The following is a 288,358-nucleotide window of genomic DNA, read 5'->3' on the forward strand; positions in this document are numbered from 1 at the left end:
AAATGTGCATGGCTTCGATGAGAGAGAAAAAAATTATGTAAAGATTATATTATGTATCTTTTCATGTTACCCGAGATGGTATTGTAGATTATATGAACAAATAGCCAGATTACAACTTACTATCAAACTTTTAAATAACCTGTCAAGATTAATAAGCCGTGTTTCACTGTACCGTCCTGTCTAGAGGTGGGAAAACTGACCGATTTTGAAGACTAAGTATACTTACTACCAGTATAAAAAAATACTTTGTATCGAAACTTGTTCCAAAATAATTACTAGTATTTGGAGTATTAGTACTATATAGAGCGATTGGCGTGCGTATGCGACATAAGTCTCATACTAAACTGGAACTAAAACTTAACTCCATATTAGTATTTGAAATATCGGTTTCAATAGAATCTCTAAAAATACACTGAGCTGGGCAATGTCCCATTTATTATAAAATTTAAAACACATTTTAAATTTATGAGTTGCTTTTATGTTATGTTATAATATTTTTGTTAATATAAAATGAATAACAATGATTTTTTTATTGTAAACTGCGTTATTTCAGTCACCTCACCATATTTCCGAGGGAATAATATGCTGTTACAGAAAATTTATGACCTATTTGTTCATACATAAGATGATGTCATTCGCATGCATAGACTAATAAATTAAAATATAAATGTATTCTAGTGCTACCTCGCTCGCGCGCATTTAATGTCAATAGTATTGAAAGTCTACCAACTAGCCAGCGACTCGCGATGATATCATCACAAGTTTTTTGGAACAAGTTTATTGGGCCACACGTACTGAGTATGGGTAGTTTCATCCGATACTTAAGTACACAAACTGATGACAGTATTTCCAACTCACCTTTAGTTCTGTCCATACCTTTGGATTCCAGGGAGAGAGTGTATATGTGTGTGTGTGTGTAATGTAATATTTTAATATTATTATTAATAACATTATAGCCGTGTGTATCATGTTAATATTATTAGTTTTTATGAAATGTTCTTTTTATATGTTGTGAACGTCTTCAATTATAATTGTTGTAATTATTTTAAAATAAATGAATTGAATTGCTTTGTATTAAGTTCCTAATGCTATATGACACTGAGCGTATGTTGAAGAAATTTAAGACGCGCATAACAAAATGTTTACGAAAATCGATTTGTGTTTATTTTACGTAGGCGAAGGAAATAAATCTAAAAACGACTGTTCTTTTGTAAGCTGTATGGTTTAAATCAGGTTCATTAAATTTAACGACTGTTCGTCTTAAATTCTGAGATTAGCATCAATGCATTGTTAACAACGAAACGTATATTAATACAATGATACATACGACTATTCCATATCAGAACATAGGCATTAACGTAGATAATCATTACAGCATAAGTGTAAAGGAGTACGTTTTACTCATGAAAATAAAGGGAATGGGTCAACTGGGTACCAGGACAATCACTGTCGAATGAAATAAAGAGACGTTCGTTACGATTTTATACGGAAAGTAGACGAGAAATTTTAATAAGCTTCTACCAACTACTTAGTAGTTTTAATTCATTTTGCTCTTAACATAATGATTTTTTTTATTGCAGATTGTAAATTATCATGCCTTAGGCGTTATACAAAAATAAAAGAACTCCCCTTTCGTTGGAATTTAAGCATAATATGCACAGTTAAATCATTATTTCCGTGTGCATATTTAAGGGGACGCTCTAGAGAAATGCCCATGAGAATTGAAAATATGATATTTTTATATGTGGTCCGAAATAGTTGGTCAACTAGTAATATTAAAAAGTCGCCGCCGATACGTGCCTCAAAAGTAATGGTCAGTAAATTAAATTTAAAACAAATAAACTCGTTCCAACTAATCGAGTATGGGTGACCAAAAAATAGTATCTTTTAAGATACTTAAATGTTACTAAATTCAATAATTATGTTAATCAGCTGTTTGGTGGGAAGTATTGCAACCAATATGGTGGATATTGTGACGTTTTTAAACTTAGAGTTTAGTTTAGTAGTTTAGAAACTTAGAAATAGATTAATAACTTTTTAACCTGAAATTGTACTACGAAGGATTTTGAAATACATATTATCTTCCTACATTTTTATTTCATGCGCTATCCAAAAAACATTATTAATGCATAGTATTTATTTTAAATGTGTAAGACCAACATAAATATTAAAAAAAATAGGCAAGTATTGTTTAATTCTAATGCATATTTAAAAAAAAAAGTAGAATATATCTAGTGATGTACCCTAGTTTAGTCTGACACTTTTACAAACTAATAATGCAACTTTACTTTTATATTAATATGTACTAGTGAAACAATAGGTAGGTACCATTATTATATTTTATTGGTTAAGGCCATGCATTAGTTGAGGCACGGTCTAAAAAGATCGTTGCTAGGCGATGCGCGGATTGCGGGTGGCGGGTGAAAATGACGCCTGTCAAACGAAATATTGTTTGTCATATAAATCCAACATACGTCCATTTTATGTTCTGTTTATTGTTCTATTAGTAACAATAATAATATATTTATTGACATGTTTTCTTTTTAAAGTAAATGGGTAACGTTTTTAGTCATCTTTACACGATTGTAGAATTAATTGACCCGTCGCCATCACGCAGCAAAGTGACGTGTTCCTGGGTCAACATTCTCTCACTGAATGGCAGCGAGTCCAAAATTTCGTCGCGCGTACAGTTGAAAATTATTTGGCGTTTCACTGATGCGTCACCTTAAGTAAAGCCAATGCACGAAATAATTTATAACGCCTAAAAATAAATACTATCGTGCACACGACAATAATTATTATTATGTTTTTAAAATAATATCTTCGATGACCAGGTATTTTGTTGTAAATTTGATTTAAAATGACGTGCTACTCGCTCTGTGGACTCTGCTCGACTAACATATGAATCACATTGGCATCTGTAATACCTACTCTTAAGTCCTCAGTCCTGACTTATTATTAAATAATAATATTTAATATTTTGAAAGTTGGTACCTATTCCCGAACGTTTTTTTTATATTCGAATTTTATTCGATTGCGTGGCACCCAATTATTCCGGCGCCGAATCGTCCTGGATCCAAAATAAAGCACCAAAGTAGTTGCATATTCCAAATTCAACTGTTTTCTGTTTATTGCGATGTTAGACAAAAATATACTAAAACAAATTTTGATTTTTTTTAAATACACAAATTTAATATTATAAAAGGACCAAACGTTAGAAAATAAGACGTGGTATAGATGATAAAAGATATGATAACAGAATAATGTAGAATAAAGATTAACAAAAAATTTAGATGTGAACTCATCGTAAATTCATCTTCGTCATTGAAAGTGCTGTGTTTTTGCGCATTGTACCAGTGTCCGGTTGACATAGGCAATATTTTATAGGTTTCAGATTTGAATTGCACTAGACCAGTGCCTCCTAAACTTTTTATAACATGGCCCCGAAAATCTAAAAATAATAATCAGTGGGACCAGGGATTATCCGCCATAAAATAAATTATTTTAGTTATCAGAAGATTTATTTGGTATTGCATAATGCATAATACAATGCATAATATACGAATAACAAACAAAATAAAATTAGAAAGTTTTCTATACGTGAAGCCTAGAAAAATAATTTAGTGAGAAAGATGGGGTTGTATGTTTTTACATAACAAATCAATGTGAGTCGAATTATCTGATCTGATATCGATAAATTATTATTCTTCTTGAGCTTAAATATATAAATAAATATAAATCTGAAAAATATTCATAAATTAATAATATAGTTTTAGTTCTACCGAAACATTTCGCGGCCACCCGCACAAGCCCTACGGACTCCCAGTAAGGCGCAACCCATGAGATTGGGAAGCATTGCACTAGATCACTCCTAAATTTGAACATAGTGTATTGTAACAGTATTAGAAAATAATTTAGAAATCGCTTCAGTGAGTATTGAAGCCATTAGTTAAAATTTGTCGCAATTAAGTATGACTCCTTTAGCATTGTGGTCAATATGCGTTGGCACGATACCCAAGAGACGCAGGTTCGATCCCGGTGTCTTACTTTTTTCAAAAAGATTTTTTCTGTTGTTTATAATATATTTTCTCAGATGTGTTTTCAAAATTATAATAATTTAGGTTCGAAAACTCATTTTAGGCTAAATTGAACTTAATAATGTGAAATAAATATTTATTACATACTATGGCATGGCTTACTTAATAATTAATGATGAATGACATTCTAAACATGAGAAAAAGTATACAAGTATAATATTATGATAATTTTGAAATTATTTATAAGATCGTAATCATACGTTTCAATTAACTGACTAACCAGATCAAGGATATCTCTCAGCTTTGAAATATTTTACTTTCTAAATATTAATCTCGATGTGAATGATTATGATTATGGGAATACTGTCGTAAAAAATAAGTTTTTTTATGATATGATATCTGCTCAGTTTCTTTAAAATTTTAAAATATAAAAATTCCAAAGTGATTTTACATTTTCCCTGCATCATGAATTTGCTCGCAGTGTATGGATAAGTTGGAAAAGGTTTTATGAAAATGGAACGTTTCTCTCAGATGAAGTCGCACAAGATGCTTTTATACGAGTGGCTGTGTATATTGTGGCCGAGCTGAAACGTATCAAAGTTTTCCGATAAGACAATATCGATAAACCGTTTGTGGTTTGAGACCATTACTTATAAGAAACACAAATCGTTACGACAGCTGCTTTACTTCAAAAAATATAGAGGAAGATATTACTTTAATCTTCTTGCAGCTTTTATTGAAGAGTCATTATAGAACTGGTTTTATTAAATAACAACATGAAATAACGCTTTTCTTAAATGTGTGGGAATATGAAACTGGAAGTATTTTTCTGTTTTATTATTTTGGTATAAAACTGATCTTTATATTATAGTTAATGTGGAAAAAAAGAGTGTTGGGCCGGGCCTATTAGGGATTGCAATACCGGTATTCCAGTATTTTTCGATACGAAAATAGCGATTTTAAAAACCAGATAACACCGATATATTCGGTATTGAAAGTGGATATGAAATGTATTAATTTATATAAAAAGTTTAACGTAATTGTAATTTTATTGTCGGGTTAGGCGTGTATGGTTTTTTCCGTTGCCCTTCGATATTGGTGATCAATAAGGACATGTGCAAATTTTCAAAATACATTTACATTATAGGTAGGTACCTACTTCGTTAATTTTAAATTTATCCAATATTTTCGCCAGTCGCCCGAGGGTTACAGAAGTTGTCAGGTATATTTTTAGATATATCTAAAATTTCCTTTAGATACCTACTCTTCGTTTGTATAATCATTAGTAACCTCAGCCCTAGTGGCGAATATTTATATTATAAGATAAAATAAATAATAATTTTACTATAATGGACTTGCCTGTCTCCAATTGTTTGATGTTTATCTACGCAATAGTAGCTTATGGAATAATAGAGAAATATATATATTTTAAACAAAAAAGTGAGCAATATTCTTTGGTTTTACTTCTTATGGGATAAAAGTAAAAAAGTTGCTAAATATAAAAAGTGGAATAAAATATTCGATGAAATTATCAGAGGGGCACTAAGAACACTTCATAAAATAAATTTATTGAAAGATCATTCGAAGAAGGAAGTGCCAATAGTTCAACTTAGTATATCCTATATAAGTAAGTATTTGTAAACATCAGCATCTCTACCATATCTTACCATTACCTTTTTTTAAACTTACATAATGTACTTATTTAGATATGTTGCTATAAAATATTAATATTTGAAATATATTTTTATATCTATATTTTTTGGTTTCTGTTTTTTTATATTCTTCACAAATACCGGTATTCAATTGGAAATACCAAAATACCGATATTGGTTTTTTAATTCGGTATTGCAATCCCTATACCAAGGGGAGTTGATGATCAAGTTGATAATAAAGAAGAACTAAAAAAGTCTTTTATCAATAAAAGTCTCATTATCAATTTTAAGCAAAAAAAAAAATATTAACTTGAGTTGTCAGCTAATCAAAGATGTTGGAAAAGGTACTGTAATATATTTAAAAAAAAACGGAAATGTCTGTATAAGACATGTCGAATAATTTACATTGATAATATTCGAAACAATAAGAATTGAGCTAATATTAGCTCATGCAAAGTTAAATATGTATATAAAACTAGTATGACATATTATTATTATTTCGTTTAGAAACAGGTAATCGATTTCTATTGTATCATTATCAAACAATGGCTCACCCCAATTATTAACGTCCATTATATTCAATTTGTAAAATCAACACGGGAAAAATTATTTTCTGTCTAAGCATTAGCCTATATTCATAGATACTTCTGTTAGATATCACTTAGGGCGGTATATCTTTATGACACTATGGTAGACAGTACGTCGCTATAGGATTTGTTTCCCGAATATCCATTTTTGTCGAAATCGACATTTTAATGCAGTTCAATTTCTTTTATCGAACTCTACCGAAATCATTCATAAAAACAATAAATTTTTATCTAGGAACAGAGATATTTTTTTAAAAAACCCGAATACGCCATGTTAAGTTACAATTACTCCGTGGTGTCCTCCCGAATGTCCAACTATTCGTACCTGAATATCCAAGTTAATTTCGGTCGAAATAGATTTCTGGCTGAGTTTTTATTTCCCGAATATGACTTTAGCCAATCAAACCGCGCTGACGCCGTGCATCTCGCTCCCACATTCACGCTGTCTAGCTCTAAAACAATCACGCCCACTTTCATATTTTTTGGCCGTCAACAAATTTCGTCTTATTGATATTGTTTTTAAAGTTACTATTGTTTTAATAGTGAATTCATCAAATTTGAAAAGATCATTCATAGCAATTGCGCCGAGTCGCTAAACTGGCTCCTGGGGGTTTTTTGAGTTTTGAGTAAATCACGAAAAACTGTTATGGGCAGTGTGATAACTTTAAGTGTAATTTAAGTTATTTTCTAGTTTCCGGTTTATATGGAATAGTAAATTAAAACGTCAAATTCAATTTATATGCGCCAATATTCCAAATAAATGCATTTTAATTGTCCGGAGAGCACACTTGCATCACTCGCTGTCACAAGGAGCCAAATTTGTGACTCACACTTTGACGTTACATGTCAATAGAGTCGAGTTTCGCACTTATGGAATAAGGTCGGCCGGAAATGACTGTTCAGTAGCGGGCCGTATTTATTTCAATTAATATAGATATGTTAGAATTTATTTTGCCAAACAAATATTTTCTCACCATACTTACCTACTACACGGTAAATCCTTTTTTACATTGCATCTTTTTAGCATTTATAGCGGTAGGTATGTATGTATGTACATAGAAAAAAAACATTTTTTCAAAATAAAGAATCGTGTTTATTAATGAGAAGCGAGCAAGAAATAACGCAAGTATACCAAATATGTGAATAAGTGATGGTCTCAATAACACATACATATAAAGCATAATCATTGATGATCTAGTTGTTCCAAGGTGGAGAGAGGAATTAAAAGTAGGTAGGTCACTATAAAATTAAAAAGATTTTTTTCTTTCAGCCCCACTGTGTGACATCACTGAAACTCCTTTACAATACTTCACTATAATTGTATCTTGAGCAAGTTTCACTGCCTTTCCATAAAATGCAGTATGGAAATGTCTAATATCAGTTCCATTTAATGAACTGCCCTTGAAGTTCTTAGTGTCATGATTACACTGAGGATACTCGGGCAATTTTTTAGATGAATATCTGCAACAAATTATGAAAAATACAATAATTATTAACTTTGAAAATAAAAAGTAAAGATAGAGGTTAATAAAATATATATACAAAAGTATAAAATAATGACTATACTTAGATATTATGTAAATATATATAATGAGATTTATGGCGGTTATCTTAAATCAATTTATTATAAGTCATCAAGTGATTAAAAAATAATGTCCAATTATTAAAGGTCCCAATATTATTTTTTGAAACGAGCAAAATATGTTAAAAATCTGTACTTATAGATCTCATAATAATTACATCACGCTAAATATACAATATTATGTATCTACGGCATAATTTAAAAAAAGCGTACGAAACAAAAAATTATATTATGAAACACCACTGGATTAGTGAAACATCTATAGCAAAAATTAATGTTAGGAATGTCAATTTTTAAATACCTTTCTTGGCGTAACACGTTACATTTCCAGCCAGCTGGATTTCTTAAACGCTTCCTTGATTCTCCTGGTAGAGATTCCGTTACACTTACTAATGAAACATCCATTATTAATTAGTAAAAACAATCAAATAGACGAAGCAAAATCAAGGCTTTCTCACTGCACAGACGCGAACGGTTTGACGCGGTTGTATAGAGATTTTACCGTACGTTTGAAATCAGTATTTGAATGGCGGCGTCTGATTGGTCGGTTAAGAAGAGACAATTTAGCGACTCCATATTTTTTCAAAGAGCGCGCTTGGCGACTCACGTCAATATTCATTTTGATTTTTTGATGAAATTGGGAGGAATTTGAAACTCTCAACTGGAAAAGTCGATAGATCTATCGATAGAGCATCTAAGTACATTCAAAACTCATTTTATCGAAAAATCGCCAGGAGCCAGTTTAGCGACTCGGCGCCTCAGCTGATACATCACCAGTTCGCCCTGAACTTAAAGTAGAGTTATGGAAGTGAGTATTTTAACCTAAATAACTGCATTTTGTTTTGATAAATGACACAAAATCCCAACGGTTTTATGAATTCTACAGTGTGACCCGCCAACTTCTATGACGTAAAAAATAATTATTATTTCAAATTATTATTAATCAAACATTGCTTGTCTTTATTTTACTTTTAATCTAGGTATTTCTATGAAAATAAAGGCGACGCTATTATTTATTTTTGAATGCGCTGATAGTTAATTTAATTTAAAATGTATGTTAGTAACTATTTATTTGGTGAATATTATATACTTAGGATATTGGTACCTATTTAATATTAGCAGCCAATGGTAATTAATTTATACATGCTATTATTTTGTGTTGTTATTCCTTACAATAGTAAATATATAATATTTATTTGGTGGTTTGTAATAAGTTTAATTGTTAATTATAGAAATATATAGATATAATAATATACAGATTTATATACATAGATTTTTTTTTTTTTGGAAAAAGTATTAATATAAAATTGTTAGCAAGTACGAGTAAGTACCATCATAAAATATTGGAGAAATCCGTGACGTCAGTTAGTAATTGAAGTAGTAGATACCTACTTTTATTTAATAAACAAAAACCGATCGCCGATAGTCGCTTGATTTTGAAGAATGCTGATGAGCAGGTATTAAAAGGCCAATAGTTAAAGTTTCTTTTATTTTGTTAACTGTCAATTCATGGTGGAACTGCATTGTATTGTTGTTTTTATTTAATAAAACGCAATTTTTATAGTACTTATTCCACTTTTAATTAATATATTAGGACCGGTTTCGTCCGCCCCAGTCAGTCATGTCCTACTGAGGCGGACGAAACCGGTCCTAATATATTAATTAAAAGTGGAATAAGTACTATAAAAAATTGCGTTTTATTAAATAAAAACAACAATAGTTAAAGTTTGCCGTCATAAGTATGTCACCTCGTAGCATAGAGGATAATTCGTGGACTGGAGCGTAAACCCAGGAGATGCAGGGTCGATTCCTGCCGGGTGTCTTACTTTTTTCAAAAAGATTTTTTCTATTGGTTATAATATATTTTCTCAGAAGTGATTTAAAAAAATATGTATGTTCAATTATTAGAATGGTACATTCTTAAATCTTGTGAATTATTCGTTCAATAGAAAAATAGTTAATTACTTAAAAACTATTTTATTACTTAATCCCAAAAAATCGAAAAATCGATTGCCGCATGTTATTATTACATACGAACTTGTGTAATTACGATCATTAAGTATTTAAATATTAGAAGTAATTCTTGACAATTATCGTGTTAATAAATATAACATTTGAGGCGCGTACTTTTTGACCACTCAGCAATCCGTGGGCCGTGCAGCAATACTCTTCGGTCTTAAATCCCGAACGTCCTTGATTTGTCCCGAATATCCATTATTCTGAGACAGCGATAAAAATTTCCCGAATATCCACAGTGAGCACTTGTAAATAAAATGCATTTTCTGTGCATTTAATGATTTATACCAGTATATTATTCTTGGAATCTATTCTTAGATAATGTTGCAATTATACAGTGTAGAAAGAATGATCGATACATCTACTATTATTTAAATATACGACAATGAAATTTGTTTTTCGTCTCCTGTAAAATTGACATTTGGTCTATTCGGGAAACAAATCCTATAGCGACGAGTAGGTATACTTAATTACCTTTAAAGTATGTATGATGAAGGCAATGGTGAAGATTAACTAAGAACATCTAATAGACTTAATATAACATCCTAGTATCACCGTTTTACCGTGTTTGATCCAAGAATATCATAATATGGACATAACAGATTTTTACCACGTTTTTATTAGCTGGTATTCTTGTTTGTACAAATCTTGCAATCGATTTTTAACTAATTTTCCGACTAACTAGACATTTGAAACTTGTAGAATATATCAGAACACGATGGGAAAGCATTCTTTTATTACTTTTAGTTTTAGCCATCTTTAAGGAGAATTGTATTCATTTTTCACTTAATTTTGTTTTGTATGGAAAGTTATTTCGGAATAAATCCGTAAAAAGTAAAACACTATTATTGGTTGCTAATGGGGTCCTAGCAACTAAATTAATAATATATACGTGCGTTACTATGGAAATCAATATGAAATTTCAGTATTCTATATTTATTTAGTATTTCTATCAAGTACAAAAAAAGTAATACATAGAATTGTCAAGTTTATACGATTCAACAGAAAATTTAAAAACGTGGCATATAAAAAGTTCTTTTTATCTTGTAATTATTGTTTTTATGAGGAATGGATGTTAGCCATTTGCTCAACTTATTAGGTCCATATTTTGGGTTCAAACACGTATTGATAAAAAACATGTGAATTTATGAGACTAGGAATTCAAACTTAGGGCCCACGATATTATAAGCTGAAACGACAACCGCGTGGCTCTCGTGGTGCAGTGCGTGAGGCGCGAAGGTGCAGGTCACAATATATTTATGTGATTTTTTCAAAGCTGACATGACCCGGCTCGCGGCTAGCTCTTTAATGTGGCCGGGCTGTCACGAAGGATGCAGAGGATGAACTGGGGAGGTGTGTACCTCCCTTATAGTAATACAACTTTTGATTCCCCAAATAAAACTCTCAGTTGGTGTGGTACCGAATTTATTCAGGTTCTAGTTCACGGTTTCACAATAAAGTTATCTGTCATTGTTCTCGCAATTAAATCCCATTAAAGTGTCAGTAAACTATTTATTTGTTCGCTATAGGATCTCTGTGAAATCTTTCACAAGTTTCCAAAAAGTCACACCTAACTCAGGGAATGTATACGCAGATGTTCTTTGAATATTTTTATTTCACGAAATATTTTCTCGTAAGAAAAATTATAATTTATTCTTTAGACACATAATATTGGGTTTATAAAAAGAATAGAATTTATTTTATTGTTGTTTACAATTTTGTTTACAAAATTTATTTATGTTTACAGCAGGTTTACAAATATTTATTTGTGTTTACAAACTTGTTTACAAAAGGTTTGTTTATGATTACAAACTTGTTCACAATCGTTTATTTATATTGACAAATTTATTTACTAAAACTTGTTTTTATAATTATTGTTTACTTAATAAAGTTTCAAAAATTTATTTTATAATCCCGAAATAATTTCTTAAATTTATTATTATAAACTTAATTTATTAATTTGTTTTTATCAAACGAATTCGATCACGTAATTTATTCCGATTACGTCACCTCGTACGATGCGTAATGAAAAAGAAAATTACTCCGCGGCGCACGTCACTACCGACAGATACGTGGTATTCGCGTTACGTTCGCCCGCCGTTGGGGTCTTACTATACGTATATTTCACGAATGCTACTGAGAACCATGTCTCGCAAACTTGCAGAGAGGACTGCTGCTCTGTTGAAGATCGCTGGTGAATAGTGTAGAAAACTAATGAATATACGGAAAAAAAGTGTCACCTTTTATACCCTCTGGATAGAGGTTTAATAGGAAACAGTCCGTAAAGGATGGAAGATCTATCTCTTTCTCTCATGAGATAAATTTACGTATATCTCCCGTTCCTGACAACTTTCTAATGGAGATAACTTCCACTTTAGTCGGGTTGAATTTACTCTACTTTATTTTCGTAAAATTAAGTTTCAATTGGGGTGTTTTTAACACCCTCTAGAACATGTTTCTTAATTGCGCAGTTACGATGACGTAACGAAAATAGTTGATTTTATATAATTTTACGTGTTCAAACGAAGGGGAAAAATTTTAGCTTTCCAACGAAGTATCGGAATGGGTATTCGTGTACGAGATAAGGGGATGGCAGTCTTTAAATTTAAAACGACAGAACGAAAGGGTTACACCCACGTCCTGGTCCTTTCCACCACTCTCGGCCATTTTAGGCCAATAGAATTTTACTAAGTTTTAATAAAACTGTTTGGTCCCTCTGAGACTTCCTCATTCGATAATTACCTTTCGCGCAAATATTATTACGTAAAAATACTATAATATCATACTTAACATTTACACGTAAGTATATAAATGTTCGATTTTAACAAGATGTTAATTATGAGTAACTACCAATTTATTCAATCTTTCATAGTAGCTTTTTCATAGTAATTTAAATGCAATCTTTAATCTATTTTTATTTCGCGACGCAATACAGCTGAGCGGCGTATTCGACCGAGACAGATTTTCTTTAAAGTTCAAGGTCGCGCGTCATTCTGTGTTTTTACGATGTGATACTTAATTATTTTATTTACCTAGGACGCGATTGAGATTTATTATTGTTTATGGGCAGAAACCCATTTATACCATAGTCTCAAGTTTTTCTAATAGTTACTTTTATAATATTTATTATAGGTAGTTAGCGAGTTATATTATGACTAAAGTCTATAATTAATAATTACGCGTCTATCAACATAGGCACGCGTTTATAATATTTTTATAATGATAGTTTGCTTCTATCTTGTTTCAATAAAATTAATGTTGAAATTCTTTACCCACAATTACACAGTACATAAATTTATAAATGTTAAATTTTCTTTTTCAATTTCCATACATTTCTATTACTCATATAAAAATTATTCAAGCATGAACTTGTCAAATTTTACGTAAACAATCTCTCCCATAACTTATTTTCTATGTTTAGTGGAGATTACCCGGCAATCTATATTCAAAAATAGATCGCGTCGAAAAACACGGCGTGACATTTCGAGGCCTGTGATCACAGTGTTACAATTACACTCGATCAGTCTCGATTTTCTGAAGCGAAACTTTTACGTAAAATTTTTATTACATTTACAAAAGAAAAGGTTAACAACATACATTTACTTTCTACTACTAAACGATTACGTTACTGGTTACCTGTTCATGGTCTTTTTCGACCATTTCATCCCTGCTCCTTCCATAGTTTAGAACCATGGGACTTATATATCCTGTTTGTACTTTGTCGTGAGGTTGTCGCACGGCTATTGAGAAGTAGAATTGACTATTAGGCTAGATTTTTATAGTTATGTCATTAAACCATATTCTGCCACAAACACTAACTGAAGGTCGGCGTTTTTGTTCGTGTCAAAGCCTTGGTGTTATTCCACTTCTATTACCAAATACACTATTGTTCCACTACACTACTGCCGTTAGGCCTCTCGGTATATTGTAGTGTTATAAATAATTATTTGTATATAAATATTACATATTTTTAAATTAAAAATTAAAATCGTGCCGCATGGAAGACATTACTTAAAAAGTGCATCTAATTGTATTATTGGAACATTCTAGTATCACTTTTCGGCAGATTTAAATTATTTTTGTTAATACACAATGATAATAAATGTAGGTAAGTATTATCAATCACTACAATATTAGCGATACTTTTACAAAATATAATATTATTATAGTGCCAACTCGGCATAGTTTCTGTATAAAATTACTTAGTGTAGTGAAGATTTGTTTATATGATAAGTTCACAGTTCTACCAGACAAATATCAAAGCAGTGGCTTTTTTCTATTGGAATATCAAGAAATCATTTCACAGCTTATCAAGGGTGAATAAAAAATACGTATCACAAGTTAGTATAAAGTAAATGTGTCATAGTGATGAAAATTCAATCGAACATAATAATACTTATTAAGTCATAATCATTCATAAAAAAATCCATGTGTCAATATTTACATTTTTTATGGATTTGGCTTATTGAATGAATTTAAGTTTGTATTAAAAATGTAGACATATTTACGAGATTATAACAGTATATTATAAATGAGCTTTACTATACATTTATTTTCCCTCTATATAGCGCAAGCTTTAGTCAACGTCGTTGAGTTTTGATGATAATTTACGACAAGCGATAGTTTAAATCAAATATAAAAAAAATCACACGGCTAAAAGTTGCTGTTCAACTTCAGGTGCTAATTAAAACTGTCACAAAAACAGGATATACTGGTAACAGACAATCATCTTTAACTACCTCAGTCGAGATACGGCGACATTTATGCGAAAGCAGAAGGCGTAAACCCTACACACAATCTGGATGCGGAATAACCTGGGCGTAACTCAATTGTGAACTTTACCGACTTTCACAAACGGAGCTTTACGATACCATTTTGAGAAGATAAAGCTCCGAATTGATCATGAATAAATTATACGGTGATATGGATAAGTGGCCACTGATAAAAGTTCTCAAGTGTCAAGGGACTAAATAAACTTTAGATTATCTTAAGAATGAAATATTAGCCTTGAAAATATCCTGTCAAAAAATAGTTAATCGGATACCAAGTTTCCACAGTGTAAGTAAGTACAGGTAATATTAATTTTAATATAAAATATATGTAAAAATAGCTAACAATGTTACACCTGATAATATAATGATCGTTAAATAACGTTTATAGATAGTCAGTACGGTTAGTTAGGTACGAACTCTTTTATATATTCTTTGTATTTTAAATATTTAAAAAAAATCATCAATTTTAATGTATTAAATAAATTATTGATTGTCTTATTTTTAAAAGAAGGCGGCGACAACCACAAGTTTATTCACCTGCAAACTAATGACAAAATGATAAGTTGGTATATTTTTATTAGATAAACATTTTAGTATCAAATTCTTTTTTATTTACTATTAGTATAAAAAATAGAATTTGTTCAACGTACAATTTAACGAAAAGTGTTATATTATGTTATAAAAGTACCTACGTTGATAAGTCGCTGAGTCAAATCTGGGTATTCATCGCATAGTAATGCATTTCACGTGAAAATATACCTAAAAAAATATGTAAAGGGATGAGCAGTAATACAATTAGAAAAAAGCACATAATTGGTTTTCTCATTTACACAAACTGCAACGCTGCGGCAGCAGAGAATTGCTTTAGATTGCCATGACACATTTACGTTAACCTTGACTACACAGATCAACCAATTTCTTTGATAAACAGTTTAACTTGATGGTTGCCGCCCGGACGGCATCCAATTTTAAATTAAGTATGACGAGTAGCTTCATTTGGATTTTTATAGAATCAGTATATAATGTTGTTTATAATTTATCTGTATTTGCGAACATTTATCACGATTCTCCATTGTGTACTATTTTAATTAGGTTTATATGTGTTTTATCTTTTAATAAAAAAATGTTAACACTATAACTTAGTGTTTTATTTACATCTGAAGCATTTCATCATATACATAATATTTAGATCACAATAGAAGGCTTTCGCATTTAGCATCTTTCATATTCTATTGATACTCATTTTTTGTATATTATATTTTATAGATTCATGTTTCAGCGATAGTCAAATCCATGTGAACTGCCCCGATATGAAGAGTTATTTAATTAATCGTTGATTTAACAGTTAAAGCAGTCTTTCTTCTTTCTTACACATCTGCGTAGCTTCACTTTTTTTCACATGACATGCAATTTATTTTAAACAAAGTCTAAATTCAGGATAAATTTAAATGTAAATAATTTTAAATTCAAAGTTTGCGTAGGTATAACTTACTTTTTTATAAAGCAAATGAATGAAATGAATTAGTAGTATTATAGCTTATTAAAATGAGTACTATGTACATATACTCTTATCTATGTAATGGATGAAATAAAAATAATTGCACAATAAAAAGAACTTTTTATATACCATGTTTTTAAATTTTCTGTTGAATCATATAAACTTGACAATTCTATGTATTAAATATATATTTTTTTTTGTACTTGATAGAAATTCTGAATAAATATAGAATACTGAAATGTCATTTTGACATTTCATATTGATTTTCATAGTTTATAAGTGAATAATTTAGTTGCTAGGACTTGACACACAAGAATAAATGTATACTGGACAAACAAGAATACGAGCTAATAACAACGTGGTAAAATAAGTTTAATTATTATCGTAATTCTAGTGGTTTATTGAAAAAATAGCCTCAATATAAGGGTAATATCATGGTCTTGATAGCTCACTTAACCTTCAGTTGATAATATGTTTATATTGCACTCTTCTTGGCACCATTTATTCAAGCCATCAACCATCAGTTGTCTTCATATTTATGATTCACAGAACAAAATTATATACGTGCACTGTCTCCACATACTTTAATAACGTTCAGTGTCAGTTCCATCAATTTAAATGGGCATTTTAAACTGAAGTGAAGTATTATTTATTATACATATTGTCTTTTATTTAAAAAAAATAATAAATTATCTTTCCGCCAACAATCAACGCTATAAAGGTGATTAATAATATATATTTACAGGTTTGTTATGTCAATGTTACTATTTTTGTCTTCTATTGATCACTATGATAATATTATTTCACAGTAAACGTGGGTCGTATTCCAAATACCTGAGTTTAATGAATTGTTAAAGATGTCATAATACAAACAGAATTCAATTATGTTTTGTGAATGAAAAACTTTAATATAAAATAAATGTTGTGTTTATTCGTCGGTTTCTTCTTTCCCACAGAAAGTTTGTCAATAAAGATGATTAAAAATAGTATACTTCAAGTCTGTTTTTGTAAAATTATAATTTATTCTTGTTCTTAGTCTCTGAAAATTATTGATTTGATTATGATTGTGACATCTTTATGAGGTAATTAAGATTTATCCTGAAATTATAGACTCTCACGTACTTTTGGGTCTAATGATGTCACCAAATTCATTGTATTTTCATCCAATATTTCATATCGAGTAAACGTGAGGATTTCAATGCCTGATCATCCATAAGTGTTGCGTGTTCCATTTATTTATTTATTTATTTAAGAATACAAAACATTGTGGACATAACAAATCTAAATTCAAGACGTACACAACATGAGATTTACATTACAAGTCAAACATTACCCTCACAAGAGAGAAGAGAATATAGAAAAAGAAACATATATAAAATAACAAAAAAAATAAATAATCAAAACATACTTAAGTACAATTTAATACACAAAAATATAATTTTTGAGAACGAAAAATATACAATTTTATACAGAAAAATACAGTTTCAAAAATAAAATGCAAAGTACATCATTGAAAATGTCTATGTCTTTAGGGAGCGCATTTACTAGTCTTGCACCCCTAGCTAATGATGCCTGATAGGCTTGACACGAGGAAACGGTTCCAATCCAGAATAAATCATGACTGCGACCACGTAGGTAATTGACAGGCGCATGGTAATTCAAATTCATTAGGACACCAGGATTGGAAACCATCCCACGCGATAACAGGAAAAAGTGTTTCAACAGCAGAAGAGACCGACGAGATTCAAGAGAGTGAAAAGTAAGCATGCCTTGTAGAAAGGCAGTCGGAAAATAATCATCTGATGAATTATCGAAAGGAAAATAGTTAAATGTTTTAAAATAAAGACATCGAAGAAATTTCTTCTGGACGCGTTCTAAAATAAGCTTATAGGAAACCTCATAAGGACACCAGATAATCGACCCATATTCAAGAATGCTACGCACTAATGAGACGTAGAGTGTACGTAATACATTAGGATTCTTGAATGGTTTGGATTGTCGCATGATGAATCCTAGAAGCTTACTCGCACGTAGAGCCGTGGAAGTTATAAGCGAGTGAAAGGATAATGAAGAATCAAAAATTATCCCAAGATCTTTCGCCTCAGATTGACGTTTTAAAGAATTTTTTGACATAATATAATTGTATTTAATCGGAGTTCTTGACCTTACATATTATTTTGATGTGTGAGAGTGATGAATTATTGTACAATTATTATTTGATTGAAACCATGATTATTTACCAAAGATGCAACTTATCATGACGAGATAAAAATAAATATAACAATTAAAATTATTAGCATTGTATCTTGATAAATCTAATGACGTCAGGTTCATCAAAGAGTTTATAAAAAAATCATTATATATGCGACGCCAGATGCTACCCTTGCAGATGGGACCAATGTTTAATAATTGTATTTCTTTTAGTAACTCCCTGACATTTATGGATACAATGTGAATACATTTGAACCATACTACAATAGAAAACTTAACAACGGTTTATACACATTTTAATAGACGTTCGTGTCCGTTAATAATCGAGTAGAGAATTTATAACGTTATGACATCTAATAGTATTTACAATCTTCTTTTTAATGTGTTAGTCCATATTAAACTCCGTGTGTGGTGGATAAAATCAATAGAATTCATTTTCATTACGAATTTTGTATTATTTTATTATGACATGATTATTATTTAATTTTATTTAGTACTTTCAAAGAAATCATGTAATAATTTAACGTAGAATACTCAGTTGACTTTTAAATAATTATATCGCTGTTAAAAAATAAGCTGTACACAAATTCACCAACATCTTGTTCCATAATATACCAGAAGTTAGTTACACATGCATAAGTGAAACGGCAATTGATTTTCAACAATAGGTGGGACGAAATTTCGCATCATCGCCAATCGCCGAGCGGCATTCGAGGTCGATTTTTTTTTTGATGGCGTCGTAAGAATATATTCTTATATTGTGTAAAGATGACTAAAAAACGTTATGCCTGTACTCGAAAAAGCAAACATGTCAATGAATATATTATTATTATTACTAATATAACAATAAACATAACACTAAATGAACGCATGTTGAATTTGTATGACAAATTTTATTCCATTCGGCAAGCGTCATTAGCACAATCCGCGCGTCGCATACTTACGGTCTTTTTAGACCGTGCCTCAGCTGAGGTAAAGCCTCAATGAGAAATTATGAGACATTATTTCTGACAACAATCAGTTTCCCTACTTCCTTAAAATTTCCCCAATTTTTGACAGGGAAAAACGTCAGAGATTGTTTAGTAAAGTTTTAAAAGAAATTGAATTTTTAGGAACGCAGAGAAAAAAATATGCTTTATAATGTATTACACTGCGGAAAATATTGTAAAAAATACATTTTATAATTATTGAAAAAGAGATATTTAAGTCGATGTGAGTTGTACTCTGAGTGATGGACTCGAGTGGAGTGAGGATTGATGGATTTCCCTTACTATTTATAGAAATGCAGTTCATACATTACATAAGACATTGTCGCAATTAAACGAATCATAATAGATCTTATTCATCTAGTAACGATTGAGGAAATGCTGATTATTGCTTTCATTCAATTATTTTGTTTTGACAACAAAATATACATATTAAAGTGTGTCACCCTTGTAAAGCTGAGTAGTATGTTTGCTACATACCTGTCGATTATTATCAACATTTATGCAAAAATGATTTTTCAATTAAACGTATTCACATCATAATAATATGATATGTTTTTTGCCGGGATTATATTATAACAAAATGTAATATAATATGTGTAATTATATATCCCTGATTAGAGATCAATTTTATGCACGATAACAAAAAATGATAATATATAACGATAATATCCGTGTATTTATAATAGAGATCAATTTTATGCACCAAAACAAAATTGATAATATAATATGAGGCGCCGAGTGCCAAAGGAGCTTAAGCGCCAACTTTACGATTTTTGACATTTGAATGTAGGTTTTTTCTATAAATCGATATGTATCATGCCACAAAGTCTTATCGCTCAAATAATTATAGATATTTTACAATAGAGATTTATTTTCTGTGGCATAATTGTTTTGGTCGTTATGTCGACACGCCACAGAAGCTTATCCGCCAATATTCTATGGAGAGCGCGAGACCAAAACAGCTGTCAGATTTGTTTTATTGAATATAGTTCTCAACAGTGAAAAAAACTAAAAATGAGCCAAAGAAAAATTAGAAAAATAGTTTCGATGTGTGTTAAACCTGTAAACGAGGAAAATCATGGTAAGTTTAACATGTTTTATCCGTTTTTCTTTCACATACGCTGTTGTTTAAAATATTTTAGATTTCTTTTGAAATATGGCTATTAACTTCATTTTAGTAATTATGTCCACTAAACTTTTACTTTCATAAAGGAAAATAACTCTTATTTCTAATTTCATCTTATTTTATATCTAATTACGAAAGATATACACTAAAAAAAGTATTTAAAAAATCACCCGAATCCTTGAGAAAAAATGATGGTGTTAAATTTGAATAATGATTTTGTTATTTTGGCCAGTTTGGAGTAACGATTTGATTTAGTATTATTAATAATATTGGGTATATAGACGGTTATTACAAAAAAAAAACCATCCAAAAGCTTTGAAATCATTGCTGTAATGGCAAAAATGTATTTAATATTAAAAGGCAAATTTTATGCCAAACAAACTCATGTAACAATCATAACAAATTTGACCATTTTTTCAGTGTTTATTTGGCATAATAAAATTTGTTTATATCAAAATGTTTTTTTATTGCTATCCAAATCCCTTACATTAAAACATTTTTTTTAAATGATTTATTTTTTTAAATTAATGCCATTATTTGAGTTTGAAAATGTTAATGCCACAGAAGCTTATGCAACAAAAAAAAGTATCAAGTGCCACCTTTTTTCATTTTTCTATATGCCAAAGGGGCTCAAACACCATTTTTTTGGAATCCAATAGATATTTTTCATTAAATGTTATTGCAAATAATACTTTGATTTTTTTAAATTTGCTTTGCTTAGAAAATAATTGTCCATTTCAACATTCAAGTTTAAAATTAAAAAAATAAATTCACTGAAAACTTGTCGGCCATTTTGTAGCACTTTTGTTAAATGGTGCTTGAGCTCCTTTGGCGCTCGGCGCCTCATATAATATAATGATAATATTGAAAATGCTAAAATTTTAGAATTTTTTAAATATCTAGAAAGTTTTGAAAAGATACCGACATTATTTGATGACTTTTTAATGGATAAAAATAGTAATAAAGAAGAAGAAAACGCAATAACATTTTATTAGTCTTCAAGATAAAATATCTTTTTAAATGAGAAAAGAAATCTGAATGATAAAATGAAGTTTTACCATTCGAGTTTATTCACTGACCGTGCTCCATATAAAGTACCAGCTTAAATAAATATTTTCTTAGACACTTATATACATGGATATACCTAAACAAAAACTTCTACTGAAAAAATATTCGTGTAGTGAAATGTTGAAAAAACAACTCTTCTGTGTTTCATTTATTATAAGCTAAAAGGTACATAAATTAAATTAAAATATAAAAGTTCTTTGTCGCAGAAAATATACAAGCTTTATTGTATTTACTTTTTATATAAATATTGACAATGAGGACTGTCCATAACTTGAACAAAATTCAGTAACAGACAGACTGAGAAATATCCTACAATCTGAAATTATCGTGAATACAACATATTTAAATGATACACTCAATAGATGTCTCAATAGAGGGGCATTTAACTACCATAGAGACGCCATAAATTCCGGTGAATTTATGAACTCGTTATCTTTGGCGGATGTACTTGACAGCAAATAACTGAAGAAACTAATAAGAGTGTAAGAAGCAATGAGAGACCTTCATCGAGCAGTGAATTAACCACTGCGTTTGATAATGCAGTCTCTGAATTAACTAACTTTCGCCCAGGGGGTGTTTTATCTGCACCGGTCAAACTACTAAGAGTCCATTTTATATAAATATAATATATTGTGGATACATTACATAAAAAAATATAATATATACATGTGGATGGTCAGCTGACTGACGATCGATATGGTTTTCGATCTACTCGATCAACAGTTACCAACCTCATGGAGGACATTGAATACATATCTCGTTCACTAGACAAACATTGTCAAGTTAATGCAATTTGTACGGATATATCAAAGGCTTTCGATCGAGTTGATCATTATATTCTTTTAACTAAGCTGAGTGCAGTAGGCGGTTCTATTAATTTTGGAATTTTTATTTAAATCTTTTTTTTCGAATCGGTGTCAATTCATGTCGAGTACGCTGGGCGTTGATCTGAAGTCTTTCAAACTCTTTAAGGTGTTCCCCAAGGCAGTGGCGGCTCTAGCATCTTTTAGTAAGTGGGGTCAGATGGCGTGAAATATCTAATAAGTACCTACCTTATCAATATTAATCAAAGCGTAGACTCTTTTCAAGGATACACTCGCCGTCAACCATGTTTTTTTGGTACACCACAACTAGTACTTTACAATTAATATTTAAGTAATACAAATTAATATTGATTCAATTAACTGAAATAGCACATACCCTTTGTTATTATTATTCAAGATATTATAATTTATTATAAGTAGTATGTAATAACAAATAATATATTTTAAAACTTAAGTATTAATATTACATATTTGATCACTTATTGGCAAACTAACTAATAAACTAAACCGGTGGGTCATGGGATATGAATTTACAGCCGACCGAAAAGATAACTTCATAATACTTATATTATAATAATAATACGCCCACTATTGCCTACTCACACTTATGCAGGACCAGGTATCTGCTACGGTGTCCCCGGTCCAGCATCGGTACATGTCGGTACATCGGTACATGCACGATGATGGCACGTACAAAGCGGCCTACAGATGTACTTATTATTCAGCTTCCTTATGAATTTTGAGAATCATAACTGGCAATCGCACATAGCATCTCATAATATAAATTATTTTAAAGGGGCCACCCAATTTGGACCCCAGATGTATCGTTGTATTAATTGTACTATGCAGGTAGAGCCAAAACTCCCATAGAGCATTAGGGTTGGGCCAAGAAACAAGAATCAAGGATGGGCAAACGGTACAAATAAAATATATAATTAATTTATACTTAATAAAGTCAATGTATTGTGGCAGGCATGTGTAACATGAAAATGTAATTGAATATTAATTAAAGAATGATGGGGGGGACTGTCCCCTCGGTCTCTTAAGGTAGAGCCGCCCCTGCCCCAAGGATCAAATCTTGGACCAGCTATGTTCTTCATATTTGTCAATGATATTGTGAATGCCATGAATGGAATTGAATTTTACTTTTTGCAGATGATTTAAAATTAGAGAATAGTGATAATAAACAAAGGGTTTCTTACACAATGAGAAACTTTTGATTATTGAATATAAATAGATACGATAGTATGTAAAATATTAAATATTGATAAATCCACCATAAACATTTTATCGTCATACATAAGAGTTATTTTTTTGTTCGTAATAATATGAGATTAGTATAATTGGCTAAGGAGTAGAGGGTAAGGTAAAAATATGGAAAATAATTTAAATATTTTGATTTCACTACGACATGTTAACAAACAACTTGCAAACTGCTTATTAAAAGTAATAGTGGAATTTTGATGTTTGACTAGATACCAATACGCAATAAGAATTTATTACGATGATGTTCAGTGATTTTGGAAAGAAATAAATAAAATAATACACAAAAAATTTCAACTGAAATGTGACATAGGTATAACGTTAAATCATTTTTTGTCATTGATTCTATCGAAAAACAAAAACGTCATCATTCTATTTTCGCATAAGTGGGTAATTTTATAAATATTAAAGAGACAAAAAAAGTTTGCGACTTGGTTAGTTTAACTGGTCACATAGCAAGAATAACAGAAGAGGCGCCGACAGATATGAAACAATACATTTCTCACGAAACTATTTAAGAACAGCGAAGCTTCATAAAAACTTTTAAAACTGTTGTTAAAGAAGACGCTGCTAATAAAATATTACACGATTTATTTCGATGACTATCTTTTTTATGAACAATAAAATATCGTAAAATATTTCGCGTACCTATATCAATATTCAACATTCATAATAATATGCATATATTTTAATTGGCTCTACAATACTATGCGGATCTAAACTGTCTCATAAAGAGGTTTCTTAACAGATTTTGTTGCGAGAAATGGATGTTAATCTCGGCTCGGCCATCGTGGTAATTATTGATAAAATTTGAACATTAAGTTTATAATAAAATATATTATTTAATATAATATCCAACATGTTGGTGTAAAAACAATCGACATAAATAATTAGTATAGTGGAACCTCGATCTATCGTTCTCGCATAAATCATTTTCCCGCACGGATCGTTCATTTTTGAAAGTCCCGCCAAACACCCATAAGAACAATGTTAAATAATCTCGCATTAACCGTTCCCCGATTTATCGTTTTCCTTGATCTATCGTCTAATTATTAGGGTTCCGTCACAGATATTATTCCGATTGACCGTATTTCTTGAATAATCTTCATTTCGCTTTCGTAGAATTGTTTATGATTAGAGACTATTGCAGAACTTTCAGTCGCGTCGTCTTGTTTGCACAGGTCGGTCGACGCTCACCCAGGCTTGCCTCGCATCACGTATCACTAAGTTTTATAAGTCGCAACTAAAATGCCCCCCATGTAGAAAACTAGAACTCTAGCTGAGAAACTGAAAATAATTTAAGACATCGAAAAAATCTCCCTTGAAAATCGTAGAATTGGGGTTTCACTGCATAGCATAAAAATTTCTTTAATTTTGTTAACTGTCAATTCATGGTGGAACTGCATTGTATTGTTGTTTTTATTTAATAAAACGCAATTTTTTATAGTACTTATTCCACTTTCATTAATATATTAGGACCTGTTTCGTCCGCCTCAGTGGGACATTTTCAACTGAATACATTTTTTTAAAACAATATTTATCAAACAAAATTCAAAGCGATATAAATAATATAACAATAGGTTATACATAATAATTATCCGTCCAATAATACCTTCCCAATAACAGACTAATTTAAAACTAATGAGGTTGGACATTAATATTTCATACTACGTCAGGGGCATTAAACAAATTATTTAAAATATTAACAAACCACAAAATATGAAACAATCTACACTTACAATAACATTAATATCAACAAATAATTATGATTAGTCAAAATTTTCAATAAAATTTTATAAAAAATAAAATAAAACAATATTACGAGTATCAATTGAAGTGAGATCGAATTAAAAAAATGTAATCAGTTGAAAATGTCCCACTGAGGCGGACGAAACCGGTCCTAATATATTAATTAAAGTGGAATAAGTACTATAAAAAAATTGCGTTTTATTAAATAAAAACAACAATAGCATAAAAAGTTTGAATCTGGTTTTTATGCCGTCTCCCATGTGATTTTGCCTTCTTTCCTCTTTGATTATTTTTTCAAAAATTTATTTAAAAAATAAATTAAAAAAAAAGTTTTTTTTATTCGGTAGTTTAAGGCACAAAAGATAAACGCCCTGTCACGTTGCAAATATACCTAATCAAAAATATGCATAGGGATGAACAAAGCGATAAAGACAAGAGATTGATTGTCTGTGTCATATACAGTCAGTGGTTGAAGTTTTCTACTGGCACCCGCAGTACGTGGCCGAGCCAGGTATTATATTCTATTGAGGCAATAACTTTTACTTTGAGCAGCGTTTTCCGTTAGATAACCTTGAAATGAACGATTCATAAACTTCTAAGTGCAGCGTTTGCATTATTACACCTTACCATATACATACATTACCACATTAAAGTTATTTGATATATTATTATCCGCTATAAAATAATTTATGAAATTAGTTTGTATTGTTTACTGTGTTTATTAGTAAAAAGAAAATTAATCATTATGTCTACATTTCATCTCTGACGCTTATTATCCTTACAACATAGTTTGCGTAGCATTAATATTAATTAGTTAACACTATTATATAAAATACACAGTACGTCTTTTGGCATGGTTAAACAACGTCTCACGTCTTTTCACTTCTAATTAAATAAGATGAAATCACAAAACGAGCTATATGGTTCCAAAAGGGAAATTGCCAGGGGCTCTATGTTAGAACTTGCGAGTGCAAGCTTCCCGGTCGAGATGACGTCATATGACATCATTATGACGTACTACCGGAGTGATAATAGCACTCGAGAATATTACGCTACTCCGACAGCGGCGCTATTCATTGTCACCATACACATATAGGTGTATCATAATAATATTTTCTATGGTTATTCTGTGCGCGGTCGGCATGCCTCGAGCGTGACGACACAATTACGTCATCTCGTCTGGTGCCACACGAGACGAGAGTTAGGAAATCGCGGTGCAGCCCGCTATCTATAAATTAATAATATATCAAATATACAAATGAGATTTAACGGCAGATATGCGAACACAATGTTTTCACACTTCTATTGTAACTGAATAATCGCTTTAACTAAAAAGGGTTACTGTATATTTTTAAGCGATATGTACTTTCTTAATGTGTAATTAGAAATCATACAGGACTATGTAAATTTAAAAGTATTCATCATAATCAGCCTGGATAGATACAATGATAAGTAAATGCTTATCCAAGATGTTTCCTCTCCCTTAAATCATGTGAATTCAGTTTGCAAATATTTCCTACAAATATAACGGGACTGGGACAACTGGACGCCAGGAAAATTTGGCGCCGCACTGTCAAATGAAATAAATATACGTTCGTTACGATTTTATACAGAAAGTAGACGAAGAATTTATCTACTTCTTAGTAGTTTTAATTCATTTTTGCTGTTTTTTATTGAGGATTGAGAATTATCATGCCTGAGGCTCTTTATAAAAATGAACTATATTCGTCGGAAGTTAAACATGTGCACAATAAAACCATTATTTATATGTGCATATTTAAATTCTCACAGTCGCACATTGAAAATCGTCTCGACCGGGGTATTATCATAAATAAAAACTAGGCGTAATGTTGCATGTTTTTCTCGTGCACATAAGCGATGACATGCCGGGATAGTGACATCACGTAACTAGCTAAAATCAATGACAAAATTCGATCTGTGCCACATTTCGGGTGAAATTTGTTGCTTGTGACACCAGCTGTTTTTTTTCAAACGTGATATTGCCAGTACAAATCTCTAGTTAAAAATTCCCACCCACTCTACTCAATTATGAGTTGGAATTATACCAAGTATCCTGTTCTCACATAATAGATAATAAATAGAATACCAATAGGCTAAATTCAATACGCCGCATCTTGATGCAGGGTTTTTGAATGTGTGAGTGTCTTACGAAAATGAAGCACGCATTATGCCGGCGCTCCATTGGCACGCAAGTCAGATGATTTAACAGTCTTCAGACTTTTTTTTCGCGTGGAGCACCCCAGATCTGCGGACTTTTTAATCCGCAGACCAGGCTCGTTGGATTTCAAACATGTTTGATATTTTACTCTCCAAGTTGCCAGACTTCGTCCGTCGATCACTACGTAAATTCGATTTGATATTAATACGCAATCATGCGGACCGAAAAAAAATATGTGATTGTTTTAAAAATTTTCGTTGATTAATTTGTTAATGTACACATTAGAAAATGAGAGATTTATCAATTATTTCTTTTATTTATATTTATGAAATTCATAAAGTAAAACGTAAAACTTGTGTTGTTTTCACTGCTATATTATTTTATGCAAGTGTACATATAAATATCACAAAATTATAGGATTATGGGAAGACATTACGATAATCACAACTTTTGACTTTTGACAGCTCGACTTTTTTATTCGTTCGTTGATCAGTAGCAGAGCATAGACAAATCGGACGATTTATTGTCCTCGGACTTTTGGCTCGCCAATGGAGCGCTTTCATTATGCACGTGCAATAGTATGTGTAATACACCAACATTAAATGAGCGTAAATGCATAAACCAAGAGCAGTTTTCAGTATTCGACGTAAAACGTATTCTTTATAATATAATAATATGTATTAAAAAGTTTAACCCGGATTCTTCCTTACTCGAGTCGGTTACCTGCTATCGCCTAACCCGTAATGTATTTCAGTTCCCATTATTTCTGAGTTATCTGCCTGTTCCTATAACATATTTTCCCCCTTTGTATCCCCACCTCACTGTATTGACAATACTAATTGTAATATTACACAGACTCAAATGTAAATCTACCAGTTCAACTGTTAGTATTATTAAATTGTCAGAATTTATTTACAAAGTATATTATTTATTCAATTTTATTATATTTGATATAATAATTTTAGTAAATCACCGTCTGTTAATTTGGATGTCCTTAAATTTAGATTGTGACAACGTGATGTGGGTATTTGCATTATGGCTATACGTTTAAGTATGAAAATTAAACAATATAATATTAAAAGGGAACAGACGATGCTATACTTTTTTTGGATAATACTCCATACATTTCATAAAATAAGTTATTTTAATAATAACTATTCCTGTTGTCGATAATTTATTAGATATTATCACTAAGAGCGGCATGCACAATCTAAGATTTAGATCCTAAGGATAAGTCACCGAAAAGCATGACTTAACTATAGACAATCCTGAGTATAGAGTTAAGGAATCCTTAACCATAGACTACTTTTGTTATGAACACGCCCCCTTATGTATTACCATTTACCACTGACAGCTGCTGTCAAAATAAATTCGCATGTCTATAAAACAGTCCATACACTCAAATTCATTTAACAATGTATCTCAATATTGATAGTGTTAATTTGTTTGGCATGTACTTGCAGAATATTATTTTATTTTTATACACCAGCCCGCAGAAATACAAGATGCCAGGTGATAGAATGACACATGAGGCTAGTGTTACCATGTTAAAAAAATATCTTGCGGTGCCTGTGGAATCACGTATAATGACTTATAACGGAAACATAAGAGTATTATAATTAAATATTAATATGTATTTATAATTATTGCATTTATAAAATGCAGTTGTCATATTTTTGTCATCGTTTAACAATTATAAAATAATTTACCTAAACTATAGGAAAGAGAATTTTTAAATATGGTATTATTTTCAATAGAAATGATCTTAGGACAATATTTCTGCATAGTGTTTTCTGCTAAGGAAATTTTAGTTATGATAAATGTTTCTGCATTCCACTCTAAATGTCGATAATTTATGTATTTAAAGTAGTTGGTTGCACTTTTCATAGTGGACTATAATTGTTGTTTGTGGAATGATTGTGATGGTGGATGTGGATACTGAGAGGTTTACACGTAGGATGCCAGGCATTGACCTTTTATGATGTTTTGCGGTCTGACTAAAGCTGGTCCCTGGGTCATGCCCTTACCCTCCTTTTACACTAAACGGTTTTGGTCGTCACGGCAGAAAATCGAACGATGACATTCCATTAGTGACGCCAAGAAGTGAATAGTCCTTTTCACATTACACGGCGATTGTTAAAACCCGAGATGGCGCTGTGTAGTCGCTGTCCTTTGCCAATACTTTGCACGGCGGCCGGACATGATTCAGCGGTGTGCTTAACAGCACTTAACAGTAACACTTAACTTTTTGAATCAGTCTATGTAATCGAATCAATCATTAAACGGTGGTTTAACTGTAATGAGCCTACAAGCGCCCGTTGTCTTGAGGTAACTAAATGTTATTCAATCACGGACGACTGATGATCTGTAACTGCAAGTCGGTCCAATCAGCTGTTCGACACATCGGGCTGTCCGACCTGGTCACCACAAAGACCAATTTTATTGCGATCTTACTGCGGGCGTGAAGATATCTTCACATAAATTTTGTTGTCCGTTTTAATTAGCTTCGTTTTTTGTTATATTATTAATATCCTGTTCTTTTAGTATTGTAGTAAAATCATTAGAATAAGTCTAAGCTCACTTGAGAGCGTAGTGATTTCAGTCTTGGGCATCTGCTCCTGAGAAATTCCCATTCGTAAACAACTGCTGATGCCTCACATACAAACGTAGGGCCTTGTGATACGCTCGATTAAGACCGAGTGTGGTGCGAGGCAGTTGGTTTGGAGGGTCCATGTACGTGTTGCTAGTTGCCTGGACTTGCGACAATAGTAGGAAAATATAGGGATGAAAGCGACCGTAATTGACCCAACCAGTAGTGTTTCATGTTTTAATAACGTAAAAAAGTAAACTACAATGATTATGAATATTTTATTTTGATATTCCTTTTTATATTAAATTTAGTTTTGATTACATAGCTCTAAAGTTCCAATTAAAACCAATTAATCAACATAATATTATGTAACTAATGGGAAACTTTCTTTTAAACCCTTATAAATTAAAAAGAAATTCAACCGAAATCCAATCAGCACAATATTGGATTTGATCCAATCACACTTATATAGATGACCTGTCGTAAATAAAACTAGGTCATCCGGCTAAATAATTTATTACCTACAGGGAAATAACATTTTGTATTTATCATTTGTTTTAAAAGAATGAATGAAGACTAACAATAATTCTATTGTGAGTGATTTTTTGAAAGAAAAATACCAATTATTTTAATATTTTTATTGTGTTTATTATAAAAGCGATTTCATAAGTACGTCAATTGTAGAGCTTACTGTTATGATTTATCTAATTCTATTTCGACCACTGCAATTTTTATGGTGCCATCTTTGGAAAGTCGACGTTCTATATCTGATCAATATTTTCTTTTTAAAATTATCAATGCTTTTTTTGACTCGCCAAACCTACTCGAAACTGTGGGTTTTCATTGTCTATCAAGATTTACGCGAAACCAAACTTTGTACCATATTAGTCGTAGCGGTTCTAATTATGCACAAAACTCTTTTATTCGGCGCTCTTGTTTAAATTATAATATGTATTTCTCCACCGTTGATCCTTCTAATAATTCACCTGTTTCATTTAAACGCGCTATCTCCAAATTTTTGTATAAATATATATATATATATATATTTTTTTTATGTTACTTTTTTGTATATAATTTAATTATTCATTATTCTTCCTAATTTTTCTCATGTAATTTTCTTATGTAATTTCTTTATATTTATGTTATTCTTAATCTCTATCTTGTTAGGCTTAACTATATTATAATGTATATATGGAAACTTTGCTGGTTGCAATAACTTTTCATTATTATATTTAAAATTTTTGTAATCGATATGTAACTGTTTGTTTCCTTAATAATAAAAAAAAATACTGCAATAGAAACGTCTATACTACCCTCTACACTGTCTGCTGCAAATTACCACCATTGAAGTAGAATAAGATAGTGTTTCTTTATCTCAGTTCTCATTGAATATTTGAGTGTATAATATACTTAGCACATTAAAAATGCGATGCAGGCGAATTATTTTTTCAGATTTCAAAATTTCTTCTGCAAGTTCAAATTTGGATTCTAAAAGAAAATTTGTTAATCTTGGAAAATTGCCTTATTTTATTATTTGAACTGGCGTTTACGTGGTAGTTATCCATTATATCGTTAGACCGTCTTCCCCCGGGGCTTTCCCACTTTTCATGTAATTTAAAGCATGGGTTATTTCCCAGGATGTGATTTCGGGAGTATTGTCTTCCGAATTTCCATTTCTCTAAAGATCTAAGTCTATAGTCGTATTGTCAGTGTCATCACTGTAGAGATTGCTGTAGAACTCTTCAACTTGGCTTAACAAGTGTTGCCAATTTCTGATGGTTTTGAAACAAAATTATTTTTGTTAATTCTACTTTAATTGAGTCATTTACGTCGTTGACAGTTATTGTTGACCGTTCCGAAGATGAGTTTGTAGGCCGAAACAGCTGTCAACGAAAATGGCACGATTAAAGCAGAATTAACCAAAAACACTTTGCATTTTTAACCAACAGCTCGATACAAAATTGCATCTTATGTGACAGTAGGTAAACATAATTTGTTTTTTGCTTTAAACTATTTTCGTTTTTGCATGGAGTGATAATAATAATATACTTCATTTATTTTTGAGAAGATATCGATAAGATATGTAATTTTTGATAAACAGAAAAATTTCATTAATCGAAATTTATGAGGACCCTTTTACTCGTGAATCTAATAATCAAATTTTAAATAAAATTACTAATTTTTACGTTTATCCCAGTTTAAAAGTGATCGATTATTAATTTTAGCTCGTCCATTTGTAAAAATCATATAAGTTTAGTATATTATATATATTAAAATTCAATATTAAATGTCCTTGCTTTTTGTACAAGGTGGTTGGTTATTAGTAATTTTGAACAGGCTTTGAAAAAATCACATACTTATTATATTGTGTTCTTGAAATCGTGTCCGGGGAATCGAACCCAGAGCCCCCTGATGGAAGGTCAGCGCGTTAAGCACTGCACTACAAGAGCAACCATAAAATCATATATTACATAAACCAGCAACATTCGCGAACCCTTAAATTTACTTGGAGAAATCTCTGGCCTAAGGCATATTGTATTTATCTTTTTGCAGAATACACCTTTATACAAACTATTATATTATTATCTTCCGGCAATGAATAGTTGCAATTCGAGACCTCTTCCTATGAAGCAAAAATTCTAATATGTAAAACAAAATAATATGATCTTTTAGAGACAATAAACTGAAAACTAAGTATTTTTGGATGTTTATAAAATATCCAAAGAATTTTTAAGTTATCTAGTACTTTTGTCACATGAGTTATTAAAACTTTGGGGTGGGGTTAACGTTGTAGAAAATGAAAACGGAAATAGTTTAATTTAGTTTTTGGTTTATTTGAAAACTGGATTTCTGGAACATTATTATTGCACTAGAAAAAAAATACCAGGTAGCAGTGTAACCTGTCAACATTCATGTCGATGCGCTCAATTCGTTAAATGTATCCAATGCGCAGACAGAGAGAGAGAGCGACGGCGTATGTGTTAGTGCTCGTGTGTTTCGCTGTTCTTTTTTATTATTAATAATGACTCTATGTCTTTGCTTTTTCGTACAATGTGGTTATTAGTATTTTTGAACAATCACAAACGCCCAGGCTTTGGGAAAATCACATAATTATATTATTGTATCCTCACTGGGTCGAACTCAGAGCTCCCGGATGGAAGGCCAGCGCCTTACGCACTGCACCACGAGAGCCGCCTTGTTTCGCTATGTTGCGCTGTGCTGTGCATACTTTTGGGAAATATAGAGAGGGTATAGTTGTATAGCGTATTGGCGCTGCGTTACAGATATATACATCAAAACAATTATAATAATTTAATTCTGACTGGACTATTATTATGTATGTAATATGTACATTATATTCATAGTTTTGCAGAGGTCGGTTCGGATCCAGTCGCTGACTTTATGTTGTATTGTTTTTTTTAATAAATTATTTTTTATCTAATGAATGTGTTTATTTGTTAAATATTAAAAAAAATAATCTAATATTTTTTTAGCAAGTGCAAGTACCTATAACAAATCTGATATATTATTATGAAATTCTCATTGAGTTTATTACATGAATGGTGTACCTACTACCCATTGAGTAAAATAAATTTACTCTCCAAGGTAAAATAGTAAGTTTGTTCCAGTCAATTGTGAAATAATGTATCAGTATAATTAGTACTATAGAGAACTCAGCATTGAACTAATGAAAATCTTTAACAAATCTAACTCAAAGAAGAAATTATCTTTCAATAGAATAATAACTGCAATCATGAAGCGGTAGTTCGTATGTCTTTCTTAGAATAGCTACTGTTTTGCATTCAGTCAGTATACTTATTATAAGTCAAAAGATAACCACGCGTTTTATGTAGGCCAAAATCAGTTCCATAGTCTCCTTAGAGAGACGCATTACCACTATGATGGCCTGATAGTCATTTGATTGAGTGACAGACATGAGGTATGTTTATCTCCTCTGAAAGTAGAAAAAAATGTTTAACGAGTGGAACTAGTCAGAAGATTATTCTTGCGGTGTTATATTCGTGACAGTGAAATATTGCTTGAATCTATTTAATATGCTGTTTAAAAATAGTGAAATATTATCACGTAAATATATGGCTACAGTTCATTTTGGTCCGGTCTGTTTTTCGTACATTTAAATTTATTTAATTCATACAATTAGATAAAAATAAGCTTCACACTTGTAACGTATTATTTAATCTATATATTAAATGAAATAAAATTAAATAATATATCGTCTCTGTTCTGGCAGAACACACTAACTGGAGAATACTAGTTTTGAGTATAAAGACTGTTTATTTATTAAGAAGGTTTCCAGACGGTAAAGTTTGAAATAAGGAACATTTTGGTAGAACTAACTCAATATGTAATTTTTTCAAATAAGTGTCGTCTGCCAGAACAGTGACGATATAATGTTTGAGGCTTTCACGGTTGTTTTTATAGTAGTAGATTTTTGGGTTTCCACCGTGTGTCCTTCTTTCTTCTTTCCTCGACATTTCGGGCAAGTTGCAGAGGCTATTGTCAATATCATATTATCTCTTGATAATGGCCTCTGCAACGAGCCCGAAACCTCGAAGAAAGAAGGACACATGGTGGAAACCCAAAAATCTACTACTAAATAATATAACTAACATATTATTAATTATATAATAATCTATCTATCTGATTGGTCGCACCATAGAACATTATAGTATAAAATAAGTTGTGAAAATATAAAAAAAACGTGTACAGTAAGTTGTAATATGATTTCATTAACTATTTTGTGGAGGCGATATTAATCATTCCTATTAAATTTATATGTCCTTAATCAGCTTAGGTGTATTAAAAGATTTTTATTTTTACAAGTAATTAATGTTATCCATTTGCTCAATCAAAGGTCTTCAGGGTGTAACTAAACATACGCCCGCGGGACCTCATATCACTTGATTTGTATTACATCGCTTACGGCCGGTCGCAGGAGTGAGATAAAATGAAGATATGAATCCCTATCATGAGGCGTAGTTTTCTTTCACCGTAATTCACTGGGTACTTTATAAAGTATAGGATTAGTTTAACCATAAGTGAAATCAGCGCCCAAAAGAATACCAAAAAGGATGGGAAATTGAGTATTTTTTTGTGATCGTCAAAAACGAATGTTGTTTAAATTAAAAAGCCTCCGTGTCCCTATAATATAATAATATTTGTTCATGTTGAAGAATTTCAATGATAGACTGAAGTAGATCACTGTAAATTGTTATAGGTACGAGATCATGCCTAGTCTAACTTGTAAAAGATGTTTTTATTTAACATATAATATCTGTACATACACAAAGTATTAAAAAGCAAAATGATGTTATGGTTTAATTATACCAAAGACTTAATGGTTAACAAATATTACCTATAAGAATAAGTACTTAAAACTAGTTTTTAGTTTAGACGTCAGTTGATTTGTTTGCTACGTATTACTTGTATTACCATCACATACTAGAGCAAGACATCATATTATGGAAAGTACAATAAAATTTGCGAAATATTTTATATGATAAAAATTACGTTGGAGTTTTTATCTAAATTGTACTATTAACTTTTCGTTAAAATATGATGGATGTTGAATAAATAAAGTACGGTATAATGAAATCACTCAATAAAACATTGTCATATTAAAATAATTATTTATCGATAGTAAAACGTATGTTTTCACTTTTAAATAAATATAATTTATAGGCTATGTTTAACGGTGAAAAATAATATCATTTTATTCGAACCATAAAGCTGGAAAATGTTTATTTATGGAATTATCTTTAATAAAGAAACCAAAGAAAATCATTTTGATCTAATAGAAAATACTCTATTTATAAATGAATATTTGACACGGATTTTAACATTTAATTTGAAAAGTAAATTGATGGAAATTAAATATCAAAAGGATTGAATTAGCGGGTAAAGAAAAATATCATATCCGGTAAAGAGCGGAAGGTACTAAAGATAAAGCAAGCCTTGGAAACGGTGGAAATTTAACTTTTCAAGTGACAGGAGTTTTACATTAATAATTACATACAACGGATCTTACGTATCATTAATTAAATTGGTAAATTAAAATAGTTAGCATAAATACTGTGTTTATTTAAAACAGATTTTTTCTTTAAAGTCGCGCAGAAAAAAAAGACATTAATTTATTATGCATTGGAGTAATTTCGGACATACTATATTCAATATATAAAAATATACGTATTTATTAACTAAATGTATTGTGTATTTATAGTAATTGCTTTAATGCGATGTAATAAAACTCGACATGGGTTTATACGAACAATATAATATTTTTAATTGAAATAGATAATGTTAATAATTTATTTTTCTTCATTGAATTTTAATACATTGTTTTTTATTATAAAATTAACCGAATTGTTTACATTATTATTGCTGAAAAAAGCTAGTACGAAAAATATTGATAATTTTTTGCTTGACTAGTAGCACATATTTTTGCGGTAACATTATATAGCGCCTGTTAGATTTACTTGCACCAATATAGTGTGTATTTTAAACTATCGTGATTTTAATTCTTCAACAATAAGCGAGACGCTATGTTGTCATTATATGGTACTATTTGACAGATTGTGAAAATCAGTAAACGTCAAAATGAGTCTCTGCGTGGAGTAGTTCATTTTTTTCCAGTAGAATCACCACTAACGTTCTACTGTGCAGGCGCAAATATCTCACAGTCCAATTGTTACGTGAAAATTCAGAAGCTTTTGAACTTTTTTGATACATGCACCCAATCTTGCCACTAGCACTATAATACGTCTTTACACGTCATACATTTTTTTGTTATGGCCGCGATAATACATACTGTCAATAAATTATGATATTATATTTATATTACAACTGACTGAAAAATGCTTTGTTTAAATAAAACTGTCAAAATATATCTATTTAGTTATTACGCTTAGTTTATATAGTTTGATGTACGTACATTCTTATAATCGTGTCATAGTGTCGCAAGATTCATATTTTTATTAAAAATAATACCTATACATTTATCGAAATACTTGCAGCCTTGAAAATATCTACCGGCAATTTTCGTAAAAAGTTTCTCTTCAAAAAATTGTGTCTACCAAAAAATTTAAACCATAATTAATAATGTCATCGTACAAATTGTCAGCCATAAAATAATGATATATATTTTCTAAATATAATTCTTGAACAATCATCTTAGTACCTACATACTGGGTACATATTTCAATCAATTATATTAATTGGCAAATGTTTAATGCGGTAAATGATTTATAAATATATTCATTTCATTATTTCACTATTTATTAACTTGAGTTGATTGGTATCCTCAACTTCTATTTAATATCTCCGAAAACAAAATACCTTCGTTATATAAACGGTACACATAAAAACATTGAATTCGCGAATATTCTCTAGTAAGTCATTTAACTAAAATAATATATGTTTCTTTTAAACATAGCATCTTGTATATTTTCTGTTTGTTGTTTTTTTTTTTAAATTTACAATATCATGTCTTGGATGAAATGTACTTATAAATGTGATTTTATATTTTTAATGTTAACGGGTAAGAATCTTGCTTACATATTATATAAAGACGCATATATATATATGTCATAAAATATATTCTGGGTACACTGGGACAACTGGACGCCAGGACAAGTGAGCAGTGCACTGTCGAATCAAATAACGTTCATTGATGAAATAAATAGCGTTCGTTACGATTTAATTCGAAAAGTAGAAGAGAAAGTTTAATTAGTTTCTATTTACTACTTAGCAGTTTTAATTAATTTTGCTCTTAAAATAATGTTTAATATTGCAGATGCTTTATATAAAAATAAAAGAACTCTCTTATTATTGGAACTTATACATAATATGCACATTTAAATCATTATTGATGTGTGCATATTTGAATTCACACCAATTATTAAATAATATATAAGTTTTAAATATAATACATTTTAAAAGTACCTGTAATTCACGAACATCTATTTATTTTCGAATTTCATTTGATTGCGTAGCGCCCAGTTGTCCTGGCGCTGAACGTCTTAGAGCCGATTCTTTGACAAAATTTGCATTGAATGAGATAATATACCTATGGTATATTTAGTGAAGTCAAAGTAATCTTTACCAATATAGCAGATTGATGAATAAAACACTATTACTGTTGAAATGTATTTTAGATAATCCCAATGCCATGTCATATTACGCGGTTTTTCAATATTTTATATATACATTTTAATACTTAACATTCACTTTATATTCTAGGATATATCCTAATATTCCCAAAATAGTTAGCAAATAATAAACAAATAAAGACATATTTATAAATTCATCAATATATATTGAAAACCCCAGGATATATACTATATTATGTTATATGGCAAAATTAGTACCGTTATTTATAATATTATAATATATTAATAAATAATATGTTTAATTTTTAACCGTACGCTGTTTTAGTTGTAACACTATTATCAATTTGGGAAACAATATTACAGTAGCGAAGGGTGGAGGTAGGCCGTTAAGATCCGCCATAAATACTGCACATTAAACTTTGTTAGTCATTCGTATTTGTTTTTATTGAACTAAGACTACAATTTACAGTTGATGTTGGTTAGTTTTTAAAAACCAATTAGACCCTGCCTAAGCCAAACTATAAAAGTTTTGGTATACTTTGGACGATACAACAAAATTGTGCACATTTTTTCAATCAAACTTATTTGTTTTCGTTGGATTAAGAACAAATATATTATATTACACAATATAATGTTGGTTCATTTTTTTTAAATTCATCAAGCCCTGCCTAAACCAAACTATAATAGATAAAAAAATATTCTATCTATAAAATATATGATTCAATTGCATAATTTTAGATATTTTATAGATATACGAGTATTTTTTGACTATTATCTATTATGGCTTGGTTTCACAGGGTTTAATTGAATTTTAAAAACTTACCAACACCATTTTGTAAATTGTAGTCTTCTATCAATGAAAATAAACACTTACGACTGACAACGTTTAGTGTGCACTATTTATGGCGGATCTGAACAGCTTACCTCCATCCCTCGGCACTGAAATATTATAATACAATGCATGATTTTACGATTAAATAAATTACTTATTCCAGAATACTGGATTGACTATGTTTGAAATAATTGTGGTGTTACAACGAAAATAGCTACAGAGAAAAATTTTTTGTGTAGAATTTTATTTCATACTATTCTAAAATTGTATCTAAAATAATAATAATATTATTATGTATGTTATAGGACAATGCTGAAAATGGTGGTTAAAAAATGTGCAAAAACACAAACAAAAAAGTGATTTTATCAGTGGAAAAGTGATATTCTGTGTGACCCAAAATGGGTTTTTTTCAATTGGCAATGACTTCGGATAATTTCACGGAAAATTTTGAGAAGGAAGGAAATCTAACGAAATTGGTTCTCGATGGAATTTCCGGCAGTGGGAATTCTAGTGGATCTATGGTGGAAGACTACACTCCTTACTATACCCGTCCGGAAACCTACATAGTCCCAGTGGTGTTTGCACTAATATTTGTCGTCGGCGTCTTGGGAAATGGCACGCTCGTGATTGTTTTCATCAGACACAGGGCTATGCGGAATGTTCCAAATACGTAAGTATTATTTTTTCTATTTATTTGTAACCAATAATAAACTATTTTGATTTATTGGAAATCATCATCATTATCAGCCTGAATCTATCCACTGCTGGATGAAGGCCTCTTCAAGCTGCTTCCACTTCTCTCGGTCCTGTGCATTGCGCTGCCATGTACTTCCGCAGAACTTTATCATTTCATCGATCCAGCGGCCTCTAGGTCTACTTTGCGGACGTTTTGTACTTCTTGGATACCACTGGATGACTAGATTTGTCCAACGACTGTCTCTTCTTCGAGCTATGTGTCCAGTCCATCTCCATTTAAGGCTTTTAATAAACTCTATTACATCGCAAACCCTTGTCTGCTTCCTTATCCACTCATTCCTCTTTTTGTCCTTTCGCGTTATGCCCAGCATGCACCTCTCCATACCACGTTGTGCTACTCCAAGTTTCTGGATCTCTCTTTTACTTAGGGTCCATGTTTCGCAGAGTAAAGCTAGGCTGGAGTGCTTTTGGCCGCCTGAATAATGTCTTCAAAAGTGACCTTCCACTGTGCCTAAAGCGCAAAGTGTTCAACCAGTGTGTGTTTCCTGTTATTGGAAATAATACATCTTATTTTAATTGAATAGAGGTCGGTTCTGCAAATAGTTATAGGTGTATTTTTTTAGATTTCTTCCAAGAATTATGTCTAATAGACAGTGTCCACAGGTGTAGTGGTTATTTTATTATTAAATATGAACATATATAATTGATTATAGTTACAATATGGTATATTGTCTGACATTTTTACTGAAGTTCATATTTTGTATACACTCAATGTCAAATAATCTTGCGAATCTTTTGCAATTTGTCCCATGTGTTATAAATACATATTTCCTACTTCTTCTTCTTCTTCGGCCATATCCTCCCCTATGGATACCACGTGGCGCCTCCGAAAATCCCTGTCGCTCGCTAGTCTTCTTGCTTCGTTCCAGGTCAAACCAGCATCCTGTAGCTCCGCCGCATACACTATATAAATAGTATTTAGTTGCCTTCTAGGACGCCGGAATCCGGTCGGTTTGAAGAACAGGCAAGCCAAGTTGAGGTTCTCTACTGGCATCCGCAGCACATGGCCGAGCCATGTCCATCATCGCCTCTTCACTCTCAGCGTAATGAGAGGCTGCTTGATGCGTTCTCTTATCTCCTCATTGCTCCTAAATTCATACCACCTCTCACCCAGTATCCGTCGCAAACAACTGTTTTCGAAGCTCAGTATACGGTTGCTCTGATCCTTCGTAAGGTGCCATAATTCGATACCGCAAAGCAGCACCATCAGAATACAAGCGTCGGATAAGCGCCATTTGGTTTTGACCGAGTACAATCGTGAGTCCCAAACACTCCGCATGGAGTTGAATGTTTCTCCAGCCATTCCCAGTCGGATAGCGAGCTCTTTTTGCAAAATGCCATCTCCCGTGATGTGTACCTGGATGTAGTTGAAGCTGTCGACGCTCCCGATGTTTTGTCCGTCACTAATCAGAGGTAAATTTGGATCAAGACAGGTGCTATTACACATTTCCAGGGTTATAAAAAAATGTCCTACCCCAACATTAAATAAAATTGGCGGCAACATGACCTATCTAGCATCATTCCATTGATAGCTTCCTTGTTGTTGTGTGCGTTATTCGAACCATAATACAACACTAACTAAATAATTTGGATAAAAAACTAATAACTCCACATAAAATATTTTTTCAAATTAGTTTTTCCTGGACAGTTAGCAATTTTGCAGATATTATATTATTATTATTATCAAAATGCCCACGATGTGTATTTTTTTACTGTGTATTTAAAAAAAATACATAAAACCCTAAAAAAACAATCAGCATACGAACAATATTTTAGCAGTATATTTTAGGTCACAATGACAATTTATCGTCAGTGTATTGAGCCTCTACGTAACTATAATTAATAGTGTAACCATTGCAATATAACTATGAATATGCACAGATGCGCTCTTTTGTATGTAGAGCTGATATGATATTATTTAGTTAATAAAGATATTATAATTTTAAATTTTGCGTGAATATTTTGAATTTCGACCTGTTACGTTAAATTAGACAAACGAATAATTAATTTTTATCCTTGCAGGAATATTTTGCGATTAAAATAAACAAGTGATCAACAATGTCTTTAGAGACTCTTTCATTTGTAAAGCTTTCTCATTAAAAGTGATAACTAATACCTATGAAAGTAATACTAATCTCTTGTTAATATTAATAAGCTGGAAAATGATAAAGCTTCGAATTTTTTGTATAAATATTATTAGATGGGTCCTGTATTGATTAATAATTATTATCAATATAAGCAATGATATATTTTAATTCACCCTTTTTATAAATCTATGCGTTTTATATGAGTACAAATTTGCAATAAACATTTTTGTTAGTTTATAATTAACAATAAAAATAGATTTTTATAAAGATTGATGTTGTATAATGACTCTTGCAAGTCTATTCTTAACAGTTATCACTTTAGCACGTTTTCGATATTTTCATTGGTCCAAATTAACACGGACGGTATTCTATAAACAGAACAGTTTTGGGCGGTGATCTCCAATTCACAATACGACGAAAATTTAGGTTGGTAGACATGTCGGTCAAATTTGGATATGTTCGCGCTACCAAACTCAAGCGGATAAGACCGGACACAAGTGCATTAAGCCAAACCAGCGCCATCTAGTTGGTAATGAGCCGAACACAAAAATTTTGTATTGACACGTCAGGCATATCAACATTACCTAAAATTGTATTAGTCATATCATTGCGATTTGCAGTACAACAGTCGGAAAATTATCGTACCTACTCTGTCTCGTTTTCAAAGTTAGTATGGCCAAGAAAGGGGGTTAAAAGATATCACCTTTTGACAGTTCAGACGATTAACTTTTTACATAATTAACCGCCAGAATAAGTAAAGTGATAAATATGATATATTTATCACAATTAGCTGTTTTTATGTTATGTGACATGTTAGAATAAGCCTGCTGCACCGGATCACTTCCAAATTTGAATAGAATATTTTATCACCACTTTATATCGGAAATGAATAAATTATTTTTAATATTCACAGTATCACAAAAGTGCATCAACAAAGTTATTCGATGACAAGTTATAACTTTTTTTGGTTGAGTAAAAATTATATGACGAATCCATAGTTTTTTCCCAAATAAATTATTCTCTCGTAAATACGCAAACTATTATTGACTAGCTCTAGTACAGCTTTGTCAATTATAATATATGGTTTAGTAATTAAACAACCGATTACATAATTTTGTACGGATTTATTTATTTATTCATCCATTATTTTCGACATAATATATTTGATACGGTATACATTTTTGAATAGGTATACTTATGTAATAATAAAACCATACCCAATAATATTAAAGGTGCTTCATATAAATAATTTGCTAACATCTGTATATGTTTTCCGTTTGATTTTAATTTATTCTGTTTCATTTAAAAGTATATTATATTTTTGACCAACGCATCAATATTTATGTGTCCAATAAAACGACTCTCTTGATAATATTGTCGTTTTCAAGATAAATGTTAAAATTATATTATATAAATTTAGTATTTTGATTTTACCAACTTTGACATAAATAGAAACGATTTAAATTAATTCGGTTCAAAGAATTTGGATGATTTAGGTTTTTAAAACAGCCTATTGGGAATAAATGTACGCTTTAAAAGGCCTAGTACCTATCAGACAACTACCAAAAGGATGAAAATGAATAAAACATTACATAGTAATTCCATAGAGAATTTTTCGGTTTGGAGAGCTCGTAAATATTTTGCTTATTTTAAATTCGATGTATCATTAAAAATGTTAAATCTAAACTACTTCGCAAATAAATCGAATCTACATTAAAAATACTAACAAAAATTTGAATTTTTTTATTATGTTTTACAATGATTGGGGTTTTTTTTTAAATATATGCAAATACATTCGTTGACGTAACGACATGCTATAAGATTTTGTGTGAAAAAATATAATTATGAAATAACTTAAGGACAAAGATGTCCAACTTGAATCTTTTCAAGAATTTCATGCTATTTTTATACACCGGCTTATGGTTTTGAAAATGATATAATATTTTTTTTTTACTTCTCTCATGGACATTGTTGAAAAATCTCGACAAGTTTCTTCCATTACGACCGTACTTTCTATCAAGCGATTCTTTATAAAAAACTATTTTTTCACATTGTAAAAGAATTTTTATTATGGAATCAAATTTTACTATAATGTTGGTTAAATTAGTATATTTTTGATAAAATATAATATCTCGTAAAATAGTGAAATTAAAAGTAAGTCTCAAAAACACGTTATGTAATTATGACCTTTTCAAAGTTTGACACGTCCTATAAAATCAGTCTTAGCCTAAACCAATTTAAATGAAGAGTTATTTTATAATTATAACGCCTACTTGAACTTTCTAACAATTTTTAATAAACCATTTCTTTCATGCAATCAGTAATTCACAAGATTTTGACAATGTAAAATTCCATATTGAACATTATAATTATGGAATGTTATATTCTCAAAACCTTGTTATTCATTAATTATTAAAAGAAATGGTTTATTAAAAATTATAAGCAAGTTCAAGTAGATGTTCTAAAATATTTGGCGAGAGCCGGGCATCGGTTAGCAATTAAGGTAATTAATATTCTTTAATACACAAAAACCGATCGTTATTTTATAGATTCGGATATATTATATTATTTCAGTACCTATGTTAGATCATCCACATAATCGAATTATAGACAAAGGGTTATTTATGAAGATACGGTCATTCTTGCCAACTTTTGGTAGACAAGATTTTATACAATATTTTGACAGTATGCTGTGTAAACCTTACGACCTGCAATATTCAATGAAAATCTGAATAACAAAAAAGAATTTATGTGATCGATAACATTAATGTCATATTTATTATGTTTACCGTTGTTTTTTTTCCCACTAACCTTCGGCAACTCCGGTGACTAATATTTTTTTGTAAATATATTGATACTAGTGGTTTATTAAGACAATAGGCTCAATATTAAACTACTATTTTAGCCATTTCATTGTCATTTGTATTTATTGTAATACATTTTCATTTTGCACTCATCTTGGGAATTAGGTCTTTTATTCAACCCATCAAACACCAGAATATGGTCAGCAGTTTTTGCATATTTTAACTAAAATACAGAATATCATTACATATAACGATTATTATATTATCAAGTTAGTTATGTGGTTAACACTTTTGTGTCCGGAAACTTGTACGTATGCAGTTCGCCGTATCACACTTCACCGTGAAATGTTGTAACGGAAATATATGACCGTGTATTAAAGACCGTCCAACCTCTTTGGGTTGTATAGTACTGTCTAGTCAGGTCTAAATAAAACACGGTTCTTGTCGGTTTACACTCTACAGGAAGCCAGTAGCAAAGAAATTTTGAAAATATCCGATATACTGGATTATTTATTAGGTTTGGTTAGGTTTTCATTCTTGAATTCATGAATTTTGCCAAAATCAGCTATGAAAATTGAATAAAAATGTTCATTTTGAATCTAATAAAATTAGAGACCGTATAGTATACGATAATCTCTTTCCGATAAGAAAGCTCACGGCAAACTGTACCACGGTGAAATGTTTTACGTACAATTTACATGTAATCTAAAAACATCTTTGCTTGTAATTTCTTTTATTTTGTTAACTGTCAATTCATGGTGGAACTGCATTGTATTGTTGTTTAATTTATTAAAACGCATTTTTTTTGTAGTACTTATTCCACTTTTAATCATGTTTTATTGTTTTAATCATTAATGATTAAAAGTGGAATAAGTACTACAAAAAAATGCGTTTTATTAAATTAAACAACATATCTTTGCTTGTATTGTTGGTGCATTAAAAGTACATAAATATAGTATTATGTTAGTTTTTCGATGACGAAATTTGATATATACGAGAAAAATGTAGTCCACTTATTTATCTATCATTGCAGTTGACGTATATACCTAATTGTACATTTAAAATATATGCTAAATTAAGATTAATATTTAAAATAAAATTTATTTATTTTTATCGTTATTTAAAAAGTAGAATATTATAACGATTCGTTCACAAAGTAAACGTCTAAATTGGGAATATATTAGTATGTTTATAAAAGCTAAGAAGATATAATCTTTTAAGCATATTCTAAGATTGTTAATATTCTTAATGGTGATACTCTTAAATGGAAATTTTCGTCTCGTAAATGCACATAAAAGCGTCCTTTAAAATGATCGCATAGCTGAAATTGTCTACATACCATTGTAATAGCATATTCAAAGCATGTTTACATAAATTGTAAATCCCAACGTTCTTACAAAGAAATTCTCTTTTGTGATGGACGATATACTAAGTGCATACGTAGATTTAACTGAGTATTACTTAGTTACTATACAATTTAAGAATAAAAAATGTTTACACATAAATCGGGAATAATATCTTGTAACTTAGGAAAAAATACTAGAAGTACTTATTTTAAAAAAGTCATTGAGAATTGTAGAATTTAAATAATGACGTCCAGTCTTTAAGGTACCTAGTCAATAAAAAATCGGTTAAAATGGGAAAGGGACAATTGGACTCCGGACAATTGGACGTCGCACTGTTGTAGACACGTATACAGAACTTAGATGAGGTATTTTAATCAGTTTCTATCTACTACTTAGTAGTTTTAATTCAACATAATGTATTTTTTATTGCGGATTGAGAATTACCATGCCTAAGGCTTTATATAAAATAAAAAAAACTCTTTTTTCGTTGAAACTTAAACATATGCACGATTAAATCATTATTTACGTCTGCATAATATTTATATTCTCACCAACTAATAAATCATAATATAATCATTTGAATATAAATAATAATATTAAATATTTTTTTAAAGTACCTATAAGTACCTAGCGTCTATTTATTTTCTTTCTTCTTTAAATCGTCCTAGACCCGTTAAAATGGTCCACCTTTACATTGATAGCAATTCATTGCAGAGGTTAGACGATGTGACATAATATCTCGGTTGAGATTTACAAGGAGGCTGAAGCCCAGATAGTAATTTCGAGATCAGAATTGAGATGACGGGGAACACGTCTGAAAAAAATGGAATATCTCTTCTGTAATCGAGACATTTGTCTGGGTACTTGATGAATGTCAATTAGGTGCTACGTATTGTTTTCATTGGTTTACAACGTAAAAGCCTGGAGGCATTAGAGCTCTGGTTGTATCGGTATATTACTAACGAGAAAGTTATTGGACGAACAAACAAAGATAATTTATAGCTAATTTGGTATATTTTTCTGTTGTGATTCACTCTGGCTCAGTGGTTCTCCCGTGAAATTTAACTGTGGCCGCACAATTGACATTGACAGTTCTATGGAAACGTCTGGTGGCCGCACCAAATTTCACTTTTGCTGTGATTGAAAAAATTAAAGCTAAATTTTATATACTAAAAAATGGATCAATTTATTTATAGACAAGTCCACATTAATTTGAACATTTTAAAACGTATAACTTCGACCAAAATTTTTAACCATGGTATTATGTAGTACTTGGTCGTGACTCATTTATAATAAGGCGTATTTAACGTTAACCCAGTTAATTAAATTAAATACCGAAAATTATGATAATCTCGTAGTAGATTTTTGGGTTTCCACCGTGTGTGCTTCTTCCTTCTTTACTCTACGTTTCGGGCTCGGAGTTTCGGGGTGTGCAGAGGCCATATTATCACGAGATGATATGTTTTATGATGAAAATGTAGTGTAGGTATGTGAATGTAAACGTTGCTCTAAGAATGTCAAAAGGAATCCAATTAGCTGCATCTCTGCAACGAGCCCGAAAAGTCGAGTAAAGAAGGAAAAAGGACACACGGTGGACACCCAAAAATCTACTACGATAAAAAAACAACCGTGAAAGCCTCAAATATTATATAGATGTTAATCTCATTTGTAGTCCTATGAAATTTTCGTTTGTCATCATCTGAAAAGGCGAAGTTACGAAAGAAAGAGTTTAAAAAAATCAATTCTTGAACCTTTTATCAAGATCCAGATTTAGAGATTGAAGATACTTTCATTTTAAGCTTTAATTTAAATTTAGAAGTTGTGTTCGTACTTTTATCTTTGAAAAGATAAAATAGAAAAAAATGTCATTTCCAACTTCTGACATGAGAATCATTGTGTTTTTTTTTTAATTTATCTATGATGAACACGGTTTCGATTATTTTTAGGTTACTTTTTTGTAGTTGTTGTTTATTTATCGAACTATTATTCTGTAAAGCTCTGGTGGCCGCAGCAAAATCCTCTAGTGCCCGCACATGAGAACCACTACTCTAGCTCATAATCCAAAAAACGGTAAAGGTAAGGGATTGCAATACCGATTTAAAATATCAATACCAGTATTTCTTATTGAATATCGGTATTCGTTAAAATATACAGACAAAAACAGAAGTATCTACCAATCTATATAAAAATCATTCTACACCACCCACCACGTCTCCACACCCATTATGCAACGATTTATGATCAGTTTTCATTTAATTATACTAATAAAATGTAAAAGTATTTAACTGTGCTTTAATATAAATCCAAAAGTAGGTCCGTAACTTCTAAAATCTACGACTGACTGATGAAGAGCATTTAATCACTAAGAATAACGAAATCGAACCACAAATGGCGTCGTTAATTAATAATTGTGCAGTTATTGTTCATTTATTTATCATCATCATCATCAGCTTGAATCTATCCACTGATGGATGAAGGCCTTTTCAAGCTGCTTCCACTTCTCTCGGTCCTGTGCATTGCGTTGCCACGTACTTCCGCAGAACTTTATCATTTCATCGATCCAACGGCCTCTAGGTCTACCTTGCGGACGTTTTGTACTTATTGGATACCACTGGATGACTAGATTTGTCCAGCCCATCTCCATTTAAGACTTTTAATAAACTCTATTAGATCGCAAACCTTTGTCTGCTTTCTTATCCACTCATTTCTCTTTTTGTCCTTTCGCGTTATGCCCAGCATGCACCTCTCCATACCACGTTGTGCTACTCCTTTTTTTTTTCTTCTACTTCTTTTTTAAGTTTCTGGATCTCTCTTTTATTTAGGGTCCATGTTTCACACGCATATGTGATCACGGGAAGCACACACTGGTTGAACACTTTGCGCTTTAGGCACAGTGAAAGGTCACTTTTGAAGATATTATTCAGGCGGCCAAAAGCACTCCAGCCTAGCTTTACTCTGCAAACAATTTCATCAAATATACATCCATCTATAGACACTTGTTGTCCCAGATAGATGTAGCTTTTCACCTGTTCGAGCTCAGTGCCATTGATGAGGATCTCTTTTTAGCCTGCAAAGCAGTTGAACATGACTTTCGTCTTTGTGAAATTTATTTTCAACTTATATTAATTTAAATACATTTCATTTCTGCTTTTTTAATATCGAAAATATCGGTATTTCAATTATGAAAATCGATAATTCGGTATCGATAAATATTGGGATCCCGGTTTTAGAATACCGGTGTTTCAATCCCTAGGTACAAAGTAGCAGAATGGTGAGTAGAAGATTTTTTGTTATGAAAACGCAATCTTCGTAAGTTAAATATCCTAGACGTCGGTGATCTGATACGACTACCCTTCCATAGAGGGATGTACTGAAATTCGGTCAACAACCTTCAATCTATGACGAGCAGTATACTACACAAATCTACACTTTTCGAGATAATTGGTAATACCGAGGATGAAGAAGACTCACATGTCGGCTGGTGAAATTCTTCATCGGGCATTACTTCAGGTTTGGGAAGTGTGGACGTCATGGGACACAATTAGTTTAAAACAGGATAATTCAATTTGAAGGCTCCGCGCGGAGTTATAATTTTATTTACACTAAATTATACAAGCTTGGTATACATAAGTTCAGCATGACTGAGATAAAATACACCGAATTGGCGGTGGTTACGCATGTCGGTTGCTTGAGGGCACGCGACATTTAACTGGTTTGCACTACACTTTATATTATTGCCACGTAGTCGCGTTTACACATTATTTACTAAGTTTCACGGGCACTTGTTATTTATTAATCGAGAAGTTTTATTTAGACTACGATGCGACGAATTAGGCGCGGGAACGCAGTCATTTTATACGGACGGTTGGCCGACGAGACAACGTGCCTTGCGTATTGGAAATGTTTCCGCAACTTCCATGCAATTGGGGCGAAATTATCACTGCTCAATTATTTCCGTCTACCCCATCGTAAGATGCGGGCAGGGGGGGGGAAAGGGAAGGTTTGGCGGCTGACTAACGGTACTTTCACTTCGGATCTCTGGCTTCGGTATCCGCCGGGCCAGGTATACTGTCCTGTTTTCGGCTGCGCGTCATCCGGCTGCTGAAATGCGTGTTGCAATAATATTATTTTGGAAGGCAGGGCTAGTTAACTTTTCATCAGGGATATCCTAATGATGTTTTTGGTTAGAGTACTGACTTGATATGGAGTTTTAATGCGTGATTTGGGGCATACTTTGAGGGGGAGGATATATTTGATGACATTGGATATTCATTCATTTCAATAGACAATTAGAGAGATGCTTTGCAGTCCAACATACAATATTGATTGAAATAAAACTATACATGAATTTGAATCACTTAGAGTCATGATGCAAACTATGCATAATCATAGAATTAGTGGCAAGTCTTTTAGTCTCTACTTGAGCGTGGGAAATAAAGTATAGTTATCGTCAATTAGAAATTAAATATTAATTTCTTTCGACTTCAAGATTTTCAGGATTTTAATGACATATTATCTAGGAATGAAGACTTTTCTTGTGAGTATTTAAGTAACTATAATTAATCTAAAATAATATATTATTTCCGAATGCCTTTCTACAAGGCATGCTTACTTTTCACTCTCTTAATCTCGTAGGTCACTTCTGCTCTTGAGACATTTTTGCCTGTTATCGCGAAGGATGGTTTCCAATCCTTATGTCTTAAATAATTTGAATTTACATGCTCCTATGCTCCTGTCAATTACCTACGTGGTCGCAGCCATAATCTATTCTGGATCGGAACCGTTTCCTTGTGTCAAGCCTATCAGGCACCATTAGCGAGGGGAGCAAGATTAGTCAATACGCTCCCAAAGACATAGACATTTTCAGTGACATGATATGTATTTTATTTTTATGTATAAAATTGTAATAATATATTTTTTTTATTATATATATTTTCTTCACTTTTGTGAGTGTCATATTTGTTATAATGTAAATCTAATGTTGTGCGCATCTTGCATTTAGATTTGTTATGTCCATACTGTTTTGGTCTTTCAAATACATAAATAAATACATAAATATGTCAATAAATAATGTCTTGGAGATGTTTTCAACAGATGGCTATCGTATTTATATTGAATCAAGATAAAAGTACAAAAAAACCAAAGTCAACGAAAAATAAATGGTAGCTGGGTATTAGTGTGATGAGAAAAAAACATGTTCAAATTCCGTTCAATACAAGAGTTTTTCCATGTGAATGCAATATAATGAAAATGTTTTCATTGCAATTTATTTATCACAAAAATCGCAATGAAATATTTTAAGCATAGGCTCTAATAAATACAATATTATACGTGTCGATGAAATGGTAAATTTAAAGTATTCAATTACACGAAAAAAAATACTGTAAATAACACACTCATCGGTAAATCAAGTTGTCATATTACTATGATTTTGTATATAACTGTTTGAAATGTCCGATTGACGTTAAAATCTCGTAGATATTTATGCAATAAAAAATGATAGTATTTCCGTTTGAACCTTCATAAATTCAGTATGAACATAAAATATTCCGTGATGAAATGTCCCCAATAAACTTTTGTTGAACGCTACCTTGTCTTTTGCGTTTTTATTATGAGAAGTTTATAGGCATCTTTATATTGTCGACGACTTTATCTTTCTCTTTCCATTTTTTATTATAATACTTAGAATTGGTAAAAAGTTTCTCTATAAAAATATAAATTTTTATGACCAAAATTTACTAAAAAAAAGATAAGTGATCCTCATCTTTATATATTAATATAAATTTTAACTGCTGTAGATATACGAGAAAAAAGTTTATTATATCATCAACATATAGTTGTTTATTTTGTAGTTATCATAATTTTTACATTACTTTAAAAAATCGCTATAAAGTATTTGTAATAAAAAGCTCTGTCCATGTCCATAGAACTAATCTATTTTAGTTTAATTCTTAACCGTTGCAAATACATACTATAAAAAAAATTGTGTAGATTAGAACTTTTTATAGATATAGCTAAAAATTAAAACTGTCCACTACTTTTCAAGATGGTTACCCTTAGCATAACATAGTATGAAGGGTACAGGGTATAGGGGTACATGTGCAAAACTATCGTTTGGGGAATTATTTATAGGTAAAACCTTAACATGATTGGACTATATGGATAATTTTGACATTATTGCTGAGATGTGAAAACAGTATTTTAAGCTAAATGGAAAGCATTAGATTAAAAAATAAAGCGATCTGTAAAAAATAATACTTATGTGAATGGTTCAAAATACGTTATATACAAGTTAATATAAGGTTAATGAAAAGTAGTATAAAGAATACATCTTTATTTAAACATATTTTTGACGACGAAAAAAACCGACAAATAGGTGAAAAAAATCGTAAATAATATAGGGAAATATCCTGATGGTACGTGAATGAATAAAATCGACAAGTGACAAATAAAAGGGTGTGCAAAAGGATTATTTTAGGAGATATTTATGCATGGTAATATTATAAAATATGATTTAAAAAAATGGTAGATAGTAATAAAACAATGTGTAGGATACTAACAATATAAATAAAACGTAAAGAAACAATTTTACGGACTCAGATAATTCTCGGAATAATACTCTGAAACGAAAGAATTTACTCATATCGGTGGTCGCTTACCATGAAGAAAATTAGGTGTTTTTGGTAATGTATATATATTTTTTATAAGCTGGCTGTAAAAAGAAATGAAAAACTCAGGGAACTCAGAAATAATGGGAACTGAAATACATAAAGGGTAAGGCGATAGTAGGTAACCGACTCGAGTAAGGAAGAATCCGGGTTAAACTTACACACGTGTCAATAATACGTTTTACGTCTAATACTAAAAACTGCTCTCGGTTTATGCATTTACGCTCATTTAATGTTGGTGTATTACACACACTATTGCACGTGCATAATGCGTGCTTCATTTTCGTAGGACACTCACACATTCAAAAACTCTGCATCAACATGCGGCGTATTGAATATAGCCTATCGGTATTCTATTTATTATCTGTTCTGTGGAAAAACTATTGCTGTAGGTAATACTCTTTGGGGGTTTAGTGCATGGGTATTTTTTCACAAGGTGGCCTTTAAATCTGTCACCACATCAGGTCTCTGCTGGCATAAAACCATTAGAGTATTTAAAAATATTTTTCAAATTAATTACCGCATAGAGTGTGTAGTCCACTATGAAAGTGTTATCTGCGCCGACCGTGTCTTCTGATAGTAAATAATATGTAGATGAATGCAATATATCACGCATATCCTGAAATCTCTCCCGATATGTACAAATGGTGTACGCATGTGTGAATACAATTATTATTGTATTATCTTATCGTTTGAAAGGTAAAGTAAATTTTTGTCAATGCTGATATCGATATCAAATAAGCATAATATATATATAATCTCTGCCACCACTCATACAAAAAACATAAAAACTTCACTCGAACTCCACTGAATACCCATCTAAACACATTTAAATTAAGAGACAATGACTGTTGTTCATGTGACGACTACACACCTTAAACAGTGTGGCATGCCATCAACGACTACCCAATATAGAATAAAGACCGATGGGCTCTAAGAGCTATATATAGACAATATATGTAGGTAGATAATATATATAAATCACAACCACACTACACAAAATATCTAATTTTGACCATAAAACATGGAGGTACATAAATAATCACAGGTTTCACACAAAACTGTAAAAAGACGATGACTATTGTTCATGTGACCACTACACGTCTCAAACAGTGTGTCATGCCATCAACGACTGCCCAATATTAGATAAAAACCGATGGGCTCTAAGAGTTCTATGTAGATAATATATCTATGAAATAAAATACTAAACAACAAAATAGTACAATCACACTACACAAAATATCTAATTCTGACAATAAAAAAATGGAGTTACATACTAACTACAGGTTTCATCCAAATCTGTTATAAACATATCATCCTGACCACAACATCTGCAATATGTAAATAAATCTATGTTTAATCTCTTTGAACAACCTTGTAGGTTCAAAAAAGCAAGAGCATGGCTTGAAATAAATTTATAATAATTAATTTTTTAAATTAGACTGATAAAATTTTTAGTTTGCTTTTTATGACTAGGTATCTAACTTATTATAATATGTATAACACATTTTTGATATTATTACCGTTGACGCACTATAATTCGTCCATCGGTGATTTATTTTCTTTCGTTGCCATTTACAAATGTTTTAAAAGATTTTTTATAACCACATCGTTTGAGTTGCTAATTAAAAATTAAAAATTGAAACCACTATTGTACGGCCTACTATGAAAACGTCCGTTTAATTAATGTATTTTACCAACCTAGTTTTTGATAAATGTAATTAGATGGAAAAGGGCTTCATTCATAAAATGAAAAGCCACGAGAAGAAAGCTTTAAAAATTCTTTAGTGATAATTAATTGGTCTGGTGAGCATGTTAAGTTGAAATTTATGGCAGTTTTTTTAGCAACCGGCTATGTGTCCACATTATATTATTTTATCTAAAAAAATTATATAACTGCTGAAAATATATAGCAGTTGACCACAGACTGCTATATGTGAAACTGCCTACCACATTGATATTATTATCACGTATATATATATATATTAAGTATATTATATATTAAGGAGTATATTATATATTAAGGAGTATATTATATATTAAGGTTACATGTAAATTAATAAGAATAATTAAAAGAATAAATTGTAGTAGGTACAAATTCCTTTCTTGGACCAGTCGAATTATATTGCTAACGCCCTGATGTTGCTCCAAGAGAAACGTCTTTTGCATACGCTTCTGCTGCCATGTACCCTTACACTGTATTAAAAGCGGTCGTAAATCATGCTTTTCTACTACTACTTACTTCATCCTGTCACACTCCAATATTGCGACCCAGACGTGCCATTTTCCTTCGTTCATCGCTTTTGTATCACTGTTGCTGGATGAGAGAGGGCCGTCCATGGCGAAAGAACCATTGAGGCTGTGTCACAAGGTTTTGGAGTATCGCACTCTCTAGCGGCATCCGGAAGACATATTCCAGCCACGTCCGCTCACGAATTCAGGTGTTTGTAACGCGGTCGTAGTAATGTATACCTAATGCATCGGCAAAACAGCAGCGACTTGCCTGCGCGGTATAGTTGTTGCAAAAAATACGGAACACTTTTCGGTTTGCGCGAGCTACAGGTTTCCTGTCCATACACACGGGCTTCCCTACACAAACCGGATTGCGCAGGTGAGCATGAGCATCTAGCCGGCGCTTAAGAATCGAGACTTATGAAGCTTAGTCAGAAGCCACAGCCATTCATACAGGAACACAGCGTACGCGTTGAACAAATTTGGGTGATTTGGTCTTCTCAGGTGTCGTGTTTTTACAAAGAGAGTTTTTCTAGTGGTTATAATATATTTCTTTGAGGTCTTTTAAAATTATGTCCGATGATATATAATTATAAAAGGTGATAATATTGTCTAAATATATAATATATGCTAAACTTGATAGTTAAAAAAATACAAAAGGTATCATTTTTAAGATTCAAATTATCCATCTCTTGCATGTGGATCAGACACCTTTTGAAGAGAGAAATCATTAAAAACCGACCGGAATTTCAGAAGCCATCATCAAACTGGGACAATCCAGGTCACATTGAAATATATAGGAAGCTTTATCATCTGGGAGTATCGCATATTTCTACATTCGTCAATGCAATGCCCGTTAGAATGCAATTACAGAAGTTTTATCTGAAGTAAAGTTGTACTATTCTAATTCATTCATGTTCAACTTAAACACTAGACTAAATATAGCATGATTGGTAGGTATTTCACCTTGTATTTTTCACTACAAAACAGACCTTGACCTTCACAAGGCGATGAAAAATCTTAATAATAGAAAGAAGCTTTCTAAAATAAAATCACTTAACCATAAAAGCGTTTTTATTCTGGACTTATAGGCAGACTTTGCCACCGATAGTGATTTGAAAACAATCACAGTATCCTTCGAAAGGCGGATTAAGAAAAGTGAACCGATAAATTTTCCGTCGAGCCAAAGTGTAAAACAGGCACCAACTTAAGTTTGACCTCAAGCTAAAAAGAACCTTTTACGAGTCACTTGATCTTAGTTTAGGGTCAGAGGATTTATAAATCAATGTTCATTCAGATTTACGGGAAAAATTGATATCGGATTTATCAAGCTTTAAAAGGTTCTATGATTGATATTGTTAAAATTTAAAAATCTTTTTATTAAAGAAATAAAATTGAGGCTCGTTGCTATAATATTCATATTATTTTGATGACCAAAATGTTTTTCTATCAGATAAAGCCTAAATAAATTGAACGAAAGCAGAAAAAGTTACTTGACAAAATAATTAGTTTTATATACGAAGCGTCATCATAAATGTGTACAATTTTATTTCCATTCTTCAAACGTGCATTTTGGTAGCAATTTAAAAATTTATGATACAATGCCTATTTAACAAGAGAAAAGGTAAAATATATTTGACAATAAATGCGAATTAAAATGAGAAATACATGGGGGAAAAACTTTCCACGAAATCCGGGTTGAATGCCCATTTGCACCAATTTGTACTGCTCTGCGTGGATCAAAAAAAGCCTCCCCTCTGAGAACATGAAAGGAAAATTATTACAAATAATATTATGCAACATACATTGATTGATGTCATCACACTGGCAGATTGAGTGTGGATTCGATTTGATGGGAGATAGATACTTTGGCATTAAATGCACCATGCCATGTAATGAATGTCGTTTTAAAATAATACATATTTTTTATTGAAATTTATATTTAGAGATGTGTTATATTATGTTGTCAGAAAATAGAATCATTGAATGTACTGACGTAGTACTTCGAAGAGTGAATTTTTAAAAGCCAGGAATCTATCTTTTTTCCTTTGTTTTGGTTTTGGTAACAAGGTAATTTCCCACCTTTTCTTTGTCATGTTCTTTAATACGTAGTGTTAACAGTTAATTCTTTGTGGGAATACATTGTATTGATTTATAAAATAAAACACAATACGTGGTAAATTTATTCCACTTAGTATAATAATAATCAAGGTCGGTTTCATCCATTTCAAATAGACATCGTCAACAGGTACAGAATATACAATGATACATAAAATATGTATAATAAACCCGATCCTCTTTTTGCACGATTTTGGATACGTTCCGAAGACTACCATGCAAAACAAAACCGTGTAAAAAAAGATAAGGTGCCCATACAAAAATGGTAGATAGGTTCCATTACTTATAATCAACTAAAAATACTAAAGCAATAAAAAATAAGTAACTAAATAAAATTCAATAATTACAGACATTACATAGTGTTTTCTGAAAAGCTAGATAAATTAAATTGATTTATTTTCACCAGAAAAGGTCTTATACATTATTTACAATAGTTAAATATTGTTGCGATAAGATACGTATAAAAAGAGATGGTTACCGCTATTATTTCTTTGATATTTCAATGCAAACTTGTTATGTTTTATTTGCATTGAGTTATGAAATTACCTTACTTGGATAAATAAACAAATATAATGTAGAAAATACTCTGTATTTATATAAACATAATATCTATCTTTCGTGACAATCATATTATTCTATTTCATTTATACGAAGTTTGTTATGAAAATAATTATTAACTTCACTCGTGTCCTTTCTTAATAATTAATAAATTGTATGTTGAAATGGCCAATTATATTTTGCATAAAATGGCAGTGTTGATGACAGAGTTAGGTAGGTTATAGGTTATTTTTTCGCCATTAATCGTAGTACTGTTAACAAGCGACTGACAACGCAATTAACGATAAGAAACCCTTTATTATACGAAACAACTGGGCATTTGATTAATAATTACTGAACAAAACTGTTATTTGCCGTTTTTCTTTACCCTTTTAATGAATATTCTCATTCTTCAAAAGCCCTTTGAAGATCTAGAGAGAGAGTCAACATAAGTTGACATCATAATATAAATATATTAATTACACCAATACTTTCATTCAAGTTAAAGTAAACTTTGTTATAATTATTATAGCAGTTAGTAGAGAATTCAGGAATGTGGTGTCCAGTGATACGCCAAACTGATTTTGACGACCCCTTACGATACAAAATAAAATAGAAATTATAAATTTCAACTACCAACGTAGGTACCTAATAAAAATATAATAATACGTTCCTGATATCACACTCTGTAACTAAAAATAGCTACTATGAGTGTAATGTCTGATGAGTGATGACACATAGTAATATAAAGTGCGAACCAAATTGAGGTGCATATCACGTGACGTCACAGTAAGCTTCTGCTACGGGAAAAAAGTGTGTAATGTCATTGTTCTTGGTATTAAAAATATTATCAGACTGATAGTAATAAAATAGATATAAAATAGACTGATAGATATAAATTTTATCAGACTGACCCATCCCGTTTGATCCGTCTCACATTTTGAACCTTTAAACGAACATTGTCAGTTGGCAAAATCTGCCGAAATCACTAAAACTATAATGAGGTCACCTCACGTTGAACTGCACTGCATCGACACCTGCATGACGTTTTGAACGTTTTTATCATATTCCACACGCCTACAATTTTCGATTGTCATGTCAAAATCACGTTTTTTCATGTTTTTAGCGGTCGACACTATGTATTTTAGATAAGAAAGTTGTCTAACATCTATGATCTGCAGGTTGGGTTATATTAAAAATATTATCTATGTATGTCATGCCGCAAGTATTTTAACATACGCACACGTAGAAACTGTTAAAATTAATTGAAATTAGCATGAATACATTATAGTAGGCACTCTTCATCAGTGTCATTCTTCAGTGAATTTACAGAGATGGTGATGGTTCAAAATATTCTGAAAAATGACGAAACCGTAGACTAAGATTGTTGCGGCGACAGTGTGACAGTTGGCGACATGCACCTCAATTTGATTCGCGCTAAAATGTTTTTTTTACAGTACTTTAATCTTAGTATATTAAAGTCTATTGTGTGTCTTTATTTTTAATTAGACTGTATTAAAATTGGTGGCGGATTCGCCAAAAACAGCCATGTCACAATATTACTGAATAAATAAATAAATGTTAGACATGGGGAATTTTAGCCGAGCAAACTGATTAAATAAACTTAGTCTATGGTTAAAAAAGTCTTGCAAGAAAATGGGAAAACTTTTCGTTGGAATTTTCACTCTTAGGAGCATGGCGGTTTGTCTCGTGTCATTGGCAGCCTAATGGACTTAATGGATTCATAAATACATAAACTTGGCGCCTGGAAGCTCTCCAGAACGTGACTTCAGTTATTATAATACAAATAGATTAACCCGGCATCGTAATTATGCGCTGAATAATTAAGGACAAGTAAACAAGGAAATAATAATTAAATCGAGAACACAGAGACATCTTGTGACGAAGTTTTTGATTACTTTGAGAAAAAATTTATAACTTCGTAAATTAGCCAGTATTTCGAGAATTTTTAGATAGGAAATATTTTAATTGATTGTGCATACTTTTTCATACGCATATATTATATATTAAATATGTGCACCCATAACCTTCACAATCCGGGTGCTGTGTTTTATTTTATAATAATATGCTTTCAATGGTCCAATGACATTCAGTGTGAATATTTTTTCCCCCTAATAAGTATAAATTCTTCTGATGTTTAACAAACAATATGTATATTCCAGAATTTTCCATTTAAACTAAAAAATGTATTATCTGAACTGGCTCTTACGTGATATAACTTCATTATTAAGATGAACATTTTGGAAGTGGCTAAAGCAAACGAGAGGCTAACCGCTAGGCGTTTTCAAAAGCAATATTTTACGAAAAGACTTTCGTCCAAATCAAATCGATGTAGTATGATATTTAGGTGCAATCATACATGTATTATTGTATGTATACAATACATTATATTGTATAAGAAAAAGACGTACATATTTCAATTATTAGACTACTTCAGTGGCTAATATAAGTCAAGCGTATGAATGACAGCGAACCACGCAAGCAGTTATTTTGCGTTTGGTGTGACGTTTGAAGCCTCGATAGACTGACGGCGTCAGCTCTCATTTTAGGTATATTTATATCCAGTATAGTCAAGATTGGAATCTACTACTTAAGGAGGCCGTAATTATAGATAGTTTATCACACACCATATATCGATTTTACGATTTCTGTGCGCAGGAAACGTACATCTCACGGATAATGAGGACTTATGCAAGCAGATATTTAGCAAAAAATCATCATCCGAAATCCGAGGCTTTGGATAGACTAATTGTGCCAATGACGATGCTTAGATTATCATGTTTGAAATCTACTAATTATTTATTTTCTAGACTGTGAAGTAAAAACTGTTCTTGCATAATATTACATAATATGAGCATTATATAATTTACTTTACTCTCAGAAAACCATAATTATTATAAAAGTAATCAATTCTATAATAATTAATAATAATCATCGCAGTAGCTGGGGTTGATCCATTCCAGGATGAAGGTTTGTAGTAGCTCAGTCTACTTTCTACAGTTTATAGTTATCTGCCGCCATGTATAATGTATATCCCTGTGGTTAATGGCGGTTTTATGGTCGTTTAATGCTCCTTGGATATCACTTTTTATGACTGTTTTTATTCAGCGATTTTCCACTAGCCGAGAAACATGTTCACCCCATTGCTATTTATTTAGCTTGAAAACCTCTAACACTTCGCGCAATTTTATATATTTTTATATTTCTCTGATTGTTTTTCTGCGTTATGTCCAACATGCAAATTTTTCTATACCACGTTACGAGATTAATAGTATTTGAATTTGCTTACAATAAAGCAATGCGTACGTGAACGATGGTTGAACACTACTACATAAATATAGATAGAGAAAGCAGTTGAAATAAAGCTTATTAATATGGGTTATATAAAATGGAAAATGTAAAATATAGAATAAGTAGATTTAAAATTAGTGCTCAATTGTAAAAGAATGATTAGATAGACTCCTAATATGAGGGAGTGAAGTCGTGCTATAATATAAGTTTGAATAACATTGTGGTATTACCTATATAGATATAAATAGATAGAAGTTGAACTGTAAAAATATTAAATATGAACGTATATAATATGTTTGTCAATATGTAGAGGTTTTACCGAACTCTACAACTTATATGTTGTTAAAATTCTAATGGATTTAAGTTTTATACTATCTAATTTAAGTCGTTTTTTTGCGACCCGGGTTTCACCTTTCGGCATCTTCAGGCGCCGTGTACACTCATCAAAGACACACTGACAACAAACACTTTTAACTCTAGCTTATAATACTAAATCAATACAATATAGTAGTTAAAACTCTATTACCTACCTATTAAGTCAAAAAAATACAACAAATAAATTATGTACTTATATAAAAATGTATATAAAAATTATGTATATTAAATAGTTGAAGTGTCAGTAAAAAACCCTATCTTATTAATAACAATACACTCGATAGCATATTATAACAAATCGTCAAAGCCTAATAATAGATCATTATTCTTTAAAAATAGAAAAAATACTACACTCAAGAAAGTAGTACAAAACTTAAATCCATTAAAATTTAAATTCAAATTCCATCAAGTATTTTCGGCAGATAGTATTAATATGACTTGTTATTATCTATGCTCATTTTTAGTAGAGCATAGACAATAACGAGACGGAAACGTCAGTAGTTGTCTAGAGAGCTTCAATAGATATAGATAACAAGGCACGCGGACTTTCCTAAAATATCAAGTTAAAGGTATCATTATAAACATGTACGTGTACATCATAGATTAATATACTTTTGTGCAATATCTTTGAATCTTGCCATGTAATATCACCAGAAGTGTAATTGTGCTTTGTACAAAATACAAAACGATATAAATGTTCATGCGCGTTTCCATTTGTAAAGGCTCATATTAAAATATCACATCTACAAATCAAACGCAACCTGTCTGAACATATCACATTAACGGAGATAGTAAGTTGACAAATACGACAACTACTCACCCTCCAACAAATGTAAGGGCACCCGGTGCTTTTCTCTATGTGTGGAAGACAATTATTAAATAGTGCAGTTTGTTAAAAAAAATCGGTTAGGTACATGTTCAAACACGCGCGTTAACATCATTTTACTCCCTACTTCAATTATAGTTTGTCAATTTATGGCTACGGCCGTATGTTGTAGCTTAACCACTGGGGAATGCCAAAAAAATGGCGTATTTCAAAAAAAACACTACCTTATTCTTAGGTCAATAATTATTATAAAGCAATCATTATTCGTAGGATGTTTATCACACTTGATCAAAACATAGCTTATAATGAGTATCTTTAGAATTATCTTCAAATGTGTTAATCTTGCCCATTTTTTGAATAATAAAATGCCTAATTGTTGTCAAATTTGGGATCACAGAGATTATCAATATAATTTTTTATCGTAAATATTTCACTATAATAATGTCGACATAAATTATACTGATGGTTTTATAAATGAGTTTAAAAATTAATAAATGTAAAAATTCTTAACACCACTGCACATTTGTGTACTGAAATATGACTATATTCTAAAACATTAGAGCGAGAGGTTTAAAAGAATACTATTTTATGTAATAAAAATACTTAATGCAGTCATCAAATGTTTAAAATGAATATAAAGGATAATAAGGCTTCAAAATTATATAAATAGATTATCTACAACGTTTAAGGAATCTCCACGATAATGCTTTGAAAATAGAATAAAAGCACCATTTTGACTCACACTGAGCACGTCCGCCCTTAAGTGGTAGGTGAATACCTTCATCTATCTCACATTTTAAACTGACTATGTTTTTAAAGAGAAAATTACATGATAAAATTTACTAACTGAGAGTACCGATAATAAAATTTTCAGCAATACATTGCTGAAAATCTAAGAAAATTCTTAGCTGTACGAGGTCGATGTTAGAGTGATCAAATGAAAAGGATCGCAAGCATTTTTCCTACTTGGAGCTTTGCTTCAGACCCTTGATGTGAAAGAGACAACTGACGAGGTCGTGTGCTTTGCTTGTCTCTCGCCGTGGTTCTCGTGGTGCCTTGTGTAGAGATTTATTCATGTCTTTATTTTGATGTATCTGTAGTATTTTGTAAATATAAATACATGATTTGGCACACTTTATGATTTAAGCTGAATGGATGGTAACTTTTTAAAATTATATACATGCGTTCAAATGTGCAACAGTTTGATTATGCGAGTCTGAATTTCATGATAGTCGATATCATAGTTCAATAGGGAAACAACCCATTAAACCGTGTTTCAAGATAATGGACCTTTAATTTTTTTGCATATATTCTCATTCTAATTTCAAAATCTTGATTTTGACTATATTATATGTTTTGTATGGAATTAACTCAAAAAAATCAGTATTAGGGCATTATTGACAGAAAACCTTGAAATTTTGAGTTGTTTACTTGTATTTATTTTTTTTAAATTTAATTGAAATGAAGTATCGGCATATACCACAGAACAGATAATAAATATAATGCTGACAGACTATATACCAATACAGGACATTTGACGCAAAGTTTTGAATGTGTGAGTGTCCTACGTAAATAAACCACGCATTATAGACATGTAATAGTGTGTATAATACACCAATATTAAATAAGCATCAATGCATAAACCGAAAGCAGTTGTCAGTATTCGACGTATGGCGTATTCTCGACACGTGTTTAAATTTATCCCGTATTTTTCCTTACTCGAGATCGGTCGCCTGCTTCTCCTTACTCGTTAAGTATTTCAGTTCCTATTATTTCTGTTTTCTCTGATATATACATAATATATACTCAGTGACGCCCCTAGACAAAATTCCGCCCCTAGGCAGCGCCAAAATGCCACCCCATTTTTTATACAGTATTTTGTTTCATCCTTTCATCACTCCAAAAGAAATGTCTTGAATGGATGGTACTAACAAAATATATACCACTAAATCTAATTTAAAATATTGCGAGTCCAGGGTTTCAGATGCATATATTTAAAAATACACTTGACAACTTTCAAAACTCGCGAGTGACTGGCAAAAAGATTTGGATATGTACCTACCTATAATTCAAAATATAATTCGCAAATATGCGCGTGTCATTGCCGGTCATCAAAGACGTGACGTCCAAGGACAGCGGTAGTAAACTAGACACCGCGAAACCGACATTAAAATTACAGCCTTGTTAAACCTTTTAAGTATGTTAATTAATACATTTTGTTTCCAACCAGTGAGCTAATTTTTTTTTAATGGAAAGATATTTCCGTTATTACTAAGTTTATGTACTTACCTATTTCTATTTATAGAGGTAGGTATACCTAATGATTCTCCTCGATTTGCAGCTCTTCGAGTAACTGCCGCCCCCAAGCGACGCTCAATCTGCCTACCCCCACGGGACGTAACTGCATATACTTATGTCAATAGAAAAGTAATATACAAATAAATATATACCTAATATAAAGTGAAAAGATACTTCAATGAAATGTTAATTATAATTATAGATTATTATTAAAGATGACGGTGAAGTGCAGTTCGTAATTGCGTTCAAAGATAAGTGGGTCATTAAAATGGATGACGTAGAACATTTGCTGCTAAGTGCTTTATGTACTAACTAATATTATTATTATTATCATCATTACATCGAAGGAAAATTATTAGCAAACATTTCCATCTAGAAATTTTCACGCCTGTACAAGTCGAATGCGTAGTATATTCCCAAGGGAAAATTATCGTGGAAGACTTCACAATAATTCATTTAATTAAAGCTCTATTCAGAAATACTTCAAACACTTGAAAAACACCTCAAATATCATAGATCAGTATTTTTTACTTCCTGTACATTTTCGCGTCATGGCATGATAATTATATTATAAAATCTTCGTGGTATTTTCTGTATACAGAAAATACCACAAACTTCAAGTTTATCATATTTTGCGTATTTCAAATTAAAATAAACCAGATAGTATTCTATATTATGATGTGAAAACCATAACAACGTATTGACATTTATAATAATTAATATTAGTATGTAGTAGCGAAGAATCCATACTAGGCGATTATTCAAAGCCTACCTGCTCAAAAAAAATATTCTTTAATTGCTTACTGACATATTTATAATAATAATCACTTGATTTTTTCATATTCTATACAAATAATGTCGTATATGTAGGAACGTATTATACAGATTACAAAATAAGCTTCAAAGGTTTAAAAAATGATTAAGAAATGTCGGATAATTTGTGAAGGATTTGTGATATTTTTCGTAGGTATGGACATTACGTCACGTAACCTCAGCCAGTCTATCGAATTGTATGAAATGTGGTAGGTTCCTATCACAGATCCTAAAACCTTCGCGCATATTATTATTGTCATGACTGCACTTTGACCAAAATAATTAGTAAGTAGATAATTTGAAAAAAAAATTCCATGGCGTTTAATCACATATTAATAAAAAATATAGATTGTTTTTAAATTTTATCTAATGATTTTTGATGTGTATAAATATTTTGAAAAAATACGTAATCGTTCAATTTTATGCCGTCAGTTAGTTTTGAAGATTCATTGAATTCGCTGTCATTAGTGTGTACCTATTCATTAGTAGTAATATCGTATTACCTTCTTATTTATCGTACGTATACCTAACAAGTGTGCTCTTTTTCTCAGATCTCCACAGCTTACCCCTTTCCAAAAGTCACCCTTTGCCACTGGTATTATTGTGGACACAGCTTAATACTGATTTTACTGATCGTCATTAAATTTAATATACACACTAATCAATATGATATTATGTAATTGAAATAATTGCTCTAGTATCACCGAACAAAACTTGTTTATACATATTGTGTCGATGCTTGAAAGAGCTTTTATAATTTCTGGTGAACACATTTTAAATGTGACTTTTTCTAGTTTGTAGGAGTGATCATCGATAAGTAGGATATCCTCACCGGAATATTATGTACTTATGCATTGGTAGAAGAGTATTTTTACTGTACAAAACAATATCTTTTGGCACACTTTCAGTGTTTTACAGGACACTGGTTGGAAAGTTTTGGTATATAGTTAAACTATCTGCTAATATGGAAATTGGGTCAGTAACTTTGTCATTAGTATTTAAAAGACGCATTGAAAAAGACTTAGAAATCCATAATTTCATTTCTTTCCTAATTATGTAAGTATGTATTTAAAATGTATAACGCTACCTTTGTAAAAATTAAGTGAAATGTGATAAAACATAATTAGATTAAATATTATTTATAATATTTAAGCTTCAACATGCGTAGATGAGATTTATTATATCGCGCAGGATTTAGGCAGGGTAAATAATATTATTAACACTCCCGTTGCCATGAAGGACTCGCACTTTATTTAGGCCCTTAAATCATGGATACCCCATTTATTATTATATACAGAAAAATCTACTTTTAGCTATTTGTAGATAAAATGCTTATGCGTAAAAATAAAAATGCACAAGTAGTTTAATTGAATGTTTTCTATATAAAATTAATCAATTTCCAAAGTCTGATCGATATTTTGATAAGACAGTGATAGGGCTATGTAAAAAGATATACGTTAGAGAAACCAACATAATAATTTTGCAAAGTGAGACACTATTATAAAATGTTATTTGTTAGAACAGCAAGAACAATTTATGTGTTTGTTCAATTTAATTATATGACTGATGCGCTCGTATAAAACATCCCATAATATAACGAACCTTGAAGTTTAAAATGTTCACTGCATTTGACGATAATATGCTAAAATAACCCTTAATGTAATGTTATTAGTGTTCATTTTATCATGTTAACTTTGCTTCATATGGCGTTTATTCCCAAACACTTACCGGAAATTCCCGGTATCTCGGGCAGGTCATAAAAACCTTTTTACCCAGATTTAGAAGAATACAAACCCTTATTTACAAGGTCTGTAAAGTTTACATCAGTTTGTGGAACATGTGCATTTGAAAATATACCTACCTCGAGTGACCTGCACAAAAACGCACAGCAAGCGGTCGGTTTGCCTTTGTGCCTATGAGTACTTGCATATTCTACCTCTATAATAAATTATATTGTAGTTATAAATTACTAATAATAACTTATGCCCGAAAAGAATATTTAGTCAGGACATGCATTTCAAATACAACTAGATATTCTTTTGTTTATGAAGTATGTAGGTATACAATAGTCGCAGAAAGTATTTTAAGTATTTTCAATAGTATACACGACTTTCTCGTGGTACGAAACACTATGATTTCTTTCAGTTGGTTACGTCTAATGAATAATTGCTTACTGATATTTATTTTTATCTTTTTTATTTTATACAAAATAATATTAGTGAGTAGGTACATGTCTAAATAATTAATTATATTGAAACTGTTGCATTTACATGTAGTTATTATACTATAACATTAACTCCATGTTATTATGTCCCTGAAATCTGTGAATTTTAGTTAGGTAGGACTAATACATTTAAGATTACCTACTAATTATTAATTTTGCTTTTAATGTCATAAGTACCAAATAATATTATTTTATTATAAAAATGTTATCATATTCAATCTGATGTAGGTATAAATATAATATAATATTATTTCTCTGCACCCCATGTCTGTAAAATCAATTCATTTATGTTGGTATACCAATTTGGACATAGTCCGTACATAATGGTATTGACTAAATTTAATGTAAATTGCAAAAAATACCTCTATCACATGTATAAAATGTTTTTATGTATTTTGTATATATTATGTAGGTAATGTTATTCTTAATATTTTGCATTTCAGAAAGTGAATATTTTTCATAGAAATATAATAGTAGGTAGTTTTATTATTTCGGTTGTTTTATATTATAATATAAAGTTATGAGTCACCATTTAAATTTTAATTAGATAATATTATGTAAATATATTCATTTGTTGTTTGTATAATATGTTATGCTTAGAAAATTAAGTTAAAACGTAGTACAATGAAATAGGCGTAATGGAAAAACCACAGATTTAAAAAAAACCCGCAATTTAACTGTACCTCCACGGTGGTGTGGAATTCAGTACAATTTTTGAAGTAAGGGGTCTTTCACACCGTTATCTTCTACCTAAGTAAATCTAATGATTGTTTTATTATATGTAGGTAAGTATAATGTTTAGTATCTACAAAAATACACAAGTATTAAATTACGGTTCCTATCAAATACATCAGTGATTTCTAAACGTAATGTTATTACGCCTCCTTTTTTAAAACAATCGAGACTTGGCGCCTCCCCCCTCTATTTCATTAAATAATTCAGACACCTTTTTAAATAGTCAAAAATGTAGGCACTAATACAAAAATGAAGAAAACTTAAATATATAAATAATAAACAAGGTTTTACTACTTATATTATATTTATTCATTTTTAAATTAATTTGTTTTTCATGCGATTGATGTGTAAAAAAGATTTTGCGAAAAGCGAGCCCCTAGGCCAGGATATTTGTCGGGCCCACCTACCTATATCTGAGGTTAAGGGCAGTGTGGTACTATAATGTAGTGTTTCCTAAATTATACACATACACGGGAGTTATCATTACATATATCAATCATGATATAGGTATCACATCAAACGTACAACTACCTACATATTTAATATATCATAGTTTTGAAATCAAATGATTTTTTTTTACTATTAGAGTAAATTTGTGAAATAAATAATCTTAGCAAACTATCAAAGCGCTCAATAAATAGATTTTTGTTTGCTTCAATATATCTGGCGCAAAATCATTTAAAAGTGGAAACATGACGATTTTTTTTTTAAATTTTGATTTCCAAAGCTCCATTTTTTTATGTACGCCTTCACTTTGTCTTTTTAAATCAGTCAATGCATTAGTGGTCCTTGCATTGATTTATTCACTTTTTTTTAAATGTTAACTAAATAGACAAGTTTAACAACAGTTATCATTCGTAAACAAATTTGCCTCAAGTTTCAATATTATGATTTGATCCTTGTATATCATTTTTTCACGAGATTGCCAGCACACTCAACAATAGTATAGAAGTGAGGTATTAAAAAATTAGTCTACATATTATCTTCAGACAGGTTTACAAACAACGTTTTTAAGGACTGTTTTTATGTAGTTTATAACAAACGGCAGTTTTATAAACTTTATTTGCTAACTGTAATCATGACGTGGCTTTATTTGTGTAAAACTTTTCGTGCCTCCCTTTGCAACACTGCGCACCTACCAGTTTAGCAATATATAATATGTATGAAAGTACATTTTTATGGAGATACAATATATTTATTTTAACATAGACTAGAAAACCTCTTGTTATGAAATTCTCGAAAGGTGGGTATATTATAGACTTACTACGTGCGTATAGATACACATAGCGTAGTGATTTAATTTTTATAATGTGTAATTATTTCAGCATAATAAACATAACATTAAATAATTTTAGTGGAAACCATAAGATTGGATTATTTTTGTTTTTAATTATTCTTATATAAATATTTAACGTGTTTTGAAATCCGATTTTTAGGAATACTTAATTACATGATACAATAAGATCAGTGTTTTCAAATTATATTATAGGTGAGATACCCGGCTTCGCACAGGGTTGCTTAGTGGATACATTTACCTTAGATATTTAAAAAATAATAATGAAATTATCTTTTTAATAATAAAATATCTGTGTAATACAATATGACAATATGAAAGTAATTCTAATAGGAGAAAAGGTCAAACAAAAGAACAGTAAATTAAAATCGAATCCAAAATATGCAAACGTTATTAATAGTATTAATATGTAGTAAAAAATTCAAAATTGGATGGAACAAACAAACAACAAACTTTGTATTTTATTTAATACTAACCATCCCAGGTGTGCGAACAACAACTGAGAAAAATTTCATCGCAATCTGATGAATGTTATAAGAACGCATACGAATAGAAGAAGAAGAAGAAATTGTACTAATTTAGAAACCTTCGCGGGTGTTGGCACAATTACCGACGAAAGTTTTATTGAAATCGTATGAATGGAATAGGAACGCATACAAATCGAAGAAGAGGAAAAATATTGTTGTACTAATTCAGAAACCTTCGTAGGTGTGGGCACAACAATTATTGACGAACGTTTTATTGCAATCGGACCAATGATATAGGAATCATACGAATAAAAGAATATAGAATAAAGACGATGAATAAGAAGAAGACGGTTGTACTAACTCAGAAACCTTTGCATGTGTTAGCACAACAACTGACGAAGGTTTCATCGCAATCCGATGAATGGTATAGGAACCATATGAATAAAAGAAGATATAATGAAGAAGAAGAGATAGTTTTTCTAATTCAGAAATCTTTGCGGGCATGCGCACAACAACTGATCAAAATTTCATCGCAATCGGATGAATGGTATAAGAACGCATACGAATAGAAGAGGAAGAAAATGGTTGTACTAATTCAGAAACCTTTGCAGCTGTTATCACAACAACTGACGATGGTTTCATCGCCATCCGATAAATGGTATAGGAACCATGCGAATAAAAGAAGATATAACGAAGAAGATGGTTTTTCTAATTCAGTAAACTTCGCGGGCATGCGCACAACAACTGATCAAAATTTCATCGCAAACGGATGAATGGTATAAGAACGCATGCGAATAGAAGAATATAGAATAGAAGAAAAGGTTGAAGAAAATTGTTGTACTAATTCAGAAACCTTCGCAGGTGTGGGCACATCAACTGTCGAAAGTTTCATTGCAATCGGACGAATGGTATAGGAATCATACGAATAAAAGAATATAGAATGAAGACGGCGAAGAAGAAGAAGATGGTTGTACTAATTCAGAAACCTTTGCGGGTGTTGCCACAACAACTGGCGAAGGTTTCATCGCAATCCGATGAATGGTATAGGAACCATATGAATAAAAGAAGGTATAATGAAGAAGTAGAAGATAGTTTTTCTAATTCAGAAACCTTTGCGGGTGTGCACACATATTCTTCTCTTCGATGACGCTACAGCTCAAGTCGAGCCCTAGCCTCCTCCACCGCTGTCCTCCAGCCGGAACGGTCCTCCGCACGTCTTTTCCAGTTCCTGATTTTTAGTATCTGGTTGGCATCTTTTGTAACCCCATCGTGTGCGTGGCTTTCCCACTGGCCTTTTCCCTCCTGGGTTTCCTTCGAGGATCTTTTTCGGTATCCGCGACTCAGGCATGCGCTGGACATGGCCTGCCCAGCTTAGCCTCTGGAGTTTTATGAAGTTGGAGAGTTTTGAATCTTGGTATAAGCGGTATAGTTCCGTGTTGTACCTAATTCTCCACTCCCCATCATCATTCATGGGTCCGTATATCCGCCTAAGGATCTTTCTCTCAAAGCAATCCACCATTTCAGCTGCTTTCACATTTAGCGTCCATGACTCGCACCCGTAGTGCACACATCAATTCACCAAAATTTCATCTCAATCGGATGAATGGTATAGGAACGCATAGGTCAGACAGACAGACAGACTTTCATTTTTATGTATAAGATATAGTCTATAATCTGCGCGCAAGTGCAAGCAATAAGATGACAAAGTCTTATCGCAATCGGATGAACGGTATGGCAGCGCATAAAATACGAACAAACAAACTAACAAATATTGATTTTTATATTATAGATTATAATCAGAGAATCGATATTGCAAAATTATAAGTATTTTTTTTATATACTAGGTTATACTTGGGAAATTATCTAAAAGTAGGTAAGATATATCTATAGTCTTAGAGGTATAGACTTAATACGTGCGTATAAGTTCAAGTAGCGTAGTGATTTATATTTATTAATGTGTATTATGTATTTCAGCATAAGAAACATGATATTAAAATATATTTAGTGGAAACTATACGATCAATCGGAGTATTTTTCTTGATTAATTGTTCTTATGTAAGTATATTATTTTAATGTGTTTTAAAATACGATTTTTAAAAATACTTAATAACATGATACAATAAGATCACAGTGTTTTAAAATTATATAGGGAATCGATATTGCAAAATTATAACTATTATTTTATGTGGTGAACGTGATAACGCAAGTCCACACAGATGTTATCCTACCTAATAACATCCCTCGTTCGCTTCGGATAAATTAGCCACCCCCACTCTCCGTGAAATGGCAGCGTATGTTGGTTGTTCCATTTAAAACAGACCGAGACACGCCGTGGCTTAGATATGACGTACTTTTATCGATGTCCGATATTATACACGATTATAAGATAATTGCATGTAATATACACAGAATAAAATGTTAAACGATGACTAAACAGTATTTAAAAACATACTTTACCTTTTGAAGCAATCAATTAGCTTTTAAAATGCCAAATTTCTATCGGGACACTGAGTGGACGGCATGGGAACGGGCGTAATTTTTTTACCATGGTAAGGGAAAGGCAAAAAGTTTCATTATTTGAAATTTTTCTCTGCAACTTCATTCCATTATACTTAACTCAGTAAACAACATCGATAAACTTTCACAGCTTATCGACAACACTATTAGTATAAATTTAATTCATATTAGCTCAGGACACCTTCAAGTGTGAATATGGCTCTGTAGTTAAGTGAAAAAATCTCTTGTATAAGTTTCTATTCAGAGCCTTCTACACTTTGATATAGGTACGTATTATTCACACCATCCGTCAATCTATTACGTGGGTGTCCCAGAAATTGGTTACTTACCCAAGTTTCCTTATGGCTACTATGTAGAGATCTGATTCCACCAAATCGTACTACTGACAGATACATTCATATCTATTGCTCGAATCGCAAATTGCAAATTACATAATAACAGAACGTTCCCATACTATGACAGTCGAAAGGGAATATGTACTCAGGTCTATTTGACTTTTTGTTAGGCCGATTGATTATTGCGATGTTTACGAGAAATAATTATTTTTTAATATATTTGAGTATATTTTATTCATCATTATGTGAAAAGTTATCGTAACAATCTAAATCGAAATATCCGGTACACCAGTAGCAAAGGTCGACTTTTGGAAAGAGGTAGGCTGTGGAGATCAGAGAAAAAGGGCACACTTATCAGGTATACTTACGGGAAATAAGAAAATAATACGATATTACACTGGCGTTTGAACTGACAATAATGACTGCATGATAACATGATAATATAAAAAATATTCTTGTCTATGATTGAACTAAGTAACATAATAATGACGAGATACAATTATTTTTTTATTTTTAAAAACAATTTATAATTAAAAATTGAGCCCAATAGAAAATATTTTTTAAACCATCTTATTTATTTATTATTTGCTGAAAGCAGCAGTCGTTGACAATAAACATATCCATACAGAGTTAAGGCTGTTCGCCTATCGCTTATAAACTCCATACAAATTTCGAGACATGTCTGACGCCTCGTAAGTGACGGTCCATATAAAATATACCTGGGATTATTTCTTTATTAATTCGTTAGTTTAGTTGAGAACAGATGACGCTTGTCACTTATTTTTGATTCTAAACTTAACTAAACTAAACGGTATTCTAAATTCTGACGATAGATGACTCAATTTTTTACACATTTCTTTGTTTATTTTAATTTAAATTAAATATTTCAATATCTATATTCTTCTTATAAGGTATGCTTTAAATAATTGCCTAGTATGGAGTCTTTGCCACTGCGGGATACTATTGTACACGTAATTTACTACTGGGATCTATAGATATTTTTTTGATATGCTACTGCTCAATTTTAACGGAAATTTTGTGTTTTTTTATAGTAATATATCAATGTTTTGTTATAACATTGTATACATTGAAACGAAAGGGTGGTGAGTAATAAAGGGAAAACATGTTTTAAAATTAGTATAAAATATTGGCTAATAATATTATATGCCAAATCCGGAAAATAAAAGTGTCAATGCAATTCAATAATCGTGTTTATGCATATCTGGTATGTAAATATCGTATTAATATTTTGTTTATGCAAATGTCATTATTTCGTTTCGAAATTCATCATATTGCATTGTAAATAATTTAAAAATAAACTCTACTTATATTAGTATTATTATTAACCATGCCCTTGCTTTTTCGTACAAGGTGATTTGTTAGTAATTTAAAAATCACATACATAGTATATTATTGTGTCCTTAATCGAACCCGAATCTCCCAGATGGAAGGCCATCGCTTTACGCATTGCACCACGGGAGCCGCCACTCTACTCTACACAATATATTGCAATAATCCGTTGAAAAAATTATCAATCATATTATTTATATAGCATTTGATCGTGGAGTTATGACGGGAGATTATCCATAAAGAGGTGTCTTGAAAATTGTTGTCCGATTCTGCTAAAGTGCTCAATGAAATATTAATATCTGACATAATACATTGTCCAAATTAATATATTATGTGAGGCGTCTTATTCCAAAAAGCGATAAGTCCACATATGGTCAAAATCGAGAAAAAAATACGCATGTATTCTTTGTATAATTTTACACAATATGTATTGATCTATAAATTCCAAAACGTGACATAAACCTACGAAAAAAAATATTTTAAGTCTCAATTTATTACAAAAAGCGAAAGTCCGTGTTTCATATTATATGGTTGATTTCGCGCGTGTTTAAGTCAACCAATAAGGGAACGTTCAATATTGAAAAGGGCGTCTCCCATGCTGTAGCACTTGGTAAACTTATGACAGTGCCACGGAAATATGTGCCTTATGCGGGTTAAATTAAAAAGTGAAGTACAAGTAGCGCTAAGTCCAAATTTCGTTTTCCTATATTTATTACATTTAAGAGTTTATCGGCTGAAACAAATTGCCATTTGGTTCTGATTTTGACATAGAATACAACGGGAAAATCTCACGTTAAAACAAATAATTGAAGCTAGAAACATAAAAACGTTGTTTCCCGATAATATTGAATTGTGGACTTGTCGCTTTTTGTAATTAGACGCCTAATGTAATCGCCAATTATTATCAAGTTTTATAGCCAATATTTAACGTTTGATACTACTAATAATAAACATATTTTGAGAATTAATACTATCGACTCGTGATATGTAGTTGATAGAATTTGAATTTAGAATCTTGATGATTCTTTTTTTTTTGTACTTTTATAGTATGAAAATCTATGTGTTGTAAACATGAAGTTGACAAGGACTGTTAAGTAGGTACCTACTTACGATTTATTTAACTACTTAATTAATATTTTAAAGATTTAATTACTAAATATAATGAACCTTGGACAAGGACCTTAACGCTTGGATATTTTAAATACATAATATTATATTAAAATGTTTAAGTAAGAAAAATGTTTATTTAAATATTAACTGTTGGTTTTTTTTAAAAATATAATTTTGATAATAAGCTTCATAATATTATAAAACGATTACTAATAAGTGACGATATACTAAATTCAACAAGAAAAAATATAACTATCAAAGATGCCGAATGGCGAAAATGGATTATTAAAAGTGATTCAAATAGAATAATATTAAACTTACAGAAGTCTGTTAGCATTTAAGTATATTGAAGTTTGTCTAAATTAATATAGGGCCAGAGAAGTGTCTGCAAAATTAGTAATAGTGATTATATTATATAATTTATTGATTTCATAATCCGATGTGAATTTTGGCCGCGTCCTGAAAATATAATATAATATGTCGTTATATTATAACTACGTTGTCGAAAATAATGTTCGCGTAAAATATCTATATCTATAAGTATTTGATCTAAAATATTGTGAAAAATCACAGAGAAAATTTTCTTTTATACACTTCGACAGTGATTGATTTCAACAATAACAACAAAAAACGACATATAAAAATTGATGTTTCGCTTTGGATGTCAGGAGGGATAAATTTTTTTCCGGGAAAACGGGTAGAAACGCTACGAGATCAAGCAAGACGTTTTGTTAACCAATAACCAGATGGATATCAAAATACTATGATTATAATAATTATTATATCATATTATACCATATTATGATAATAATTATTATATCATATTATACCATATTATGATAATAATTATTATATCATATTATACCATATTATGATAACATTAATTATTAAATATATGTGGCTGTCTTCGGATTCCTGTTACCCAGATCTCAATTATTATAATATTATTTATTGAATCAGTTAGTACCCATTAGATAATATATATTTGTAATATTATTATGAGTTAGCGGATCTACAATTTTATAACATTACTAATTAATATGATTTCATAATAATTTCAACATATTATTTCATTGTGCGCCGGTCAATAAATAACGGGCCAGAATCTATTGGATATCTCACTTGATTATAAATTTCCATTAAAGACACATCGCACCGAATTAACGTTATATTTATTATATTGCATTGATTGTACCCTTGTAGTTATTTTAAACAATAAATAAATTCTCGCCTCTTACATCATCACAACAACTAACTACGACCGTCTTTCATCTACAATATTATTTATCCTCCGTCGAACCTGAATACAACATAAATATTAAAGCAAATTTTCTATCATGCAGCTGTTAAAACCTTCGATATAACTATTCTGAGAAAGTGATTTTTTAAAGATATTTATTTATATGTATTAGATGTGTACCTACTTCTACTACATATTCATCAGTACCTACTACAACAAATGTGAAACTGGACACAATGAAAAATAGTCCAGTCAGAATTAAATTATAAATTTCTCTTAATTTCATTTGTCTGTCTATACAGAAGCGCAACAAAGCACAGTACTAATTATTATAGTAACATTAAATAGAACTAACGATCTCAGACGATAATTAAGTGCTCGTCACTCGACTTATCAAAATGAAATTGTATTAGATATAATGATTAGTCGATATCAAACCCTTCAACCAAGCGTTCACAAATTATCTGTTAATTGAATAATCGTTCCTCGCGTACTGTATTTATCCGAGCATGACATAAAACTATTAAATACTAAATTCACATAATATATAACTAAATTAATAATATCTAAATATATACGTCCTCAACATGTAATGCAGTCTACAAGTGCATACAATAAAACCGCCATAACAACAGTTCTGTGTTCATTAATCAATTATGTATCCATATAGTTGAACATTAAACCAAATTAAAATATCAAACAACAAATGTTAATCCCTAACTAAATGAATATAGGTACTACAAATGATGATCTCAACGAAAAGTGATGAAAAACTACAGTACCTACACACTCTCAGTCTGCCAACGGTGTGCACTAGAGGTGGGAAAACTGGTCGATTATGAAGAATAAGTATACTTACTACTAGTACTTAGTTTATAAACTTGTTCCAAAATACTTACTAGTATATGGAACACTATATAGAACGTTTAGCGTGCGTATGCGACAAAGGTTTCATACTCAATTGAAACTAAAACCATCTCCATATTATTAGTATTTTAAAATACGTATCGGCTCAGGGAACTCAGACTGTGTATCGGCTTCAATATAATCGCTAAAAATACGCTGAGCTCCGCTTGTCGAAAAGTCCCATTTATTATAAAATTTTAAATTTATGAGTTGTTTTTCTGTTAGTTTACAATATTATTGTTAACAAAAATGAATAACAGTGATTTTTTTTATTTATTATAAACATGTTTTGAGTGGTATATAACAAGCCTAAGCATGTGCGTCATTTCACCACTGTGCTGCGACACAAAATTTATGACCTATTATTATTCATACATTCGAATGCAATAGACTAATAAATTAAAATATACCTATATTCAAGTGCTATTTCGTTCGTGCGCATTTAATGTCAAGAGTGTTGAAAGTCTACTAACTGGCGAGTGCACAGAACAGCGACTCGCGATGATATCATCACAAGTTTTTTGGAATAAGTTTATTAGGCCACAAATATTTAGTATGGGTAGTTTCATCCGAAACTTGAGTACACAAACTGGTGACAGTATTTCCAACTCACCTCTAGTGTGCACAGCATATCATAGCGCTGCACATCACACACACATACAGACTCACTCTCGGTCTGCGTATTGAACGCATTGAACCCACCGACAAGAATGTTGACAGGTGACATATTATCATCAATGCCATTATATCGGAAATATTACAAAAGCTCGATGATAACGAGCCCTCGCTAATTATTGTTATTGAGATAAATCGTGTTACTTGAAGGTCTTACTGAATTTTTGTTATTTTTTGTTGTGAATTTTAAATTTGTCACATCCAAGGTTTTGACAACTCAATATATATATTATCATTATTTTTAAAGAAGCTTTAAGTGCGATACGCTCGCGTTTTTCTTGGTCTGAAAGAAACCATGTATATTTCAAGCACAATCAAAACAAATCGATACGTATTAGTCACTTTATTTTTATATAATGTAAGGTTTAATGGTTATTTTTAATATTTTTTTAACATATAATTTAAGTAAATTTTCCTACACACCGTAAATAATCATAATAATATAATAGTAGTTTTAAAAGTGTGGATGATAATATTATTATATGAATAAAATTCGAGGAACACGCTTATTAAATTAAAATATTTTTCTGTGAAGCTTAAAGTTATATAAATTTGAAAATTCTATTTTGGTACATTTTCAGCGTTACCCAAAAATCTGAAAAGAGCTGAAAAGATAAAATTGACATTTCAATTAAACGGTCGTGTACGATTTTTTTTATTTTCACAAAATTTGTTATCACTTGAGAAAAGTAGTTTTTTTAGCTAATCAGATAATAAGAATATTTTTTTGCGAGCGGCAAGCTTCTAGTTGACAAGTAAAGTAATTTATTTGTTTAATGACATTTATTTAAGAACGAAATAAACCTTCTTATTTAGATTAAATTTATTATTACTTATTTTATATTATTATAAACTTCACCTGTGCTTAGTAATATGTATATTTTCCGTAAAGTCAGAGACTTGAAATTCGGTACATAAATGAGGTGACAATATATTTTCTTAAAATTTGAAAGCGTTAGGGTTTTCCAACATAATTTTTTATGTTATCTTGATGCCATTAATGTGACAACTTTACAAACATTTGGTAATTAAATGGATAAATTTAATTAAAAACAATTATGATAAATTCACAATTAAATATGTACAAATATTCAGATTCAGAAATAGACGATGACACATTAACGGTATCGAGGTTTGAAGCGACACCTCGTAAGTAACAAAATAATAACTTTTGAGGAGAAGGAAAACACTTATAATTATAAGGATTATTACATTTATACATTTAGGAGTTATCATTAGTTATATAGTAGATACGAGATATCCTTCCAAACGTTTTTATAAGTTAAATATTTTTTGAAGAATATTCAGGCTTCGTCGGTAGATGCCGATACTACAAATAATTGTAGTGGTCAATGATCTTGGGCCTTATCATCATTATTTCAATATTGTAGTAATTAGTTATTTAAACTATTGCACAATTGTCGCATCTACAGTCAGCATATTTTACACGCGTGACATCGAAGTGCAATAATGCAGAGACCAGCGGATTTCTCAATAGCAAATTTCATCACCAATGATTCGCAATTTACTGAATATTTATGTATATAATTAGCAGGTCATAGTTGATGAGTTGCTCAGTCTAAATGCCTATTGCTTTCCATCATAATCTCCGTCCGATCAGTAACTTTCGTGTCAGTCGCCTCTCTCAGCATTCGATTACACCGAGTTCGGACCTCGGAATATTATCATAAGTATTGTAACGTATTCATGGACTAACTGTTTACGCTGCAAATAAAACTCGCTCCTGCAACCATTGGAGCAACCATCACCAAATCTTGACTTCTCATCTCTCCTTCAGACGACTCTCCAACTACACCTCCCGGTCATCCGCAAACATCCACATCCACATACCACTGCAAGAAGGCACGCGAAATAATCAATAATGCAAAAAAACTTATTTCGAACAAAATTTCACTTACGAGGTATCGTTTCTGAACCCTCGATATGTTATTCCTAGTTTTACATTTAATATGTAAGTACAGTATAACCTCGTTTTTACATGCCCGGAATTCACGTTTTCCCGGCAATTGCGTGAATTTTTTTCAGTCCCGATGTATTTCAGTACATTTAATACCCGCATTTACGTTTTTCTTTCCCGCGATTTACGTCGGAAATATTCAAAATATGTGAGTTACGTGCACTTGACAATGATTGAGTCGTGACATTCGAACGATTTTTCAATAAAAATTTTAATTGAATGTTGTTTTTTAATAAAACGTTATTTTTTTAGAAACATAAAATTTAAATGTTCTTTTTTTCAATACCCCCCTTTTACATTTTCCCTCCAATTAGGTTTTTTTTCTTCAGTCCCTTAAAAAACGTAAAATAGGGGTTATACTGTATCTTAATCTTGACGACGTATTCTTATACCAGAATCTTATCTATAGATTCAACGATAAAATATAGACATATCCTAGCGTAGAGATTTATAAATGTCAAAAGATACTGGCAGATTAACATGGCAATCGTCTATCATGATCTTTCCTGCGATTGTCTGCGCCGATTGCCCTCGATCATGAAATGTCACTTTGGATTATTAACTGGATTCGTGGCCAAAATATAATTATTCCTATTTTAACTTGCGATTTAGTCAAAGATAAAAATGATAGTTGGGTCGACAATAACCGTATAATCTCGGTCATAATAATTATTAGGAACACGCATATACATGTTGAACAGTCTATTAATTTATAGAGCGACACAATGTTATGATAATACGAATTATATAATTATAGTAATATATTATATAAGTATATGAACATACATCATTTTGAAAACACTTATGAGAAAATATATTATAACCAATAGAAAAAAAAAATGTTTTGAAAAACGTAAGACACCCCATAGGAATCAAACCTGCATCTCTCGAGTTTCGCGCCCAAGCACATAGACCACTATGCTAAGGTCACCATACTTAACTGTGACAAATTTTAACTAATGGGTCTTAATACTTTCTGAAACGCTTTTCAAATTGAGCTACTATTGGCGATCGGCTTTTGAATTTTAAATCAAAGTAGGTATTACTTTAATTACTAACCGACGTCACGGATCACTCCTAGGTTTTTTGTTGTAACTTACTGGAACTTGCTAATAATTTTTAATTAACTATTTTTTTATTCAACGAGTAATTCACAAGATTTAAGAATGTAACAACATTCAAATCGAACCTGCATCTCTCAACACGATCATATACAAATACAAATCGAATACAAATAAATAAAGAATTCGAAGCACGATATTTTTATAACGTACTTATATTTAAATTTTATTAAATAGTCACAGAGTAAAAAAAGAAAAATGAGTAAAAAATTTACCACTAATTAATTTATGTATGTTTGATTGAGTTTTTGTATTCATGTTATTCATACAATACACTATTTTTGTGTTGTAAAATAAACCACCAAATACTATATATTTAAATTAAAAATAATATGAGTATTTATCTGTGAACAATTATTGTTGTGGCTATTGTGTCACAATGGATAAATACTTGATAAAAAGCTGAAATTCAGACAAATAAATTTTAATGTTCATTTTTATGAACATTGTGACTTATTGCTGTAATAAATTTTCGATATAAAATGTGTTTATAACCTGAACTCGATTTAGCCGTGACAGTGTCAACAGTAAAAAAGGAGACAAAGTAACTTCTCAGAGGAAAACAATACCCAAAAATACAGAGATAGGATTATCGTAAACAACTCACTGTATTTTGAAAAATTGACATTGGAATATAAATTGAAATAGAGTGACTAGTTAATAACTTTTTTTATTAAAATCTTTTATTTACAATTTTAAATTATTTTTATGAAAACGTCTACCGAAAAAATATACATATTTATACATAATTTAATTAAATAAAGTTCTTTTTGAAAATTGGATTTATCACAAACATTTAAAGTTGAAAATAATACAATTATTTGGAATAGCAAACATTAATTAAAAATAATGGCTTTAATTAAATTTTGTCAGATTGTATAGCACTTACGAGGTTATAATTTGATTTGTTTCTATATAGTTTCACAATTTTGCATAAGTATCAAAAATATTCAATATTAGCCACGTTTTCACAATTTAAAAAAACGAGTGGTATAATACTCGTACATACACGCATATGTATTCATAATTTATTGTTCACATATTTCTTGTAGAATGAATTTGCTATCGATAATAATTTTTGAAATTATATTATTAATAAGTTTTATAAATTGCATTTTCTTTAATTAATAATTAATTATAATTTAGTTACATTGGAATTATTATTTCATCACTTCATCAATTTAACTACATACTAAAAATAATGAGCAGTATACAAAAACTAAAAAACTCTATATATTGTCTCTTAATCACCTAATATTATAAATAGAAGGAATTTTTATTGTTAACAAAGTTTATTATTATTTTTTAAATGATGTAAAAACATTTCATAATAACGGGAATAAGCTTTGATTGTCTATAATGCATATCACTTCTCAGCTCCACAGCTTATATTATAGTCCTCTCATAATTTATTAGGAGTAGTCTAGTATGATATTATGTAAAATATTGTACGCGAATGTCAGACTGGATTAAGGCCACGTTGGTATACAATGGACAAACTTCTCAGCGAGCATCACATATTGAGAAAAATGTTAAGAGTTTTACGCACATATCACTTTTAGTTGTTCGTAGACTTCAAACACGCATTATGACAGTACGGTAAAGCTTCTGTATATAACTTTTAGATTTTATAATATAATTTAATTTAATATCAATAATACAATGTAAGCAAAGTAAACAACAAAGTAGGCTTGAAAATAAATGTAACACAGACGAAAGTCATGTGCAACTGATTTGCGGACCAAAAAGAGATCCTCATCAATAGAACTCAGCTCGAACAGATGAAAAACAACATCTATCAGTGACAACAAGTGTGTATAAATGGATGTATATTTGATGAAATTGTTCGCAGAGTAAAGTTAGGCTTGAGTGCTTTTGGCCACCTGAATAATGTCTTCAAAAGTGTGCCAAAAGCGCAAAGTGTTCGCACAGTGTGTGCTTCCCGTAATCACATAATATGTGTGTGAAACATGGACTCTAAGTAAAAGAGAGATCCAGAAACTTAAGAGAGAGGTGCATGCTGCGCATAACGCGAAAGGGAAAAAAGAGGAATGAGTGGATGAGGAAGCAGACAAGGGTTTGCGATGTGATAGAGTTCGTTAAAAGCTTTAAATGGAGATGTGCTGGACATATAGCTTGAAGAAGGGACAATCGTTGGGCAAATTTAGTCATCCAGTGGTATCCAAGAGGTACAAAACGTCCGCAAGGTAGACCTAGAGGCCGCTGGATCGATGAAATGATAAAGTGTTACGGAAGTACGTGGCAACGCACAGGACCGAGAAAAGTGGAATCAACTTGGAGAGGCCTTTATCCAGCAGTGGATAGATTCAGGCTGATGACGATGATGATGAATACAATAATTGATTATACAACAAGTAAAATACGAGGATAATTGGCAAATGAATTTGAGGTGACATAAAGTCAGAAACAATAAACATGGTAGCTCCAATATTGTTCAGTAATTAATATACCAGTAGATTGCAGTACTTATTTATGAATACACTTTTAACTGTCTTTGACACTGTGTAAAAGACGGTCAAAGCTTTGAGACTAAAAGTGGTCATAACAACAATCAAAATACTGGTGCATAGCGATGATACTGAGGTCAACCAGTTTCCGTTAACTAATACAACTTTGAACATTAATTGCATCACTTACTTTGTATCTATTAAGAATACTGAGGAATTCGCTGAAATATGACAATGGTCGATAATAGTGAATCATTTATACGTTTAATTAGCGTCCCTATTCAAGACATGAATATTGTTAAGCAATAGGCAAAGTACCACCTTAGACAAACTGAAAATTCCGCCCCTTTCATATTTTTTTACTATACCAACCCTAATTAGTCGTTCAATTCAATCTCATCGGCGTGTAGATATTGTTGAATCTTTTTCATAAGAGTCATGTATAGTTTTATCATTGTCATTCACCGGAGTAATAGTTATTTGTATCTTAGTACAATAATACACTCGTTATCGATTTATTTATAAATATCATAATACGCGTTAGGTATCTAAGGATTTGGGAAAGTTTATTGGCATTTAGTTGGCTACAAATCATTAATAACTGTATTTCTTGAATATGCAGCCCTTCAAATAACTGCTGCCCCTATGCGCTGCATAGTCTGCCTTTCCCAACTAGACGTCACTGATTCAATCTGTATACTAGTGATTATACAAAATGTAGTTGAGTATTGCAGAAAATCGAACATTTTTTGTGACAAATGCTGGAATGACAAATTCTTTTTAAAAGATATTTTTGAATACAATAAGAAGCCGTCAGTCTACAGGCGACAATACAGAGCCATACAGCATGTGAAATGCATTCAGAGTATAGATTCATAATACAGTGCTGTGATTCAGGTAGGTGGAATTTACTCTGATAAATGCGTCTCCGTCCTGCGCTATGTGGAGAATTTTCTAGATTTCTAAACACAGTCCAGTCTTCAACGTTCCTTTGTTAATATATTTGCCTTCGATCGGGTATTTTATATCCCCATATTAAAAAAAAGTAGTTTTTAAAACATGCCCAAGATATTTTACGCCGTTTTACCGACTTCCGGTCTGACGTTAGAAACAAACTATGCGTTGATTACGATTGCGATATATTGATAAAGACACGAGGATAACTTGGAGCGGCTTCGTGTACAAAACAAACCAAAGCATGTTGAAAAATTAAGAATAAGAAGATCGTGTCTACGAAATTTGTACGTATGCAGTTTGCCGTATCACACTTCACCGTGACATGTTGTATCGGAAATATTATATTATGGTCGTATATTAAAGACCGTCCAACCTCTTTGGGTCGTATAGTACTGAGATAAAATTCATGTCTAAATAAAACACGGTTCTTGCCGGTTTACAGGAAGCCACGGCAAACAAATTTTGAAAATAGCTGTTATACTGGATTATTAATTATTAGATTAGGTTAGGGTAGGTTTTCATTCTTGAATTCATGATTTTTGCCAAAATCAGATATGACCGTATAGTATACGGTTATCTTCTCTTTTCGATAAGAAAACTCACGGCAAACTGTGCTACTGTGAAATGTTATACGTACAATTTGCATGTAACCTAAGTAGATATAATGGCATTATTCAATTTGGGGTGTATATAATGCCATAAGAAAAAGGAGTACTTATCTATCTTATTTTTTATTATTTAGAAATATGCTATAGTTTCCTGGTTAGTTATGTACTCAAAGTTTTGAAACATGCTTATGACTAGCGCGTATCCTGCATATATTTTTCAAACATTTTTACCCTTCCAATCATCTATTATATGATTTTCCTTTGAATTGAAATGCCAGCTGTTCACATTTCTCACATGTCCGAGATATATCATAGTGCCCTGGAATATTTATTTTGTGTACTTGGAATATCTATAGGTGCAAAATGTTTCATAACATCCCTATATTTAGGCAGGGATTTCAGAAAGGGCGTCCATAAATTTTCCGTCAAATACTTTTCCACGTCGTATTTTGTTGTGTTTTTATTCAACGGGCGATTTTTTTGAAACATCTGGTATGTACTTAATGTTATGAGTGGTGCCTTTTATGAAATTTATTGACAACTTGAGAACTACCCTTTTTATATTTGAATATTGGTACATCTGCATTTATTTAATAAGAAAAACCAATAAAAACCTTTATAAAAAAAACTTGAGTAATTTTTTCTGTTATTTAATGTTTTTATATTTCATAAATTTTACTTCTTATTTTGAAGCTCAAAGTTTTCCACATTTAATATTGTTTATGTATTCTTATTTTGTTTCGGACCTTAAATTATTTATTTCCACAATTTATTGTTAAGAAACATTTGTTTATTTTTCATTGGCGTAGAGTTAGTTAAACATTACATTTACTTTGTACAATATTTAAATATATGCATTATCCTATAATTTGTTAATAGTAAATTATTACAAATATTATAAATCTAGAAATCGCTCAGAATTTCGCCTGCTTACGTGAAATACGGTAGAGAAGTCAGATAGAAATTTAAGATTTAAAAAAAGATTTAATTCGTTTTATCAATTGTTCGATTTCTGGGTGCGATCACTTTAACCTATCATATTGATGTAGATTTGAGATATTGAGAATCGATATCTTCAAATATATACAAATATCTACCAATAGTTAACTTAGTAGGTACCATTAACGTATATAATATTTAAAAGGTTGCACGTGCAAGTTTCTTTCACATTGGTCCAGTATTTTTTGGTTATAATCAAACAAAAGGAACAAATAGTTTTAATGTTAGTAAATATTATTAACATGACCTGGCAGAAATGAATAGCGCCTTTATCTTATTTTGTGGCACTAAACTATTTTTGTTCATTTAAATTATATTGACTAATAATAGTTTATTAAGTTAATAGAAAATAATAGTACGTTATTTATAACTAAAATTATGAGAAATACCGACGCCGGTTAATAAAATTGATACATTAATATGAAACATGTAAGCTGATTGCCAAAATTAACTTTAATTAACAATTTTTTAAGCACTTGATTTTAAGAACAAAACTACTAGTTAATTTCATCGTTTTCAAATAGGATACACGTGGCTCAATTTGTAAAGCACATTTATGTGAATACAATGCGTATGAATTTATGTCCCATCAGGTGTCGTACTTTTTCCAAAGATTTGTGTTTTAATTTTATTTGATATATAAAATCTAAATTATATCAAATAATACTTTAAATTTTAGACTACTTACATTTAAAATATAACTAGTAGATAACCTATGATAAATTCATCAAATGAATATTAAGCAGAAGTGAGCATATGAACTACCCCTACTAGATACTGCGTTATTGCATAAATGCCAAACAAACTTCTCATTTCGATTCGTGAATTTTACACTCTTTAAAAGAATTTGGAAAACTCCAATTTATTACAATAGAACAGTTGTTATGTGCAATACTGGGGATTAAACTGTGGAAAGTTTTATGTAAAATATGGAACAACTTGCGTAAATTTATGTTAATGGATATGTTTGAAATTTGATTTGCTATTCGCAACAAAAAAGGATATTATTTTTAATAACATTGATTTATATATATATTTACCTGAAATGTACTAAAATAATGTAGAAAAAGTAAAAAAACAAGACGTCAAGTATATAATAATTTTCACATAATTATATTTTTTATCTTTTATTTATTTAGTACTTAGGAACATGAATTTGTTACAATCGTTTTTTTTTAATATTTTACGACTAGTAAATATCAAATAATATAACCAAAATAACAAACTAGGGATTGCAATACCGGTGTTTCAAAACCGGTATTCAATTATTTATCGATACCGAAAAACCGGTTTCAAAAATCCAAAATATAACGCTGCCAAAACGCAGATAATAATATAATGACTGAAACCAACAAAAGTTACATAACATTAAAACAAAATCCCTCAAATTATATACTTATAGAATTGTCGCGGTGAATTAACAAATTTCGAAAAAGAAAATATTCATGGCAATATTTCCAATTATTTTATAATTATTGATCTAACATTAATTTATAGTACAGAAGTAGATTTTCCAGTACCCAGATATTTATAAAATATTATGATTGATCTATACATATTTATAAAGGTTAACATAATAAATTAAGGTAGCTACTTTAGGTTACTATACAATAGTGTTTTAAATAGATTATACTAGTTGAATTAAACTAATATGTACTTATTTTCTTCTACAATTTGTTTTGACGAATACTGGTATTAATACCAGTATTGATATATTCATTCGGTATTTTAATTCCTATATATAACATAGTTGCATTTCATGTGGTTTTCGTGGGATTTTACGAAAACCACACAGATGATACCACACTAATCGCTGCTGATGAAAGAGAACTCACAGAGTTGCTACACCGGGTAGACGAAGAGAGTCGCAAATACGGCCTCCTTATTAATAGGAATAAGACTAAGTTAATGGTTGTTGATCGGGCCAACCTTCTACCAACACCAAGTACACTCCAAAACCTCGAAACAGTCGACGAGTTTGTATATCTGGGATCGACCATCAGTGGAAAGGGCGGATGCGAAGCGGAAATAAGAAGGCACACGCAGATTGCGAAAAATGCGATGACACGCCTTACTACTATATGGAAGGATCGGGGAATTTCGATTGCCACAAAAATGATGCTTGTGCAAACATTAGTGTTCTCGATATTTCTATACGGAGTTGAGTCGTGAACCCTGAAGGCAAGAAAACGGAAGGCAATTGATGCCTTTGATATGTGGTGTTGGCACCGATGCTTTGCATTTCTTGGACGGAGCACAGGACGAACCAGTCAATCATCCAGAGACTGAAGATAAAGGAACGGCTCTCGACGATATGTCTGAGAAGAATTCTGCAGTTTTTTGGACATATTGTCAGGCGTGGACCGGACAACCTGGAGAGACTGGTAGTTTTGGGTAGCCTCCAGAGAAAGCGAAGCAGAGGAAGAGCGTCTGCGCGATAGAGCGACCAAGTGAAAGAGCTGACTGGATCCATTCTGCCCTGAGAGAAGCGGAAGATCGAGAAGGATGGAAAGTCTTGGTCGCTCAAAGGATGGCAAAATTTAAATGTGGTCACGATCCTCAGCCATGAGTGAAATCGACTAAGAAGAGAAGATACAACATAGTACAAGTAATATTATGATTTTTTGGGTCACATTAAAAAAATATATAGGCGTGTATTGATATCATCAATGTTTCTTTGAATAACTTTTTTATGAAAAAAAACTTGAAAAGATCAGAATATCAGAAATATATTAAGTATTTAACAAAGGGAGTAATCAAAATTTAATTAAGCCACATTGAAAGCTGTTTGTTTTCTTCAAAGTAATTTTAAGTAAACCATAACACGTTATTTTTGATATATTAAAACTTTGTGTGATTATGGTGTCGACTGTAAAAGAATTCGTTGTTTACAAACGATTAAAAAGAAATAAATGACATATTAATTATTGTTTGTCAAGAAGTCAAGAAAGTCTTTTTTTTCAATTTGAAACCAACTTAATAATGAACAAAGCTGAAAATATTTTAGAGTCAAAATAGTATAATAATATCAAATCTATTTACTGAGTAAAGTAAAGAAACTCAAAGACTATTAATTGCTTTTTAAAACAGTTTTGAGTTTTGTTCAGTGGATCACTAAAACCAGTCGTTTTAAGTTTATTTTTTAATGGTATTACGAATGGATTTTATTAATCGATTATTTACTCTAAATACGAGTAGTATTTTATTTTATCAATTAATAAAATTGGTAAAACATCGTTAGTATGATAAGTTCAAGATATTTTGTTTGCGTGTGTTTTGTATTATTATAAAAACCAGTGTTCCCCAATGTTTTTATACCTGCGGACCGATAATAATAATATGAGAAATATTACGCGGAAACAACTAGCACACAAATAAACAATTAATAGTATATATTATTATCATATAGTATTTTGTTTGCTAGTGTTTCAAATATATATTATAACTAACATAACATTTTGATTGCGAATACAGAAAAAAAATCATATTCTATCAGACGCAGATAAGTAAATAAATTTTAGATCTTCTAGAATTTCGAGAAAGCAATAACTATTTTTTTTAAACGTTCAAAATCTGCTAATCGTGGCTTCAGTGTAGTTTTGGAAAGACAAAGCGTTGTTTGCCATTAGTTCAGTTTCTGTGTTGTTTTTAATAGTGATATGACCAAAAGTTTTTTCATATGAATTGGTATAAAAATGCGGATAACTTAATACTTATAGATATTTTTTATTTTAAAGTAGAGGACAACTATTTTTGGATTGACAGAAAATCTATGCGGGCCGGCGATAAGTCCATTCAATCAATATAATATTATACTAAAATAATAATTATAAAAAATCCAAATATTTTATTATAAATTTGTGTTTATAAATATTATAAAACATGACCGTAAAATTACTATAAGCAAAGTAAAGCCATTTACTAGGAATAGCTGATAACTATTCGCCAAAAGATTTGATTTTGGGCACTTTTGCCTAGCCGCGGGATCGAACTCACAACACACAGCATTATAAACTCCACTACGGTGAGCTACAAAAAAATTAATAGTATATTGATAAAAATTCTTAACTGAGACTGTAGGTATATAAATAGGTATAAAAAATGAATTGAAATGAGGTAGAATGACGTAATATATTAAAATTCCATTTTTGTATTTAAAAAAAATGATGCTTTACCTAATTTCAAAGAATTCTAACCAAACCCTAGGTCATAGAAAAAGGATAGTATTATTTTCGATATTATTATAACGAACTATCTTCAATGAAGGTTATACAAGGCACATTATTTTCACTATAAATCGAGACAACTTAAGAACCTCTAAGTTGTCTTTATGGCTGTAAGAATTAAAAATGATCCAGTTTATATACGAGAGAGTAAACAATGGTATTTTTTTCCGAAAATTGAGACAAAAATACGAGAAACACTTAAATAGATGTTAAGCTTTCTTATTTAAAAAGAGTACCCGTATAAAATATTCTCCGGTAACAAGTTAATCGCCAAGGTCTTGGTTATATAAGCCTGACTTTAGTTAGACACTGGAATTAACACAAACTGACATTCACGTAAAGTTGTAAGCTGTTGAAAAATGAAAGCAGGTTTTATTTCTTTAAGGCCGGAGCAATATGGGTCAGTTATTTTGTTTTCATATTTTCTTGTAGAAATAAATTTGAGGATTAGGTAGGGTTTAAAATAAATTAGTTTGTTAATATTTTACACATTAGTACAAAGCACAACTTAAAACAAACATACAGTATATTATAACTAATACAAAAATAACTAATAATTCGATTATGCATACGATAAATTTCATATTTAAAAATATGACTATTATTAATATATTAAATTTATACTTCGTGTCATATTAATTTTAGTAATAATATGATAAAATTTCCCTGTTATAAACTCAACACGGTGGCCGCGCGGCTTGAGCGTTGGACTATCGCGCCGTGGGTCCCAGGTTCGAATCCTGGGTCTGGCAAGTACACATATTGTTTTTAAATTTGTGTGTGAGTCAGGGTATGGACCTAATAGGTTGAGCAAGTGGCTGACATCCATTTCTCGTACAAAAAAAAATCTGTTAACACAAACCTCTACTCTGTGGAGGCCCATATGATCCTATTAGGATCGGACATGGTCGGTTATAAACAGGATAATAATATAAAAACATGGTAATTGAAATTGCTATCCACTAAAAACTCAATTCCCGGAGTTTAATAGAATTTAGTTATATTAAATTGTTATGACGTGTATATAATCATCATCAGTCTGAATCTATCCACAGCTGGATGAAGGCCTTTCCAAGCTGATTCCACTTCCCTCGGTTCTGTGCGTAGCGCTACCTCGTACTTCCGCAGAATTTCACCATATTTTCGATCCGGCTGCCTCTAGGTCTATTTTGCGGATGTTTTGTATCTCTTGGGTACCACTGGATGACTAGATTTGTCCAGCGATTACCCCTTTTTCGAGATATGTGCCCAGTCCATTTCCATTTGAGAATTTTAGCGAACTCTATAACATCGCAAAAACTTGTTTGTTTTATTATCCAATCATTCCGCTTTTTGTCCTTTCGCGTTATACCCAGCATGCAACTCTCCATACCACGCTGTGGTACTCTAAGTTTCTGAATCTCTCTTTTACTCAAGGTCCATGTTTCACACGCATATGTGATTACGGGAAGCACACACTGGTTGAACACTTTGCGCTTTAGGCACAGTGGGTGGTCATTTTTGAAGACGTTATTCAGGCGGCTAAAAGCACTCCGGCCCAACTTTATTAAGATACTCGTATACCATATTGGCAATATAATTTAAATCAAATAGAATTAAAATTAAAATTTCATCTTCTTATTGTGCCATCCCCTAACGGAGGTCGGTCACCATCAAGGCGATCTTATCTTTGTCGTCTGCTACCCGGGAGAGTTCATTGGAGCGGCACTCGTACCAATCACGGAGGTTCTTAAGCCACGAAATGCGGCGCCGTCCTCTGCTACGCTTCCTATTGATCTTTCCTTGAATGACAAGTTGGGGAATGGTGTATTTTTGTTCTCTCATAATGTGGCCAAGGTACTGTAGTTTCCTGGTTTTGATACTACGTAGAACTTCTCGGTCCTTCCCCATTCGATTGAGAACTTCAACATTTGTCACCCGGTCAGTTTTAGGAATTTTGAGGATGCATATATCTCGAAAGTTTCAAGTCTCCGTGACATCTCTTGGTTTAGCGTCCATACTTCCATACCATAGAAAAACTATTCTACCTAAAAAAAATAATCAAGAACCGTTATTTGTTAATATTAATATTATTCACGAATTATTGCGGGTCTGTAACTTAAATGATGAATAGAACTCAAGCAAAGTATGAATCTCACATAGTATGTTTCAGGTGTTTTTTAATGCTTACATTACTTTATTTTCAATAACAACAATCTAACCTTTATAAATCATGTATTAAATGTTAAATTATCATTTTTTTTTTAAATAAATTTAACTCGCGTCTATGTGTTAGAACTCTATAATAATGGCTTAGAAATTAGAATGGAAAGTTATTGTTAACTGTACATTTTTGCTGAGCTGATTCTGACTTAACCTGATCCCATAATAATTATAGTTGGATGTTTTTGAGAATAAACTGAATAAACTGAATAAATTGTAGATTATTGATTTTTATTTAGAATCCTAATTATAGCATTGTTGTTTATTTTGTGTAGTCGTAATGTTATTTGACTGTACATTTATCGTTTAAGTTTAAATAATTCAACAGAAACAACTCAAAAATTATAAAATTAACAAAAACGTTCCATATTACTGAAAACGACGTAAATAATTTAATTTATCATCATATAAATTTTGTTAATATATATTATTATTTAAATCAGTAATACTACAATATACTTCACAGCCTTCAAGAAAATACCTCATAACTTTGATAATTTGTCATACCAAAATATTTTGGGTAGTTGCTGCCGGATTTTCTATTGAAGCCATCTTGGGTATTATTAATGGAGCTGTGTAATTATTATCCATGATATGACAGTAAATAAATGATCATTATTGATTAAAGGAAACTAAACGATATTATATTAAATACGAAAAACCTCGTATTTAATATAATATCGTCTCTCTATTTACATATTTAGAAGACAAACCTTTAAGAATATAAATAACAATATATTGTTGGACTATTATTATCATTTCTGCCATTAATATCCTTGGTGGGTCTTAGCCTCATATACAAACTATAGCGGCATGATTTCGAAAAGAGACCCATAGATGGCGCGACCCATTGACTGAACGCCGCAAGCGCAATGTAGACGGATTAGGATTTAACTCTATATATATACATAATGGCGCTGCCGGGCTGCCCATCTACTGGACGCCGCAAGCATTATGTAGACGGATTAGAATTTAACTCTATGTTGACTCCGTAATTGATATCTTTCACAGTCTTACAGCCTGTCAGCTTAGTCTGATTAGCTCTGACCCCTTTGATCATACAGGATACAGGTCCACTATTTTGAGACTAAGCACCTAACACTATCGAGATTCATTTATAGTGATAAGTGTGGTATCTAGTTGTCAAATGTGATACTTATCTGAACTGAACTAATCCTTTGGCAAGTTCATGTGGTTATTCGGACGAGCGAGTTATCTTATCTTGTCTATTTTCGTGTAACATTTGAAGTATTCTCTGTTATTGTTGATTAATATCTGTGAACTCTAAATAATTTATTTTATATATATACTATAACAGGGGTGGCAAACTTTTTTACATACGCGTGCCAAAATTTCTCAAAATAATATTTTTAGACTGTCTGACTGTTCGACAGTTTTTCATGAAGAAAAAAAAAGTTTTTAAAAGTTTTCTAAAGAAGTAGTTTTTAAGAATTCCATTAAATAATTAGTTAAAAATTACGATTGAGTTCTTGATATTCTATCTTTCACAATATTTATAGCCGTAGGCAGATTTTTTGAATATGTTTTCCAATTTCTCAAAGAGATCGTGGAAGCATTTAAACCACTCTTCATTCATATTATATTCTCCATCACTGAATGATTTTTCATTTTTAGAGATTATGTTTGAGGCAAAATAACAAGTTGTTGTTATATTTTAATGACTCACAATAATTAATTTTATAAGGTTTGTTGATTGAATATTTTATTTTTAATTGCCCGATCCTAAGGACCGACCTATGAAATTGTATATTTACATTAAACGTAATGATTATTCTTGAAAAGGATTTCAAGCTGCTATTTTTTATACAATGCGACTTGTCATTTACGCATGAATTTCGTCATATCCGTTTGCGCATAGATGGGAAAAAAAACCGAAGAAAATACGCATGGCTATGTACGCAACCTGTACTTATATATTTATTTTAATTTTTTTTTTTATAAAAAAAAACAATTTTTAAATAATATACTTATTTAAAATAGTAATTTCTTTTCCCTTCAAAATGAAACATTCGCGTGCCAGGAAAAATCATCTCGCATACTACTAGTGGCACGTGTGCCATAAGCTCGACACCCCTGTACTAGAACATACTATAAAACCTTTTTTTATCCAGCGCCGACCTTTTCCAGCAGCTTTGAACGAGAATTATTCTTAAATATCCAGTTTTGACCATTCAGCTCGTCACTTACCCTCGGAGCAGTGCATACATAACCCGCTGGAATGGTAATTCATCAAAAAAATCATACACGTGCACAACCTAACTTAGTCTCAGCATTTCATGTGAATTTTTCGCTCATATAACAAATGTGCAGCTCCTGGTGATTTTACTTAAACCTTTAAATAAACTGATAATAATTTTTCTCCTACCATATTTCCTAAGTACAACTATGAAATACTTATTCCATATTATTTAATGACGATCATGATATAATGTGTCATTTTGATTCGATGTAGAATTCTCAACATCATTTTATATTGACATGTTGCTCATAATAAATTCTAAGAAAATTCTGTGTTCAACAATAATTCAATTTAATTTACATGGTATAACAGAATACATTGTATTTTACCACGTTTTTCTTAGCTCGTATTCTTGTTTGTCCGATGGTTTTTTATCCAATACAAATCTTGCAATCGATTTTTAACTAACTTTCCGACTAACTAGACATTTGAGACTTTTAAAATATACCAGAACACGATGCGAATGCATTATTTTAATACTTTTAGCAATCTTTAAGTAGAATTCAATTCATTTTCAGTTAATTCTGTTTTGTATGAAAAGTTATTTTGGAAGAAATTCATAATCCAATCCACTATTATTGGTTGCTAAGGGGGTGGTCCTAGCAACCAAATTATTAATATATACGTGCATTACTATGGAAATCAAAATGACATTTCAGTATTCCATATTTGTTGCAAAATATCAAAAAAATGATTTGTTGACAATTACCTTATTTGTCCTAAATTTTTAATACATAGAATTGTCAAGTTTATATGATTCAACAGAAAATTTAAAAACGTGGTAAATAAAAAGTCCTTTTTATCTTGTAATTATTTAAATTTTGTATTGTTGGGTATGATTTCGAAGTAATTCAACAATTATACAGGTGGTGATTATGGATTTCTACTTATTTTAATGTTTTATTATAATGTTATGAAACATAATATTAAATCGAAAACAACATTTTTTGGTATATAATTAGGAAATGTGGGTTAATTATGAAATTGTCGGTAGATATATGATAAAAACTTTATGTGTATGCTAATAACTGTACCACAAGTAGGTATATTAATTCTTTATCCCAGTATTAACTTATTCTTATTATTTTATTGCTGTACAATTAAATTATTGTTTTATTTTATCCAAAAAATCGTAACTATGCAAATAATATTGTTAGTTTTTTTTATAATAGTTTTGTTATTGTAAAATATTAGTACCTACTTACTATTTATATTGAATTGAAATAAATATTGACATATGAAATAATGTGTGTGAAAACATGTTTGCAGATGTAGATTTTTATATTAAATGAAAAAAATATTATGATACTTCTTATATTAGATTTGCTCTCATATGGCTACAGATATTTCACAAATATTTGTTTCTCAAAATCGAGTTTTTTTGAAAGTGGAAAAAATATTCAAACGTTTTCATCACGTGAATTTAATATTATCCGTCACAAAGAAGTCTCTTTGATTTTATTCTGGGAATAATTTTCGATTGTACCCCCTTTTTGAATGGAAATATTATTTCAAGTCAAGTGCCAGTCGACTTCAGTGCATAATTTTCTGCATTTAATTTAGTGAAAAACTCCTTGTTAATTCAAAATGTGCGAGTTTGCAAGACGATTGAGTCAGAGAAAGGCTTCGAAGATGAAAATAAATGACGATCTTCAATTAAATATAATAAATAACAGACAGAAATTTAATTATATAACCCAAAGTGTTTGTCATAATAAAAGTTACCAAGCATTATTCGCACTTAGGGATAGTGACTAGTAAATTCATTAGATGTAGGTATAGAGAATACCGAATATGCCTTAGACTTGCTAATGACCTATGGGATCGAGGCCAGACAGGTTACTACCAAAGCCAAAAGCGTAGTTGAAACTTGGAAATGAGAATTCTTACGTCAAAGCCAAAATCAAACGAATTTACGTCAGTGTCGCGTTTACTGACGTAACAATCAAATTTTTAATTTTCCAAATAAATCCTTACATACAAATATTTTTTAATATTAATTTGGTACTGTTCGGTTAAAGCGGATACAGCGGAAAACGCATTTTGAAAATAGCCGATAAACTGGATTATTTGTTAGGTTAACCTAACCAAACCTAACCCAACCTAACCTAACCTAAACTAACCCAAAATAACAAATAATCCAGTTTATCGGCTATTTTCAAAATGCATTTTCCGCTGTATCCGCTTTAACCGAACAGTACCTTTAATTTTGTATAAATCATACAAACATGGTTTAATTAAAACAGTTTCCTTTCTTATAAATCATAAAATATAAGTACACACGTACAGCAGAGTACCTACCAATGTATTATTTGGAAAATAGTTTTCATGAATTTATATAAATTTTCAATATAATATAACGGAAGTATGTGAATTACAATATTTAAACAAAAGCTTCTAAATATATATCTATACATCTGTAACTCAGAGCTGAAAGTCTGGAAGTCACATTTTATTCAATATTTTACAGGAGAGCAGTTTTAACATATTTAATCTAATTTAGTTAAAATACTCACAAGCGTTCAGAATGAATCTTCGTAATATGTCGTACTTCCGCACTTTTGCAATTAATCGTTTTGCTATATAGCCTAAAGCAAAAATGACTTTAATTGGAGATCGACTCTTTCAGCTCTATAGTATAATAATTGGGCTACCGTCGGTTTAGAAGTAATTATTTTGAAAACCATGTGACATTGGACTCCCAAATTTTCAGCATTAAAAGAAGGTTAACACACATTTAAATCTGTATACTTTACCCAACAATGATAAAAATGTAACTTCTGCACTTTTAACTCTAAGGTACAGATATACATCCATTCATTCTATAGGATGCGACCTTAGCGCCGCAGGTGAAAAAATCTCTACGACTCTAAAAAACTACGGAATTTACCATCAAAGATGTGTGTCTGATTTTAACTCATCGGAGGCCGCATTAAAAATTTTCGCTAAAGAAACGCGCGTCTGGTTAACATTTTGTTTTTTAAAATATCTTAGTTCAGTTTAACATAGTTTTTAGGTACAGGGAAGTGTTTATAGGTTACCTCATAAGAGGAAACTAAATTATACTACGTAAAATATATTTAAAAGATCTTTACCATTTATAAATATTCAAAAATATGAGGACAATCGACTACTATTACAAAAGTCTGTATAATGATTATAATATTCATTTTGTAGGAAAATTTAACCACGCTAGATGTCGTATAAGCGTTTATTAGTATGACATTTGCATAAATAAAATTAAATGATATTATTAAAAAAGTAACAAATCATGGTATCTATGAGTTTTTTATAATAGATAGAAAGCCCAAACAAGAGTGCTTACGAAAGAATATTTAAGTTTTTGTTGATTATTAGGAACATTATGCTGGCATAATTTAGGGACATGCTGTATGTGAAATAACAGAAAAAGATTGCATAAAAGCTCTTGTAAAGTTATTACTAATCTCATCATATTTATTTTATAAAAGTAAGTTAATAATTTATGTGCGCGAATTCCAGGGGCGCAAGTTAGAATCTAGCTATGCGTCGTATTTTTTAGTGGTTATAATATATTTCTCTAAGTTATTTTCAAATTATGTATGTTCAATAAAGAATGTTGCATTCTTAAATTTTATGAATTATTCTTTGAATAATAAAAAATTATAAAATTATTAATTATTAATAAATTCAGCCTTCCAATAATTTTTTTTCATGCTTTGTAAAGTATGATAACTTTCCGAAATATGTTAAGAATCGATTACAATATAATATTATAATGAATTATTTACGTACGTATGTATTTCAGTACATAATGCGTATGACGATAATGCTATTTTCATTTATTTTGTCATCTGTCATCGACTTTAAAATAATGATTTTACAGAAGACCCGCGTGTATTTTATTTTAATGTTTAATCTATTTTTTTCTTAGTATAAAATTATATACGAGTACCTACTTGTAAACTATTTTTTTTAACACCCACGGTGGTCGCGCGGCTTAAGCGTTGGACTATCACGCCGTGGGTCCCAGGTTCAAATCGTGGATCTGGCAAGTACACATATTGTTTCTCAATTTGTGTGTGAGTCAGGGTATGGACCTAATAGGTTAAGCAAGTGGCTGACATCCATTTCTCTTAAAAAAAAAACAAAATCTGTTAATACAATCCTCTATTCTGTGAAGGCCCATAATATGGGTCATATGATCATATTATGATCCTATTAGGATCGGACATGGTCGGAAAAAAAAATATTTTTCAGATATTTTATTGAATTTTATTTCCGTTTATAGCTGGTAGACCTCAATTATTCAAATATAACAAAAACTTTAACAATGCTGTTGTAGTATCTCAAGATTAACTTTTTTCTTTATAAATATTAAATCATAATAAAAAAAATCCACTAAATCCTAAAATCGACTACCATTTTCCTTTATCTTTTCCACTCGTAACAATTCGGCAGATTGTACTCTTTATTTCTCTGCTGCGTATATCGCTGATCTTTCCTTGAATAACGAATGAGTAAAGGAATGCTTTACTTTCGTGTTTAGTTATGATGCTACTAAAACCTTCTATGTCCATTCCCATTCGTTTTATGGTGTTTTATGTTATAACCCTCGTCAGTTCAATGAATTTAGAAGATACTTCTATATAGCCAATTCTTGAAGCACTCAACTCTTTCTCTTTAACCTACATAATATAGTCTTACGTATAAATTAGCGGTAAACATACATACTATAAGTAACTTGAAAATACTTAAAAATATTGAATATTAAATATTTGAAAAAAATACGAGCCTCAATGGGATTTGAACTCGTATAACCATTTGATTGGTGTCGCGCCAATCTGTGCATTAACCAATTATGCTACGAGACTCCTATCTAATAACGATAATTTAAACTGGTAGGTTACTTCATTCGTATTTTTTTCAAATATGATTTTTTCTAGTGGGTATGATTATTTCTGAAGTGTTTTCAAGTTATGAATGTTCAATATTTGGAATGTTACATTCTCAAATCATCTCATTCTCTTCTTGTGAAATATTCATTTGAATAAAATAAATTGTTAGCAAGTTCAAGTAGACGTAATAAATAAATATTGACAAGAGCCGGACGTCGTTTAGTAATTAATATTCCTTAATTTAATACACAAAAACCGATAGTTAATAATAACGTAATTTGATAGGCATTTCATGTATAACATACAAGTTTAAATAATCGTTATTAGATAGCAGTCTTGTAGCATAATTGATTAATGCACAGATTGGCGCGACACCAATAGTTATACGGGTTCAAATCCCGTCGAGGCTCGTATTTTTTTCAAATATGATTTTTTCTAGTGGGTATATCTGAAGTGTTTTCAAGTTATGTATGTTCAATATTTGGAATGTTACATTCTCAAAATCTTGTGAATTATTCATTTGAATAAAAGAAATAGTTTATTAAAAATTAGGGTTTAGTCTCAGTTTTAAAAAATGCATCTCATTTTGAGATAATGAACTTCTCGTTATTTAAATTATTGTTTTAATATCATGACACTAATTATTTGTAGGTATTCATTAAAATCCACACCTTACATTTATAGAAGAAAAAAGCTCAGTTATGTTTCGAGCTTTTCGCACATTACGACGGACAGACGTTACTACAGATTGTAGTCAATATGCAGAGGTGTTGCTCTAGCCATTAACCCCTGGTACGGGCTGCGACTGAATAGCGTAATATATTGATATGGGTGTGACACTCCTTTACCCCCAGCATAATATTCTTAAGTCCAAACCGTTCATGAAATGTACAATAAATTAGACTTCTTACCGTCGTAATGTGCATTAATCCTAAAGCACCGAATATATTATGTTGCATGTCGCGTACTATCACATGACATCACAGGAAGCCACCCCTACGAGAAAAAAAAAGTGTGCAATGTCATTTTTTTGTGTTTAAAATGTTATCAAACTGATGCTCCCATCCCGTAGCATATTTTGAACCTTTAAACGAACATTAACAGTTAGCAAAATCTGCCGCAATCACCAGAACAACAATGAGGTCACCTCACGTTCTACCGCACTGCATCGACACCTGCATGACTCAAAGCACATTTTTTATCATTTTCTACATGCCTACATATTTTTGATTCATGTAAAAATCAAGTGTTTTTCGTTTTTATCGGTTGGCACTATGTATTTTCGATAAGTATGTTGTATATTATCAATGGTCTGTAAGTTGGATTCTGTTTAAAACATTATCTATGGATATAATATCGCAAGTAATTTTAACGTGCGCATACGTAGAAACTGTTAAAATTAATTGAAATTAGCATGAATAATAATTAAAAATACTGATACATTAGAATTGGTACTCTCCATCATTGAATTTACAGAGGTGGTTATCGTTCAAAATATTCTGCGAAATGATGAAACCATATACTAAATTTGTCGCCGTAACAGCGTGATAGTACGCAACGTGCATATCAATACAATCACAGCTTAAAAGTCTAGGGGCGGCAGGTTATATGAAAGTATGGTGAAGCAAGCAAGTATGGCGAAGCAGGCTGACAATCAATTTGCGACAAAATATCCACGTTAACATTATATTATATGGGCACGTTATAATGACCAAAGTAAATCCTCCGTGATGCCCTGCATTTTTTTTTATCGCGTCGCTATTTCTTGTAAGTTGTCGGCTATTGTTGGCCTGCTTCATCCAGTTGTATGAGAAAGCCTATTCCTTGCCCCTCTGTATACTGCCCCCCTAATACCTCCATGTTAAAAGTGATGCAGTGCCTATATTAGAGTATATTCTTGATTTTTTATACAGTGATTATATGATTGAAACAACTTGTAATATAGAATGTCTTATTTATGATTTTTTTTCCAGATATATACTATCACTTGCACTGGCTGATCTACTAGTAATCATCACATGTGTGCCCTTCACGTCAACCGTATACACGGTGGAGACATGGCCATGGGGAGAACCGATGTGCACTATATCAGAGACAGCAAAGGACGTTTCGATCGGAGTATCGGTCTTCACCCTAACTGCCTTGTCAGCGGACAGGTTCTTCGCCATCGTTGACCCTCTGAGGAAATTACACACTTCAGGTAAGTGAATGTTTTCGGGCTTCTTTGTTCGGTAGATTTGAGTTGTCGCACTTAAAAAAAGGTTCGAAAAATTGCCCACTTTGAAAGCTGAGCAAATTTTGGCTAAATGTTTTCCTAACGATAGAAACTTCATTGAAAAATATCACCCTTTTAGAAGAATTTATAGTCCAGTCAATTATGTTATCTTGTTACTTGAAAAGTTAGTACCGATATAATAATATATTTCACGTAAGATAGAATTTAAGTTTATGTCATGTTTTATTTTTAATACAATATATAAAATATAAACAATATATTATGATGTATCGAATATATAATTTATAGAAAATTAAAAATTATTAGCAAGTTCAAGTAAGTTACAACAAAAAATCTTGGAGTGATGCGTGACGTCAGTTAGTAATTAAAGTAATACAAACTTTTTCGGTTTTCGGTTTGATCGCCAATAGTAGCTCAACTTGCGCTTCAGTGAGTATTAAAAGCCAATAGTTAAAATTTATTGCAAATAAGTGTGACTTCTTTACAGTAGTGGTCTATGTGCGTGGGCGCAAAACCTGAGAGATGCAGGTTCGATTCCTGCTGGGTGTCTTACTTTTTTCAAAAAGATTTTCTCTATTGGTTATAATAACATATTTTCTCAGAAGTGTTTTCAAAGTTATGTATGTAGAATCTATGTTTCCTTAAATAGTCCATGACCAAATTTAGAGACGTCGATGAAGTAATACATTTTAGGTGCCTACTAATAAATTTTATTTTGAATAATCAATTATATTTAAAAAACATTACAAAGACTTTTTTAATTAACAAAATATACAAAATGGGCGATTGTCAAAAATCTGATTATTAGTAAATTGAATTTTATCACTAAAATGTAGTTTCATGAAATAAGATGACACAAATGCTACAACTTCATAAGCTGAGACTCTATCACTCATCCGTTAATATAATATTATAAGAATTGATTACTATACGTTTGTATGTTGACTCTTAACCTGAATTAATGTGTTGTATTTACTGTGCCATAATATATAATTTATGAGATTGTCTGATATTACTGATAGATTCATGTTACTATACAAACGTTATAGATGTCTCAATAAATCACAATGATATTATCGTGACTATTGTGTGGGAGGGGGGGTGGGGGAAATTCATGAGACGTTCATACGCAAGATTTACTAATGGTAATGGTCTACGTTGTCAATATAATATTTTCTATGTGGTTGAAATAATAATTATGACAAGGTTTCTCTGAATGACAAAATGATAATATATTTTATAATCGATTACTAAATATACAGTACTCAATTGTCATGCGAAAGAGTCATGTCATGCAAAGAGTCTTGTCATGCAATTGTCATGCGAGTTATTCATTTAATTAACTAAATTCAGGATGTTCAGAACGTCATGATAATTCTTCTTCTTATTGTGCCATCCCCTATCGGAGGTTGGCCACCATCAAGGCAATCTTATATTTATCGTCTGCTACCCGGAATAGTTCCGTGGAGCTGCACTCGTACCAATTACGGAGGTTCTTAAGCCACGAAATGCGGCGCCGTCCTCTGCTACGCTTCCCATTGATCTTTCCTTGAATGACAAGTTGGGGAATGCTGTATTTTTGTCCTCTCATAATGTGGCCGAGGTATTGTAGTTTCCTGGTTTTGATACTACGTAGAACTTTTCGGTCCTTCCCCATTCGATTAAGAACTTCAACATTTGTCACCCGGTCAGTCCAAGGAATTTTGAGGATGCGTCTATACAGCCACATCTCGAAAGCTTCAAGTCTCCGTGGCATCTCTTGGTTTAGCGTCCATACTTCCATACCATAGAAAAGAATTGAGGGCACATAACAACGTACCATACGCAGTTTCAGACCTAGGTTAAGATCTCATGATAATTAAATAATTGTAAAAGAATTTAGTTCTAATCAAAAAGAGTTAAATAAAAATAGGGACATACTTGTATAACAAATATTACCCTAACAAGAAAGAAGAGAAAAAAATATAAGCAGTCTTATACAATAAATTCAAAAATTCAAAAACAACACATCACTGAAAATATATATATCTTTAGAAAGCGCATTGACTAGCTTTGCACATATGAGAGGGTGAAGTTATTAGGTTTTTAACACTTTTAACAGGTACCTAAATGAAATCTGACGGATATCGCTATCAATAAATTATATGTATTTTCTGGGTAATTCTATCGATTTTAAAAATAATGACATTTTAATTAGATATAAGTTATTGCTGAATATTAACTGAAATATTTATAGTTAAACGGGCTAGGTATCCTAAGGCAACGTCACCGGAATGGACGGAATTTATTAGTATCGTAAAGGGAAGGTTAAAGAAAACTTAACTGTAAGCGTTTGTCAACATGCGTATCCGAAAATTTGTACATGTGCAGTTCAACACTTCACCGTGAAATATATGGTCGTATATTAAAGACCGTTCAACCTCTTTGGGTATAATAGTACTGAGATAAAAATCATGTCTAAATAAAATACGGTTCTTATCGGTTTACAGGAAGCCAGCGGCAAACAAATTTGAAAATAGCTGGTATACTGGACTATTTTTTAGGTTAGGTTAGGTTAGGTTTTCTTTCTTGAATTTATGAATTTTTCCAAAATCGGCTATGAACATTGAATTATTGTTCATATTGAATCTAATAAAATTGGAGACCATATAGTTTACGGTCATCTCTTTTCGATAGAAAGCTCAGCGTGAACTGTACTACGATGTAAAGTTTTACGTACAATTTACATGTTACCAATATACGTGCAAATATCAATAATTGCATCCAGATAGTGTATTTGTAGATGTTTTCTACCCGCGAGTTAACTTGAATCTCAGGAGAAAAAACCAAATAATCAGTTGTTTTATGGATACTACAATGTCGGATGTGGGCCACCTTACGAAGAGGTTTCATAACAGATTTGTTTTACGATAAATGGATATGAGGAATTTAATCTAACAACTCAGTGTGCCAATAAGATATTGAAAGAACAACATCTGCACCATAGGGCATCATTAGAAAAGGGGAAATGGAGTAAGTCTATTCTACCATCACCACGATGGGTGCCCTGGTTTGTACAGTCTCCTATGACGAGGAATAAGCTTTAGCTAATACTTAGGCTAAAAACAGGGCACAAAATGGATAAACGATTTGATGTCCTCATTTGAAGAAGCGATTCGTAGCTCTGTGATGAATGTGATGTTTAAGATGATATTGTACATAATATAGCAGTACAATGCCCTAAATATGAATGTCGACGAATCGAAAAGTGCCCTGGCGGTGGATAAGATGGAAGAGCTTGGCAATTTTGTAAAGTTCTTAAACAGAATAGGAGTGAGGACACGATCGGCGGATCCCCTTCTAGAAGAAAAGATGGAATATGACAGCGAGTCGCAGTTAAAGCCTCCGTAAAATCACAAAAAAACAACATGTGAATTGGTCAGATTCAGGATTTCGAACCCGACTTCATAAGTTAATTAAAGATATATATTATCTCCTAGCGAAAATGATGTTGTTAAAGATATTATGTCACCAAAAGAAAAACTCATACATATTTTTAAGTGTACGATCGTGCAGGTACTGGAGGTGATAATTGTTGACCGAGTATCTCGACTATATTGACGACAATTCGCTGTGAGCGCATACATACAGTCAAATAGGAGTACCTTTACCCTGGAATTGGGTAAACTGTAAAACGTGAAACAAATCACCTTATCTGGACAAGTCTTAAATGTAGTAAGTCTTAGTTAGCGGGTTAAATTAGCATGTTGTTTTGTTTCAATCAACATTATTATCAATACATACAAGAATTGATATATGCAATGCTGTCTCTATTATTACTCGATAATCTAAAATAAATGGTTTCGAAAAATATTTTACGATCAAATTTGGTCAAGAATGAAAATAAATATAAAACAATATCTATCGTAAGTTTATGAATATTCATGAATGTAATGAAGTATTTCGTTTTACAATATTAAGTACAGGTCCGTTTTATAATATATTATGTTTTAATTAATATTATCTTTAATTGGTTTGGTATATCAGTGATTAATTCTATAATTCTTCTTTAAAATTCAGTTTGTAAATCTTTAACAATCACTGTGCGTGCTTGTGTTTGCCATTAAGCTATAGCTACATATTTGCAACACATAACATTATGTAGAATTCATACAGTCATTCTATGCATACTATAAATAATTCTTATACATAGTATAGTCAGTCGGTATTAGGTTGCTAGTTGCCGAGCACTGATCTAGTAAGTACAAATGCTCAAGGTTATTAGAATATTCATTCAGCAAACAAAATTTACAATTTTCTGTGTATAGTAGGTATACGCAAAGAATATATTTTTTATTTGTAATGAACACTGAACTGTAAATAAATAAAATTCTAATGCGTAGTTAACGAAATTTACTTAGCATAGTATATTATGTATGAATACATTTTCTTGGTTTATTGTACTTCGGTGTTTGCCTTGATTTAAAAAGAAAATAAGCAATGCATACTGAATGAGCAGTTGTTGAGTTAAATCCAAACAATAACAAAACGACGTCAAACGTAAGTAAAAGCGATCGTGTTTCAGAATTGCTTAGCATATAACAATTTATTCAAGTGTCATAAAACGAGGTCTATATCGTGTATGTTATTTCCTTTGGATTTAAAATGAGCATGTGCTCGGAATGATTTATACACAGCCTTAAAAGCATGCAAGCCTTTTGGAAATTTCGAAAAAAACATTTTGTTATGGGAATAAAATCAAATATTTGATTTATTATTGGGTTGAAATTGACGCTCCTTCAGTCTTGACATTTCAATATCTCGTTATAGAAGAAATTCAGCCACTCGTTCATGCTTTCACAGGGAAAGTTGAATGATACTTGAAACTGTTGGCGAAGGCGCCATTTTAATGTTTCAAGATGGTTTTTCAACAAGAAAAACTATTTTAATATACCCGAGAGATTTCAATAAAATAATATTAAATATTAAATTTCATTTTGAAGATGGACTTAAATATTGTTCTAAAATTGAAGTTTATAGTATTAAAAAAATCATTAGTTACAGCTGAAAATAAAACCACTTGGAAAAAGCTTCTCGTATTAAAAACTCATTAAATAAAAAAAAATCTTGACAATACAATCAATATCAATTTTAAATACTCCTCCCACCGTCTTTTTAAATTATATGGAAGTCTTGGAAATTTTTGTATCCATAATAGAAAAAATCATCCCCGCAGGAATCGAACCTGCATCTCTCTTTCAAAAAAAAATGTTTATTTCTCAGAAGTGTTTTCAAAATTATGAATTAAAATATTACATTCTTAAGTCTTTTGAATTATTCGTTGAATAAATAGAATAGTTTCGTAAAAATTATTAGCAAGTTCAAGTAGGTAAGTTACAACAAAAAAAGCTTACTTAACTTAAGTTAAGTAACACACGCTTCGTAAATATTTTTTTTGTATGTCGTGAATAATACCAAGTGATAACTATAATTATTATATGAACGTTTTTTTCCAAAAACTCCAAATTTAATACAGTTTTTGGTTGAAAAAAAATATCACAGTTAAAAAAGTATATAATTCGTAATGAAATTTCCTTAGAAATCATAATAATTTATCTCTCTCCTGTTATTGTTATCATCTGTCTTGTCAACATTTTGATTTTAGGATTTATATACATTTTGATAAGTAACCACTGAATTACTCAAACAACCCTTATATTTTTCATTTTCTTATAAAACACGGACAGTAATAAATAACACTAAAGTGAAACAAGCTGGAGAACTCAAAGATCTCGGTTTTGTGACCAAAGAGAATGACTCCTGCTCTTATGGAGTAATAAGAAAAGTCGATATTGATATGGACCTCCAAGAACTGCAAATGGAAATCAAAAGTGATGCAAAAGTAATCAACCTTAAGAGGTTGACAAGAAAAGGTGATACAGGAGAGCTGACAAAGACCTCGTCAGTCAGTATTAAATTTGGGGAGAAAATATTGCCGAGAACAATTTACATATATGGAGTCTCTTTTGCTGTAGAACCGTATGTATTCAGGGTTATGCAATGCTACAAATGCTGGCGATATGGGCATATCGCGAACAACTGCGGACGTACAGTAGAAACGTGCCCTAAGTGTGGTGAAAACCACAAAACCTGCGAAAAAAATGAGGAAATTACGTGCATCAATTGCAAAGGTAACCACGCGGCAAACAGCCAAAAATGCCCAAAGTGGCAAGAGGAAAAGAATTGCAAAGAAGCAATGAAAAAAATGAACATACCTTTCAAGGAAGCAAAAAAAAATATGTTAAATAATAGCTATGCTGACATATTAAAACAAAAAAAAATCGTAGAAAGAGATGAAAGCGAAACAATTCAAAAAACTAAGGAAAACAAAAAGAAAGAAGAAGCGGTGGTAGAAGCTTCAGGCTCAACAATAATATCTACAGGTAGTAGCGTAAAGCCTACAAAAAATAAGAAAAATTCAAAGGGGAAGACAGAGGTTAACGCGATGGGAGAAATTATGAAAGTCTTGCTGAAAGGGGGAGACTGGCAGCAGATCATTAAACAACTAATAATTAAAGCAGTGGACTGGGTATGCAAACAATTCAAAGAAGGACACTTAAAGGAAATTCTAGGGGAGGTTCTGGAGCAAAATGGATAGTAAAAAACAAATTAGGATTTTACAATGGAATGCCAGAAGTATGAAGCAAAAAAAGGATGATATAGAACTCTACTTAATAAGACAAAAAATTTCAATAGCATTAATCTCAGAGACTTGGCTGAGGTCTGAATTAGACTATCTGAAATTCAATGATTACACGATGTATCGAAAATACAGAAGGGATGGATACGGAGGAGAGCGATTCTGGTGCATAAAACACTGGCGTCTAAAGAAGAAAGAAAGAAAGATGGAAGAGCTAGACAAAATAATTATAAAGCCATTTAACAGAATAGGAGTGAGGACCTGATCGAAGGATCCCCTTCTAGAAGAGAAGAGGCGATATGACAGCGAGTCGCAGTCAAAGCCTCGGTAAAATCACAAAAAAAAAAAAAAAAATAAATAAATAACACTACTTACTTCTAACGTTTCTTTGATGGCCTCCCACTATACATTATAAGACATTGTAGTACAGTAAATATTATCTTAGTACTTTATCTATGTCTATTTTATATTTAAAGAACATTTTACTTTGCCGAAATGAGAAAACTCTGGAAAAATAGTTAGCTCATTGTTGCCACACCTACTGAAAATATTTACAATATAGAATCTTATAACATAAAAGTGTATAATCTACTCTATAATATAAAAAAAATGTCTACCAAAATCAGCAATCAGCAAGTTTTTCTGTCACTTTGAGATTTCGCCTACTTCTCGTTTACTTAGTGACATACAATTTGGTACACCGATGCTAGTGCGATTTCTATATTATAATAATATATTATATTATTTTTTATAGTCGAGTATTGGAACCTCCATATAACATTTGTTTGTACAATTTATAGATGACTCATAGACGATTTCTAGATCCAAATGTAAAAAAGGATTCGTGTTGTCGATCTTATTTTCGAGTTTGTGGAATTAAAACATTGTATTATTCTTACATTATTAAACAGTCTTTATGTAATATTCTTGGAACCTTTAATAATAAAGGTATTACTCGAGAATGATTTCCAGATAAAAAAATATGGGTGTCGTCGATTTATTTTCCTAGATAATGAAACATGAATAATGCATTATTGCTTATTCTTAATTTGAGAATTGTTTGGGGTGGGGGGGGGGGGGGTGTTCGAGAGCTACTACTTTAAATAAGAATTCTTTGATACAATAACATCGTTTCTTTTGTTAAAGATCTAATCTGTAAACAATTTTGTCATAAAGTCAGAAACCTTTCAGAGAGGATTTTTTTGTTAAATTTATTAGAACAGGCAGTAGCGTAGAAAATAAGATTAGTAGTTATAGGCTTTACTGCTGTCTCATTCACAAAAGTTAATGTCCCTTTCAAATATTCAGGTCAACGGTTCAGAATACTTTGATTCCCCGTAAAAAAAACTTTACTTAGTTCCGATACCCTAAAAACTTCACAATTACGAACAGTATAATAAATCACTGACTATTTTAAAAATAGAATTATGTATACTGTATAGGAATATTTAGGACATACTGTTTATATATTGCTATATAAAATTCTTTTGATATAAAATACATGAGGTATATTTTTTACATAATATAATATTATGTTAAACATTGTTAATAATCTTAAAATACTTTTGCGTAATGGTGACGTTTTGATTGACAAAATAATGAATTTGTTTTTTTTTTGAATTTTATATACATTTAATTATATGTATACCTATACACCATAATGTTATACACAAAACTCAAAAATGTAGAAAGACGCAACCCGGGTAGAAAAAACGACATTTGTTAAGAACAGTAAGTCGGTAGTAGGTATTTATTTTCTAAAATAAATGTTTTGTTTAATTGTGTAAGTTTTTATTTTTCTTTATCACAGTTATTAGTGAATATCTGGCAGTTTAGTAATTTCAGCTCGGTAGCCTAGTGATAAGAGGTCTCGCGCGACAAAAACGAAGTACGAGTATTAAAATCATGATTAGTCCAAAACTTGTTTTTGGGATTTACCCAAATGGTATGTTTATGGTAATTTCTTTTACTGTGTTAACTGTCAATTCATGGTGGAAATGCATTGTGCTATTAATTTTAACAAACACACAAATTGTGTAGTACTAATTCCTATTTTCAGCTTTTGTGGCATATATACGTTTTGAAGGGGCATGACACATTTTTTAATGTATTTTCAAAGTGAATTTATTCCACTACTTGACGAAAATGAGTTATGAATGCCACAATCTAAAGGATTTACAAGAAGTAGTATTTTTTGTAAATCAGAACCTAATAGCATTCAATCCAGTAGAAAAATCAACTTTAAAATCGGTGTTAGTTACAAAAGTAACTTATTCCAATACAAAAAACATTGTAACATCAACACCATAAACAGTTTTTTGACGTTTGCCGAAAAATTGTTGAAGTGGAATAAGTTCACATTAAAAATACACCCACCCCTACTGAGTCTCTTATTATGACGTAATAATATTATGCATCCGAAAACGTTCATTGTTTAAAAAAATTTCCGACCATGTCCGATCCTAATATGATCATAATGGGCCTCCACAGAGTGGAGGTTTGTATTAACGGATTTTCGTTTTTACGAGAAATGGATGTCAGCCACTTGCTCAACCTAATAGGTCCATACTCTGACTCATACACAAATTGAAAAGAAAATGTGTACTTTCCAGACCCAGGATTCAAACCTGGAACCCACGACGCTATGGCCGATGTTTAAGCCGCACGGCCATCGTGAGAGCTTAAAAAATTAGCACGGGTTGTATTTGCAACATTCTTACAATGAGTGTTTACCCCGAATTAGCTGTCAATATAAATAACGTATATATTTAAATTATTATTTGGTACATTATACTGTGGATAAAAAATATTATTAATATCCGAGTATAATACATAGGTAGAGAAAATTTATCTAGCAAATAAATATATTGAAACAGGAAACTGTACGATAAATTCAAATATAACTTCGTATTAGAAAACCGTACGTATCGCCAAATATATTTGTCCTACCCTACTTTCGCATACATATAATATTTTCCACTGAGCGTTGCTTTATTTTTATCTCATGGCCCAATATAAACACGTTGAGTTTTTCTCAAGGTTTTATCTTTGGGGAAAATTATTATTATCCTTGTTATGTTTTGGTATACATTACAAAGTGTTATTACAGAAAACGCTGAGAAGCTGAAATCAATAAATACTGTAGAAAACGATTACTGTCATTTTCAGTTACCCTTCCACATATCTACCCTCAGACAAATCTTGCGGTTGAAATTAATAAAGCTTACTACTGAATATTATACTGAGACGTTACTAATTTATTGTGGTTTGGTTTCAAACGGCACGGCTGTTTAAGAACATATCGTATAATAATAACATTGTTAAGATGTAATAATAATTAATATAAGGTTTCAGAAATTATAATTAACTATTGTTCGAAACTTAAACTAAATTGTATGAGATATAAATAATATAGATTATATAATATTTAGTTAAGGGATTAGGTATATTAAGTACTTTAAACTTAGACAGGATTAATTGAAGCGCCTAGTTTCAAAAGCCCCTAAAACGGTTTTTGAACATGTTTGACTTAGATATGTAGTTAGATGCATATTTTTGTGACCTTTATGAGGACCAAAGATGGAACTTTAAAAAATGCCAAAATTCGCCAATACGTATCAATAAAAAAATAGGGTAAATTTGAAAACCCGCTAAAATGGTTGGGTGTGCTTTTCAAATACCGCTAAAATGGAAAGCCAAAATACTCTTTAGAATGTAATAAATTAAAAAATAAATACGTGAAGTTCACAGATTTAATACATATGATTTTTTCTCATTTTTCTCAAAACTACCTAAAATCGTTTTCCTCATTTTTCTCAGAACTACCTAAAATCGTTTTAGGGGGTTTTGAAACTAGCCGCTTCAATTATTGTTATTAGTACCATTATTATAACACTACTAAAAGTGTTGTGAGATAATCTATATTACCACTAACGGTTTAACACTAAATATTTTTTATGTAAAACGTCACACCGAAAAGTTAAATGTCAGTGATTTTTTTTGTGGATGTTAAAATTTTTTAGTAGTTTTAAGACATATGAAAAAAAAAGTTAACTGCAGTAGATTTTTGTGAAGTTAATGATGAAACATATTGATACACAATATTTACAGTGAAAAATAAATATATACTCCAATATACATAAATAAAGTTTTATGAATATAAATTAACATTGTAGAATGTTAGTCTCCAGAAATTTGTTTATAAACATTTATATATTATTTATAATGACACAATATTGGTAATGTTTACAACACGTGCTCTTTACTTGGTTGTATTGAACGACTAACTAAATGACACTCTATGCGCATACGCATGTACCCTTGAGACCGAAATGAATATAATCATAATAATAAATTATGTGTTACATCGGCGCGCGTAACTTCGTCACATGCTAAAAATACACTCTGATCTATTTTCCCAAACGCGCCAAAAGAAGTATAACTTCAATGAAAATGGGTAAAATACGTACGGAATAAAATAAAACGTTGTAGAAGAAACAATATTGTATACTAACCGCTATAAATTATAATGCTAAACATAACGTTTGTGCGTTTTTATTTATATAAATTGTGTCGACTTTTTTCAACGAAAAAGAAAATGCTTTTAAGATATTGTATGTTTACACGATACTCGATATCTAAGGGCTTTAACCGTTTCGATGTCAACATAATATCCTGAAATAAATAAAATATAGCTCTGTTTCAATGAGAAGCTAGAAAGAATTTCCAGCATTTTGCAGAATATATTTTGATTTTATAGAACACGACGATATTACTGTATGCTAAAATAACATAGTCACAGAAATCTTAAACGGTTCAACTAAAATTAATTAATACGTTCATGTATGAATGAATAAATAATTTACATTCATAGTAAGTGACAATTTGAAATATTACAGGAGAGATATTTAAAGTAAGAGTTTTTGTTTCATTATATATTATTTTCACTAAAAACAGTAATAAAATTAGTTCTAACTACGTCGCAGAATAATTCTTGCTGACGTATCTATTATTACGATGGTAACAACATTTACGTGGTGTTCCAAACTAATAAACATGACGTATTAAGTAAATTAAATAAATATTCCAAACAGGTATTTTATATTATACTAGCTGACCCGGCAAACGTTGTTCTGCCATATAAATTATTTCTAGTCAGGGCTCGAAATGAACCGGAACGCACCGGAGCGCCGTTCCTATTCGTGAAATCGGTAAAATTTTCGCTCCGTCTCGTGGAATAGATAATTTGACCGTCTGAGCTGGATAGGCCATATAATAGAAAATCTAACACTTATTTTTATGAAAAAAACACATAAACTTTGATAACTTTACTATGTAAAAATCTTCAGAAAACTGTCGAGCGCTCCAGTTCGTAAATTTTTCGAGCGCTGTTTCTAGTGAATATTTTGGTTGTTAAATAAAAAAAAAAACGAATGTATCGTAAGTGTGTGGGGATGGGATCTATGACAGAAAGAGGAATAGAGCGCTGTAGACGATGACCGCCGATAAAAACAAAAAAACATCAACCATTCATTTTCTCAATTCAAAATGAGTAATGATGTTCATAATGAATGAATTACCTGTGACAGGATCTCGTTGTTTAATGTTTAAGCAATATCCGTCTTGTCCCTTCCAGAAAATTAGCGGATATTGGAGAGCGTCGTATGAACGGTGTGTGTTTATTCTTCTTCGAATCACGATTTCTCGCGTCGATGTGCGGTCGCAAACCATGATTCCACCAATGTCGTCAACAACAGTTGCATTGAATCGACGTACGTGCTCTCCAGCTGGTGTTTTATCAGGATTGATGACAATAGCGTGATTGTCACTTTGCAATTCGTGCATGTGTGCTTTGAAGAATTTCAATAATTCATTGTGCTCATTCAACAGGGCGTCTAGTTCGCCGACGATGCGCCTGGCATTAAGCGAATTGAGGCTATTGTAGCCGCAACGTGCATCCACATGATTGATGTCCTCACCGCCGCGCCCATGAAGTAGATTTGTAAAAATGTATGTGGTTCGTTTGGCATTGGCAGCAATGAGTCTACTTTGTGGTATACTTGGCCTTTGATTTTGAATGTAGAATAGAATTGTTGACCATTTGCCGCAGTATTGTGAACTATTTCTGTTTCTCCGGACGAAGTCTTTTGGAAGCATGAATTGAATGTGCGAATGGACTTCAGGAACAGGTTTGAATCTGGAACCGTGCCGATGAGCAAGCCGTTCAATGGTTCTGGTGGTATCTCAATTTCTGGTAGTTGCACTTTTCCTGATGCGCAACACATCCCGGCTGACTCATGTTTGAATTTGAGCGCATGACAATGGGGACATTCTTTGTCCATAGCACCAATCAGCACTTTCGGATGAGCGGAATATTCAATATCTGGCTCGTACTCGAATGCGAGACGAAGGAACGAAGCGGATGTAAATGTTCGATGTACTTGTTGGCGTTGTCGGTCATTTGCTCTGCGTGTGTTAACTACAAACCAGCTCGCTTGGCTCCGTTCCAATTGTCGTTGTTGATTTCGTTCAGCTCATGCCTCTTGTGATTGAGATGCACGCAATTGCAACATGATTACACGCACGTTTTTGTTATTTTGTTGGATTTGTTCGTCTGTTCTTTCTTCTCTACTATTTCGCATGTTTGTTGCTTTATTCGTTCGACGGCCCAAATGGCCCCCCTTGCGTCTTGCTGGCATTGTGCACTGTAATACACGCACATAAAAATAGATAAATTAAAATAAATCGTACAAAATTTTGCACGCACTACGTTGTGATACGCCGAATGAAATGTCAAAATGACGCGACGCTTCTCTTGAATTCTTCTCGGACGTAGCACCATCTGTCATTCAACAACATAAATAATTTCGTTCTGTTTGAAATACGAACGACGGTTAAATTTGTTCATACAAAAATAATAAAATCGCTATTAAAAATGGGAGGGTGGGGGTAGGAGGGTAAAAATTTGGAGTTATAGGTATTTTTTTATGCCAAATAATAAAAAAAATACAAAAAAAAAATTGTCAAAAAAATAAAAGAAAATTTTTCTGGATAGAGATATCCTAATCACCTAGCGGTATGAAATATACTTTTTGACCTATTCTCATACCTAACAAATATACATAAAATAATTCATAAAAATCGGTCGAGCCATTTCGGAGGAGTTCGACCACAAACATCGTGACACGAGATTTTTATATATATAGAGATTTCATATATAAATAATATTGAGAAGTTATTAACCTCTATAAAACAAATGCCTATTGGCGAGCGCGATATAAATTCGTAAAAGTACAAACAGAAAGAAAAATACATGTTTCCGGTTTGAAAACGAGAAGAATGGTATTCTGATTACTCAAGACTCGAGAGGGTAACCAAAGCGGGATATAGCCTTCGCTTAACAAATTTAACGACCTGGAAATGTTTCATTACCAAGATTCGCGGAAATGTCCCGAAAGCTCCGGCGTTTGATGAAAAGACTATTAAATGAGTAATAAAAAATCCATAAAAAAAACTATTGATATAACTCGGTAAGCAGTGCAATATATATATTCTATAATCAATTTTTCACAGTGTATTATATTTGCACTGTAAAACTGTACACTACTTACTGTATTCCGTCGACTTCATTTATTGTGCTATTTATATAATTTAAATAATGTAAGTACCTACCTATTTCATAATTAACAACCAGATTATAGATAATTAAAGGTTATTTAAAGGTTTAAGGTTATGGTATTTACTTTTCTACGATATTGACAGATATTTTGGCCTATAAATCATCCCAACTTCAAAGTAGTGATTAAATACCTTAGATAACTTAGTAAAAAAAAAAAAAAATCGAAATTTTATAGACGGAATGAATCGAATGCTGGGATGGGGGAGTCATATCAAGGATGCCAGGCACTGACCTTTTACGATGCTGGCTCCGTGGTTTGACTAACACTCTTGCGCGTTACTGTCTATTGAGTCACCCTGTGCGCGGCATTGACGGTCAAAACAAGTACACGTAAACAACGTCTCAATGTTTTACAGGTTATATGTGTTTACAAGCACACAGTAATTATATAATAACTGCCTGTTAATAGTAGGTCTGGCAGGGATAATGATTTCAGGTGGCTAAGACATTCATATTGTTTTAGGGCCGCCCTAGTTGGCCTAACCAAATATATTTTAATAAATAAATAACCATACATAATTTAAAAACATGTTACAACCTCATTGTGAATTATTCGTTGAATAAAAGAAATAGTTTATTAAATAAATATTGATTTGATACTTAAACATATTTTTCATATTATTAGTATTATGAAAAAATGTGTATTTTAAATAAATGTCAACCTAATTATTTATACATAACACGTGATATTATATAACGAATTTGTATATATCAATTGTTAAATATTTAAATATAATAAATTAAAAATACGGTTACCTAATGTCAATATATCATCCGTATATAATTAATATTATCTTTATCAGTTCAAGTGAACTATAGAATTTTATTATTAGATACTACTCTGTAATCTTTCATTCACTATGAATATTATATAAACTCGTCCTGAAGTTCAAAGTTCTTCGAATTTTCTTTCACTAGATTTATATCAGTTTTCATGAGCGTAGAAAATTCTATGGTAGAAACATTACAAGTTCTCAAAAGTTATTTATAGTACACACTGTAATTTTAATTCACAGAAATGTATTTCAAACTTCCTTTATATAAGGAAATAATCTACCCACTGCATTTTATATTATTCGATATAACTACTGCATAGAAATTAATAAGGAAACATTTTCCGTACACTGAAAATTAAATAAAGCTAATAATTTATGAAAATGTAATTTTAACTCTCATTATTCTTCTTCGGCTATATTCGCCCCTTAGTTGGAGCATAAGGACACCAGGCGGCGCCACTAAGAATTCTTGTTATACCGTAACTTTGTCGTATATAATACTCTATATACAGTATTTAGGGCCTTCCAGGACGCCAGAATCCGGTTGGCTTGAAGAACAGGTCATCCGCAGCATTCTGCCATCCGCCTCTTATGAAGGTGCTTGGTGCGTTCTCTTATCTCATCATTATTCCCAAAATCATACCACCATCGCACACCCAGCATCCGTCGTAAACATCTGTTCTCGAAGCTCAGTATACGGTTTCTCTGAGCCTTCGTAAGGTGTCATGATTATCTACCGTAAAGCGGTACCGTCGAAATGCAAGCGTCGAATAGGCGGGATTTGATTTTGACCGAGTACAATCGTGAGTCTCAGACACTCCGCATTGAATTGAATGTTGCTTTAACCTTTCCCATTAAGATAGCGAACTCTCTGCAATATGCCATCTTCCGTGATGTGTACCCCCAGGTATTTGAAGCAGTCGACGCTCTCGATGTTTTTCCTGTTTACTTGCCGACTTACTTCCGTTTGATAGATTGAGCAATAGGTTAAAATTCGTTCGTAGTAAAAAATATTTTAAAAACATTCACAAATGATTTTTAGAACAATTTTTAACAATAAAGTTCCCTGGAATCTAAATTAGAAGTTGCGCGTAGGTATCTCTAGTGTGGAAAATTCGCATTTTTTTTTTAAATTTTTTTTTTTGTTTTTAACAAAGCAAATAGCTAAACACATACGGCAACCTCTTTGGGGGCGGCTAAAGCCCACATCGGATTGTATGGTCAAAAACTATTATATTTTATCAATACATAATGAGGTGGCAAGTAGAAAATAATTATATTCCTGAAATATCTGTTTAAAATGGTTAGCTGTTGTACTTTACCGGTTTAAAAAAACATAGATGTTTATTTTTCCAAGAACGGAAATTGTATTTAAAAAAAAATACCTTTCACAATGTTCATACAATGAAGATTGTTGTAAAGCTGTGAACGAGATAATTAAATTTCATCGCTACGCTAGTTTCTAAGTATGATTAGAGCTTTGAAGCAGTTTCAATTGAAAAAATATTTTCCGTAATTAGCTGGAAATACAAATGCAAATGTTCTTTTAGTAAAAGTGTAAAACCAGGGAACTCAGTAACATTTCAAATTATATTATTTAGATGGTATAAAATAAAAATTAAATTTAAATATGTAGCGTTATGTACATAATTATGTAGGTCGTAAATAATAGAATGGGCCTGTCACATTGTTAGATTAAATGGATCTCTAGCTCTCCAGAAGACTTGTAAAAAAAATCCAGTACGCAGTTGGCTCCTGAACCGTCCTCGGAAGAAATGAATGGACAATTTCAAGAGGGACACAAAGAGATTGAATGTGACTAACTTCAGAGGGAAGAAGAAGTTTAGAAAAATATTCATGAATGACGATTATGCAATTGACTGGTCTTATAGCGCTAGATTAGGTTTAAGTATACACAGACAAAAAGGCTAGGAAACTATTATGAATATACCTACATTTATAAAAAAATATATAAGAGTTTCTCTATGTTCAGAATTAATAAGTCTTCCAATCTTTTTGACAAGTCATGCAAATGGTATTAATCTGGATTTATATGCTAATTAGCTGTTTAAACACATTATCGTACCACTTTACAATAAAATGATCGCTGCAAAAAACTTATCGCAAATAAAAAAAAATACTGTGGACGCTTCTAAGCGGACCCAGTGGCACACCCAGGGGGGGGGGGGGGGCAGAGGCCCTGGCACCCCCCAAAAATGAAAATTATCAGAATGATTTTAAACATTGAAATTGAAAGCCAATAAACTATACCTTTGGGCTTAGACAAATAAAGACACGGCAAAAAAATGATTTGTAATAATTCTCCAGCACCCTTTTTAGAAAAAATTCTTAGATTTTAATTTCTAACACAAAATTTTCGAAACACTAATGTAAGTTTTTTTAAGAAACACAATCCCTAATGCAACTGTCAAAAAATTCTCGGTGTCCACCCGAATTCCGGAGTGGTGTAGGTCGTGGCTGGGGAGGGCTGACAGAGCTTTAGTCTGGGGGCCCGGGCTGTGGGCGGCCCGGCGTGTCAGGTTGACCAGATTAGCTAGATAAACACACATCATAAACTAGCTTTAATAGTAAAAAAAGTCGCCTGCGGCGCTATTATACTTCATGGCCTTGAACATTGTCAATTACTTGTGCAATATATTTTTTGATTATTATGTGTCGATACTCGACAGCTCCATTATTAAAGTAGATGTATTAAAAATCGCCAATAATTCACTGTATAAGTACCCTTAATTTGAACTGAAACACAATTTGAAGAACGTTAATGTAGTGTTTCACACTGCTTTTAATCTTAGCGGTAGGTAGGGGGCCCGTTTCAGGATGTGGGGACCATGGTGTAGGTACACCGAATGCAATAGACAAAAGACCGATAAACGAGAAATTAAACTGTGAAGAAGAAAAGATTCTATGGGACTAATTTACATTCTCCTCCTTGGGCCCCCCCAATATTTAATCCTGGGTGCGCCACTGAGCGGACTGTTATAAATAGGCCACCACAGAAGGGAGGTTATATTAACAGACTTTTTGCGGGAGTCAACTTCACAATATTGTTAAATAAAATGCATTTTAATCAGTCCTGGGTCCGAAAGCGTAGCCTACGGCTTGCGACAACGCGGATGCAATAACAAAAAATAATTAAAAACTTTATTGCACGATTTTTTTTACTATTTTTTATCACTTACTGTGGCGTTTTCGGTAAAAAGGTACGAGAAAAATCCAGTATAATTTATTCTGAATGAGAAGTTTTAATCCCTCTGTTCGTAATTGTGAAACAAGATAAACAATAATTAATATTATTCCTATATTATTGTCAGCGTGATCATTATTTTTCTTTAATATTATTTGCGAATCTGTCTGCGGGAGAAGTTGTCTATGGCGTTATTACGCTTATTATCATCGTTATTATCATTATCAGAGTAGACGATCTCCAAGGTTAAAATTCTATAAACCAAGGGTAATACGAATTAAGGGCAAATGTATTAAAAGAACGCAGTTAGAAAAGTATGACAGTTGATTACATATTGAACATATTTTCATTAAGGGATTTGCTAGCAAGGCTAATCATATAGAAAATATTAATATTTATTCGGGATAAACAAAATTATGTTTAATTCTAATAATAATCAAGAGTCGTTATCTACACAATTTTATATAACCCTTAAAATAGCCATTTGCACCAATGATTCAATCACTATCAGTTATTAAAAAAATATTTGTATTTAAAGCGATGTCTTGAATGCGCCGGCCACACGGCAGCGACTTGCCTGCGTGGTTTTGCCTGTGCAAAAAAAAAGCACTCTCGCATGGCCACACGGCACAAGTAAAACTGCGCAAACCTCATTACGTTAAGACAGATGTCGTCGTCGAGAAAACACTGTTTTTCTATTGAGAGGCTATTGAGAAGAAACATACACTCGCATATAAATCAGCATTTTTTGCTTAAATATAATATATACTAGTGGCGAAGGGTGGAGGTACGCTGTTAAGATCCGCCATAAATGGTGCACACTAAACTTTATCAGCCATACGTATTTGTTTTCATTGAAATAAGACTACAATTTACAGATGGTATTGGTTAGTTTTTAAAATTCAATTGAACCCTGCAAAAACCAAGCCATAATAGATAATAGTCAAAAAATACTAGTCTACCTATAAAATATCTAAAATTAAACAAATAAATCATACATACATATGGATATTTTATAGATATAATATTTTTTTATCTATTGTGATTTTGTTTAGGCAGAACTTAATGAATTTAAAAAACGTACCTACAATAATATGTGTAATATAATGTATTCTTAATCCAACGAAAACAAATAAGTATGAATGAAAAAAGACCGTAACTTTCGACGAACTCAGCGCGGCTTGTAAAACTCGGTTTGCGCTATTAAAATTTCAAGCAAATTGAATTTTACGCAGGCCGCACTTTTTGGTTTGCGCGGTGTACAGTTTTGCCGTCCACACGTACGGGTTTGCCTGCGCAAACTGGTTTGCACAGGCAACACCGTGGTGAAGCATGAGCGTGTGGCCGGCCTTTAAGATAATTCTTAAACGAAAATCGCTAGCAGTTATTTAAAACTCTATGTTTTGTATATTCCCATTATTAAAACTAGTACATACTGTCTGAACTGGTGTAATTTATTCATTATTGTCATTCTAAAAAAGCACTTTTTCCTTAGTCCACATTAATCGGTAGGTGCCTTATTTGGGCGTCCACTAACTACTTACGAATTGATATTAAACACAGTCTTATATGCAGTAATTTATGTATAAACTCTGCCTAAGCTGTATAGTATTTATAGTAAACTTAATAAAATTAAATGGTAAAATTTGTTACCCTATTTCAATTAACTAACATATACCTACAGACACTGCAATTAATTGTGATTTGAAAAATTATTTTTTTGTTATTTTACGTTTTTTTATAATTAAGTAACAATAATTTCTTAAATATATCACACAGATGTGGTAGATCGCGGTTGTGGGACTTTTTAAAAATAACTTTTATAGCTATCAGTATATTAGCAATCAACTATCTATTTTTGAATGTATCAAATTATTCGACCGCAATAATAATTTCTCAGCGACACATATAACGGTAAACAAGTTTACTGTTTAGCTGGATCAGCAGATTGATTGGCGATATGAAATACGGTATTGCAATGGAAAATTAGTAGAATAATCCTTTCCCATAGTATCATATTATGACTGTAATAATAAATAAAATTCACAAGCTACCCGTATGGTAAGCCGCTGACTCGTTCAATATAATTATGTACGGGAATTTAATGTTTATGTAGTTTTTTTGACTGTATAAATAATGAATAATGGTTTATCAAAATGTACTACCTGGCTCGTAACTATCTCAGTAGATAATATGTACTGTCATTGTATTTATACTATTGTACCGATCGTCACGCTGCAAATAAAACTCGCTCCTGCATACATCATCGACTTCTTCATCATCATCCTCAACACCATAACCCACACATCGAACACTACGGTGGTAACACCAACACTTTTATGCTTGAAAAGTTTTCCGATCACTGATTTACCCGATAGCAGAATTTATACATAACATTTCATTGAATAAAAGTGTTATAATGTTAGTATAAAATCTGTCTGAGATGTTTTGTCATTCCATTAAATAAATAATCTATCTTTTACGTACGTAAACATGCGTTCAAGTAATCCTAATGTTAGGTACCTACATTAGCTTTATTTATACGTTTACGCAACGTGTTATTTCAACGATCTGTCAACCTGAAATTCATTCATCTCGTGCAAAGTTTATGTGTTAAGTTTTTATAACAATTGATGGAGTGTTTGTAACAACTCGTAAGAAAAGTTGTAGCTACATATATACTAGATTATTGAAGTTGATGGATCATTATAACGAAATTTTACGTGACTCATTCTCACCTGTGATATTAATTAAACTATTATTTATTATTATATTATTGAGAAATTATTACGAATTTTGACATGTAATCTACGAGTATTTTGTAAAGTAGGTAGTCAAATATTAATTATAACTGCTATAACGAGATAATATTATTATTACCGTATATTTCAGGGTCACTTTGCCATCGGTGTAGGAGTATACAAAACTTAGCTCAATAATATTATACTACGTGTTTATAGTAACTTTGGCGTATTAAGCATTTTGCAGTTTGCTTACTTAGTAAAGCAAATTGATTATGCTACGATGTGTGTAAACTATATTGTATGAACGTATTAATTATTAAAAAAAAATATTCTGTCCAATTTTTTTGACATATTATGTGCATATTTTAGAAGAAATTAATCAAATTCGCACCCCTAGTTTTAAAGTATGATAAGTCAAAAAACAGCATTCTGAGATAATTGGATTCAAAGATTCAAACCCTCTCAACTAAATCTAAAAATGTATGTACCAAGCCGATTTTCTTGCTCAATGTGTATCAAGGCATGTATTTTTGTATGAAATAAGTATTATATTGAAAAATCATACAGAAAACATATTTTAGTAGTATTTTTGAAATCTCATAGTCTAAAATTGGACTATTTTGATAAATTTTCAAATAACCCATCATGCACACAATACAAACTAATATGAAACATCATAAAATCTCTTCAATATATTATGCATATCAAGTAAAATAATAAACAAAATGGTTATTTGAAATTTTTATTTCATAATAAAATAACTGGGACAGATAAACCATCAAATACCTACCGATTTTTTTAAATATGTATATTAAAGATTCTTGCACATTATGTAATGAAAATTAGTATATAATTTAGAATTAATCAGAGTAATTTCCATCACTCTCTTCGTGAACCAAATCATTTTTTTCCACTTGAGTACTATTAGCGACTTTCAAATTATTGTAAAAATTGTGGTACTTCATCGGTATCATTTTTTTTGCATAGGGTAAAAAGATCTTGCCTTTTCTGCATGGTTATTCCTGGTGGTTCATTATAAGCGTTCAGTATGGTTATCATATTCATGGAAACCGGACGACCCGTCATGCGATGCCTTATATTAATTTCTTTGTAGGAAGAATCATTAAAATTGGTTTTAATATATCATTTTTTGACTGAAAGCGAGAGTTGATATTCTCAAAACTGCTTGTAAATGGGCATCGAAGATATTTGATCGTAAAGAATTTTTATTGAGAATATGAAATGAATGATGAAAAAACTATACAGTGATTCTTTTTTTAAATGCATGATTTTGATTGCTTGCCATGTTACAATCGTACCTACGGTAGTTATAACATAATTTTGTCTCAGCTCATCGGACAGCAATTTCAGGTCAAATATATCATCAGTTGCCATTGCATTAACTCTATAAGGTTCACCATTCTTTTCAGCCATGGTTATAATGGGTATCCATTGAGCTGGTATGAAGACTGGAGTACTTTTAGCATTCTCTTTTTTTCTTTTTCAATGAGTGAGTGCATCGCTATCCAGTATCCACTGATTTTGGGTGTGACCCGTGATCAAATATTTTTGCGTTATAGACTTTATATTTTCGGTTTTCAATAATAAATACAACGCAACTAAATATTTATTCTTATTTTGTCCAGCATAGTTATCGGACCAAAAATGCACATTCGTATTTAGAATTCCCTTTTCAAGTAATGGTATATAATTACAACTACCAATTTCATTAGAACCTCTGTTAGCAGTCACTTCGTTCCAGATACAACAAAACCTTTTTTCTCAGCGATATCAAAGATAGTGAAATATGTTGCAAGTTATTTGGTATAATAGAAGTTTGAGACTTCACCACAGGGTTATGAAAGAACTGCTTGCAAATCGAAGCATGAAACTATCATATCTGGATCAGGGATAGCTCCATTTTTCACGTCATTTTTTCTCCTCTCGTGCTTTTTCTTTATTTGGGATATGATTATTGAACGAAGTTAATTGTTTTGCTTTTTGTGTATCATTTAAATTTGTATATGCTGTGCTGACCATTGATTTTTTTTTGACTGAAAGCGAGAGTTGATATTCTCAAAACTGCTTGTAAATGGGCATTGAAGATATTTGATCGTAAAGAATTTTTATTGAGGTTCATGATCGAAAATGTTTGTTCACATATATATAGGTTGATCCAAAAATAACGACCATCTTTCTTGCTTTCATTCATTTAGCTTAATTGACTTTAACTACCAGTGGTTTGTAAAAACGAAATAGTTATGATTATTATTTATTAATTTATTAAATAAAATAATATATTTTCACACAAAATGTCATGATGCGCTATGGCTAAGTGTCACCTACGTATATTACAGAAGAAAAACATTTACAATTATACAATAAATGGCACTGAAGATAACAAAAAGTTTTAATTAATCAATGCATGCACATATCGAATAATTGCGTTATAATGATGGCTATCGGTTTTAGTATATTAAATTTGACTAACCGACGTCGCAGATCACTCCATTATTTAGTTTTTATACCGTACTTAGACTTGCTAATAATTTTAATAAACTATTTTTTTTATTCAACGAATAAGATACAAGATTTGAGAATGTAACATTCTATATATTGAATATACATAATTTGAAAACATCTAATGCATATAAATACTAGAAAAAATCATTTTGTAGAAAAAAATACGACACTCGACGGCACTTGAACCTGTATTTGCTAATATGATTTTCCAATTAAGCTACGGGCATCTTACTAGATTACGACGATTTAAACTAGTAGTTGTTACATGAAACGCTTATCGAATTGTGTTATAATGTTGGCAATCGGTTTTAGTATATTAAATTAATTCCTTAATTACTAACCGACGTTGTAGATCACTCCATTGTTTAGTTTTAATAATTGGAAAATCATACTGGCGCAATACAGGTTCAAGTCTCGTCGGGTGTATATCGTCTCTGTGCTGGCAGAACACACTAACTGGAGAATACTAGTTTTGAATAATTTGTCTTTGAAGTTGTTAAAATTTTTGAAATGGTCTATCATATGAGTTAATAAGTAATCGTTAAAAGGATGAATTTAAAATAAAAACTGTTTATTTATTAAGAAGGTTTCCAGACGGAAAAGTTTGAAATAAGGAACATTTTGGTATAATTAACTCAGTATATTAGTGTCTTCTGCCAGAACAGTGACGATATATTGTGGTAATATTTTTCTAGTGTGTATATGAATGAGATGTTTTCAAATTATGTGTATTCAATATATTATTATAGAATGTTACATTCTCAAATCTTGTGTCTTATTCGTTGAATAAAAAATAGTTTATTAAAAAAATCATGCACTTATCAAAAAACATTAAAAAGAAAAATATTTATATATTAAAGCCATAGATAAATTAACAATTGAAAAAAACGTTATAAAATGTGAACTTGTTAAAGGTTACCATTTTATTATTAAGCACATATATTATCTTAATAAGTTTATTAAGTTTTTTCCAATGCAACAACATACTTTTGAATTATTCGAAGTTTTACGTATTTTATATTTATTTAAAAAAAACGTCGATTTTATAAAAAAATGTAAATGTGTATAACTAGAAATAATAATATAAAGATGGTAAAAGTATTAAATTACGATTGATAGATTATTTATAATATGTAGCTATGTTTCTGAGGCTGTCTCAAATTATGTATTTAGTTAAGAATCTTGTGTGTTTTCAATAGAAAACAATTTGATTACATATAATATAAAAGCCTTAGAAAATACGTCACGTATGAATGTATATTAACTTTTCTGATGACATCGCATTTTTTCTAGGTGGTGGAAGGAGAGCCACCAGAGTGACGATAATGACAGCGGCCATGATCTGGCTCCTTGCCATGCTGTGCGCCGCCCCCGCGGCAGCCGGATCTTACGTCAGAGTATTTCAAGTCAACCCCACCACTCAGGTAAACAATACAGCCTCCGCATAGCTTGACATTCGATTAAAAACACTTCCTGCGGAAAACTTTTGAATCAGACTTTCGAACGCCATTCCGGAAATGAACCTTTGATTTATGACTCCGTGATGCAATTTATATTTACTAGTTTTCGATGAAATAGAAACCATTATACGTTATTTTGCTTTCGTTTGGCTCTAAAATATAGCACGTACTGTTTCATATAATATATCAGATATCTATATCTCACACTGTCTTGTATAGTCTGTCCTGTCAGTACATATTGTTATTCAGGTTAATGATGTATTTTAGTGGCAAACCATAAATAAATAAAATCAAATAAATAATATAGCTTCTAATGGATTTAAATTTGTACTATTCCATTTGAATCGTTTTGAGTAGTCGCAAAAAAAGACAGCAGACAAATCTAAATTAATTAGTATTAATATTATCGACCGAAGCTACTTGATGGAATTTGAATTATAATGGATTTAAGTTTTGTACTATTCCATTGAAGTCGTTTTTTGCGACCCGGTTTTTGCCTTTCGGCATCTTCAGGCGTCGTGTACACTTACCCCAAAGGCAAACACACACTGATAAAGAACACTCTTAACTCTAGCTTATATAATAAATCAATACAATAAAGTAGGTAAAAACTCCATTATCTACCTATCTATCTAAGTCAAAGGTCACAAAAAATACAACAAACAAATTATGAATAGTTGAAGTGTCAGTAAAAAACCTAATTAGTATAAACTCTATCGTATTAATAACAATACACTGGATAGCATATTATTATAATAAATCGTCAAAGCCTAATAATAGATCATTATTCTTTATAAACAATAAAAATACTACACTCAAGTGGTGTAAATCGTCAATTCTAAGAAAAATAGTCATATATTGGAAAATAATTAATGCAGTGAACTAATGAGATATTAGTCTTTAATAATACTTTACATTGTACCTACTTTTTTATAACTTTTAGAACTTTGGTCCGTGGCAATGGCTTATACATTTATATTTATTAATCTGTTCTGTGGACGAAACGATACTCTGAAAAATTTCACGAAGTGAAACTGTGCTCCAGTGGTTCGTTGCGACCCATACTTTAATAACAATTACGCCCAGTTTCTTAAGATTAGAAGAACAAATTGGACAATAATATCAACTGAATCTTTTTCATAGCTGTAATTATATTATACAAAGTTGACAACCTACAATTATTATTTAAGAATATACACGAAAACTAGTTAAATGCACTCCTAAGAAGAACTTCATACACTAAAAGTAAATAATAGTTTTTTTTATAGATTTTGGAAAACCTTAAAAGTTGAAACATTAACCAATAGTTCTGAATCCTAAAAAAGAGTTGGACTAAGTGGGACTCGAACTCATATCTTTCATTTTCCGAGAGAGTGCTCTTGCTTTTAAGTTATCGATCCGTTTATGATTCATGTAAACTATAGTAGTCTATCACCTACGATGGCCGCGGGGCTTAAGCGTCAGCCTATCACGTCGTGGATCCCAGGTTAAATCTTGGGTCTGGCAAGCACACATATTGTTTTTCAATTTATGTGAGTCAGAGTATGGACAGAGTATGGACGGTAATAGTTTGAGCAAGTGCCTGACATCCATTTCTCGTAAAAAACAAAATCTGTTAACACAAACCTCTCTACTTTGTGGAGGCTCATATATGATCTTATTAGTATCGGACATGGTAAAATAATAATAAATAACGTAGAATAGTAAGTTAAACCAATGAATAAATAGTAAGATTACGCGACATGAAAGCTGATAAAATCACAATGAACTGGATTTAGGTAACACAATATGCTAAACAGATGCAGTTAAATGGTGGCATATACATTAAATGAAAATAAGGTCGTACTAAAATTCACTGGATCGGTAAATTGAAATGATTTTGGCATGCGTAAACTTTCACAATTCAATCAAAAGTTTTTGAATGCAATAAATACAACGACCGATTTCTGAATAAACAAAATAACAATCTTAACTTATAACAATATCAATACGGAAGTATTCACTATTTGAAAGTAAATATTTGGAATATTAATTTGTTAGTCTTAATAAAACAGAGCAAGCAAAAGTTAAGTACGTACAACGATTACGTTGGGCAAATTTTCTGATTGCAACATTTTCCTCAATTATTTGGATGAAAGCTTGTCTAAATAGTGATTGTTTAGATTCACTCTAGCGGTTTGAAGGCTGTACAAGGTATATAAGGCTGTTCGGCAAAACCACAATAGAACTTGAAATAGAGCGGAAACTTTCTAGTGTTTAATTTAGCCTAGGAACTAAATATACACTGTTCACATATGAAATTGTTTTCTATGGCACGGGAATAGTGAATAACTTGCCATGAACGAATAAATATACAGAAATTGTCACTCAGGTTGTTTAATATTATAGTATATTCAATGTTATTAATAGTAGTTATACTATATTCTCCCACTCATCTAAATAAAATGCCATAATACAGACACATAATTAAGTATAGAAATCAACTATTTCTTACCTAGATATTAACTATAAACGACTTACAATAGTTATATACTTATAACTTTTTGTATGGTTTTGTGTAAATTTATTGTTAAGAAAGGTATTGAAAAAGTCAATATTATAATTTTATGAAAGCGAAGCAAACCTAAGTCAAATAAGCATTCGACTTGTAATGGGTATAAAACGTCAAAGGGATGCAGAGAGGCGGAGTGTTACCGATTGGAGAGAGGGAGTGATAGCTTGGGATAGAAATACCTGAAGACAATTATGCAGTTGGCCGTCGATCTGGATGGTATGTAGTAAGGACCACAAACTTTATGGGAACCGGTATACCCTACTGGGTGAGGTATATCAGGCTAAATATCTCGAGTGTGGAAAACTATGGGATATACTTGAACACGTGTTAGAATGTGCAATATTTTAAAAACTAAATCTTGATCGCGAATTTTGCATCATAGTAAATCATTTCGTAATTATTGGCAATCCATTAAAAATGCCTTGCAGTCCATGACATATCTGTGATCAAACCGATATTCTAGTCTGAAACAAATTTATTATTTTTTTACCGTGCATACATCATAATATTATTAGCCATGAAAGCAACCGTAAAATCCTAAAATTAATTACTTGTTTAATGTTGGTAAACTTTGTCGAGTGTGTTTCAAAATGCCACAGGTATTAAATCTGTCAAAACCGCTGTAAAGCATGCGAATGCAATGTTGTTCAATTATCAGTATTTAAATATATTAATCGCGTATTATATTAATCGCCAGTTTAATAGGAAATACCGATTTACTACTTTGACCTACATAATCGTTTATTTATTTAACTTATTTATGTATTATAACATATATTAGGAAATGCGCACATGATGTCTATTAATAATATCATCATCATCATTATCCTGAATCTATCCACTGTTGGATGAAGACCTCTCTAAGCTGATTCCACTTCTCTCGGACCTATGCGTTGCGTTGCCACGTACTTTCGCAGAAATTTATCATTCCATCGATCCAGCGGCCTCTAGGTCTACCTTGTGGACGTTTTGTACTAAGTTTGTCCAACAATTGTCATTTCTTCGAGCTATGTGTCCAGCACATTTCCATTTGATGTTTTTAGCAAACTCTATTACATCGCAAATACTTGCCTTTCCTTTATCCAGTCGTTCCTCTTTTATCTTTTCGCGTTATGCCCAGCATGCACCTTTCCATACTACGCTGTGCTACTCTAAGTTTCTGGATTTTTCTTTTACTTAGGGTCCATGTTTCACACATGTGATTACGGGAAGCACACACTGGTTGAATACTTTTAAAGACATTATTCAGGCGACCAAAAGTACTCCAGCTTAACTTTACTCTGCGAACAATTTCATCAAATATACATCTATCTATATACACTTTGTTGTTCCAAATAGACAGAGTAGGCTTGGGAATAAATGTATCAAAGACGAAAGTCGTGTACAACTGTTTTGCGGGGCAAAAAGAGATCCTCATCAATGGCACTCAGATAATATTATATACATATGTAAATATAAATTTAAAATATCATGACACTTTATAAAAGCTTAGAGCAATCGCATACTGAACATACTCGTATCTTTGAAACGGTTATTTGGTGTGCGTTGAAAAAGGTAAAAGTAAGTATGTAAGACATTGCTAGTTTATGGTAGCGAGTCATGGGAGCTTACGAAAGCTCAAAACAACCGCTTATGTAATGACATTGGACGTTGTACATAATGTATTTGTGGTGGATACGTAACGAGTAACAAGGAAATAAAAGTGTGGACTATACAATACCTTCTTAAATTAAAAATGAAGGAGCGACGTTGGATAAAGCTAGACGACGTGCCTTAAGATAGTCTCAATATGGCCTGCATTTCCTTCAAGTCAACAAAATTTCGGGATCCTGAAAGTTCACTTACTTTCATTTACATGGTATATATATGTATTATACGGAATGATGGCAAGACCTAGGAAGACGCGTGCAGACTGGCGAGAGACAGGAATCCTTTGAAGTGTCCTGCGGTGTCAGACATGAACCAAGAAAAAGTAGTTATAGTAACATCTATCAAAATAATATATAATTAAATATCTTTAACGATAATTCAATCACTCGAACTTATTACATTGTATTAATTACATATCATATATATACATATATATATTTAAATTTATTTAAGTCAACCAACAGGATCAATCACAAAAGATAGATATGGATATAATTTAGAAAAAATAATATGTGATGGTCCCAATAACAGGCGGACACAACAAACATAATAAATCAAATTAAATTAGATGAAATAATTATTCTGTACTGAATATAATTGGAGAGTTATTGAAAATTGTTAAAGAAAAATAGAGAGAGAAAAAAATAAACATAAAAACATACATAGACAGGCAATACAATAATAATAAGTAGTCGTCCAAATACAATAATTATTAGTCGTGGATTCAGATATAATGATTAGTCGATATCAAACCTTTCAATCAAGCGTTTCACAAAATAATATTTCAATTGAATAATCGTTTCTCGAATACTGTGTTTGTCCAATAGTGACGTAAAACTTATAGATACTAAATTCATATAAATAACAAAATTAATATTATTTAAATATATTCATCCTCAAAATGTAATACAGTATACAAGATTACAAAATAAAACAAACATAATACAGTTCTGTGTTCATTAATCAAATATGTATCCATATAAAATTTACTTAGTACTTTGGAAATCATAACAAACAACTACAAATGGTGAATCTGACGGAAAATGATGAACAACTTTACCATAAAGTATCATCTTATTTAAAATAAAAAATAAAAAATTACATTATTAGCAACTACATTTATTATGTTCCATTTTAATCTAGAGGATTATTGAAATCGACATGAAAACTTTAACAATTCCTTATTATTATACTTTTAAATCGATATTTTATTGCTTATCATTAAAACGATTCTACTATAATATACTTTAATTCTCCCTGCTGTGGAATAATAAAAAAATAAAATAAATAAAAAAATTGTGGGCAGATTTATATTTTCAATTAATGCTTGGAACGATTTAACAGTTCGAAAGTTTACTGAAAGCAATTTTCGGCCAGATTATAATCGTAAAAGTAACTTTGAAAATCTGGCGAAGTTTTAAACTTAGTTTAATCATTATTAAAATAACCGCGCTATAGCAATATTTGAATGAATAAAGAGACATAATATTATGTATGTATTATATTTTTGAAACAAATGTCATTCATACAAGGAGTATCTATATCATAATAAATAATAAATGTATCAGACATGATCAATCCACTGCTGGAAAAATGCCTTACTAAATTGATTCAATTTTTCTTAATTCTATGCGGTACATTGACGCATAGGTACTAAGCTTACCGACCTCGTCCATTGAGAGGGGTATATTTGGTACTGTTCGGTTATCAGGAATACAGTGAAAAACACATTTTGAAAATAGCTGATAAACTGGATTATTTGTTAGGTTAACCTAACCAAACCTAACCTAACCTAACCTAACCTAACTTAACCTAACCTAACCTAAACTAACCCAAACTAACAAATAATTCAGTATATCGGGTACCAGTACCGTATATTTTTACCTTTCAGACATTTTCTATTAATTGTCCAGCTATTGTATTTTTTCTGAGTTAAATATTTTGTCCATTTTTATTTCAAGGTTTTAATCGTATATCCTTGTATTCAAAAATAATGTTCAAGTATCATTCTCATTATAATATTATTATAATGTATTACAAATAGTTTTCAATAATAATCATCTCTCCTCTTTCCCACGATGAACGAGTAGTAAAAGGCCCTTCTTGGGAAGATACAGGAGTCGGGTTCTATTCCTGGGTCTGGAAAATTTACATAACATTCTTTGTCAGTGTGTATTTTGGGCATGGTATTGTAGATTGAGCAAGCGGCTAACGTCTATTTATTATTTAAAAAAACATTAGACACATTTATGTGGTATCCCAATAAAACCGCCCGGACATTACCGCCCAGAATTTGCCACCAAAACGATTTAGAAATGAGACAATTTTTATTTTTACATAATATTATATTTTAGATACTTACAGCAATAAAAAAAACAAATGAATAAAAATATAAATTATTTTAAATTTAATTTCAATATTGTGTGATAATCTTCTTAAATATTCTAAATTAGAAATAATAATATACAAAGGCATTAACTAAGACAAGTCTAGTGTTAAAAGCTCATTATATTAAGTTATTACTCTACTCAAAGCTGCAACGGATTAAATCTCAAATTACACTGATTATCGCAAGTAATATGTTCGATACGCAATTCTAAAAATCAAAAAAGCACTTTTTTATAAATTTTTGTATTTTTTTGTGGGCGGTTTTGTCTAGGCGGATTTGTCCGGGTGGTATTGACGAGCACTGGTACGGGCGCATTTGGTTTGGCGGCAATGTCCGGGTGGTTTTGTCGAAGTGCCTCTAACGGGTAAGGATAAGCTGGCAACCGATCTCGAGTAAGGAAGAATACGAGATAAATTTAAACAGGTGTCAAGAATACGTCATACGTCGAATACTGACAACTGCTCTCAGTTTATGCATTGACGCTCATTTAATATTGGGATATTACACACACTATTACACGTCTATAATGCATGGTCATTTTCGTAAGCAACTGACACATTCCAAACCCTTCGTCAAAATTTACTGGATTGGTATATAGCCTATCGGAATTCTATTTATTATCTGTTCTGTGGTTGTAAACGTACATAATACTGCGGTAATTTGCAGCATGTATACCTAAACCATAAGATTTCGCAGTCTACAGCAAACTTCTACGTTTATGTGGAAACTTTTAGAGAGTATGTTAATCGAGTATTAAATAACCCGTTTGCTAAAAGAAGAAATGAAATATAAGGTGGAAATTGAAGTATGTAGACAGACCGCATCCTAGGGACTAAGGTAATAGCAAGAGTTTTCTACAAAGACAGGGAGGCGGAGAAGATTTCTTGTAGGGGGGTAAAACCCACTGTAGATTTGTAGATAGTATTGTAAACTTTTAATAATTAAATTGTAGGGGTTGAAAGTCTATAGGGTCTAAGTGCCAAAAATGTGAAACTGAGATATAACAAAAAAAAAAAGAATAAAGCCATGCATATATAAAAACCTACATTTTTATTTTTACAAAGTTACAGAAGAACATCGGTATAATATGATAAGTTTACATAATTCTAAAGATAAAATAAACAAAGGAAGAATACAATATTTAAACATGGACAATATTGAAACGTTCTATGTAGAGGGGTATGTAGAGGCACATAGCGTCATTGAAACTAGAAAATTGTGTAACTCCAAAAACACTACTTTACAGGAGAGACAAAAAACATTATGATTTCCTATACAAATATATGGTTTTGGAGTTAAATCATCCATGATTTAGCAATGTTACAATTTTTCTGGAATTACAAAATTTGCAAGATGGATAGATATTATCAACGGTCACTAGATGGCATTCAAAGTCAATTTTCGATTAAAACGGAGTTACACAGTTTTCTAGTTTCAACGACGATTAGACCCCGCCGATATTTCAATGTATTCGTGTGACAAAAATGGTAGAGTTAGGAACTTAGACTTTTCAGAATATCATTAGGCTTGGCATATGAAAAACTTGTTTTAGATTTTTTTGGCAGTTAGACCTTATAGACTTTCAACCCTTTAATTACAAAAATTTTACATGATATTATAATATCGCTGAATAATGAACTGTAGGTTTAATCCCTAATGTATCATTTAAATTTAACGGTTTCATTATGTACTACATAAACTGAAATAACTCCATTTGAGGGTTTGTATATATTTTAACGCTAACATTACAACCCATTTAACACTATTTCAAGGGAAATTAATGTTTACAGAAAATTTTCTGTTCTGGAAAATTGTCTTCTCGTAGAAATTAATTTCTCCTTAACAGATGGTTTCTGCTACTAATGGTTTCATGTAATAAATTTTCCTAGAAACATTTTCGTCCATTACGTACCTAACCAATTTTTTTTGAATATAAATTAAATTTATTCAACTTAAGACTCATTTAGAGAATCAGTAAGAAAGTATACTAAGCCAATTTAATATGGTGGACTATAATACAATTTAAAAGTACATAAACCATCATCACCATCTTGGATACGCTCGATTCACTGTTAGATGAAGGCTTCTTCTGTCTCCGTTCTTCTCGGTTCTTAGTCATGCATAAATAACCTCTAAACTTGATTATCTCATCAAAAGTTTAAGATTTTATTATCTCTTTGTATTAAAATTCGGGTAATGAGATTTGTCCAAAACTGTTGTGCTCTTTGAACGCTGTAACCTGTTCACATCTGTTTCAAGGTCTTTACTCTTTTGAATATATTCAATATTCTCAGTTACTCACCGTATTAGCGATAATGTGTATCTTCCAGGCATAAAACAGAGTGAAACCTGTTAGCCATTTCATATTACTTATAAATATAATATAATATGTTATTTTATCCGCTAAGTTTTACTATTTATAATTTATAATAACGTATTTAATCTTTCACGGTAGATGGTCAACGATCATACTTGTTTTAGGATTTAGATGAAAATGCTATTATGTTAATAATTTTATAATTTAAAAACAGTTTTAGCGATGTGGAAGTTATGAATAAAATATGTAAAATAATACCTATATTTAAAAAATTTAAAAAATAGATTTTCAATTTTAACAAAGAGATATTTAAGAAAATTTGAATTTTAATATTGATATTGATAATTGAATGCATTTTACCACGTTGTTATTAGCTCGTATTCTTGTTTGTCCGGTACAGATTTTTTCTTGTGTGTCCAGTATAATTTTTTTCTTGTTTGTCCAAGATTTGTATTGGACGATTAAAGATTTTTAACTACCTTCCCGACTAGCTTTTCATACTTCAATCTTCATTCATACCCATTTAGCCATTTCATACTTCATACTTCAATCATACTTTTAGCCATTTTTAAGAAGAATTGAATTCATTTTCAGTTAATTCTGTTTTATATGGAAAGTTATTATTGTTGATTGCTAAGGGGGTTATTATGTATAATTTTTTTTAAATAAAATAGTAAAAGCAAACACGAGCATTAGACATGAAACCGGGTCGTGAAGTTACTTGATCTTTTCCAAGCCGAACTCCTTCAGAAATCTCGCAACTGATAACTGGAATTTGATGATTAAGAAAAGGATTCGCTCGGCTGAAGGCTCGTGGAATCCAGAGTTAAGAATAACATAATAAATTTTTGGGCGCCACACGATCTTACTACCGTGAAAGATAATAAATATTTAACAGTGTGGAATATGGGAACAAATAAAATAAAAGAGCGATTTATACTTGACAGAAACCATATTATCGCAAAGACAAGAATTTAAAATACATTAAATGGATATTAGGCAGTTCGATACTGAAATTTGAAATATCTAACTTTAAATACAAGCGGCTAAGTTTGAAAAGAAATAAAGCAAAAATAGTGGATCAATTAAATAGTTTTAAAATAACCAATTGGAACGATCAGAGACTCTTGACATGACGGCTTCATCGTGCTCCGTTAGGTGACGTCCATGATTACTATTGGGTAGACCCAACCGGAGCACGACTGTTCTCGACGGCAGAAAAATCAAAAAGCCCTGTTTTTTCTGTCACACCACGCGACCTGATATTATCTCCGGAAATTCCAACAGCGACATCTGTTTATTCGCCGAACGCTGTTCCTATTCCTATAACAATTCGAGTTGCCAGCGGGTTAAAGTTGGTTATGTTTAAAAATTAACATAACAGGGTCCTAGCAACTAAATTATTAATATATACGTGCGTTACTATGGAAATCAATATGAAATGTCAAAATGACATTTCAATATTCTATATTTATTCAGTATTTCTATCAAGTACAATAAAAACTTTTTAATAATACATAGAATTGTCAAATTTATATGATTCAACAGAAAATTTAAAAATGTGGTATATAAATAGTTCTTTCTATCTTGTAATTTCTCATTTAATAATAAATAATTATTACGAGGACCATGATAAAAAAATATTTTTGTTACAAATTAGAATTTCTTCATTAAAAAATTAGTTTTATTAAAGAGAAACCCATAAATTCCTAAATTTTTTGTCCTAAAAGAATAATAATTAATAAATTTGCAGTAAGTTCATCCATTTCTGCCATTTTAATAAAAATACCTATATTATGATAATACTTCACTCCTAAGATTAAAATACTGTATTTTGCCCTACATGCATAATAATGTATTAAACAAACATAATATATGCAAACATACATGTGAAGAGATAATTCATTTAACGAAGTTAATCTCGTATCTTAATGTGTACGTAGATAATAAATAGTAAATATTTAATCATCCTTAAAATTTTAATAACAATGAAATGAATTACTAATTTTAGATTCTGTAAATTTAATATAATATAAATACTAAAAATATATCGAAATGTAGGTAAAATAATATCAAGTAAGGTCTCAGGAATGTTAGACAAATAATAATAAAAATTCGTTCCACTGTATTAAAATTCTGAAATATTTTTTTTCATTCGCATACTTTACTTTAGAATTCTGACATTATTAATTTTTTTTCTAACCAAAATCCAACTATTTAGACAAAACGAGCGTAGAGTAGCTTTAGCAAAATGGAGAATTTTACTTTTTTCACCCACGGAAGCATTTTTTTAACAATATGATATTTTTGGTGTTCGTGGTATTATTGGGTTTTGCGACAGATGAATTCTACTGAATTTTTCACTTTTGGATTTGTTACGTTTTGTTAGTACTAGCTATTTTTGGAGTACAAAAATATTTTAAATTAAATATCATTACAAAATATAATCATATAAAGTATACAATAATATAAGATTTTCTTCCATGGGATAAGTTGCTATTTTTCTTCGAATAATGCAAGTCATTTTAAATCAATTGAACCCTCCCTCTCAATAATGATCAATGTTACATTTGGGCATTTTGAAATAATCAAATAAAACTTTTTTGTTGAGAAAAAAATATTTATAATTAAAAGGCCTCTACTGAACTCCTTAATCACTGATTTTTGTTCCTTTTCCAATTTTCCATTTGTGAATATTTCTCTGTGAAGTCTTTTTGCATCTGTAGGGTTAACAAAAACTCTCGTGTCGTCCTCCATTTTGACAGAAGCATATATCATTATTATTGTAAGGAGGCCTATATAACGGATCAAAAACAATGTTGATAGATTTTTTGATCTACCGAAAATAATGTTGCTAGTGTTGTATAACATTGCTGCATATTTAGCTCAAAACTGCCAAAATGTAACAAAGTTAGATCAATTATTATCAGGCGCGGACTGGAGAACCTGGAGAGACTGGTGGTTTTTGGTGGCCTCCAGGGAGTAGAGGAAGAGCGTCTGCACGCTGGAGCGACCAAGTGAAAGAGCTAACTGGGGGCACCATCCATTCTGCCCTGAGAGAAGCGGAAGATCGAGAAGGAGGGAAAGTCTTGGTCGCTCAAATGATGACGAAATTTAAATGTGGTCACAATCCTCAGACATTAATGGACGACTAAGAAGAAGAGAGAGGTCAATTAGATCGATTATTAGTCACAAATGACAGTGTGACATTTATTTATAAAAATGTATTACTTACACAAAAAGAAAACAATAAATTGCAGTATACTGGTCACTGAGGACGATGACAGGCCACGGAGGTAAACAAACATCGAGTAACCCGACAAAAATACAGTCATGTTAAGCCTTTAATGTTAATTAATATGTTGTTTCCATTTTAAATACTGAATATATCATTTTTTTTAAAACCAGTAATTCGGTATCGAAAAATATTGGGATACCGTTTTTGAAATACCGCAATTGCAATCCCTAATCGCAGAGTAGAGAAATATTGCCTTCGATTAAGGTGAAGTGAACAAATATATAGATAATATTGTATTATCGTCGCTTATTATTCGCTAAATGAAGTAAATTTATATTAACAATGCTTTTATGCATTTAGCAACATATTATTAATAACAAACAGACAAATAATAATAACAATTAAAACCGCATTAATTTACATCTGAAGCCATTAGTATCGAATTCAAGTTTATATACATTTTTATGTTTTATTTATAGTAATTTCGGATCCAGAATTGAGTAAATCAAGATGATTCGATTATATCAAGACATGATAAGTCACACACAACCACGGATTTAAAAAAATTGTATATTGTTATGGATCGTCAATAAGTCATAGATATGCTCTAATATCGCAAACCAATATTTTCTATTTTCAATCAAAATAATGAAAAACAAATACGAAAAATACACAAATGTAATTAGATATTATTCATTAGGGTATTATAATTTTAAAATATATAATTCTTGGAAAATATGTGTTATTGTGTAACACAATACAGGATTATAAACGTATTACTTAGTTTAGAATATTAAGGTAAACCTTTATGAATAATATTTTGGCAAAATTTTGCTTAACGTGGATAACTTACCATATGCTCGTTAAGGATAGTAATTGTTTACATTTAAATACTTTAGTCCTAATTAAATATAATTATTTCAGTCGACAGACGTTACCCATGCTAATGACTATAAACATGTGGTGAAAATTATTTTGTATATTTCCTGTTTTTAATGAACGAATAAACTTTATCCCCGAAATAGTGTTTAAACTTCCTAATTACAGTTACACATTACCTATACAAAGTAGACAAAATTGTAAATATATCCATATAATTGTTTTATAATATTATATAACTGATTTTCTCACAGTATCTACACACAAATAATGTATCATCTATTTTATCAAAATATTGAGACTATAAAAATATTTCTTTACCCTAAGGCAGGGGTCGGCAAACTCGTAAACCAAAAGAGCCAAATATGAGTGGCACAACGGTTAAAAAAAATTTCGAGAGCCATACGTATATTTTTATAAATATGATTTATTTAAATGAATTAATTACATTTTATAATTGTGTATTTATTAAGTGAAGAAGATTTCCCGAATAAAACTAACGTAAATACTTGATATTATAATGTTTTTATTGTTGACATTATAAATATATTTTTTACAGAATATGAATTACATACAATTTTACGCATTCCTTAAAACTAATGTGAACAATGACCGTCCTTGCATTTCTTTGGATAGTGTGTATGTTTGGTATGTAACTTGTAGTTTTTAATTTCAGGCGTGACTCTTAAAAATTCTCATCAGTTATTTGGCTTCTCTAAATGCTATTAATATTGCTCATGTTTGAAAATATGTATTAAAAATTGTAGTATCTACTCTATGTAGATCTTTTAGAGCGCCCCACTTGTCTTGTGAAATTAAATTGCATTTTTCTCTCTCCAAATCCTCAATTTTGGTGGCAAGACCTACAAATTTTGAGCTCCATAACTATTTGCTTGTTAAATCCACCAATAAAATTGTATTTAAAAAGTGCTCGTCTCAATATCAAATGGAGAAAAATTTGGTTTGTCGACTTTTGCAATGGGCGGATTTAAAACAACAACAATCATACTTTTTTGCATTAACCATCACGGAGGAAAAATTAGGCTCGCGATAATGTCATTATATAATATAATAAGTGTACTAAACAATGACAAAAAATAAAAATTGTGAATTTTGCAAAAGTTTTTTTTGCAGATTGTTTTCATACATTAGGTTAAAAATACGATTATAATATTCATGAAATATTGATAAATTATATATATACCTTAAGGCATGATATTATTAATTTATTTTTACTACCAGCATTTATCATGAACTCACTCTAGTAATAATAAAATTATTAAACTCATATAATATAAAAATTCTCATTTATAACAGTTACTATGTGAAATTCAAATATTTCCGTACCAATTATTTTTAAGCGAGGTGACATGCTTTTTAAATTATGGTATATAATATATGACTTTACATAAAGTTGTATACAATAAAACATACTATTGAATACTATATTATATTTTATTCAACCAGATTTTGTTCAGAACTCACGAGATTGTCCTCTGTTAATACATAACATTAAAAGATTGATGTATTATTATCTATTTAGTAGGTACATACATGTCTAAGTTTTTGTTTTTTTTTCCATATGTTATGAACAAACCCTTTTGTAAAATATATTATATTATTTTCACATAATAAGACGGTTTTTTCACATTATATAGTGACAGCTGTTTATTCCACCGGCACAAATGACTCCACTTTAAGAACTTGGTATACGAGAGCTTCCAAAGCTCCGGAAAATCTCTTGCGACCATATTTTTTTTGCGTCTAGGATTACTAAGAATCCACATGTTTGGCATTTTTTTACTTTTTAATAATATCATTTTAAATCAAACTCCAAAATTAAATTATACTTCAGTGTGGTTATACTTGGTGGTCAACGGCTGGTCGGCCCCAAGTGGACACATTGACGCCAGTAGATGTGTTCATAGCAAAAGTTGGGAAATGCCAAACTGCCAGCAAGTCCTATCTGCTGGCCTCCCCGTGGCGACCTCCGGGCAATGCAGCGTACGCTGTAGCTAACAGCAGGGGGCGAAGGGCGAGTGACCGGCGCCATAAAACTGGCCTTCTGGCTAAGGGAAGGAAATCTCCGACAGAAAAACCTGGTCGAGCCGACCTTCAGGGCCCTCGTGGCTCAGGCCTCGGGAGCGCTGGGCTAATCACCTTGCCTCCTTAAACGAAACAGATTAACAAAACACCTACACAGCAGCCTCGGACGACAACCGGCTCTGTAAAACGACGACCTTGCATGGAAATGGACAATGAAACAGGTAGAGTAATCCTCTCTAACAACTCGAGTATGCGCATTGGGACATATAATGTTCGCACCCTGCGTACCCCCGGAAAGGACCTGCACGCCACACGCATCATGCACACCTATGGTGTGGACATCCTAGGGCTGAGCGAAGTGCGCTGGAAAGGAGCCGGGAGAAAGTTGATTGAGGGTTACTCTATTGTCTACTCAGGTCAGGAGCAATAGCATCGCCAGGGAGTGGCAGTGTTGATGTCAAAGAGAGCGGCCCGTTGCCTCGTGAAATGGGAACCAATCTCGGAGAGACTGATACGTGCCTCCTTCAAGACGCCTGGTAGCTCCTTGACCGTCTTTCAGTGCTACGCCCCCACTGAGGATGCCGACGCGCAGACAAAGGATGCTTTTTACGATTCTCTCCACGTGGCAGTCTCCGCCATCCCCCGAAGAGACTGCGTGATTGTAATGGGGGATTATAATGCGAGAGTAGGAGCAGACCCGGTGCTTGGCCCCACGGTGATGGGACGACACGGCCTCGGTGACCCCAACGATAATGGTGAGCGGCTCGTAGAATTCGCCACTCTGAACGAGCTTGCAATCGGAGGCACTGTTTTTCCCCACAAAGACATTCACAAATATACGTGGACGTCTCCTGATGGACGCACGAGGACGCAGATTGACCACTTCTTATACAGCTTGAAGCACCGAAAGGAACTTCTTGACGTGCGTACTTACAGAGGCGCCGATATCCATAGCGATCATGAGTTACTTATTGGAAACATCCGAGTAAAACTCAGTCGCCAGGCGAGGCCTCCAAAGTGCGAACGAATTGACGTTGAGAAGCTCCGACGCCGAAGAATTCGGACCGACTTCGAAACTGCTGTACAAAATAGTGTAGATCGTATCTACGAGCGGCACAAATCTGAATCCGACCTCATTGAGGCGGACTGGAGCCTCATAAAGAGTGCGATTGTGTCGTCGGCTCGTACCGTCCTTGGTACCAGAAGGAGTGAGCAGCCAAAGTGGATGTCTGACGAAACGTGGGTTGAAATTGGTGAACGAGCCAGGCTGAAAGCCCTAAGAGACGAGGAGAGAGACCCCGACCGAACCGAGGACCGCCGGACTGACTACCAGACCCAAGACAGGGTAGTCAAACGATCCGTGCGGTTGGACAAGCGCAATTTTATGAACCGGCAAATTGAAGCGGCAGAGGAGGCAGCAAGCAGAAATGACACCAGGAAACTCTTCCGAATCACCCGTGAAGTCTGCGGCAGGCGACCACCGACTCTCGGAGCCATTCGTGGTCCCAGTGGAGCAATAGAGTCTGACGCAGAATGCGTCAAGAAGATTTGGAAGAATCATTTCTGCGGAGTGCTGAACCGCCCACCCCCCTTGGATCCCTTTGACATATCTGCGGAAGCTTTACTTTTGGACATTCCCCGAGCGACCGACATTTCCGATTGCCCGCCCACGCACACCGAGATAAAATCGGCTGTGAAAAGGCTCAAGAACGGAAAGGCACCGGGGGGAGACGGGATTCATCCTGAATTCCTCAAGTACAGCTTGAGCGCAATCCTGCACCCTATGTTTCATCTGATGACAAAGGTGTGGGAAGAAGAGCGCTGCCCAAGGGACTGGGTGAACGGTGAAATCATCACACTTCTTAAAAAAGGTGACCCTCTAAGCTGCGACAATTACCGAGGCATTACGCTACTCAGTGTTCCGGGAAAGATTTTGGCAAACATCATTTTGATGAGAATAAGGGACCCAATAATGCACGTCCTCAGGAAAAACCAAGCCGGGTTTCTACCTGGTCGAGCGTGTGCAGACCAAATCCACAACCTTCGATGTCTTCTCCAGCAGAGCCATGAGTTGAACAGTCCGATGGCCTGCTGTTTTGTGGATTATGAGAAGGCTTTCGACAGTCCGCACCGCCCCTCCCTCTGGATGATACTGGGAGCATACGGGATCCCTCCCAAGATCATTGCCATAATCAAAAGCCTGCACGAGAATAGCGAATGCTGTGTCAGAATTGGAGACACTGTCACGGAATGGTTCGGGGTCACGACCGGAGTCAGACAGGGTTGTGTCCTTGCACCGTTTCTCTTTATCATTCTCTTTGACTTCATACTACGGAAGTCAATACCACCCGACCGAGGCATACCTGTTACCCCCACGGTGAAGCTATGCGACCTGGAATACGCCGATGATGCTGTCCTATTCGACAACTCAATCGAGGGCATTCAAGAGACAATCGACAGGTTGCATAACAACTCCTCTCGCGTTGGTTTGAAAATCAACGCGAAGAAAACCAACGTCTTGTGCAATAGCACCTGTCCTGATCCAGATTTCCCTCTGATTAGCGATGGACAGAGCATCGAGAGCGTCGACAGCTTCAAGTACCTGGGGGTACACATCACGGGAGATGGCATTTTGCAGAAAGAGCTCGCTATCCGAATGGGAATGGCTGGAGCAACATTCAACTCGATGCGAAATGTCTGGGACTCACGATTGTACTCGGTCAAAACCAAATGCCGCCTATTCGACGCTTGCATTCTGACGGTGCTGCTTTACGGTAGCGAATCATGGCACCTTACGAAGGCTCAGAGCAACCGTATACTGAGCTTCGAAAACAGATGTTTGCGACGAATACTGGGTGTGCGGTGGTATGACTTTAGGAGCAACGAGGAGATAAGAGAACGTACCAAGCAGCCTCTCATCACGCTGAAAGTGAAGAGGCGACGTTGGACCTGGCTCGGCCACGTGCTGCGGATGCCAGAAGAGAACTTTAACCTGGCTTGCCTGTTCTTCAAGCCGACCGGATTCCGGCGTCCTGGAAGGCCGCTAAATACAATCTACAGAGTGTATACGGCGGAGCTACGGGATGCTGGTTTGACCTGGAACGAAGCAAGAAGACTGGCGAGCGACAAGGATTCTTGGAGGCGCCGCGTGGTGTCCATATGCTCCAGTTAAGGGGCGGATATGGGCAAAGAAGAAGAAGAAAAGTTTTTTTTGAGCAATCTCGTTTGTTTTAAGGTACGTACATCAAAAAAACGCTTGGATCGGCTTAAACTGAAAACCGGGTAATTTTACGCGTTTAATTAAAAAAATTCTTTGTAAGTATTCGTATGACCTAAGAAATAGAACTATATACTAATAGTAAGTAATATAAGTAAGTAGTAGTAATAATATTATTACATACTAAATTTGTTTACTACTGTGCAATAAACTGATAACCCTATTATTAGGTACTGCTGAAAGCTAGTTAACTGATAAAACCTTTTAGAAATGCAATTAGAATTTTCTTTAATCCCAACTACCTACTTAAGGTGGATCATATTACATCCCATGTGCAGTTGCTTACTTACTGTCGAAGAAAGTACAATCAGATGGATAGCATTGTAAGTATTAAGTTAACTGATAAAATATGGATCAAAATAAAATATTTAAACACGAAAAATATTTTTTTTTTAATCTGACCATTTTAATCGGTTAAGCGGTTAGTTATTCGTTAAAAACAGTTAACTGGGTAGTATTTTTCCCTCAATTAATTGGATACCCTATTAACTCAAGCTTAATAGCTAGACAATTTTCTTTTGATGTTTAACCATAACTACCTAATTTTTATTACACCTATATATTATATTTTCAGTAGAACGATAAAGTGGCTAATACGAATACCTAAACGTTTCTTGTTTATATAATCATCTTCTACATAAAGGTTATTTTGACGGTTAAATATTTATTATGTATTGATAATTATTGTTTAATATTTAAAACATATCTTAAACATAATTTAATTTATTCTGAGATCATATTGATATCAAAAGGAGAATATGGCATTGGAAAAATTTGCTGTTGAAACTACGAACAATTTTGAAAAGCAAAAATTTTACCTACTAAAGCGATAAAAATGCATTCAGTAAGATATCTTGTTTTCCCCAATTTAAGAACGATAAAGACAAAAAAAAGGTAGATGATATACGTATTTGAAATGTAGTGCTGGATGCGGATGTTGAGTTGCTCGTGGATGGCCAAACAAATTAACGTTTCTATTATCAGTATACTAAAGTTTCGAGACAATCCTCATTTTCCCTGCACCGGACTCTTCAATGTGTTGCTCATATAGGCCGCAGAAAAAATGAAAAACTAGAAAAACTCGTCGTAATTCGTTAGCTGAAAGAACAGAGAAGACAAAACACAGCTTACTTTAGATATACAAACTAAATCAGCCTTAACACTAAACATAAACCTTACGTATTGTATATACTTACATGTAAATTGAAAGTAAAAAAAAACACCGTGACACAGTTTACCGTGAGCTTTATTGTCGGAAAGAGTTGACAGTATACTATACGGTCTTCAATTTTATTAGATTCTCAGCTGATTTTGGCAAAATTCATGAATTCAAGAATGTAAACCTAACCTGACCAAACCTAATAAATAATCCAGTATATCGGCTATTTTCAAAATTTGATTATTGCTGGCTTCTTGTAAAGGGTAAGTACACAAGAACCGTGTTTTATTTAGACATGAATTGTATGTCAGTACTATACGACCCGAAGAGGTTGTACGGTCTTTAATATACGGCCATATATTTCCTATATAACATTTCACGGTGAAGTATGATACGGCAAACTGCATAAGCACAAGTTTCTGGACACGATTGCATCTATACCGAGTCGTAGAGAAAGCTGTCGGATGGCTAAATCATCTGAGTCATATTTCTCAAGAGGTACAAAAATAGAGATCATAATCGTACTTATTGATTATTAATTATATGTAATAGCTTATAAATGTCTATCGTTCATTTTTAGGTCCTATATCAACATATTTTTATTATTTAAATAGTTTTTTTTATTCAACGATTAATTCACAAGATTTAAGAATGTACCTAACATTCTAATAATTATTGAACATGCATACTTTTAAAAACACTTCTAAGAGAGTACATTATAACAAAAAAAAAAAATCTTTTTGAAAAAAATAAGACAACGCGCAGGAATCGAACCTCCATCTCTCGGATTTCGTGCCCACGCACATATACCACTATGCTAAAGGTTCTAAACTTAATAACGAGAAATTTTAACTAATGACCCTTACAGTACTCTCTGAAGCGCTTTCTAAATTGAGCTACTATTGGCTATAGGCTTTTGTATTTTAAATCAAATTAGGTATTACTTTAATTACTAAGTCACTGATCACTCCAAGGTATTTTAGTGTTGTAGCTTCCGTGAACTTGCTAATAATTTTTAATTAATCACTTTTATTATTCAACGAATAATTCACACAATTTGAGAATGTAACATTCTAATTATTGAACATAAATAATTTTTGAAAACATTTCTGAGAAAATATATTATAACCAATAGAAGAAAATCTCTTTTGAAAAAAGTAAGACGCCCCATAGGAATCGAACCTGCAACTCTCGGGTTTTGCGCCCACGCACATATACAGCTATGCTAAGGGCGCCATACTTAATTGCAACAAATTTTAACTAATGGGTCTTAATACTCTCTGAAACACTTTTCAAATTGAGCTACTATTGGCGATCGGCTTTTGTATTTTAAATCAAAGTAGGTATTACTTTAATTACTAACCGACGTCACGGATTACTCCAAGATATTTTAGTGTTGTAGCTTTTTGAACTTGCTAATAATTTTTATTTACTTGATTACTTTTTTTGATGATTCAACGAATAATTCACACGATTTAAGAATATATAAAGTTCTTATTATTGAACATACATATTTTTTATGTTATAAAATACATTATAACCAATAGAAAAAATCTATTGTGGTTATATTAATGTATTTTTTCATACATGTTTTCAAAATTATGTTTGTTCAATATTTTTATTATTTTTTGATTATTTAAGTGAGAGTGCATGACCATGCGCGTATTCTATTGTAATAACGTTTTGTTGTATCCAAACTCATCATATTGATTTACGTAGAAAAAGTTACACAGAGCGTGTTTCCAAAAATATTAATTAACAGCATCACAAGCTTTCACTTTTAGGACTCAGGTATACCGGAAAAATGTTCACCAACATATTACATAAATGAATCTGATAGGTCCTACATTGAAAACATGTACGATAAACCAAACTAAACGGAAAGTTTTCGGTTTTCTGGTGTTATATTATTGATAATAATTCTATTTCCGAACAATATAATTATTTACGATAGTCAATATAGTCGTAAATACTATACGATTCAACGCCTCCTGTTTAACCTATTATATTCTAATTGGGTCAATAATCTGAAATGGGTAGGCTTACATAATATATTGACAAAGATAGCGATGTGTTGATATGATAATGTATCCTAGCTATATCTACATATATCCATAATTTTCCTATCTTTGTGTGATATTTGGGTAAACAACACAAATAGATTTTTGACAAGAATCCGTTTTAAATACCATTTGATAGCATCTTTATTATCAATTATTTCACTGTCAGCCAATTTTTACTAGGTTAATACTTGTAGGCCAGCTATTTTTGGAATAAAATAAATCCTTTAAAAATATAAAATAGGAACATAATGAAAAATATTTCTGAAAACTTACCAAATCAACATGTTTGTCGAGTTTTTTGTATTATATAATATATTTTTCACTCTAAAAATAAATGATAAATATTGTTTAGAAAATATACACAGACAGTTTATTCAGAAGTTGTGGTGCTTACAATAACGTACGAGTTAACAAGTCCATGGCCATCATTAACTGCAATTTAACCTGTTGTAATATTAATGAAACGAAAACTGTTAAAAATCAATGTGAAACATTATAAGTATATAAGTAAAATAACATAGTCTCATATTGTGTATAGATTGATATAATAATAACATATTGTTTCATCCATTGAAAAATAAAAAAAAATATAACAGAAATAGCATTTCATGTACGTATGTGTTTATGTTAGTTTCATTTATGTATGTAAATGTGCATCTGACAAGGAATTTAATTGGGATATTTATATATTTAATAATTATTTGTTAACTTCAAGTTATTCAAGTATTATTGCTATTGTAGCAAGACAAATAGTAGACATGGAATTAATACCGAGTTAAATTGCGGGTTTATATTAAACTTTCTACAACACATGCTTATGCAGCGTTAAGATTTGTTGAGTACACTGTTATATGCATCGTAGAACTTCTTTGTGAAAGCTTACAACGACTTGTGAGCTTTTATGGAAAATGAATTTAAAAATTATCATTGCATTCTTTTGCGAGAAAAGTTATTTCAATATCAAAAGTTATATTGCTTCTGAAAGTGCATTTGAAAAGTTTTATATTCGCATTTATATTATAATAAGGTTATTCACAATTTCTCTTCAAGACGAATACTGTACGACAATAAGATCTCGTCGATAACAGGAAGTCGCTGTAGTCGTATATTGAAGACTTTCTTAGTGACGTACCTGTCATGGTAGCAACGTATGTTTAAATAATGTATTGGCTCTCTTTTTATATGCAACTCCTTTTCTTTTTCGCAATTAACCAAAAGTTTATTACTAATAATTATAACATCACTCCTGATCGTTTTGACATATTTTTATTATAAAAAGCATCAAACTACGTAAATTGGTAGTTTCGTACACCATGAAAGCGTAAAATGAAAGGATACATTTTGGGGCGTTCCTCATTTGAAAACGGTAGTGCGATTAACTGCACCGGATGGGCTTGCTAGTTCAAAATTTAAACACGTGGACAAGAAGTTCTTGTACGACAATAGTATGCAATGCCAAAGAGGTTATCTTGACAGGAAATTTCATGTTTGGATACAAACACGTTTTGTGATTTTGATATAGTTTCAAAATATAAACCCCTCTAGGATATAGTGGTGAGAATTTTGTACACTAGGCGTAACATAAATAATAATATGTAGGTGCCTAGTTTTTTTTTCATTTGTTTAAGAATAGTTTTTAATAAAATTGTAAAAAAGGGGCTACGAATTATTTTATAGACAGAACATTTATGTCACAATGAATTATTGAGAGTACCGTGAACAGGGTGAAGTTTGTAAAATTTACATCGAATTGATAACAAAATGTTAAATATAGTAATAATTGATGCTGACAGGTCGTGTGATAAATGAGACATATTATTGAATTGTGATGTTTTATATTTTGAATATTTTTATAAAGCCTTTATGAAGAGTCAAAATTGAATTTGACCTTTGTAATAATGAATCAATAGTTTGTTAAGAGAAAGAGTATTAAGGCTATACCGTAGCTGAGGCATGGTTTAAAAAGTTCGTATCGCGTGACGCGTACCGAACGGAACATAATTTGTCATAACAATTCAACATGCGTCCATTTAGCGTTATGTTTATTGGTATATTAGTAATAATACTAATATTATTCTTTGACATATTTTTTTTTCGAGTACATGCATAACGTTATTTAGTCATCTTTACACAATATAAGAATATATTCTTACGACGCCATCACAAACAAATCGACGTACTCCCACCTAGAATGCCGCTCGGTGATTGGCGACTAATGCGGAATTTCGTCCCATCTATTGTTGAAAATTATTTGCCGTTTCACTTCTCTTAATGATTAGTCAATGCGTTGCGATATATAAAATATAATTAATTCGTATTCACACTGAATGTTCAGAGAAAAGCAATAGGTATACGAAAGAGTCAAGAAAGAAAAATATAGAAGAACTCAAAATTATTAGCAATAATAAAATTATAAGTTAAAAAACCATAACGGTGCGTGTCCTAAAAAAATGTGATAAGTTTTGAATAAAAATCGTTAATAATAAATAAAAATACCTTCCCAAAAACGTTTATTAATTTTAAACCTTACCTAATTCATAAAATACGTCAACCACACAATATGCACTACCATTAAATATCAAATTTTTAGATATTTTCGGAAACTTGATTTAAAATTCAAAATTTTAATTGCATGTAGTGAAATTTACAAATTATAAATTCAATACACCAATAACATGCCATGGAGAAAAACAGAAGAAATAAGTAGGTAGTAATTATTATCAAGTGAAATATATCACTATCACAATTATCCGGCTCCCACCCAATCGGTATTGCCAATGGCAAGTTATTTCTGCACCTTGGAGCATAAACAACTGATGCTCGCGATTTCTAATATAGTCATCAAGAACACACATAACAATACTATGAATGTGTCTATTTTATACACAAGGCGGCTACCGGCGGCTATCGACGGTGTTTTATCATATTTATGTATTGAGGTATTATAATTGTTATAATAAGTTAGTCGCCTAAACTGCCAAAACTGTCTATCTCGCTTTAAAAGTTAACGCAGCCAAGAGAAGGGCTGTTAAAACATAACACTTTTTAACAGTTTAGACCAGGGGTAGTAAACCTTTTTATACCAACCGCCCGATTTTGTATCTCTGATAGTAGTAAAATTTTCTAACCGCCCACCAGTTCCACAGTAATGGTGATTTATAAAGTAAGGAAGTAGCTTAAGTTTATAAAATTTATAAAGCATATACTAACAATTACTTACCAAATACTTTATGTCAGACTTTCGCTAAGTTTGACAGAATAAATCTTTATAAACAACTTACTGTGGTTAAATCTATATTTTTATTTATACTTTGCATTAAATATTTGGATGACTGGCATTTTTATTATTTTGCCATAGGTTTCCAAACCCCAACCGCCCACCATGAAAGCTGAAACTCCCACGAGTGGGCGGTAGGGACCAGGTTGACTACCCTTGGTTTAGACGGTTAACTTATTGGAACAATTAACCGCCTCAATACATAAATATGATAAACTACCGTCGATAGACGTCTCGTGTCTAGAATAAGCCAAAAAAAATCGTAAAGATCTCATTTATACCGTATATAATATGTAAGAATATATTATATAGATAACCAAACTGACTATTTATAAAAATCTGTTAAGTACCTAATTAAATTATATTTTACACAGAGTTATCATTATGATTATTGATATTTATATCTAATGATTTTTCTTTTATTTGCAGTTTTCCGCATGTTATCCGTTTCCGGAAAAGTGGGGACAGAGCTACGCCAGGCTGATGGTCCTTCTACGATTTTTACTATACTACGCGCTCCCATTGGCCGTTATTGGTATTTTCTACGCACTAATGGCGCGGCATCTTGTCCTCAGCGCCAGAAACGTCCCTGGTGAATTGACCCATAGAGGAGCCCACAGACAAGTAAGTGCAATGCAACACTTTTACTTTAAGATAATTAATATACAGTGTATCATTGTTGAGCAGTTGTTAAAACCTTGAATTGAAAAATTGAAATATAACTGAACATACATAATTTTGAAAACACTTATATTATAACCAATAGAAAAAATCTTTTTTGAAAAAAATAAGCAGAATCTGCATCTCTCAATAATTAGAATGATGTATTCTTAAATCTTGTGAATTATTCGTTGAATGAAAAATTAGCTAATGAAATATAACTGACAAAAACTGTTTTTTTTTTTTTTTTAATTTTATTTATTAAGGAAAACAAACAGTTACATATTGATTACAGAAATTTAAAATCTCTATATATATAAAAATCTCGTGTCACAATGTTTTTATGAATTTTTATATGTATGGTATGAGAATAGGTCAACAAGTATATTTCATACCGCTAGGTGATTAGGGATCTCTATCCAGAAAATAATTTCTTTAATTTTTTTGACATTTTTTTTTGTATTTTTTTATTATTTGGCATTAAAAATACTTATAACCCCAAATTTTCACTCTCCTACTTCTACTCTCCCATTTTTTAATCGCGATTTTATTATTTTTGTATGAACAAATTTAACCGTCGTTCGTTTCAAACAGAACGAAATTATTTATGTTGTTGAATGACAGATGGCGCTACGTCCAAGAAGAATTCAAGAGAAGCGTGTACGATTTATTTTAATTTATCTATTTTTGTGTGTGTGTATTACTAGTGCACAATGCCAGCAAGACGCAAGGGGGGCCATTTGGGCCGTCGAACGAATAAAGCAACAAAAATGCAAAATAGTAGAGCAGAAAGAACAGACGAACAAATCCATCAAGATAACAAAAACGTGCGTGTGAGCATGTCGCAATTGAGCGCATGTCAATCACAAGAGGCACAAGCTGAACGAAATCAACAACGACATTTGGAACGGAGCCAAGCGCGCCGGTTCGTAGTTAACACACGCAGAGCAAATGACTGATAACGCCAACAAGTACATCGAGCATTTACATCCGCTTCGTTCCTTCGTCACGCATTCGAGTACGAGCCAGATATTGAATATTCCGCTCATCCAAAAGTGCTGATTGGTGCTATGGACAAAGAATGTCCCCATTGTCATGCGCTCAAATTCAAACATGAGTCAGCCGGGATGTATTGCGCATCAGAAAAAGTGCAACTACCAGAAATTGAGACACCACCAGAACCATTGAACGGCTTGCTCATCGGCACGGTTCCAGATTCAGACCTGTTCCTGAAGTCCATTCGCACATTCAATTCATGCTTCCAAATGAATTCGTTCGGAGCAACAGAAATATTTCACAATACTGCGGCAAATGGTCAATAATTCCATTCTACGTTCAAAATCAAAGGCCAAGTATACCACAAAGTAGGCTCATTGCTGCCAATGCCAAACGAACCACATAATTTTTTACAAATCTACTTCATGGGCGGTGAGGACATCAATCGTGTGGATGTAGGTACGTTGCGGCTACAATAACCTCAATTATTCGTCTAATGCCAGGCGCATCGTCGGCAAACTGGACGCCCTATTGAATGAGCACAATGAATTATTGAAATTCTTCAAAGCACACATGCACGAATTGCAAAGTGACAATCACGCTATTGTCATCAATCCTGATAAAACACCAGCTGGAGAGCATGTGCGTCGATTCAATGAGCCTGTTGTTGACGACATTGCTAGAATCATGGTTGGCGACCACACATCGACGCGAGAAATCGTGATTCGAAGAAGAAACAATAATCTGGAGTTCATCGCTGACACACACCGTTCATACGACGCTCTCCAATATCCGCTAATTTTCTGGAAGGGACAAGACGGTTATTGCATAAACATTAAGCAACAAGATCCTATCACAGGTAATTCATTCATTATGAACATCATTACTCATTTTGAATTGAGAAAATGAATGGTTGATGTTTTTTTGTTTTTATCGGCGGTCATCGTCTACAGCGCTCCATTCCTCTTTCTGTCATAAATCCCATCCCCACACACTTACGATACATTCGTTATTTTTTATTTAACAACCAAAATATTCACTAGAAATAATTTATATGGCAGAACAACGTTTGCCGGGTCAGCTAGTATAATAATAAAAAGTTATTGCAACCAGCAAAGTCAACTCAGTCAAGTCAAATAAACATATTGTGTACATGTTTGTACAGTTTTGTAGGTCTATAACTAGCTGAAATTGACTTTAATAACAGGTAGTAAGAAGCTTTCATGTAAATTGTACGTAAGACATTTCACCGTGGAAGAGTTCGCCGTGACCTTTCTATCGGAAAAGAGTTGAATATTATAAACATTGTCAGTTAGCAAAATCTACCGAAATCACCAGAACAACAATGAGATCACCTCACGTTGTACCGCACTGCATCGACACCTGCATGACTCAATGAACTTTTTTTTTACCATTTTCTACATGCCTACATATTTCCGACTCTGTGTTTTTTTGTTTTTAGCGGTTGGCACTATGTATTTTCTATATGCATGTTGACTATTATCTATGGTCTGCAGGTTGGATTCTGTTCAAAATATTATCTATGGATGTAATATTATAAGTAATTTTAACGTACTCACACGTAGAAACGGTTAAAATATTTAAAATTAGCATGAATAATAATTCAAAATACTAATACATTAGAGTTAGCATTCTCCATCATTAAATTTACAGAGATGGTGATCGTTCAAAATATTCTGCAAAATGACGAAACCATAATATATAAAATTTGACGCCGCAGCAGTACGCGACGTGTATTTCAATATAATCACAACTTTTGGCGAAAGTTTATTTCTTTAATAGCTTTTAAAATAGTATTTACTTTGTGATATGTAAATTTGAGACATTATCAGATGAATATGATTTTTTTTTGCTCAGTAATTTTACTCGTTAAAACTTGATAAACAATAATAATATCTTCCATAATCTCTCATAACAACAGCACTCAACTAAGTTAATATTAAAATGATATTTTCCCATCGTTTGGAAAACTCCCAAGGCATAAATAATAATAATTAAACTATATTTATTTTATGATATTGTAGAACCTTTTATAAAAAAATAATGTATACACAGTAAATATTTATTTTGTGAATATAAATAGCAATTATCTAAGTGATATGTCGTGTATGAATATAATTATTTTAATAAAAGTTTGTGGTTAGATAGATTTTCATATGTTATTAATCGTATTTGGTTTTGTTTGTTATTTTATACTAATTATATGAAAAATATACCTCAAACTTAAAAATGAGATATTTGAAAGACTCACGCAACCAAGCGGTTGCGTGACTCCTTAGTACAGTGTTTCCCAATCTATGTTATGCGTACCTTTGGGAATAAGAGAAATATTTAAAAATGTTGACGGTTGACCTTTTTTTTTTTTTTTTGGAAATTCGGATTCATGTACTGTACTATTATTATTAAAGTAACTGTAATATTTTTTCTACGTATTATGTACACTAGTAAGTGGCTTCGCTTTTCAGTAGACATTTTAACGGAATTATTCGGATGATGAGGGGGGAGGTGTTTGTAAAGAATACCAGGCACTAACCTTTTATGCTGGTAGTCAGGTTGTCACTCCTAGTCCCACTATCACTCTCGCGAGTTACTACTTACTGAGTCACCAGGTGCGCGGCACTTGAGTCAAAAATGTTTTAGGTTATGGGTATTTATAAGTACATGGTTGATGAATGAGTGACCGTTAATCATTGGCCTGGCAAGGATCATGATATCGGGTGGGTAGGATTTTTATATTCTATCAAGGCCACCATAATTGGCCTAACCAGTAAAAAGGTAAGCATAGTGTACAAGAAATGGTTTAAAATACATTATATTCCGTATATTATCATTGACATGAACATATTTCATAAATTTGAATCTGAAAAGAAATCTTTTCATTGACAAATAATCATACAATTTAAAAGTGGAAAAAAACTTAAGAAACCGATGAATAAGGAGGCAGACAAGAGTATATTTATATAGGTTGAGCAGATGAAATAGTAATCGCGTGGACATGTCTCTTAATGAGTGCATAATCACTAGACAAAAATGCAGTTATACAGTGCGACTCAAGGAGCAGTACAAGACCACAAAGACGATCTAAAACCTGCTAGATAGAAGAATTCATAAAGTTTGGCAAACGTACATAGCAGAAAAAAAACAAATGACAAAGAAGTGTGTGATGAGCTAGGAGTGGCTTTCATCCAAAAGTGATGATAGTGAATAGGTACCTATATACAAAGGCGAGAAGAACTAACAGTAAAGCCTGATCTAAATGGATTTTTTTATTTGATGACTCGTAGAACGTCAGATGTGGGAACTATGGAAAACTATAAGTTATATAAGTTTTTAAGTTAAAATAACTGTTGGTAGATAAAATAAACCAGTAAGTTGTTTTTAGCAATCAAAGAATGTATTTAATTTCAGGAAACGTATTTTATAATTACTTGTTTTATTAGATCCGAAATTTTCTAATAAAAACACGCAATAATCGTAAAAGATCTGTTGAGATAGCTTCCGCTTTGTAAGGGTATCGTTTTAAGCTCTGCTATGTGCGGCAATTGTTTATTGATTAAACCGGCATTTCCATTTTGTAATAATTATAAATAATATATTACAAGCCAGATCGTATAACAGATTATTGTCACTATTTCATTAGATAATATACATGTTATCCATTATTAAGATTGCGAAAAATTATTATTGGCTGCGCTTTTGTGGACTGTAATAGTATGTAGGATGTGTATGTTGGTGAAGGACAGCGGAAGCAGGGTACGCCCAGGCACTAATATTCGATATTAAACTAGTCCGGACTGCTGGCTCTTGGGGCACTTTTCTGACTCCCGGGTACTGCACGCACACACACTTTTTGCTAGTTTTTATGTATAGAACTCTCACATTTACATGAATCAACCGGAAATTTGTGGTGGGCTTAAGGCAATACAGTTGAACCGCCACGTTTGAATCACTCTGTATGAAGTTCGTAATGGGACTCGCAAATTGAATTACCGCGTTTACGACGGCCAAACTGTAACGAGTCATGACTCGCATATTGTCTTGATGTAACTAAGACTTTATCAATCATAGTCGACTGATGTTTCCGTAATTGAGTTGAACCTGGACGGTGACAATAATTTGGAATGGAGGTAGAAGGAAAATATTGGGATGAGGGCGACCTTAATTGGCACAACCAATTTCGACTTTCATTTAATTTGTCTGAGGTGTTAATTAAAAATGAGTGAGTTAAATATCTATAAAGGGATTGCAGATGACAGAAAAAGTATCAAAACTGGTATCAGAATTGGAAGACAAATATTGATACTTGTAAGTACCAGTATGAAATAATCATTGAAAATGAGAGATTTTTCCGAAAGTTCTGGGAAATTTTACTTGTAACCAGTTATGTTGAAAATAACCATTATTATGTTTCGACGAAGTTTTAAATGATAACTGAAGATGGGGTACTAAGTTTTTTTTTAATTAATCTATTATGAGCCACGATCTTGCATTTTTATTGATTAAATTACCAGTGTCATTTGGCATTTCAGATTCAAACCTATGCTTTGAGATTTAATTTATAGATATTATGTTGAACGCACATAATTTGAAAACATCTCATTAATATAATATATACCCACTAGAAAAAATCCACTTTAGAAAAAAAATACGATACCCGACGGGACTTGACCCCGTAACCGCTGGATTCAATATATTATAGAATGTTAAATTGTCAAATCTTGTGAATTATCAGTAAATAAATCATAATACATATATAATAATACATTATATATATATATATATATATATATTATATTATATTATATTATATATGTATAATAAATCACATGTTTTTCGCATCATGGCAAATCGAATGAGAGATGCTCTCCAAATTTATATTGGAAGGATCCTAGCAGAAACTTGAAACCCTGGTTGCGAATGTCGTGTATTATGGTGTGTAGAATTATTAGTTTGACTTTACTTATTACACAATAAATCGTAATTATTTAGTTAAACAATCACGTAAAATCGCAGTTAAAAGTACGTAAGTAAACAAATCACGACGTCAATATATTATCGCCATTTTCTTTTCATTTACCAGCAATGGTGTTAATTGAGAATTAATTTCATTATCTCGCCATATAAAATTGTTAAAGTATATTTAAGTAATACTTAAATTTATTATACTAGTAATTAGCATGTTACAAATAGGCAATACTATGCATGACACTGTTTATGGGTTGATTTTTTCAATAATTGGTGAAAAATCAACAACGGCTTATTTTTCTGTGAACTTTACACACACGTACAAGTTGTTTGAAATTAGTTTGAAACGGAAGGCTTTAGTTGTTAAAACTTTATTCGCACCTCGAGAAAGTTGTAAACTCATGTCTCAATTCATTACGAGTCAGGCGTTTTTGCGGGAAAATAAACTGGATAGTTTTTTAAAGTAAATAATTTTCTTTTGCCGAACAAACATTGGTTTGAAGATATACATAATATGTAATATACTAAATGTTATTTTAATTTTTCAAGAGTTCTGATAGCATTCGAAAAAAATACAATTCAGTTTTAATCGAGAAAGGAACAATATTAAAATAGCCTACTCTGTGGTGTCTGATGAGAAGCTCATCAAGAATATGAATAAGATACAAAACGGAGCAAACAATACTAGAAATAATGTGGGAATACTTGGATGATAATTAATACAATTTAAATTAAAGACACATTCATTACAATGGCCATGGCATTATTGGGAAGAGCTTGGGCATCTGTGGCATGAATTTGACGGAATAGAAAAATATTGAATTCTTACATTATTTAAATATTTTTTAATTGAAATGTTTCGAATGAATAAAACTAGAAAATATAATTAATATTTAGCATTATTATTTTTTATATAAAAAAGAGATCCTGACGGGGCAGATAATATCTTTAATACATTAATAGCTACTGACGCGATTTAATCTGCAAAGACCGGATTTTTAGTCTATAAAACCTCAGGTTTCCTCACTTTTGCACTGTGGTTGGAAACATTTTTATTTTACCACGTTTTTCCTAGCTCGTATTCTTGTTTGTCCGGTGGTTGTTTATCCAGTACAAATCTTGCAATCGATTTTTAACTAATTTCCTGACCAACTAGACATTTGAAACTTTTAGAATATATCAGAACACGATGTCAATGCATTCTTTTAATACTTTAAACCATCTGTAAGTAGAATTGAATTCATTTTCAGTTAATTATGTTTTGTATAAAAAGTTATTTCGGAAGAAATCAGCAATACAATCCACTATTATTGGTTGCTGAGGGGGTGGTCGTAGCAACTAAATTATTAATATTACTATGGAAATCAAAATGACATTTCAGTATTCTATATTTGTTTATTTGTTTGTGGCAAAATAGCAAAAAAATGATTTGTTGACAATTGCCTTATTTGTCCTAAATTGTTACTACCTACATAGTTTATAATATGTTTCAGCAGAAAATTTAAAAACGTGGTGTATAAAAAGTTCTTTTTATCTTGTAATTATTTTAGTATAACATCCTTGAAGTTAAAGGCACTTTTTTCATTTTATCAGTTTTTTCTGCCTCTTAGCATATTTTTATGGCTATGGGTATTTTATGAAGAAGTCAAAGAAAAAAATACATAGTAATATGAATTAGCAGCAAAAAATGCGAACCAGATTTTGCAATGCCAGAATCATAAATCCCAGAATGCCGGAATCTCGTTTGATTTGATCATTTTTTGCTGTTGTATCGTCGTCGTTATAATACTAATTTTGTTGGCCCAACAGTGAATCTATCTTATGTGGGATACGTTGATTATGCTGGAACTTTTCAAAAACTTAGTTGATAGCATTCAAGAGGCAAATAAAAAGCTGTGTCATAATTCGTCGCGAGTCAGCTTGGAAATCAAATCGAGAACAATCAACGTTTTGTGCAATAGTAACATTTTTTTTAAATTTATTTATTTATTAAGGAAACAGACAGTTACATATTAATTACAAAAATTTTAAATATAATAATGAAAAGTTATTGCAACCAGCACAGTTTCCATGTATACATTATAATATAGTTAAGCATAACAAGATAGAGAGTAATAATAACATAAATATAAAGTAATTACATGAGAAAAATGAGGAAGAATAATGAATAATTACATTATATACAAAAAAAAGTAATATAAAATATATATATATAAGTATTTATATATATATATATATATATATATATATATATATATATATATATATATCTATCTATACAAATTTTGGAGATAGCGCGTTTAAATGAAACAGGTGAATTATTAAAAGGATCAACGGTGGATAAATACATATTATAATTAAAACAAGAGCGCCGAATAAAAGAGTTTTGTGCATAATTAGAACCGCTATGACTGATATGGTACAAAGTTTGGTTTCGCGTAAATATTGATGGACAATGGAAACCAACCATTTCGAGTAGGTTTGGCGAGTCAACAAAACCAATAATAATTTTAAAAAGAAAATATTGATCAGATATAGAACGTCGATTTTCCAAAGAGTGTATCATAAAAGTTGCAGTGGTCGAAATAGAATTAGATAAATCATAACTGTACGCTTTAAAATTGACGTGCTTACGAAATCGCTTTTGTACCATAATAAGGATTAGGGATCAAAGGGTGATTTTTACCATAATAGTAATGTCTGGAGCAACATACATATCTATGCGAAATGTCTAAGAAAATGTGCGGTATATCACTTTGAGAATAAAGAGAAGATGTCCCCTTGTCATAATATTATAGAAAGCGAATACGCTATACGAACCTGACTCGGGCACGAGGTACGGATATCTCAAGAGAGTTTTAACCTAGTTTCCCTGTTATTTAATCCAATATGATTCCGGCTTCCTGGAAGACAGCTAAATACCATAAACAGGGTGTATACGTCTGAGCTGATATTATGATGGTGTGAAATGGGAATACCCAAGAAAAGCTTACAAGAGAAATTCTTGAATGCGCCGCATGGTGTCCATACGCTCCAATTGAGGAAAAGGCAGACCACGAAGATTTTTTCATTATTATAATCACATCACAATAGAAACATAATAATAATTATTTATTAGCATTTTTATCATATGTAGAAGTGTATACAAATTAAAATGACTAAAATTTGGAAAAATATTTTGTAGAATTATTAATTCTGGAATTAGGCTCAAGATTGAAAATTCAAATCCCAAAATCCCGGCACTGTAATCCCTAATTCGAGCCCGAAACACATGAAACAAGAGACGAGTATCTCTACGCTACCCTCGACTCCTGCATGGTCAGCGAGAAAATATTATATAATTGGTTCTAATATAATATTTTATTTTTGCACCCCCCACACTTTGTTACATAATTTACATTATTATCTAAAAGTGGTAGGAAGACATACATGTTTTTAAACGTTTATCTGGACGCCGTCCATTAGTAATATATGAGTGAAAATTAGAGTATCCCATGTTTGGAGTATTGGACCGACTTCAATTAGATTTTTTTTGTCTTCATACTTGTATTTGCTTGTATACCGAATTGTAAGTGTCTGGGTATTATAGGTACGAGTATATAGAGGAAGTACACAATAATTTATTATAAAAACCTTATACAAAAACCTGAAAAACGTTGAAATTTTCAACGTCAATATTATAGAGTGGATAAACCGTTTTATCAATATAATTTCTAAGCGAAAAGCAATAAAGAAATAAGTTAGGCTTAAATTGTCAAGATGACTGATTAATCCAAGCTGTGAGAATGATATATTTAAATATATTCTTAAACTTTACATATACGAGTAGCAAAACATTTCAAATATCGTTAAAAGGGCATTAAACTATTCTCAGCAAGTTTTTAATGCCATAAAATCCATAGAATATTCCAAAGTACATCTGCCAAGTGATACTTCATCAATCAATATTGAGCGCATTTTCATTACATTTGCTTTGCGTATTCAACATAAATATATAGTATATTGTCATCATCGATAATCCAAGTGAAGATTACAAGATGTGTCACTCATGCTTAACCCACGTAATATCTAAAATAAACTTTAGTACTATGAGAGATGACAATGTGTGTACAAAACGTGAATCAGACAAAATGATAATAATAATATAGTGATTGATGGAGAAAAGACAAGCACGAGATATTATTATAGTTTAAAAAAACTTTTCGTATTATATTAAACGGTTCATTTCGTTTTGATTTATTGATGAATAATATACCTATATAATCTTTTTAAAAACAAAGAAAATCAACTTTGAAAACACAATATTATAACCGATGGAAGAATTTTTTTTGAAAAAAGTAAGACACCTCGCAGGAATCAACTCAACGTCTCTCGGGTATCATGCCCATGCACGTATAAAACTATGCTAAAGGTGTCATACTTAATTCTGACAAATTTTAACTAATGGCTTTGAATACGCTCTTAAGTGCTTTCCAAATTGAGCTACTATTGGCGATCGGTTAAAAGGATTTTAAATCAAAGTAGGTATTACTTTAATTACTAACCGACATCACGGATCACTCCAAATGTGACGCCTATGACGCCTTTAGCATAGTGGTATAAATGCATGGGCGCGATACCCGAGAGATGTAGATTCGGTTACTGCTTTCTTACTTTTTTCAAAAAGATTTTTTCTATTGGTTATAATAAATTTTCTCAAAAGTGTTTTCAAAATTATGTATGTTCAATATTTAGAATGTTACATTCTTATATCTTGTGAATTATTTGTTGAATAAAAAAATAGTTAATTCAAAATCAACTTTCTTAGGATTTGAAAGTATTTTAGCAAATTTTAGTAAAAACTGTGTTTTTAAATTGTTTATTTATAACTATGTCATTATGAAGAGCGCTTTCTTTAGTAGATATACTAACATTCAAATTTTGGTGCAAGTAATTTTGCTTTTTGGATCCATTTATCATACAAATTTAGATTCACTAGGACCTAGGTGTTATAACCTTATTGTCACAGGAACCCACGGTCTGTTAAAAAAATAAAGAAATTATGTCTGGGTGTTTTATCCACTACGCGTACAATCATGTCTAATTCACTAAAGAGGTTTTTGAAGTTCAACGTTAGGGTTTTTGAATATACATAATTCGAAAACACATCGGATATATATAATATATACCTACTAGAAAAAATCATTTTTCAAAAAATGCGACGCCCGACAGGCTGGATTCGCGCCAATGTGCTTTACCAATTAAACTACGGGCATACTAAATTACAAAAAACTTAACTAGTACCTAGTTATTACATGAAATGATTATCAAATTATATTAATGTTGGCTATTGCTTTTTGTGTTTTAAATCAAGGTGATCAATTAATTGCCCTAATTAATAACCGACGTTCGGATCACTCAAAAAAATTGTATTGCTTTATGTTTGTATTCTTTACCACTTTTAATCACCCCCATGATTTTTTGTCTTCCGATGTCTAATCAAGCGCTCTTTCGAGTTGTCTAGTGCCTCCCTAGGGGGACTGAAAATCACTGTTCTAAATAAATCGGTATATAGAATTGAAATACAAAATAATTAAGTATCCCGCGCGGTAAAACACATTAAGAATCTATTCGGGTAGAGATAATACAATATATGAACAATACCCTGAAGTAATACCAAGCAATTTAAATACATGAGCGTTTAGGCGTGGGTCGAAGTGTGTTGAAAGTAAATGACATGCGAGGGATGGTTTAATTTAGAATAGAAAAACTTTTAATGAAATTAACTTATATAATGAGAAAGGACACTTTGCGAACGGGCTTGTAGTAGATTTATTTTAATTGCAGTGATTAATTAAAAATACGCATTTATACTTTTTTTAATAAACATTTACCAACTAATGGATTCAAGCTCTGTACTATTTCATTTAAGTCATTTGATGCGACCCGGGTTTTGAGTTTTGCCATCTTCAAGCGCCGTGAACACTCACCAAAGGTAAACACACACTGACAATGAACTCTCTTTACTCTAGCTTATATAATAAATCAATACAATAAAGTAGGTAAAAACTCCATTACCTACCTATCAAGTCAAAGGTTACAAAAAATACCATAAACAAATTATGAATAGTTGAAGTGTCAGTAAAAAAGTTAGTAAAAACCCTATCTTATTACTAACAATACACTCGATAGCTTATTATAATAAATTGTCAAAACCTAATAATAGATCATTATTCTCTATGAACAATAAAAATACTACATTCAAGAGGTGTAAATCGTCAATTCTAAGAAAAATAATTAATGGGGTTAACTAATGAGATATTAGTCTTTAATAATACTCTTACATGGTAAATCTACTTTGTATAACATTATTTTAAAAAAAATACATATAAACTCGCCTAATATAAAATATATAAACTCACCTAATATACACTTATACATACCTAAATCCTCATCCATACATTCTCATACATACATATTATTATAAATTTTGTATCAATAACATTGACCATAATATAGTCTCATATGTAAAACGTCATATAGGATATAACAAAGGGCTACTAGGAAAACTAAGTTGATCATTCAAGATAGGTAAGCTCTGTAACTGTGCTCTATGTATTTCTAATATTTATTTCTAAATTTCTAAATTCAAATTCCATCAAGTACCTTCAGTCGATGGTATTAATTTACCAACTAATTATGAAGGCACTAGAGCTTGTGATTTCTAGACTTTTTTCGTTCGTATATTCGCGAGAATTCAAGAAATATTAATTTATATTTGATTGTCGAAAATTCCCAAGATATTGTTCTTCAGGTCGGAAATTTTGGTTATGAAATATTTAGTAGCAACCTATCTAGAGTTTTTAGGGACCTCCTTTAAAATTTTACGAGATTTCGAATTTTTTTAATCAAGATAAGTTTTCTTATGAAAATTCTGGGAATTCCGATTCACAACCACACACACGTACAGATTTTCATAAAAAAAATTTTGTCATATTTTTAAGATACGGTTATACATTTTAAATACATGCTGGTAAACTCAGTACTCTTGTCTTGAACGACGTAAGAGTGTTTTTCCTATAAATAAGATATTGACTGTAATAATTTATGGTTATGTTTTCATAAAAAACGAACAACCTGATATATTTTCAATAATTCCTACTATTTTTGGAAATTATATATCAAGTAATGGAAATTATAATTTTTCTAACTTTGATTCATAGAAGTCGTCAGAATATGTTAATAATTAAGATTTGCCATCTTTAGACCTGTTTAATTTAATAAAAAAGACGGATCACTCACTATTAAAGTGAAACCTGATTTAAGATAATATTTTCTAATATTATTTATATTATACTCATAATGCTTCTCAAAATACATATTTTCATGTTTGTATCGGATAATATCATTAATCAGTCTAAAGAAAAATGAGCTCGGTATAATTAATTTGGGGTTTGGGTCGAAATCTCGAAGGCCGGAATCCCGAAGGCCAAGTCCCGAATGCTGAAATCCCGAATGGCCGAAATCCCTAAAGCCGAAATCTCGAATACCGAAATCGCGAACGCTGAAATCCCGAATGGCCGGAATCCCGAAGGCCGAAATCTCGAAAAATACAAACATCAATAATTGCGCAATCATGAATTGCGCAATTTTTGCAAGAGAGACAAACCCATTTTTTGTACGCACATATTTTTATCACCTATTTCCTGTACCTACTGAGTGCTGACATAAACTAGTCACTGATAATTACGTCGTCTTTCTTCTACTGCTTGGGTATTTTTACCGAAAGTCTTCCCTTGAATGATACGACGCTGAAGTTGATACTTCTCAGGATGTCTCATTATTAATTATTTTTTTTAACACTACAACAGGCCTAGAAGCCCAATGACAGTAATGTATTTAGTAATATAAGTGAAACAATCACAAACACCCAGGCTTTGAAAAAATCACATACATATGTTATATGTTTTACTGGGAATCGAACCCGAAGCTCCCGGATGAAAAGCCAGCGCCTTACACACTGCACTACGAATGCCTCCGTCGCCGCAGATATGTCTAAATTAACCTTTCTAGTGTTTATATCTTTCGGTTTTTTATCCTTGACACCAATACTATATTCGTAACTTTCTTCATCCATGCGTCTATATACGAACATTTTGAGGTTTTTCGAGGAAGTAAAAAAACATCTCAGCATTTTATGTAACCGATAGTAGGTTATTTAATAAATAATATTTACTCTTCGATGATTTATGAAATAAATATGTACAAAAAATATTAATACATATATTATATATCACAAAATAAAACTCTAGCAAAATGTAGCCCGCGAACCCTTTTTATCTATCAGTTTTAGCAAAGTAGGCTTTAGTGATATAACACGAAATAACACCGGATAAGGGCAAGTTTAAATGATTATTTGTATTTTCAACATTCGTGTAAATTCCTTTTATCCTCTCTGCCGAAATATTTTCATTGATATAGGTCACATAACAAAATTACGAAGCAAACGATGGGAGATTGCTTTGTAAAACTTTGGAGGTTTATGTTGCAAAATTTTGTTTTGTTTTGTTTTTAGTTACTCCCACATATTTTGTCACTGTCGCAATTTACTATTATCTTGTACGTAAACATGAACGATAAAAGACAATATTCAAGCATACAAGTTAATAAAAACAAATCCTTTATAAACGTTTTGTAAGAAAGTGAGTAAAAAATCGTATCTTCTTCGTTTACGTTCTTCTAATACTTTGTAATTTCGATTGATTCAGAATAACACTTTAAATTTCCAAGATAAATAAATACAGGTTCATAAGGATGTTTTTCCTTTGTCATTCACTACGTATATATTGAAAATATGTCTTAACTACTAAAACTGCACTTTGACTCCTTCACGCTGATTCGATTTCTCTGTATACTATGGGGTTTTCTAGGTTGTCATACCTCTCTGTAAAGTACATTTTCAAATACATTTTTTTTTTAAAACATTTAGTGGACATTACAAATTATTAATTTTGTGTGTCCAATAATACCTTCCCAATAACAGATTAATTTAAAACTAAAGAGGTTGGACATTAATATTTCATACTACATCAGGGGCATTAAACAAATTATTTTAAACTAGCTGAAGTACCCGACTTCGCACAGGATCGCTTCGTGGTTATATTTATCTTAGATATTTGAAAAATAATAAGAGGTTATTATTTTTTTAATATTAAAATATCTGTGTAATACAATATGGCAATATGAAAATAATTCTAATAGGAGTAAAGGTCAAACATAAGAACACTAAATTAAAATCGAATCCAAAATATGAAAACGTTATTAATGTTATTAATATGTAGTAAAAAAAAAAAAAAATTGGATAGAACAAACAAACAACAAACTTTGTATTTTATATAATAATAATTTAGAAACCTTCGCAGGTGTGCGCACAACAACTGACAAAAGTTTCATCGCAATCGGATGAATGGTATAGAAACGCATACGAATAGTAGAAGAAGATGATTTTCTAATTCAGAAATCTTTGTGGGCATGCGCATGACAACTCACCAAAGTTTCATTGCAATCGGATTAATGGTATAGGAACGCATACGAATAGAAAAAGAAGAAGATGGTTGTACTAATTCAGAAACCTTTGCGGGCGTGCGCACTACAACTGGTCAAAATTTCATCACAATCGGATGAATGGCATAAGAACGCATACGTATAGAAGAAGATAGAATAGAAGAAAAAGAAGAAAATGGTTGTATCAATTCAGAAACCTTTGCGGGCGTGAACACAACACTTGTTCAAATTTTCATTGCAATCGGATGAATGGTATAGGAACGCATACGAATAGAAGAAGAAGAAGATGGTTGTACTAATTCAGAAACCTTTGCGGGTGTGCTCACAACAACTAGTAAAAATTTCATTGCAATCGGATGAATGGTATAAGAACGCATACAAATAGAAGAAGATAGAATAGAAGAAAAAGAAAAAAGTTGTATCAATTCAGAAACCTTTGGGGCGTGAGCACAACACTTGATCAAAATTTCATTGCAATCGGATGAATGGTATAGGAACGCATACGAATAGAAGAAGATAGAATAGAAGAAGAAGATGGTTGTACTAATTCAGAAACTTTCGCGGGTGTTGGCACAATTACTGACAAAAATTTTATTGCAATCGGATGAATGGAATAGGAACGCATACGAATAGAAGAATATAGAATAGAAGAAGAAGAAGAAGAAGATGGTTGTACTAATTCAAAAACCATTGTGGGTGTTACCATAACAACTGACGAAGGTTTCATTGCAATCGGATGAATGGTATAGGGATCATACGAATAAAAGAAGATAAAATGAAGAAGGAGAAGAAAAAGAAGATGGTTGTACTATTTTAGAAACCTTTGCGGGTGTTAACACAACAACTGACGAAGGTTTCATCGCAATCGGATGAATGGTATAATAGGAACCATACGAATAAAAGAAGATAGAATGCAGAAGAAGAAGAAGATGATGATTTTTTAATTCAGAAACCTTTATGGGTGTACATACAACTACTTACCAAAATGTCATTGCAGTCGGATGAATGGTATAGGAACCATACGAATAAAAGAAAATAGAATGAAGAAGAGGATGAACAAGATGATTTTTTAAATTCAGAAACTTTATGGGTGTGCATACAACCACTTACCAAAATTTCATCGCAATCGGAAGAATGGTATAGGAACGCATACGGGACAGACACACAGACAGACAGACATTCATTTTTATATATTAGTTTAGCCTATACTCTTCCCGCAAGTGCAAGCAATAAGTTAACAAAGTTTTATCGCAATCGGATGAACGGTATGGCTGCGCATTAAATACGAACAAACAAACAAACAAACACACAAATATTAATTTTTATATATTAGATATTAACAAACCACAAAATATGAAACAATCTACACTTACAACAACATTAATATCAACAAATAATTATGATTAGTCATATTTTGGTTGTATTTGTTTTTGTATTCGATCGCACTTCAATTGATAATATTGTTTATTTTATTTTTTATAAAATTTTTATTGTAAATTTTGACTAATAATAATTATTTGTTGATATTAATGTTATTATAAATGTAGATTGTTTCATATTTTGTGGTTTGTTAATATTTAAAATAATTTTTTTAATGCCCCTGACGTAGTATGAAATATTAATGTCCAACCTCATTAGTTTTAAATTAATCTGTTATTGGGAAGGTATTATTGGGCAAATAAATATTTATGTACCTATTGCTATATTTTTTATATCGCTTTGGATTTTGTTTGATAAATATTGTTTTAAAAAAAATGTATTCAGTTGAAAATGTCCCACTGAGGCGGACGAAACCGGTCCTAAGCTATTGATTAAAAGTGGAATAAGTACTAAAAAAAAATGCGTTTTATTAAATAAAAACAACAAAAAAAACTTATTTTCAAATCTTTTAAATTTAAATCTTTACATAATTTAATACTATTTGTTATGTTCTCTTACAGGTGCGAGCCAGAAGAAAAGTTGCCGTTACAGTCCTAGCGTTCGTTCTAATATTCGCCATTTGCTTCCTACCATATCACGTCACCATGATGTGGTTTTACTTCAGGTTAGTACAACTGAGTATTAATTATGTAAAATTACGCACTAATTATGTACACTTGATAATATTTGGTTTATATTGTAAGCCTGCCTAGTTGTCGTGTTTAATAATTAATTTATATAATGCCACCGTGTTTTCGTCATGCATACTTTAATAAAGCACTGGGTAATTATAAATTACTATTATTAGACCGCTCTAGCTATCTCCTTCATTATTCAAATTAAATTAAAATTAATACAAATTTTGATAGAAAATGTGTTGTAAAATATAATATTAGAAGACATACAGTCATATAAAATACTGTTACTTACTAATAATTAGATTATTACTTTATCATTCAATAAAAAATATACACACGTTTTAAATTTTTTAGAATATTCTTAAGACGGTACTTCAGTGAAACGGCAAATGATTTTCAACTATAGGTGCGACGAAATTTCGGACTGGCTGGCAATCGGAGAGCGGAAGGCGAGCTATGAACACGTCAATTTGTTTTGTGATGACGACGGGGGAATTTATTCTTAAATCGTGTAAATATGACTAAAAAACGTTACCCATTTACTTGAAAAAGAAAACATGTCAATGAATATATTATTATTATTAGTAATATAACAATAAAAATAACATTAAACGGACGCATGTAGACTTTTTATGACATATTATGTTTTGTTCTGCACGCATCATTTGCACAATCTTCGCGACGCGTAGTCACGATCGTTTTAGACAGTGCCCCAGCTGAAGTATAGCCTTAATGAAAATACACAAATCGACTGCTTATTCTGCAAACCAGCCAACTGCAATGTTTGAGACTTTCTCGGTTGTTTTTTTATCGTAATAGATTTTTGTGTTTTCACCGCGTGTACTTCTTCCTCCTTTCCTCGACGTTCCTACCTCTTGTTGTATCGACGTTCATAATGATAATGGCCTTTGCAATGAGTCCAAAATATCGAGGAAATAAGGAAGAAGTACACGCGGTGGAAACCCAAAAATCTGTAATAATAGCCAACTGCACTTTTGACCAAAAATGAGATTTTGATGGATAAAGCATGATTTCTATGTTCACACAAAACTTCAATTTCCTAAACCTATAAATAAATGCGTTATTGTTCTTCAAACAAAACAGCCAACTGCAGTTGCCAAATTTCTAATATCGTAAATTGAAAAACTCTGCTTTTTATTATATATTTTTTATATACCTATAAAAGGGAAGCTACTCGTAACATAGTGTATTAATTCATAGTGCAGCTTATTTGTAAAAAAAAATCCATGTGTATTTTTGGAATTGTTAAATTCCGCTAGATAATTTTAATTATTAAGTTTTTTCTCCTTCCTGATTTTTTTTTTCAAATTGAGTTAGCCGGTTTGAAGATTAAGCAGTAGACATGTGAAAATTTCAAAAAAAAATACATATTATTATGTATTTTTTATACAGGATACAAGGCCCATTGAGAGTAGTGTAGTTCAGAAAATCATATAAATATATCGAACCCGGAGCGTTTCGATGAAAGGCCAGTGCATTACGCACTCGACTACAAAGAAATTTTAGAAAAAAGGTTGAGATTCCAAATGCGTATACGTAATTTGAAATAACTCAGTTTCGAGATTAATTCGCAAGATTCATATATTATGGATTGGTAGCTGAAAGCATGAGTAAGAATCCCATTCGGTCTTACATTGATAATATATTTGTGAAATAGCATTAGTTGAGGCATGGTCTAAATAGATCGTGACTAGGCGATGCGCGGACTGCGGGTCGCGGGTGCAAATGACGAAAGCCGAACGAAATATAATTTGTCATAAAAGTTCAACATATTGTGTCCTTTTGATGTTATGTTTAATATTATATTCGTAATAATAATAGTACATTCATTAACATGTTTTCTTTTTTAAGTACATACGTAAAGTTTTTTTAATCATCTTTACACGATTTAAGAATATTTTCATCCGATGCCATGATAAAACGAATTGACGTGCAGACGCCTCGACTATCGCTCTCCGAATGGCAACGTGGCCGTAATTTCGTTTCACATACAGTTCAAAATTATTTGCCGTTTCACTTATGTATTTCAATTGTGAATATTTCATTGTTATAACTGAAGACGTTGAAAAAAAATCTTGTTATATGCAGATAAAACTATTATATATTATGAAATTGAAATTAAAATGAAGGTTATTAAAATTTGTCATGAAATCAGCTGCAATTTATTTCGCATACCAAATTCATAATGTAGCAATGTGGATAGAAATTGTGTGATTAGTGATCTAGACATAAACTGAGATAGAAAGTTTTATATTGATAGACAAGTTTAAAAGTTTTTTTTTAAACAATGTATTTAGATACAATTATAGGTAACGGTCACTATATATTATTATAAATGAATATTATTAAGCAAGATCTTATGTTTGAAATTATTTTTTATACTCGAGTGTGTGGAAAACTGTACACACCTCAGAGTAATAATATATAGAGAGGGCCTATTTTTAAGCAAAATGAAACCGTTTTTCTAGCGTATAACGCACAGTAGAACAACGATTTTATTAATATCAACTTAACTATGAAACGTTATACCATCGTGTTGCTTCTCAGTACGACTACCAAATTTAAACACAACATAGTTAACCATTTATGTTCTAATAAAATAACTAAAAATAATTACCACTAACTTTATATTTAACACAAAATAATAAATTTAAGCAACACGTGCTCGCAGTATTTAAATGCATGTTATCAGCCAAATCATTTTTTTCCGGCGAATGCTTACTCATTCGCACTTATGGTTCATTTTTGTTCAGGCCTTGGTACACACTGCAGCTATCAACGTCATGGAAACTGTAACTCAACTCGACTCATTCATCAAATCTTAAAATAAAGCAATACAAATGAAACAACGTAGGTTCAGTAATCTGATAAAATTATTATAATAACAATATTTATTTCAAGAGTTGTCAACTTTTATCTGTAGTATAGTGTGTACACGGTTTTATATATTTATCAATTTAACTACTTACTACTATTTTGAGTCTGGATAAAAATTTGTATCAAGAAGTATCCACCTAATCTTTTTACGTAATACGTTTTAAAAGAATGCCAAAAATGTTTTTTTGATGTTTTGTTAATTATTGCAGAACAATTTTATTATATTTACAAAAATGAAAATGCCTTTTGTTGTTTTTTAAAGTCATTAAACTGCGAAAATTAATTACAAAATTTCTAAGAAGTAGGACTAATACTGGCTTTTATATAACCATTCCTTTCAAAATATTAATTAAAAAATAATGAATAAACACGTCATAGCGTTAATACTGAAAGAATCTTGTGTGTTTTTGTATATTATGGCTGTTATCAAAACGTTATGATGTTATTTCCTTTAATAAATTTTAATACTGGAAATCGAAATTTATATACATTGATAATAATTATTCTATTTTGAATATTCGAATCAACCATTAACCATTCCAACATACTTACCTACTTAAATTTAAATTGAACAAAGTATTTTCAATTTATTATATCGACTGTGGAAAGGCAAAAGGAGTTAATCCACACTAATCAAATTTTACAGGAGACACAAAAAACGTTTTGATAAGGATTTTGGGCCAAAGTCTAAATATAAAATAGACACAAACTTGAAGTGCATGATGATTAATAATTTGGTGTTTTTTCCCCCCAATCTATAATTAAATAATGAAGTTATTGAAGAAAAACTAATAAAAATGAGGGTTAAGTCATTTTACCTGACTAAAAATTAGGTAGGTATTAACATATTTGGAGTTAGACACATACATTTTACATGCGATTTATGTTATTACTATAATATATTAACATAAAATAGTGCATAATAATGATATTAGTCTATTACAATGATATTAATCGTAAATTAAAGCGAATTGAAAACAATTTCAATTGAGAAGTGTTTTTGACACATGACATAACCTATAAATCGCATGGCGGTGTTTTAAGTGAATTAGCAAATATTGTATTACTTTTCTCAGATATTATGAAATCATCAAATCAATTAATCGATAATCGACAATTAAAACACAATATAAGTTGTAACAGGCCATTTTATACCGATATAGATAGAATTTACAATAGCTCTTCTCGTGTGTGATATAAAAACTTCAAGATGTAATTTTAAACACTAACAGTTCTTGACGGGATTATTTGTTGCGTCCATATTAACACCACACATTTCAAGAATCATTTTGCTTCGTTCTGTTACCATTTTCACTCAATGCTTAAACTTTAAATGATTTTTTATGAAAAGACTGTCGAAATCTATGGTAACTGTCAAACGACCGACCGAGAAATGTATGTGGCTTAAGTCTTCCTTCTGGTTCATAACTTACCTGGTCGGCCGGCAGAGTTTAGTATAACTACCATTTTTTTCATACATTTGCAACTTAAGATGCATAACGCCTTTTGCCTTTCCGTAAAAGATTACTTGAATGACTAATAATGTCATTGATGTGGAATAAATCCTTTTACCTGGACGCAAATTTCAAACGCCCTTCTTTTTTAAAAATTAAAAGCTAAAATTTGATAATAATTTGGCATTTTGCAGCTTACATCCTTTAGACAGAACGTGTATTTGGTTGTGTGCAATGCTATTTTTCAATAAAACCTATTTTGCAAAAAGTGAGGGTTAAATCCTTTTGCCTTTCCACAGTCGATATATTAGATATCATGTAATATAATAAATTTAAAATTAATGACGTAGCATTATATTTTTATCATTGGGCTTGTTTCATCAATTCTAAATTAATTAACGTAACCCCATGTTATGGGGGATTTTTATACGTGCATGTATTTTTTCTAATGATAATAATTTTGCTCACAAGTGCATCACTAAAATATATAATGCACATGTAAATACTTAATCAAATACATTTTACATTTACTGTAAAGCAGTAGAGGCTCGATGACTTTATAAGTGGTGGGGATAAGCTATTAATTATTAAATATACATACTAACATACTTTCTTATTTATTTTACATTATGTACCAAGCTATTTATAATAATAAGATTTTATTAATGAGGAATAAATAATAAGATTATCTGAGTCGTTATTTAATTAATAATAATAATTATTATAGACTCACCGTTATCAGTTTTGAACAACAACATACAGCAAGCGTTTTTACTCACCTAGGGGCCTTTTGATTCGCTCCCCAGTATGTGTATACTATTTGCTAATGCATTCACATACTTTATAGAACAAGGTTTGTACCGCGGCAACGCACAGTAAGAGAAAAGCCCAAAAACGTGGCCAAAACCCCAGAAATGAATTTTCGAAATGGGGATACTTGAGTAGTCAGTCAGGTAGAGGAGTAATGACTGCATTTCATTGTGAAAGGGGAATCGTTTTGACCGTATACTTTCGTCGCTGCGACAGTTGGAAGTTAGCCTTTGCGGAGAGTGTACGCGTCGCGTGCTAAGCAGACGAAAATAACGGTGACTTAGAAAACCCATAAATTTCAAGTGAAGTGTTCAATTTCAATTCTGCGACTTGAATACGACTTCTGGAGATATGTAAAAAATATTTTTACATTGGTTGAGTCTAAACTTAATGTATAAATTATTGAAATGTAGTATAAATATCTGCATAAATAAAATTGAATAATTTTGAAAACTTGCATTTTCAACCATTCGAAAAGTTATATATTTTGTCACATTTTGCAAAGCTCATAGTCTAGACCTTTAGTTTATTGTATGACCTTGCGAAATTTACAAAAGTTAGCTGCGGAATAGGTGCGTTTTGGGCTTGATAGGCCATTTTGTTTACTATAATTTAGCCTTTGAATGCGTAATCAGTGACCTTCAAAACCCGCATATACCAATTTCTGTCATGATCTGACACTTTTTTAACATCCATGTCCGCCATTTTGGATCAGCCATTTTGTTTACAATAGTTTAGATTTCGGATTCGTAATCACCGATCTTAAAAACCCGTATATACCAATTTTTGTCAAGATCTGGTACCTTTTTAGCATCCATGTCCGCCATATTGGTTCGGCCATTTTGTTTACCATAATTTAGATTTCGGATTCATAATCAGCGACCTTGAAAACCCGTATATACCAATTTTTGTCAAGATCTGGCACCTTTTTAACATCCATGTCCGCCATATAGGATCGGCCATTTTATTTACGATAATTTGGCTTTCGGATTCGTAATCAGCGACTGTATGCCAATTTTTATTCAAATCAGAGGTCATTTCAGGTTTTGGCCACGATTTTGGGCTTTTCTCCTACTGTGCGACGGGTTGGGACTGAGTGACCCCAGTCAGCGAAAAATAGACAACATAGCTTTCTTAATGTGTACATAGATGTCACCGTGAAATAGGGCGTATTTAATTTAATTAATTATTTTAATACCGCGTAATCATCATTATGACACCCCGGAAGTCCGGGTAGGGAGGGGCGTCGGGGCCGCACAGCCCGATCCGATCTCCGCGCTCGACTCTCCGGTCAACCGGGCGTCAACGACGCTCTGGTTAGCGTGCTGTCGGTCGATTCGTGTGAGTCATACGACCAGCTTCCACCCTTCGACTAGCTCAGTGGTTGAAATTGTTTAGGGCGGTCAAATGAAGCTGGGTTTCGGTGTTTCGGTAGAGCACGTTCAGTGTAAGGTTAGGTTAGGTTAGGTAAAGATGCAGGATTGACAGTTGATTATGTTGGATCTTCACAATGAAACACACGTGGTTCGTAGCACAGAGTTTTATATTTAACAGTTAGGTTCACAACAAAAAAAAAAACATACACCACACAATATCAATTCACATTAACACAATTATGAAGTTTAACACGGTTTATAAATTTTGAACAGCCCTAAATTTATTAAAGATGGACGCCGTAGGCTGTGAATTAAAATCTAAGGTTCAACGGGACACACGGTCCTTCGTATTTCGGAGACTCCGGCTAACTGCCTCGCCAGCCTGAACACCTAGCGCGTGCCGCGGCCAGGTCTCCTTTTTTGGCTTTATCGCTGTCCCTTTCAATCTACCCCTGAACATCCATCCCTCTCTATCATTCTTGCCCGCAGCAGAATGCTTGGCCTTTGCCTGGGTTTTACCTTAAGGGTCGTCCAAGTCACCTTTTTGGCAGGTAGTTGAAAGTTACAGCGATTTCGAAGAATTGAGCCCAAAAGAAACAACATTTATAGTTAATTAATACAAATCATCGTATTCATACAGCGGCGATAGAAGGACTTTGGCTTGGCGAACTACAAGAAACATGAATGTGGCATCCATAACTTCGCTCGTACTTTACCTTTAAGGGCTCCTCCATTCACGTATAAACGTGGAGGTATCAATTATGTTATTATATAATTTACAATCATTGCTTTATTTATTTGTATATTAATAATAAATATGTCTATAAAGTTGCCACGGTTTTAGATGGATAAAATAAATTAAATAGTTCATTTAATCATGTAATTACGTAGGTATATTATGACAATGATGAAAATATCGGACGTGTATTTTTGACTTGATAATGATGTGGGGATGGTCCCTACGAACCCTTAAGGAAAAGCCACCCCTGCCGTAAAGGTGCCATTATGATAAGTTACATTGGTGCAATGCATAAAGAAAACACTCTGATAATTATGATAATGACGTATTTACGATTTATTACGAACTTTATTCAACACTATATCGAAGTTGTAGACCTTTTATGAGGTTAGTGTTTGAATATTTATTTTTATTTATTTTTAACAATTTAAGTCGTAGTTAACTCAACGTTTAATTATGGCCAATTATTATAAATTGACTTAACCATGCAGTGGATTTACTCTCAAAAATATTCGATATATATAATATTTCTTTATGAAAAAATTGAATATTGTTCATTTTTTATTGCTAAATTCATTAGATTTCATTGTTTTTATGAAGATTCGGTTACGAGCGGTATTTTTTTTTTATAGTTGGTTAGGGGAGGGTATATAACAAATTTCACTAGACATGGGCTGCAGGTAGAATAGCAAAATGCTTCATCGGCGCATGCGCAGATGCTGTTTTTTTGGTCAGTCATTGATGTCATGTTTTATGAGCTTTTCGTTTCTTTCATTATCTATTTTACCACGTTTTTATTAGCTCATATTCTTGTTTGTCCGGTACAGATTTTTTCTTATGCAGTACAAAATTTTTCTTGTTTTTCCAAGATTTTTAACTAACTTCCCGACTAGCTAGACATTTGAAACATTTAGAATATATCAGAATACGACGACAATGCATTCTTTTATTACTTTTGGCCATCTTTAAGCAGAATTGAATTCATTTTCATTTAATTCTATTTTGTATGTTTCGGAAAAAATTCGTTAAAAGTAATAATATTTACTACTCACTAAAATTGGTCGTTAAGTGGGTCCTAGCAACTAAATTATTAATACATACGTGCGTTACTATGGAAATCAATATGAAATGTCAAAATGACATTTCTATATTCTATAATATTTATTCAGTAAGTAAGTAAAAATTCAATTTTATCAAGAAAAATAAAAAGTTTTTATTAATACATAGAATTGTCAAGTATATATGATTCAACAGAAAATTTATAAACGTGGTATATAAAAAGTTCTTTTTATCTTGTAATTTATTATGTCTCATTTTTATTCTTGCTCTTCTTTTTTATTGACACTGGTATTTTAAAGTCTTGTAATTTTAGTCAAAACCTAATTGAATACGCGGTGACCTCAGTATTGGATAACTGTTCCTGATAATTTTTCAGGTATAAACAAATGAAAATGCCTCACCTAAAAACTTAGTGGTTCGTAATATGCCTGATTATGTGGGTCTGGTGGGATGCGGACGCGGTTTTATTTGGACAGGTTCATGTTTTTGATGTCAGTAAACCAAATAAAATATGTTTTTGAAGTCGTCCAACGACTCCAACGTGAGTTTATTTTGAACCTAAACAAAGTCATAAGAGCACATTTCATAGAATAATTTCGATATGCATTACTTCAAGTTAAGCGATGAAAAATATCACATTTCAATTCATTTACACTTTGATGGAGGTAGAAAATAAAAGCACTCATTTATCTTTTAAAGGTTTCCTGTTTCTAAGTGAAAAGCGTTTGAGTTATTTACTGCCAAGAAGCAATGGGTACCTTCTTAAATTCTGAAACATTGGGAAGAGGGGAATAAAATATGTTCCAATGGATTGTTTAAAAAAATATAATAAATGATATACTATTAATAATTTCCAATAAACATTAGAAAGCTTTGTGTGTGAAGTGATTTTGGACCAATTGAAAATAGTTTATTCATTTATTATTTTGCCATAAATTTACAAAAATGTGACCGATTAAAAAAAAAATGCCTGTTATAATGTTCAAAGTAGAATTTTTAATTACAGTGAATCTTAGTAGGCATCATGAATATTTAAAAATCATAAACTCGCGTCTGTAAGTTAACATTATTGCATACTAATCAAAGGCAATTTTTAAAGATTTTTAAAGAAAAAAATATTATTGGTTTGATATTCCAATGTTTAGGTGGGCGTTTTTCTGCTACTTCTTTGTTTTCACTCCCATAAGTTTACCTTTTAGCTCTTTCCACTACTTTTGTTAGTATTACGAACGCTGTTAATAAAAATTCAGATTCCAAGTCCCATAGTCCTTCAGTCCATTGCTAAGGAGCCTTTAGATTTTTTAAAGTTTTTTCCACATTTGAGGCATGGCCTAGGGCAGTGGTCGGCAAACTCTTTTATCAACAGAGCCAAATATCAACAGCACAACTATTGAGATTTCTTTTGAGAGTCAAATTTCTTAAACTTACACTATATAATTATGTAGGTACACTGTTTATTAACTTAACTTTTAGGGTATCCATAAAATTAAATCATGAAAATGATAAACAAACACTAAGCAATTTTGGGTAAGTCAGGTTTGTATGTTGTTGTTTTTAATTTAAAGCACGGTTACAGGTTCTGGCCAATAATGGCTTCATATCTAATAATGGTTCATGCTTGAAATAGATTGTTCGCATGAATATGTATAACCGAAATGAGAAAGAACAGCAAACATTAGTTTTTTCAACTGATCATATGAGTCAGGAATTAATACTATTCCAGGTGTTAAAATCATCATGTCTTCAATAATTTTTTAAATGACAAAAATACCTGTAAGATGTGTAGCTATGTAGAAAAATACAGGTAACTTTATGCTTCGAGTAGGTACTTTCGTGGTGTCCCTGCACACTTGGTTATTTGTGGAAGAGTCACACTCAAGGAGCCAAAGAGCCGCGGTTTGCCGACCACTGGCCTAGGGTGACATGTAAATCCGTTCGCCGTGAGCTTTCTATCTGAAAGAGATGACAATTTACTATACGGTCTCCAATTTTATTAGATTAAAATATGAACATTAATTCAATTTTCATAGCTAATTTTGGCAAAATTCATAAATTATTCAAGAATCAAAACCTAACCTTACCTAACCTAACACATAATCAAGTTTATCGGCTATTTTCAAAATTTGTTTGCTGCTGGCTTCCTTTTAAGAGTAAACCGGTAAGAACTGTGTTTTATTTAGACACGAATTTTATGTCAGTACTATACGACCCAAAGAGATTGGACGGTCTTTAATATTCATAAATATTCATTGATATAATAATTTGTTTGTACTTTCTGTTTATTTATTTAAAACTGCATAGTTAAATAAAATTCCTAATGATCTATATGTATATCACCCATACTAAAATAAAATAAATTAATAATCGTCACATGTACTAATATGTATCATATTAATAAGATCGTTAGTTTATGTACCTACAAGCAATTTTATAGCTCTGACGAAGGGTGAAGGTAGGCTGTTAAGATCCGACATAAATAGTAAACAAAAAACTTTGTCAGTCATACACATTTGTTTTCATCGAATTAACACTACACTATGCAGATAGTATTGGTTAGTAGGTATTTAAAATTAAGTAAACACTGCGTAACCAAGCCGGAATTAGATAAAAGTCAAAAAATAGTTGTCTATCTATAAAATAGGTAGCTAAAATCATGCCATTAAAGCATACATGGTCTTAGGTATTTTATAGATAGTTATCATTGTGGTTTGGTTTAGGCATGATTAATGAATTTAAAAAAAACTAACCAACATCATCTGCAATATATATTCTTAATTCAACGAAAACAAATAAATGTGCACTATTTTTGTCGGATTGGCTATAGGACGAATAAATTATTATGGTTTGGCATAGGAAGGATGTAATTAATTTATAAAAACTTTCAAAAAGATTATCTGCATATCGTTGTCTTAGTTTATTGAAAACAAATACGCGTGACTAACAAAGTTTAGTGTGCACTAGTTATTTCGGATCTTAACAGCTTACCCTCCACCCTTTGCCACTGAATTACATAGTCATCATACCGGAACTACAAAAAATACTCGACGATGATGAGCGCCCTTCCCACTACCTATTATTTAGATAATTAATATATTATATACCTTCATATTTGTGGTTATAAATAAGCTGTTTGTTGTGTCCTGTAAAATTACAATTTTATCACATTGAATATTTGAGCAAGTCAATGACGATATTGAGTTTTATTATATTTTTTTTGATATAAAACTAAGGGTTACATGTAAATTGTACGTAAAACATTTCACCGTGGCACAGTTCACCGTGGGCATTCTTATGGGAAAGAGATGACCGTATACTATACAGTCTCCAATTTTGTTAGATTCAAATCAAATTTTTGGTAAAATTCGTGAATTCAAGAATGAAAACCTACTCTAACCTAACTTAACCTAACCTAACAAATAATCCAGTATATCAGATATTTTCAAAATTTGTTTGCTGCTGGCTTCCCGTAATGTAAAGTGTATACCGAGAAGAACCGTGTTTTATTTAGACATGAATTTTATGTCAGTACTATACGACACAAAGAGCTTGGACGGCCATATATTTCCGTACAAAATTTCACGGTGAAGTGTGATACGGTGAACTGCATATGAAAAAGTTTCCGGACACTATATAATAATATGTGATATTATCATGACCGGCAAGGCCGCATCGTGAAATTTGGAGGCTTTTAAAACACTTGACACTTGATAATAAACAAAGCATTAGAAGCAATGGCAATGAATAAAGTGGCGTTGCATAAATATTAGATACAAATTTCGTTTGATATTGCACCCGTCATCCGAAACGTTACAGGGAAAAAGGTGTGTCACACGAGGGCGCGAATGTCACGAGTCGTCAATTACCGTACGTACCTACCGCCCCTACCGTGTTCCCAGCAAAACAAGTAAATTATCAAACGATTTGTCTTGATGAGCTCTAATCGTGTATTTAATATTAAACATTTATGTATTTAAAAATTGTATAGGAAATAGTGTTTCGAAATACAAATTTTCTGACAATGCCGGCATATTAACGAGACCAAAGGCGGCTCTTGTGGTGCAGTGCGTCAGGTGTTTGCCTTCCACTTGGTGTTTGTGATTGTTCAAAATCACTAACAACCACCTTGTACGAAAAAGCAAGGACATGGTTTTTAATAATTCTTAAAAAAAATGAGACTAACATACAATAGAAACCAAAGAAAAGGTGTAGAGTCTTTGAATAGGTTAGAAGGTGCCACTCACTGCTTTATAATTCTGTACACTTTATAGACAGAGAAAAAAGAGAGGCCACTCACACCAACAGTAGCATCATATCACCAAAGTCATCTACAACATAAACCAAAATCATTTAATCATCTGATATATTATATGTAATCGATGTATTTTCATACACTACTCCGATCACAAAATCTGACTCCCAACGTGAGTCTATTCTATACACAAGGCGAGTATTAGCGGCTATCGATGGTACTTTATCATATTTATGTATTGAGGTGCTTAATTGTTATAAATAATAAAGAAAGACGAAACCCGGGTCGCACAAATCAAATTTAGAATGGAATAGTACAAAACTTAAATCCATTAGAATTTAAATTCAAATTCCATAAAGTATCTTCGGTCGTTGGTTCTCTTGTAACTCGACATAATGATATTACAGAATATATCAACAAGAGAATCATGTCTGCGAATAAATGGTACTTTGGCCTGTTAAGACATTTTAAGTACCGCATACAATCTCGCCGTACTAAAAGCACTCTTTACAAGACTAAAGCCAGTGCTCACCTACGCATCGGAAACCTGGACATTAACTCTGTGAAATGAACGAGCCCTAAAAATTTTTGAAAGAAAAATTCTCCGCCGTATGCACCAATTAGAGGAGAAGATATAATGCTGAGCTCTACGGGCTGTACGAAGATTGCAGCGCAGTTCAATCAATTAAGATTGGGAGACTGCAATGGCTAGGTCATGTGCACCGTATGAATAACAATGAACCGGCAAAGAGAGTGATGTCCAGCAATCTAATAGGGTGTAGAAGAAGAGGCAGGCCAAAGATTTGCTGGTTGGATGGAGCTGCCAGTTACTGCCGTATTCTGAGGTTACCGATTGGAAAGCGGCCACACTGGATAGGGACAGGTGGAAGGAGCTGCTGGAGGAGGCCAATACCCACACCGGGTTGTCGCGCCCCTGATGATGATGATGATGACCTTCGGTCAACAGTTTTCATATTATAGTGGACTTCATTAGTGAGGAAAAATAGAGCCATTTTCTTCTGCAGGGACTCCAATTACAAGGGATTACATTTTTTTTCGAAAAGGCAAAAAAAAAACATTCATTTATTTAATACTGCCTCGTAAACGATGTTACGTTTTTTTCTATAATGCTACATCTGGATATTTTCATTTGAAAACGCAGTCATAAATCAGTAGCTAGTTTGAAGACTTGACAGTTAAGTGCGTCTGATAAAATGTTCCATAAGCCCTTTTTATTTGTTATTCTTATCTTAAAGATATTCCACCCGCTTACTTAGGGCGTTTATCTCTTTTCTCTGAATAGTTTTTACTGCATTTCGCCAAGTCATGGATCATCATTAATTTTATTAAATGCTTAAATTTTCGGCAAAGTTTCGCTACCAAGAAGAAAAAAATGGCTGACAGAGAGAAGATGTTATAAGTCAACTCACTGTGTATAAAATAAACAAACTGAACAGTGTATTTAATTACGCGAGAAAACTTCTAGATGTTTCGTAAATTGCGATATATTTTTTATAAAGAAAACACTGTGAAGCATATCTTGTAAAATGTGATTCTCTGATTACGAATTATTTATAGTTGTCAAAGTATGCTTTAGGGCAGGGTTTCCCAAACTGTGTCCCGCGGAACACCAGTATTCCGCCGAACCTGAATAGGTTGTCCGCGACCATTTGGAACGGTTTTACACACTGCAACACATTTAAAAATCTGAAGTAGAAGTAAAATAAGTAAAACTAAAATAATTAATGAATCTACTTCATATTGAAAGGCGAGTGATGATCAATCTCCACTGATGTTTTTGACATCAAATATCTAGACAGGCCATGGCTCGCACATGAGGGGGCTGACAGGCCTCCAGCCTGGAGGCCTGGGCTTACGGGGGGCCCGGCGTGAGAGATCGACCAGCCAAGTGAGATCAACACACATCACAAACATGCACTAATAGTAAAAAAATGTCGCCTGCGTTTAACTTCACGAATAGTAACATTTAATAATATGTGGTTTTGCTATACTTACATTTTTTGATTTTTGTCGATATTTGACATGTCCACAATTGTGCATATCAACATAATAGTGGGTGTATTCAAAATACAAAAAATCGCGTAAAATATCCTTAATTTTACCTCGAACACCATTTAGAATATGCAACTATAGACAGTCACATTGCCTTTAACCTTAGCGATAAGTAGGGGGCCCGCCAAAGATCCTAGCCTGGGGGCCCGTTTTGGAATGTGGGTGCCATGATCTAGGTATAGAGGCGGAGGACCATCTTTTCTCACACCGTGCACATGAAAAAGACGGGGTATATTGTTTTTACCTGACTGGCTAACAAGTCTTGTCAGTTTAACGACAGTTGTCAAAATTGGCAGAACGGTTAGCTGCGCTAATAAATAACCTACAAAATAAACTGAGTGTTCCGTTAAAATTTCCGGGTTTGCAAAGTGTTCCTTTGCAGAAAAAGTTTGAGAAACCCTGCTTTAGGGTACTATGTTCTCTTTCATTGACGCAAATGATGCAATCGATTTGTCGAAATATTTAAAAGGCGGCCTCGAAATAGTTCAGATCAGTCATACAATAAATATTAAATTACAAACCGATACCCTAGTTATATTATAGGGGAACAATTCAACATTTAAAGGTTTTGAGTTAATAATCACATTCGAAATAAATTTTTTTTTTTTTTAAATAAATAAAAAAATAATCAAAAATTTCTTCAACGGGTCATAAAATCGGATATACCTTTTTGGGATTAATCACTAATTTAATTATAAACGGGAATATCTGAGTTGATTATTTGTTAAACTGTAGAATTTCAATATGCATTGCTTAGTTCATTTGAACTAAATAAAACAATAAAAACATTTAGTTTGAGGTTTTCAATGAGAATTTGTGCAAACTTTCCAAACGCCATTATCTTGGACAAGGAGTTTTGGGTGTAAGAATTTTGGTGATAATTTTCTAATTGACCCGTTTATGAAAATGGTTCAAAGATATAGCTGTAAAATTGTATAATGTTTATTTATGCGAAGACAGGTAAACAACGTTATCAACCAGAAAATTTGTTAGATTTATTTATTCTGTAACTATGTATTACTCATTGCAACATTTTCTTTTATTTGACAGCCCGACAGCACAAGACGATTACAACGCGTTCTGGCACATCTTTCGGATCGTCGGATTCTGTCTCTCCTTCATGAACAGCTGTGTCAACCCGGTGGCGCTTTATTGCGTCAGCGGAGCTTTTAGGAAACACTTCAACAGGTAAGAATCACATTATAGGCCATTATCGTTTGTATTTAAAATTCTAATTTCACATTTTCAAGAGATTCAGCAAATAATTGGTGTTAATTCATGATAAATTATTAAATGTTTATATCACTAGGTAGGTAGGTTTTCATAACATATTATAATATGATTCAATTATTATTGTTATTATTTATAAAAGTTAAATACCTACTTAGTAGTAGAAAAGATAAAACTAAACTTAAAAATAACAGCGGTATCTACAAATTAGTATGCAATAACTGCGAATGGGTCTACATCGGGAAACCCCAATATGCTTTTAATATTAGAGTCAATAAAAATATTATTATATTCATAATACATGGTCTACGATGCCTAAGCAATGTCTGGGGTCCTAAGTTTGAATTCCGGATCTGGTACATTAAATATATTGTTTTTTAATACGTGTTTGGACCAGAATATGGACCTAATAAGTTGAGTAAGTGGCTAACATCCATTTCTCGTAAAAAAAAGATGCCCATATTATGATATTCTTATGATCGTTGTCGAACATTGTTAATGTTACTGTTTTTTTTTAATTGATTAAAATTAAATTTAAATATGGTGAATTAAAAATCTTTCGCCGTAAGACATGCTTAAAATAAATATTTCAATTCATTGAATAAATAAAAATATTAAAAACAATAATAGGTAGGTACATTAAAAACAACATTTTGAACCCTGATGGCTCCCCACTTTTCTCAGGCAAATTCACAATTTTATTACAAATTAGACTTTTCCAAACATTATTATCTCTTTCCTATAATAATTATATAATGTAGGTTTTAGTTTTACTCCCACCATACAGTATATATACTACTTGCCATATTACATAAATATTTAAATGTAATGTTCGGTAAAGCTGATATAATGGTTATGAAAAATGTTAATAAAGTTCACGATGTGAGTGGGACGGGTATCGTAAAATATATATATATACTCACCAATTCAGAGAGAGGTTTAAATACCAGATATCTAGTTATATTTAATTACTGTATAAAGACTTAATAATGGAAAAATTGAGAAATTCACGTATGTTCACAGAATTAAAGAAAATACATCTTCATTTTATTTTGCGTACAAATCGTTTATATTCTGCAATGTTATATGGATTTAAATTTTAATGGATTCAAGCTCTGTATTATTCCATTTAAGTCGTTTTTTGCGACCCGGGTTTCGCCTTTCGACATCTTCAGGTACACTGTACTCAGTGTACACTCACCAAAGGTAAACACACACTGACAACGATCGCTATTAACTCTACCTTATAAAGTAAATCAATACAATTGTTTATTGTATTTTTTGTGACCTCTGACTAGATAGGCAATGGAGTTTTTACCTACTTTATTGTATTGATTTACTAGATAAGGTAGAGTTAAGAGTGTTCGTTGTCAGTGTGTGTTTACCTTTGGTGAGTGTACACGCCGCCTGAAGATGCTGAAAGGCGACGCCCGGGTCGCAGAAAACGACTTAAATGGAATACAGAGCTTGAATCCATTAGAATTTAAATTCAAATTCCATCAAACACCTTCGGTCGATAGTATTAATATTATATGGATTTATTTAAAAAATAAATAACTATGTAGACGATAGGCTTGACAATTTTGACAGATAGACACTATTTGTGTTTTGGAAGTCGGCCACGATATAATGGCGTTGCCACTTATATAGGGGAAACTGATTTCGTGGCCTCATCGTAAAATTGGCTAAGAAGTGACTGACATAATGTGTGTAGGATTTTTAAAATCTGAAAACAGAAAAATACGACACCTGTCTACAAATTTCCTGTGAGAAAAACTAGGTACTACTCCACTCCTTATGAAAAACGTGTTTGTTCCCTTTGATAAAAGTCATTAAATATCAAACTTATTATTAAAAGTAGCATAATATTCTCTAGTTACAGAATAAGAAATTAGCATTTTAATTCATTTTTCTGATAATAAAATAATTGTAAAGATCGACTTTTGTCACTGTTACAATCGAAGCTCGAATTAATAAAAAATGTTGTATTTATTCTTTTTGGAAAACCGATGTTTTCTAAACAAACTACAATAAAATATGTAATTTATTTAAAAATATTTTTACAAACTAATTAACTGAGCATACATATTAATATGTAATACCTATTAACATGAATTTGTTTAAAGAAAGCACATTTTGAATTATTGTAAGTTTATTTTTGAATTTCAGTATTAATTTTCAAAATAGGTAGGTAGGTAGTTTAAATATGAATTATCAGTAAAATTAATTAAATTATTGGTTTCATATTCTATCAATCGAGGCATTGCTATCTCCTTTAATATATAATAAATTGTTTGGGAACTTTAAGTTAGGAAATTATTTACTATAAAGTTAAAAATATATTATTATCCATTAGTGTAGGTATGTCTTTGCGCCGTAGTATGGTGTGTAGTGTTTTGCACAATCATGCCATGGATCCTGGTTCGAGTCCTCCACCTATGGGTAGCTACTTTTTTTTTTTTTTAATAAAATGTATATTGCGATCCGTGGCATGTTTATTTGTGATGTTTTTTTTTCTTTTCTTCTGCCCTGTTCGTACCTTCAAGATGAACACTGCGCGAGTGACTAACGATGGATTCTTGTAAAAAAAAAAATACGAGTACCTTGAAACTGCGGCAAGAAATTTTATATTGTTTATATATAAAGAATACGGGGAAAAAATAACTATATATATAAATTTGAATATCAACAGCAGAAGATCGGGTATCCATTTTTACGAAAATGAGTTATAAAAAACTCAAAGTTATATGGTGAAAGTAATTCAAAAACAAAGAAATATTAAAAATGGAATTGCATTATAACAAATTATGATAGTAAAGAGAAAATTAAAATAACATCTAGAAAAAATCCATAAATTTTGATACCTACTGAATATCGGTCAAAATCATTATATTATTTTAAATTTTGCTTTATATTGATTAATTATATAATTAATTATAAAATGTGGCAATTAACTGATTTTTTACTCTTGACTTACTTATCTACCTATAGTAAAATTTTTAACAATGTTGATAGAAAAATAACCCTTTGAGCGGTTTCACTGTTACACTGATTATTACTTTGAGAAAATATTTTTGGTATGAAACGTGATGTTTTAGAATTGGCTGCCTTTTGAGGATTTTACCACAGCTATGAATAATTTTCAGATTTTGAACATTTTATAGCATGGTTTCAAGCGACGTTTGAAAATATAAAACTAAAATATACTGCTATATGAGATGGCATCCAATTGAAATTATTTATTTCACTAAATTTTGTAAATATATTATTATTCATGAATGTTTTTGATAGTTCTTTAAATTTTTTATTTATTATAAAGAATTATTTATAGTAAAATATAAACTTCTGTATTTTTTTCGATAATCCACAGTATAAAACATAGTTTGTCTCTTCTTTTCAACATTAAGTTTGTTTATTTTAGGTCTTAGTGACATTTATGTGTCATAACTAATATGAGACTTGTAAAATAATTTGTAGAAATGATATAAAATGAACAAAGAATATGACTTTTAATTTAGTTGAACTATATATTTCATGCTAAAATAATTGACATATAATATAAAATGTGTAGATTAATTATTAATATATAAAATTGAAAGGAAAAATCAATTTTATTTTCTATAAACATTAATGTTTATTAAATGTGATTTTTTTCTAACTAGCATAGTTAGAAACCTTACTAACATATTTTCACTAATAAAATAATGTCTATGTTAATGATAAATGGTTTTTTTGTTAGATAATTTTATTTTTATTAAAATGTGGTATCATTGTAAGATATTTTCGTTCAATTAAAACACATCTAAAATTAATTTATTTGCATGTTTTGCGTGGTTATTTGCTACTAGATGTCCCTAGTAGCATCATTATCCCTTCTAACATGAATATTTAAACTCGAGCATATATTTTTCATATTAATATGTTTTGTATAAAAATATGTTAACAAGGTAATACTATTATGTACGTATTGTTTATAAAAATAATAATAACTATGAATAAAAAGTCAGACAACAATATTCAAATAATGACTATTTTTTTGAAATTATTATGAAAGCAAATTTGATTGAAATTCGTCTATCAGAAATTTTAATAAAGCTTCATCAATACAATTGTATAAGTCTGTTGGGGTCACTCGGTGTGGTGTTCGATGTGTAGGTAGAGGATGATGATAATTTCTTTTATTTTGTTAACTGTCAATTCATGGTGGAACTGCATTGTATTGTTGTGTTTATTTAATAAAACGCAATTTTTTTACACTGAGGCGGATGAAACCGGTCCTAATATATTAATTAAAGTAGAATAAGTACTATAAAAAAATTGCGTTTTATGAAATAAAAACAACGATGATGATAATGACTGATGATGATGATGATAAAGTCTACGATGTAGCGGGTTGAGATTTATTAGCAGCGTATCGGTACAATAGTATACTATACATGATAGTTACTAGCTAAGTACTCTGATTCGAGTGACATTGAGATAAATTGTTCTTCGTTATTTATACAATAAAAGTTAGTACATTAACATTCAATTCTGTTACATAATCATATTAAACTAAATATAGAATCAGCGTTTTAAATTGAGTAGCAAAAAGAAATATTATTTGTTAATACAGTAAGTTGTAAGAAAATACTATGAGAAATGTTTATTTAGCTCATACACCGTAATGGTATAATGTATGATATGTATGATATGTATGTATACACCGTCTCTGATTTCGCCTAATCGACTTGCTGTCTAGTTGAATTGTTTACTGGAAGATCGCTGGAAATACATTGCTGCAAAGTAATTTGATATTTTTATAAACAATAGGTATTCAATCGATTATTATTCTGCAGCTACAACTCTAACTTATTGGCATCATTAATAACACGAAACTTAAGACCAGAATCTGATGATGTATCGTGAGGATAACTTTAAAAAATAAGTTAAAATTATGTTTCTAAGGGATTCTATATTATTATGGATATTCTATGATTATGCGTGGTTACGTTGATGTATTATATTATGCATAGCAGTAGGAACTTATTTAAATAAGTCGGCTTATGCACTAAGGATTTAACATTCTATCCTGGCTGCGGACGTCTTAACGTCAATCTGCGGAACTACAAATCCCCTCGCTCTTTCACATTATAAATATCTACGAAAAATAGTAACTTAAATATAGCAATATATTTAATACGGACTACTGCGTTAACACTTTGAACAGTTGTTAGTAATTTGGGCAACGCTTTTGTTTATTTGTCTAGATTAAATAATACACTGCTACGTTTGGAAAGACTTTTATTTTGTTATTTTAAAGCTAAATTTAACCCTCGATTACAATCAATCAATAAGATACACTTTACAAGAAGAACACAAGAGAATTGATAGAGGAATCACGGAAATAATGTATGTATGACTAATATATTTAAATGTTTACTTAGAAACGTCTTCAGGTTACATTTTTTGGCACAGCACAGAGTAGCGTTACTCATATTATACGTCTTGCCACCCAAGGGTGCAAAAATGGACTTTTGTTAGACGCGTAAAAAATGACATATAGCGACGAAATTTCCAAATATTATTTTTTGACTGTCTGACGTACCGAGCAGTTTTTCATGGGGGAAAAGTTCTTGAGATTCTAGTTTTCACCGTTTTTCTAGCCAAATGCATATCTTTTCAAATTTTTCAAAAGAGGTTGATGAAGCATTTTAACCACGCTTCTTTCATAATATTATCTTCCCTATCGCTGAACAGTTTTCTATTTTAGCGATTATTTTTTGAGGCAAAATAACAAGTAGCTGTTTGTTTATATTTGAATGACTACCGATAAGTTTTATCAGGTTTGTTGGTTGAATATTTTTAATTTCCCATTGGTCTCAAGCATTGTAAATAGATCAAAATCAGAGCGTGACAGCGCGGCTCCCTCCATCGCCTGATGAAGTCAGTGTGATAATATTATCACGTGACGCATAAACCCTAAGGACTGACATATGCAAATATATATTTACATTAAACTTAATGCTTATCTTGAAAAGTATTGGCCTGGTATTTTTTATTCAAAGCAATCTGTCATTTATGCATGAATTTCGTCGTTTCCGTTTGCGCATCGATTGGTAAAAATAATATTAAAAACCAAAGAAAATGCACATGTTTATAATATGCTGTTAGTATTTTTTAATATTATATATAATATATTATTTACATAGGTTGAAAAAACGCCTTGCTACGCCTTTAATGGGACATTCTTTAAAGTTCATTATCGCGACAATAGTAAATTACTAGTTAAGATATATTTTATTTTTAATCCTTTTTGAAACAATTCCTTTCTTACTGGTTAGTGTCGGCAGATATTGCAATGTTGTGTTATAATTATAAATTATTTACTTTAAAGTGTATTGTAAACAGTAATGTTTTTATTAGTTTTGGGTAATAGGAGCGTCGTTTGAAGTGTGATCAATATCATGTAACAACACATTATAATTAACAATATATTGTGATGTCATGCCAGATATGGTTTTCAAACGCGCACAGCTTTAGAGCATTTTGTGACTACTCTGCCGTGTGCTTAAATACGATGATAAAACATAATACTATATTTATAAAAAAAAATATAAAAAAGATAACTTTAAAAATGTGGGTAAATAAAATATTAATATAAACCAGTATTACCAGAAAACTAAAACAATGCCCAACTTAACCTTTAGGAAATTAGTTTCATGTTATCCTTTCTTTTGGTATCCTTTAGAAGTGAAAGCCATTTTTGTTAAAATGCTTAAGACTCTGTTTTATACTTAAGTTTCTCGTTCCAGTAAAAAGTAATTCAGTTCTTTTACCGAAAAAGTTTCTCAACTTTACCATTAATTGTAAATATAAAATATCTCTCAAATAAGTGGCTAAGACATAAGTTTTTTCTAGTGGATATATGCATCAGATGTTTTCAAATTATGTATGCTCAATAGTATACAGAATGTTACATTGTCAAATTTTCTGAATTATTCGTTGAATAAAAGAAATAGTTTATTAAACTATTAAAGTACCTATTAAAAGTTCTTCTTTACTGTGTCGAAATAGGTGATATAATATTTTCTAAAATTTTATAAATAAATAGGTATGTAAGTACTTACTGCAAAGAGTGTTAGAATTGGATATAAGATAATGCTTTTTGTCTAATTGAAAGAAAATTTTCAAATATAGGAAGGTACTCGAGTAGCATTTTATCCGGGGATCAAGTTACTAATAACATCTTTCGCAGGTTTATACTTCCGGTGCTTCTACATTATAAAATATAGTATATCAGTTAATAAGCGTTGCTCCATTATTTTCCATTGCTCTCTACAAAGACTACGAACATTGTAGTTGTGCCATCGTGTATTCTATATTGATTTATGTGACATAGCAGGGATGTTAAATGCTGAATAAAGATAAACTTGTTTATAAAGAAATATTATACTGTTCTGATCACCTGTTATTACTTACTTAGTCTATTTTATTCTGTCATGCTTTATGCTGGGATATATGGATAGCATAAGATCGCACCACCGTTATATTAAGATGTATTTGTTATTAAAAGTAAATAATCATTTAATATTAGTTAGATAAATGCGTTGATTGAAAAAATACCCTCAGCAATCATCTTCATTTTCGTAATTATTATCCTCATTTTCCAGTCTATCTAGCATACATAGGTCTTTCAGACTTTATAAATGCAGGATTGGCCGGCCGAAGGATATGTGCTACCAACGCTCACGTATACGTGTGAAGGATGGACTCTTAATGTAAGAGACATTGAAAAAATACAAGTTGAGCAACGTGGCACGGAAGGGTGTATGTTGGGTATTGCATGGAAAGATCACAAAATAAACCAATGCATAAAGAACCAGACAAAAGTACGCGATGTGATAGAGGTTGCGAAGTAGATGAAATTGCGATGGGCTGGATAAGTCGCTCAGTGAGTCGATAATCGCAGGACAAATAGTGTCATACAGTGGCACTAAATGTGCACAGAAACACCATAGAATCCGCTGGATAGATGCGTTCCCGGAAAATGTTGTATTGGAGATATATGGCCGTATATTAAAGACCATCCAACATCTTTGGGTCGTATAGTACTGACATAAAATTCATGTCTAAATAAAACACGGTTGTTATCGATTTACACTTTACAGGAAGCCAACAGCAAACAAATTTTGAAAATAGCCGATAAACTGGATTATTAATTTGTAAGGTTAGGTTTTCATTCTCGAATTCATAAATTTTGCCAAAATCAGCTATGAAGATTGAATTAATGTTTATATTGAATCTAATAAAATTGGAGACCGTGTAGTATACTGTCATTTCTTTCCGATAGAAAGCTCACGGCAAACTGTGCCACGGTGAAATGTTTTACGTACAATTTTCATGTAACCGGATAGATGACCTCATAAAATTTGGTGGAAGTACTATAGACCAAGAAGAGTAAAATGAACATCGGGAGGCCCTTATAAAGAAGTGGATTGACCCTGGCTGATGATGATGATACATCGTAATATATATTATAGATGTCTTTGAGCGTGTGCAGTTATATTCTCATTACTAAAAATTCTGTCTGGTCTACAAACACTTTGCAGTTTTTGCCATTCCTATTCGCCTTGCTACTTCAGGTTCACATCTCCTATTTTTGGTTTCATATGAGCAGAGGTAAATAAAGTTATCGAGGATTTCCATACTATTTCGTACCATATTATTGTGAATGCTGATAAAATCGGGAAATATTTACACTGTACAAATTCAGATAAGAAGATTATAGGTTATTGACTTATTAAAATACATAGAATGGCCATTTTGCGTTCGATTTTTAATTCCAATCTTTTGAATATTTTTTTCAAAACATTCAAACCTGTATATATCATTTGTGTATTAACTCATTGACATATTATTATTATTAATCAGTGATTATTCATATAAAGTTTTTGATATAATTATTAAAAATATATATATATATATTCTTATGTAAGGACTCTTGATGTGTGTCTGTCGCACATACGGAGTGTAATATAATATCACCGCCAAACGATATTTGATAACATTGTTGCGGAAATTGCTATCACATTATGTGCACCGATAATTCGATGCCGCATGAACAGAGCATCGCGGACGCTGTAAATTGGCCTTAATTTGACCGTATCTCATTTTATACGCCAGCTAACATACTAGTTTATCTTGAGCTAAATAAAATTTCAAATAATACGATGTAAAAAAAATGTTACTTAAAAAAACAATTATTTTTCACAATTAAATGTTCATTATTATTATTACAGTTATCCCCACGTTACTACAATGCCAATCTAATGATCAATTCTCCACCTTGTAAAAATACAATAATTGTTGTGTTTTTATTGCGTGATTTAATATTTTAACAAAATGCGTCTTGCCTGTAAAATCTTTGTTTAAACATATAAAGATTTAAGATAGTGTTACACTACTGGACATTGTAATAATGGCTGATGTAAGTATCAATTTATTCTTTAATAATTAATTGTTATTAATATGAACAAATTACGCTATTTTACAGATATTGAACATGTCAGAATCGTAATACATAAAGAAAAAACTACACATACAGAAGGCGTTAGATGGCAAAAACAAGTTATTTATAGAGTTAAATTACAAAATTTTACCAGAATGAGTTATTCGTGATTTAATAATCAGAATCGTGGGAATCGATATTTCTTGATAACATGATGTGAAAAGACATTTGATCATTATGATACGTATTTAGCTCCCAAATATATTTCAAATGCTTCATTTTAGACTTTTGTATCGTACTTGGGTTTTAAATGAATAGTAATATATATTATATTTCTATATATCTCAAAGACAAAAGTGATGAGGAACTGTTTTTCGGACCCTGCGATTATCTGTATTAATGGCACCCAACTTGAGCAAGTCAGCAACTACGTCTATCTTGGACAGCAGGTGCCCATAGACGGAAGCATGCACGATGAAAATGCTCGAAGAAAAAAGCTGGGATGTAGTGCTTTCGGACGTTTGAATAGTATCTTCAAGAGTGACCTATCATTATGTGCTACGCGTAGGGTGTTCAACCAATGTGTGCTACCCGTGCTCATGTTTGGCTGCGAGACGTGGACCCTCAACCCAAGAGATGTCCAAAGGCTAAGAGTCGCACAGCGAGGCATGGAGAGGTGTATGTTGGGCATCACGCGAAATGACCATAAGAGAAACAAACGGGTTAGGAAGCAGACAGGAGTACGCGATGTAATAGACATTGCCAAACAGCTGAAATGGAAATGGGTGGGGCACATTGCTCGCCGAAAGGACGGCCGCTGGACAAATGCAGTCATCCAGTGGTACCCAAGGGGCACAAAACGGCCACAGGGTCGCCCTAAAAGCCGCTGGATTGATAAACTGGTAAAGTTCGGCGGAAATACGTGGCAGTGAATGACACAGGATCAAGAGAATTGGAATAAACTTGGGGAGGCCTTCATCCAGCAGTGGATTGACCCCGGCTGATGATGATGATATAAACGAGAAACAACCATATTATTCCACATTCCTTGCACTTTAACATGTGGAAAATTAACAATGACAACGGGTGTAAAATTAGATGAATAATTATTTTTATTGTATGACATACTTTATAACATGATATACTGCCACGTTGACCGAGAGGGTTAAGAGAAGCTTGGGGAGGCCTTCATCTAGCAGTGGATTCACCTCGGCTGATGATGATGATATATTATGTGTATTTATTCTAAAATCTTATGAATTATTTGTACAACGTTTTTAAATTTTCTGTTGAATCATATAAACTTGACTTGAATAGCTTAAACGATAAAAAAAATGTACTTGATAGAATTATAATAATAATATTGATATCCATAGTAACGCACGTTTATATATAATAATTTAGTTGCTAGGACCCCAGACCCCTCTAGCGACCAATAATAGTGGATTGGATTACGGATTTCTTCCGAAATAACTTTTCATACAAAACAGAATTAACTGAAAATGGATTCAATTCTACTTAAAGATGGCTAAAATTATTAAAATAATGCTTTGGCATCGTGTTCTGATATATTCTAAAAGTTTCAAATGTCTAGCTAGTCGGAAAGTTAGTTAAAAATCGATTGCAAGATTTGTACCGGATAAGCAACCACCGGACAAATAAGAATACGACCTAATAAAAACGTTGTAAAATAGCAGTTCATAATAATTCTCAAGAATGATACCAAAATGGCAACATAGTACGGCAATACTTTGAAATCTTTTAAAAATAAAGGTTTTCCATTAACATGATATGATTATCTGCAGACCACTTTTTATGATATCATGTAACGAAATTCATTTATACTGTTACATTAACCGTACTATAGCGGGTAACGTTAACATTCAAAGAGCCCTAATGAAAAAAATACGCTGATGCCTTCAGTGAAGTGTTTAATGTGAGCTTCATAACGCTTTTATTAAAAGTATTTTCGTGACGCTTTCATTAAAATCACAAGCGGAAAACAAGGGTAGTTGTTTAATATATAAAGATACAAGGTAGATATATACGTAAAAATTTAGATAGGTACCTAGATAGTAACTAACATTTATTAAAAATATTATGTATTTTATATTACATTCTTAAATATTGAGTATATTCATCATCGAATACAAAATAATACCATTACACATAAATATTATTCGTGTTTTTTCGTATAAGTGTAAGAACAAAACATAAATATATTTGGTAACTCCAGACGCCTACTATAATCATGTAATTAAAATGATTACTTTAATTAAATTCGAAATTGGTTAGATACCTTTAATTGGTGAATTTAAAACTAGGAACATAATATAAATAATTCGCACGAATCATCAACGGATCGATAACTTAAGCCTTGAGCAATCACCGGACAATGAAATATTTGAGTTAGAATCCAACTAAGTAAATATTAAATTATATATTCCCGAGGTTTATCAAATTATGTTTAAATTTAAATAAAAATAAAAACTTTTTTTCAATCAGCTTAAGATTAAATTTGGCCTTCTTTTCAACTGCACTTTATTGGCGTTTGTCTCTCGATAATCTTATCCAAGTATTACCATTCTGTACCAGTCTTTCGTCACATATAGAATTCTAAACGTTAATTATCGATTCCACTAGCATACACATATGGTCAGAACCTTGGTGTCAAACTGTTTATCAATGGTTCATAATGGCTCAAACAATAGGTACATTATTGTTGCAACATTCCATATCTAACAATTTAATGCGTCAATTACATTGAGCTACTTTACGAACTGTTTGTTGGTGAATTTAAAAGCGAGCGATTCAGCTACTGCGATTGTGATGATGACACACAAAACTTTCCATTCGCTGAGAAGCCACAAGCCAGCGACTATTTTGACAGAACGTAGTTCGTTTTTTTACCGGGAGGTTGCTACTACGCTCTACTGCGAAGACGTAGTAGGCCCACACGCCGGGGTGTAGCATGTAAAGTTGACCGGCTTTGAACTTTTCTCGTTAGATTGTTTACAATCTGCTTGTTAGCTTTTCAATGATGACACTGGGTGACTTTACAGGCAGATTGTAAATTCGCCAACAAACAGCTGTAATTGACGCATAAGACTATTCAACGGGTGGAGAAAATAAACACTAAATTGTGTCAATCATAATGAGTTTATTACCAATATCAAATATTGTATATACCTATTATATATTATGTCATTTGTAAACAATTATTAATGATAAGATATAACATTATAAAGCTCACTAAATATCTCTGAAAATCATTGATCGAATTATGTTTTAGTGTTTTCCTAGCAAATTGTCAATAATTTTGTACGTTGTCACTTGTTTTCATATAACTGTATATAACTAACTTAGATAGACTTCTCTAAGCGTTAATAATTGTATAAAACAATGCTAAAATACTCATCTAAGTTACTTACTAGCTTCAATCTAAAATATGCTAACACCAAAACGTAAATGAAATGGAAATATATGTACGTTAACTAGTAGCGTATGTTGAATAAGCATTATAAACTTACAGGAATTGTAAATGTACAGACAAATGTGTAAAGCTGTTCACACTAAATACTTGTGAATTAACATTATTCAAATTTACGTGAGAAAATTTAAAACCTTTATTTTCGTAGCTTTATTCAAAGTGTTTGAGGTTTACAAAGCGAAGTATGTTCGTGTAAATTACATCAAAAATTCAGTTTATTCATTATTTTGGATTGATTTGTACAAATATATACTAAAATTAACAATTAGATATTCATCTGGTTTTTGATACTAATGAAGAATAGTGTTCATAAAATTCATATTTAGTATCAATTTTAAGTTTAAAATGATATACTCGTAATGACCTAATTACAGGAAATTCAGCCAAGATTCATACATCTGAGCTTTTCACAAAATTAGTTAATTTTGGCAATCGGCGTTTGTGATACCGACAACAGATACTTACTTACTACTTGATTCATAGCCGATGTCAGGATTTTTACACGTGCATAAAAAACGCCCATGTTGGCCGAGCGGTAAAGTGACGGTAATGTCGAATTGCGGGTGTGGAAAAAAACATATATTGTTTTTCATTGTGGAATACCCAGAGTATGAATCTAATAGGTTGAGAAAAAGCTAATATCCATTTGTCATCAAAAAAATCTGTCAGTGCAACTCTCACTCTGTGGAAGGTCACATGATATTCTTAATATCGAACATGATAAAAAAAATACTTCATCGAGTGTTCTCCCTCTATAAGGCCGTGATTGACAGGCCGCACATACAAATTTTGCGAGTCATCTCGTTCGGTTCGACTTTAAGCTCAAATTACTAGCCACTGTCAATTGATTTGCATAATCCAAAAAATTTAACACACATTGATATCTGTTTGAATAATTATGAATTACTAAGCCACGGATTATTAGTATTACAGTGATTTTAGTAAGAGATTTGGCGTACATTCAACGTGTGTCGTTAAAAATCTTCGGCCTGTCTGTCAGATACTGCCATAGTAATATCGTGAGGCATTGAAAAGGTTAAATTTTAAATAAATGTATAATATACATATCGTTCTATTGAGTCCTAGTAAATATCTATATTATTATGGAATAATTTATAATTTGTCGAGAATCAAATTAAATCGGGAAGATAAAATTTAAAAGGATACATAATTTGTTTAATTATAATACTAGACTATATGGCTTTTCAAATCACTATTTTGTAGCTCAGCAATACACTCAGAAATACCCAAACCTACTGAGATTCAAATATATATATTTTGCTAACTGGAAGACTTATTTAATTAATTAAGCTTTTGACTCATCTATCATTTTTGTAAATATTTCTTCAAAACTACGCTGCCTGAGTTGTTGTCAAATGACGTAAATAAAATAAATGATTTATAGCTAAATATATAGTAGTATTTGTGGTTGATATTAAGTCAAATGTATTTTATTACTAAAATAAAGTAAATAGTTATCAATTATTACATTACTAAATTTGATAAATATTTAGGGAGTTGATAGGAGTAGGTGATGTAGGTTGATTGAAGACAGCAGTAGCGTAGATAGATATAAAGTTTATTGTCTTGATACAGAGTTACAATTATTATAGGAGTAAATATAACAGTACAGATTAATCATGGTGAGCTATGCTCAGACCGTTCCGCGATCCGGTTGCAACGACTACTAAACCATTGCTAATGATACTACTGATAGAAAATGACTGAGTGACAGTGGTTGAGTGACCGTAAGCAAGTGACGAATGAAAAGTGACTATTTCTATCATCGCACTTCGCTGTATATACAAATGAATATTCAATATATTATAAGAGTCATTTTGATCTAAGTTATGATTGAGGAATCTGCTTATAACTGCCCATTGCAACTTCGATTTATTTTGATAATACAGAATGAATACCGAAATGTGTCACACCTGTAATGCTGACATGGTATGATTGCTTTGATTCATTAGAGATGCTCTAATTCAAAAAAATATCAAAGAATACCACAAATCTAAATAATAATAAAATGTTTTTCATAAAATTGAGTACACAAATAGTTAAGGGTATTTATAGGGAAGGTATATATCGCTCTCAAGGATTTACAAATGTTTGTCATAGAAACCAGATTAAATCCTCGTTTGAACCAATCTGATCCGCTTTACTCAAATCCACAAGGGTCTCTCTTCTTTCCAAGAACATAAAGATACACTTCTAAAGAATGTGGGCTGATTTCATCACTTCACTTTACATACATCTTGATTTTTTTCAATTGATGTATTTGGGTCGTATATATTATTATCATTTTTTTCCTGTTTATCTTATTTCCTTGTTATAAGGATTGATCGAATTAGCAAACAATTTTCACAATACGTCATGTTTAAATATGAAAAATATCTTTCAAAGTGGGACGATTATGGTCATGGCCCCACAAGGGAAGGAGGGGGGGGGGGACTAACAGGTCTCTAGCCTGGGGGCTTGGTGTGACGGATTGTCCTGATAAGTGAGATAAACATTCTTCACAAATTTTCTCCAATGGGGAAAAAGTCGCCTGCTGGGCGAAGTATTAACATTTAAAAATATATAGTTGATTATTATATGTTGATAATTGACAACACCATAATTCAAGTGAATTTATTCGACAATACAAAATAATCGCTAAAAATACACCGAATACCCTTAATTTTACCTGAAACACGATGAATAAAACGATTCTTTAAACCTTTAGAACGTCCCACTAACTTCAAGCCAACGATGGGTAGCGAGGCCCGATTCAGGATATGGAGACCATGATAATGGTAGTCTAAAAATTGGCAAGCCATATAAAAAAAAAACTATTGATATATTAATGCAATATGGCTCCATCAAACAAATAAATATGTACAACATTGTGTTTCACTTTGCCAAACAGTGATCTGAACTTAGTTATTGTCTAACATTGGAATTTAATAATGACAAAATAATACATTAAATAGACTAAGTCTAACGTTTTAATAATAAGTGTATATACTTTAACTGAAAACGGTTAAAAATAATATAATGGTATAATATTTGTTTTTCTCTTTCAGATATCTCTTATGCAAAGGATCTGGCAGAGACCAAAGTAATGGGCGCAGAGCCACGTCTCTTTCTTTGACCACTAATTCTCGTAGGCATTTTTCAAGAACTTCAAACACCAGAAGAAATATGGCAACATCCATACGAAGGTAATTATAGGTCCTATTTTTTGGCCGAAATAATTTTTTCAAATGAATTTAAAAAAAGCCTCTGTCAAATTCAAAATTAAAATTGCACCCAGCAACACCAGTGTTGCTAATTCCCGAAATATAAACGGCTACCTATGTACTAATAAAAATATCTTGTATCTATAACTGTTAGCTTATTAATAGTTGCTTTAAATAGATTCTTGGCTGAATATAATTAATGTGGTATTATTTCTCATATCTCTAAATTCATGAAAAAATATTAAATATACTGAATAATAAATAAAGAAATGAATATTTTGAAAAAACAAATTTTCGTTGATCAAGCTATCGTTCTAAAATCTTCAACATTCGATTTTATGTGATTCAATTAAGAATTGCATATTGAATCCGTATCTATACGGACTATGTATTTCTAGTGCATGTTTTTAAATCACGAGTGTTCAAAATATACATTGTTTTTTAGGAATATTTTTTAAATATTATAATATTTAAAAAGAACGCTTTTATGTGATAATATTATTATGAATCTAAAATCAACACTCGATTTTTTGTTATATAATTCTAAATTAATGATAAATTTGACACTTTCATCTTATGATAAATCAGTATCGGTGCAACAAGAAACAATTTTATGACGGTGTTGTATTTATGATGAAAAAAAATACCTACCATATTGAAAATATAATATATAAATAGTATGTATTTGGATTCTTCAGTAATAATAATCGTCCCTCTTAATTTAATGAAAAGAATTTCTTCGTATAATAGAAAATTAAATTCTGTCTATAATAGGGTAAGGGGAGTTATGTTGGTAATATTTTTTTCCGATGTAAATTTTCATAAGAAGATCAAAGGCTGAATATCTGTTATTTATAAATAATACTGATTGGAATCAAAACTACATGGTGAATATTCAACTTTGTGGAAAATTATTTAATTGTATTGTTAATCAAATAATGTCGTTTTTATAAGCAATTCACAGTAGACGCACTCAAAAAACGAAAACACGAACATAAAGTTTCTCTGTCAACGATTACTTTTGCTGGCCATGCGATAGTCGCTAGCAGAAACTTCTTGAAAGGCTCGGCATCTCTTTCGCACTTATGGCTACACGTTGGCTAAGTTTTATCCAATACATTCAATAGGTAACTGTATGAAACCCTGTCAAAGTTTTGTCACCAAATTGCCTATATCACAGAAATACCGGTAGTCCCAAAAGTACCCGACTTGACTTATAGATAGCAGTTGTTGTTTAAAAATAATGACCACGATAGAAAGTACCAATCTTATAAAGACTAAGTTTGAAGTTTGAAGACGCTACGTTGTTCAGTAATTATTTGTCAGCCATCAACAGTGAACGCTCTCAGTGAATTTGTAAACATGGAAAATAATTGGTCATAGTTATGTGATACAATACTGAGATGAAGGAACAGTCGAAACAATCGAGTGAAAGGGGAGAATAGGCTCCATAGAAGGCAAAGACAGTTCCATTTGCAGGCAAGGTCATGGCGTCAGTTTTTTGGGATGCGCGTGGGGTAATTTTCATTGACTATCTGGCGTGTATTATGCAAACTTATTACAGTGTTTGAGTGATGAAATCAAGAAAAAACAACCGCATTTGGCGAAAAAGAAAGTTTCGTTTTATCAGGACAATTCATTAGTTCACATATCCGTTATCGCGATGGCCAAAATCAATGAGTTAAAGTTAAAATTGCTTCTTCACGCACCATATTCGCCAGATTAAGCCCCCTCTGATTATTTTCTGTTTCCAAACTTGAAAAAATGGCTCGGTGGTAAAAAAATTGCCAACAGTGAAGAGGTGGCGTCTGCGGTAGATGGTTATTTTGAGGAGCTCGACAATTTTCACTATAAACAGGGTATCGAAGCTACTGACCGTCGCTGGGAAAAGTGTATCGACCTAAAAGAAGACAACGTAGAGAAATAAAAAAAAATCCCAATTTTTTTGTGTTTTCTTTGTTAGGTCGGGTACTTCTAAGACTACTCTCTCCTTACCCTACGTTAGTTTTTTTTAAATACTTATTTTTATTTATTTTTTATGTCAAATACAGATATTGGTAATATTATAGTATCTTATGCTAATTACATTTTTCGATTGACACTACCCCCCCGGCAAACCTCTCAAAAGTTGAGCGTAAGTTTAATAAAAATCAGGAAAGCAGAGTCTTTAAAAACAAAAAGAATAAAAATGAAAAAGTTTTTGCGAAACAAAATAAATTAGCAAAGAACGCCTGTGTGTATTTGGCAAGGCAAGAAAACTTTTCCGAATCAAAGCCTACTGTCTGTCACAGATACTTAAGTTATATGCTGTGTGTAATGATGCCTGGAATTATTAGAACCGACGTATTTACGGGGATTTATCAGATGCAAAACAAAAGGTCAGAATTTTTCTGGCATTCTGAATTGATTAATGTTATGAAAATAATATTTTTCGAGATCTGTAAGAAGGCGCCCACACATAAATTGAATTTGACAACCCGTTTCGAAGAAATATTGGTAATATATTTTTTTTAAATAACCATTTCTCTTATTCAACGAATAATTCACAAGATTTGAGAATGTAACATTCAATATTATATTGAACATACATATTGTGTCGCTACATTTTAAAATCAGCCAAGTCCACTTTTAGGTTTTTTTGACTTTTTTGTGAATTTCTGAAGAAATATTGCTTTCTAACATTTCTGCATCTGCAAAATGTGGAAATTATTAGTTTTAAATATTCTATACTCAAAATAATATAAACGTTCACCCTTGTGACTGTGTATTTGAGAAAACAAAAAGCTGTTTTTCTCCTAATTATCTATTATGGACTTGGCTGAATTTGAAATCTAGCGACACTTATCTTGAAAACAGATTTCATGAAAAATTTCATGTAGGAACTACTAGTTAAATTTATCATATTTAAGAAGGAGGCCTGTTACTTAATTAGTTAAATGATATTGGAGCGATACTAGTCCATATACTGGTGCAAACCTTGTCGGGCGTCGTATATTTTTCAAATATGTTTTTTAGTAAGTATATCTGAAATGTTTTCAAGTTATGTATGTTCAATATAATACTTTCTAATTGATTTGTTTGTTGGAGGAATGTTATATTATATTTAAAATCATCGAGTACCCCTGCACTTTTTTGGATAAATTCTCCAAAGCCAAGACACTGTGAAGTAATGTAAGTAAATAGAGTTATGAACATCTTCCTTGCAACTATTATAATAACAACTGGTAGAATGTTTACCTATGATTCACCGTGGCGTATTACGTTGGTTATTTGTGTTATCCACGTCAGTCGTGCTGACCCATATTTTAGATATGTCGCATGAAAAAACTGTAAATTGAAACAAAACATATTTTTTTGTAATTCAGGTAAGTATTTATTTTACTTCTCTGACCTTCTAATTCGAGTTAAACGACAAAAAAATATAATACTTATTTTATTTTGTTATATTAAGTATAATATCGTATAAAAACAGTTGTTTAATAAAAAAAATCAGGACTGAATAGTTAAAAATATACAATATTTAAGACCATAACATTTTTATTCAATATTCATAACATATACCGGTAGTCCCAGAAGTACCCGACCTGGCGTATAGATAGCAGTTGTTGTTTAAAAATAATGACCATGATAAAAAGTACTAACCTTATTAAGCTTAAGTTTTAAGTTTGACGACGCTACGTTGTTCAGTAATTATTTTTCAGCCATCAACAGTGAACGCTCTCAGTGAATTTGTAAACATGGAACAAATTGGTTATAGATATGTGATACAATACTTTCATTTGAAAGGCTTCAGTCCAACCAATATCAAAAAGGCGCTAGATTCTACTTTAAGGGTGTTTGCTTCTTTGTATACAATAGTAACATATTGGGTGGCTGAGTTTAAACGAGGCTGTACGAACTGCCAAGACGAATATCGCAGTGGTCGACCAAATGAGGTGACCACGCCAGAAATGGTGACGAAAATCCACAAAATGGTATTGGATGAACGTCGACTGAAATTGCGCAAGCTAGTCGACATGGTAGGCATTTCAAAAAGTACTGTAAATCATATATTGACTTAAAATTTGGACATGAGAAAACTGTGCGCAAGATGGGTGCCGCGATTACTCATAATGGAACAAAAACAGCATCGTGAGGATGTTTCAATCGAGTGTTTGGCGAAGTTTCACAGCAATAAAGCAGAGTTTTCCGCCTATTCATAACCATGGATGAAACATGGATTCATACCTGAGATGAAAGAACAGTCAAAACAATCGACTGAAAGGGGAAAATCGGCTCCAAAGAAGGCGAAGACAGTTCCATCTGCATGCAAGGTCATGGCGTCAGTTTTTTGGGATGCACGTGGGATAATTTTCATTGATTATATTATTAAGAAAGGAAAAGCAATCAACGGCGTGTATTATGCAAACGTATTACAGCGTTTGAGTGATGAAATCAATAAAAAACAACCGTATTTGGCGAAAAAGAAAATTTCGTTTCATCAGGACAATTCATTAGTTCACACATCCATTATTGCGATGGCCAAAATCAATGAGTTAAAGTTCGAATTGCTTCCTCACGCACCCTGTTCGCGATATTCGCGATTATTTTCTGTTTCCAAACTTGAAAAATGGCTCGGTGGTGAAAGATTTACCAACGATGAAAAGGTGGAGTCTGCGGTTGATGGATATTTTGAGGAGATCGACGATCCTCACTATAAACAGGGTATCGAAGCTATTGAACTTCGCTGAGAAAAGTGTATCGACCTTAAAGGAGACTACGTAGAGAAATAAAAATATTTTTTCCCAAATTTTTTGTGTTTTCTTTGTTAGGTCGGGTACTTCTGGGACTATCCTCGTAAATGACAGTCGTAGAAAATATATAGGTATTAGAAAAAAACTTGGTCAAAGTGGGACTTGAACTGGGACGAGAACTTTACCTTTTATACAGGTGTAAAATAGTTATCATAATTAGAGGACTATAAAAACACCGGAGTTATCTAAATGTAATTATGACATCCTTACACTTTCAAATACTAATTATCAATTAAATTATAACTCCGGACGCCATTCATAAATCTTATTAGTTATGAGTTCCTAAATTCGATTATAAATCTGGTTGCCTTTCCTTAGTGGAATTTGAAACACAGCATAATTATAGAATTACTACGCATGAAACATAGACTTATTATTGATATGATATCGAATTCCAGTCGGTTCAACTTTTTTCTTTTTAACATTGTTAATGATGTGTTTGTAATAAAAAGATTTTTCATTAATATCATGTATATATTCAATAATGAATCAAAAAATTATAAGGAATTTTGTCTATAAAACCGAAATATGTAAATTGGTTAGAATAAGCGGTACCTATACGTATACATACATTATTCTGTATATTCTACAAATAGCTTACCTCTTATATAAATTAATGTAAATTGTTTGCTACAGGTATGTTTGTCATGTTATCTAATAACGAAAATTTTAATAATAATGACATTACTAAGAGGATCGTCAACCCAAACCGATCAATCATAATTTGGCCGTTATACCAAATTAATTATTGCTGGAAGTCTCGATTTCCATTTGATCGATTCACGTATACTAATTATAAAAAGAAAATTGAAAAAGACATCACGGTTTTACTGGTGTATATTTTTTTCTGACAGCTATTTTTAGATGCTAAATGTTTATTTTTTTTGATAAAATTTTGCAATATTTATAATTACAAGATTCATTATCGAATACAGAGGAATTAATTAAATATCAAAATAATTAAATATATACAGTATGAAAGAAGTTAATTAATATTTTAATTTGTTTGCGGATAATATTATTATAAATCTGTGGGAGTGGTCGATGTGAGGGTCGATATATTATTCAATTTATTTATTTTTCTTTTTTTTTTTAACATATTGTTGACATTACAAATTATAAGTTTAAGACGTTCACAACATGACATTTAGAAACAAAGATATATAAATATAACAGTATTACATAAAAAAGAGATATATCATGATATATTAATATTTTGTAGTTGTGAACCTTATCGTCACAACTACAAAATAAAAGAGAATATAGTAGAGTTAAAAGCAAAGATACTTAAGCAAACAAGGAAGAGCCGTGGATTACTTGCATCCTTTTCAAGCTGAACAATAATTTAACCTCGCAACTGACAACTGTAAAATTAATTAGAATACAAGAAGGCATTACACGGCTGAAGGCACTTGCAATCTATGGTTAAAGATGTAAATAATAATGTTCTGGGCGCCACACGATCTTGAAACCGTGAAAGATAATAATTTTATAACAGTGTGGAATAAAGCGGGAACAATAAATAAAAGATCAATTTATATACTTGACAGAAACTATATTATCCTCAAAGCATGAAATTAGAATTACATTAAAAGGTTATTAAGCGGCTCGATATTGAAATTTGGAATTACTAAAAGAAATACGAGCAGCTAAGTTAGAAAAGAAACATTGAAAGAGTAGTGAAACAAATAATAATAGTTTTAAAATACCAATCTGGAACAATACAGAGGCTTCAAGCACTGCGGTTGCAACCGTGCTCCGTTAAGTAACGTCCATTATAAATGTTGGGTAAAACCAAAGCAGAGCACGACTATAACTGGATGACAGACAGAATCAAAAAGCCTTGTTGCTTGTTTCACACCTCGCGACGTCCGTTGCGGCCGAAAATTCTATCAGCGACATCTGTTATTAATCGCGTTGCTCCATCGACGTTACCATAAATATTCTTCGGGGTTGCCAGAGGTATAAATGTTAGTTATGTTCATTTTGAACATAACAATCAGTAGATAAATTAGATAGGTACAAGGAAGTACACCGGATGAGTAAAACAGACCCTATTTTAAGAATTTATAAAACAACATCCACCTAAACTCATTCTCACGCAGGTGGAATTTATCAACACCCGAAGCAATTTAATTAAATAAACTGACAGCACATTGACTGAAATAGTAACGGAGCAGGTACTTAGATTCGCGTGACCCCTCCGATGAATTATTATTCGCTATTTATACAATCAAAATAATATCTACACATTATAATTTAGGAAATCAATATATTAATCGAATCAGCTGCTTACTGCCATTGGCGTAAATGGACATACGAGTAGCTCTGACTATTGTATACAATATAGATATCGCGGAAATAACCTTTATTACTTTAATACTTTTTGTACAATAATTTGACACTACGAAAATGCATAATATTAAAGAATTTATAATTATGGTACAGTATTTAATATCGCTGATCAATCTCTGACACAGGTAATGAGTTGTTTATCGCCATAAGTCTCCATAGAGTATGAGATTTACTTCAATAGTCTATTTCACTTTTTATACCGAGATTTTTTTTTTTAAATTATTAAGGTTTGCAGCAAACTTAATAATTCTTCTTCGATGGCGCTACAGCTCAAGTCAAGCCCTGGCCTCCTCCACCGCCGTCCTACAGCCGAAACAGTCCTCCGCACGTCTTTTCCAGTTCATGATTTTTAGCAGCTGGTTGGCATCTCTTGTAATGTTGTCACCCCATCGTGTGGGTGGCTTTCCCACTGGCCTTTTCCCTCTTGGGTTTCCTTCGAGGATCTTCTTCGGTATCCGTGACTCAGGCATGCACTGGACATGGCCTGTCCAGTTTGGCCTCTGGAGATTTATGAAGGTGGAGAGTTTTGAATCTTGGTATAAGCGGTATAGTTCCGTGTTGTACCTAATTCTCCACTCATCTCCACTCATCTCCACTATTATGCAAACCTAATATAAATACTTTCTCGATTTCTCGGGAATCCGCTGGATGACTTCTCTAAATTTCGGAAAATTGATTTCTCGATATTAGATATTGAATTTTTCTGAGTATTTGAAACAAATATATAAAATAACGTTAAATGTCTTGTATCCTTGGACAAATTGACTTTGAAATAAATACAGATTGTTTATAGAATAAAATAATATGATAATAAATGCTATTTGAAAACCATATCAATGCCTATTCGATAAAGCTTTCCAAATAATAAACTAGGTAGTTTATTATTTGGAAAGCTTTAACTACTAAAAGTGAAACGTATATCTATAGTATTTATTATACGAAGTCATCTAATAATAGACACACGTTGCCAAAGCTTTGCGGGAGAAAAGTAACAAAAAATCACTTCACTTAAGCATCTCCTCACCTCAGATCTAGTTTATGAGAGAACGTGACTGAAGTTGATCAGCCAAGGTGAGCTTTTCATAATTGATTAAAAAGCTCGTTTAGCGAACGGAAGGTTTTCTTATTTGTTGTAAAATAAATCGAAAAAAGATTGTTAGATAGTCTTTATAACAGTTAAGCTATATTTAATTATTTTATTTTTATCTATAGCCATGTGTTTATAAAGGTCTTTAAATCTTTAATTGTAATACGGTAAAGTTTGTTGCTTATAATAAAAATAAAGCTAATTAAAAATTATTAGCAAGTCAAGTAAGTTACAACAAAAAATCTTGGAGTGATCCGTGACGTCGGTTAGTAATTAAAGTAATACCTACTTTGATTGAAATACAAAAGTTGATCGCCAATAGTAATTCAATTTTGAAAGCGCTTCAGAGAGTATATTGCAAGCCATTAGCTAAAATTTGTCGCAATTAAGTATGGTGCCCTTAACATAGTGGTCTATGTGCGTGGGCGCGAAACCAGAGAGATGCAGATTTTGTACTATTGGTTTTAATATATTTTCTTATAAGTGTTTTCAAAATTATGTAGTCCATATTCTTATATTATATATTACTATAATAATGTAATTCGTATTATCATAGCTTTGTGTAGCTCTATAAATTAATAGACTGTTCAACATGTATATGCATGATCCTAATAATTATTATTACCAAGAAAATACGGTAATTGTCGACCCAACTATCATTTTTATCTTTGACTAAATCGCAAGATAAAATAGGAATTATTATATTTTGGCCACGAATCCAGTAAATAATCCAGTGACATTTCATGATCGAGGGCAATCGGCGCAGACAATCGGAGGAAAGATCATGACAGACTATTGCCATGTTAATCTGCCAGTGTCTTTTGACATTTATAAGTCTCTATACTAGAATATGTAAATTATGTTTTATCGTTGAATCTATATATTATGTAAGATTCTATGGCGTCTGGCGCCTTTAGCACAGTGGTCTATGTACATGGGCGTGAAACCCGAGAGATGCAGGTTTGATTCCTGCGGGATGTCTAACTTTTTTCAAAAAAGATTATTTCTATTAGTAATAATACATTTTCTTAGAAGTGTTTTCAAAATTATGTATGTTCAATAAATGATATATTAAAATTAATACGGTAAAGTAAAAATTATCAAACTGGATAATATACTATTTTTTAAAATTGATAATATATTGGGTAAATAAATTTTATATTTTGAAACTATGCTAATATTTTATTACGCCGTTAATGTTTTCTCCAGAAAATTTTAATTTATGAGATACACAAAAAATAAACGATAAACTTAGGACCAGCGGTTCCCAATACGTCGTACAAGAGGTTCCCCCTTAAGGGGAGACATACTCAGCGTAGGTCAAAATGAAGCTTTTATTGCATTTTCAAAGCATTATCCTGGACATTCCTGAAACGTTGTAGATAATCTATTTAATTAAAATTTGAAGCCTTATTATCTTTTATATTTATTTTAAACATTTGATGACTGCATAACGTATTTTTATTAGATAAAATAGTATTATATTAAACCTCTCGCTCTAATGTTTTAGAATATAGTCATAATTCAGTACATAACTGTGCAGTGGTATTAAGGTTTTTTAGATTTATCAATTTTTAAACGCATTTATAAAACCGTAGTATAATTTATATCGTCATTATTACAGTGAAATATTTATGATAAAAAATTATATTGATAATCTCTGTGATTCCAAATTTGATAAGAGTTAGGCATTTTTTTATTCAAAAAATGGGCAAGATTAACACATTTCAAGATAATTCTAAAGATATTAATTATAAGCTATGTCTTTGACCATTAAAGTGTGATAAACATCCTACGAATAATGATTGCTTTATAATAATTATTGTCCTAAGAATAAGGTAGTGTTTTTTTGAAATACGACGTTTCTTTTGGCATTCCCCAGTGGTTAAGCTACAACATTCGGCCGTAGTCATAAATTGACAAACTAAAACTGAAGTAGGGAGTAAGAACATGTTAACGCGCGTGTTTGAACATGTACCTAACCGAAAAAAAATGTTTAAAATAAATATAAAGGATAATAAGGCTTCAAAATTATATAAATAGATCATCTACAACGTTTAAGGAATGTCTAGGATCATGCTTTGAAAATACAATAAAAGCTCCATTTTGAGTGGTTGTATGCACCCGTGAAGGTTTCTGAATTAGAAAAATCATCATCTTCTTCTTCTTCATCATTCTATTTTCTTTTATTTGTATGGTTCCTATACCATTCATCCGATTGCAATGAAACCTTCGTCAGTTGTTGTGGTAACACCCGTAAAGGTTTCTGAATTAGTACAACCATCTTCTTCTTCTATTCTATATTCTTCTATTCGTATGCGTTCCTATTCCATTCATCTGATTGCAATAAAACTTTCGTCAATAATTGTGCCAACAACCGCGAAGGTTTCTGAATTAGTACAACCATCTTCTTCTTCTATTCTATCTTCTTCTATTCGTATGCGTTCCTATACCATTCATTCGATTGCAATGAAATTTTGATCAAGTGTTATGCTCACGCCCGTAAAGATTTCTAAATTGATACAACCATTTTCTTCTTTTTTTTCTTCTATTCTATCTTCTTCTATATGTATGCGTTCTTATACCATTCATCATATTGCGATGAAATTTTGACCAGTTGTTGTGGGCACACCCGCAAAGGTTTCTGAATTAGTACAACCATCTTCTTATTCTTCTATTCGTATGCGTTCCTCTACCGTTCATCCGATTGCAATGAAACTTTTGTGAGTTGTCGTGCGCATGCCCACGAAGATTTCTGAATTAGAAAATCATCTTTTTCTTCTATTTGTATGCGTTCTTATACCATTCATCCAATTGCGATGAAACTTTTGTCAGTTATTGTGCGCACACCTGCGAAGGTTTCTAAATTAATATTATATAAAGTACAAAGTTTGTTCTTTGTTTGTTCCATACAATTTTGGTTTTTTTACTGCATATTAAAACATTAATAACGTTTGCATATTTTGGATTCGATTTTAATTTAGTGTTCTTTTGTTTGACCTTTACTCCTATTAGAATTATTTTCATATTGCCATATTGTATTACACAGATATTTTAATATTAAAAAAATAATTACCTCTTCTTATTGTTTTAAATATCTAAGATAAATATAACCACGAAGGGACCCTGTGCGAAGCCGGGTACTTCAGTTAGTATTGAATAAAATTAATTATAGCTTGATTTTTTTTGTGATTTTACCGAAGCTTTGATTGCGACTCACTGTCATATCGCCTCTTCTCTTCTAGAAGGGGATCCGTCAATCAGGCCCTTACTCCTATTCTGTTAAATAACTTTACAATTTTGCCTAGCTCTTCCATCTTACACACCGCCAGGACACCTTTGAATTCGTCGACATTCTCATAGATATCCGCAATTCGCAACTGTACTCTTTGAAGTTCATATTTAGGGCATTGTAGTGCTATATGTACAATGTCCCCTAAGACATGACATTCATCGCAGAGTTGCGATTCGCTTCTTCCCATGAGGACATCAAATCTTTTGCCCATTGTGTGCCCTGTTCCTAGCCTCAGTATTAACTTAAGCTCATTCCTCGTAAAAAGAGACTCTACAAACCAGGAAACCGCACCTCTCGTGGAGATGGTAGAATATACTTACTCCATTTCCCCCTTTCTAATGATGCCCTATGGTGAAAGTCTATCCATATATTTTGGCTCATTTTCTTTATAGCCTCATTCCAGTCTAGGTTTTCTGGTATCCGGTACCCCTGAATGGCCAGCTTCCTTTGCTAGATCATCCGTCCTTTCATTGCCCTCAATACCCATGTGCGATGGGATCCATTGAAGGCATAGATCTCCTCCTCTATTTTCTTTGGGTCGATCTGGTCAAGGATGTGGTATGCTATGGTTTTACTGTTATGTGAGCGAGTTGCTGCGGCAAGATATTGTAAAGCGCTTTTGAAGTATTATAGCTTGATATCTGTAAGATTCATACTTACAAAGAGGGTTCTCCAAGTCAATATACAATTACGATGTTTTGAATCCACATGATAAGTAATATGTCAACATAATATATTATTCGTGTCCTAGTTTGAATAAACGTGGATACTTCCTGCCTCATCTTAGACTTCTGCGAATTTGGAAACATGATTTACTTGCATTGTTTTCTTGAATATTGTTTGAATCTTATTTCTAATTAAAGTTGCCATAAATATTTTTTGGTTTCTTTTATTCCTTTTTTTAAACAAGTATCCAAATTAATGGACAATTTAAATATTAAATATAAATAATTATATCTTAATACATTTGCGTTGATATAACCTTAGGTATGCTTACATACCGCAGTCTGCAATTTAGAAGAGATCTTTATTTAGATACGTATTTTTTTAGACTTATACGAGGTATAAAAAATAAGGACTCTGCCATTCTGGGAAGTGTTGACCTGTATGTCCCTGATAACTATCTTAGAAATAGAGAGCATCGGTTGTTTATTCTCCCAAGGTGCAAAACCAACCTGCCACTGACAATGCCAATTAGGAAGGCGATAACTATGTTCAATCAAATTGCTTCGGGTGTTAATATATTCCACTTGCGTGAGGGTGAGTTTAGATATTTCATAAATTCTTAAAACAGGGCCTCTTTAGCGAACTCGGTTTATTTCTTTGAACTTCTATAGATGTATAATTGTATTTTTACTGCTTTTGTATGTTTATAATAATATTATGTTATCTTTTCATATTTTCATTTTTATCGATTTTATCGTTTTAATTACTTTTATCTTCTTCTTTATAATAATGTTTCATGTCATGTTGTGAACGTATTAAACATACAATTTGTTATGTCCACAATATGCTAAAAATAAATAAATTACATTTTATTGAATTTAATTTATTCGTGTGACGCTTAAGGCTATACCTCAGTTGAGGTATGGTCTAAAAAGATCGTGGCTAAGCAATGCGCAGATTGCGGGTCGCGGACGCAAATGACGCATGCCGACCCTAAATATAATTTGTCATATAAATCCGATATGCTTCCGATTAATGTTCTGTTTATTGTTTTATTAGTAAACGTCCTGTGGGACTGTCCACTTATGGGCCCCGAACGAGCAAAGTTGTTTGCTCGGGTCCAACCCCATTCAGGCCCAATAGGACACGCGGACATGGTGGCAACCGAGGCCAATTTTGCAGCCTTTACTAAATTCGCCAGAGCATACGGAGAGCGGGATACTCTCGACTCCCCTTGCGACTCTTCAAATTAAAGTCACTCTGATAGTTGCCATATAAATTACCATCATGCATTCGCACTTCGGTGCAAGGTTGCATCACCGGTCCCGTGCGGCTCTGCTCGGGACAAAATGAGGGCTTAAATTCTTTGATCTGGCACACGTAAGGGTTATGTTAGCCGGCCGCGTATGACGTAGCTGCATATACATAACGGGAGCGGAGGTAGGAGTTTTACACACCATGTTCTATTAGTAACAATAATTATATCTTCATTGACATGATTTTTTTTATAGTAAATCAGTAACGTTTTTAGTCATATTTACACTTAATACCCCCGTCGCACATCACGAAACAAATTGACGTATTCACGCCTCGACGTTCGGTCTCCGAATGCCAGCGAGTCCAAAATTTCGTCGCCCCTATAGTTGAAAATTATTTGCCCTGAAGTATCACCTTAATAATTTAACATTTGAGAAACGCCGTTTGAGACCAATATTTTCAGGAAAATTTAACTCTTAATATGGCACGATGGCAAACGACCTTTTGTAAAGTTAATATTATATTTTTATCTAAGGAAACATCTGCTGCGTAAACCTAATCGATCATGGAGTCCCAAAGGAATACGATCAGTATCTACATACTCGTATCTATGAGAGAGTATAAATAATCGCATTTTTAAAAGAAGATTATACCAAAAAATGAAACGACTCAAAACTTCTCGAAGACCCACGCTTAACTTATGTAGTTGACGTAATCTTAAGATAAATAATATTTCAGAATCCACATGGGTTTTTCTTTTTATGTTATGTGGGAAACGTCGTAATCATATTCAAATCTGTAGTAGAGTTGAGCGTAGTTATGCACAAAGCAGCCGAGCCACACAAACCTCAAACAGAGATATAAGCACTTTTATGTAAATTGTGTTTCATTAAATCAGCAAAGCCTCTGTATACTGTGTATACTTTTTGAATGATAGATATTATATATATATATGATTTTGTATAACTTTTGAAGAGATAAAAGCATATAATCTATGAAATTTTGGTGTTTTAGCAGTCCAGTGGGTCTATTCTATGCTTATCGACCGCTAAAGTGATAAAGTGAAAAATATTATCAAACTTAGGGTAGGTTTGTATCAAAATATTAGCACTTATTGTAACAATTACACGAAGCCGGTTTTTATTGTTGCAATAAGTGCTATATTTTAACAGCACCTATCTTGCTGCTGTTAAAATATCGCACTTATTGCAACAATAAAAACCGGCTTCGTGTAATTGTTACAATAAGTGCTAATATTTTGATACAAACCTACCCTTAGTTTTATACTATTTATCAATTTAGTGTTCGATAAGTATAGAATAGACCCACAGGTGTTTTGAGTAAAATGGTTTATTTTAGAATGTGCATTCTGCAGAATGCAGCCATCTCTTATTTTTGTAAGAAAAGTCTTTATTTTTGATTATTTTTTTTAAAAATAGCCTTCTAAGTTACTTAATTATTATGGGAATTTCAAAATTCTGAAAATAATTCGAAAAACTTGTAAATTATACATCAATATTTAGCTGCCTGGCACTATTTTTTATATGAAAAATCTGTATATTATATTATATATAATAAAATGAAAAACATATAATGTAATTGAGAAAATAATGTTTATTAATTGAATGTAGAAAATCATACCTTACAGTCACGATTTTAAAAATGTACGTAAGTACATAATATTATCATTTGGCTGCTTTTTGCAGAACGAATATTGCATATTTTTAGAACGCATTTATATGACATTTTTGTATGACAGCAGCTTGGTTGCTTTATGCAAATCGAAAATGTCATATTCTGCAATTTGCAAAATCTTTAAAACGCATTTATATGAGATGTTTGTATGACAGCAGCTTGGCTGATTTGTGCAGAACGTAAAACAAACGTGTGAGATTATGGAAATCACAATAACTCATTTTTTTCAAAATTGTGTATCAGAAACAGCAATCTCATATTAAATTCATATTATTATTTATATTACAACATTATTTACTCCATTAAACTAATATATATTTCCAAGATTGAACGTATACAATATAAACAATACATGTCTTAAACAGTATAAATTATACTAGATTTATTTTTGACCGATTTTATCAATGTTATTTGTAAAAAAATATGAAAATTTTATGTTAACAATGGAATCAGAATTTTGGGTCGAGATTGGATTCCCTAGTCACGCTCCATATGCGTATTCTATATTTGTCTTCATTTATTGTATTATTTTTGAGTATTTTTGTTACATTTAGTTACCGTTTTGGTATATTTTTTCAACTAAGTAATTAATATTCTAATGGGTTTAAGTTTTGTACTCTTTCATTTAAATCATTTTTTGCGACAGCCTGATGTTCAGGCAATGCACTCATCAATGCTAAATAAATATACACTGACAACGAATACAGTTAATTCTAACTTATATAATAATTTAATACAATAAAATAGGTAAAAACTTTATCACCAGCCTATTAAGTCAAGGATTACAATAAAAACATATAACTAAAAAATTATGATTAGTAGAAGTGTTTGTAAGAAACCCTACCTAATAGATCATTAGATACCTAATCACTAATAATATAATATACATTAGGCGTACAAATCGTAATTATTGAGGAAGAAATGGCCCTGGGTAACGTATTAGAGTTTAATGGAGTTTAACTAATGCAAAATGTCAATAATATTATTGACATACAGTACCTACTAATAATAAATAACAATGAGTAATAATTAAATCCATTAGATTTTAAATTCAAATTCAATCTAGTATTAGAAGGTTGATAGTATTAATAGTAAGTAATTAATAATGCGTAATGGTTTTGAAACAATGTTGTTTTTGTTAATTCTACTTAAATTAGTTTAAAGTATAGTCCCGTAAATACTATTTCACCCTGCAAACCTGCACATACACGTCTTTAGTCTGTTCATATATGAATCTAGATCAGTGGTGCACAAACGCGGCCCGCGGGCCGCATGCGGCCCAAAATAACAAGTATTTCATCACCAAATTTTTCATTGAATGTGATAAAAATCTGTGTTCGATATGTGAACAAATTATGCAGTAGCAATGGTATATACTGATAAAAAACTTAATGCTATGATTATATTTTCACGGGTATAAATTTGCGATAGAAATACATCATTATGCAACGAGTCACACCGTCTGTGGTGCAGGTGCAGTCTATTTTTAGATTAATGTTTTCAAAATGCGCATTGTAGTGTTATTTCTCTAGGAATTTTGTCAGTGCACGACGTTTATGAATTGATATTAAAAAATCGCTTGTCTTAACAGAAAAAATCAGTTCGATTATGAAACATTAATTGCTTGTGTACATATGTATGTATAGTGCAGAACAATGATCAATTGAGATCGAAATATCAGGAAAACAATCTGCAGAATTTTTACAAATATCTTCCTGAATAGCAGTTTCCTACCCTACGTATTAAGGCTGCGTTTTGTGCAAGTCTTTTTGGAAGCACCTAAATTTGCGAGCAAGCGTTTTCCTTATTAAAACTAAACAAGTCTCAATAAAGAAACCGCTTGAACAATGATAACCTCAGTGCTGTACTGAGGATAATAACCACAAACATTGGACCTGACATCAAAATGCTTGCTGCCAGTATGCAGTGTCAGAAATCTCACAACTAAGTTCCATAGTGCAAATATGCACGTAATGCGGAGTGGAGAGTGATTGAAGTTGCTGATAAAATTATGTAACTATCAAATTAAAAATAAAACATAAAATCTCTCATCTAGTATAATATTATATCATTATTTTTCAACAGTTTTACCCTTTGCGGCCCGTGACGGCCCGTGAAAAATTAGAAAATGGATAAATTGGCCTTAATTCAAATAGCTTGTGGTTGTAAAATCGACTCAACTTAGATTTTCGGTAGGAAATACATTACAAATTCGAGTTGATATTTTAACAGCATTAATGTTCCCGCTTAAATTAGTTATAACAAACGATTTTTTTATGTGGTCGATAAACGAAATCTACCCAAATAGTGCAGTTATTCATGTCTTTGATTTATTCTGCTAACGTGAACACTTTATTTTTAAAGATTTTGAATTCATAGAGAAGGTTGATCCATTAAATATTAAATTATCTTTTACATAATAAATTTTTATTATAAATCGTATAAATATACTATTTAGCTATTATAACACTAAAGTTTATTGGTTTCGAGATTTAAAGCAAATTGAACCACCGATTTTATGAAGTTGTCAACTCCAGTTTGGATTTTGATTTACAATCATTCATTACATTTTTTCCCGACCATGTCCGATCCTAATAGGATCATATTATGGGTCAACATAAATAAAATTAATTTGTATGTAATATTTATATGAATATCAGCTAGTCAATGCCTCTAGACAGGTAAGTTAGTATTACTATACGACTGAAAAAATGACTAAGCTAAGCTCACGCGATTAACAATGGTTAAGTGTAAAATGTGTCTCTTTAGCCGCACCACACCACTCCATCTCTGCTATCTAAACCATTTCACCTACTCGTATCATGATTCACGACGGATTGTTTTTAAGTGCACTTTTTTATAAAAGATTCATTATGTGTGATCCAAAAGTGTGTACCAAAAATATAGTTTCAGAAACTGTGAATTTATGTGTTATAACGGAACCAACAGGAAGAAACAAAAATTAAAAAAAATATACAATTTGTACTTAAGAAGTATCATGTACTTGATTTTTGACATTAGAATTGATTTTTTAAATAAATATAATATGTATATTATTATATCAAAATATTGCAAGAAATTTTCTTTATAACGAAATTGTTATGCACAGTATGTATATATTTTAGTCACGTACTATTTTCCCAGATGACGGCGCTATGCTATGTTGAAAAATATATTTTCCATTACGAATAGGTTACGCGAACGTCACACGTATTTCCTAACCCGAGTGTTTAATCATAATTCAAACGCTAATATTCTTTTTGTTTTTCTTGTGTTTTTTTTTTTAAATATTATTTACGTTTTTTTATTATAAGTTATCATTTTAATATTAGCTCAATGTTGTTCACTGACTATTCTTGGTGATATATAATAATATATTATTACTTATTAATTTTTGAAGCTATTTAAAATCCTTTACAATACGACGTCAACGTATTTTCCCGGAAAACTTTCATAATATTATCGTACAATAACTTTTTGTCCATGTGTTAAAACTGTGAACTAGCAAGCCCTTCCTGTGCAATTAATCGCACTTCCGTTTTCAAATGAGGAACGCCCCCAAATGTATCATTTCATTTTACTCTTCCATAGTATACAAATCTACAAATTTACGTAATATGATGCTTTTTATAATAAAAATATGTCTAAAACGATTAAGAGTAATTTTAGAATTATTATTAGTAAACTTTTGGTTTATTGCAAAGAAGAAAAATAGAGCCAATACATTATTTAAACACGCGTTGCCCCCAAGAGAGATACGTCACTGAGAAGCGACTACAACGACTTCCTGTTATCGACGAGACCTTGTTGTCGGACTGTAGATTATTTTACGAGAAATATTAATTATTAATATTGTATTAAATTCATTCTCCGATTCCAAATAACGGATTGTCACCCCGTCAGAATTTTCATCCTTGAAATTTTGGGGTTAGTAATTTAGCGAAAACATATGACAAATTGTTTTCAAAACCAAAATTATTGATAAGTAACATAAAAATCTTAAAAATATTATCACATTTATAGACAGTTTTAAATAGTATTTCAATAAGTAGGGAAAGTGTTTTATAGTTATGTGTGTAAGAAATATTTACTTGTAATGTTACCGGAAAAAAATATACATACCATGATGATTTTAAATTATTTTTTTGGAAAATATTAAAAAAACTTTATTAATTAATTTTAATGATGATAAGAATTTTCTCATATTTTCGTAGAATATGAGAAAGTCGGCGATATTTTGAAATGTAAATGAAATTGATAATGAAAATTAACTTGCAATTTACATAATAATATATTGCAATATTTATATTTTCTTTTTAAAACTATCATTTTAAAAAGAATCATGAAACAATATATTTTAAATCCAAAAAATACTTTATTTTTTGTTCTTTCAAAGACTACATAATAATATATTATAGTATATGCCAAATGCGGAACCTATTCAAACCCTTGGCCCATTATTTCAAAATGTTTAAGGATTATAATATTTTGTATTATTTTTAAATGATTGAAACATTAATAAATTATGAATATGTTTTTGTTGCAGATGTGGTCCAGAAACGTCCGTTACCATCTGCGGAAATGGTAATTTACCTTTAACTTTCAGTAATGACGTCGTTTGCAGTAAGATGTAAGTCCATAGCTTGAAGACAACAGTCGAGTTAATATTATTATGCTTGTTGCAATAAATAGTTTTATAAGTGGTCAATAAATTTTCCATATTTAAATATTTAATTTTTAAAAGTACCTACATATTTTTATGTGTCAGGTAAATACGATTACTTTTACAGTTATTTTATATTATTTTATAGTAATATTATTGTTTTATTCAATAATTGCATCTATTATTTAGGGAATATAGATGTACATAAAAATTGTAATGTTATAATTAACTAAGAGTACCATTATATCGTTTGAACAGCTATTAGTACCTAAAATGTCAAATTCAAAACATAAACAATAGAAAACTTTTGTTATAATAATATGTGTATAATTGAGGCCAGTATATCCAACAACCGATAAGCTTTACAAAATAATTGTTTAAAAACTTAATGATCAAAGAAAATAGTCGTCAGCATCATCATCATCAGGGGCGCGACAACCTGGTGTGAGTCCTGGCCTCCTTCAACAGCTCTCTCCACCTGTCCCTGTCCAGTGTGGCCGCTTTCCAATTTGGTACCCCCAGAATACGGCAGTCACTGGCAGCTCTATCCAACCAGCGAATCTTTGGCTTCCCTCTTCTTCTACGTCCTATTGGATTGCTGGACATCACTCTCTTTGCCGGTTCATTGTCATTCATACGGTGCACATGACTTAGCCATCGCAGTCTCCCAATCTTAATTGATTAAACTGCACTGCAATCTTCGTATAGACCGTAGAGCTTAGCAAAGAAAACAGTACCTACATTTAAATGATATACATTGTATATATAATAATTATTGCATTTATTTAAAAAAAAAAATTAAAATATTTTTGCAATAAATGGTTGACTAGCTTATAAAAATAGGCATATTGTTGCAATTTGCAAATATAAAGGATTAAAAATGAAACGAACATTAAAACCAACCAGTTAAATTTGAAACACAAAAACGTCGTTTATCATAAAAAATATTCAATTGAGAGTCAATCGGTTCTTATAAATATATGTCTACATTTTATATAATATATTTATATTATGTTAACATACATACATATTGAAGTTGTTCTTTCGGAATTAAGTATCCAGTCGCATATTTTATATAGGTATAAACTAATATGTTTTTAGTAATATAAAAACTATCGTTTTATGTTCCTCGCACATTTCAACTGCACATAGAAAAGTTATTTTTATATAAAATAAAAGCAGTTATTCTGCACGTGGTGGTATAAAAAAACATCAAATAGACATCATGGCTTGACAAAATCACACATATATAATATATAATGGCCTCACTGGAAATCGAGCCCAGATCAATTGATATTACAATCCAAATATAATATTAAAAAAAATACTCAATTGCTTAAATAATTTCTACGAGTAATAAAACGTGATATATACATTTGAAAAATTAACGCAAATAATAAAATCAACTCAGCTTCTCTTAACAATACCATACCAAAATACGCTATAAACATGATCCAAACGACGTAATCCGAATTAATTTATTGGTTTATTGCTGATTTAATTTGTACCAAGGAGTAACAATATTTGAATAAAGTTTTCAACTTCAGAAGGGACCCGACAAATTTTAATATACTAAACTTTGTTATGGAACACTGGTTTAGTGATCTTAATCTAGGTTAGTTTTGAATAAACACTATCGATTTTACGGGTTCTAAGTTTTTATGTTGTTTTTTTCATAAAAACAACCATGTAATTATTTTAATATTTTTTTTACAATAGCAGTTAATTGAGGCGTCTAATTACAAAAAGCGACAAGTACACAATTCAATATTTCCGGGAAACAACGTTTTTATGTTTCAAGCTTCAATTATTTGTTTTAATCTTAGATTATTTTTTCCTTTGTATTCTATGTCGAAATTAGAACCAAATGGCAATTTGTTTCAGCCGATAAACTCTTAAATGTAATAAATAAAGGCAAAATAAAATTGGACGTAGCGCTATTTGTATCTCACTTTTTAATTTAATCCGCATAAGGCACATATTTCCGTGGCACTGTCATGAGTTTACCAGATGCTACAGCATGGGAGACGACTTAAACACGCGCGAAATCAACCAAGTTTTAAATAATATGAAACATGGACATGGCGCTTTTTGTAATAAATCGAGACTTAAAATATTTTTTTTCGTAGGGTTTTGTCGCGTTTTGGAATTCATAGATCAATAGGTACATATTGTGTTAAATTATACAAAGAATACGTGCGTATTTTTTTTTCGATTTTGACCAAATGTGGACTTATCGCTTTTTGGAATTAGACGCCTCTTATAACCGTGATTAAAATTATGCTTCTAAAATTCATTTCAATTACACACATACGAGTAGGTATCTTAAGTTTCTTTTTGCTATAATACTAATTTACAATTACAACAAGACCTAATTTACAACGGCAGTTAGCTGGAATAAACATGCTGTCCTGCATTTATATGTCCCTCGTGCAATTACTAATAAAAATAGTTGGTATAGTAACACGTAGTACGTAATGTCGACATTGGTCAGTATGATGTAATATTATACAACTGTCGTATGTAGGTGTTTAAATTTAAATGGATAGTACTCTTGTAGTGTATTCTGATGATATCATAAATTTAAAAAAAACAAGCTAAGGACAGTACCATGAATACAAGTATAACTGCGTGATTGTCTGATATAATATGAATGTTACATACGTCACTGATACGTAGGTACAATGTTACATACATCAAAAGACAGGGACAGCATATTCAATTTAGCTAACTGAATTCTGACAGTCGATAGATGATAATGTGTAGAATTATAAAAAAAAATCCAACACAAAGAAAGGAAAAATGAGCTTTCTTTATCAAAGATATTTATATACGAAAGAAACTTATGAATGGCCAAGTGTTAATTGCATAGTGTATAAACACGAAAAATAGATTCAGTGAAATGTTGGAGTCCCGCTGCAGAAGCCACGAGGCGTGGTAAAGTAATCGGCGAGGCATGGTTAATAGTACGGAGCGTATAATAGTGCATTCAATAGTGCGTTTTATTTTTTTCCGTATAAGGGCTCCAAACATATATGCGCCCTGGTTTTACCCAAAAACTACCACTAGATCTGATATTTACTTACATATTTTTTTAAAATATTCAACGCTTATTACACTATATAGATATACCTACAAGGTTATGCGCTAGGTTAAATCTGAATAAATTAAAATAAAAAGCTTTTGTAGGACCAAATTATTAATAATATTACGTAAGATTAAATACATATTTTTTCAGTTGCTTATTAGAGCGATGTAATTAATATAGTATAATATATTATTTAAAACTGTCGTTATAACTATTAGTGGTTTCAAGAAACAAACTGTTTTAAAAATGTATATTTTCATATAAAATGTTTTTAAAATTGCCAAAAATTAGCAATTAGTTTGTTTTAGTTTTTTTGTGACATATTATTATGCAACTATCTTTGAAATATTTATATTATAGTAGGTATAACCAATACTAAGTGTGGGATTCCAAACGCTTAATAAAATTTAAGTATTGTATATTTATTATGCTGGAGCGAGTAGAGATGAATTATAAAATGAAGAATTATTTAAATAAAATATGTAGGTATGTTAATTACTTATATGTGTACTAACATATTTTTGATTTAGTAATATGTTATATTAATCCGCCTACTTTTAAGTTGAAAATGTTCACTTTTGCTTTCTGTTTAATGTATGTAGAATTATTATACAGACGTCATAAATCCGTTATGCTTTAATGCCTAAAAATTTTTGAATACTATTTTGAAAAATAATATACTAATTTATTTTTAATTCATAATATTATAAATAGGTTAATTATATAAAAAGATGTAAATAAAATAATATATAAAAATTATATTTAAAATATTACAATTAATTTATATTTTTTTAGTTCGTTTATAAGCCATATCATTCTAGTTGTAAGTAATATGTGTAATTATTATTATTAATTCGTGTAAAATGTAGGTAAAAATATTTTGTATGCTTATCAACAATTATTTTACGTAAGTTTATTTAAATAAACATAATTGTAGAAATTCAAATTGTTGTATTTTTCAATTGAAAACAAAGATACATTTTATTATTATAATGTGGTTGCGCTTTTCATGGTGGATTGAAAATTGCAAATGCTTGTGGATTACGGATCTAGGGGAAGGTTAAACATTGATTCAATCCAGGCACTAACATTTGATGTTGACAGGGCTGGCGCGCTGGAGGCTGCTGGTTCAGTATTCACGCACTCACACACTGGTAAACGGACGGTTCGGAATGTCACTCTCACGGTTTCACTTGTTTGGGATAAATTATGATGAAAAGTTCAGGATGGATGATAGATGACGATATCAGATTGGATTAGATATCATACATATCAGAAGGTCTAACAGATGCATTTTGGATGAGTCACTCTGTTGTTAACGTGGTTTCGGTCGTACGTATCACGGCACGATAAAATCTTGGCTTTAACAAACCTAGGCATGCCTGCTGTCTTGAAGTAACTGCATGAGACTCCAATCACGGTCGACTGATGACCCGTAACTATTGGTTGCTCTGACTTGCGAAAATGTTTGAGGATAAAGATAAAGAATCGAGGTAGGTAGGAAAAAGCGACCATAACTAGCCAAACCAATATGATTTACTATATTTTATACTATTTTTTGACAAAAATCAAAGCATTTTCTTCGTTAAGTTGACTGATAAAAAAACTTATATCCAATCAATCAAAACAACCCAGCATTCGATCGAAATATGGTAATACTAAGACATTTTCATTCAAACAACACAGTTTTTCAATTTCGTTCAAAAAATACTGCATTATTCAACAAAGAGTTGCTACATTTATGTATTTCTTTGTATAAAATAGGTAGTATAATATAACCGCATAGCTTATCTTTTTAAAATACTAACAAATCAACCACATTCACGCACAAATAAATAACTGTAAAATTGCTTCAAAATATTTAACATAAAAATAGTTTGACATAATTATAAAAAAATCAGAATTATTATATTGATTTCATATTATTATAGTTACAAGTCTTTGGTAATAAAAATGCGAGGTGCCTTTCCTGAAATCATTCCAGATAGTATATTATAATACCATGACTTGGTGCTAAATAATATATAACAATTAAAAATAATCTTTATAAAAAGAAAGAATTGAACAATATATATTATATTGATCAATTAATTGAAACAGAACTTAGGTAGCAGGAATAAAAAAAACATTACTGATTTTAGTTTAGGAATTTAACATTATATAGTAGATCTGACTATTATTATGTAAGTATTATTAATAATTACATTTTGATCTAATAAGAACAATAACGAGAGAAAAATGTTAAATAAATTGCTGTAAGTATAGGTTTATTTATTAGGTATATTTTAAATACATATTTTAATCGCCTGGGTATCTCAAGTATGCCTAAAATGGCGACAACATAAAATTAATATGCTTATTCGCTATATCGGGTACTCCAAAAAATTATTTTACTTGCAATGCTAGATCACTCTCTAAAGTCTAACGATTGTATGACATTACTTATGTGATATTCAAAAATTGCAAGATTTAACATCAAATCGCTTTAAAAAAAATAATATAGGACTGATTTTCAATAGTTTAGTTAATTTACCGCACCGGGTGAGGCTAGCCCTAGTTACGTCACTGCTCAGATGCGTTGATGATCCGCACACACAATAGAAAATTTAGAGGGAACGTTGGATACGGATGTAATGGTGAGATCAACGTCATATTGATTTTATTAATGAGAGACTTGATTCAAATGAAATGATTATTGATAATGCCGAGTGAAGGACTCGTGCCGATAGTAGTATGTCGCGTGACGAACTCTATGAGTGAGTAAGGATTCAGGCATTGCCCTTCCAATTTATAAAAATGCAGTGAATATAATTATTACAAGAGATATTGTCGCAATTAACAAACCCTACTGATCTGGTTATAATTGAAAAAATGCTGGCAATTACTATCACTCTATTGTTTTGTTTTGACAACAAAACGTACATAAAGTGTGTCACTCATGTGGTATGGATTACTACATAAACTTGAAAAAATAATTGATTCATGTGATAAAGTAATTAGATTGTCGTTATCGCAAAGTATTTGCTTAATCGATACTTATAAAGTATATTTAGGCAATGCTTACATCTAACGTCTCGGAGATTAGGTAAAACTTGTACCTGCGTTATGGGCTTAAATTAATTTAGAAATGTAGTAGGAGGCACTTCGACTAAGCGAGGCTTGTGTAAATGACAACAATTCAGCGGATCCTGCTGAGAACGGCGTGTCGTTTTAAGGGTGGAGAGGAAGCAAACCTGAATTGTTAACAATCAATGGATGATTCAAATTTATCAACTTACTCAGGAATGCTTGCTTTAAACAATACCTGAAATTAAAGTTTATCGTAAGTATAATACATCAATACCTGGATTCCATTGTTTACTAATCCAGATATAATCTCGGTAAATGTAAATTTTCGCATGATTTATATTGTTGAGATTGCTTGATTGTGAAGTATATTGGTGAGAAATCGATAAATACAGAAATTATGTAAGTATAATAATCGATCATCTATACGCATTAGTTTTAAGATGGCCACTCAATAATCCCAGTCTGTGAATACTCATGAACAATAAAAGAAATTTCTACCACTGCTAATGGAGTAATCTGTAATCAATTCATTAGTAATAATGACTGCTTGTAACTTATTTATTAGAAATAACCGTATTTCGTGGTAATTATTAAATTAGTAATATTGAAAAAAATATATTATGTTACGTAATAGAATTTATATTGATACTATCTTGCAATCTTTTGCAAATATGTATTTGCAAATTCATATTTATTCATGATATTTTAATAACAAAGGTAATACAAAAAAACTGATAAACTGAATTATACATGAAAATGATTTAATGTAAAAACTTCTGTGAATATGTATCTACGTAAATATCGTCGTTGCACAAAATAAGCCTCCGATGTGCAAAAATCTTGTTTTGAGATAAAGACAAAAACAGTTTTAAAAAATCAGGAGAATGATTTTTAATTTAATAGTAATGCAGTTTATCGGAGTAATATTAATAACACTATTTCAGTTATTGAAATGATCGATAATGCTTATCAGTTCTACAATAAAATAAATAACATGTTTACACTGTCACATCGGAGGTAAGTGTTGCACAGTTTTGGCACATTGGAGACATTTATTGTGCGTTGTCAACACTTTATAAAAGCTTTATAAGAAGAATCAATGAGAAAACTGAAAAAAGCTATATTATTATATATAACGACAATAGGTGATGGGAGGATTAAAATAATTTGTTTAGTACATTCACTTTCGATTACAGAAGATTTAAAAACTGAAAGATGGACCAACAGTTAGACTTAATACTTTGGACGCTGAAGACACACATGTGCGTAATGGACCAGGCGGCCGATCGATGTAATTAACGTGCATTTTAAAGGTGCTAATTAAAAAATCATTATCTACTCAGCAGAAAATGCGTTAACTATGTAGTAAATTTTACAACAGTTTAAAAAACAGCTAAAACTTTTTTTTACGTATATTATGTTAAATTTAAATATTTTTAAAATTAAAAAACTTCTCAGCTGTGGCTTCAAATTGCCACCGATTATTTACAATGAGTTAAGTGAAACTTTTTCAACACAATCGTCATTAGAATACAACTGACGAAGCAGCGTCACAAAAAAATACGTTGGCGAAATGGTTCAACCACTTATGATAATGAAAAACAGTAGAAAATTCTGGACGAGAAATACATGCGCAATGCAATTAACGTTACTTTCATATATATATTGCTCTAAATTTTGATAAAATCAACCGCACAACGATCGCGTAAAAAAACATCCAAATGTGCCTCATTAGAACAAAAATCTCTTATAAATGGCGCCTATCGCTGCTCCGCTGGTTCTATATACTTTAGAATTTGTCTCCTGTTATCTAAATACACACTATTTTTTCAATTTGATTTAATGCAAAGATTGGAGATTGGCTTAAAGCCATTCTTTGTAAAAAAAAAAAGTCCTCGCAATATAACTTACACTCTGTCGAGCCCTAAATATTTAGATTTGATGAGAAAATGATAATTTAATTTTACTATCTACGTACATATTTATAGTAAACAAAAAAAAAACCCTGAAATTGAAAAAGTAATCAACCAATATAATAATAAAAATCTAATATGATTTCTTCAATTGTTTGGTAGGTATTAGAAACTTTTCTGCAAGTATTGGCATTGGTTTTTAACTATTGCAAAAAGCATGCAATTTTCCTGGGACAGTAAAATATAATAAAATAAATATGTAAAATGTAATGTAATGTGTATGTAAAAGCAATCATATTATTGTTGTAAGAAGTGATATAACAAAATATTTCCTTATGAACTTTAAATTAGTTAGTACTCGTATAAAGCTGTTATTCTAAAGCGCATTGGAGGAAAATCCAATATGCAAGTTTTTGTATACAATTTTTATAACCACTGTAAAAATCATTACAAGTTAGCTCGTAATAGTGATGTATAGCTTATTACATTTTATGATTGCATGTTTGGATACAACTTGTATTTTGCAGAGAATCGTAAAACATACATTACTTTTCAGTCATTAAAAATGTAGTATTAATTAATATCACCGCATGTAAAAAAATATATTTTACGGCACGTATTTTGTTCATATTTTAAGTTTTATTACGAACTAGCTGAAGTACCCGGCTTCGCACAGGGTCGCTTCGTGGTTATATTTATCTTAGATATTTAAAAAATAATAAAAGGTAATTATTTTTTTAATATTAAAATATCTGTGTTATATGTTATACAATACGGCAATATGAAAATAATTCTAATAAGAGTATAGGTCAAACAAAAGACCACTAAATTAAAATCGAATCCAAAATATGCAAACGTTATTAATATTATTAATATGTAGTAAAAAAAAATCAAAATTGCATGGATCAAACAAACAATAAACGTTGTATTTTAATTAGTAATAGTAATAGTTAGTAAAAGTTTAATTAGTAAGGGCCTTTGATACTTGAGATATCTTTGATTTCAAATACCACAATTGCAGATTCGCCGAGCTCTTGTCATTAATGTCGAAATCAAACCCATTTTTCAGCAGGGTGATGGTGAGGTGATGCATGTAAGTAACGATTGGTATGAGTTGGTTTTCGGTAGACTCTGTATTCAAGAAACCATCCAATTTCCTAATAATTTCCACGTCAAAAAATGGTAGAGCTCCATTTTGTTCAATTGCTCTGAGCTAATCGGATTCCTTTTGGCATTCTTAGAGCGAAATTTGCATTCATATACCTACACTACACCTCATCATAAAATATATAATCTCTTGATAATAGTCTCTGTAACGAGCCCGAGACGTTGAGGAAAGAAAGAGAAAGTACACACGGTGGAAACCCAAAAATCTATTACGATTAAAAACAACCGTGAAAGTCTCATATATTATAAATTGTAGCTAATTTAATCAGTAGCCCAGAGGTCCTTTTTTTGGTTCAATTGAATAATTAAAGAAGAAGATTGTCTACATATTTGACTACATTCAGTATGGTATTTTACAAACTATAAACTTTATACATTTTTAGTCTGAATTTTTACTAAACTTCTGGCAAAACGTCGATTTTATTTTATTTAAAACTGTACAAGTAAGGCAGCATAGGGTGAAAATCTGAGAATATAAAAGACACCATTATGTTGACACTGTTGGCCTATTGAGGTAATGTACACAAAAAAAATGTTTATTACCGACGGGAGTTCATCGTGTTTCTGTTGACACAGATGATAAGGCTCATTTATTTCTCACGAGAGTAACTAAGAAAGATGCGAAGTCGCTTAGGTTTCCATTTGTATTGATTTCCGTACAGTTAACTTGGTCGACTTCGGAGTGTTTGGACTATAACTAGAGTAAGTAAGTATTTTGCATTATATGACTTCATGGCGATATTCGAATGTTTTTAATATTTTTAGATAGGTACGAGGGTTGTCCAAGAGTTAAAAATTCTTTATTATTTAAAAAATCAGGAAAATTTTATTTTTATAAAGAAGCATACGAAATTTTTGTAAATATCCTCACTATTTTTTGACGTAGTCCCCGTTACGACCAATGCACTTGGTGAACCGTGACACTAGGTCCTTGATTCCCTTGTCGTAGAACTCCGGCCTCAAAAATGTTCTTACGTCCTCGTCGGTCTCGAAGCGTATTCCGGTCAAATGTTGCTTCGGGTGAAGAAAACGATAGAAATAACTTGGGGCCAGGTCGGGGTGGGGTTATAAGTAGGATGACGCAGGACAACCCATTTGAATTAGTCCAAAAAGTTCAAAAAGACCTCAGAGCTTTTCACACGATTTTGTTTGTGAGCTTCCGTCGGCATTTTGGGCACTCAACGAGCATACCCTCATTTTTTTTTATATGGTAGACTTACTAACGTCTGAGATGAAAATTACGAGCTCACGGACTGTCAGATGGCGATATCTCCACGAACTTTATCAATGATTTTCCTCTCCCCTCATCATCATGAACACTCGTTCTACCACTCTAAAACTCAGTACACCACTTCCTGGTATAACGATGGTTCATCACATTACCATAAATGAATTTCAATAGGGTGGACTCCCTCCTGGTTGAGAAACCGAGTGATTGAACGCACCTCGCAGGCGGCAGGATTCGACAGCGGCGCGTCCATCTGAAACGGACGCAAAGATGATACTGAAGAAGCTACTGAACCGGCTCACCAACTCGTTTTGGATAAGGAAATCTAAGCTACACTCAAGTGCTGCCATCTTTTGAGAAATAACATCCGCATCGCCAAAAATTAATGAAGGTCTTTAATTCTTGCACAACTCTCGTATAAAAAAAAAAATGTTTAACACCTTATCGTTTTGAAATATACTGGCCTGCTTTGACATTACGTTATCATCTAGACTCTAGATAGAGGAAGGACAGATTCTTATGGTTTTGCGGCCACGACGAAAGAACTTTAGAACTTTGGTGTTAGTTTTATTTGAAAGTATCAAACCATCGCCTAAATAAATCCTCTATAAATACTGTGGAAAGAATATGACACCATTCTACTAATAAAATATCATTTTTTGTGATAAATATTTTAAATTGAGTAGGTTAAATGCTAAAAGGTTCCTCCTCTCTTTTGAGGTGTTTTTGGGTTGGTACATTATAAAGACTATACTGAGATTCATGTAATAGTGTTGAAGATAAAATCAACAACATATTAAGTTAGTTTGAACATTGATAGTGGCTTTTTGATTACAACCTACTCAATTATTGTAGAGGTGTGGAAGTTATTATAGTATTCATTATATTATTGTGTTGTGTAAATAAAATTTTATTTAAAAACTGGTCAAAGTGTTCTTACAAAATAATTTGAGGTTTTATTTATAGGTGTCACTATTTATTTAGAATAATATTATTATAAAACAATACATTTGATCGATTATATTATATAACGACTAGGTACCTAATAAGTATGAGGCAAAAATGCTAACTATGTTTTGAAGGGTTTTAATAAAGAAGAGGAAAAAAACCAAAAGCCTACATTATATTATGTTAAAGAATAATAAAAAAAAGATTATCCTTTTTGGTGTCAAAATGATATAATTTTTCAGCTTGCAAAGCAAAATAGAAGATTATAGTCCGGGAAATTGCGAATTATTCGGTCGATCTCTCATTTTATTTTACCCCATCTATTGTAAGGCGTGTCGTTGCAGGTTTTAGGAGATCCCTAGGGAAATCTTGGCATGATTCTCGCTAGCCTCATGCCAACCGCATTTTTTTTGGGTTTCAAAGCACAGACGTTAAAAATGTAATTATCGGATAATCATACTGTTACATCACAGGCAAATATAATGCATTTAGAATAATTTTATTTTAAGGACTAAAAAATTAAGAGTTTCAATTTAATTATTTCAATAATTTAAACTCAATTGTACTCACAATCAAAAATAATATCATGAAAAGAATATTAAGGAAATAATTAATAAATTGAGTCAGATACTATATTATGGAGTTTGTTTCACGGATATAGTAGACTATGTGGAAAAATAGGTACAGCGGAAATAATCTTCAGTAAGCTATTTACTGAGTTTACAATAATTTGATACTCCGGGAAATGTATATTATTAGAGAATTTGTAATTTCGGTAATATATTTTAATATAACCGATCAATACGCTGACACAAATTGAGTTGTTTGTCAACATACATTTAAAAAAAATTACATGTAGATACTCACCAAAAGAGATTTTCTATAAGTCGGTTATCCTGTATACAGCGGCAAACACATTTTGAATAAAGCCGATATATTGGATAGGATAAACTTATAGAACCGAGATTTTTTCTAGTAGTTATATATTTGAAGTGTTTTAAAGTTATTTGTTAAATATATAGAATAATACCTTCTAAAATCTTGTGAATTATTCGTTGAATAAAAGAAATAGTTAATAAAAGATAACATCAACATCCTAATTAATAGTATCACCAAATGAATTATAATACAATAAAATCGACAAGAAAAATCTCCGCACTAAATAATAGATCAGATAGCAGTCAGCAGTGGATCGAGAAAGGCATATTATCTGATTTGAGGATAGATGAAAAAAATTCGTGATCTGATGGATCGGAGTATTTGTGAGTGTCACGAAAATCTTGAAAAGCAACCTATCTAGAAAATGTGACTAATGTCTATGAGTTTTGCGGAATTCTGGGGTTTTGGGAACCACGACTAAAAAGATTACTAAAATGTACAAGTTGAAACTTTATCGGTAAGAAAAGTGTTACAGATACAATGAATCATTGAAATATGTTAAAATAATTCATGTGTCTAAAATACAGGTAGGTACCTAATTAATAATTAGTACTCTTTTGATATATTTTTCTCAAAATAAGTTAATTTTTATTTAATGATCCTAATGGTAGGTTGTGTTTCTTACCGTTGGCCTCGGCTTGGCTTACGGATGGTCGATGTTTGTGGGTGTATGAGCCAGAGCCCTATACCCCTACATATCGCTGTGTTTTACCTCTCTACAAACCCCAAAAGATATACAACGCCAGATCGATAGCCATTCAAATTCCCCATAATTGCTGTCTTATTAAATTTAATGTACCAGAGTAAATATTTTGTCCTCACTCCTATACATCCATACATATAAAACCAATCTAGGTTAAAATTCTCAGGTGGCTCGATTCTGGAGAACCCTGAATCTTTACAGTGATCGAATGGATCTGTTTTGTTCTCTTGTCTCTTTTAAATTAATTTGCTCCATAATTTACAACTGATTGTATCTGGACGATTGCTATTTATTGTACTTTTCTTTTCTTATATTGCCTGTCTTCTATAGCTATTAGCTATATACTTTTTTATGTAGTATTTTTTTCTATTTCTATTATGATAACTACTAATTAATGTATTTTTCTTGCTTTTTTAAATATTTTCAATAACTCTCCAATTATATTCTTTATAGCTGTACCTAATATTTTATCTAATTTAATTTGATTTATTATGATTTTTGTGTAAACCTGTTATTGGGATCATCACATATTATTTTATTCTATTTTATATATTTTATACTAATTATTTTCTGTGATTATTCTTATTGGCTTACCTAAATAAATAAATAAAAATATAGATAGTGTAGGAGCCATTTGGTGGTCTTTAAAATTTTATTTGCACGTAGGTATAATACCTACCAATAAGTTAGCGACGTAGAAATATTAAAATGTAGTAGGTACTTAATAAATAATGGAATAATATACAATGTGACAGCTTTGGGTGGCATTTTGAGTGAGATAAGGATGGCAAGTCGTCGATGTATGTCATTATTTGCTATTTTATACACATATTTTGTAATTTGCGTCGCATCAATACCTTGATTTGTGACAGCCAAGAAATGGTTTATAAAAATGCTTGAAGAATTTCGACAAACAAAAACGGATAAGAAATACTTATCTATATTATTACATACTGACGTAAAATTTTTGATGAGTGATTTAAAAGCAATTTAACTGGTTTGCAAGGGTAACTATTAACTAAGTTTTGAAACGCATCGGGAATTCCGGTATAATAAAGTATTGTTACAAAATGTAAATATTCTATGAATAAGCAGAAATGAATAATGAAATTATGGTCATTTTAAGATGAAGTTATTGAGGTATATAAATATTAAGTACATGATTTAGAGTTTAGGCTGTCTATAAAATATTTAAGCGGTTTTATGACTTTAATTATTACTTCAGTTATTAGACGGTGCCCTTAAGATGTTTTGGTCTTTACATTTTCACATAAAATATTTACGTAAAACGAATGAGTTGTGAACAAACATTAACCAGCCTTTAAATTAAACTATAAAATATGTTAAATTTACATTTTATTAAGGTCTGAAGAAAGTTTTAAATAGGTACATAAAATTTCTTAAAATACTTTCATATAGGTAACAAAAACAACTCAGAAATGTAGTTCAATGTTAGAAATTATTATAATAAGATAATATAATAGGACGTAAATATACAGTTAAATAGTTTTCTAAAAAATACATACTGTAATTAAATCAGTCCTTTTACCACATATTACTATACTTATTAATCTAAAAAAATATTTCATGATTTTTGTACATGATATTATTTTATTTTATTGCCATCTATTAGCAGACTACGTAACTTAACAAAAGCTGTGCGCAAGCTGTACACAAGCAATTTTCAGTGAAAGTAACATTTTTGGATTGGTGCTTAGATAAAAGGATTCAAAATTTTAGTATTGAAAAACATTGTCCATGAAATCTGTAATATTGGTGTGAATCTTAGATATATTTTATATAATATAAATTACCTATTGTTAGAATAGTTTGTAATTTATTATTTAAGTGAATATATTTATTTACAATTTAGTATTGGAAAATATAATATTATGTTATCTTAAAGATTTAGAAAATCTTTATTTGCAATACTATCTTTTGTGCTCCATAATACAATACGTCTACTCGAAACAAGGTGTGTCTTGATAACCTATATAGAGACATGGGATCGCAATGATTGATCGACTGGATAAGGGTAGCGTAAGACTGAGCAGAGTGGAGAAGTCTGCTTGAAGCAGACAAAGTCCATCCCAGCCTGTAGTGTGAAATAAGCTAAATACCACAGTAAATTATGTATTCCATCAAATTGTTAAAATATTAACATTCAACTATTGTATTTGTTGCGAATGCTTTCGTAAAACATTGTTTTGATTTATTGCATCATTTAGAGAGACTGGATCAATAAGGAGTTTTATAATAATTAAAAAAATATTCAATAATAATTCTGTATTAAAGAAAAAGGGCGATAAGTCTAAAATGAAAAATTTTCAAGAGACCCACAAGAAAATTTAGTTTTATTCTCAAAATTTTTTGATTTATCATTTGACTTAACCTCAATATTTACACAAATAAAATTTCAATACATCTCTGTTTTATAAAAATAAATTTTTCATAAAAAATTTAAACTATAAAAAGGTTTCAAAAAAAAAGTAAGTATTAAGATTTCAATTTCACTCAAATACTTGCGGTCTGCTGTTTGAAAGCTAATATTATTAAAACAAGCTTTTAAATTAAAGTATATATTTTTTTGCAAATAAAAAGTTTTTTAATGTACGTATTGAAAATATATAAATGTAAATTTATTTTATATTGTGTTACATTCGTAAATGAAATAGTTTACCATCCTTCAATTTGAAATTTTCTCGTCTAGACTGTTTGCTTTGTTGTTAATGACATTGTTCCACAGAATACATTATTGTGTTAAATTCACAGGAATAATCCAGAGTCTAAGAGTTGTTTTGAGGTTATCAATAAACGTACGAAATAGAATCCAGAACAAATTATTCTGGAGCAGATAGTTATTTTTGATGGGTGCCGGTCAAAATACCACTCATTAAATTCCGATATGTCAATATACTGAAAATCAAAATTCCGACAGTCAAAATACCGAAATATCAAAATTCCAACAAGTAGTTTCGACAAAATATATATTAAAATTAAAGTTGCTGAACCTTCTTCCAGGTGATTGCTTCTGTGATATTTTTATAAATAATCGCTGAAGGCAATTTAAGTTTGACACAAGTACTACTTTTTATGGACGAATGAAAACAAAATTAGGATAATCCATCTTCTGAGAGTTTGAATAAAAATAATAATTGGTTGAGTCTTAGTAAAGCAAACCTTTTTTTGCCATGATTTTCATACGTTTGAGCTCTACTCCTATACAAGTTGGGTTTATTCAATTACTCCAGACGAGATTGTTATTTTAATATGTTATTGTATTTTTTTATAAATCGTTTATACAACCTTTTACTTTATACTTACATTCCTATTTGCATTATGTAGTTAAAACTCAACTACAAAACTAACACTCAAAAATAAGTTAAAAATATAAGTAAATAATTCAATTGGATACAGAATTCTCACATACTATAAGAGTGCCTTGAAATATTTAAATACTTACGACTAAGCCTCCACTCTGTGAAAGCCAATATTATGATCATATTAGAATCAAACATGGTCAAAAGAAAAAGAAGATTTATATTTAGCAGATACTGAAGTAATCCAGGACGGAATCATGAGCTATTAGCTATTAGTAGCATCTTGATTACAAAGCGGTCTATTAGACTAGATATTATATGCTCCGCGTAAAGTAAGATCTGAGTGTAACTGACCGGGTGACGACAATTATTTTACAGTATAGATTTTACACAGTAGATTTTGTCCGACATTTATTCATCGTCTCGAAACAAAGCCTTTCCTGAATAATTGAAATAATGACCCTCTTGGAAGATAATTTTTATAATTTTTATCGCTAATTTGTACCTACACAAGACTTAATAATAGAGTTAATTCAGCCTATTTGGCCGCTGAGTGTTGGTGCTGGATTATTTTTGGATTGCGCCCAAAATGTAGATCTCATGACGTATACAATACGAAAAAATTTATGCGTGCATAGAGCCATACAATAAATAAATAATTGAACATGACTTTTTCAAAGAAATCTCTCAAAAAATACGTAGAATGTTTCAAAATATGAAGAAATGTCAGCAGATAAAAGCTCATACGAATTTCACAAAATATATATATAAATACACAAAACAGAATTCCAAGAGCGGTGATCAATTCACGTTTATGTCGCGTCATGTGTTATCATATAGGTCAGGATTGGCTAACCTTTTTACGTACGCGTGCCAAAATTTCCAAAATATTATTTTTGGACTGTCTGACGTGCCGAAGTTGCTCGGGAACTTTATGGGAACAAATATTTTTTAAGAATTCTATTATAAACGTTTTAAAATTATAATTGAGTATTTATAGCCGAATGCATATTTTTTCTTCTTTAAATAATTTTTTCCATGCACAAAGAGATCGTGGAAGCATTTTAACCATGCTTCTTTTATATATTCTTATTTTTTTCTTCCATTTTTAGCAATCATGTTTAAGGCAAAATAACAATCAGCTGTTTATATTTGAATGACTGCCGATAAATTTCATCAAGTTTATTGATTGAATGTTTTTATTTTTAATTGCCTGATTGGTCTCAAGCATTGTAGATCGATCAAAATCAGAGGCTTGCGGCGCGGTTTATTCCGCCGCCTGATGAGGTCAGTGCAATACGTTATGTGTGGTGGATAAAACTTAAGGACTGAACTACACACTTATATACATTAATTTTATAAACGTAATGGTTATTCGTGAAGAGTATTTGCCTGCTATTTTTTATACAATGCGATATGTCATTTATGCATAAATTTCGTTGATTCCGTTTGCGCATCAATTGGTAAAAATAATATTAAAAACCGAATGTATTACGCATGGCTATGTCGTTATTATTTTTTAATATATGCAGGTACCTATATATTTATTTGTAAAACTCTTTTTTATTTTTTTTAAATTATTATAGGTATTTTTTTTCTCTTCAAAGTAAAACATTCGCATGCCATAGGTTCGCCATCACTGCTATAGGTAAAGTGAACGTTGACGTAAATACAATATGTTATATAGCGGAACCCACTAGATGCTTGCTCACGTTTGTCGAGATTATGATTGTCATGATTTTGACTATCGGGATTATGACGTAGCTCGATGATAATAAATGACTTTGACAGTTAGTGGTTATTTAAATAATATTATGTAATACAAAATCATTATTAGGATTGTTGGTAGGAGTGGTGCTTTTAGCAGTGGACTGTAATTTGAAGATGCTGGTTGATGGATTACGGATCTAAGGGAGAAGAGGGTTTAACAGATTACCAGACATTGACCTTTTATGTTGAGAAGGCTGGCGCGCGCTGGAGCCGATTCGGTGTTCACGTACTCAAGCACTGGTAAACGGACAGTTCGGAATGTCACTATCACTGTATCAGATTTTGCGCAACGAAGGTCGAACAGTCGAGTCACTCTGTAGTTAACGAGGCCTCGTTCAAATCGTATCAGATATAGCGCGATAGTTTTAACAAGCCTAGGTGCGTAGGCTGTCTTGAAGTAACTAATTATAATTTGCAATCACGGTCGCCTCATGATCCGTAACTTCTGGTTGCCTAGTCTTGTGACAATAATAAATAAGGATTTGAGGTAGGTGGGAAAATAAGGAATGACGGCCAATATAATTAGTCCAACCAGTGTTTATAAAATCAAATAGGTATTTTAAAATGTACTTACTATATACGGGCCACCAAAATCTCTTCATGTGTCACTGTCTAAATAAATTAGTCCTCTTATGATTCGATACTCCAAGTATATACCACTCATCGTTAGGCCCATCTTTAAATATTTTTTGGCCGTCTTTTTTTCATTCGCTCCAATAGATTTCTCATACTGTTTGATATTTTAAGGTCGTCATTACGGTGCTAACCACATAAAAGATTAATAACATTAGGTAAGATATAAATATAAAAGCCATCACCATGGATCAACGTCCTTTGAAGCAGGGTAGTTCATGGTTTGACCTCGATAAAACGCAAGTAAAAAAAACCGCGTCGACTGTTCCCAAAGATTGAAAGCATATTACATTAACGGCCCACATGCCCAACGTAGGTCAAAATGGAGCTTTTGTGGTATTTTAAGAGCATAAGCCTGGATATTCCTTAAAGGTTGTAGATAATCTATTTATATAATTTTGAAGCATTATTATCATTATATTTATAAACATTTTTGATGACTGCATAAAGTATTTTTATTACATAAAATAATATTCTTTTAAACCTCGCGATCTAATATTTTAGAATATAGTCATATTTCAGTACATCCATGTGCAGTGGTGTTAAGATTTTTTAGATTTATTAATTTTTAAACGCATTTATAAAACCATTAGTAAAATTTATGTTGACATTATTACAGTGAAATATATACAATAATAAAATACATTTATAATCTCTGTGATCCCAAATTTAACAAGAATTAGGCAGTTTATTATTTTAAAAAAAACGGGCATGATTAACACATTTGAAGATACCTATAAAGATACTGATTATAAGCTATGCTTTGGCCATTTAAATGTGATAAAAAAACTAACGAATAATGATTTTTTATAATAATTATTGACCTAAGAATAAGGTAGAATTTTTTTGAAATACGCCATTTCTATTAGCATTTCCCAGTGGTTAAGCTACAACATACGGCCGTAGCCATAAATTAACAAACCATAAATGAACTAGGGAGTATGATCATATTAACGCGCGTATTTGAACATAACCGTAACTAACAGAAAAAATCGTTTTGTCGTATGTGACCATAGTCTTTACGATGTTATAATTTGATAACTCGTAATCTTTTTTTGCGGCACTTGTTGAATATCTCTGAATGATAGTTTTATCCTTAATTGCATGGTAACTTTCATAGTAATCAAGTAACAAGCTATTTTTTTGTGTGAATTAGCAGTTATCGTTTCTTTCTTCTTATTTTTGACCATGTTCGATCCCAATTGGATCATATGGGCCTCCACAGAGTGAGGTTTATATAAACAGATTTTTGTTTTTTTCGAGAAATTGATTTTAGCTTCTTGCTTAACCTAATAGGTTCATACCTACCCTGACTCCAAACACAAGTTAAAAAATAATATGTGTATTTGCCAGACCCAGGATTCAAAGCTGGTACATACGACATTATAAGCCGATGCGTAAGGTGCTCTGGGAGTTATATACAGTGAACAAAGTGTACTAAAAATACAGTTAAGTATAGTTTATTTCATAGGTGCCACTGTTAATTTACAATAATATTAAACATTACATTTGATTTCTCAGAAAAGTAACATGTACCTTAAAGAGTTGTCATCATACATCTTATTATACTGGTTAAGAATCATTCGTCAAACTTATTCAACGTACCTCTATGGTTATATGATAATACGTCAACACGCTGTGATGTATATGAATATTATATCCGCATGGAGACAACATTATGTTGTATTTTATTCTTTAAAGGGAGCTTTAGCCACTATATTGGTTCCGTACTATTTTGGCTTATTTCGTATTCATGTTTTTTGATCTGATACTAATTATTATTATTATTATTATAACTATGTTCAACGAAATTGCTTCGGGTGTTGATATATTCCACCTACGTGAGGATGAGTATAGGTGGACGTTGTTTTATAAATTCTTAAAATAGGGTCTGCTTAACTTATCTGGTGTACTTCCATGTACCTATCTAATTTATATTTTTTGTATTTACACATTTCTTCTGTTTAATAACATACTATCTCTATACTGATCTATCTCTTTTTTATGTAATACTTACTGTTTTATATGTCTTTGTTTCTAAATGTCATGTTGTGAACGTCTTAAACTTATAATTTGTAATGTCCACAATATGTTGAAAATAAATAAATTGAAATTATTTATTTATCACCTACTACTGTATTTTGTTTTACTACCAAGAAAGGGAACTCAAGGGGAGAGCGAAAGTTTTGTCGAAAAATTTCAAACATATCTACACATTTAATCACTTATCATAGCTTATAATTTAAAAAAATATTTTTATTTTAATATTAAGTACCTACGATACTATTTCAGCGCTTTATGGTATAGTTTCAAGACTAACAACGCATTATTTAATTCTGATTTATTTAAGTTTTGTAATAATCCATTTAAATCGCATTCATCAGTGATAAATTCATACTGACATTTACCATTGATGAGTGCACATAGTACCTGATAATGTCAAAGGGTGAAACCTGAGTCATAAAAAAGGACTCAAATAGATTATTATAAAACTTAAATAAATTTATTTAATATGATGATTTAGTATAAATGAATTTAAAATCAAATTCTATCTTTTAAACACTTACACATTCACACCTTCGAGATTTTTTTACACTTCAGAAACAAAATATAATGAATTATGTTTATAATAATAACAGTTACTTAGTATGTAAAAATATTTAAGATAAATGAAGAATTAACCTATAAAATTTCATGTCTTTCTATAAAGAAAAAAACGGATAATTTTATTAATATTTAACTGTATTTTTAAACTTATTTTAAAATATACATAGTGCTCTAAAATAAGTTTAAAAATAAAAGAATACCCTGCATTGAAAAGTAAATCGCTACAATGATAAATAATAAATTTAATAATGTGCCAGAGTTTAGTTTGAATTATTTATAGTTTATAGTGTTGCTGTATAACAAAAAGTCTTCACAAAATTAAGAAAACAATCAGAAGCAAAATAGAGTTTTTTTAATGAACTAAATGAGTTTAATTGCAATTAAAATATACAATAGTGAGTAGATACCTTCTTTTTTAAATAAAGCATGAGGGAAACTTTTTTAAGTTCGTTATTTATGCCTGCCTACGCAAAACGAAAACGTAATGGCTTTAAAATCCTTAAAAAATAATAAGGTCGCATTTTCTTGTATACTTGATGAGTTTTAGAGAAACACAATATATATTATATTATTATGTATTATAATAATTCACAAGGGACAATGTTCATTAATCATTTTTTTTAAATACATGAAACTTTAATGACTGTCGAAATATATCTTCTGGTAACTCACTACTTTGGGGACAGTGAATTTGATCGAAAGAACAGGTGAATGCCGTACAGATAAGTATTTATCTGATAAAGCGAACAAGCAATGTGATTGGTGTTTTGGTAAATTTGAGTTATAGGCGTAGAAGACCTGACAATAAACTAGATTAAATTAAGTAATTGCATTTGCTTTATTAATATATACATAATGTATATATAAATTTGAAAAACTTCAGAACATAATGCATATATTAGAGAAAATGTGTAAAAATATTCTAAATTATGTAAAATACTAGAAGAACGTGTCAAAAAATCGATATATTTGACACGTCATATTCTTTTAATATCCAACCGCCTACGTACAGTGATTCCCAACCTCATTTGTATAGCGGAACTTTTCAAGTATTATATAAAATCTCGTGGAACCCTTACGTAACTGGTTCAGAAAGGAAATTAAAAAATAGACTCAAAGTGTACCTCTTGCTATAGGTACTTAGTTACAATTCGTATAATATAATATAATTATGTCACCAATTGCTGTGCATAATTAAATTAAATTCAAATATAATTATAATTAAGTAATATATTATATATTATTATGTAACGTCACAGGCGAAAACTTTGTCACCAACACGGAATCTACTCCACAAAGTTATATCAGTTACATTCCTCCCATAATTTGGTGCCCTGTTGAAATGTATCGCCCTGAAGTAGCACATCAGAAAATATACTATTTATTAGTAATTTTATAGGTAACTATAGGTATTAAAAGAGGATTTTAATTATTGTCTCATCGATACGTGATTTACTTTAACATACTTTCACATTGTCAAAAACTCATGATTGATTTTATGTACCCTTAATGTTAACCGTTAACGTGAAAATTTTAAAAGCTTTGACAGAAACAAAATGAACAATACACAGTAGGCGGTGAAATTCAATAATTTATTATTATTACAACTTACTGATAACATATTTTTTATTCCCACGAAAACTTTTGCCCTTTTGCTTTTGAGTTAAAGGTTGTGATGACCTTATTATCAAAATGTTTCAACTGTTCCCGAAGATTTTATGAATTCTCTCCTCTCACAGCTGGCAGAGCTATAAAGTTCAACGGAACCTCCGTTAAGAGCAATAACTTACTGACTTAATATGTTTTATTTATGAGACCGGAAAATAAAATTAGAATTGAAAGATACAAACTGACATTGGGGCGCGATGTCAAAGATGATGATCGACCATTTTTGTTTACCATAATGCGTTCATTTATTAGAATGATATTATATTAATTAATAATACGCAATCAACCATGTAATTAAACTATCAAAATGTTAAATTTGAAATAACATGGTATTCTCATTTTAAACGATGTTCTGCTACTTTGATATGTAAATTATTACGCAGCGTAAATTCCGTCGCTTTAGCCACCAAACATAATAATATAGTTCTATTGGCATCATAAAATATCTGTTAACATTATAATTGGTGATAATATTATAACTAGAAAGTTTATTTACCAAAGAATTTATAATATGGTCGATATTGTTATATTTTTAACATAATTGGTTGCGCTTTTTGCAGTGGGCTGTAATTTGAAAATGCTGGTGGATTACGGATCTAAGGGATGAGGTTTAAACAAGATGCCAGACACTGACATTGTATGTTGAGAGGGCTGGCGTGCGCTGAAACTGGTTTGGTGTTCACGCACTCACGCACTGGTAGACGGACGGTTCGGAATGTCACTCGCAACATTTCACTTGGGTTTTAGGATAAATAATGATGACAAGTTTATTATGAGAAAGCTGCGACGTTTGCTCAAACTGTATCAGATTTAGCGCAACGAATGTCGAACATATGCGTTTTGGCTGAATCACTCTGTAGTTAACGACGGCTTAGCTTTAACAAGCCTAGGCGCGTCCGCTGTCTTGTAATAATATCTGGAGATTCGAGGTATGCGAGAAAAAAGGAATGAGTGCCGCCATAATTGGTCCAACCAATAATTTTACGTATATTATTATAAATATTTTAATAAATATATTATTATAAATAATATATCAGTATGTAAAAGTAAAAGGGAGATAGATCAACAATTACAACTTATGAGATCGAAGAGAAGATTAATATATTGGACCACCTTGCTTTCTGTATTATAATAACTTAGTAATATAAAGGCATTGATTCGATAGCATCCTTTGTATTATTTGTTCATAATATATGGAATAAAGGTATATTGACATGTTCACCTGATTTTAAAATTTTAAAAACTTATCAGTCTTTTTCTTTTGTACACATATTATAATATTACGAAAATACTATTATAACAATATCTATGTCATATATTTATTTTTTATATTTTAAGTTTTAAAAGATTGATTAATTAAATATTAATATAGTGTCACAATTTTATATCAAATTGAGTTTATATACAGAAAAAAATGATTGGATAAAGAGAGTGGGTGGACAACTTCAAGAAGACGCAGAAAACCTGAATTTGACTGACTATTTCAAAAAAATACTACCTTATTCTTAGGTCAATAATTATTATAAAGCAATCTTTATTCGTAGGATGTTTATCACACTTGAATGGTCAAAAACATAGCTTATAATTAATATCTTTAGAATTATCTTCAAATGTGTTAATCTTGCCCATTTTTTTAATAATAAAATGCCTAATTCTCATCAAATTTGGGATCACAGAGATTATCAATATATTTTTATCGTAAATATGTCACTATAATAATGTCAATATAAATTATACTGATGGTTTTATAAATGCGTTTAAAAATTAATAAATGTAAAAAATTTTAACACCACTGCATATGGATGTACTGAAATATGACTATATTCTAAAACATTAGAGCGAGAGGTTTAGAAGAATACTATTTATGTAATAAAAATACTTTATGCAGTCATCAAATGTTTAAAACAAATATAAAGGATAACAAGGCTTCAAAAGTATTTAAAAAGATTATCTAAAACGTTTACGGAGTGTCCAGGATCATGCTTTAAAAATACCATAAAAGCTCCAATTTTACCTACGCTGAGTATGTCCTCACTTAACATTTAAAAAAATTAAGTTTAATTAATCAATAAACTATTCAGTCGCTAATACAATTCAATATAATAATATAGTATACTATGAATATGGCAGCCCCCATGAGTAAAATAATGACTTTTCAATATTATTTATATACGTACCTAATATTTTAAGAGATTATCAAAATATGTTAACCATAAGCTCATTCAAAAATACATTCCAATATTATATAATATCTATCTTTTATAGATGACACATTGACTGTAAATACATTTTATTTCTCACCCTTTCTATCAATTCCAGAAATAACCTTTCTGGCAGACAAGTAATCCTAAACCAAACCGAAATTTTCACTAAAGTCAAAGGTGTATCACTAATGCTATTGGGCGTTTTTACACTATAGAATTTTCAAACAGGTCTGTGACCATCAAGCTAAGACTGTTTTTTGGTAAAATACTATGTGATTTTTAATAAATAAATATCATATTCTAAAAATATAATTCTACATACCTATAATATAAAAAAAGTTTTAATGGAATTTGCCAATACTATAGTAATTATCTAATTTTTAATTTTTAATTCGATTATTTTTATTAGCTGTATATAACAGTGATTTATAATATCTCAGTGGCAAAGGGTGAAGGTAGGGTATTAAGATACACCATAAATAGTACACACTAAACTTTGTTAGTCATACGTATTTGTCTTTGTTGAAATAAGACTACAATTTACAGACGGTTTTGGTTAGTTTTTAAAATTCAATTAAACCCTGCAAGCGATAATAAATAATAGTCAAAAAATACTTGTCTATTTATAGCATATTTGAAATTAAGCAATTAAATCATACATAATTTTTGATATTTTAAAGATAGAATAATATTATTTATCTTGTTTGCTTTAGGCAGGGCGTAATGAAATTTAAAAAAATGAACCAACAATATGTGTAATATGTATCCCTAATCCAACGAAAATAAATAAATATGAATGAAAAAGTGTGCAAAACTGTGTTGTATCGCTCAAAGTATACTAAAACTGTTATGTTTTGATTTAAGCAGGGTTCAATTGATTTTTAAAAATTAACTAACACCATCTGTAAATTGTAGTACTAGTCCAATAAAAACAAATACGTATGACTAACAAAGTTTAATGTGCACTGTTTATGGCGAATATTAACAGCCTACATCGACCCTTCGCTACTGTAAAAAATATTTACTACACTATTATGTTCAAATTATAAAATAAAATATAACATTTACTGAAATTATCTAGGTAGGTATAAGTAAATTTTTCTGTATCGTATTGACTTGCATGTCTTATATTCTCGTCACTACTAACTATTACACGTTTGATTTATATAAACGGCATAACATAGGCAAAAATAACGAAAAAATACAATTAATAAATTTAAATATTTTAAAAATAGGTTGATAAAAAATGGAAAAATATCACGGCTTTCTAATAAAGCTTATTGAAGCCAAATATAATTAAAATTTCTCCAGATTAAAAAAGACACTCAACGTTCAGTAAGAATATTCAATTCAACGATTTTGATATACTTAATAAGATATACCAAGATGGGGATAATTTATTTTAGTATGGTTTAAGAGGATTTAATTGAAATGGCGTATATTTCTTAGAATGCGATTTTAATAAATTATAATTCCCATTGCATTATACACGCTGGTATATATTATTATATTCAAAGTTTTGTTGATAATTTACTCGGAGTCTTAAAATTTTACCAAGATTGAATTTGGAAAATTAATTCTTAAGTTTAAACGGAATACGAAGCGTAATTTAATTCGAAAAACAGTCCGCTGAGCTTTCACAGTTATTAAATGACTATTTTCTACTGTTTATATAATATGTATTAATTTTGGGAAAATAGTTATTATTTGTCATTTTGTCATCATTTTTGTATTTGAATACAATAACGATGGGTTAATACTTAGTGTGCAGATGTTTTATGTATAGTGTTTGAATTTTATTATAAAATACATTTTAAATGACTCAAATTGATTAAAAATCAAAGGCAAATAAATGGACATATTATTAGACGTATATTTCCAAAAAGTTAACATTTCAATATGTAGTAAAGAAAAAAACTGTGTTTGAAGCGAAAATAGTTGTGTTAAACGTCAGATTTTTATAATCGTGTTATTTTTTTTCAAATTAGAAAAGTATAACCATTTTTAATAACAGGTAAACTATTTTTATAATAAATATACTTAATCATACTAACATTTATTTTATTAATTTTTGTTTAATAATTTAATCGGGTAGTTATTAATGTATAATAATACATGTGATACAACGTAATATTATGTTTTATATTGATTAGCATTGGCGAAGGGTGGAGGTAGGCTGTTAAGATTCGCTATAAATAGTGCACACTAAACTTTTTTAGTCATATGTATTTGTCTTTATTGAACTAAGACTACAATTTACAGATGGTGTTAGTTAGTTTTTAAAAATCAATTAAACCCTGCCTAAACGAAACCATAATAGTTTTGGTCTAATTTGGGCAATGCGACAAAATTGTGCACACTTTTTTATTCATAAATATTTGTTTTCGTTGGATTAAAAATACATATTGCACATATTGTTGGTTATTTTTTTAAATTCATTAAGCCCTGCCTAAACGAAACTATAATAAATTAAAAATATTCGTCTATTTATATAATATTCAAAGTTATGTATGATTTAATTGCATAATTTTAGATATTTTATAGATATACATGCATTTTTTGACTATTATCTATTATGGCTTGGTTTCTCAGGGTTTAATTGAATTTTAAAAACTAACCAACACTATCTGTAAATTGTAGTCTTATTTCAACGAAAACAAATATCTATGTCTGAAAAAGTTTAATGTGCACTGTTTATGGCGGATCTTAACAGCCTACCTCCACCCTTCGCCACTGTAATGATTAGGCAATATAATGTCTCTTTACCAAGAATTAACCGTTAATACAATTAAAGTGTATAGGTAATTCTAGTAAGTTAATCAGTTCATATTTTGAAATATTCGCTTCTTATGCCTTTAGAACATTTTAGAAGCGATAGCTGATAATTTTATACTATGAAAAAAAAAACTAAAATTAATGAATATTCTTATGGATTGTTTAATAAAAAAATATAATTTAATTTTAGATAATAAGGGTTATTGGCCATTTGCTGAATCAGTACATATTTAATTGATTTGGTTAAAACATACTTTATAAAATATTATGTAACTTTTCCATGATGCGAAATTCAAACTAACGGTTTCAGAAGTAGCAATTCACTACTTCATCGTGAGAAGACCAATTAATTATGTAAAACATATCTCTTGAAATGAGTTAGTGCAGTAAACAGTTATTTAACATAATTTTTACATCTAATAATATGAATTTTAGGATCAATTAATTTGTAAATGACTACAATTTCCCATTATCACAAGTATCCCGGAAGATGAAGTGAACCTCCGGCTACGTGCATAAATTTGTAATAATTTTACGAGAGAAGTTTTATTATAGCTTATTCAGACTCGCGAAAGATGTTATATCTAATTAAACCCAATACTTAAAAGTAACGATCGCGAATAAATGTTTATGTCAAAGTATTTAAGTTTCACAACCACTATAATGGAGTGTACCATGACCACATTAGTTTAATATAAAAATTGTACACATATTATATACATGTATAATATATATTATATAACTTTAATTAGTTTATTAAGGTTCAAATCACAGAACAGATAATAAATAGAATACCGATAGGCTATATTCAATACGCCGCATGTTGATGCAGGTTTTTTGAATGTGTGAGTGTCCTACGAAAATGAAGCACGCATTATGCATGTGCAATAGTGTGTGTAATAATACACCAACATTAAATAATCGTAAATCCATAAACCGAGAGTGGTTTTCAGTATACGACGTACAACGTATTCTTGACACGTGTGTATGTTTAACCCGGATTCTTCCTTACTCGAGGTCGGTTATACCTGCTATCGCCTTGCCCATTAGGTATTTCAGTTCCCATTATTTCTGAGTTCCCTGGTTCAAATACATTATGATCAGTGATCACATTATGTGCTGTCACAGTGAGGTGCAGCTACGGGAAGAAAGTGTGTAATGTCGTTTTTCTTGGTGTTTAAAATGTTATCAGACTGATGCTCCTATCCGGTAGCACATTTAAAACCTTTAAACGAACATTGTCAGTAATCAAAATCTGATGAAATCACCAGAACTATAATAAAGTCACCTCACGCGTACCGCGTTATATCACATGACTCAATGAACGTTTTTTTTTTAAATCATTTTCATCATGCCTATACATTTTCGACTCATGTCAAAATTGCTTATTATTTGTTTTCAGTGGTTTTCTCTATGGATTTTCTATAAAATTATTATCTTTTATCTATAGTCTGCAGGTTGGATTCTGTTCAAAATATTATCTATGGATGCAACATTGCAAGTAATTTTAAGGTACGCACACGTAGAAACTGTTAAAATGAATTAAAATTAGCATGAATAATGAATATTAATTCAAAATATTCTGCGGAATGACGAAATCATAGACTAAATTTATCGCCGTACCAGAATATGACAGTACATGACGTGATCATAATGTAATTGCAGCATTATTGTTTATTTGTAATAAATATAAGTAAACAATAATTATAATTTTTTGATGAAATACATGGCTTTGAAAAGTATTTTATTTTAGTATTTTTTTCAATGTTTAACATATTTTTTTCATTTTAAATAAATTTACAGATAACCACTAAGATATACGTGTTCTATCTAATTGCAACGAAGTTGACTAAATGATGTTTTTTTTTTTTTTTTTTAAATATTCTCTGAATTACGTAAGTTATTTGCAATCGGCTTAGGATCACTCCAAATTTTCGTTATAACGTACTTGCACTTTCTAATAATTTGATAAACTTTTTTTATTAACGAATAATTCACAAGATTAAAGAATGTAACATTCTTTTATTGTACATACATAATTTGAAGACACTTCTGAGAAGTATTATTATAACTATAAAAATATTTTTGAAAAAAGTGGACAGAGTATATGGGCGTGAATCCTGGAGAGCGCATGTACGAACCTGCTGGGTGTCGTATTTTTTTCAAAAAGATTTTTGTAATAGTTATATATTACAATTATTGTTTTCAAATTATCTAAGTTAATTATTTATTGTTTTATGAAGTCTGCAAGGTAAAAACGGTAGAGAGTGAACATCGTGGGAAAGCAACCAAGTGAAGGAATTGCCTGGAAATCCTATAACGATCGTTACAAAGCTTGTGGAATATGAGGAAAGACAATAAAATTGCTACGTATTTTGTAGTATCTATTTCAGAGTAATAACGATACTCAGAAAAGTTTCGTCGAAATACATCTATTTTAAAAGAATTAATAATAAATTTACGAAAATAATGTTTAGAATCATATTATGTTTAAAGAATAAGTATATTGGTAAAATTATTGCACTTTTTTATCCCTATAACTAAGTCTAACTTATTCAGACAGTTCTCATTAGATTTATTCTCTAAACGTATTTTTCAATAAATAATTTAAATAAATATCATTATTATTTCAAAATATTTATATTTTCATATAGCAAACAAAAATGTAACAAAGCCCAAAATATTCAGTTAATTACATTTGTAAATCTCATTTGCAATATTTGCATGTCATTTGTAGGTATTCAAAAGACTGGAGACTGCTTTTGAATGAATAATATTTTATTTTGATATCTAATTATTGTTTGTAAAAATGTATACATACATTTAGATTTAGATAGTAATTTAGTTAACTATGCAAATTTTATTTTCCAATAAAAGTTAAATGCACATATTTTTTAAACGTAATAAAATTAAGTTTTTCTAATAACTATTAATTATATTTTAAAGAAATCTCTCACGCTATTTAAATAGATAACAAAAAATCCTTAATAGTTTTTGTAAATTGTTAATTGTATAATATATTTGTTATGCTTTAAATTTCTCTAAAATTATTTTCAGAATTTATTTGAGTCAAGAGAATTTCAGGCATAAACATCAAATTAAAGACAAACTTTTATAAAGACAAAATTGTTATGATATATAATAAATAATCCCTTTACAAACACGTCGTTATATTTGTTTTTATCATTTTAGTTAATTTATTGTCATAGTTTAATTAATCAATAAAATATTCAGTAGGTAATACAATAATTCATGCATAAGATATATTATGACTATGAAAGCCTCCGTAGTCCAAGAAGTAGGTGTTATTTTAAGAGATTATCGAAATAGTTTAACCATAAATTCATTCAAAAATACATTTCAATACAATATAATATATATCTTTTATTGCTAGTACATTGACTGTTAATACATTTTATTTCTCACCCTTTCAATCAATTCCAGAAATAACCTTTCTGGCAGCCAAGTAATTCTACACCAAACCGAAATTTCCACTAAAGTCAAAGGTCTATCACTATACCTAAATATTATTGGGTGTTTTTACGTATAGAATTTTCAAACATGTTTGTGACCATTAAACTAAAATCGTATTCTTAAAATATAATTCTACATGATATACCAAATCTTTGCTAATGAGTATTATATAAAAAATTATACTGAAATTTCCCAATAATACAGTAAAACTATTAAGACACAGATTTTTATTAAAAATAGTTTTAAACATTCAACAGTTTTTATTGAGTTATTAAGAATTTACTCAACGTTGATTTTTATTTATCGTGAACATAAAACTATGAAATGCAAACACAGATATAATTTATAATATTATGCTATGGTTTCCAATCCTAGTCAGAATTTGTAATCGTCATTCTAGGATTAGTATTTTTGTTACTAATCTTGGAATTTCAGAAGTGGTTAAGATACAAATTGTGTTAGTTGAGCAATCATCATTATAAACACAAAAAATATAAAGTATTATTTATTGAAATAACCGACATGTAAAATGAAAATAAGTTCTCCAAAAAATATCAGAAAGTTAATATAATAAGTGAATTTATAGTTAGCTTATTTAATATCTAATAATAATATATATAATATACGATAATATCCTTATATTTCAAATATAATTTTACATAATATCAAATTTAATTAATATTATCAACTGAAAGCTTCAGAGCAATATTGAAAAAGCCGCACAGATAATTGCTTGTAAATAAAAAATACGAATTCCATATCCCAGATTATTTTAACAAAAATTGGCATTTGAATTATGTATATCTGATATGATAAAAATCTTATACTATATTATATATTTCAAGAAGCAATATTGAACTACTTGAAAATCACAAGTTAAAATAAATACGCATATAAAACTACACGAGTCTATAAAATCTACAGAGACAAGAATTATCATCAATCTAACATTGATGTGACTTGCTGTGTTTGTATCCAAGTGACTGGATTTCTTATACGATTGTCTACCTATATCGGTGGAATAAACAAAGAAATAACCCTATGTTTTTCTCTTGGGAAAATATTTTATCAACACATAAGGAAGTTTAGATTTTCTTGACGTATCTATGCCTTACAAAAAAAGGGTTTGTTATATTATTTTTGACTGTAAATCATAATATTACACCTGCTCGTTTTGATTTAAAATAATAAAAACTATCCCAGTCACAACTTTACGCCTGTTTTTTTATTGCCACATTTATTTAAATAATAGTTGTGAACTGTTTTGAAGACACGTATATTGATTTGCTTATTCTAGGAAATACGATTTTATAATACAGTGAGATTAATTCACTGGAAGCAGAAGTGGAATTTCAAATTTATGAAGTAATTATATGGTAGAGATTATAAGAAAACATTAGGCGCTTTTAACAAAAATAATTTGAGAAAAGCGATCGATGCTTTTAAACATTATTGGTATATTACGTACAGAGAAAATTCTAAGAAAATAATTTCACACTTTTCAAAATATCAGAAGAAAATTATCACAATATACAAAGGAGAATATTAAATATTATTATTTTACTTATATAATTTTTTTATCAACAATCAACAATAATTTTTCTCTCACTCTTTTATAAAATCTTATTTTAAAATTCGTATAAAACTGTCAGTGAATTTGATTTTAAAATGGAAAACTTAAAAAAAAATCAACGTTTCCATTATACCAAGATGTTAAGAAGAAAGAGCGTTTGTTTACAGTATTGATACAGGAGGGCAATTTAAAAAGTGAATTTTACTGGTTAGGTAATATATTTTTCACTAACTACAATACCAAAATCTAGCAATAATAATTATTGTATCTCCATTTTGGAATAACTTTGCTTGTACACTTTAAGAACGATACAAATTCTAAACAATCCAATTCCATAATAATACCTATTTTTTAGCATAATTGATAATATATACTATTAGTACACATATTGTATTAATATATATGTAAAGAATTTTATTTATATTCGAGTAGTGATATTATTGATCCAAGTTACCTAATATTGAACTATTTTAACAATGTTCGTATACAAATTATAAATAATAGTTTTCTTTGTAAATTACAAGCATATAAATACAATATGATTGTCTTTTAATAAAAATACAACAAACCCACGTAAATAATATTAAAGTATGATTTCCACAATACCATTTAAATTGAAATTTTCAATTTGAAAATAAAGAATCTAGCCTAACAATACACGAGAGCATCGTATCTAAAGATAGAAAGAATATCAATAACTATATACATATATAAAAGCATTCTTTGTCTGATACTAAACTCTATTTATAGTTTAAAATAAGAAAAGTTATGTGAATCATGATTTGCTTTGTGATAGAAAAGTAATAAAAATGCAGTGCATATTTAATATGTATGGCTTGGGACGATAATACATAAAATATTGACTTAATTATGTTAAGGCAAACATTTTCAAAACTAATTATATTATATTACTTGATAAATTTACCACATATAAACATATTTAGATATATGTTTTGTTCACATAGTAAACTTTATCAATATTATAAACACAAAAAAGAGTTTATACACTATAATTTTGTACGTTATCGTACTGTGTTGATTTTCTCCTTTCTCTATGATTTATAAACACATATTATCTATATGTTTAGGTATACTCAATCAATCAAGTAAAGTTTTGAATAATTATTTACCAACAGTTGTTTAGTTGCATAAAACCATAAAAAATAACACATATAAACTAGGTACCTAGTAACTTAGTATATTTAATTATATACAGAATATTAAACTATAGTCAACTTTGATAAATTATTATTATAATTATAATAATTTATTATATTGTGTATACAAAATAATGCTATCTTTAAATATTATTCCAGGTATGAAACATACAAATGTTTTATAAATATTATTTAATGTAAGATACGTCTCTGTTTTTTTTAATTTCTCAACATATAGATTATAGATATAGACATTATAGATAAGTACATCATTTTTTTTGTCGTTAAATGCAAAATTTGATTTTAATTAAACTATCCCAGAGTTGTGAACAAGGTAAGTATGTGAAAGTAGATTATAATAATATTACCTTGTATATTATGTAGAGTTGGTATGAATTGTCTGTCAAAATATTACTGATATAACAACATATTTAAATTCTTTAAAAAAAATAAGAATTTTTGTATTTTAATAATTTTTATTGTAGTAAACGAATATTTGAAAGAATTTACTTTGTAGGCGAATGCTGCTAGAAAAATTACTACGGATGATGATTGGATCTAGGATGTATTCCTTTCTACCTGCACATCTAGTCACTATAATACTGCTGCTCTGTTAGCATTTTTACTCAATCCTAATGAATTGTTGCAAATGCGTTATTCGACAATGTTTGGATATAGGCACGCACCCCTCTACTTGCACATCACTTTACCATTCCACCACTGTTATCGGACTACCTAACCCAGTAACGAAGGGTGGAGATGGGCTGTTAAGATCCGACATAAATAGTGCACACTTTTGTCAGGCAAATGTATTTGTTATCATTGAACTAATACTATAATGTGTAGATACTCGTAGTTCCATTAAACCCTGCTTATTCTAAGCTATAGTAGATATTAGTAAAAAAATATTAGTTTATCTATAAAATATCTAAAATTATGCTTTTTTTTCGGCCATGTCCACAGAGTAGAGGTTTGTATTACAGATTTTATTTTTTACGAGAAATGGATGTCAGCCACTTGCTCAACCTATTAGGTCCATACCCTGACACACAAATTGAAAAACAATAATTATTGTACTTGCCAGCCCCAGGATTTGAACCTGGGACCCACGACGTTATAGTCCAACGGCTATTTAACCATACATAATTTTAGATATTTTTTAGATAGAAGAATATTTGGTACTGTTCGGTTATCAAGAATACAGCGGAAAACACATTTTGAAAGAACCCAATATACTGGATTATTTGTTAGTTTGGGTGTGTTTAGGTTAGGTTATGTTGGGTTAGGTTAGGTTAGGTTAGGTTATCGATTTTGGTTTGATTTAAGCATGGATAATGAATAAAAACTAGCCAACTATCTGTAAAATGTATTCTTAATTCAATGAAAAGAAATAAGTATGATTAAAAAAGTGTGCACTATTTATGTCGATCGCCCATGGCATACCTAAACTATTATGTTTTTGTTTAGGTAGGGTTTAATTGAATTCTAAAAACTAACCAGCACCATCTGCAAATTATATTCTTAGTTCAATGAAAACAAATAAGTATTACTGATAAAGTTTAGTGTGCACTACTTATGTCGAATCTTAACCGCCTACCTCCATCCTTCGCCTCTGACTTAACCTAGTGCGCTAATTTAGAAATGTATAGTCTTGTAACTTTGGAACCGAATTTGAGAACTGTGAAATTTGAGAGATATTTAATCCAGAAAATTTGGCGTTTAAATTAAAAAAATCGGTGTGTGTACTTATATGTACGCGTGTTAGAAGTTATACTTCTTGGGCGTAACAAAACAAAAACAAAACTTGTAATAACCTAGATTCTTCGACTAGCTTTTAATTATCTTGTTAAATTACAAACTCAAGAAAAATGACCGCTTATAGGAACGCCGTTGATTTATTTCTATACACTTTAACTTATATTACTAAATTATACAATTATTTATCGTTGTTTTTATTTTTATAGTAACAACTGACACTATGACGTTTAATAGTTTGTTTACGTAAGGAATTGCAAATGGCCGACAATAATAAATTCGCTGCCTAGGCAACGGAATAATTCTAAACTATAATATATCATATTCTGGCGTAATGGTAGTGCGTTCGGCTGATAACCGAATAATCAGTGTTTTTTGAACTTATTTTTGTGTGTAAAAATAAATTATGTGTTACATGTCACAAGCCAAAAATACACTCTGATCTGATTTTCCAAACGCGCCTAAAGTAGTATAATGTCAACTAATATATATTATATATTTATATAAATATGAACCAAATGACAGCTATAAATCTCAGTGTTATGTTTATTTATGCATTTCCAAAAAAATCACTATTGCAAGCTTTTGACATTACTCAAGGAATAGACGATTTTTCAACACATATCTATGTCACATTCTATGTAAAAAAATACCTAAACGAAAATATTATTAATGTACCTATTCCACGTCAAATAACACACAATATATCTAATTTCTCAAAAAAGATTTCTATACACGAAAACCTTTCGGCTAGCCATACGTAAAGTGTTGTTCGGTTTATGTAATTTGTACTAAGAGGAAACCTAATAATTTCGTCAGTCGAAAAATACCCACAAGTTGTCTGAATGAGAGTACTTTTCGACCAAATTGAAATATCAAATGATTAATAAATATTTTCAATTAAACTTAAGAATGGTTTCGATTTCGTATTGACATAGCTCATCGGTAGCTTAGTAGGGTATTGGGAATTATAAATTTATTTAAGGTTAGTATTTTATAATTATGCTGCCTTTATGATACCACATCGCAGAATAAACGTGATACTGTATAATATACGTCATGATATTACAATCAATGGTGATAAGTACATTTCAATATTTTTTGAAGTTATACTTCTTTTGGCACGTTTCGAAAATCGGATCAGAGTGTATTTTTGGCGTGTGACATGTAACACATAATTTATTTTTTCAAACGAAAAAAAACGCACTCGATTGGATTCGAACCACTGATTGTTCGGTTATCAGCCGAACGCACTACCTTTACGCCAAAATATGATACTGCAATCGTGACGATTATACAGTTTAATATTATGGTTTAGAATTTTTCCGTTGCGTAAGCAGCGAATTTATTATTGTCAGCCATTTTCAATTCATAACGTAAACAAATAATTAAACGTCAGAGTGACAGTTGGTACTTTACAAATAAAAATAACGAGAAACCGTTATATAATTTAGAAATATAAGTTAAAGTGTATAGAAATAAACTAACGGCGTTCCAATAAGGGGTCCTTTTTTTGAGTATATAATTTAACAAGATAGTTAAGAGCTAGTCAAAGAATCTAGTTTATCACAAGTTTTGTTTTTGTTTTGTTACGCCAAAGAAGTATAACTTCTAACGCGCGTACATAAGTACACACACCGATTTTTTTTTTTGATTAAGAACCATTAAAATTCAGATGTCACACATCGGTCTATATGAATTCATTAGTTCACTAATAGCGAAACATATTTTCCATACAATAAATAAACAATCATTCATAATTATTCTGAAAACACTCATGAGAAAATATAATTTGGAGAGCGTTTATGAGAAGGTATTAAAAAGACCAATAGATAAAATTAGTCACAAGCATGGCGGTCGTAGCATAGTGGTAATGCAAAGAGCGTGATACCTATATACGCGTGTTCGATTCCTGCCGGATATCGTACTTTTTTCGAAAAAGATTTTTTCTATTGGCTATATTTTCTCATGAGTGTTTTCAGAATTATGTATGTTCAATGATTAGAATGGTACATTATTAAATCTTTGAATTATTGGTTGAATAAAAGAAATAGTTAATAATTGAATCATTATCTATTTTCTTTATGTTTCATTGTATGTATTATTGGTTAATTGTTCATTTTCAAATATATATATATGATTGTCGTCGTCTTCGAATTATAGGCAAACTTTTCGTGAATATATTGAATAAGCAATCAGGAGAAGAAGATATGGATAGAAACAATAGTATTGGATATAATAAAAAAAACTTCAATGCAGAGATGGGTAAGCCCAAAAGTGTGGAATTTACTATAGGTGACTTTGCATTGCAGGGTCATATGCAGAGAAGATAACCAGCCAGAAATACTACTCTTCGGAGATAATATTTAGTTGAAAAAAATGGTCTGAATGGAACTCGTGCTCACTTCTTTCACTTTCTGTGTGAGTGATTTTACCTCTTAGCTATTGATCCATCCATTATATTATCTATCTGATCAAAAGGCAATCTGCTTTATAACCAATCAACTCAAATTATTACATTACTAACTGAACCCTAATACCTAACAAACGTCTGATTCTAGTCAAATTTGATTATTGACGTTCATGTACTTGTGAGTAATAAAATCATCATTTTTTTTTTAAATATTATACTAGTGTGTCAATATTCCGTTTTTCAAAATGATGTACCTAATTTCCAGGGCTTCAAACCGTTTTTTTTTCGTTTCAGTTTTCGTTCCGGTTCAAGTAAACAAACATATCAGTTCGTTTCCGGTTTTCGATTCAGCTCCGAGTAGATGGTAGTGAGTGACACAAGAGTCTGAGAGTCCAATGGCCAATACCCATGACGTAAGATGTGTTGCGCCTATGGCAACTGAAGTGAGGTGTAAAATCATGTTAACGCGCGTGTTTAAACTTGCACTGAACCGAAAAACCGAAATTTTTTCTTGGTTCGGTTCCGATTTCGTTCCGAAATAAATAATAGTTTTTCTAGTTTTCGCCTTTTCTGTCAGTACCGGTTCGAAGCCTTGGTAATTTCAATAAAAAAAACCATAAAAAAATGGCGAGGGAAAATAACAAGAAATTTCGATTAATGTACCCAATATTAGCATAAAATGTATACTTACTTGCTTTTTATATAATATAATATTTAATTAAATTCTTTTTAATGCTCAGTGTATATTACACAGGGTAAAATTTGTCATTGAACACCCAGAAATATACCTAACAGAAAACTCTTTTTTAAAACTCCATACCAAATCCGCTCCTATCAGATTCTGGCAATAATGCTCAACCAATTAAACCACAATATGTATCACATCTAAAAATAATTATGAAGGATGTCCAAAATGTTATCATTTTTTTAAATATTGGCGGATTTTTCTGTGATTTTGAATCAAGGGTTTCAAAGGCTAAGTATCCAATATATTAATTTCTCATTTGTTTCTGAGGTGTTCCAAATAAAAATATATTACATATTTTATTTCGACCTAACGCAATGTGATATTGTCATTTATTACATTATTTCCGCTCTCGTCTGAAAGCACTTTACACAAAGTTTATTGCGAAATCGACGGTAGTTTTTCTTATGTATGTATTGAAGTTTTATAATTTAGCCGTTTAAACGTTCAAAACTGTCTATTTCGCTCTAAAAGTTAACACAGCCAAGAGAGAGGCTGTTAAAACATAGCACTGTTTGACAGTTTAGTTTAGACGGTTAAATTATTGTAACAATTAACCATCTCAATACATAAATATGATAAACTATTGTCGATAGCCATCGATAGCCACCATGTGTATAGAATAGATCCACTGAGTTATTTAAAAATCTGTCAAGGATACTTATATAAATATTTGGTACAAGTCGGTTATGGGGAAGCCAGCGACAAGCACATTTTGAAAATAGCCGATATACTGGATTATTTGTTAGGTTGGGTTAGTTGAGGTTAGGTTAGGTTAGGTTTTCATTCTTGAATTGATGAATTTTGCCATAATCGGCTATGACAATTAGTGCAGTTTCTGCCTGGCTTCCCCATAACCGACTTCTACCAAATATTTCATATTATGATAATCGAAGATCGAATCGGTGATCAATTATTTTAAAATATTATGATTTTTAACACACTGAATATAACAATTATTAATGTAAAGCCAATAATATCTGGGATAAATTTAAAATTATTGTATTATATTTCTATATTCCTACCTTCGGTTAAATCGAATCACAGTAAGAGTCCTCGAAAACCGTTTTGCCGTTTCGGAAGTGTTAAATTATTGAACGGAATGGTTTAATTTGGATAATATAGTAAGGTTCGAAAGTTCGGAAATAGATTGAAAAAATGGTTAGCTTTAAATAAAGTCCAGTATACATTGTAAATCAAAATAATATCATAGTTTCCACAACAACAATAATAATAATATTGTAATTTGCTGTTCATCGCTGTGTTATTTATCAAAAAAGATATTATTTTCGTAGTAGAATATGGTGGTTTTTAAAGTTTTGCATATCACGGCGGTACCCTTATAATATACCAATTAGTGAATGTGATAAGTGGGCCTGTTATTCACCAACATTTTCTCAAATGATCGTATCAGATAATAAGAAAGATTAAGTCACATTCAATCTCAACTAAACAGGAAAATATTAATACTTTCGACCGAAGGTACTTGTTGGAATTTGAATTTTATTATTTTATTATTAAATGAAAAACACACGTTTGACATTGAAAAGGGTGCAAAACTACTTCACAGTCATACGGGTGATTATAAATTATTCTACCAAGAAATATTAGAAATAAATAGAGCACAGTTGCAAAGCTTACCTATACTGAACGATCAACTTAGCTTTCCTAGTAGCCCTTTGTTATATCCTATTTGATGTATTACATATGAGACTATATATGGTCAATTGTATTGACACAAAATTTATATATGTTTGTATGAGAGTCTATGGATGAGAATTTAGGTATGTATATTTGTATAATAAATATATATATATTATATTAGGTGAGTTATATCTTATATTAAGCGAGTTTATATGTATAATTTTGTTTTTGTTAAAAAATAATGTTTTAAAAGTAGGTACCTTGTAAGAGTATTATTAAAGACTAATATCTCATAGTTAACTCGATTAATTATTTTTTCTTAGAATTGACGATTTACACCTCTTGAGTGTAGTATTTTTATTGTTATAAAGAATTTTGACCTATTATTAGGTTTGACGATTTATTATAATAATATGCTGTCCAGTGTATTGTTATTAATAAAAGAGGGTTTTTACTAATTAGGTTTTTTACTTCAGCTATTCATAATTTGTTTATTGTATTTTTTGTTGTAATTTCTGACTAAATAGGTAGGTAATGGAGTTTTTACCTACTTTATTGTATCGATTTACTATATAAGGTAGAGTTAAGGGTGTTCGTTGTCAGTGTGTATTTGCCTTTGGTGAGTGTACACGACGCCTGAAGATGCCGAAAGGCGAAACCCGGGTCGCAAAAAACGACTTAAATGGAATAGTACAGAGCTTGAATCCATTAGAATTTAAACAGGAAAAGTATGTCCGTTAAAATGGTTTTATCTACTAAAACGAGACTTATCAAAACATTTGAATTTGTGATTGTGACAGTGAAAAAGCCGTATTACGAGGGTGGGTCAATAATTCCTTAGAAAAAAGCATTAAAACAGTTTTTATTTTTGTATTTTTTTTTTATTTCTCAACATAATCTCCTTGGAGCTCAATACACTTGGTTAGACGTTTCTCAATTTTTTTTAAACCGTCAGAAAAATAAGTTTTCGGAAGTCCTCAAAATAAGCATTTGTCCGATCGATGACTTCTTCATTTGAAAAAAAACGTTGTCCACTTAGCCATTTTTTTAAGTTTGGGAAAAGGAAAAAGTCACTGGGGGCTAAATCTGGCGAATACGGTGGGTGGTCGACCAATTCGAACTTCAATTCTTCAATTTTAGCCATTGATCGTAAACATGTGTGAACACGGGCATTGTTCTGATGAAAGAGGATTTTTTTCCTGTTTAAATGAGGCCGTTTTTCTTCAATTTTGTTTTTTAGCTGGTCCAATAAAGATGCATAATAATCCCCTGTTATTGTTTTTCCTTTTTCCAAATAGTCAACGAAAATAATTCCACGTGCATCCCAAAATACAGTAGCCATAACCTTACCAGCTGATTTTACGGTTTTCGCCTTCTTTGGACATGGTTCGCCTTTCGCAATCCACTGCTTTGACTGTTCTTTCGTCTCGGGAGTATAGTGGTGTATCCATGTTTCATCTACAGTCACAAAGCGACGAAAAAATTCATCCGGATTGCGTTGCATCAGCGACAGCAGGGCTTTAGAGGCCACCACCCTTTTGCGTTTATTGTCGACTGTGAGCAAACGCGGCACCCATCTTGCAGAAATTTTTTCATGCCCAATTTGTCATGTAAAATAGAAATGACGCTACCTTTTGAGATCCCTGTAACCTCAATTATCTCACTCAACTTTAATCTTCGGTCACTTAACACCATATCGTGGATTTTATCATTTCTGGTGTAGTCACCTCTACAGGACGTCCTGAGCGTGGTTCATCCTTTGTTGATGTACGACCACGTTTAAATTCATTTAACCAGTTATAAATAGTTGCAAGTGAAGGAGCAGATATGCCGTGCACTAAATCCAACTCATTTTTTATTTCCTTTGCTGTTAACCCTTTTATATTAAAATGTTTAATAACAGCTCTAAACTCAATTTTCTCCATTTTCCATTTTTCCATTTTCCACCATTTTAAATGTACGAGAAACACACAACAACCCGACCAATCTGATTGAAACTTCGCAGCATACTGAATCGGTAGTGCCGCTGTATGAAAACAAACCGCTTACAGTACTAGTCGCGCCACCTGTCGGCTTTTCTAAGGACTTATTGACCCACCCTCGTAGATTATGATTTCTCGCATTTAACGCAGACATTTTTTTTAATATTATGAAGCACATACCTACTAAGTTTACTTACAATTTAATATACATAATTTTTTGAAAACATCTCATGCATTTTTTTCAATTAAATTACGGGCATTTTAGTTAATTATGACAATTTTAACTAGTAGTTGTTACATGAAATGCTTATCGAATTGCGTTATAATGAATTCAGCAGATATAGGTCCAAGTCCCGTCGGGTGTCGTTTTTTTCTCTTCTACAAAATAAGTGTGTATATGCATGAAATGTTTTCAGATGATGTATATTCAGTATATGAAATGTTACATTCTGAAATCTTGTGTCTTATTCGTTGAATAAATAAATATTTTATAACAATTTAACATTATTTAGTTATTTTAATTTTAATTAGTGTGAACTACTTCTGATAATGTTGTTTTGTATTGTTGTCTCTAGTTTTTTTTATGTATTGTTCTTTACAACCAGCCGCCATAATCACCAATTTTGGCACATCTATCTTTGGCAGATTTTATTTATTTTGTCCGTCCCAGATTCATCTTGCTAATTGTTTTGACTGATTATACTCAAATCACTCGCAGTGTAGTCCAATAATCCAGTGATTCTCTATCCCTCAGGGGATGCATTCATATTTCGTCATTCTGGTATCTTCTCTGGTATTTTATGTAGCTACGTGACCGATCCAGCACAGTCACTGAGTTTTCATATGACTGATCCTTTTCTCCTACAAAATTGATGAATTAAATCGTATGTTACCAAAAATCGATACCTCTTCATAATATATAGTCAAAATCGAACGCCAGGGGCCTTATGTTGTAACTTGTGAGTTAAAGGCGACATGACGTCATATGATATCATTGTGACGTACTACCGGATTGAGTCAATAGTATTCGAGAAATTAACACTACTCTAATACTGGCGTTAGTCATTGTCTCCATACAGAAATAGGTGTTTCAGCATAATAATATCTATGGTGAGCCATGTGCATTGGGCGGATCGCCTCGATGCGTGTATTGAATTTACTTCACAATTACGTCATGTCGTCGGGTGACTTCATGTCACAAGTTACAACATAGGGCTGCAGCACTTTACTTCCGCCAAGACGCCTCGCTAGCAGGTAAAAATTTTCCAGAGTCGAGGGAGTTCGAACACTAATCTCTTCATTCTCGTATCGCGCATGATGGGTATTGTCGAATTTACTACTGCTAGTGCTTTCGCTTGTGCTTTTGCTTGAGCTTTTGCTCTAATGCCTCGCGCTTTTTGACTCGGGTACAAAACAACACTACAGAACCGAACGTGGATGAGGCAAGCGCGTTTACTAATACTTCAGTGCTCGCCCCCCCCCCCCCTCTAGTGATCTCGGCGAAAGTGTTACATAGTTATCTACATTCTACAACTTCTAAAATCCACCGAGCACAGAACTACTTAAAAACTTACAAAAATTAATTAAAATGTACCAATTAAATGCCATTATTTTGAATTTAATTTGACATATAATTTATAAATGGTTTTTCAAATAATAAAATGAGTATAGTAAGTAAACTAATTTGAAATATCAATAATATGAATAATAAGAATCGTTCGGATTCACGCTACGGCAGTTAGTTTCAGCATCGTAAACTTGTAAGATGAAAGATGTGCATATGCACTATTAGATTTTTGAGAATATTTGTTCATAACTAAGTATGTCAAGTTTTTAAAGAGATATTAAATTTTTTAGATGATAAAGTGTAAAAATTGTACGTGATTTTGGCATTTGACATGGCTGCCATTTTTATAATTTTCAAGATGTAATGGTATTTACTACAGTTTTTCACTGCTCTACTCTAAACCAACGTAGGTGGCATATGACCGTTTGACGCCATAAGCACCGAGGTGACAACACTATGTTTACCGTTTGTAATGTAAAACGTTTCACGTTAAGCCGGGTACTCATTAGCGAGCCGTAACTATGAACATTGCAGATAATTAGTTCGCGAGCCTAATAAATAATTATTTCGCATCTAGAGTCGGTAACAGTGTAATTGGAACGGTTACAGTTACAGCTCGCGAATGAGTACCCGGCTTTACAATTAATACACAGTCGTAAGTTACCACAAGTACAATGTATTGAATCATCGACTTATCTGTACATGGAAATAGGCGCCTCACTCAATTATTTGATTATATTTCAATAGAACAATAATAATTATTTATGTGCTTGAAACAGGTTTTAAAAAATCGACCTCGGTTGTTAAAAAAATAGGTATGGTTTTAAAAGATCTCTATATTTTCGTTAGTAAGGCATTAAAAAACTGTTTAATATCATAAGAGTGGCTATTTTTTGTCACTATAAACCCACTGTAAACAATAAAAAATCCCAAAATATTTTTTTTTCAGTTTAAGTACGATATGTAATATCATGAAGCAAGGACGATTTTTCAATTTTATGTTTGAAGTGGGTGTTACGTAAATGACACCATCTGTTTCCATTAACCTTAATGTGATTTTTTAATATTTTTAATATTTTTTCCTGGAAAATACATCATTACTACATTAGTGTTGTGTTACTAAGTCTCAAAATTTGATACGTCGCAAGTAGCTAGTTACCTACGTCATTTTAACGTGGTGCCATAGGTTTATAAGGTAGACTGTGATATTGAATCCATATCTATTACATATTATTATATTACTAATTAATTGGTGGGAATTATTCGCATATCGCGCTGTTTAAAAAAAATAGTTTTGACAACTAGTCACGAAATTTACAAATCGAAACCATATTTTACTAAGAAAAATAATCCTTACTCGTGGCTAATGCCACTGGTAGGCTATGGTAACGGCATGTTTCAGATCTGTCAAATAAAGTATGACAGAAATGTAGAAATTGTGGTTTTAATATCCCTATATCAATAAAATCGAACATAAGAGAATATGAATTTATAATAATAACTATTGTATATTATTTTAACATTTGACATTATTCTTCTTCTTCTTCTTCTTTCACCCTGTCACGTCCCAACATTGGGGCATAGGGCAAGCACAAGTTGGCGCCACTTCCCTCGGTCCATCGCCAACTCCTGTGCCTCCCGCCATGTCAGACCTGCAGCACGTAGGTCGCTTTTGTAGTATCGGGTGAGGGAAGGCCGGCCACGGCGACGGAACCCTTGAGACTGTGCCACAAGGGTACGAAGTGCCGCACTCTTTGGCGGCATCCGGAATACATGTCCCAGCCACGTGAATCATCTCTTCATGATAACTTCAATCACCGAAGGCTGTTGTGTCTGCTCACGAACTCGAATGTTTGTAACGCGGTCGTACTAATGTACCCCTAAGATTGTGCGGAGACATCGATTCTCAAAGCTCAAAAGCCAAGACTCTTGAAGCTTAGTAAGATGCCATGTCTCACAGCCATACAGGAGCACAGGTAGCACGCACGCGTTAAACAAACGACATTTGGTCCTCACAAAATACAGCCTTGACCTCCATGCGACTCCAAGTTGGTTGAACGCAGAGCCCGCCACACCCATGCGGATTCCAAGCTCACTAGAAATACCACCATCATCGACAACCGTGGCACCCAAGTACCTGAATCTGGACACCAGCTCGACGGGCAGACCAGAAACCCGCAGAGGGGGTGTCGGCGTCGATGTAAGCAGCACTGCACATGGATTTGGCCTTAGCGGCATTCAGATGAAGACCCACACGCATCGAGTTCGCGGCTAGCCTGTTCACGGTCACCTCCAACCTCTCGATCGTCGAGTCAAACACGACTGCGTCGTCTGCATATTCCAAGTCGCACAGTCTTTCTTCGCATAGATCGCTTGTATCATGATGTAGGCGTATCCCACTGTCGGGGCAAACCGTCTTACGCATTATGAAATCCATCATGATGATAAAAAGAAAGGGCGCAAGTACACGTCCTTGCTTGACTCCTGACGTGATTTCAAAGAGGTCAGAGGATGTTCCGGCTGCTCTCACGCGACACTCTGTATTGGTGTAGAGAGCACTTATCACGGCGACCAGTTTCCGTGGGACACCATATCCTAGCAGAATTTGCCACAGAGATTCACGATGAGGACTGTCAAATGCCTTTTCATAGTCCACGAAGCAGCAGGCGAGAGGTATATTCATCTCTTGGTACTGTTGTAGAAGGCATCGGAGAGTTGAAATATGCTCTGAGCAGGACTTCCCCGGGACAAATCCACTCTGCTGCGCACGCAAAACGTCCAGCATGGGACTTCTAATCCTGTACAGGAGAATCTGCGCCAACAACTTCCCGGGAACGCTGAGGACAGTGATTCCTCTGTAATTATTAGTCTTGTGGGTTACCCTTTTTGTGCAGAGTAACAACGGTACCATCCCTCCAGGCTTTGGGGCACTGCTCCTTTTCCCACACCTCGTGCAGAAGGTCACACAAGGACGACAATACAGCGCTCAGTCCGCAGAGCAGAAATTCTGCATGGATACCATCATCTCCAGGAGCTTTCCTGCGCTTCAGTCTTTTGACAGCCTCTTTAACTTCAGCAGTTATCGGAGGATCTTCGCAGAATTCCGATGCAGTAGTGATTCCGAGGGCGGTGATCTCCGACAGAATATCGAAGGGATGCAATGGAGGTTCATCCTTCATTGCATCAGGGCATCACTGAAATGTTGGCGCCATAGCTCCTGGACCTTTGCAGGTTCAGTGACTGTCACTCCGTCAGAGTTGCGTAATGCAGTGACCACTGGACGTTTCTTACCGCAAATTGCTCTGGTGATGCGGAAGAGAGTACTTGGATTATTCTTGCAGGCAGCAGATTCCGCATCCCGAATAAGGTCATCCAGGCGTCGGCGCTTATCGCGGCGGGCAGAACGCTTTACCACACGGTCCATTGTCTGGTATTCCGCGCTGCGCTGTGGGTCATATGTACCATTGTCTCGCAATTCTTTCAGGAGCTTCCTCTTCTCAATCATCTCGTATGAGGTGACATCCAGTCCGGCCTGTGCGTATGCCGCTCTCCTAAGGCAGTAGTTGCGGAGCTCATTATAGCATCCCGGAATAATATCCATTTTCCTTCCAAGGGATCCGAGTTGATGGAAGACGTGAGAGTTCTAGCATCATATAAGCGATTCTGCAGCTCCAGCTCATAGGTTGCACGCACACGGTTACTTTTCAGTTTTTCCACATCGAGTCTGACCGTTCTTTTGGGTTTTGGGACTCGTTTGAGGTCTATACGGGATTTCCCGACCAAGAGTTCGTGGTCACTGTGGATGTCTGCACCTCTATATGTCCGCACGTCTAGCAGTTCATGCCGGTATTTCGCTTTGACCAAAATGTGGTCGATCTGGTTTCTTGTATTACCGTCTGGCGATGTCCATGTATATTTGTGGATGGTTTTATGAGAGAAAAGACTACCACCAATCACAAGACCATTCATTGACGCAAAATTTACCAGACGGGAACCATTATCGTTCATTTGGCCAAGGCCATGTTTTCCCAGCACAAAGGGTCCACGCGAGGGGTCAGATCCTACTTTGGCATTTAGATCACCAAGGATAACTGCATGATCACAGCTGGGGATATTTCCAGCGGCTTCCGCCAAACTTTCGTAGAATGTATCCTTATCTGCATCGCTAGCAGCCTCTGTGGGAGCATAGCACTGCAGAAAAGTGATGGAGCCCGACTTGGTCTTGAAAGTAGCACGGAGTAGACGTTCGGAGATAGGTTCCCAGCTGGTGAGGCACTTGCAAGCTTCCTTGGACATCAGCAATCCGACTTCACTACGTCGCAATGTGGCGTGTCCGGAGTAAAATAGACAAAACCCACGAATAAACTTCTCGCCAATGCCAGTAAGTCGACACTCACTGATCCCGAGAACATCTCACTTGTATTGAGAAAGTATTTCTGTTAGATGCTCGGCCTTTCCAAGGACATTTAGAGTACGGATATTGTAGGTTCCAAAACAAAATCGTTGACCGAATTCAGGCGAGGTCGTCAAGATGGAAACGGGGGTCCGAGGCTTCCCTGTGCTTGGATTAATCTGTTGTTTTAGGATGTGCAGGCGATCATCCTACAGCACCCGAGTTCACTGGTGGGGCTGCCACCTTAGGGCCCGTGAACATGCCCTGGTTTTCTGTAAGGGTTTTCCTTCCCGTAGCCAGAATGTACCAGTTTTTAGGCGCTGGTGATTCGCCTTGCACCCTCCTCTATCTGCTACAGCATGCTGCATTGCCTAGGGACCCCCACGAAGAGATTAGAGGTAGGATTTGTTGGCAGAGCTATCATGGATAGTCGACATACTCAGCATTTCAAATGGAAGCACACCTGATCTGGCATCAAGGCATACCCCACTGAAGTCATACCAACCTTTGGCCCCTTTGAAATTATTACAACGTTTTTATTAGGTGGTATTCTTATTTGTCCGGTGGTTGCTTATCTGGTACAATACTTGTCTTGCAATCGATTTTTAACTAACTTCCCGACTAGCTAAATATTTGAAACTTTTAGAATATATCAGAACACGATGGCAATGCATTCTTTTAATACTTTTAGACATCTTTAAGTATAATTGAATTCATTTTCAGTTAATCCTGTTTTGTATGAAAAGTTATTTCGGAAGAAATCCGTAATCCAATCCACTATTATTGGTTGCTAGGGGACTGGGGTCCTAACAATTAAATTATTAATATATGCGTGGGTTACTATGGAAAATGACATTTCAGTATTATTTCTATCAAGTACAATTTTTTTGATCGTTTAAGCTAGTCAAGCCAAGTTTATATGACTCAACAGATAATTTAAAAACGTTGTATATAAAAAGTTCTTTTTATCTTGTAATTATTTATATTGCAAAATGTTATGTATAAAAATTATATATTTAATCATAAAAAATGCAATCCATTATAATGTTTTATTTGTGAAAATCGTTCACAACAATGAGTTCGACTAGTTGGTATCTATATTGGATTGATTGTTATATTCGAGAAAATATTGGTTTTTGCTTTATATCATTAATCATTTAAGTATATCTGTTTTATTTATAAAATGATTCTAATGTTTAATCAAACTGATCATTTCTTTTTTAATGACATATAATATACTATATACTATTATACGAGTATCTAAATATAATATGTACAAAAAGAAGAGGAAAATATATTTTCCGTCGACACACTTATTTATTTTTTAGTGTTACAATAATCTTTTGACAGGTCAAAAATATTCTTTTTCATAATAAAATTTACCATTTGACAGTAGGTGTCAATGATTTGTAAAAATCATCAATTTTTATGTGACTTTAATCTTTTTCAATGTTGTTGGCACCAAAGTGAAAAGAGTATTTTTTATTGTGCGATTATTATAATATATTCTCCCTTATAAATGAGTACAGATTATTTTTATATTATACAAATAATAACTATTACTATCTACTACATAATAATATCATCGTAAATGTTATGATTTAACCATAGAGTTCAATTAACTACTAGAAATGGAAAATAAAATAGAGAATATTGTTCATCATGTCTTATATAATATTGTACTTCACGCAGGCAGTAGTTGTGCATCTGCGAATGCTAATATCCCATAGTTTTACCGTATACATCGTGTGAATATAATTTAGTGACCTTCCATCCTGTATATTTATGTACGCGTGTTAGAAGTTATACTTCTTTGGCGTAACAAAACAAAAACAAAAATTTTGATAAACTAGATTCTTTGATCAGCTCTTAATTATCTTTTTAAATTACACACTCAAGAAAAAGGACCGCTTATTGGAACGCCGTTGGTTTATTTCTATACACTTTAACTTATATTACTAAATTATGTAATGATTTCTCGTTGTTTTTATTTTTAAAGCGCTAACTGTCACTGTGACGTTTAATAGTTTGTTTACGTAAGGAATTGCAAATGGCCGACAATAATAAATTCGCTGCCTAGGCAATGGAACAATTCTAAACTATAATATTATACTGTATAATCGTCACGATTGCATTATCATACTGTGGCGTAAAGGTAGTTCGTTCGGTTGATAACCGAACAATCGGTGGTTCGAATCCAATCGAGTGCGTTTATTTTTATGTGTAAAAATAAATTATGTGTCAAACGCCAAAAATACTAGATTTCCCAAATGCGCCAAAAGAAGTATAACTTCAAAAATCTTCTGAAACGTCTGTAACATTGGTCTGTTCGAGCAAGGTCTAATGTCTACATCTCAGATGTAGCCAGAAGCTGCATAGTCCGTTTGCCTGCCTTCTCGACAAGAATCTATTCTCAAAACTCAGTAGCAACCGAACCTTTGAAAGGTACTGTTTGCTAACGTAAATCAATAGTCGGAACTTAGAATACAAACGTTGAACTGGTGGTATTTGATTTTAATCGACTATACCGGTAAGTTGTCACTTTTCGTAAGGTCACATAATTAATGTTTGCTAACTTAACAGTATCTCTATAATTCCTCACTTATACGGAATTGCAATATGAGTAATACGAAAACCGGGATTTATTGATACCGACATTCCGGATTTCAAAATGCAGAATACCTGTTGAATCTTTTGAGGAAAGTGAAATAAAAACAAAAATATCTACCTCATTTTTTTGTGCAGAAAAGCTGACAGCACTGATGTGTTCTTAAAGATTACTTAAAAAAAGCTCTTAACATAGGTTTCTGGCTGGAATTTTTTATTTGGGTGAAAAAGTTATGTCAAGATTTTCATTTATTTCATATTGAATACCGGCATTGACGCTTCGTTCGGTATTGCAATTTCTATTGATTTAAATATAAGATAGATATACAGTATAGTCTAATAAAGTCTTATAAGTTTTGCTCGCTTGATAAATTGAAAGAATTGAGAGTTCATTTGTAATTTATCTGGAAACGACGACAGCACAAACATAGACCCGTCCAAACCAACCCGCCACGCACCACACTCGGTCTTAATCGAGTGTATAACGAGGTGCTACATTTTGATGTGAAGCATCAGCAGATTTTTACGCCTGGGAATGTCTTAGGAGCAGATGCCCAAGACTGAGATCGCCATACTCTTAAGTGAGCTTTAACTGAATTTACTGAAATACGTAATTTAACAAGTGCCAAGGAGAGAGAGGCACGATTTGCAACGATTACCATTTTTATCAGCATCTTCTCCCAAATCTTATATTATGGCCGACTTGTATGTTATGCAATCTATACGACAAAAATCTTTTTCATCCCAGACGACAGCAGTAACAATAAATAAACAAAAATTTAATGTTAAATTTTAATGTTAATTAAGTAATTTATTATTCATCCGCAGTTAATGAGAGTACAATGTGAAAAACTAGTGACAGCTTGAAATTATTCAGTATATTTATTATCATAACTAGTATTTCTACGATCATAGTTAAGTGTTGTATTTTGAAAATAAACATCGTTTTGAATACCAAAATAATACGTAGATATTCATTTATTCAAAAAAAAAACTTATTTAATATAATAAAATATGCTATGCAAATACAAATTTAATAACTACATAATATTATAATACCTACTACTCATTACTCATTCATTATTTCATTTTGTAAGGATTTATTGAAGCATATTATAATATTATTATTATATTTGCCAATTATTATCTAATAAATCATAGAAAAACTAGATAACTAAAAAAGCTGGTGTACAAAAAAATGTGTATATTCGGAAAATTAAAACTTTCAAGGGAATAACTTAAAATGATTGATGAAAAATATTATGCTAAAATTACTATATTGTATAATAATAATTAGAAGCAAGTATTTTATTGGATGTGTGAATGAATTCAAAAAAAATCCCCTCATTATAACGTTATAAAAATAAATTACATTTCAAACAAACCGTATTAGATTAAATATGTTTTATAGACATAGAACTTTCTCAAATACTGTAGGCAAATATTATAATGAAGAATTTTAATTGTTCTCCAACAGAAATCATAAGATTTATATACATTTAGTTCTTTTTCTATTTAATATGAAGTGCTTTAAGATTTTGTAATGACAAACAAATAGTTTTATTTAAAGTATGCATCTTAATTTAAAATCAGTTTTTGTTCTTAATCCAACCCATAGTTATTTGATCTATGTGATTAAGGGTCATTAAATCACCGCACGGAGTAAGTTCAAATAAATACATAAATACATTGTATAAACGTCCACAGGTGAACTAAAATTAATGTCGATGTCAAAATATTTAATTGTCTTTATTTTTAAAATAATTAAAAAATAATAACAATCAATCCAATATAGATACCAACTAGTCGAACACATTTTTGTGAACGATTTTCACAAATAAAATATTATAATGGTTTGCATTTTTTATGATTTAATATATAATTTTTATACATAACATTTTGCAATATAAATATTTACAAGATAAAAAGAACTTTTTATATACAACGTTTTTAAATTTTCTGTTGAATCATATAAACTTGACTTGACTAGCTTAAACGATCAAAAAAAATTGTACTTGATAGAAATAATACTGAAATGTAATTTTGACATGTCATATTGATTTCCATAGTAACGTACGTGTATATTAATAATTTAGTTGCTAGGACCCCAGACCCCCTAGCAACCAATAATGGTGTCGAAATAACTTTTCATACAAAACAGAATTAACTGAAATGAATTCAATTCTACTTAAAGATGGCTAAAAGTATTAAAAAATGCATTGGCATCATGTTCTGATGAGTTCTAAAAGTTTCAAATGTCTAGCTAGTCGGGAAGTTAGCTAAAAATCGATTTCACGATTTGTACCGGACAAAGAAGCACCGGAAAATAAGAAAAACGTTGTAATTAGTGTAACAGTCAAAGATATTTTATACCCGTAGAAATAAATCTTTCTAGTATGGGTACCTAAATTGACAAACACAATAAAAGAAATTATTAAAATAAAGGAAAACTATGCTAACATGATGCGAAATAGATGAGTTTAAAAGATCATACTATTACGTTCATTTCCCGATATCAAAATTATGAATCGTGTGAAATGTAGGTAAATTTTTTCGGAAGAATTATCTCTTTGACATCCGAATCCAGCGCTTGAAATGGAAAAGTTTACGAACCGGAGCGCTCGACAATTTTCTGAAACTGTTTACATATTTACCAATTTTTATGTGTATTTTATAAAATTAAGTGTGTTAGATTTTCTATTATACGGCCTATCTAGCTCAGACGGTCAAAATCATGGAACAGACAATAAATAGAATTCCGATAGGCTATCTGCTCTACGTATACCAATACAGTAAATTTTGACTCAGGGTTTTGAATGTGTGAGTGTCCTACGAAAATGAAAACAGATTATAGACATGCAATAGTGTGTGTAATACACTTATATTAAATGAGCGGCAATGCATAAACCGATAGCAGTTGTCAGTATTCGACGTATGACGTATTTTTGACACATGTTTAAATTTATCCCGTATTCTTCCTTACTCGAGATCAGTTGCCTGCTTTTCCTTATCCGTTAAGCATTTTAGTTCCCATTATTTCTGAGATCCCTGGCCAAAATATTTTTTTCAACGAGACGGAGCGATGATTTTACCAATTTAACGAATCGGAACGGCGCTCCGGTCCATTTCGAGCACTGTCTAAATCATACACCCTAGAACACATGATAAATTTATTTGATTCAAAACCATTATAACAGAGTTCAACCGACTAAATAATGTTAGTTTAAAGTCTGAATAATAACAATGTTATAATATGTGATGAATCTAATTCTTTTAGTGCCGAAATACGATGAAAAAAAGCGACTAAATTGCAGTGCAGAGATGTACTCTTTGTCCCGGGTTAGTCATATCAGGTCACAAACGCCTTGAATATTGAGTTACGGAGGTTTTTTACTTATAAGAATCTAATTTACTTACATTTTTGTATATTTTGTTTAATTAAAATACATCGTATTTTTCATTGCGAATATCTTATGGCTGAAGCATGTATATAGTTTTTTTGACATTAGTGGTATTTATAATATCTATTGGCTTATTGGCTCGTCTATTCAGATTGTTGGCGTCATCAGCCGAATTCTTATCACACGCTGATACACCGACATATTGAAACCATTATTTGGCATTTAACATTCATGATTTTCATTTCTATAATATCCAGACTTATTTTTTTACACAAATATTTATTGAATTTAATACTTGACACATGCTTGTGTATCAATCTCCGAAAAGATTTCTTCTTGACATTTCAATTCTTTCATAGTTAGTGTATTTTTTTTTTAAGAAAGTAACCAAAATATTTGCATGTGTGTTGATACGAGGGTGGGTCAATAATTCCTTAGAAAAAAGCATTAAAACAGGTTTTATTTTTGTATTTTTTTTTTATTTCTCAACATAATTTCCTTGGAGCTCAATACACTTGCTTAGACGTTTCTCAATTTTTTTTAAACCGTCAGAAAAATAAGTTTTCGGAAGGTCCTCAAAATAAGCATTTGTCCGATCGATGACTTCTTCATTTGAAAAAAAACGTTGTCCACTTAGCCATTTTTTTAAGTTTGGGAAAAGGAAAAAGTCACTGGGGGCTAAATCTGGCGAATACGGTGGGTGGTCGACCAATTCGAACTTCAATTCTTCAATTTTATCCATTGATCGTAAACATGTGTGAACACGGGCATTGTCCTGATGAAAGAGGATTTTTTTCCTGTTTAAATGAGGCCGTTTTTCTTCCATTTTTTTTTTTTAGCTGGTCCAATAAAGATGCATAATAATCCCCTGTTATTGTTTTTCCTTTTTCCAAATAGTCAACGAAAATAATTTCACGTGCATCCCAAAATACAGTAGCCATAACCTTACCAGCTGATTTTACGGTTTTCGCCTTCTTTGGACATGGTTTGCCTTCGCAATCCACTGCTTTGACTGTTCTTTCGTCTCGGGAGTATAGTGGTGTATCCATGTTTCATCTACAGTCACAAAGCGACGAAAAAATTCATCCGGATTGCGTTGCATCAGCGACAGCAGGGCTTTAGAGGCCACCACCCTTTTGCGTTTATTGTCGACTGTGAGCAAACGCGGCACCCATCTTGCAGAAATTTTTTTCATGCCCAATTTGTCATGTAAAATAGAAATGACGCTACTTTTTGAGATCCCTGTAACCTCAATTATCTCACTCAACTTTAATCTTCGGTCACTTAACACCATATCGTGGATTTTATTGATCATTTCTGGTGTAGTTACCTCTACAGGACGTCCTGAGCGTGGTTCATCCTTTGTTGATGTACGACCACGTTTAAATTCATTTAACCAGTTATAAATAGTTGCAAGTGAAGGAGCAGATATGCCGTGAACTAAATCCAACTCATTTTTTATTTCCTTTGCTGTTAACCCTTTTATATTAAAATGTTTAATAACAACTCTAAACTCAATTTTCTCCATTTTCCATTTTTCCATTTTCCACAAGCAAATTTTTTTTTAAATGTACGAGAAACACACAACAACCCGACCAATCTGATTGAAACTTCGCAGCATACTGAATCGGTAGTGCCGCTGCATGAAAACAAACCGCTTGCAGTACTAGTCGCGCCACCTGTCGGCTTTTCTAAGGACTTATTGACCCATTGCAGTAATAAATCTAGACATTGAAGTAATGACTAGATTATTATTTTAAACAATATTTTCTTTAGTTGAAATACGTATCTTGTTGGAGAAATATAGTCAAATGTATACTTATAATACTATGATAATATTTTGAAATCTTAGAGAAACAATATAATAATAATATATTAGTTTTCTATGAAAATAATAGCTGTTATTGATTGACTTTACTTCTTATTTCAATGTTACAGATTAATATTGATTGAGTAGTTAATTAATAATTTGGCATTATTTTTTTTTGCAACTACAAAATATATGGGTACTTACTAGAAAATACGAAAATTAGGTAGTTGGTGATATTTTATGCAAGCAAATAGATAAAAAAATTCAAATAAAAAAAAATACAAATCGGTGAGGAAAATAATTCCTACTTCTTCTTTCTATTATGATGTTGTCTTCTAAATGAAGGTGGGTACCATTGTTTTGATCTCCATTCATTGATACAATGCTTTGGTTGAACCACTGATACACACTAATCAGTCAAGACAAGAGTCATTGTTCTTGATCATATTTTACCATCGATTTTCTCCTTAATACTTTGGACGCTGAAGACGCACCTGGCGCGTAATGACCAGGAGGCCAATCGATGTAATTAACGTGCATGTTAAGTTAAGTTAACTGTGCAATGTAAAATTTACGTTGACATAATTAAAGTGTAATATTTACGATAAAAAATTATATTAATAATCTGTGACCCCAAATTTGACAAGAATTAGGCATTTTATTATTCAAAAAATGGGGAAGATTACCACATTTGACGATAATTCTAAAGATACTGATTATAAGATATCCATTCAAATGTGATAAAAAATCCTACGAATAATGATTGTTTTATAATAATTATTGACCTAAGAATAAGGTAGTATTTTTTTTAAATACGCCATTTCGATTGGCATTTCTCAGTGATTAAGCTACAATATACGGCCGTAGCCATAAGTTGACAAACGATTACTGAAGTAGGGAGTAAGATAATGTTAACGCGCGTGTTTGAATATGTACCGAACCGAAAAAAAAATCGTTTTTAATATTAGATCGAGAGGTTTAAAAGAATACTATTTTATGTAATAAAAATACTTTATGAAGTCATCAAATATTTAAAATAAAGATAAAGGGTAATAAGGCTTCAAAATTGTATAAATAGATTATCTACAATATTTAAGGAATGTCCAAGCTAATGCCTTGAAAATACCATAAAATCTCTATTTTGACCTTCGTTGGGCATGTAAGCCCTTTTTAGTTTTCGTTTCCTTAGGATAAATAAGATTTTTGAGCTTTTTAAAGCCATTTTATTAACATTCAATAATTCCATATCGTAACGTATGATTTTTTACACAAAATATTTTGGAAAATTCACATTGTTTTAAAACCATCTATTTTTAGGAGAATAGGAAACATGTACTTATTTGGTCAGGTATATTTTATTTTATCACGTTTTTTATTATCCGGTATTCTTGTTTGTCCGAGACAGATTTTTTCTTTTTTGTCCAAGATTTGTATTGGACGATTGAATATTTTAAACTAACTTCCCGACTAGCTAGACATTTGAAACTTTTAGAATATATCAGAACACGACGACAATGCATTATTTTAATACTTTTAGCCATTTTTAGGCAGAATTGAATTCATTTTCAGTTATTTCTGTTTTTATGGAAAATTATTATTGTTGGTTGCTAAGTGGGTCCTAGCAACTAAATTATTAATAAATACATGCGTTAATATGGAAATCAATATGAAATGTCAAAATGACATTTCAGTATTTCTATCAAGTACAATAAAAAGTTTTTATTAATAAGTACATAGAATTGTCAAGTTTATTTATGATTCAACAGAATATTTAAAAACGTGGTAGGTATAAAAAGTTATTGTTATCTTGTAATTATTTAGATGTATGTTAAAATCAGAAATAAACTTGCGAACTAGTTTTTAAATGCAAATTTAATAATTTATAAAAATATATCAAAATTAATTTATTACATAAAGATAGGGAAAATGTAAAAAGAAAATTACTGCTGAAAAGCGTACTAAAAATAATTAAATGTCAAAAAGATGACTGATGTTGAAAAAATACTGCAGCGGGTAAACTTTTAATCGAAAAAAATACCTCTCTAAAAATCTTATCGCACATAATATAACAATATTCATTTTGTGCTTTCAGTCGTACAGTGAATCCCTGATCGCCTGCCCCTAAATCAATGTGTACGTAGATACTAGGGTTTGTTTTAAAATTATGTATCTTCAATAAAATAATGTACCTAACATTTTTTAAATTATTCGATGAATAAAATAGTTATAGTTAGAAATAATTATAAGAAAGTGCAAGTACGATAACACAAAAATTTGGAGTGATCCTGACACCGGTTAGTTATTAATGTAGGTAATTCAATACTTTGATTTAAAATACAAAAGTCGATTGCCAATCTTCTTCTTATTGTGGCATCCCGTAGCGGAGGTCGGCCACCATCAAGGCGATCTTATCTTTGTCGTCTGCTACCCGGAACAGTTCAGTGGAGCTGCACTCGTACCAATCACGGAGGTTCTTAAACCAAGAAATGCGGCGCCGTCCTCTGCTACGCTTCCCATTGATTTTTCCTTGAATGACAAGTTGGGGAATGCTGTATTTTTGTCCTCTCATAGTGTGGCCGAGGTACTGTAGTTTCCTGGTTTTGATACTACGTAGAACTTCTCGGTCCTTCCCCATTCGATTGAGAACTTCAATATTAGTCACCCGGTCAGTCGAAGGAATTTTGAGGATGCGCCTATACAGCCACATCTCGAAAGCTTCAAGTCTCCGTGAGATCTTTTGGTTTAGCGTCCATACTTCCATACCATAGAAATTTGATACGATTGCCAATAAGTGACGAAATTTAGAAAGCGCTTCAGAGAATATTGTAAGAATAATTAGCTTACTTCGTCGCAATTAGATAGGACACGTATAACTTAGTGGTCAGTGTACATGTTAGCGAATCCCTTGGGGCGCAATTTCAAATTCAGCTGGGTATCGTGTTTTTTCAAAAAGATTTTTTCTAATGGTTTTCTCAGAAGAGTTGAGAAAAAAAATATCTATTACACTACTATTATATTGGTGTTTGATGTGATGTTGTTTAAAAGATATTTTAGAAAATTATGTGTCATTTGTATTTACAGTTTCGGGATATTATACTTTAATGCTGGTATCCTTCTATGGAAGCCTTTAAACCTTGTTATGATATTATGTTCCTAACCCTTTACTGCATAGTGTCGCAAATTTGCGACATTTCAAACTTTTTCGATATAGCCAATGCCATCTGTGTAAATTATCAAATACTATCCTTTTTCGATGCCTAGAAAACTGTTTTACCATAAACATCCTACTTTACCGATTTTGTTTGGACATTTCAAGAAATAAAGCATTTCTGCATTATAGTCCCTGCATTTCTGGTTTGACAGTTGACGAATTAGTATGTACGCAAAAATCCGTATTTGTAAATAAATAAAAAAAAATATACAGAAGATTGAAATTGGTTGAATAAAAATATCTACACATCAAATAAGGTGTGTACATTAGTTTTTTATAATTGTTTTCATTTGGTTTTGTATTTTGTCATACTAAAATGTAAGATTTCCAAATGTCATAAATCTGCGACACCACGCAGTAACATACAAAATTTAATGAAATTTTCGAAAAATATTTTTTTCATTATTTTTCCTTCATTCACAAGGCATTTTAACACCAATAAAAAATAAAATTTTTCAAAAAAAAAAAATCATGCAGTAAAGGGCTAATATTGTTTTCGTTTGACCAGTGTTAGTTTCATATCTGCTACCCGCATAAATCTTCTTAACATTTTCATTTTGTTCATCAAATAGTGCGATCATTGCATATTATAAGATGACTTTTAGTAAGAAAAACAAAAATAGAATTTATTATTTTTACTACAACTATGAGCTCATTGCTCTCCTAAAGAAAATATTTTCTTTAATAAACTTTTTGTGTGAATATTAATTTATTAGCTAATTACTAAACGAGTAATCATTAAAACATAACCATATTATATACGTGAAACAAGATTCAAAATATATACCTTATTTTTATGAAAATGAACGTGTAGTATTTCCGATGGGCATGGTTTATAGCAATTGTAAATTATTTAAATATTTATGTTTACCATGTCCTTTTCTATGCACCAAAAACATTAATAATTATAAAGAAATATCAATATCTATGTGAAAAATTAATTATTAAGAAACACAACAAAATGCTAATGGCAAAAAAACTCTTGAATTTGTAATCACTTATTTTTCTATTTACTCAACTTGGTGACATGTTCACTTGCATTAATACAAAACTCAGCACCACAATTATATTATTATCTATTCGCTCATGCGAAAGTCCGGAGAAAAAGGTTTAAAAATAAACGAGGTAATTTTCAGTATACTATTTGCAGTGACAAATTGTCTGTCATAAAAATAGTATAGTAAGCAGCACAATGCATCATCTGGCGAATTATTTCTTAGTATTTATTTAAATAAATATTCTATCATTTTATTTAACTGTCTTAATCTGAGTTTAAGGGCAGACGTGCTCAGCGTGGGTCAAAATGGAGCTTTTTTTCTATTTTCAAAGCATGATCCTGGACATATCCTAAACGTTGTAGATAATCTATTTATATAATTTTGAAGCCTTATTATTCGTTATATTTATTTTAAACATTTGATGACTGCATAAAGTATTTTTATTACATAAAATAGTATTCTTTTAAACCTCTCGCTCTAATGTTATAATATAGTCATATTTCAGTACGTAAATGTGCAGTGGTGTTAAGATTTTTTACATTTATTAATTTTTAAACGCATTTATAAAACCATCAATTTAATTTATATCGACATTATTATAGTGAAATATTTACGATAAAAAATTATATTGATAATCTCTGTGATCCCAAATTTGACAATAATTAGGCATTTTATTATTCAAAAAATGAGCAAGATTAACACATTTGAAGATAATTCTAAAGATACTAATTATAAGCTATGTCTTTGACCATTCAAGTGTGATTAACATCCTACGAATAATGATTGCTTTATAATAATTATTGATTTAAGAACAAGGTAGCGTTTAAGGTATGTCCAGGATCATGCTTTGAAAATAGAACAAAAGCTCCATTTTGACTTACGCTGAGCATGTCCCTCCTTAATCGATTGGGTCCAATTTCTAACTCGAAAAAAATATTGAAAATATAAACAATATTTGATATATACGAGATATAAAACAGTAACCTATGGATTTGGAGACTAGCGTTGTGCTCATTACAGACTGTAGTTGCAAAAATATGAATTATTAATATAACATTTTTACAACATTATTACATAATAAGTTTAAAAAACATACTAACTTAAGGAAAGTCTGTGCTCATTAAATCAATGGGCACGAATACGAACTCAGAATAAGTTAAATGTGGTTGAGATACATTTTATACGCAAGGCTATGATCAATACATCGTAAAAACGTGATTGTCATAGGTAAGGGTTGTTTTTCTGGATCAGTGTTGATTGTGATAGTAACGTTGTGGCCGTTAGGATAAAGTAATTCCAAATAGAAATAAATGTTAGTAGCTTCTGAATTTAATTTTAAATGTTAAAACAAAAATAATATAATCTTTAGTAATCATTTTTTTATTCGAACTATTATAAATATAATGCTTAGTAGATCAGTAAAAAATCTGTTAATACAAATTCCCACTCTATGGAGTGATCTGATTAGAATTGGACATAGTCAAAAAAATAAATATAATAATGGAGCTTTTTAATCCTGACTATGCGCAAATGTGAATTTACGTCATGCGCAGGGGCTAATCAGTGATCAATTACTGTTGCTATTTTTGACTGTAATTTATTAAATCAAGCCAATTGCAATGTTTTTTCTCTTACTCGATGCCTCAAAGATTCCAAAATTATAAATTAGAATAAAGAAAACATAAAAAAATGTGGTCAGAAATTTAATTTTATATATTTTTCGCTATTCTATTTAATCTATTTCTACGGGATGTATATCTTTTTTGATCAAACTGATGAAGGATCTAGGTCTATTTTATCTGAAAATCTAATAGAAAATTGAAATGCTATACCCACATCCCAACTGCCTCAAACAAAAGAGTATATTTTTATTAACAATCTCCATCGAAATTGCAAAAATGACGAAATATGGAGCTTAGTCTTATTTGATGTAAGGCCTTTATTTGTTGTTTGAGATAGACGTAGTTGCATATATATATATATATATATATATTTAGGTATATTATATGATGAAAACTCGATAATTTATTTACCTAACGGGAAAACCGCCACGTTTTGTATGAGTGAACTTTTCACAGAATCAGCCACTGATGACAGAAGAAGGAAAATAATATAACCTTCAACCAGTGTGTTATAATATGCCTGTATTCAGTATTTCTTCTGTGCATGCCTGTGTAAAAGCTCTGTCGTAATTTTGTAAACAGAATAAATAGAATATACCAGTAAACCTTACTTATTGAGTTTTAGTTTCTGGTCCCTAAATTAAGCTTTTTCTGAAAGTTTGATAGGTCTGTATATACCTATAAGTAGGTATAGTAAATAACGATAGGTTTAAGTAACCATTTTATAAAGACAAGTCAGTAATGATCTTTATAATATTATTACTTAGAAGAATTGAAAAAATAAATAAGTCCAAAATGTATCTATGTATAGCTTTTAATTTTTGTGCTATCTTCTAACGAAGGTCAGCGACCAATAATTTACAGTACTAGCTGAGCCAGCTGGCTCTCGCCAGTCTGTCTCGCTAGGTCTTGCAGACGGCTTGGCGGTATTGTATATTAATATAATTGTGAAGTATGCATAAACGGCACCATAGTTTTCCCTTCGGGATGGATTTTCATTTACATCAGACATTTTGACATTTCGCTGATTTGTCAGTTTTACGATTTGCATCTCGTTACTGCCAATACAAATTTGGAGTCATATGCGTAGTCTTTTCTGGAGTCAAGCCTTCACAATATCACCTGACCTAGCCTAGCAGAACAGCTGACAATCGCCGATTGCTACCAATGACATATTATTTTTAAAACAATATATGTGTAGGTGTGTGCATTTAAATATGATAAATAATTATACATCTCATTAATTCGAATATACAGCAATATTAGGTGATTATCATAAGAAGCGACCCATTATATCCAAATATTATTCTCTTTCGGGTCCTATTTACATAATAAAAAAAGGTTAGCAGCATAAAAAACAAATTTAAACATTGTTTTGTTTCATTGTCTATAAAAAATAAATGTATGTAAAAAATAGAATAATATTTACAAATCAAATTTCGAATTCAAAATTAACTTTAGCCAATATGGTTTCCCGGTGCGGGACATTCATATTGAGACAAATGTTAATAAATAATAAAGCAATACATATTATATATGAGAGGAATAGACCGTTTCTGATAAAAACAGGAATTTATAAAACCTACAAATGTGGAATCAGCTTAAAGAGGCCTTCATTCAGCAGTGGATTGATACAGGTTGATGACGATATAAATAGGTATGTATATAAAATCACAAATTAAAAGAAAATATGGCAGTTTATGTGACTAAGAAGAGTAGAATTAGGTTGAGATAACCTTCATCCAGCAGTGGATTGATCTTGGTTGATGATGATAATGACGATATTATGAATGGGTAAATATAATATCAGCAATTTTGATAAATATAGCAATTCATATGATCGACAGAAATACAAACAAATTAGAAAGGCCTTCATCCATCAGTGGATTGATTCAGGCTCATGATGCTAATGGTAATATAAATAGATATAATATAATATCACCAATTTTGATACATACAGCAATTCAAATGACATAAAGAAGTAGAATCAGGCTAGGGAGGCCTTTATCCAGCAGTGAATTGATCCTGGTTGATAATGATTAAATAATATGTATAACACCAATTATTGTTGAATACCTTTTAAATATTTTTGGGTTATATGAGCCAATTGAATGTATATAAGTTTCATTGGTTTAAAAAATTATCATTTAACAGCCATAAAAAAATGTTACGTTATTAAATTTTGAAATCATATTCTATGGTTGATCCAGTGTTGCCATGTCTACTGAAATTTCAGTAGATCAACTGATATTTTTTGCCAATATACTGAATTTTTGATTTTTTTTCGAAATTCAAGAAATCTACTGATATTTGTGTTTCTCCATAATTTTAAATTAACTGATGATTCTTTTAATAATAAACTTGAAATGATTTACGCATGACCTTTTTTGATGTTATACACTTCTAAATTGACATAAAAATCATTGTAACTCTACCCAAGAGCGCCATTTTACCCATTTATATCATCATTGCTTACAGCAAATTAATATTATTAGTTATTGTTATTCTTATTAGTTTTAAATCATATCTAATAAACCACATTTTTCAAAATCTACTGATATTTTATGAAATCTACTGATTTTTTTGTCAAAATCTACTGAAATTTTAAATTTTGACTTGGCAACACTGAGTTGATCGCATAATCAGTGTTGCCATGTCTATATACTGATTTTTTTAAAATTTTGACTTGGCAACACTGGGTTGATCGCATAGTCAGTGTTGCCATGTCTATCTACTGAATTTTTAATTGGCAACATGGCAATGGCAACACTGGATCAACCATAGAATATGATTTCAAAATTTAATAACGTAACAGTTACAATGCTTTTTATGTCAATTTAGAAGTGTACTGAAATTTTGTCAGGAAAAGAAGAAATTATGATATTTGTGATGATCAAACTTCACTTTTTACATGATTTTTTAAAAGACACTTGTGAGATTATGTCAATATGCACGCTTTCACCAAACACAATCGTTGAATTTCATACATTTTTGTCAATCTACTGATATTTTGAAGAAAAAATCTACTGAACTTTGAAAATTTTAGTTGGCAACACTGGTTGATACCTTTTAAATATTTTTGGGTTATATAATGAGCTAATTAAACGTTTACCTATAAGTTTCATTGGTTTAAAAAAAATTCATTGAACAGCCGTACAAAAAAAAAAAGGGACATCAAATTGGGAATGTAAAACGCCGATATGTCGTGCGCCCGCGTTTCAATGAAATGATCAGTTTTAATCGGAATTCGTATAAATGTTATTGTTTATTTGAATAATTATAGTTATCTACGGGTACTTGTTATAAATGTGAGTTATTATATAGTGCTGTGCATTTTTAAATCATTATGAGACGTAAATAATATCACCTGTCGTTTTTTATATAAACAACAAATGACGGATGGTACCTAGTTTTTAAAAGTGATTTTTTTGTGACTGTGTATATTATAAGTATTGTGCTCACTTCAACTTATAGTCACTCGAATGCATCTGATAAGTAAATATGTGGTGAGTCAATTGAAATACCGTATGTTAGTATAAAAAGCGTAATAAATTTATAGTGTCAAAAGACTTGATTTCCGTCAGAGGTGTAGAAACTTTACCTAAACAAAGAACTTAATTCATAAAAATTAAAATAAATCTGTTCTTATATGTTTATCGATTAATCTTATTATGATTAGTTTGTGAAAATTGATTGTATATATCGGTTAAAACGCATTTTAAATTTAAAGCGGCCATCTTTGTTTAGTTGGTTCGAGTGTTGCAAACATTGTGAAAAAATAAATTCCCATATTGTCAATAAAGTGACGTATCGTGCCGGAAAGCTTTAGAGAAACATCAATATTATATCACAAG

The 288,358-nt window shown here is 31.4% G+C and overlaps 1 protein-coding gene across 1 annotated transcript; it reads left to right on the plus strand.

Moving 5' to 3' along the window:
- Nucleotides 1–39,523: 39,523 nt before the first annotated feature.
- LOC147068558 (neuropeptide CCHamide-1 receptor-like) lies at nt 39,524–186,067 on the plus strand. Its single transcript, XM_085952999.1, has 6 exons — nt 39,524–39,774; nt 101,799–102,025; nt 126,960–127,090; nt 152,405–152,599; nt 170,101–170,204; nt 185,926–186,067. The coding sequence occupies exons 1-6, from the start codon at nt 39,524–39,526 to the stop codon at nt 186,065–186,067; spliced, it is 1,050 nt and encodes a 349-aa protein (XP_085809125.1).
- The last annotated feature ends 102,291 nt before the right edge of the window (nt 186,068–288,358 follow it).

This window comes from Rhyacophila brunnea, unplaced genomic scaffold (assembly GCF_057557595.1).
Source record: "Rhyacophila brunnea isolate RB1 unplaced genomic scaffold, BYU_Rbru_1.0 scaffold_3, whole genome shotgun sequence".
Lineage (NCBI taxonomy): Eukaryota > Metazoa > Arthropoda > Insecta > Trichoptera > Rhyacophilidae > Rhyacophila > Rhyacophila brunnea.

Excerpts from the sequence above, each read along its gene's own strand:
- LOC147068558 (XM_085952999.1), top strand. The coding sequence starts at position 39,524 with ATGACTTCGGATAATTTCACGGAAAATTTTGAGAAGGAAGGAAATCTA. Across the intron at positions 102,026-126,959 it reads GAGGAAATTACACACTTCAG|GTGGTGGAAGGAGAGCCACC; the intron begins GTAAGTGAATGT and ends CATTTTTTCTAG. Across the intron at positions 152,600-170,100 it reads ATAGAGGAGCCCACAGACAA|GTGCGAGCCAGAAGAAAAGT; the intron begins GTAAGTGCAATG and ends GTTCTCTTACAG.